The sequence below is a fragment of the Eubalaena glacialis genome, chromosome 11 (assembly GCF_028564815.1).
Source record: "Eubalaena glacialis isolate mEubGla1 chromosome 11, mEubGla1.1.hap2.+ XY, whole genome shotgun sequence".
NCBI lineage: Eukaryota > Metazoa > Chordata > Mammalia > Artiodactyla > Balaenidae > Eubalaena > Eubalaena glacialis.
In genome coordinates this window covers 48445551-48673331 of record NC_083726.1, presented here as the reverse complement: position 1 = coordinate 48673331, position 227781 = coordinate 48445551, and the positions used below count along the sequence as shown (strand labels likewise).

The 227781-nt window shown below is 39.2% G+C and overlaps 2 protein-coding genes across 4 annotated transcripts; both read left to right on the top strand.

Annotated features, from left to right (window-relative positions):
• The first annotated feature begins 48329 nt into the window (after nucleotides 1-48329).
• RAB3IP (RAB3A interacting protein) lies at nucleotides 48330-99704 on the top strand. 3 transcript variants are annotated; one of them, XM_061204370.1, is made up of 11 exons: nucleotides 48330-48530; nucleotides 60509-60784; nucleotides 61491-61743; nucleotides 78934-79029; nucleotides 84821-84898; nucleotides 85579-85782; nucleotides 89650-89778; nucleotides 91027-91139; nucleotides 94629-94728; nucleotides 95097-95166; nucleotides 99404-99704. In XM_061204370.1, the coding sequence occupies exons 2-11, from the start codon at nucleotides 60534-60536 to the stop codon at nucleotides 99484-99486; spliced, it is 1377 nt and encodes a 458-aa protein (XP_061060353.1). In that variant the 5' UTR covers nucleotides 48330-48530; nucleotides 60509-60533; the 3' UTR covers nucleotides 99487-99704. The 3 variants fall into 3 exon arrangements, with proteins under 3 accessions (XP_061060353.1, XP_061060355.1, XP_061060354.1); XM_061204372.1 differs by lacking the exon at nucleotides 48330-48530 and adding an exon at nucleotides 48595-48642; XM_061204371.1 differs by lacking the exon at nucleotides 48330-48530 and adding an exon at nucleotides 48888-49281.
• An 11625-nt stretch (nucleotides 99705-111329) lies between these two features.
• Nucleotides 111330-225569, top strand: MYRFL (myelin regulatory factor like). The gene is made up of 25 exons (XM_061206061.1): nucleotides 111330-111410; nucleotides 143846-143936; nucleotides 157290-157357; nucleotides 157463-157721; nucleotides 158525-158616; nucleotides 165588-165738; nucleotides 169021-169216; nucleotides 171220-171296; nucleotides 172464-172574; nucleotides 174500-174590; nucleotides 180588-180788; nucleotides 187013-187121; nucleotides 187906-188015; nucleotides 203677-203840; nucleotides 204462-204525; nucleotides 209074-209159; nucleotides 211702-211776; nucleotides 211860-211912; nucleotides 212034-212213; nucleotides 219388-219450; nucleotides 220098-220185; nucleotides 222178-222252; nucleotides 224749-224869; nucleotides 225193-225267; nucleotides 225414-225569. The coding sequence occupies exons 1-25, from the start codon at nucleotides 111365-111367 to the stop codon at nucleotides 225498-225500; spliced, it is 2733 nt and encodes a 910-aa protein (XP_061062044.1). The 5' UTR covers nucleotides 111330-111364; the 3' UTR covers nucleotides 225501-225569.
• Nucleotides 225570-227781: the final 2212 nt, after the last annotated feature.

Below are 227781 nucleotides of genomic sequence, written 5' to 3'. Positions count from 1 at the left end.
GGATGAGAACTGGGCCCCAAAGCCTAGTTTTCAGTGGATTCTCTGGAATTCCATTGCTCTTCACCAAGACACTAAACATTCAGGTTTTGAGAAGATGCCCCAAAGCTAATCTTTGTTTGAAAATCCTGCTCCACAGCTTTCTAACACAAAGCATACACAGAGAAAATGAAATTTCTTTGAAACCTTTGGCTTTCAAAAGGATCTATGAGGAGTCTTATAGAGCTAGTTAGACTGAAATGATCGAGTTTTTAGGTAGAACTGTACTAGACATAAGTAATAAATCCTATAGCAGATTTCTTATACAAAGTAGCCTACAGCACACATTTTATCATAAACAAGGACATTTTCTGTCTTTATTCAGAGGGAGAGAAAAAATCCAATTCTCCTTTGCCTAGTTTCCCTAAAAAAAAAGAAAAGAAAAAAAAAAAAAGAAACTCTGGAACTATATTCTGGAGCGGTATTTTTTTTTCTAATCACCAACCTAAGGCTTCAACTACTGATTTTAACAAAGAAACCAGAGCTTTTTTTGGCAAAAGTAAGTATCATTACGAAAGGTTGGGACTCAGGCCACAAAAGCAGTTTCATTTTTACATCTTCACTTTATTTCTTTGTCTAATGTGGATACAGCCAAAATTGGGAGAGGAGCATAATAAATTAAGCCCATTTCATAATTTGTTCTCACGGGCACTGGACTTTTGAATAACAGTCCTTAAATAACTCTCTTTCCTTTAACACTTCACCCTTCTGTTACAGCTCTGTCAGAAAAACCAAGATCACATCGAGTAGAGGTCAGAGGTAAAATGCATAGGTATACTCTGTGTACTAACCTATGTGTTTGGTTTGGAGTCTCCAACAGGAAAGACAATCTCCAAGCTCCCCCTGCAGAGGTGCCTTCGGGTCGGTGTTGTACTCTCGGCTCACCCTTCACTCATGCGGAGTCTGGAGAACTGTTTATGCCAATTTATCCACTGGTGACAGTGATAGCCAGGAACAAACAGGAGCAACAGCTGCTGATGTGGCTTTTTTCTAATCTATAATTATAACTCCACCTGTCGCCCAAAGCACCACTTTGAATGAGAAGTCGGAGGTAACGTGAAGGAGCTTGGGTCACCTAAGTCTGTTGTTTTCATTTTGACTCTACCCTGGGATCAAGGAAGAAAGAGCCATTTGCCCCTAAAGTGCTCTGAAGAGGCTCCACCAGCCAAAAGAAGGGAATTAGGACAGTCTGTGTGTGCTTAAAACGAGAATAAATTCTTGTGAAGCCTTAAACTGGGGCAGACAAGAACATAAACAGGATTTTCACTCATATGAGAGGTACTGAGAATGCTCTTCCATTAAAACCAACAAGCATGAGAAAAAACCCAGGAGCAATTGGAAAGGACACAGAGAAAGGATCATTGAAGAGTCTTAAGGCCAGGAGAGTGCCACTGTAGTGCTGACCACGAGGGACTCACATTTCTCAGTTTCTGCCTCATTGGCTCCTTATTAACCAGGATGGTTGAGAAGTTAGAGGCCTGCAATGTGAGTCACAAGAGAGTCTAGAATGGGCTTTCTGCTGAGATGGAAGTAGGCTCTGTGCAACAGTCCCAGAAGACTTGCACAAGAAGAGTTTCAGACAACAGAAAATAATCCTAAACGATTGTGCAGGGGGTTTCCATTGAAAGTGATTTTTGCTGGATTTGGAGGATGTAAAGTTGTAAGCATTGAATCTGTGAAGGAGATTCATCCGTCTGAAGATGGCAGAGGAGTAAGACATGGAGATCACTTTCCTCCCCACAAATACATCAAAAATACATCTACACTCCTACAGAACACCTACTGAACACTGGCAGAAGACCTCAGACTTCCCAAAAGGCAGGAAACTCCCCACGTACCTGGCCGAGTGGCTGACAGGGTCTTGGTGCTCCAGCCAGGTGTCAGGCCTGAGCCTCTGAGGTGGGAGAGCCGCTTTCAGGACATTGGTCCACCAGAGACCTCCTGGCTCCACGTAATATCAAACGGCAAGAGGCCTCCCAGAGATCTCCATCTCAACACTAAGACCCAGCTCCACTCAATGACCAGCAAGCCTCAGTGCTGGACACCCCATGCCAAACAACTAGCAAGAGAGGAACACAACAACAGCCATTAGCAGAGAGGCTGCTAAAATCATACTAAGTTCACAGACACCCCAAAACACACCACTAGACGTGGTCCTGCCCACCAGAAAGACAAGATCCAGCCTCATCCATCAGAACACAGGCACCAGTCCCCTCCACCAGGAAGCCTACACAACCCACTGAACCAACCTTACCCACTGGGGGCAGACACCAAAAAAAATGGGAAGTACGAACCTGCAGCCTGTGAAAAGGAGACCCCCAAACACAGTAAGTTAAGCAAAATGAGAAGGCAGAGAAATATGCAGCAGATGAAGGAGCAAGGTAAAAACCCACCAGACCAAACAAATGAAGAGGAAATAGGCAGTCTACCTGAAAAAGAATTCAGAGTAATGATAGTAAAGATGATCCAAAATCTTGGAAATAGAATGGAGAAAATACAAGAAATGTTTAACAAGGACCTAGAAGAACTAAAGAGCAAACAGTGATGAACAACACAGTAAATGAAATTTTAAAATTCTCTAGAAGGAATCAATAGCAGAATAACTGAGGCAGAAGAACGGATAAGTGACCTGGAAGATAAAATAGTGGAAATAACTACCACAGAGCAGAATAAAGAAAAAAGAATGAAAAGAATTGAGGACAGTCTCAGAGACCTCTGGGACAACATTAAATGCACTAACATTCATAGGGGTCCCAGAAGAAGAAGAGGAAAAGAAAGGGACTGAGAAAATATTTGAAGAGATTATAGTTGAAAACTTCCCTAATATGGGAAAGGAAATAGTCAATCAAGTCCAGGTCTTCCAAAATATAACAGAGGAAAGAACACTCCCAAACTCATTCTACAAGGCTACCATCGCCCTGATACCAAAACCAGACAAAGGTGTCACAAAAAAAGAAAACTACAAGCCAATATCACTGATGAAGATAGATGCAAAAAATCCTCAACAAAATACTAGCAAACAGAATCCAACAGCACAATAAAAGGATCATACACCATGATCAAGCAGGGTTTATCCCAGGAATGCAAGGATTCTTTAATACATGCAAATCAGTCAATGTGATACACCATATTAACAAATTGAAGGAGAAAAACCATATGATCATCTCAATAGATGCAGAAAAAGCTTTTGACAAAATTCAACACCCATTTATAATTTAAAAAACCCTCCAGAAAAGAGGCATAGAGGGAACTTACCTCAACATAATAAAGGCCATATATGACAAACCCACAGCCAACATCGTCCTCAAAGGTGAAAAACTGAAACCATTTCCACTAAGATCAGGAACAAGACAAGGTTGCCCACTCTCACCACTATTATTCAACATAGTTTTGGAAGCTTTAGCCACAGCAGTCAGAGAAGAAAAAGAAATAAAAGGAATCCAAATTGGAAAAGAAGAAATAAAACTGTCACTCTTTGCAGATGACATGATATTATACATAGAGAATCCTAAAGATGCTACCAGAAAACTACTAGATGTAATCAATGAATTTGGTAAAGTAGCAGGATACAAAATTAATGCACAGAAATCTCTTGCATTCCTATACACTAATGATGAAGAATCTGAAAGAGAAATTAAGGAAACACTCCCATTTACCACTGCAACAAAAAGAATAAAACACCTAGGACTAAACCTACCTAAGGAGACAAAAAACCTGTATGCAGAAAACTATAAGACACTGATGAAAGAAATTAAAGATGATACAAACAGATGGAGAGGTATACCATGTTCTTGGATGGGAAGAATCAACACTGTGAAAATGACTCTACTACCCAAAGCAATCTACAGATTCAATGGAATCCCTATCAAACTACCACTGGCCTTTTTCACAGAACTAGAACAAAAAATTTCACAATTTGTATGGAAACACCAAAGACCCCAAATAGCCAAAGCAATCTTGAGAAAGAAAAACGGAGCTGGAGGAATCAGGCTCCTGGACTTCAGGCTATACTACAAATCTGCAGTAATCAAGATGGCATGGTACTGGCACAAAAACAGAAATATAGATCAATGGAACAGGACAGAAAGCCCAGAGATAAACCCACGCACATATGGTCACCTTATCTTTGATAAAGGAGGCAAGAATATACAATGGAGAAAAGACAACCTCTTCAATAAGTGGTGCTGGGAAAACTGGACAGCTACATGTGAAAGAATGAAATTAGAACACTCCCTAACACCATCCACGAAAGTAAACTCAAAATGGATTAAAGACCTAAATGTAAGGCCAGACACTATCAAACTCTTAGAGGAAAACATAGGCAGAACACTCTATGACATAAATCACAGCAAGATCCTTTTTGACCCACCTCCTAGAGAAATGGAAATAAAAATAAAAATAAATAAATGGGACCTAATGAAACTTAAAAGCTTTTGCACAGCAAAGGAAACCATAAACAAGACGAAAAGACGACCCTCAGAATGGGAGAAAATATTTGCAAACGAAGCAACTGACAAAGGATTAATCTCCAAAATATACAAGCAGTACATGCAGCTCAATATCAAAAAAACAAACAGCCTAATAAAAAAATGGGCAGAAGACCTAAACAGACATTTCTTCAAAGAAGACATACAGATAGCCAACAGACACATGAAAGGATGCTCGACATCACTAATCATTAGAGAAATGCAAATCAAAACTACAATGAGGTATCACTTCACACCAGTCAGAATGGCCATCATCAAAAAGTCTACAAACAATAAATGCTGGAGAGGGTCTGGAGAAAAGGGAACCCTCTTGCACTGTTGGTGGGAATGTATATTGATACAGCCACTATGGAGAACAGTATGGAGGTTCCTTAAAAAACTAAAAATAGAACTACCATATGAGCCAGCAATCCCACTACTGGGCATATACCCTGAGAAAACCATAATTCAAAAAGAGTCATGTACCACAATGTTCACTGCAGCACTATTCACAATAGCCAGGACATGGAAGCAGCCTAAGTGTCCATCAACAGATGAATGGATAAAGAAGATGTGGCACATATATACAATGGAATATTACTCAGCCATAAAAAGAAACAAAATTGACTTATTTGTGGTGAGGTGGATGGACCTCGAGTCAGTCATACAGAGTGAAGTAAGTCAGAAAGAGAAAAACAAATACAATATGCTAACACATATATAAGGAATCTAAAAAAAAAAAAAAAAAAAATGTTCTGAAGAACCTAGGGACCGGACAGGAATAAAGATGCAGACATAGAGAATGGACTTGGGGACACGGGGATGGGGAAGGGTAAGCTGGGATGAAGTGAGATAGTGGTAAGGACATATATACACTACCAAGTGTAAAATAGATAGCTAGTGGAAGCACCTAGAGGCGTGGGATAGGGATGGTGGGAGGGAGATGCAAGAGGGAGGGGATATGGGGATATACGTATATGTATAGCTGATTCACTTTGTGATACAGCAGAAACTAACACACCATTGTAAAGCAATTATACTCCAATAAATACGTTAAAAAACAACAACAACAAGCATGTGTGTTTGATTGTGGTGTGTGTGTGTGTGCTTGCGTGTATGTGAAGAAGAGCGTAGACAATTACTGCATGTGATGGCATACAGTAGTGGAAACTGATAACACACTGATTCATTACATGTGTCATCCTTCCACGGTCAGCTAGAAACATGCTTTAATTATTCAAAACGTTTTCTCTTAGGTTTATTGTGCTTCCATACTTTCCTTCTTGAAAGAGAGAGTTCATCAGCATTCTTTAAATAATGCAGTAAATTATTTCGGGGTCAATTCCCGGAAGATTTCCAACCTTCTAAAGTAACGTGTGCACCATGTGTTGTGCCTTAAGCTTAAATAAAGTGACTATTAAAAAACATGCATTTTTGTGGAGAAAGCTGTAAGAAAAAAGATGCTTATTGTAAAATTGAAAGTAAATACATCTGCAATTTTTTCTACAGTATTATTAAGTTTTATATGCATTTGACTGGTTTCTTTATCAAACTATAAGTACCTTAGAGCAAAAATAGAGTTGTCGGTGTCTGATTTCTTGCCCCTATCCCTGTGCATAGCTCCAGCACAGAGCCCTGTGCATACTGGATATTGAATATCTATTTCTTGTCTGATTATCACCTTGTCACTATGATACTTCTGTTAGTACATTTGGGGGAGTTTGTGAACATTTTAAAAGCGTATCTACACTGCTGCACGTTTTATATTTGGGTTGCCATGAGAAGTGGCTGGATAGACCCAATGTTGCATTTAGAAAGGTTTGCAAGGCTGATCAATGCTGTAGAGTTTGAGCAAATCTAAACCCAAGTGCTTATGAAATAGAAATGTTGGAGCTATTAAAAAAAAATCTTGCTCTTGGGTGTCTTACTGGATGTGTGGTGGCCCTGAAACGTGGCATGATTCCCGGCAGTTATGACTGCGTACCCGGGGGAATCGGCTTCCTCTATGGGGCTCCATTGGCCGGTCCCACTTTTAAGCAGGGTTAATTACATTCATCTTTCCCATCGGACAGTTTTGAGAAATGACTAAGTAATAGTTGAATTAGCATTCTAAAATGCAAATTAGTCACTAATGATTGGATTGAATGAACAAACTCCCATTGCTGAGCTCTGAGTCTGGTGGCTATTTCTAATAGGTACTGAGATGCCATTCAGAAATTAATTCATTAGAGGGGACAAGCCACTACAGCCAATTTCAAGTATCTGACAAATACCAAATTTCAAAGTTAACTGTTCATATGAATTTTTGAAGAAAACTTTAGTGTCTTGTTTAAAACAGACATCTTTTTTCTTTCCAGATTCTAAAGGCAACGTGTATTAAAAAATAAAATGTAAAACAACATATAAAGAACAGAGTGGTATTCTATCATGCCACCCTAGAGAGGTGATACTCATTTAGCATAAAGTTCATCTTTTTAGGCTTTTGTAGAAGATATTTTAAATCCTATAATTAATAGCAAACAATATAAGAGACACTTACGCAATGTCAGGGCTCTATGAAATAACTATACCAGCCATATTTTCTTTTGAAAGCAAGCATCAAGTTTGGCAATCCTGACCACTATGATTTTCAACAGCCCTGCTAAACACATTTGTCTTTGATTCCAGTAAACCTCCAGTGACAGGACAATTCATAAAAAAGAGTAACTGATCATTTCTAAGTGATGGAAATGCTGATATTCATCCATAGATGTCAAGATAAATCACCCTTTGTTCCTTAAGGGAACAAAAAGCAAGTTTAGGTAGGCAACACCACTTCCTAAAGGAGAGCCAGCTATTCATTTCCATTGATGTGAAAAATCTTTTGCCAAATTTCTCTTGAGCACTTGGTTGAACATAGTCATGTGTATGTGAAACTCTGCATTCAAATAGTAACCAAATGCTAGAAATTGTTTTATTTTGGAGGTTTTGATTCTGACTCTAAGACTTTTGGACATTATTAAATGGGGAATAAGAAATCAGTAAACATTTTTGAACAGGAAAAGGGCTTGACAAAAATCTGTGTTGCAGAAAGGTGAGTCTATGAGATGGGAATGTGCTGGATTTGAGTGGGTGGGGATTATAGGAAGGGAATCAGTTTGAAGGTTATTATGGTTGTTCTGGTATGAACTGGGGTGGTTGGCAAGTAGAATGCAGAAGAAGGATGGTATGAGAGAGCCCAGAGGCAAACTACCACTGGAGAAGAAGGAAAGGAGGGAGATGGGGGGAGGGAGAGGAGGAGGAAGAAAGAGAAGTCTGATATGACTCTTGCTTTGTCCTTTGAGCCCGTTTGCACATGAAGAGCAAAACCTACAGAATATGATTTCAGATTTGTTCAGGTGACACGGTTCTTTGCAGGGCACCATGTAATTTTGATGTGTTTTGTTTGATCTTGCAAATAAGAACATTTTTATCAGCAAAAATGGATGCAAACTAAAATCACAAGTAGGAGCTCATGTGTCTATAAAAATCAAGTTGAATTGAGTATGATTGGCTGAGCCTCAGTTTTTCTGCTATTGCTTCTGGTACTTATTCACTTTGCTATGTGCTGGATCTGTCTGGAAAAAGGCAGTGGTTAGTGCAAAAGATTCAAGAAAAATTCATAGAGTAAGCTTTCAATTGAGAACATTCATTCATCAATTTTTTTCAACAGCAGAATACCTTGGTTCAGTTGGCTTGAGAATCATTCACAGTGATATTTTTTTCCCTAAAGCTAAATTTTTATTGGCTTAGTGGAACTGTGAGCTTCTTGAGAACTCGTGCCTTACTCTTTCTTTTTTTTTTCCTATTTACTGGATACCATGATGGATGCAATAGCTGCATAACAAGCAGCTGATAGGGATAAACCATGTGTCAATCTAGGTGTGGAGGTTTCTGATACATGTTCTTGGAGACAGAACTCTGCCAAAAAATCAAACTAAAGTGGGTTTGATTTGATTTTCTTTTTCAATTAATTTTTTTCCTCTTTAATTGCAGGGAAGAAACAGTGAACTCCTAAGACTAGAAAGACTATTGAGTTTTATTACAGATGAAGATCTAAACTCATGAGACTGGTTATTTTAGGAGTCATCATTACTTTCCTTACACAGAGTAATTGCCAACTCAACAAAACAGAAATGCATTAGTTCACATTCTGAAGGTTATCTTTTCCTAATGGAAGGTACAGAAACTGTTCTATTTTAGGGATGAAAGCCTAGAGTCTAGAGAATTGTTAAAGTGTATCCTGTACTTTATAATCAATGATATTTCTCAAATGGATGGTACCGCTTAGCTCAGGCACATTCCAGATGGATAAAGAAAAAATTGCAACATAAGACCAATTAAAAATCAGTTTAATTTCATAAGAAAAAGCATGCAAATCCAAGTATGTTGTTTATTCCAAACAGCTGTGAAATTCTGTTACTTCGCCACCATAATGGTGGAAGATGGCCATTCTGGAAATTATATTACTGTGTAAGTAAAGGGAAGATATAGAGAAATGGGAAAAAAACTATGCATAAATGCTTGAACAATTATAAAGCACCTTTGCTTGTGTGATAAAATGCATGTGAAACTGAAAAACAATTGTTGGTTCTGGTTCTCCGATATGGCAGATTGTACGTTCTGAAGACATTTTTAGTTTCTTAACACATACTAGCTCCTTAATAATGTTACTGCTGGAAAAGGTCGTAGGTTTGGAGTAAGAGAGTGAAGGAGAAACTCAGCTTTTGCTCCACATAATTTTGTATTGTTAGAACAACATCCATGTTTTCATATTTAATCATGTGCAGTAAAAAATCTTATGTGATGCCACTTCCAAATTTATACCTCCAGCCCAGATTTTCACCCAGCTCCAGACCTATTCTTGATATTCTCCTAAACATCTTAAGCCCAACATGCCCAAAGCTGACCTTCTCATTTTTTCCCTAAAACACGCTCCTACTGCTACCTTTTATCTCAACTGGTGAAAATTCCTTCCTTCCAAAAGGTCAAAAGCCTTGGAGTCATCCTCAGCGCCTCCCTTTCTTCATACCACAGTCCTCTCCTTCAGTAAATCCTGTTGGCTCCACCTTCCAAAGCTACTCAGAATCTGTCACCTCACTCTCTCCTCTCACATCCCTGTCTCCACTCCTCCCACCTCATCAGGGCCGCAGTCATCCTTCTCCCACCTTATTCTAGCAGGAGGTCTCCTCGCCACTCTATTTGCCCCCTTCAGTCTCTTCTGACAAAAAGGTGGAGAGAAAGGCAAGTCAGGTGAGTCATGTCACACCTCTGCTAAAACCCCTCCCTGGTTCCCTCCTTCTCTCAGCTTAAAGCCCAAGTTCTTAAACAGTCCAAGGTCTGTCACGACTTGCTCCCATTTGCTCTCTGATCTCGTTTCCTATTACTCTCACCTCTCCTATGGACCCTCCCAAGCCACACTTGCCTCCTCTCCTTCCTTGAACGCACCAGGCATGGTCCCACCTGAAAGCCTTAGTCACGGCTGGTCTTCCTCCAGGTATCTGAGGGAATGGCTCCCGCACCTCTTCCAAGTCTTTAGTCAAACATCTGCTCAGGGAGCTGATCTCCCTACTGAAAGCTGCATCCTGGCCCTGCACACCTCCCTCCCCTTGGCACTCCTGATCCCCCTTCTTACCCTGCTCGACTTTTCCTTTTTATCCACACCACTTACCTCCCTTGACTATACCGTATAATTCACACATTTATTGTGTTTATTGTCTATCTATCCCTACTAAACCAAAGGTTTCATGAGGGCATGAAGCTGTTTTATTTACTGATGAAAACAAAGTGCCACCAGTAGTTCCTAGTTCAATTAATATTTATTGAATGAATAAATTTAAAAAGAGGCTAGACAGTATTCCACTTTTTCTCGCAATTGTAAATGTCATGAGGACAGATTCCGTGACTATTTAAAAAAATTTTTTTAATTGAAGTATAGTTAATTTACAGTGTTGTGTCAGTTATACATATATATATATATATATTTATATAATTCTCCAGTATGGTTTATTACAGGATATTGAATATAGTTCCCTGTGCTATAGAGTAAGACCTTATTGTTTAACTATTTTATATATAGTAGTTTGTATCTGCTAATCCCAAACTCCTAATTTATCCCTTTCCCCCTTTGGTAACCATAAGTTTGTTTTCTATGTCTGTGAGTCTGTTTCTGTTTTGTAAATAAGTTCATTTGTATCATATTTTAGATTATACATATAAGTGATATCATATGATATTTGTCTTTCTCTTTCTGACTTACTTCACTTAATATGATAATCTCTAGGTCCATCCACGTTGCTGCAGATGGCATTATTTCATTCTTTTTTTTTTTAACATCTTTATTGGAGTATAATTGCTTTATAATGTTGTGTTAGTTTCTGCTGTATAACAAAGGGAATCAGCAATAGGTATACATATATCCCCATATCCCCTCCATCTTGCATCTCCCTCCCACCCTCCCTATCCCACTCCTCTAGGTGGTCACAAAGCATCGAGCTGATCTCCCCGTGTGATGCAGCTGCTTCCCACTAGCTAGCTATTTTACATTTGGTACTGTATATATGTCACTGCTACTCTCTCACTTTGTCCCAGCTTACCCTTCCCCCTCCCTGTGTCCTCAAGTCCATTCTCTACATCTGCATCTTTATTTCTGTCCTACCCCTAGGTTCATCAAACCATTTTTTCTTTTTTTTTTTTAGATTCCATATATATGTGTTAGCATAGATCGGCTTTCTATCCTGTTCCATTGATCTATATTTCTATTTTTGTGCCAGTACCATACTGTCTTGATTACTGTAGCTTTGTAGTATAGTCTGAAGTCTGGGAGCCTGATTCCTCCAGCTCCATTTTTCGTTCTCAAGATTGCTTTGGCTATTCAGCGTCTTTTTTGTTTCCATACAAATTGTGAAATTTTTTGTTCTAGTTCTGTGAAAAATGCCAGTGGTAGTTTGATAGGGATTCCATTGAATCGTAGATTGCTTTGGGTAGTAGAGTCATTTTCATAATGTTGATTCTTCCCATCCAAGAACGTGATATATCTCTCCATCTGTTTGTATCATCTTTAATTTCTTTCATCAGTGTCTTATAGTTTTCTGCATACAGGTCTTTTGTCTCCTTAGGTAGGTTTATTCCTAGGTATTTTATTCTTTTTGTTGCAATGGTAAATGGGAGTGTTTCCTTAATTTCTCTTTCAGATTCTTCATCATTAGTGTATAGGAATGCAAGAGATTTCTGTGCATTAATTTTGTATCCTGCTACTTTACCAAATTCATTGATTAGCTCTAGTAATTTTCTGGTAGCATCTTTAGGAATCTCTATGTATAGTATCATGTCATCTGCAAACAGTGACAGCTTTACTTCTTCCTTTCCAATTTGGATTCCTTTTATTTCTTTTACTTCTCTGACTGCTGTGGCTAAAGCTTCCAAAACTATGTTGAATAATAGTGGTGAGAGTGGGCAACCTTGTCTTGTTCCTGATCTTAGTGGAAATGGTTTCAGTTTTTCACCATTGAGAACAATGTTGGCTGTGGGTCTGTCATATATGGCCTTTATTATGTTGAGGTAAGTTCCCTCTATGCCTCCTTTCTGGAGGGTTTTTATCATAAATGGGTGTTGAATTTTGTCAAAAGCTTTTTCTGCCTCTATTGAGATGATCATATGGTTTTTATCCTTCAGTTTGTTAATATGGTGTATCACATTGATTGATTTGTGTATATTGCAGAATCCTTGCATTCCTTGGATAAACCCCAGTTGATCATGGTGTATGATCCTTTTAATGTGCTGTTGGATTCTGTTTGCTAGTATTTTGTTGAGGATTTTTGCATCTGTGTTCATCAGTGATATTGGCCTGTAGTTTTCTTTCTTTGTGACATCTTTGTCTGATTTTGCTATCAGGGTGATGGTGGCCTTGTAAAATGAGTTTGGGATGTTCCTCCCTCTACTATATTTTGGAAGAGTTTGAGAAGGATAGGTGTTAGCTCTTCTCTAAATGTTTTGTAGAATTCGCCTGTGAAGCCATCTGGTCCTGGGCTTTTGTTTGTTGGAAGATTTTTAATCACAGTTTCAATTTCAGTGCTTGTGATTGGTCTTTTTATATTTTCTATTTCTTCCTGGTTCAGTCTCAGAAGGTTGTGCTTTTCTAAGAATTTGTCCATTTCTTCCAGGTTGTCCATTTTATTGGCATGTACTTGCTTGTAGTAATCTCTCATGATCCTTTGTATTTCTGCAGTGTCTGTTGTTACTTCTCCTTTTTCATTTCTAATTCTGTTGATTTGAGTCTTCTCCCTTTTTTTCTTCATGAGTCTGGCTAATGGTTTGTCAGTTTTGTTTATCTTCTCAAAGAACAAGCTTTTAGTTTTATTGATCTTTGGTATTGTTTCCTTCATTTCTTTTTCATTTATTTCTGATCTGATCTTGATGATTTCTTTCCTTCTGCTAACTTTGGGGTTTTTTGTTCTTCTTTCTCTAATTGCTTTAGGTTTAAGGTTAGGTTGTTTATTTGAGATTTTTCTTGTTTCTCGAGGTAGGATTGTATTGCTATATTCTTCCCTCTTAGAACTACTTTTGCTGCATCCCATAGGTTTTGGGTCGTCGTGTTTTCATTGTCATTTGTTTCTAAGTATTTTTTGATTTCCTCTTTGATTTCTTCAGTGATCTCTTGGTTATTTAGTAGTGTATCATTTAGCCTCCATGTGTTTGTGTTTTTTACAGTTTTTTTCTTGTAATTGATATCTAGTCTCACAGCGTTGTGGTCAGAGAAGATACTTGATACGATTTCAATTTTATTACATTTACCAAGGCTTGATTTGTGACCCAAGATTGATCTATGTTGGAGAATGTTCCATGAGCACTTGAGAAGAAAGTGTATTCTGGTTTTTTTGGATGGAATGTCCTATAAATATCAATTAAGTCCATCTTGTTTAGTGTGTCATTTAAAGCTTGTGTTTCCTTATTTATTTTCATTTTGGATGATCTGTCCATTGGTGAAAGTGGGGTGTTAAAGTCCCCTACTATGATTGTGTTACTGTCAATTTCCCCTTTTATGGCTGTTAGCATTTGCCTTATGTACTGAGGTGCTCCTATGTTGGGTGCATAAATATTTACAATTGTTATATCTCCTTCTTGGATCGATCCCTTGATCATTATATAGTGTCCTTCTTTGTGTCTTGTAATAGTCTTTATTTTAAAGTCTATTTTGTCTGATATGAGAATTGCTACTCCAGCTTTCTTTTGATTTCCATTTGCATGGAATATCTTTTTACATCCCCTCACTTTCAGTCTGTATGTGTCCCTAGGTCTGAAGTGTCTTGTAGACAGCATATATACGGGTCTTGTTTTTGTATCCATTCAGCCATTCTACGTCTTTTGGTTGGAGCATTTAATCCATTTAAATTTAAGATAATTATCGATACACATGTTCCTGTTACCATTTTCTTAATTGTTTTGGGCTTGTTTTTGTAAGTCTTTTCCTTCTCTTGTGTTTCCTGCCTAGAGAAGTTCCTTTAGCATTTGTTGTAAAGCTGGTTTGGTGGTGCTGAATTCTCTTAACTTTTGATTGTCTGTAAAGGTTTTAATTTCTCTGTTGAATCTGAATGAGATCCTTACTGGGTAGAGTAATCTTGGTTGTAGGTTTTTCCCTTCCATCACTTTAAATATGTCCTGCCACTCCCTTCTGGCTTGCAGAGTTTCTGCTGAAAGATCAGCTGTTAACGTTATGGGGATTCCCTTGTATGTTATTTGTTGCTTTTCCCTTGATGCTTTTAATATTTTTTCTTTGTCTTTAATTTTTGATAGTTTGATTAATATGTGTCTTGGCATGTTTCTCCTGGGATTTATCCTGTATGGGACTCTCTGTGCTTCCTGGACTTGATTGACTATTTCCTTTCCCATGTTAAGGAAGGTTTCAACTATAATCTCTTCAAATATTTTCTCAGACCCTTTCTTTTTCTCTTCTTCTGGGACCCCTATAATTCAAAAATTGGTGAGTTTAATGTTGTCCCAGACGTCTCTGAGACTGTCCTCAATTCTTTTCATTCTTTTTTCTTTATTCTGCTCTGTGGTAGTTATTTCCACTATTTTATCTTCCAGGTCACTTATCCGTTCTTCTGCCTCAGTTATTCTGCTATTGATTCATTCCAGAGAATTTTAAATTTCATTTATTTTGTTGTTCATCATTGTTTATTGGCTCTTTAGTTCTTCTAGGTCCTTGTTAAACGTTTCTTGTATTTTCTCCATTCTATTTCCAAGATTTTGGATCATCTTTACTATCATTACTCTGAATTCTTTTTCAGGTAGACCGCCTGTTTCCTCTTCATTTGTTTGGTCTGGTGGGTTTTTACCTTGCTCCTTCATCTGCTGCATATTTCTCTGTCTTCCCATTTTGCATAACTTACTGTGTTTGGGGTCTCCTTTTCACAGGCTGCAGGTTCATAGTTCCTGTTTTTTTTGGTGTCTGCCCCCAGTGGGTAAGGTTGGTTCAGTTGCTTGTGTAGGCTTCCTGGTGGAGGGGACTGGTGCCTGTGTTCTGGTGGGTGGGGCTGGATCTTGCCTTTCTGGTGGGCAGGGCTGTGTCCGGTGGTGTGTTTTGGGGTGTCTGTGAACTTAGTATGATTTTAGGCAGCCTAGTGGGTGGGGTTGTGTTCCTATCTTGCTAATTGTTTGGCATGGGGTGTCCAGCACTGGGGCTTGCTGGCCATTGGGTGGAGCTGGGTCTTAGCAGTGAGATGGAGATGTCTGGGAGAGCTCTCATCGATTGTTATAGATCAGACCAGGAGGTCTCTGGTGGTCCAATATCCTGAACTCTGCTCTCCCACCTCAGAGGCTCAGGCCTGACATCAAGCCGGAGAACGAAGACAATGTCAAGCCACATGTCTCAGAAGAAGAGGGAGAAAGAAAAGAAAGAAAATAAATACAAATAAAATAAAATAATTAAAAATTAAAAATTATTAAAATAAAATAAAATAAAAAACTAATTAAAAAAAAGAAGAGAGCCATCCAACCAATAAACAAATCCACCAATGATAACAAGCGCTAAAAACTATGCTAAGATAAACATAAAAATCAGAAACAAGTCAGTCTCAGACATCAAACCTCAAGTCTACAGTTGCTCCCAAAATCCACCGCCTCAATTTTGGGTTGATTCGTTCTCTATTCATGTATTCCACAGATGCAGGTTACCTCCAGTTGCTTGTGGGGATTTAATCCACTGCTCCTGAGGCTGTGTGGAGAAATTTCCCTTTCTCTTCTTTGTTCACAGAGCTCTTGGGGTTCAGCTTTGGTTTTTGCCCCACCTCTGCCTGTAGGTTGCCCTCAGGCTTCTGTTCCCGCCCAGACAGGATGGGGTTAAAGCAGCAGCTGATTAGGGGGCTCTGGCTCACTCAGGCTGTGGGGAGGGAGGGGTATGGAATGCGGGGTGAGCCTGCGGCGGCAGAGGCCAGCGTGACGTTGCAACAGCCTGAGGCGCACTGTGTGTTCTCCCGGGGAAGTTGTCCCTGGATCACAGGACCGTGGCAGTCGCGGGCTGCACAGGCTCCCGGGGTGGGGGTGGGGGACACGTGTGGATAGTGACCTGTGCTTGCACACAGGATTCTTGGTGGCTGCAGCAGCAATGTTAGTGTTCCATGCCTGTCTCTGGTGTCCGAGCTGATAGCTATGGCTTGCGCCTGTCTCTGGAGCTCATTTATGCGGAGCTCTGAATCCCCTCTCCTTGCTCACCCTGAAACAATAGTCTCTTCCCTCTTAGGCAGGTCCAGAGTTTTTCCCGGACTCCCTCCCGGCTAGCTGTGATGCACTAGCCCCCTTCAGGCTGTGTTCACACAGCCAACCCCAGTCCTCTCCCTGGGATCTGACCTCTGAGGCCGGAGCCCAGGTGAGCAGACAAGCCTCTCGGGCTGGTGAGTGCTGGTTGGCACCAATCCTCTGTGCGGGAATCTCTCCGCTTTGCCCTCTGCACCCCTGTTGCTGCGCTCTCCTCCGTGGCTCTGAAGCTTCCACCCCAGCCACCCCCTGTCTCCACCAGTGAAGGGGTTTCCTAGTGTGTGGAAACTTTTCCTCCTTCACAGCTCCCTCCCAGAGGTGCAGGTCCCATGCCTATTCTTTTGTCTCTGTTTTTTCTTTTTTCTTTTGCCCTACCCAGGTATGTGGGGAGTTTCTTGCCTTTTGGGAAGTCTGAGGTCTTCTGCCAGCATTCAGTAGGTGTTCTGTAGGAGTTGTTCCACATGTAGATGTATTTTTTATGTATTTGTGGGGAGGAAGGTGATCTCCACGTCTTACTCCTCCGCCATCTTGAAGGTCTCTCCTATTTCATTCTTTTTTATGGCTAATATTCCATTGTGTATATATACCACATCTTCTTTATCCATTCATCTGTCAATGGACAGTTAGGCTGTTTCCGTGTCTTGGCTATTGTAAATAACACTGCTATGAACATTGTGGTGCGTGTATCTTTTCGAATTAGAGTTTTCTCTGGATATATGTCCAGGAGTGGGATTGCTGGATTATATGACAACTCTATTTTTAGTTTTTTAAGGAATCTCCATACTGTTTTCCATAGTGGCTGCACCAATTTACATTCCCACCAACACTGTAAGAGGGTTCCCTTTTCTCCACACCCTCTCCAGCATTTGTTATTTGTAGACTTTTTAATGATGGCCATTCTGACCCGTGTGAGGTGATCCTCACTGTAGTTTTGATTTGCATTTCTCTAACAATTAGTGATGTTGAGCATCTTTTCCTGTTCCTGTTGGCCATGTGTATATCTTCTTTGGAGAAATGTCTATTCAGTTGTTCTGCCCATTTTTTGATTGGGTTGTTTGTTTTTGTTTTGTTTGTTTGTTATTGAGTTGTACAAGCTGTTGGTATATTTTGGAAACTAGGCCCTTGTCGGTCACATCATTTGCAAATATTTTCTCCAGTCTGTGGGTTGCCATGACTCTTTTGTTAATTGTTTTATATCCAATGCCCAGAAAAGTGTCTGGCATCTAGTAGGCACTTAATAAATATTTGTGGAGTGAATAAGTGAACATATATTTTTATTCAGATATTTAGCCCATATTTTTCATATACATGGTTTTTATAGAATTAAAAAAAGACAATATTTTTCCTGCGGAGGTATAGGTTTTTCGATACTCCAGAATGCTAAATACAGATTTCATTTAGGGACCCCTGAGTACTGACTTTGAATTCTCTCTATACTGTGGATTGCTACCTCTCTGCATTCTGTGGGGTCACCTGTCTTCTGAGTTTCTGTATCCTTAGCTAACTACTCAGAACTTAGAGTAGGGATGAGAATGATATCTTCTAGGTGACCCATTTGGAACAGTGCCTCTCACCTTCTTTTTTTTTTAACTGACCTCAAGGAGATTCAGTTGAGGATACCACTGCACACTAAAAAGCAATAAGGGTAGAGGCAGCAATAACTTGATTCCTTCTACTTCCTGTTGACCACTTCATAGCATCATTTGGTCCAGGCATGGACTGAACACTCACTTAGTGACAAATACATTATACACCTCTTAAGATAACAGTGAAATGAAAGGATGACTACAGTAAATGTTCTTTGATGATGATCTAGGTGGTGGTGATATCATTCTTGTGGCTCATAAGGTGCCTTGGGGGTTCTTGACCTTGAAGATCCTTCTGGACTAGGAGATATGATTCCTGGTGAAGATTAAATTATAGAAGCCCTTTAGTGGAATTTTCATGACTAAATCCCAATGGTAGAGCAATAGTATATGAGAGATGTGGATATTCAGATCCACTGTTAAAGTGATATCTCAGGGAACATTCTGATATATTTCAATATTTCTGTGACATAAAAATGGAAGCAAATTGAGAATTAAGTGTATCTTCTCTATTCACTCCTTACCACCCCCTACATACCCTCATAGTTTGGGGATGACTCATGATTCTTCTCATCCTGTTTTTCACATAGAGTCAAAATTAGGTTAAATTAAAAACACAAAAATGGGTTGCATAAAAGCACACTCAAGACTCAGCTTCTACTAGACCTCATGGAATCCCATTTCCACCTGAAGTATGAGGAATCCACCCTGAAGAATGCCTCTAGTAATATGAAAATACATGTGTACCAAGTTATTAAATGCAGAATTATTTTAAATTGCAAAATGTTGGAAAAAACCTAAATGCCCATACTTAAGCAAGTGGTTGAATAAACTATGGTAATCCACAAAATTCACCTACTATGCAGGTGCAAAAGAAATAACAATCTTTGTGAATTGATATGGAGTGATTTCCAGCATGTATTGGGTAAAAAAACCAAAATACAAAAGCATATCTATGGCAAATTAAGCACATGAAAAGATGCTCAACATCATTAGTCATTAGGAAAATGTAAATCAAAACCACAGTGAGATGCCACATTACACCCACTAGGATGGCTATAATTTAAAAAACAAACACACACAATAACAAACGCTGGTAGGCATGTGGAGAGCTTGGAACCCTCATACACTGCTGGTGGGAATGTAAAGTGATGCAGCTACTGTGGAAAATAGTTTGGTGGTTCCTCAAAAAGTTAAAAATACCATATGATCCAGCAATTCTACTCCTAGGTATCTATTCCAACATATTAAAATAGATATTCAGATACTTGTCCATGAATATTTACGGCAGCACTATTCACAATAGCCAAAAGGTGGAAACAACTCACATGTTCTCAACTGATGGATAGATAAACAAAATGTGGTATATCCACAAAATGGAATATTATTCAGCCATAAAAAGAAATGAAGTACTGATACATGCTACAATGTGGATGAGCCTCAAAAACGTTATGCTAAGTGAAAGAAGCCAGATATAAAAGGTCACACATATTGTATGATTCCATTTATATTAAACATTCAGAATAGGTAAATCCCTAGAGACAGAAAACAGATTAGTCATTGCTGGGGACCATGGGGTGGGGGAAATGAGGAGTAACTTTTCAATGGTATGGGGATTCCTTTCAGGGTGATGGAAATGTTGTGGAACTAAATAGAGATGGTGGTTTTACAACATGTGAATATACTAAATACCAGTGAATTTAACACTTTAAAATGATTTGTTTCATATTTTGAGAATTGTACCTCAATAACAACATCAAAAAAAGAGTTGCTATAACGCGCCCCCTTTCATGAAAGACAGCAAGGAGAGGTAACAAAATATACATGTATCTGTTCATCTGTGCAAAAGAAACTAAGAAGGATTAAACCTAATGAGACTATTTACTGAGGGATGCGATGGGAGTGCAGTGGAAAGAGTAAGGAAGTGGGAATGGGGTAGTAGGGGTGGGGGAGTGACATTTACCTGATATTCTTTTTTTGTATGGCTCTCACTCTTAGAACCAAAATACCCCCAAAATAAATAATTAAAACCAACCAGAATGGGGGGGGGGAGCCCAAATTAGAATACAAAGAGTAACAAATGGATACAATTGTATTACCAATGAGCATCATGACCATACGAAAGAAGTTGGGGAAAATCCAACTAAGTTTGGAAAACAGTATTTTGACCTTACAATGTAAGACTAAAGACAGAACTGTGCACAAATATTAGACTCTAGTTAGTAAAATTTTTCCTGCAGGGATATGGGTCAGGAATTCTGAAACTTACTTTATGTGTGTACTAGGATTGAGCAAATAAGTAGTGGGCTTCTTGCCAAAATGATTGATTCCAAGGAAAATATAAGATGACCCTGGAACATTTTATGGTGTCAGAAGGTCAGGAAGTACTAAAAAATTATGGGGTATATGAAAATGATACAGGAACCAATTTGAAGGAACTCCTGATATTACGATTTATGGCCTTCAGGGGCAGGATACAAACAACCCATGGTAACCAAGCAGGGGAATCAGGTGAACAAATGGTCCAGTCTTACTCCCCTTCTGCCTTCCAAGCTCAGGGCAGGGCCTCCCATTGGCTGCACCCAACCAGAAGCTAGAGGTCAAGGGAGCCCAGTGATGCAGTTTAAACATATCCACCTCGGGGGTCCAGAGCAGAGTGGAGAAGTTTAGAGAATGGGAGGAAAAAAGAAAAGGTATCTAACACTGAGATTGGCTAGTCTATCCCTCTCATTTTGCAGGTGAGAAAAATAAGCCTCGACAAGGGAAAGGATTTATCCGAGATCACTATAAAGGGCAATGTGATAGAGCTGAAACCCCATTAGTCTGCATTTTGGAAGACCTATGTTCTAGTCTTGATTTGGCCACTGCACTGGGCTGCAGTTTACATATATATGAATAAAGGAGGTGGACTAAAGCACTGGCCTTCAAACTGGGCTACACACATCCCTGAGCACACGTGAGAGTTTCCAGGGGGTAAAGGGACATGGATAGTTTCAAGTGAATCATTTTCCAGACTCACAATTTCCTGATGTATATTCTCTCCTAAAATTACCTGCTTTCCCTTTCATAATAGTCCTCTCACTGGACAAAAGAAAAGTCTTCCTCTCACCCATCTCAAATATTACTGTGGTGCACTACTCCAGGATGTGAAAATCTGGGGCCACCAAACATAGGAACATTTTGAAAATGCATAGCTTTTGAGGCAGATTCCTGTGACAGCAAACCAGAGAGGTTCAGTGAAGTAATACCGAAGGGGCAGCCCTTACTGTTGGCAAATGTGCATTCGTACATAGTCTTTCTGAGAAGGGTTTGAATCTCATAAATGAAGTTTCACATTTTAAACATAAGGTTGAAAGTGGGTCTTTGTCCATGAAGGAGGAAAGAAGATTCTAATCCTACTCAAATGATAAGCAGTTTGAGCTCTTCCAGGAACAGGTCGTGCCACATACCAGGCTGACTGGCTCAACCACAGGTGATAATATGCAACTACCTGTACCTCTTACACACATCGTCTTATTCTTATTCTTATTTTATTTTATTTATTTTGGCTGCGTTGGGTCTTTGTTGCTGCACGCGGGGGCTACTCTTTATTGTGGTGCACGGGCTTCTCATTGTGGTGGCTTCTTTTGTTGCGGAGCATGGGCTCTAGGCGTGTGGGCTTCAGTAGTCGAGGCACTTGTTCTCAGTAGTTGTGGCGCATAGGCTTAGTTGCTCCGCGGCATGTGAGATCTTCCGGGACCGGAGCTCGAACCCATGTCCCCTGCATTGGCAGGCGGATTCTTAATCATTGTGCCACCAGAGAAGTCCCCATCATCTTATTCTTGTATGGCGCTCTTGTGTCTTCACAGAAAAACCAGTTCATGGTGAGCTAGATGGAACCAGGAACTTCCAAGACCACTTGTCACTTCCTTTGAATCCACCTAAACTTGGACATAGGAATTGCCACGCTTGGTCAGCCTTATGATTTATCTTACCCTGTTGTCTGCTTGGAGAGCATCAGTGATCTCTTTGATGCCAACTTTACGGTTAATAATTTCCAAATTTCTATTAGTTGCCAATTGTGATTCTGCCTTCCTTACATTTCTCTAAATAATTCCTCCAATTCCTGAAAATACTATTATTGTTTTGTTAAGATGACAACATGCTCGCTATAACAATTCAAACAATTCAGAGTGTGTAAAAAGGAAGGACAAGAACATCCCAAATACCACCAATCAACAATAACCATTAACATTTGGTCTTTCCAGAGCCATTCCATGTCTCGACACACATGCATATTATTTTCCATAAGTGAGACGATCTTCTATGGTGCTGTGTGGTAATCAGCTCTTTAACTGAACAATATGCTGTGACATGTATGTTGCGTATCACACGTTTTATGTATGTGTTGACACTCCCTTATTGAAGTCCATTTAGATTGTTTCCAATTTTTTACTTTCAAACAATGCTGTGATGAACATTCTTGTGCATATTTCTTTTCATGTTTCTATAAACTGTTCTTTGCATTATTTTTGGATCATAGACACCTTTGAGAATCTAATGAGAGCTATGCATCACCTCCCTCGCAAAATGCACATATTCATAATCCTCATTCTGACTTTGATTTTTTTTGTGGTTCATAGATAAGCCCCCTGAAGTCCATCCTTGGCCTTGCTAAGGCTCCATGGACCCCAAATTAAGAATACCTACTTTAGGGTTAATTCCAAGATGTAAATTTTTAATAGCCTTTAAATTTAATTATATTAATGTATCACTTGTGTGCAAAGTGCTTGTGTGTCCCTCTGTCTCTTTTAATTGGGTCCACCCTCCAGTCTGTGTCCAACTCTGGAGGTTTGGTGACATTATAAATAATCAGATCACATAAATTTCCATTGACTGCCATAGGGGCTGAAGGGATTTTGAGCACAAAACAACACATTCCACCTTATTTTATAGGCTTTAAGGAAGTTTCATAAATAAAAACGTTTCACAGGTTAAAAAAGGGAAAAAAATGTATCTGAGTATTTGATTCCTTCATTCAAGAAGTAGATACTGAGTCGCAGCCACACACCGAGCTTGGTGCTAGGAGCTAGGGATACAAATATGAATAAGACTCCATCTCTGCCTTTAAGGGATTCACTGTCTAGATGGGGAGACAGACATATAGAAAAACCATTGTCAGGCAGGGAGAGATTACATTCTATATATACAAAGGTGTGAAATAGCACAGACCCAGGGAAATTTGGGGGGGTCAGTGTTCAGAGGGTCTCGGTCAGGAGAAAAGATCCATCCTCTCTGATGTGTATTAGCAAACCTGATCCCTTCCCATGGCCCATTCTCCAACCCCACCCATCTGAATCTTCTTCCCTTCTCTCTACACAATATTTATTTCACTTCTCAGGGAGACTGAATACTAACTTGAAACTCAGTGAGCTCTAGGATGGCTGAAATGAATCTAGGAAGCCAAATGGTACAAGAAATACTCACGTTACATCCAGGCTGTTTGATGATAACATTCACTTCAGCAAATTTGCAAATATAGATGTCCTAGCAATTAAATCACTCCAGCAGATGAAAAGCTGGAGAAACCACAGGTCAAGTTTACATATATAGATAAGTCGATTGCTTGCTGTCCAGTGGAGTGTGTACTTACTGTAAACACAAAGCAACAGGCTACCTAAGAAGCTTATTGTTGTGTTTTTAGCCATACTTTATACCTCTCAGTTCAGACTTAACAGTTCAGTACCCTTAGAAATAAACTATTTCATTTGTCTCCTCTACAGCCCAGGAATCTCTTGAGCAGCTTGATTTCCTTTTGAGATAGGTGAACTTACCTATCTGCTGGCTTTCATGCCATTTTAGTCCTCTATCTATATCCGTTCCTCTCATTTCCCCCCATGTCTGTATTTTTCCTCTTTCCTCGCTGACCACCATCTCCTCTTTCTCTAGGCTTCTCACACGTGGATTGCCACTCACTGGCAATTCTTCTAGATCTCCACATTTGCAGCCATCTCCAGTCCCTGCTTACTTGTCTCCCTGAGTCAGGCCGGGATTCCTAGGAGCCGGCAGGAGACCATCCCTCAGCTAAGGTCTTCCCCTACATTTGGGAAATAGGAGGAAGAAGATGAGTGTAGTTGTTTCCCTTAATGTCATATTTCTTAAGGACAGTGCTTATAAAAATATTGAAGTTATATTGACCTTGCCTAGGGCTTTGATGTATGGTTGTTCTCAGGTTAAAGATTGATTTGTTAAAAAAAGTGTTTGTGTGCATGTGCACTTTTCATTCAAAATGAAAGTGTATGTTGATGCACAAAATATGTTTCATACATTTATTATTTACAAATATGAGTCACAGGCATCTGAATCAAGCATTTAAGCCTATTGAGAATAGGGATAAGTGGTATTTAAATAGCCCAAAGGAGGATGACTACAACATCTGTCAGTATCCCTGTCGATCCCGTAGGTTAGTGACTGTCTCTTTTCCAAGATTTCATGGTAAAAAGCAAACTATTTAAAAATCTCTGCAATGTTTCTTGCCCATTCAGTGTTCACAAAAACTTTATATGTTAGTGTCTAATGTTACTCAATTTTGTTTTTGGTGCAAAATATAACTTGCTTCCCTTAACTTTCTGTATTTCACTGATGTGAAAACACATTGTATTGTGTTTTTCAAATCTGGTTCACACCTAGAGCCAGGGATCCTTTTAAGGTTTGAACAGCATCTTATGTTATGCTTTCATAATTTGTATAAAGTCTCTGTTTTCTCATCAGTAAAAGGGGGATCACAGTAGGGTTGTCATGGGTCACAGGGTTCTAATGAGTTTAAATGAATTAATACATATAATGACAGCAACAACTCTCATTACTCAAATATTTTCCATGCACCAGGCACCACTTAAAGGGCTTTACATGTATTACCTCATTTACTCTTCCCCACAACTCTGTGTGGTAAGTACTGTTGTCATCACTGCCCTGTTTTTTGCTTTTATTTTTAACACATGAGGAAACTGAGAGCACTGAGTATTTGAGTAATGTTCCCAGGCTACAAGGTGGCAAATGGCAAAGCTGGGATTAAAACGCAGGCAGATGGATTTCAGAGGCTGCACTCTTATTCACTGTGCTATACTAACTTTCAGATAAAATAGTACCTAAAAGAACTAGGCTGAAGATAGGTAGGAATTTTTATAAAAATTGAAAACTATAATGAAGAGCATATGAATATTTTTGTTACTGATGCTCAGTATAGTCTGGCTAAGACATCTCTAATACTTGATAGATGCTATTTCAGTAAATTTTTAGGTCCTTGGCTTCCTCGTTTTCCTGAATGCTTTTAAACATCTGACTTCAGGTTAAAGGCATGTTAATGGAAAGAACATGAGGTTTTGAATCAGAAAGGATTCGACTCCTTACCAGCTGTGTGGTCTTGAGCAAGTTACTTGTCTGTCTGAACCCCTGTTTTCTTATCTGCAAGGATGGCAGTAACGTCTGCTTCAGTTTCTATTGCAGGAGGCAGAAAGGATTAAATATTCAAACACAGAGAGGACAATCAGGAAACTAAGACTGTGGATACAGAATATGACACACTGACCAGGGCTGAGAGCAATGCCTTAGCTGCCTCCCTGGCTCAGAATTTTATCAATTCTCAATGTGGTTGGAAATTAATATCAAGATCTCACTGAATTTCACAATTTTGTTGCTTAAATACCTATGTTTAAAATTTTCTCTATAGAAAATTGTATGTTATTCTCATTCCATAACCCATGAAATAATTCTTAGTGCATCTTTTTGTTATTTTTATTAAGTCTGAACATAAAGAACTTTTTAAAGGTATGCTATACATATTTCTAATTTGTGATTTTAGTAAAAATTCTGGTGAGCAAATGATGTGAACAAACAATTCATGGAATAGAATATACAATTAGTTATCCAGGATAAGAGAAACAGCTAAGCCTCTCTAGAAATCAAAGAAATGCAAAACACAAAACATATATCATGTTTTACATATGAAAATATTCTATGCTGCTGAGGGTCACATTCATTTCTGAATATGAATAAATATTTATAAACTGGATAAAAACCTGTTGGACAGCATTTTGAAATATGTAACAAGGATCTTAAATATGTTCATATATTTTAAGATAATTTCAGTTTCTGGAATCTAGCTTCAAGAAATAACATGAAGTACAGAAAAATCTTTTAGTACAAAGTGTTCATTGTGGCATTATTTATAAGAAGAAGAAGTTGGAAACAACCTAAATGCCCTACAAGCCGGGAATAGTTAAGGAAACAAGACGTTCTCCACATAATAGATTAATGTACAGTTGCCTAAAGTTATGCTTATAAGTAATTTTTAATGACACGGGAAATACATGGAATATAATTTAAGTGAAAAGCAGGATACATTTTATATGTATAATAGTATGATCACAACTAAGTAAAAAAAGTCATATAGATATAAATATTTGGAAATAAATATGCGAGAATGCTAATCATAGCTACTTGAGAGGTGGTGATTGTGGGTGATTTGTTTTCCGGCTTTTAACTTTTCTATATTTTCACAACGAGTATATGTTATTTTACAATATTAAAATATGAGTACGGATTTCGCTGCTAGGGTGGGCAGCAGCATCTGATCCAGGATGATGCCTGACAAGGCAGAGTCCTGTCTGAAGTGACCCATATTACGCTGCTCCACAGGGTTTGTGTGGGATTTAAATATTCTACTACACGTAACTGGCCAGTGTAGTTTACTATCTAGTAAGAAACTGTTTTAGAAAATTTAAATTTTACACTTTTACGTAAGAGATGGGAAGGTGCATCATGAAAGGGTTTTTTTTTACATTTCCAAAGCATTCACAAATTTCCTTAACTCGCTAGCTTTCTTATGCATCCTATAGCATGCAACTTCTCAGGAATATTTTCTTTTCGTGTGACATAGGATACATTTGTAGATACTGGCACCTTTACCAGATGCAGACCAAGAATGTACAACAAACGTTAATTCAGTCAGTTGTTTTTTTTAAAAAAAGTTTTCACCTTTTATTGGGGGGTGATAAGTAGGGTCCTGGTTTATACCTGTTGTCCTGGCATAATTATTAATACGCAGTGCCCTCTTTTTCTCTCCAAATTGCTCTGGTTCAGACAATAAGTTATATGGTCACCCTAGCAATATCAGATATGGGGGGGAGGGAAGAGTGGTACTATCTGGATGCTGGCTCTTGGAGTGGAGGGGCGTGTGGGGGAGGGACAGCTGGCTCTCGACAGCCAGCACGCAGGAGAAGGAGCCAGAAGCCGTACTCAAAGGGACAGAAAGTAGCCCGTTGCCAATGAACACTGGCCCACGGGCTGTATTACTTAGTCTAATTAGTCGTATATCTATTACTTGATACTGATTCTGACAGCATTGGTTCTACCTGAAGGTGGAACAGAAAATCTATCTAGTTGATTTACGATAGCAAAGACACGTGCCTTAGAATCTTTTTCCATCAGCCCACTCTGGTGCCTGGCATTTCTACCGTTAGAGTTGTAATGAAACGTTATCAAAATAATTCAAATTTTCATCTGGAGAGAACAGCACAAAGGAGAGGGATGCAGCATAGTTCAGGGGTTGGAAGGATTCCCATACCGTCTGCTCTTCCCAGCTGCATGACCCTGGGCAAACAATTCACTTTTCTGAGGTTTAGTCTAAAAAGAGGGAGACAAAACCTGCCCTGCCCTATCTCTGGAGGTAGTAGGGTGAACAAAATGGTCACTGTATGTGAAAATGCTCTGTTAATACAAAAGCACTCTGCAAATATCAGAGACCCTTAGTATTATGAACTTATTAACTGAGGTAACACGTTAGTTTGAGCTAAGAGCACCACCTTGGAATGCAGTAAGCATATTTTGGGGAAAAAGACACAAACTGGGTAAATGCTGATGGGTGGTTACAAGGAGGAGAGAGAGAACTGGAGCAGGCTGGCTGATCATCTGAACCATCTGGAGAGCTTTTCAGAAACAAAACAAAACAAAATAGCAACAGATGAGCGGACTCCATCTCAAGACCTTGAGATTCAGCTGACCAGACACACAGCCCCAAGTAAGTAGTTAGGGTTTTGGGGCGGGGAAGCTGCGAAGCATGGTGCAAAAGGGGCCAGACGGGGCTAGAAAGAGAGTGATGGGGGGAGAAAACAACAGAACTCTGCTGCTTTAACAAGTTTTTTTCAGAGCTAGCCTTGCTAAGAAACTAAGGGCTAAAATGAATTTCTGAAATTTTTGGTTACTGTCTTTCCAACCCACTCCCCCCCCCCCAGTTCTAGAATATAAATGCCATGTGGGTGGGGATTTTTGTCCCTTTGCTTCACTGCTGAATCTCAAGCACTTAGAATATTTCCTGGCACATTGTACCAGGATAATAAAAATTGCGTATATGAATATGATTTGCCTGTGTCAACTGTTTTTCCCACTTGTGTCTGTAATTTAAAGTTGACTAAGTTTTGTTATTGCAGTTCTGGAGCTACTAAAGGGGAGGGTTGTCAGACCGGGTTTAGGACAAGGGCCTTGATCTAGGTCACGAAATGATAGCTCTCACTTCGGGTAACTGCTGCTTCCCCCACCCACCTGAAGTCTTTGTTGGTGACTCGTCCATTTCCTTTGTCTTAATATCTTATTTATACTCTTCTTTTCAAGTATTTACTATGATTACTCTACCAAAACCAGAATTCTTTTAAAAGTTGTTTTTAATTGGTTATATCTAGAAATAATATGGAAACAGGAGTCTGATCTTTTAATTTTCACTGCGGTTTGCTGCTATCCTTTAGACAGTGCAATGTGATATGATTTAAATAATGCAGCTTGATGATTATTGTTAACTTTACTGAGAGCCTTAAGCTTTTTGGATGAGAAGTGATTTGGATTTTCTTGTGTGTACCTTACCTTCTCTCTTATTTTATAACCTCCCACTGGATGTATAATATGTAAATTACAGATTGAGGTGAATGGAGTTTGTCAGTTCAATTCAAGAAATGTTTGTTGACCTCCTACAATGTGTAGGTGCCATGTTAGGAGCTGAGGACATGAAGGTAAATAAGACAAATATAACCTCTCATGATACCCTGTATCTCACGGTAATATATATAGTATATTACATATTATTATGTATATAAAGTCAGATATACACACACGCACATACATATACATATAAACAGTCACCCCAGGATGGTTTGAAGGCAACTAACAGAATATCGAATTTAAAGTGTCTTAAACACTGAGCACATTTATTATCTCACAAACCAAGAATTTTGGGGGTGGGAGTCTTCATTGTTGCTTAATACACGACCTTCATGATATTATGGCTCTGATCTGCTTTTCTGGACTTATTTTGGCTTGTCCCTCATGCTCCCAAGGTGACAAGAGGAACAACTGGAAGAGTGAATACAAATAGAACTGGAGTCTGCCAGCAGGGAGGAAGTGTGTGTATTTGTGTGTGTCGGGGGTGGCTGTGTGTGAGAGTGTGAGTGGGGGGAGGGTGTGATCAACTGTCACACAGGTTAAAATTTTTAAGAATATTATAGACTGATTTTGCCTGAGAAATACAATGATTTATTGCCTGCAAAGGAGTAAAGCAGGGGAGCATATGCTAGGCTTGTTAATATGGCATGATCTTATGGTATTAACTTACTGTTTAGATAAATACATAAAGGTAATACATATTTATTAAAAAACGTATGCAAAGGTGAACTACTGTTTAAGGTCTGAGGTGTATCCTTCTCACATTTCTATGCATTTACAAGCAAAGAGTTAGGTCTACGCATGTGTAATACATTCACTACAAATGTATATAGAGCCTCAATATCTAGTTTGCTCGTGGTTTTGGCTTGGGTCCTCTAGACTGGAGAAGCAGAGGCAAGGATTAACATGTGGCCTCTTTACTTGGGAAATGCAAGCTGAAGATGGTGAGGGTGAGGAAACAGTGGAAGTGAGGTAAGAAAGATGCAAAGCAATGTGATGTGATGTGTCACTGCTCTGGCCACATTTCACAATAGGCCTGGTAAAGACATGGCAGGTGAGCAGCAGGTGTGTCTGGAAGGGCTGCAAGAAGAAATCACACTTCAGAGTGGTCCACTGCAGAGAGGAAGGGGAGGGAATTTTTCTGCTCAAATGCCTCCTGCCTTTCACTTCCAATTGGCCAAGTTTCACCTCATAGCGGGGTAACTCTCCATATTTTCAGCCCTTGGCAGCCACTCAGGAAGCCAATTCCCATGCTTCACAGTGTGGCATTTCAAGTGATGACTTGATGTTGATAGGACTCAGTGTGTTGGAAGCAAGGGCTATGCAGGCCCAAAGTTGCAACTTGAACTCCAGCCATCTCAGGGAGCTCAGCAAAGGCAATGATTGTGGTCAGGGTGCAATAAGGGTGTTGGGGTTCCCTTCAGAAAAAAAGAGGCAGTAGAGGAAGTCTGAGAAGGTGCACAAAGATTGCATCCAGTAACTTGCTTTGCAAAATGGAAATGTTGCAAAATGGAAAATCTGTAAAAATGGAATCATATACACATTGTTCCGGTATTTGTTTTGTTAAAAAAAAAAATAACCATTTTTCCCTGCCAGGATTTTGAGACGAAACTCATTCTTTTAAACAAATGCCTAAGATTCCAGAGAATGGATATGCCATAATTTATTTTGCCATTTCCTTACGAGGGACATTCAAGCTGTCCCCAGTTTCCCACATGATAGTAATTATCTTTAAGGAACATGTACAGTCTTTCTGGAGGACAAATCTAAAGTGTTAAAAATAATTTGAAAAGAAAGATCTTATTTAAAATCAGTCTCCACACTTGTCTGGAGCTTTACTGATCTGATCCTTGTGGCTGCATTAATTATGTCCCATTGCATTTTGCACAGGGTCTGGCAGTTCTGGGCTTATGCCCCTGACTGGAATCTGCTGGGTATTCAAATGGAGGTCCTACAACACTGGTAAGGCATGCTACTCTACAGGTGACTCCTAGCCCTGAGCAGAGATTACTTTCCATTTTTGCATATGCCCAAAGCCTTTCCATTTGAGTTATCTTGTCAATGAACAAATGTCTTGAATAAATACAGAAATGAAATTCTACGCATTCTGACTTTGCCCAGCCTGGGTTTCCCTACCTCTATTATTTAGGCAGATATAACTAGTCAGTCAATAGCCTAGGGGTGAGAACATGGGGAGGATACTGTGCATTCCCTAACATTGGGCTTGAAGTGTTCATTGATAAGAAAAACACCACCTCACGGGAAATTTTACATATCTCCTACATCAGAAAACACCTTGGGTTTTAGGTATGTTTTAGAGGAAAACTGTTTTACCTTATATATATATATTTTATCTTGTAAGTGCTTTGACATCTTGACAGTTTTGAAGGTAATGACCCCTTATGGGAAGCAACAGGGACTCCATCTGCTTTTCCTCTTTTCTAGGACAGCTCGTCTTCTTCACGGTCCAGCGCCCTGCTACAGCCTCTGATCTCCTGGTACCCTTCCCCCACTTTCCCTTAAATGGTTAACTATGGCATTTCTGAAATCTTCAATTTTCTTGACTTTAATAAACACATCACTTTAAGAGTCAGCTAACACCTTTAAACAGTAGATTTTATTGTGTCATAGAATATGAAATATTCTTTATTCTTGGGCCCTTTTGATTTGTTTCTCGGAGAAGCTTGATAACATAGACCTGCTGTAAAATCAAAATCAAAATCTGCCTGAAACTATGTAAAATACTGATCAGACCAAATAGGAAAGACAAAATTATTATTATTTTAAAATATTTATTTATTATCTTTTTATTGATGTATAGTTGACTTAATATAATAGAATATTATATTAGTTTCTGATATACAGCATACTGATACAGTATTTTTATAGATTATACTGCTTTAAAGGTTATTACAAAATAATGGCTATAATTGCCTGTGTGGTACAATATATCCTTGTTGCTTATCTATTTTATACATAGTAGTTTGTTTCTCTTAATCCCGAACCCCTACATGCTCCTCCCCCCCTTCCCTCTCCCCACTGGTAACCACTAGTTTTGTTTTCTATATCTGTGAGTCTGCTTCTGTTTTGCTATATACATCCATTTGTATTATTTTTTAGATTACATGTATAAGTGATATCACTTTCTCTGTCTGACTTATTTCACTAAACATAATATTCTCTAGGTCCATCCACATTGCTGCAGATGGCAGAATTTCATTCTTTTTTATGGCTGAGTAATATTCCATTGTATATATGTAACACATCTTCTTTATCCATTCATCCGTTGATGGACACTTGAGTTGCTTCCATATCTTGGCTATTGTAAATAGTGCTTCTGTGAACACACGAGTGCTTGTATCTTTTCAAATTAGTGTTTTTATTTTTTTACAGATATATACTCAGGAGTAGAGTTGCTGGATCATATGGTTGTTCTATTTTTAGTTTTTTGAGGAACTTCCATCCTGTTTTCCAGAGTGGCTGCACCAATTTACATTCCTAACAACAGTGTACAAGGGTTCCCTTTTCTCCACATCCTTGCCAACATTTGTTATTTGCAGGCTTTTTGATGATAGCCATTCTTACAGGTGTGAGGTGATATCTCATTGTTGTTTTAATTTGTATTTCTCTAACAATTAGTGATGTTGAGCATCTTTCCACGTGCCTGTTAGCCTCTGTATGTCTCCTTTGGAATACGTCTATTCAAGTCTTTTGCCCAATTTCTGATAGGGTTTTTTTTTTATATTGAGTTGTATGAGCTGTTTATATATTTTGGATATTAACCCCTTGTTGGTCATAGAATTTGCAAATATTTTCTCCCATTCAGTAGGTTGTCTTTTCATTTTGTTGATGGTTTCCTTTGCTGCACAAAAGCTTTAAGTTTAATTAGGTCCTATTTGTTTATTTTTGCTTTTATTTATTTTTTGCCTTAGGTAACAGATCCAAAAAAATATGGCTATCATTTATGTCAAAGAGTGTTCTTCTAGGAGTTTTATGGTTTTGGGTCTTACATTTAGGTCTTTAATCCATTTCTAGTTTATTTTTGTATATTGTGTGACAAAATGTTCTAATCTCATTCTCTTACACGTAGTTGTCCAGCACCATCTATTGAAGAGACTGTCTTTTCTCCATTGTATATTCTTGCCCTCTTTGTTATATTAATTGACCTTAGTGAATGGGTTTATTTCTGGGCCCTCTATTTTGTTCCATTGATCTATGTGTCTGTTTTTGTGCCAGCACCATACTGTCAGGATTACTGTGGCTTTGTAGTATAGTCTGAAGTCAGGAAGGGTGATACCTCCAGCTTTGTTCTTTTTTTCTCAAGATTTCTTTGGCAGTTCAGGCTCTTTTGTGGTTCTATATAAACTTTAGGATTATTTGTTCTAGTTCTGTGAACAATGTCATGGGTATTTTGATAGGGATTGCATTAAATCTATAAATTTCTTTGGGTAGTATGGCTATTTTAATATTAATTCTTCAAATCCAAGAGCGTGGGGTGTCTTTCCATTTCTTTGTATCCTCTTCAATTTTGTACATCAGGTTTTATAGTTTTCAGAGTATAGGTCTTACACCTCCTTGGTTAAGTTTATCCTAGGTATTTTATTCTTTTTGATGCGATTTTAAATGGGAATTTTTTTGCTTTCTCTTTCTGATAGTTAATTTCTTGTGTATACAAAAACAATAGATTTCTGTACACTAATATTGTATCCTGCAACTTTAATGAATTAATTTATTAGTTCTAATAGTTATTTGGTGGAGACTTTAGGGTTTTCTATGTGTAGTATCATGTTATCTGCAAATAGTGACAGTTTTACTTCTTCCCTTCCAATTTGGATACTTTTATTTCTTTCTCTTGTCAGATTGCTATGGCTAGGACTTCCAATGCTATGTTAAATAGAAGTGGTGAGAATGGGCATCCTTGTCTTCTTCCTGAATTTAGAGGAAGACTGTCAACTTTTCACCGCTGACTATGAGGTAAGCTGTGGGTTTGTCGTAAGTGGCCTTTGTTATGTTGAGATATGTTCCCTCTATACCAATTTTGATGAGAGTTTTTATAATTAATTGGTGTTGAATTTTGTCAAATGCTTCTTCTGTATCTATTGAGATGATCATGTGATTTTTATACTTCCTTTTGTTAATGTGGTGTATCACATTGATTGATTTGCGAATATTGAACCACCCTTGCATCCCTGGAATAATTCATGGTGTATGATCCTTTTTATATATTGTTGGATTTGATTTGCTAATATTTTGTTGAGGATTTTTGCATCTATATTCATAGAAGATATTGGTCTGTAATTTTCTTTTTTTGTAGTGTCTTTGTCTGGCTTTGGTATCAGGGTAACAGTAGTCTTGTAGAATGAATTTTGGAGTTCCATCCTCTTCAATTTTTTGGGATAGTTTGAGAAAGATATGTATTAGCTCTTTTTTATATGCTTGGTAGAATTCCCCTGTGAAACTGTCCAGTCCTGAAATTTTGTTTGCTAGGAGTTTGTTTGTTTTTTCTTTAATTACAAATTCAATTTCACTACTAGTGATTGGTCTGTTCAAATTGTCTGTTTCTTCTTGATTCAGTCATGGCATTTTGTATGTTTCTAGAAATTTGTCCATTTCTTCTAAGTTGCCCAATTTGTTAACTGTACATAGTATTCTCTTGTGATGTTTTTCTTTGTGTACAGACCTTATTTGTTAAAATACCATTAGATTATGACTCAGGACAAGAGCAAAGACCACCCTCTGCAGAAAATTAGGAATTATGTACAGAACTTTACAGGACAGAGGACAACACTTTAGCTGAAGCCTGTCTGCTGACCAGAGAAGGGTGTTCTGAGTGGACTCAGCAAAGGAAAGGAAATCAGGCAGGGAAGGTAAGGTGCCCATCTGAATCAAATTTCAGCTGCCATCAGGGCAAGTCTTGTGATGGTCACAGATTGGAGGCTTCGTTTTTGGAAGGTTTGAGTACAGCTCAAGAGTTCCATGTGTCTTTATGGCTACACCCCAGGCTGAGGTCAATGTCACTCAAATTCCTGGCCAGCCAAATTCCGGCAGCAAAGAGTCCCAAATTGAGGATCAAGTTCCTCCGGAAGTCATTCGTATTGGTAGCGAAGTGGTAGATGCCCTGAAGCCAATCTCCCACATTGTCTGGAATTTCGGGAGCTTCATTTGCCGAGCCTTGCAGCGGTCATGCCGACCCCACTGGAAGCCATAGTAGCACCTCCGCTCTCATATGATTTTTTGTATCTCTGTGTTATTGGTTGTTACTTCTCCTCTTTCATTTCTTGTTCTGTTTATGCAGGTCCTCTCTATTTTCTTCTTGGTAAGCCTGGCTGAAGGTTTATCAATTTTGTTTATCTTTTTAAAAAACCAGCTCTTGGTTTCATGGATCTTTTCTATTGTATTTTGGTCTCTATTTTATTTATTTCCTCTCTAATGTTTATGATTTCCTTCCATCTGCAGACTTTGGGCTTTGTTAATTCTTCTTTTTCTAATTCCTTTAGGTGGTAGTTTAAGTTGTTTATTTGAGATTTTTCTTGTTTCTTGAGGAAGGCCTGTATTGCCATAAACTTCCCTCTTAGAACTGCTTTTACTGCATTCCACAGATTTTGGAAAGTTGTGTTTCCATTTTCATTCGTCTCAAGGTATTTTCCAATTTCCTCTTGCTTTTTCATTGACCCACTGGGTTTTAGTAGCGTGTTGTTTAGTTTCCACATGTTTGTGCTTTTCCCATTTTTCTTCCTGCAATTGATTTAGTTTTATACTGTTGTGAAAAAAATGCCTTATATAATTTCTATCCTTTTAAATTTGTTGTGACTTGTTTTGTGACCTAGTATGTGATGCATCATGGAGAATGTTCCAGGTGTACCTGAAAGGAATGTGTATTCTGCTGGTTTTGGATGCAATGTCCTGTAGATATCTACTAAGTTTAACTGGTCTATTGTGTCATTTAATATAATACCACTGTTGCCTTATTGAATTTCTGCCTGGATGATATATCCATTGATGTAAGTGGGGTGTTAAAGTCCCCTCCTATTATTGTCAGCTTCTCCCTTTATGTCTGTTAATATTTGCTTTATATATTTAGGTGCTCCTGTATTTGGTGCATATATGTTAATGAGTGTAATATCCTCTTCTTTTATTGATGCCTTTATCATTATGTAATGCCCTTCTTTGTCTTTTGGTATAGTCTTTGTTTTAAAGTCTATTTCGTCTGATATGAGTATTGCTACCTCCGCTTTCTTGTTGTTTCCATTTGTGTGAAATATCTTTTCCCATCCTTTCACTTTCAGTCTGTGTGTGTCTTTAAGTCTGAAGTGAGTATCTTGTAGGCAGCATACAGATGGGTCTTTTTTTATCTAATCAGCCATCCTATGTCTTTTGATTGGACCAATTAGTCCATTGACATTTAAAGTAATTATTGATAGTTATGTACTAATTGCCATTTTATTACTTGTTTTCTGGTTGTTTTTGTAGTTCTTCTCTGTTCATTTCTTCTTTTTGTTTCTCCCCTTGTGAATTGATGATTTTCTTTTGCAATATGCTTGAGTAACTTCCTTTTTGTTTTTTGTGTATCTGTGTAGGTTCTCACCAGACGTCCTCTTTATTTCTTTGGAATAGTGATGTTCATATTTTATGGATAATGAGGAACTCATATGAGTGTGGCCTGAATTATCTCCTGATAACATTCAAAATTATCAATTTTTTAGGATAATATAAAAAGAGTCCTTCAAAATTATTTAGTCACTATTAATAAAAATGCACATGTAGCCTACTAAAACGAGGGATGACTCACAACTTTTGGCTAGGCCTTACTCAAAGCCTCATAATCACAATATGCTGGAAATTTCAAGACCCCCAAGAGACAGACTAATTAAGAGTTTGTATTGTTCATTTACTCTTTATAAAGTATTATGGTAAGCAATACTCAGATATTTCCTACACTGCTCCCACATCATTGCCTCAAGGTCAGATTCTATAATTATCTGAGTCATCTGGGCCTTGAGCTGGCATTGCTGGCTCAAGCAATTGGTGACAGATGCCCATTCCTTGCAGCCAAAAGTGTCTGCCTGTCTGGCAACATTTATCTCACATGGGAATGATGTCAGAGTATTTCTGGTCCTGAAAGATATTTACCTAAAGCAAAAACTCGTTGATTAATTTTGATTATGTTAGTGACAATACTGTTATGTATGCAGCTGAACAATTCCTCAGATGTCTGGACTGTATTCAAAAAGTGTATCCTGAATTTCTACTCCAAATTTGCGTTACTGATAGTTGCTTTCAGCCTGGATTTCAGCAGTTTCATGAAAGGAAGCCATGTGGACAGAAATTTAGGACAATTTTGTGATTCATATGCCACTTCTCAAATTCTAATTGTGCCTTTTTTGATAACACAGTTTCCTTTTGGGTCTGTGAAATTAAATTCCTTTTATAACCAAGCTGCACAGATAGGAGAGATGCTTGGTAATCCAAACACATCTTGAGGTTTGCACATCAAAAGCAGCTGCAGAAACTTAAAGTATGGTTCATATTCATCAAAATATGTGTCTTCTGAAATTTGGACTTTATTTCTACCAAAATAGTACAGCAACTCCTCAAATCTATAATTCCATTAAGCTCAGAGAAGTTGCCATGAGCTCAATTTGCATGGCTGGTTTGAGCCAGAGATCTTCACTTCCTGAAACAAAAGCCCTTCCTTTCCCCTGTGGTTTCAAGCTCAGCATATTCAGATGTTTCATCAGACCAGAAAGAAAGCACAATCTCTTGGGTCCCTGCATGTTGAGCAAGTTGGGCCTCTGAGAGCCCTTTCATTCACCAAAGTCCTTGACCTCAAAACAACTCTTTAACAAGTTCCCATAACCTAGCCTTCTGATTTCATTAAAATAAACCCAAACTGTACACACTGCTTTGTCTTTGTCCAGTCTGGTGATGGTTAAGAACACAGGCACAAAACTTATTGACAACCATGGTAACCTTCTTTTTTACACCAGGAAAAGAATATTTCTTGTATAGCTCAAGTCACAAATTTGCTTGATGAATGATGCAAGGAGCATCAGACTTCTCCTTTGTCTTGAATTAGTATCGAAGCATCCCTACCCTCTCTTTCATTTACAGGTACCCCACCTATAAAAGACATCCATGTTTATACCAGACTTCTCAAATTCCTTAGTGGCAGAGCCAGCCCTTGAAAAGGTCTGTGTTACAGCTAATCAGGGTCAGTTAGGTCACCTACTTTATAGCATCCCAGTCCATACATTTGGCACGTGGACCGTACATTTTAAATTTAAAATAAAATAAATATTTTTACATTGTTGTTTAAGTGTGTGTGTGTGTGTGTGTGTGTGTGTCACAGTGGTTTTCAAACTGTTTTTTGTTTAATACATCTGGAAGTTCAATATGTAAAGGAAATAAAAGAGAAGCCAGTTGTACTAAAAGGGGGCTGAGACACAAAATCCCCAGGCCTGTTTGAAGCCCATTTTGATACATAGTCAATTTTTGTGACTAGTCCCTGGGTAAATGAAGAGAAGATATATTATTATTTGCATATATATATATTTATACCTTTATATAAATGTTTATAAATACATACATATATATGTACGTATATAACCTACCATATTAATTATGTTACTGAGGTCTTCTCTATCCTTACTTATTTTGTTATTTTTTATGATGTGATTAGTCATGGTGTCTGTGGATGTCTTCTTGAATTTCCTGTAATTCTTGCTTTATGAATTTGAATGCTATGTTATTTGGTGCATGGATGTTCCTACGTGTGACATCTTAATTTTTCAGCTCACACTTTATTGTTATAAATAAATAATCTTTGTCTTTGTCTCATTTATTGCTTTTTCCCTGAATTAAGCTTTGTTTGAGATATAATTTTGATCTTGGCTTCATTTGCTTGGTATCCCTTTGTCTATTTTATTTTTGTTTTAAATCACTTTGTTTTCATTATCTTACGTATATAGCACATAGTTGGGGCTTGGTTTGATATTCCATCTGAGAAAAGTTTTCAATTCATTGGTAAATTTAATCTTTTTATATTTATTGAAATAAAAATTATGTTTTATTTTAGTCTACTTGTCATTTTTTGTTATGATTTTGTTTTATATAACTCATTTAATTTTTTGTCAGTATACGGCCAGTATATTCTCTGTATATGCATGTTTCTTGAACTTGAAAGGCATGTATTTTTGCTCTGGTGGATAGCTTAATAACTTTATAACTATTACTATTTTTAGATATTATTCAAAGCAGAGAGCAGTATATTTCCTGTTCCTCCCCTCCCCATTCACTAACTATACATTTTTTTGTAATGTTTACCTTATTTCTTTTCTCTTTCATCTTCTGTTGGTTGTTTCATTGCTATATTGTCAGAATTTTAAAAAATTTACTTTCTCTTCTCTGACCATAATTCTCACATTTGCTTTAGACTTAATTCTGCAGATAAATGGATTCGAGGATCACTGCCAGCTTTTAAAATTTTTTTCTAAATTCATGGTTGGCTAAATTTCATCCTCTACTAATGTCCTATAGAAGGGCCCATGAAAGCCATATTGCTTGCATTTTCAAAAATGTTGTCTATTACATTTATATTTGAACAAGTTTCTCTGGTATCAAATTCTTGGATATAAAATCCTTTGGTTCAGATTTTGATTTTTTTTCCCCCTTATAGAGATCTTGATCATTTTTAACTAGCTATCCAAAAGATTTTCATTAGCTTTGAAATCCGTTAACTTTACGAGATTATGTCTAGTTTGACTATTCTGTGCCATTTTTTCCTTTGGGATACTATATGCCCCTTCTATCTATAGATTTAGATCTTCTTATATTTCTGGAAAGTCACTCAAAATATTTATGTAAGCTTTTTTTTTCTGTCTCAATATCTAGATTATTTTCTTGGTTTTCTTTCTTAATTATGCATATATTGAATTTCTTTTATCTCTCTAACATTTACATAATTTTCTTTCTAATCCTTTAAAACTGTTTATTTCCATTTCATTTTACTTGCTTTTCTCAATATGGTATTCCATGACTCTTTAAAAATATTTTATTTTGTTTTTGTTGTTTTCCTTAATAAGTGTTTATTCTCCTTTGTGCTATTTCTAAGTCTGCCTTCATTTTTGAGATAGTTTAATTTTGTTTCCTCCCACTTCTTTCAATTCATATTTGAATTCCTTTTGTGGTTTTGCTTTATTTTTAAAAATTTCAAGTGAAGAGAGTTCGGAAAGTTGAGTTAATCATAATTGTCAGTGCTTGCCACATTAACAGTTGACTCATGCAAGTTCAGTCTTATTTATTTCTTCCTTTTTATTCATATTCCTATACCCCCATAGGCAATCATTCGCATATGTTAAATGTGCATCTTTCAATGTGTTTTTGTTAAATGTGTATTGTTTTTATGTATATACTTTTTTAATGAACATAATGGTAACGATCATATATCTTTTTTTTCACTTAGCATTATGTTTTTAAGATCCATCCATGTTGCTTTGTGGCCCTCTAATCAGTTGCTTCTAATGTGGCATAAAACTCCATGATATGCATTTACTACTTTTTACTTATTCACTCTCCTGGTGATAGTTACCAGAGTGCTTCCAACTCCCCGCCACCACAAATAACCCTGCTGTCTTAACCCATTCGGGTTGCTATAACAAAATACCATAGAATGGGTAGCTCATAAACAGCAGAAATTCATTTCAAAGATCCTCTTCCAAGTTGCACCCTTAACTTTTAAAATTTATGGCTGTACGTTTGGTTAAAATTTTCTTTTGCTTAATGGCAACATTTTTTAATGAGAATTTTAATTTGCCATCTTTTTCCTATTCTCTTCTTTTTTTCTTATGGTATCTGTGTATGCTGGTTCCTTTTTGATTGACTACTCATCTTTGAAGGAAAAGTTTTTCAAAATATGCAACTTACCGAAGGTTTATGCTGAGGAGGCGCCTCCCCAACCATGTTCCAGCCCAATAGGAATTCTCCTCATGACACAAAGTTTATGTGGATGAGTTCCTTTAGCTTCTACTTCTAAGAGAAACTGGTGGTTGCAGGGCTGCTCACATTGCAGAGTCCATCTTTTCCATCTTGCCGCAGCAACAGAATGCTTCCTGCATATACGGCATGTCTGAATGATTCCTCTTCCAACTGTGCCTTACCTCCTTCTCTTTCATAATAAATCAAATTGAGAGGAGGCATTGCTGCCAATACACATACTTGATTCCCTTGTTTCAGATGAAGGATTTTTGGGTTTGCCCCTAAGTTAAGTCAATTGTTGAAGTGTATTTTGTTGATGTTTTCTGAGATCTGTAGCCATCGACATTTTTTATCAGTCTTCCTGTCCTTCACTGTACCTCTGCACATATTGTAGTTCAGGGTTTCAGGTGTCTCCTGTTTTCAGTGAAAATGGATTTTGCATTTTTGTGTGTCATTATCTTTGCTACTGGGTAATTTCTGAGAGTAGAAGGACTTGTAGAAGATGCTATATTTACTCCACCATTTTAATTCTGGAAGTTTCTCCATAATACATTTTAAAAGTCACTGTTTTATGTACATATTATGTTATCTCAACTAGATTGTAGTTTGGGGACTTTTTTGTATCCTTTTACTTTCCTCATATCCTTCACTGTTGATTCTTAAAGTTTAGCATTATAAGAATTGCTTCCGATGTTTGTTAAAAATTTCAGTAATTAGGCCCAGTCCTCAGAGATTCTGATTCATAGGCCTGGGCTAAACAAACACCTCAGGTGATTCTGATGCTGGTGGTTCACCAACTGCATCTTGTAGGCGGCCCCTCAATAGTATTACCTGACTGAATTACAAGGGCATTTGCATGAGAACTCTTGGTATATGTAGTAGAAAAGATATTGTTTTTTTTGTTTGTTTGTTTTTTAAATTATTATTTTTTTTAATTTTATGGCTGTGTTGGGTCTTCGTTTCTGTGCGAGGGCTTTCTCTAGTTGTGGCAAGCGGGGGCCACTCTTCATCGCGGTGCGCGGGCCTCTCACTATCGCGGCCTCTCTTGTTGCGGAGCACAGGCTCCAGACGCGCAGGCTCAGTAATTGTGGCTCACGGGCCCAGTTGCTCCGCGGCATGTGGGATCTTCCCAGACCAGGGCTCGAACCCGTGTCCTCTGCATTGGCAGGCAGATTCTCAACCACTGCGCCACCAGGGAAGCCCCAAAGATATTGTTTTTATAAATAAGACTGGCTGAGATAACATATGTAGTGCTAGAGAAGTACTGAGGCAGGGATGTTTTCTTTAGAGAATGGAGAAACATTTTTTTTCCTACCTCAGAAATACTATGTGATCCATTCAACTGAGTGGTATTTAGCACACTAATTATATGCAATAAATATTGATGAATGGCAACATCAAAATAAGGCATAGTTTAATAGGTAGAAAGTCTCAGACTCCCCAAAAGTGACCCAAGAAATACAAGTTATCTATAGTTTATGTGACCAATCAGGCAAGTACTCCCTTAGGGTCAACTTAACCATATGGTGGATTATCTGTTAATTTGTGGACGTGTTAGATACAGTGCATGTAACTTCGCCCCTCTTCCTCCCCCCAGTATTCTTTATGGCAGACTGCTAGTTCTGCATTTTTCCTGGGCAGATGACTTTCAATGTGAAGACTACATTTCCCAGCCTTCCTTATAGCCATGTTTGGCCATGTGACCAAGTTCTCATGAACTAATGAGTCCTCCTTTATTTTTCTTCATAGCGTGGCTCATTACCTAACATGTTATTATATATCTATTCCTGTATTGACTGTCTCCTGCACTAGAATGTAAGAGCCATAAAGGCCAGGACATTGTCTTATTCTCTGTCATATTCCCAGCATCTAAATCAGCATTTGGCATGTAAGGGACACTCAGTAAATAAGGGAATGAAGGCATAAAAGAATTACTGCAAAGATATAAGGATTATTAGATATTACAGGACATGTGGCTTCCCAGTATTCCTATAATGAGGATGACTAATAGGCCTCATAAAGGATAGTTTATTCTGCTTTGGATTACCAGTTGAGCTTGAATAATCACTCTCCCTGTGTACACTTATTTTCAAATTCATATTTTCAAAGAGAAGGGAATTGACTGGGTTTATCTCATTCAACAGAATGAAGGATCCCTGATGTGGATCCCTGTTGTTGAAGGTTGACCTTCCTCATATCCATTCTAAACACACAGGGTTGCTTTTGGCTCAGGTAACTATACAGGTCCAGTTATAAATGGTCAACACAGCATGGTTGGTTTCTCTTCATTGTATACTGGCATGAGTCACAGCAACCTTATGCAGAAAGACCATCTATCCTCACAAGAATGTGGTGAATATTGCTGGCACGCCCAGGCTTTCAAATGTTGCTTCATGGGAAGTTGTTTGCGTTGTATTACATGTGTTTCAAATGTATTTGAAAGCATTTTTTAGATGTCCTGTTCTGAAGTGTCAGAATGATACAATGATAATATACAGACTAGTATTCCAAAGACCTGGGTTCAAGACCAGCACATATTAGCTCTGTGACTTTGAATAAATCACCTCATCTTTCTGAGTCTCAGTTTCCTCATTTTTGAAAACAGGTGATGAGGTGAGATGACTTAAAGGTCTCCTCCAGCTCCAATATTTTATGACTCTGTAAGTACTTTTAGAGATTTCATAGCATAATTGTGAACATTCCCAACTATATCAAACATCCTCTCTTTGAATGTAGATTTGATTTTTTGGAACAGATAAAATTTATCAGAGCCAAGTCTTTTAATACTATGTATGACAAAGGTAGATGGTACTATTTTTAAGGCTTGGAATTATCATGCTTGCCTTTATTTCTGTATATTCATTTGCAAGTGGCAGAAAACGCAACACAAATTGGCTTAAGCTAAGAGATAATTACTGGCTCATATAACTAAAAAGTTCAGGGTCTCCAGCTTCAGTCACAGCTTGATCCAGGAAGTGAAATAATGTCCTCAGGACCCACACTTGGTTTTCTTATCTCTCAGTTCTGCCTTCTCCCTGTTAGTTCCATTCTCAGGCATGTTCTCCATTGGGTGGCGAGATCACTGCCAGCAGCCTCAGGCTTACATTTAATCTTCTCAGCAATCCTCATAGAGAGATTCACTTTTCCCAACAATTTCCCATAAGTCTCAGAATTGATTTTTAACAGCCATGCTTGTGTCATTTGCTTATCATGAACTAATCACAAAGACCAGGAGGATTCTCTGACTGGTTAAGCCTGGGTCACATGCTCACCCCTGAAGTGGCGGGAATTCAGTTCTACTTGAGTCACATGTACTGAACATGGTAGGAGGGTACTTCCCCAAATAAAATCACTGTGCCCCTGCCATCCCAAGTACATTCTAGGCATTGCCACCATGTTATTCTTCCTAAAGCATTGGTTCGATCATTTCACTCTCCAGCTCAAAATCTTTCAGGAACTCTCTTCTGACTACTGTACCGGACTCCATATTCTTCAGTCTGGCATTTAAATCTTCCACAATCTGGCTCCCACATATTTCCAGGCTTAACTATCTACCTATGCTTGTCCCAGGTGCACTGTTCACCATCATGTTTTCCTTACAATGCCTTTGCTCTATTTGTACGTTCTACCCTATCACCATTTCTCCCATCCTAAGTCTGATATCAGATGATGAGCCAGATACTGCAGGTTGTTTCCAATATCTGTTCTCCCCTTTTTCTTTAGTATTAGAACCATTGATTTCTAACTGGACACGTGGCCACTCAATAGAGACTACATGTTTCAACATCACTTATAGTTAAGTGTTAACCAATGTGGTGTAAGTGCAGTGATGTACACAACTTCTGCAAGTGTTTTAAAATAGAGGGATGTTCTTTTCTGCCCCTATCACCTTTCTGCTGCCTAGAATAAGGATGTGATGGCTGGAGCTTGAGCAGCCTGCTTGATGGTAGAAGCTGCATCTTCAGGATGGTGAAGCCGCAAGATAGAAGGAGCCTGTGTCCATGATGATCAGAGAGCCACCATATCAACCCTGCACTGCCTACACTTACATGAGAGGGATACACTTTATTTTGTTTAAGTTAGTGTTATTTTGAGTTTTTAACTGCAACAGAAACCAATCTTTCCATGAAAATATGTTATTTAGGAAAATTTTCTGGTGGCCAATAACAGGAATCCATTCAAAGCAGAATGGGGGAATTATTTTAAGGATATAAGGATTGTTTTCAGAACCCATGGGCAGGGATGAAAGAAGACTCAGGAATAGACCGGAACCTGGGACTGAAACATTGTGGGGAAGCTATGAGGTCTTCTCGTTGTGTCTCATCTCTCCTTCTCTTCCCTCTTACTGCAGATTATTTATGTACCTGGCATAGAGAAGCAGTAAATAAATATTTGTCTAATGGATGGCAATTTGTGTGTCTGTGAAATAAACTGGATCCAAAGCCAATTCTCAAAACATTTCCTTATAAATATGTAGCTTGTTAAAGTGACTCATTTGTAGGGGATCATACATTTTAGAGTCTAAGCCCTTCTGTCAGCCCTTTCTCTCAGCCCTCTGATTTTTTCAGTTGCCTATTCTGACATCAGAAAAAGGGCGTGAAATGCAGAGTTGTGCACAACTGATCTCATGAAAGATACATTACAGACAACTCTGCTTTGTACAGGAGTTGCAAAAGCAAATTTTTATGCGACACAAGCACTGGCCCACAAGTAAGCATTTTGCTAGACAAGGAAATGATAGGTTATTTTTGGTACATTTTTTCCCTAACCAGCTTTTGTTTGTTTGTTTGTTTCATTTTGCATTGTTATTATTTACTGTCTAGGTTCTTGCTTTTACCTAGTTTTTGCCCTTGAGGGTTTCTTATGTTCTTGTCAGCTTATTGATATGTTTGATAAGATGTTTTATATATTTAATCTAGCATTTGGTGGGAGAATCAGCCAATCTCTAGTCTGCCATACTGCTGGACACGAAGCCCAGTGTGCTTTTAAAAAGTGTTTTTAAAAAAGTTCATTTGTTTGTAGATACTACCCTGAGTTCTGAAGACCAGGGCCCTAACTCTGGTGGTCCAAGCTCCCGATCTGTAAAGATGAACTACCTTTACACCTACATCAAATTGCTTTTTATAAAAGGCTTATGAGATAATTAATCTGAAGTCAGTTTGAAACCAGAAAGTACCATGTAAACATACAATATTTTCTGAACTTTGAAAATAAAGCAGAGGCAAACGAGCAATAAAAGTTGTAACTAAGGATAACAACCTTAGAATGATTTGTTCAATTTAAAATTTTTAGATATTTGCAGTCCTTTGTTTTCTGGCCCTAGATATGGATGGGAAAGTCTGAAGATTAAAAAAAATATTATTTTATTTGACATTAATTATATAACTTATATTTTAGTGAAAGAAAAAGAAGGCAAACTTTAGCACACTATAAAATCCATCATCATGTTTTTAAAGTTTGTGGGGAGTCTGTTACTTTAGTATATGGCTGAGCAATCTAACTTAGGATGCTTACCACACTTTATGCATTTTGCAGGCTGAGATTCTGAGTGTATAACATTCTGTAATGCATCTTGGTCTCTGTGCTGCCAGGACACTAAAGTCCTACTATAGGTAACTACTCAGATTGCTCTTCTCATTCTCAAACTGTGCTAGCAGGTGAAGTATGTGAGAGGAAACACCTCTAAGTCCATTCCAAAGAGCCTTGTGGATGACAGGTGGACCAACATGGGACTCAGGCACATGGCTATTGCTCAGTATTTCCTGTAGATGCACGATATCTTAGGTCCTACGTAGAACACAGCATAGGGCCTGTCCTCTAAACATTTATATACCAAGACAGTGTATCTACATGTATATCATTAACTCATTCTGCATTTTCTGAGCCAGTCCTCCCACATGTCAGGCTTTGTGCCTGTTCTCAAAAAGTTCCTACGGAAATAGACAAAACTACAATTACTGTTCTATGTGATAAGTGCTAGAAAGAGATAAAGTGCTATAAGAGTACAGTAAAGGGCACCTAGCCCACACTGGGGTGGGATAAGGCTGGGTGGCAAGGAACAGGGAAGGGTTCACAATGGAATTGATGCCTGGGCAGAATAATGAAGGATAAGCAAGAATTAGCTAGGCAAGGAAAAAATGGAGGGTCAGGGCATAACAAGAAAAAGGAGCAGCATATGTAAAGACAGCATGTACGAAGGAGTATGGCAAGACTGGAGAACCCAAGTAGTTTGCTGTATGATGAGTTTATTTATTTCACTTAGTTGTTATTGACACATTTGTTTTCTTCACTATGTTTGAGTGCTTGGATGATGGAGATTGTGTGTAATGGTTTCTCTGTTCCCATGTCTAGCAGTAGGCACGTAGATCGAGCATAAAAAATGTTTGATGAATGAATGACATGGTGTAAGGGAGAATAGTTAGAAGTCCATTAATGAGTAGGGTCATGTCTAGTCCCAGTGAATAACAGATGGGGTAGATTTAAGAATTATTTGCAAAATAGGATGGATAGGACTTGATATATTGGAGATGGAGTATAAAAGAGTAAATAATGACTTTCTAGGTTTCTGTTTTTATTATAGGTGGATGATAATAATGATGTTATTAATAATAGCTAATATTCATTAGGCACGTTGTGTCATGAAGTACACTAACTATTTCACATATATTAAGCCATTTAATTTCTTAACGACTTAGTTACATAGGTAATCTTATTATCCCCGTTTACTGGGGCTATTAGAGATCAACTAGCCCAAGGTCACTGACACAGCTAGTTGGTGCCAAGCTCAAACCCAGGAATTCTGATTCCTATAGCCATCCACATAACCTACTCTTCTTTACTGCCTCTAATAAATGTGATCAATATACAGAGCGGGGATCCTACTCAATATATATATCACACAAATTGCATGTAACTCTTTTACTAAACATAGAGACACATACTATGATGTGACTGCCTCTTTTGGATCAGATTTTCGGAAGCCTGGTTTGTATTTTCACGTTTCCTCTCTGGAGGACCTAAAGTGGGGTGGAAGTTATCTAAGAGTTGACACAAAAGGTGAGAGAAGGCAGGTGCAGAAACGACATTCTCGAATGCTCTAGCAGCTGCTAGAATGCTGGGATCTAGGTTCTATCAGACTCCCCCTCCTCCCATCCATCCCCCCAGAGACAAGAGACACGCACGAGCGCACACACATACCCACACACCCACACACAGACACACACGTTGTAAGGTACATATGCACGCCGAGTGTCAGGTTGGTTCTAGCTGTCCTCAACTCACATCGAAGGTTCATTTTTCGACTCCTGGAGAGCCCAACACACTCGAAGTGAACCCGAGAACCCAGGGCAACAAGGCTTAGCGCCAGCTCGCCCTGTTCCCAAGGAAACCGCCCGCGGAGGCACCTGGGGCCCGCGCCGGGCACCTGCGAAAGCCACGGCTGTCGCCAGAGGGCGCGGGAGCGCGTCGGCCCCACCGGCCCCACGCCCGCCCCGCCCCCATCCCCGCCTTCCCTCCGCGGGGCCGGACCGCTCCCGGCTCCCAGCCCCGCTCCCGGCGCAGGCGCAGTCCCGCGCTCCCTCGGCGGCTCCCCCCGGTAGTGCACCCGCCGCGGCTGAGTGTAGCGGCGTCGGCCCGCCGTTCTCCTCCGCTTGTGACTCCTTCGGGGCGCGTTGTGTGCGGTTCTGCGCGCGCCCCTGAGCGCCGGCCGCGGCCGCGGTGGGTTGGTCAGGTGAGTGCGGCCGCGGGAGGGAGAGGCCCGGGGCGCGGAGCACCGCCCCCCTCGGTGCCCGCGCGCCCGCCGCCCGCGAGCCGGCCTGGAGGGGCGGCCGCGGCAGGTGCAGGTGAGGGCGCGGCGCGCGGGGACCCGGCCGACTGTCCTGGCCCAGCGAGCGCGCTTCCCCGCCTGGGCTCGCGGGCTCCGGGACCCCGGCGGAGGCGGCGGCGGGGGCTCGGCGCCTCGGGGCATCTGGGCGCCCCCTGGGGCCGCTGGTGGGCGTCGGGCGGCGGCGGCTCCTCCCCTGTCCCCCGGGCCCCGGCGCGTTACTCATTAACTGCGCGGTCCCGAGCGCTGAGGCTGGGAGCCCGGCGCCCGGTTACCTGTCGGCTGGGCGCGCGCGGCCGGGAGCTGGGGGCCCGGGGTTGCGGAGGGGGCTGTAAGGAGAGTTCGCGAACAAGTCTGGAGGCCGGCGCTGGACGGGGCGAGGCAGTAGGCGTGGACCGGGGGTCTTAGGAGACGGCGAGCGGGGCACCGAGGCGAGGCGTAGAGGTCACCCTCGGGAGGTTTCGGCGAAACCTGGTGGGCAAGAGCCAGCACCCGGAATCGCGCCTTAGGAGGCAGCTCAGTTCAGTCTGACTTTTGTTTCGGGGAGTTGAGGCGAGCTGCACAGACGTAATTGTAATTACACAGCCCTTCCAGCGTGGATAACTCGCTCCGACCGCCCGGGGAAAAGAGAGCTTAATGGACTCTGGAAGTGATGGTGGTAGGTGGAATCTGCAGCACGTGAAGAGTTGTCAGTTGTTATGGGATTTAAAAAAGAAAAAGTATCTGTAATGGCTAAAGGGTAAGGTCTTGAAAATTGAGAGCGCTCAGTTAATACTGATTCCGAAGAGGCAGTTTAGTTTCGTGGAAATGTAGCATATTCCGAGGCTACCTGTTTCCTACTCTTCTGTTTCCCCCTCCAACTTATTCCTTGCAGGGTAGGGAAACAGCCATGTAATCTTTTGCCGTGGAATGATTACATAATTGGAGGAGAGGCCGATAAGAGGATTAAAAACAAAACCGTTCCATTGTAAATCTATTGAAAGACCTGGTTTCTGTTCATTATCCTCATTCGTATTTTGTCGTTCATGCCCTTTTAAAGAAAAAAAAATGGTGAATGGCACTTCAAGGAGAAATGAGGCAGAATAGATTTGTAGACCAATCATAGTAAATATTTGATACTGGTAAATATTCCACCACTTTTATGGGGCCTTGTTCTGTTAACATTTGCTATTTATTTACTAGTGCCGTGCATTTTGATAGGACACTTCATGTTTGGACAGATACGTACCCTAAATATGGTTTATGTGGTATAATCCTAAAGCCCTTGTGGAATGTATAGAAATAAACTTAGCAGTTATACAGTTTTACTACAGTAGTGTATGTCTTACTATTAGAAGAAAAGCCTTTTCATTTTTTTCTTTTTCCATTTCAGTAATATTATATATTAGTACATACCTTTGTGAACCAAAGTGAATACATTTAGTATAACTCTTCCTTGTGTGTTTGGCGAACACCTCATCTGTGTTATGGAATACCGCTGACTTTTCACCAGGATGGATATTTGATGTTCAGCTGCTTTGTGAATTTGCTAATTCGTGGAGTTTCTAATTAGATCCAGCTGTACTTTTTGAATTGGTGTAGTTATGCATGTGCTTCCTTTGATGATATTATTTTCCTTTAATTTTCACTAAACCCTCAACCTCTGCAACACACGCATAGACACTCTACAAATAATTTTTTAAATTGAAAGAGTCTTAGAAGACAATCTACATCACCATCTTGTTTTTTGATATGGCAGAACAAAAACTTGTAGGTTACAGTAGTTTCACATGTATTATTGTAGTTAGTTTACCTTTTTCCCCCTCCCTTTCTGAGCAGGACTCGCTGAACCAATTTTAATGAAAAACTGTCTATTTTTAAAGTTTTAGCTCCATTACTTACCGTGCATATGACCTTGAGTAAAGCATTTAACCTCTGAGCTTATTTTCTCCATTTGTAAATGGATGTAGTGTTAGGTTGAACCATATGAATTTGCCAGTATTCAGCTGTTTTTAATAGGGCTCAACCTAATATGAACTTCATAATGGTGGGATGAGAATTAAATGAGATACTCCATGTGGGAGGTGGAGGAGAGGAACAGATGTTAATGCAACAGTGTGCCATGCATCCTGCTTGTTGCTTCAAGTACCTTGACTCCTGTAGTCCTCAGCACATTCCTGGAGTATAGGTGGTGTTGTTGCATGTTACAAATCAGGAAATTGAGGGTAAGAGAAGTGAAATAACTTGCCTCTGGTTACTTAGTTGTCAGTGGTCCTATAGCTGACTAATGGCAGAGCCAGGATTAAACACTGAGAGTGACTGCCCAAAATGGAACTCCGACCAGTTTTGCTCCTTCCGTTCCTGAACTACACCTTCTGTAAAAGAGCTTTGTGACTATAAGAAGACACATAGATGAAAAGTGTTATTATTATTTGTATTTCTGGTTAAAAAATATCCAAGTTGTCTGATGATGGTGATACCAGCACTGCTGCTACTACTACAGAGTCTAGAGCTTATGGTGTATCAGATTCTGGTGTAAACACTATGTCAGCTCATTTATTCTCAAAGTGACCTAGGAGTTAGGTAATACTTTATCCCATTTTATAGTTGGAAAGATTGAGGCACTGAGAGGTTATGGAGCTTAAGGTCCTTATGGTGATGGATGCTTAAGGTCAAAGCTAATTAAGTGAGGGCACTAAATTAGGAGTCTGGTAGTTCGTCTTTGATGTCCATGATCCTAACCACTACACTCTACTACTTCTTCATGCATAGGTTGTAATACTGAAGAATTGGTTTTAATTTAGCTTTTATGAGATACTTAATATTGGTGTAATAAGTAATTCTTAATGTATCGCTGGAGATTTTTAAATCAAATATTCATTGAGTATCAACTCTGTAAGTCACAGTGGGAGTTAAAGGAAAGACTATTTAAGGCATCTGGAAGGTAGGCTGTGTAATCATTTCCATATCTTTTGTAAGTTCCTCAAAATTTAGAAAGCACTTTCACATATATATGTTGTTGTTGTAATTTTAATGAGTGCCAGATAAGACACAGTGTTAGAATAGTTGGAGAGTGGGGAGGAAGGAAGGATGAGTTGGTAGAGATACTTGTGTGTTGAGGGAAAGCTTTGAGGATATTCTGAGGGGAGTGTACCTTTTCAGACTAAACCTTTGCCCTATATAGTGCTAGTCAAGATGTAGTTCAACAAAGGGTAGTCAATTGGTTACTAAATGAATTACCTAAATACACCTGATATCCTAAAATAAAATATCTGAGTTTTTGAAAACTCCTTTCTAGCTAGTTTCTCTTTTTTTTCTGTACTGCCGTCCTTACCTTTGCCATGTAGTACGTATCATTTTTTTCTTTTATGCTTCCAAAGCATGGAGTATATGCCTTTGTTTTGGTATTTATTTTGATATTTACATTGTGTTTGTAAATGTTTGTTGACAATGAGGTGTCTTTTTCTAGTGTACACATGCTTTGGGGGCAGGGCTTTAATTCATCTTACCCCATTTTATAGCTTTAGCATTGGGCCTGGAACCCAGTAGGTACTGTGCTGTTTGGTGATGGATGGTCAACGAGAAAAAATGTTAGGATGTATTGAAATTGATCTAGCAGTAGAAATGGAAATGAGTGTTCAAAGTGGGAATTGAGGGGACTAAGGGAAGGGAGGGGTTACTTACAACAGGTAACATTAACTTGCCATCACTGTTTCCCTTCTGCTTTCCCTTTCAACGTAAAGCTAAGTGAGGTAGTTTCATAAGCTTCAATTGTATATAGAAAAAAGTGAAAAAGTAATATTGATTTATCTTAGGATATCAACAACACAAAATTCCTCAGCTATAACCATAAGCTAAGATTACTTAGATCAGAGGGAAAAGAATGGAAATTATTGAAATAGTTCAAGTTTGAGAGATTTGTTGCTTATAGTTAACAACTGTAAAGGAGCATACTGATGATAGCTTAGAACCAATTAAATAAGTGAATTGTCATTTGATGTGTCCAGATAATAGTACTGAGTATTTGTTTGTGGGCATCTGATTGACAGATCAGGATAAAGTATAAAAGAACAACTAAAGTAAGTTAGAAAAACAGTAAGTAAATGTGCATTAATTAGTTTCCTGTTGGGAAGAGAATTATATTTGAACACTATACCTCAGAAGGACTTGTTTTCCCCTTCCTTCTCTTTTATCTAGGATAAACGAGGATCCCTTCTGTTTTGTAAGACAGACTCCTTTCTGTGCTCTTGTTATTTTCCCCACCATTTATTCCTTCTTAGATCTTTATAGATATTATACATTTGTGTTATGCTTTACAATCTTTAGAACATTTTTACATTGACAGTTAAGCCATTTGATTTTCTCAAATGTAGGCAGGGGAGATAACACCACCGTTATAGATGTTGAAACTGAAGCTCAGAGAAATTAAGTGACTTGCCCAAGTTCACACAGCCAGTTAATAACAGAATCTGAACTAGAAAGAAGGTTTTCTGAAGCTCGTTGGATCAAATGCTCAGGTTTCCCCAAACTTTAAAAATTCAGTTTCATCAGTCTTGCTACAGGGTACTTACTGTTTTATCTCTAATTTTTAAAGGTGGCCTGGAGTCACTATCTCTACTCTTCGCTGCTCTGCTATTTATTCCCTCTCTAAAGACTCTTATTGTTTATTTATCCAGTCAATATATACTTCAGTGCCTATTGAATATTTAGTTGACATATATTCTTACATACATAAGATAAAGAGGCTTCCACTTTTAAGAGAAAGAAACCTGGAAAACAATTATTTTTTACATTTTTGTTCCAAGAATTTGTAATTAAATACAGTGTTAGTAACCCAGTAAGTTCTGAGAATTTTCCAAAAACCTTTAATTTTAAGAATCTGCAATAAATAACATCTCTCAATATGTTAGGTTGTACATTTAAATCCTATGGAATTAGTAAATGGAAATTAATTTGTGGTCTGTTTTAATAAGAATGGGAAGATTGTGAGCTTGACAGACCATCTGACTAATATTTCCCTTGGGTTATGAATTAAATTCACACTTATAAACATAGCCTGCTTCCTAAAATGTAAATGTGAAATTTTTTTTTTTTACTACAACCAAAATGTTAGTTTGGAAAACCAACTTTATAATTACAGGGAAAGCTAATGAGAAAATAATTTTTTATATATACACCTTTTTGTTTTGTTTTTTCTTCCCTTATATAGTATTTGAATAAATCTCAAAACTTTAATTATTGAGAATTTAAAATACAATAAGTAGATGCAAAAGTATGATGACCCTCAAATTTCCCATCATCTAGCCCATCAGCAATGGTCAGTCCTGCCCCATATACTTCCCTGTATTATTCCCCCTCCTGTACTATTTTGAGCAAATTCCAGGAATTGTATAATTTCATCTGTAAATATTTCAGTATGTATCTCTAAAAGATAAGGGCAGTTAGCTACAATACTATGACACACTTTAAAAAATTAACACTAATTCCCTAGTATCAAATATCCACACAGTTTTTGAATACATCATAAGGCCACTATAGTAAAATCAGGCTTCTGTTGATTTTTATTTATATGCTATTCCTCCCCTCCCCATCAAGAACTATAAGGGGCTGAATAAGTATTTATTTTAAACCCCAGCAAGGCAGCAAAATAGATAAGGAAATGATGATAGCAAAGAGAATATCGGAAGAAAAATAGAAAGAACACAAAGTAATAGCAAATGCTCATTTCAGTAGCAGTGCATTAGAGAAACTTTAGTTTTTTCTTTCTGAAATTAAACAAGCGTTCAGAGATTAAATAGGATTCTTCTATTTGGATTGTTCTCTTCTTATGGTTGGTTGGGTAAGACTGCCTTAGAGATCCTCTGTCTTGATGTAACCTTTATCTGAGTCTTACCCCTGACCTCCAATCAGTTTTACCTTTTAAGTGATTCTCAGATGTAGTGGAGTCAGGTGTTCGAGTCAGACGCACCAGGGCTTGAATCCTAGCTCTGTTGTTTATTGACTGTTTGACCTCGACAAAATTAATCTCTCTGATTCTCAGTTTCTATACCTGTAAAATAGACATAAGAATCATTTCAAAGGGATGCTGTGAGGAATAACAGAATAATGTACATAATGTATATGTGTATATGTCACACATACAGAATGTAATAACGTAATGCATATGTGTGTATATGTAGAAATATAAACGTATTGTTCTGAATGTTTTTCATATATATAGATAAATATGCCTCCGTCCCCTCATTTGCAATGTGTGATCTTGGCATTAGATCAGACCTTCATAATCTCTTGCCTAGCCTGTTGCAATAACCTCTTAACCAATTGCCTCTAGTCTCCTCTCTCTAGTTAAAGTCCTCGGGAGTCATTTTTCTAATGACATCACAGTACATCTGTACTTCCTAAAGCGTAGATCTGAGCATCTCTTGGATAAACTCCAAGCAGCATTTTCCATGTTAAATGAAGCTTTTAATTATCTGTCGCATATCTGCCTCTCCAGCCTGATTTTCTGTCACTCTTTTTTTTTTTTGGTTAGTTTCATTAGTGCCAAACCCTTATTCCTTGACTGTCCTGTCGTATTTCCTTGCCTAGCCCACCTACAGACTCTTATTCAGCATTTCAAATCTAACTTATATTTTATTTCTCCTTGAAACATTCTCTTCCTCCTCCCCCCCCCAACCCACAGGGTAATCATTTAGTGGCTCATGATAGGCTATGCACCTTCTTTTTAGTCCATTTTCATATCTGTGTTCTCAGAACTTAGTACCAGCATTTGCCCTGAGGAGTTGAAGCTGGCAGACATCTTCCATTCCAACTAGAATAAATATAATTGATAAAAATTATTAAGTACACTTATTTTATACTAAAAATTATGTATAAAATATATTTAATAAGTATATAAATCATTAAGATTTTTTTTAGGCTTTCATTAAATGAGTTAATACACGTGAAGTTCTTAACAACACATAGTTAACTGACACATAGTTAACTTTCAGTAAATATTGACTGCTGTTTTTGCTGTGATAGTGCTGACTTCTGCAAAGAAGAAATAACATGAAATGCATACTAGAAATCAGAAGCAAATGGTTTTGATCAACTTTTTTTAAATTGGAAATCAGCTTTATTACTTAAAGCTGAGTAATAATAAAGCCACCCAAGCTGTGTTGGTAATTCACCCATAAGAATTTAATGCTGTCATCCTTTTTACTCATTTTTAGTGATCCTTGAGAAGTTTAGTTTATGAATTGGGATAATCTCCGTTTGAAATTAGTTTTTTAAATTACTTATTACTTAACGCAAAGAGTACTACTGCTTAAAAATAGTTTATGTTATTCATATAAGAACTCTGAATACAAAATAAATCTTAAAGCTTCCATGTACTATTTGAAAGAGCAAAAGATTTTCAGATTAGTCTGATTGGCAGCTCATTACTAGCTAAGTTAAACATTTTATGGAAATTTCACATGCTTGATAAAGGGACTACATTTAATCTTAAAATAATCTCCTTTTCGGGAGTGACTGGAATTTAAACAATGTGTTGTAGGTAGAGGCACTGCTCAGAGGTGCTCTACTCTGCGAAATACTACTTGCATTTCTCTTTTAATTCTCATCCTGTGAGGAAGAAAACCGAGCTACAGATTTCCAGATGAGAGAACCTAGGCACACATTGGCCCAGTAACTTGATAGAAGCAGAATTCAGACCTGCCCCTCAGAGGTTTGGGTCTTATGTTCCTAGCCTGTGCTCCAGTTTATGCAACATTTGTATTTTCCATAAATACTTTGCCTTCATACCTTAGACATGCCTGGAAAGTCCTTCCAGGGGGTTTATCTTTCTCATTATTTCCTACTCTTCTTTGGCTCTTTTCTTTGGCTTCACTTTTTCTGGGAGTCCTTTCCTTCTGATTTATTTGCCCCTCCTGTGTGGTCTCTTAGTAGCCTTTGCATGTTCTATGGCATTTATCACACTATCATTGCCACTGTCAGTGTCTCCTACTATATTGATACTATTTGGGAGCAGAGATGATTTATCCTCTTCTTTCCCCAGAGCCTGGCACATAGTAGACTCGCAGTGAATATTTGTTGAAACAGTTGAGTGTTTATAGGAAAAATAGGGTGGTTGTTGCAGGGATGATGGATTTTAATTCAGCTTAAGGAGAAACATTTTTACATGAACCATCTAACAGTGGAAAGGCAAAGCAATTCTAGTGGTAGTGTGGTGTGGTGGTGAAGAGCTAGGACTCTGGAGTCCAGCAGACATAGGTTTTATTTATTTTTTATTTATTTATTTATTTTTAAAGTCTTCTATTGAATTTGTTGCAATAATGCTTCTGTTTTATGTTTTGGTTCTTTGGCTGTGAGGCATGTGGGATCTTAGCTTCTGGACCAGGGATTGAACCTGCACCCCCTGCATTGGAAGGCGAAATCTTAACCACTGGACCGTCAGGGAAGTCCCAGACATAAGTTTTAATACTGGCTACCCTAAGCTGCAGCTTCCTCAACTGTACATGTACTGGAACTATACCTGATATTTAGTAAATGCTCAGTAAATGTTAGCTGTTATTATGAGAGAAACCACCCTGTAATCCTGTGTGACTGGGGGGGGGGGGGACTGATAGTTTGATGGCCCAGCTCCCCATACCCTCCTTCTCCCCCTGGATTATTTTGAAGCAAACCCAGGTAATTTTATTTCATCTATAAATACTTTCGTGTGTATCTCTAAAAGGTAAGAATTTTTTTTTTTATGTAACCGTAATACCATTATCTCTAAAAATGGACAAAAATTCATGATAATACCAGTAATATCCAGTGTTCAAGTTCCCTTTATTGTCTTATAATATGATTTTACAGTTGGTTAATTCAAATAAGAATTCAAACAAGGTCCATACATTATATTTCATTATGTCTCTTAAGTCTCTTTATAAATTCCCTCTTTTTTTCCACTTTTATTTATTGAAAAAACCAGGTGGTTTATCCTGTAAGAGTTTCCCAAAGTCTAGATTTTGCTGTTTTTGTCCATATGGTATTATTTTTGATATGTTCCTGTAGGCTCTGTATTTCCTATAAACTGATGAAGACGTTATTTTTAGTATGTTCCTCTAGCCTCTTTCCTATAAACTGATAAAGACCTAAAGGCTTGATTGGATTGGGATCTTTTTTTTCTTATTAGGGGGGCAAGAATGCTTCATGGATGGTGGTAGTGTTCATTTCCTGTTTTACCACATAATTCTCATAATGTCTGATTTTCTCCCTTTTTGTGATAATAATGTCATCAGTGAGTTCAGGTACTGTCGTTCTGATCCATTAATTATAAAGTGCCCCAGATTTTACCTTAGGGTTTTAATAGTTATTGATAAGTGTTGCCTAGACTCATTATTTCATTAGGATTGCAAAGTTATATTTATTAAGTGGGATTCTTTTAAAAGAAGGATTTTTCCTCATAAACTATTTAGTTCTTTAATGTATAGGAAAGTCAGGGTAAATGCTGGATTCTTTCCGTTATTTTACCAGTTTTCAAAATAGTGAATTTGTTCCATAGCACTGATCAAAAAGGACCAGTGAGATATTTTTGTTTTGTCTTATTTGTAGTATAATCATGAACTCATGGGTTTAGAATTATTTTTTGTTCTTTACAGGTATTATCCTTTTTGATGTTCGGATTGTCCCATCTTTGGTTAGTGGGAGTCCTTTTGATACCACTCCAGTAGTCTCTGATAGCTTTCTTGCTTCCTGGTAAAACAAGATGTTGCAAGGTCCTTTTGTACATTACTGCCCCGGGCTTGGAATCAGCCATTTCTCCGAGGAGCCCTTGTTCTTTTTTCGTAGGAAATGGTATTACTCTGGGCACAAGGGATACTCATTGCTCCTGAGTTGGTTGCTGTTGTTATACCTTTTCAGTGGATAAAGGTAGACTTCTTTTTAAATAGAAAAAATTTCCCTCTTATTTCTGATTCAAATTTAGGACTTCAGAGTTTTAAATTCCTTGATTTTGTATTTGTATCTCTTTTCTCATATGTTGAAAATCTTAGTTCTGAATGATATTAATATAATTTGTTTTATCTTTTATAATAGTTTCAGAATAGCAGTATCAACATTACTTACTAATATGATTACTGAAAATAGTGTATGATTTTTTTAACTTCCTTTTGACCTTAGAATATATTCCACTAGGGATATACAGTTTTATTACTATGTTTTAAAATCGTTTGAAATAGTTCTTTTTGTTGTTGGTTAAAACTACCATGTCAGTACACAGCTAGATTCATTTGTTTTATTTTTAGATATTCTTTCTTAAAATCTAATTTTGTTTTATCATTTACGTGGTTCCAAGTTCAAATTCAAATCTACAAAGCAGGGTACATTTGGAAAAGTATAGCTTTTGTGCCTGTCTCCTCTTCCTGTTCTCGCCCTTTCCTAAAGGTAACTGTTTTTGTTTTTGTTTTTTTAATTAGTTTTTGGTGTATCCTTCCATTTCTAAAATATAAGTACATATGAAAAAGTATATATGTAATTATATATATATAAATAAATTTGTATTTTCTCCTGTCTTAGATAAAAAGTAGCTTACTACTTTTACTTGTCTTATTTTCAACGCTTTTTTTTATTGAGTGTGAGAGAGTGCAATTTTTCAGTTTAATGAATGAGGTTTTTTTTTTTTGTATTTTATGATGAAATTATATGGTATATTGGTGCTTGTGTTTGGGAATTTTTCGAAGTTCTGGGGAAGTATTAGTCACGATTATCAAAGTACTATTGTAGGAAAGAAAAAAATTGGGAAGAGAGATTGGATTCAGATCGTAGAAGACCTTGATTTTCTGGATAACAAGTTTGGAATATATTCTGTAGACGGTGGGAAATCAGTAAAGGTTTATAAGATTTCTTTATATTTTTCAAGTGAAAAACTGGAGTGGTACACTTTTTAGTTTTCATGTAAATTTTTTATATAATTGTGTAGTTGCATGAAATATTTTTTACTGAGGGAGAAACTGAAGCATACATGTTATTATTAACAGCTGACTGATAACAGATGTTTATTTGTACTCTGTGCCAGTTACATAGTACACTACTAAATACTTTATGTGGATTGTCTGCCTTAATCCTCACAGCAACCTGGAGAAGGGAGGGAATATTATTATTCCCATTCTCATCCCATTAGAGGAGAAATTTAAGGCTTAGAGAAATGTAATGCATTATCCTGGATTGGATCTTGGGCCTATCCAGAACGTTATTAGGATAATCAGTGAACTTTGATTGGGGTCATTTGTTTAGATGGTAATAGTGATCAGTGTTAACATCCTGATTTGGGTGATGGTTTACTTAGGATATGTACACTGAGATATTAAGGGGTAATGGGCATCATGCTTAAAACCTATTCTCAAATGGTTTGAAAATGTTAACAGTTTCATAATCTGGGTGAAATATATACAGGAGCTCTGCAACTCTTATGTAAATTTGAAATTATTTCAGAATAAAAGAAAAAAACACTGACTCATCCAAAGTCAGAGCCAGTATGAGGCAGAACAGAACAGTTAGTTGAACTAAGCACGTGTCTCTATCTTTACTGCCTCTTCTCCTTATTCTAACCAAAGTCACGTATGATAGCAAAGTTAAAAATATCAAGCAAATTTTTATTCATTCCTCATTGTTAAATATTTATTAATTAATCACTGTAACAGTGTTAGCCATCACTTTCAAGTTTATTCTGAATCACATTGTTTGCCTTTTGTAGTGTTTATAGTCTGAGATCACTTAATAAATTTTAAATGATTGTAGTTTCTTTCCTTTGCTGTCTCTCTTCATTGTAAGTTTATAGTTTATAATGGACTGTTAAACACATTTTATAAATATACATCTTAATTTAATTTTAAATGTCACTATCTCAAAATAATTTCCTGCTTTTTTTTTTAACATAGGTTATCCTATGATGAGGCATTTGCTATGGCTAATGACCCCTTGGAAGGCTTCCATGAAGTAAACCTTGCTTCACCTACTTCTCCAGACCTTCTTGGTGTGTATGAACCGGGAACTCAAGAGCAGACTACCTCACCAAGTGTCATCTACCGGCCACATCCTTCAGCTTTATGCTCCGCCCCTATCCAGGCTAATGCCTTAGATGTTTCCGACCTTCCTACACAACCTGTGTATTCATCCCCCAGACGTTTAAATTGTGCAGAAATATCTAGTGTCAGGTAGGAGATCATCAAAATGCTTGTTTTAGAGTATTGTATTAAACAAACGAAGTTTGCTTGGTTAACTTATTTTAAGTTTTCTTGTTTTAGAAAATTTGAATAATATAAGGTTGTTCATGAAGAGCAATACATGTTAATGCTCAAGAGCAGGGGTCACAAACTTTTTATGTAAAGGGCCAAATAGTAAATATTTTAGGCTTTGTGGGCTACACAGTCTCTGTTGCAACTGTTGGACTCTGCTGTTAAAGTGTGAAAGCAGCCGTAGACAGTATGTAAATGAATAAGCTCCAATAAGACTTTATATATAGACACTGAATTTTGAATTTTATATAATTTTCTTGTGCCACAAAATATTATTGTTTTTTTTCAACCATTGAAAATGTAAAAATCATTCTTGGCTTGTAGGCCTTAAAAAACAGGTGGCAGGCTGGATTTATCCTGCATTTAGTTTGCAGACCCCTGTTCTAGAGTAGCACTATCCAATAGAACTTTCTGGGATGATGAAAATGTTCTGTTTCTGTGCTGTTTAATATGATAACCATTAGACCTATGTGGCTATGAAGGACTTGAAATGTGGTTGCTTTGGCTCAGGACATGCTATTAATTAGATATAGTGGTGAACAGATTGGATAATGCAGTTATAGACGTGTGTTTATGCCAGTTATATTTAAGCACATGCTGATGTTTTTTGAACTCTCCTTTACAGCATCCATGTTACAGACCCAGCACCTACCTCTGGAATCACAGCTGGGTTAACTAAATTAACTGCAAGAAAGGACAACTGTAATGCGGAGAGGGAGTTTTTACAGGGTGCTACCATAACAGAGGCTTGTGATGGCAGTGATGATATTTTGGGGTTGAGTACTGATAGTCTGTCCCGCTTACGAAGCCCATCTGTTTTGGAAGTTAGAGAAAAGGGCTATGAAAGATTAAAAGAAGAACTTGCAAAAGCTCAGAGGGTAAGCAAAAAGATATTTTATTCTTCCATATGTTATATTCAAAATTAATATTTATCCATGGGGGGGCAACTCAAGTGAAATCATTACAGTTCTACACTTATCTTTTGCATATGCACAGTCTCAGCTCCTGTTGGGCAGCATTTAGGAATCTGTGAAATTGAGTAGTAAAGAAGCTCATCTAAGAGTACAAACTAGAAAAAAGAGATTCTTAAATTCTTTTTGTGCCCTCCCTACATTGCCTGTTCCCTGTCTTGCATTATCTGTAATGCATATTTGGTGAGTTATGTTCCATGTGTGGGTTTTTTCCTCTCTGTATGTGATTGACTTTGTGATTATTTACTTGAAGCCATTCAGTCCAAGTCATTATGTTTTGAGGAACTATTTTAGTAATAGTGCCTTGCCATTCAGCTGGGTTGAATATTTTCTGTACCTTACCTTGGAGAATTTTCGTCTCCTAGTAATTTGTTCTGTTTCTCACTTGGTCATCTTTTAAATTTCTATTTATTCCCAAATTTGTGACTATATCTCATTCTTTTTCTGCGTCTGTAATTAAATTTTAAAGGGAAATTTGTAGCACTAAATATTCATACATTAGAAAAAAGGAAAAGTTTCAAATCAACAATCTAGTCTCCCACTTAAAGAAACTAGAAGAAGAACAGCAAAGTAAAACCAAGAGCAAGCAGAAGGAAGGAAATAGTAAAGAACAGAAATCAATGAAATTGACAACAGAAAAACCAGAGAAAATGAATGAAACAAAGTGCTGGTTCTTTAAAAAGATTAGTAAAATTGACAAACCTCTAATAAGACTGATAAAAAAGAACAGAAGACACATTATCAATAGCAGGAATGAAACAGAGGGTATCACTACAGACCCTGCAGACATGGAAAGTATAATAAAGGAATAATACGAACAACTCTATGTATATAAATTTCACAACTTAGGTGAAATGGACCAGTGCACATTTAGAAAATTGAGGCAATAGGGAAAACATTCTATGACATGATTTCCAGCATACTGTGACATTTTACAAACATATATTCCCATCTTCTCCCCACCAGACTTTTCTCTCAAGAGCATAACATTGATTTTTGTGTCCCCAGTGCCTAGAATAATACAGGACAATGCCTGGCATATATGTCTCTTTATAATGCTTCAATGAATGGCTAATGGTTAAACATCCAGGAAGATATGCTAAAACATTTTTGGTTGAATGTATATTTATCAGAAAGAAAAATCAATAGCCTTAATCTTTTCCCAAAGGTAGGGGGTGTGGTGAGATGTGGCTATATTTGGCATCTGTCATTTGGCTCAGACTCTCATCTTAATACAGAGTATTAAGTGAAATAACAATTTATATAGAGGTAAACTATTGAACATATATATCCATCTTTGGGAATACATTGTGGTTACTGATTGGTCAGAATATATTGCTAATTTCTTAGCTCAAGTTTGGAGTTACTTTTGAAATCTTTAGTTTGTTGTATTTAGAAGTACTGTCGAGGTAATTGAAATGATAATGATGTGTGAACACATGCATATGGTGAATTTTATTATGAAGAGTACAAGATAGTATTAATACTTACTTAGAGCTCAAGACTTGAAAAGGACTGTTGAATATGAAAATACTTCCTGAATTAATGGCAACTCGTGAATCAAAATTATGTCAATAGTCATTCTGTTTATTCTGATTATTCTTTTAAGAGCGGCCAGAAAGTTACCATTTTTCCATCCTTTTACTCTTAACCTATTTTTGTCTCCCTATTTAAAGTGGGCTTTCTTGAAGGCAGCATATTATTAGATCTTGCTTTTTTATCCTTTCTGATAATCTCTGCCTTTTAATTGGTGTGTTTATGTTAGACTATTTACATGTAATGTGATACAGTTTGGTTTAAATCTGCCATCTTACTATTTGTTTTCTGTTTGTCTCTTCTGTTTCTTTTTCCCTTTTTTCTCCTTTTATGCCTTCTTTTGGATTAATTCCATATGTTTTTGTGATTTCATCTTACCTCCTTTGGCTTATTGGCTGTATATCTTTGTTTTGCTAGTTTAGTGATTGCTTTAGGGTTTGTAGTATACAACTTTAACTTATCACTCTCTACGTTCTGATAATATTATACTATCTCACACACAGTATAAGAACTTTACAGAAGTATGCAGTTGACCCTTGGACAAAGTGGGGTTAGGGGCACTGACCCCTGTGCAATTGAAAATCTGCATATGACTTTATGTGGTTCTGTAGCCGTGGATTCAGCCAACCACGGATTGTGTGCTACTGTAGTATGTATTTATTTTTAATAATCCACATATAAGTGGACACATGCAGTTCAAACCCATGTTGTTCAGGGCTCAACTGTACTTTTGTTTTCCCCTTTCAGTTTTTGTGCTGTGATTGCCATAATTTTACTTCTTTATATGTTTTATTTAAATTCCACAATACATTTAAATTATTTTTTCATTAAACAGCTGGTTATTTTTTAAAGGGATTTAAATATAAGAATCCTCATATTTACCCATATAGTTACTATTTCCAGTGCTCTTCTTTCCTTCATGTGGATCCAGATTTCCGTCTGATACCATTTTCCTTCTGCTTGGAGGACGTCCTTTAACATATTTGTTATGTGTGTGCTGCTGATAAATTATTTTCAGCTGTTGTATATTTTAAAAGGTATTTTTTTTTCACCTTTGCTTTTGAAATATAGTTTCACTGGGTAAAGAATTTTAGGTTGATAGTTTTTTTCTTTTAGTCCTTTAAAGATGTTGCTCTAGTGTCTTCTAGCTTGCACTGTCTCTCACGAGAAGTCAGCTGTTATCCTTACCTTTGTTTTTCTGCATGTGAGGTGATATTCCTCTTTATCACTGGCTGTAAGCTATTTGATTATGGTGTGCCTTGGTGCGGTTCTCTTCAGGTTTCTTGAACTTGGAATTTGTGGAGTTTCTTGAATTTGTGGGTTGTTTGTTTTCATAGAAATTGGGAAATTTGGGCCATTATTTATTCAAAAACATTTACTTAACCTCCCCTATCTCTCCTCTCCTTCAGGACTCCTATTATGTGTACATTAAACTGCTTAAAGTTGTCCCACAGCTCACTGGTGCTCTATTCATTTATTTTTTAAGTCTTTTTTCTCTCTGTGTTTCATTGTGTATAATTTCTGTTGCTGTGTCTTCAATGTCACTACTCTTCTTTTTCCCCCCTGTAGTATCTAATATGTTAATTCTATACAATGTATTTTTTATTACAGACATGTTAGTCTTCATCCCTGAAAGTTTGATTGGGTCTTTTAAGTATTTCATTTGTTTTGTTTAACATGTTTAGTCTGTCTTCTAGCTTCTTGAACATATGAAATACAGTTTAATAACATTTAATCCTTGTCTAATAATGCTTTTATCTCTTCAGGTGAAATGCTGGAACAACTCATAGGCCTCACTTTATTGTTTCCCGTTTCTGGAGGATCACTGTCTTTTTTGCCTGATGTCCAATGTCTTAAAAATCATTTCACAATTTTTTTCCAGTTTTTTTTTAGTTCTGTCAGGCAGGGTGGTAAATATGATCTCTGGTACTCTATCTTGATTGAGAGTGAAAGTTCTATTTCTTAATTTGTATTGTTTGCTCTGCCCCATCCCAGTTAACCCCAACACAGAAGTCTACACTTAAACATACACTTCAATAATTTTGAGCTTCATGTTTTTGTTTTTGTTTTTTGTTTTGGTATATCTCTCCATCTGTTTGTGTCATCTTTGATTTCTTTCATCAGTGTCTTACAGTTTTCTGAGTACAGGTATTTTACCTCCTTAGGTAGGTTTATTCCTAGGTATTTTATTCTTTTTGTTACAGTGGCGAATGGGATTGTTTCCTTAATTTCTCTTTCTGATCTTTCATTGTTAGTGTATAGGAATGCAAGAGATTTCTGTGCATTAATTTTGTATCCTACAACTTTCCCAGATTAATTGATTAGCTCTAGTAGTTTTCTGGTGGCATATTTAGGTTTATCTATGTACAGTATTATGTCATCTGCAAACAGTGACAGTTTTACTTCCTCTTTTCCAATTTGTATTCCTTTTCTTTTTCTTCTCTGATTGCTATGGCTAGGACTTCCAAAACTATGTTGAATAATAGTGGCAAGGAATACAAGGTGGACATCCTTGTCCTGTTCCTGATCTTAGAGGAAATGCTTTCAGTTTTTCGCCATTGAGAATGGTGTTTGCTGTGGGTTTGTCATATATGGCATTTATTATGTTGAGGTAGGTTCCCTCTATGCCCACTTTCTGGAGAGTTTTTATCATAAGAAAAAAAAATAATAATAATAATTTTGAGCTTCATGAAGATAAGGATTACATGTGTTTTTGCTCATGATTATATCTTGAGTACATAATGGCTTCTCAACCCATTCTGTTGATTAAATGAATATATACATGTGTATGCAGTTACACTGTTGTGTAAGTAGACACACATGCATAATATATTAGTTAGGGATGTGCTAGCTTCTTGTAAGGTACCCCTAAATTTTAGTGACTTAATAGAAGTTCATTTTTATTCATTTAACACTTTAAAGCAAATGTTCATAGTTCCCAGGCAGTTCTTTGTGAAATAATTTGGGGATCTATGTTTCTTCTGTCTTGGATCTTTGTAATCTTTTAGAGTTTTATTATCATATCTAACCAGTGAAGTGAAGGGAAAAGAAAACTTGGAGAAAGCACACCTGCTTCTAAAAAGCTTTGACTTAGAAGTGATACACATAACTTTTACTTACATTCCATTGGTGTGAACCAGTTTCATGCTGATACTTAAATGTGTGATGGGCTGGGAAATGTAGTCTTTGGTGGAGTAACGACTTACCAGCAACAAATCCATACTGTGTGTAGGGGGAGCAACCATGCACTTATTGATTTTCAGGTGCCGGGATGCCAGAGGTGGTGATGTAGTCCTTCACTTGTTTGGCCTTCTACAGGTCATTGCTGAAGAACAACATTTGGTGGAATCCTGAGACAGAAGTTGGGTTTTAGTACATCACTTTTAAAATGTAGATTCCTGGAGTCTACCCCAGATTCTTTTGAAACAAAATTATTGTATTGAGGCTTGAGGATATGCATTTTCAATAAACTATGCTATTGATTCTTTTTTTTATGTATATAAATTTATTTATTTTATTTATTTATTTTTGGCTGTGTTGGGTCTTCGTTGCTGCTAGCGGGCTTTCTGTAGTTGCGGTGAGCGGGGGCTACTCCTCGTTGCGGTGTGCGGACCTCCCATTGTGGTGACTTCTCTTGTTGCGGAGCATGGGCTCTAGGTGCACGGGCTTTAGTAGTTGTGGCATGCGAGCTCAGTAGTGGCGGCTCGCGGACTCTAGAACGCAGACACAGTAGTTGTGGCGCACGGGCTTAGTTGCTCCACGGCATGTGGGATCTTCCCAGACAAGGGCTCGAACCCGTGTCCCCTGCATTGGCAGGTGGATTCTTAACCACTGTGCCACCAGGGAAGCCCTCCTTTTTGTTTTCTAATTGAAGTATAATTGATTTACAATGTTGTGTTAGTTTCTGATGTACAGCACCCTATTGATTCTTATAGTCACTAAAGTGTGAGACCAACTGATATAAGGTGTTACTTTCAACTTTTAATTATTCTTCCTTAAAAGAGAATGAAAATGACTTAGAAAATAAAATCTGGTGGAATAGCTTGCAGCCAGAGAAAGTCATTCAAAACACATACTCGTACAGATCCATGTTTAGCATGGCCCTACTAACTGTGACCAAGGATGCTTATAAACACTTACTGTGTTCTTTTATGAACAAACATCTCTTGAGTAACCAAAGTTCTCACAGCTTGTATTAGGCGCTGTAGAGGGAAAAATAAATTAGACTTTACCCTACTCTTAAGGTGCTTACTAGTTGGGGAGAAAAGACATGTATGCATGGTGATGTTTCACTGATCCTTAGTTGTACGTTGTCCCTCATTTTAACATCTCTGAAATCAGTATGAGTTTTAAAATTGCTCCCAGCTAGGCAACAGTCATAAGAGTTGTCATTGCCTGCTTGCGTGCTAACTTGCCTGTAGCCGTACATGTTGTTACTAAATCAGTTGAATTATGTGAGCTGGGTGCTGAATTACTGGGTTAAATGTCCTAAAAGGATCTCGCTATGATAGGACATCAAAACAAAGAGAAAGGTACAAAAGAGAATGACATAAGATAAAAATTTGTGTCTCCATCAGTTTAAAAGAGTTCTTCCTATAAAGTACAAAATGAAAATTCTAAGTGGAAAAAAAAGAAACCCATCAGATCATAGTTTCATTGCCAGCATTTTTTCTTTCTTGATGTATAAAATGTTTATCTTAAAATTAATGAGTCTTAAATTTGATGGAATAGACTTGGTCATAGAGTCCTGATTTTCTGTTTGAAATATCCCTCAAATTTCTTTTCTCTAGTACTACTACTCTTAAGTCTGTGTCTCTTGCCTGAAATACTTCAGTAATCAACTGTTTTCCCTGTCTCCAGTCTTTTTTTTTTTACCTAGCCACACTGTTCAAGGTACTGTTTTGAATTGCAGTCTGATTGTCACTGTCCTGTTTAAAATCCTTCAGTGACTTCCCATTGCCTTCGGGATGATTTCCCCTTTTCTTTGTAGTAAGTTCCACTTTCTTAGCCAAGGCTTTTCAGGACTCACCATAAACCTAACTTTCTGACATTATCTAACTGTGGCATCCACCCCTCCCCATCTTTAGCCACTGTGGAATACACTGTTTTAGTCTTTACATTTGGCAGGCTCCTACTTTTTCTAATATGTGCACATCACTACGATAGCCCTTATCAGTTTTCCTTGTGAATCTGTTTAAAGATTTGCTGCCCTCAGTAGGCTATGGCTTTGGGAAAAGCATGGACTGGGCCTCATTCCTTTTCTCTTGCCAGCACCTAGATGAATGCCTGATGCATTGTTAGCACGAAATTAATGTTTGTCGAAGGAGTAAATTTCGAATAGCTATTTTACAGTATAAGGTACTGATAATGAAAAGTACAAATGGCATTCTAAAAAGTATTCCCCTGAAATACAAATTTGAGTTCATATGGGTAGATTAATTTAGACCTAGAAGCATAAGGATAAAGAGTCAGAGATTTATGCCCAGTCCAGGTGGATGAGATCAAATTGGGGAATGAAACAGGAATGAATCAGACCAGTTTAACTCTAGTTTTAGAGTATGGATCAAGGGTAATAACTCTGAAAAGGGAAACTGAGCACATATTGTAGAGGGTCTTTAGTATCAGGGTGAGGTTTACTTTGGTAAATGGTAGGGAATGATTCAAGAATTTGCCTTTGTGAATGACATATGTATTGCTCTGAGGATTGGAAGCTTCTCAAGGGGACAGTATCTTACTTGGTTTTGTATCCTGAGGGATTACTGTAGTACCTACATAGTAGGAAATGTTGAATGAATTGACTTAGTTTTCATATATAATTATAACATTGTGAAATTTTAGAGTTCAGAAGGATCTGGAATTAAACGTATGCATTTACAGAGTTATAAATTAACTGAGGGAGAATTGGTATCTTTATGATGACTTTCTATTCAAGAACATAATATGTCTTTCTTCCTATTTATTTAGGTCTACTTTTGAATTTTGTATTTGAGAATATTCCATCTTGCGTTGTAGTCTTTAGCATTATGAAGTTTCCTTTATCTACTTTAATGACTTTTGCCCTGCCTAGTCTGATATCAATATTGAGGTCTCTGTTTTGTTTTAATTTGTATTATATTTTTTAGTGCACTTCTATCCATCCTTTTATTTTTTATTTTTTCAAAGGAGAACAAGGTTTATTTCCAATAAAATAATGAATATTTTGATAATACTTTTGTGGTATCTATTAAGTGAAAACAGTTATATATTAGAATAGGAGAAGAAAAATAGTATTTTTCTCACTCTGCCTAGATTTTTTTTTTTTTACTTTTTTTTTTTTATCAGTCATCAATTTTATACACATCACTGTATACATGTCAATCCCAATCGCCCAATTCAGCACACCACCATCCCCACCCCACCGCAGTTTTCCCCCCTTGGTGTCCATACGTTTGTTCTCTACATCTGTGTCTCAACTTCTGCCCTGCAACCCGGTTCATCTGTACCATTTTTCTAGGTTCCACATACATGCGTTAATATACGATATTTGTTTTTCTCTTTCTGACTTACTTCACTCTGTATGACAGTCTCTAGATCCATCCACGTCTCAACAAATGACTCAATTTCGTTCCTTTTTATGGCTGAGTAATATTCCATTGTATATATGTACCACAACTTCTTTATCCATTCGTCTGTCGATGGGCATTTAGGTTGCTTCTATGACCTGGCTATTGTAAATAGTGCTGCAATGAACATTGGGGTGCATGTGTCTTTTTGAATTACGGTTTTCTCAGGGTATATGCCCAGTAGTGGGATTGCTGGGTCATGCGGTAATTCTATTTTTAGTTTTTTAAGGAACCTCCATATTGTTCTCCATAGTGGCTGTATCAATTTACATTCCCACCAACAGTGCAAGAGGGTTCCCTTTTCTCCACGCCCTCTCCAGCATTTGTTGTTTGTAGATTTTCTGATGATGCCCATTCTAACTGGTGTGAGGTGATGCCTCATTGTAGTTTTGATTTGCATTTCTCTAATAATTAGTGATGTTGAGCATCTTTTCATGTGCTTCGTGGCCATCTGTATGTCTTCTTTGGAGAAATGCCTATTTAGGTCTTCTGCCCATTTTTGGATTGGGGTGTTTGTTTCTTTAATATTGAGCTGAATGAGCTGTTTATATATTTTGGAGATTAATCCTTTGTCCACTGATTCGTTTGCAAATATTTTCTCCCATTCTGAGGGTTGTCTTTTCGTCTTGTTTATGGTTTCCTTTGCTGTGCAAAAGCTTTGACGTTTCATTAGGTCCCATTTGTTTATTTTGTTTTTATTTCCATTACTCTAGGAGGTGGATCAAAAAAGATCTTGCTGTGATTTATGTCAAAGAGTGTTCTTCCTATGTTTTCCTCTAAGAGTTTTATAGTGTCCAGTCTTACATTTAGGTCTCTAATCCATTTTGAGTTTATTTTTGTGTATGGTGTTAGGGAGTATTCTAATTTCATTCTTTTACATGTAGCTGTCCAGTTTTCCCAGCACCACTTATTGAAGAGACTGTCTTTTCTCCACTGTATATCTTTGCCTCCTTTGTCATAGATTAGTTGACCATAGGTGCGTGGCTTTATCTCTGGGCTTTCTATCTTGTTCCATTGATATGTGTTTCTGTTTTTGTGCCAGTACCATATTGTCTTGATTACTGTAGCTTTGTAGTATAGTCTGAAGTCAGGGAGTCTGATTCCTCCAGCTCCGTTTTTTTCCCTCAAGACTGCTTTGGCTATTCGGGGTCTTTTGTGTCTCCATACAAATTTTAAGATGATTTGTTCTAGTTCCGTAAAAAATGCCATTGGTAATTTGATAGGGATTGCATTGAATCTGTAGATTGCTTTGGGTAGTATAGTCATTTTCACAATATTGATTCTTCCAATCCCAGAACATGGTATATCTCTCCATCTGTTGGTATCATCTTTAATTTCTTTCATCAGTGTCTTATAGTTTTCTGCATACAGGTCTTTTGTCTCCCTAGGTAGGTTTATTCCTAGGTATTTTATTCTTTTTGTTGCAATGGTAAATGGGAGTGTTTCCATAATTTCTCTTTCAGATTTTTCATCATTAGTGTATAGGAATGCAAGAGATTTCTGTGCATTAATTTTGTATCCTGCAACTTTACCAAATTCATTGATTAGCTCTAGTAGTTTTCTGTTGGCAGTTTTAGGATTCTCTATGTATAGTATCATGTCATCTGCAAACAGTTAAAGTTTTACTTCTTCTTTTCCAATTTGGATTCCTTTTATTTGTTTTTCTTCCCTGATTGCCATGGCTAGGACTTCCAAAACTATGTTGAATAATAGTGGTGAGAGTGGACATCCTTGTCTCGTTCCTGATCTTAGAGGAAATGCTTTCAGTTTTTCACCATTGAGAATGATGTTTGCTGTGGGTTTGTCGTATATGGCCTTTATTTTGTTGAGGTAGGTTCCCTCTATGCCCACTTTCTGGAGAGTTTTTTATCATAAATGGGTGTTGAATTTTGTCAAAAGCTTTTTCTGCATCTATTGAGATGATCATATGGTTTTTATTCTTCAACGTGTTAATATGGTTTATCACGTTGATTGATTTACTTATATTGAAGAATCCCTGGGATAAATCCCACTAAGAGGCTTGTGCAAGTTTCCTGATGGGAGGGACTGGTGGTGGATAGAGCTGGCTGTTGCTCTGGTGGGCAGAGATCAGTAAAACTTTAATCCACTTGACTGTTGATGGGTGGGGCTGGGTTCCCTCCCTGTTGGTTGTTTTGCCTGAGGCAACCCAACACTGGAGCCTACCTGGGCTCTTTGGTGGGGCTAATAACAGACTCTGGGAGGGCTCACGCCAAGGAGTACTTCCCAGAACTTCTGCTGCCAGTGTCCTTGTCCCCACGGTGAAACAGAGCCACCCCCCGCCTCTGCAGGAGACCTTCCAACACTAGCAGGTAGGTCTGGTTCAGTCTCCCCCAGGGTAACTGCTCCTTCCCTTGGGTCCTGATGCGCACACTATTTTGTGGGCGCCCTCCAAGAGTGAGGTCTCTGTTTCCCCCAGTCCTGTCGAAGTCCTGCAGTCAATTCCCACTAGGCTTCAAAGTCTGATTCTCTATGAATTCCTCCTCCTGTTGCCGGACCCCCAGGTTGGGAAGCCTGACGTGGGGCTGAGAACCTTCACTCCAGTGGGTGGACTTCTGTGGTATAAGTGTTCGCCAGTCTGTGAGTCACCCACCCAGCAGTTATGGGATTTGATTTTACTCTGATTGTGCCCCTCTACCGTCTCATTGTGGTTTCTCCGTTGTCTTTGGATGTGGGGTATCTTTTTTGGTGAGTTCCAGTGTCTTCCTGTCGATGATTGTCCAGCAGCTAGTTGTGATTCTGGTGTTCTTGCAAGAGGGAGTGAGAGCACGTCCTTCTACTCCGCCATCTTGGTTCCTCTCCCCATCCTTTTATTTTTAATCTGTCTGAATCACTTAGTTTTAGGTGTGTCTCTTGTATAGAGAATAGAGATGGATTTTGCTTTTTTAGCCAATCTGAAAATCATTTTCTTTTAATAAGTGAGTTGCACACATTTGTATTTATTGATAAGTATTGTGCATTGGGGCTTGTTTCTGTCACATAGCTTTCAAATGTCTACTCTAGGAATACAGTTCTTTTCACTCTGTGCTCTGTTTTCTTTGTGCAGTCTTCCTTTTTTTCCTATTTGGTATTTTGGAAGGTTTGATTTCCATTCTAGTTGTTACCTTTAATCAAAGAGTTTCTCTTAGCCTTTCTTTAGGTACTGACTTTGTTCCCTACTATAAGCAATACCATAAAATTATCTAGTAACTATTTCTTTTCTTCTCCTCTATCATTTAATTTTAGTTACAGGTATTATCTTAATGTTAATCTCTATGGTGTTAAATATGTTTAGGTTTATACTAATTGATTTGTGAGCCTCAAGTTATATCCCTTTATTCCCAGTTTATATTTAAGAAGTTAGTGAATTTACTTTCACCTTCCTCCTATTTTGTTGGGGGTTTTTTGTTGTTGTTTTTTTGTGTGTGTTATTTTTACGTTTCTAAAACATAACATTTATGTAACTGTTTTCTCAACTTTATCCCCATTTAAAAAAACAGACTTTTTTTTTTTCAGACTTTTTTTTAGAGCAATTTTAAGCTCATAGCAGAAATTGAGAGGAAAGTAGAGTTGCTATATATCCCCTTTCCCCACATATGCATAGCCACTCCCACTGTCAACATCTCACCCCAGAATGGTACAGTTGTTACTGTTGGTGAACCTATATTGACATGTTATTATCCCCCATTTACTTTAGTGTTTACATTAGGGTTCACTCTTGGTGTTGTACATTCTGTGAATTTTGACAAAAATATAATAATGTGTATCTATCATTATAGTATCATATGGAACAGTTTCACTGTCCTGAAAATCCTCTGTGCTCTACCTATTCATCCCGCCCTGCCCCTCAGTCCCTGGCCACCCACTGATCTTTTTACCATCTCCATAGTTTTCCCTTTTTCAGAATGTCATGTAGTTGGAGTCATACAGTACGTAGCCTTTTCAGATTGAATTCTTTTATTTAGTCATGCATTTATTTTCCTCCATGTCTTTTCATGGCATGATAGCTCATTTCCACTTAATGCTGTGTAATGGTTCGTTATTTGGATGTCAAAAGTTTAATTACTCATTTACTTACTGAAGGATATTTAGTTGCTTCCAAGTTTTGGCAGTTATGAATGTGTAAACATCTATGTGCAGGCTTTTGTGTAGATACAAGTTTTCATATCCTTTGGGTAAATACCAGGGTGTATGATTGCTGGATCGTGTGGTAAGAGTATGTTTGGTTTTGTAAAAAATTGCAAGCTGTCTTCCAAAGTGGCTGTACCATTTTGTATTCCTACCAGCAATGCATGAGAATTCGTGTTGCTCTCCATCCTTGTCAGTATATACTGTTCTCAGTGTTTGGGTTTTGACCATTCTAATAGGAGTATGGTGGTATCTCGTTGTTGTAGTTTGCATTTCCCTGATGACATGTAATATGGAACGTCTTTTCATATGCTTATTTGCCATTTGTATATCTTTGGTGAGGTGTCTGTTCAGATCTTTTGCACATTTTTTAATCAGATTGTTTTCTTACTGTTGAGTTTCAAGAATTCTTTGTATATTTTGGTTAACAGTCCTTTATCAGATGTCTTCTGCAAATATTTTCTCCCAGTCTGTGGCTTGTCTTTTCATTCTTGTGTATTCCTGTCTTTTAGTTGTAGTTCTACAGTTAAATCCATTTGCTTCTCACCCCCGTTCTTAATGTTAAAGCTTCTCCAGTTTTTTTCTTGATTACATGAAACTCATTTGCTACTTGATAACTCAGGCAGGCTCATGGGGGATATATTTTCTAAAGTTTTACAGTTTTATAATTTTCTGTCTCTGGTCTGACATTTGAAGGATACTTTGGCTGGATATAAAATCCTCAACTCACATTTTTTTCCCCTGAGTATCTTAAAAATGTGATTCCATTGTTTTCTAGCATAAAATGCTGTTGAAATTTGATACCTATCTGATTTTCTTTCCCTTGTATCAATAGTTGGCCTTATGTTTAACTTTTTTATTATGGTAACTTCACATATCTTCTGTTTGTTTGTTTTTCATGTTTAAATGAATTGAATTTCCCAGGATTATTAGGAAGAGGTTCCTGTGAAGGAGTAGGATAAACCAGGATAGCTCTCTCAGTCTCATGTTCCAGGGCTTTCCCTTCTGTTGTTGTTGGTGTATCTGTGTAGCCACTTCTGTCTCTCAGAGGTAAGCCTTGTTCAAGGTTTTCTTGAGAAGGTGGTTCAAGATGATGGTGTTGGAAGATCCTGAACCCACCTCTTCCCATGGACACACCAAATCTACAGCCACATATGGAATAATTCCCTCTGAAAAAGAACTAGTTGAACAGCTTCTCCACACAAAGGATAAAAAGGCCACATAGAGACAGGTAGGAGACGCAGACATGCAGTCTCACCAGGAATCCCATCCCTGGCGCGGCTGACCCACAATCAGGAGGGATCTCACAAACACAGAGCATCTCCCTGCGAAGCAAGGGGTTTGTGCCCCACATCAGGCACGTTAATCCTTGGGACCTGCACTCGAGAGATGAGCCCCCAAAAGGTTTGGCTTTGAAAACCAATGGGGCTTACGTCCAGGAGACCCAAAAGGCTGTAGGGAACTGAGATTTCACTCTTAAAGGCTCACACGCAGACTCTCTTACCCTGGGACCCAGCACAAAAGCAGCAGTTTGAAAAGTGCCTAGACCATAAGTGAGGAGATTCATCTGCTAATCTTAAAGCATCCTCCAGAGCGGGAGGGTCTTACTGGGACTCTCTCTGGGGATGGAAGTGCTGGCAGGCTCTGTTTTTGCATTCTGTATTTCGCAAGCACTGGCAGGTGCCATTTTTGCGCTCTCCCTCTACCTTGCTAGTGTTCTCCATCCCTGTGCTCTCCCACAGCCTCAGGAAAGCCAGTGGGCACACGCCACCCCCTTGCTCTCCTGCAGCCCTGCTAAAGCCAGTGGGTGCACACAGTCCACACAGAGCCTTGAATGCCTGGCTCTAGAGGCCAGAGGGGAGCTCGTGTTTTTGGGGCCCCACGGGACTGAAACAGTTGGAGAGACAGTTCTTGGCAGACTACCATCCCCAGGGTATGGCATAGATAGCTGACTGAAACACACTCCCAGTCTTCCTGTGAAAAATCCTATTTACTTATCCTGGAGCTTCAGCCTGTTCTGAAGGGCATGGCATGTTCTCAGGGAATGTAGGCCAGGGGATGCCATCTTTGCTGTCTCCCTTGGCCTTGCTACAGCTCGCAGGTACCTCCCAGAAAGGAGCTTGAGCACTTGTCTGGAGCCCTGATTTTTGCAACTGTTGCCAAGGGGACACCTCAAAATCACCTGGTCTGGAGGCTGGCGAGGTTTTCAATTGTGGTCCTGTGGGACTATATATTTTCATACTTTAAAAGCTGCTGCCTAAGGGTCTGGCTTCTCATCAGCTTGAAACTAGATGCTGATTAAGGTCCCGCCCTTTGGAACACTGACAGGTCTTGGCAAACCCTCACAACTGGGACCTGTCAAGAATAAATCAGGCTGCCTAGATAGTCACAAAGGTTCAAGAGGCAACCAAGAGCTAGGACTTGAACAGTAAAGTTCATTTTTTAAATGAGGCCACTCCTCCAAGACTGGGAAAGGGAGCTATTTTGCATAATACATGGAAACAAACACAGAGAGTCAAAATTAGGAAACAGAGAAATATATTCCAAATGAAAGAACAAGGTAAAACCACAGAAAATAACCTTAATGAAACAAAAGTAATTTACCTGATAAAGAGTTCAAAATAATGGTCTCATCAAACCTGGGAGAAGAATGGATGAACATAGTGGGAACTTCAACAGAGAGATAGAAAATATAAGAAAGTACCAAACGTAGGTCACAGAGCCAAAGAATCTAATAATAGAACTGAAAAATACACTAGAGGGGTTCAACAAGAGGATAGGTGATGAAGAAGAAGAGTCAGTGATCTGGAAGACAGGGCAGTAGAACTCAGCCAAATAGAGCAGCAAAAAGAAAAAAGAATGAAAAAAAACGAAGGTAGCTTAAGGGGCCTATGGGACACTATCAAGTGGAACAACATTCACTTTATAGGGGTCCCAGAGGAGAAGGGAGACAGGAGGGGGCAGAGAATTTTTTGAAGAAATAATGGCTGAAAACTTCCTCAACCTGGGGGAGGAAACAGGTATCCAGGTCCAGGAAACACAGAGAGTTCCAAAAAAGAACTCAAAGAGACACCAAGACATGTTATAATCAAAATGTCAGAAGTTAAAGATAAAGAGAATATCAGAATCAGCAAGTGAAAACCAGCTTGTTACATACAAGGGAACTCCCAAAAGACTATCAGCAGATTTTTCAGCAGAAACTTTGCAGGCCAGAAGGGGCTGGCATGATACATTCAAAGTGCTGAAAGGAAAACTTTCAGCCAAGAATACTCTACCCAGCAAGATTATCATTCACAATTGAAGGAGAGATCAAGAGGTTTGCAGACAAGTAAAAGCTAAAGGAGTTCACCATTATACCAGCCTTACAAGAAATGTAAAAGGACTTCTTTAAGCTGAAAAGAAAGGGCACTAACTAATAACAAGAAAACCCATGAAAGTGAAAGAAGGTTTTCTCCATCAGCCTAGTGTCTCTGTGCTTAGCATTACATCCTAAGATATTTTTTTTTCTAATAATACTTCCAGTGATCTGTTTCCTTTGGAACCTTGCCACTCCTTCCTCCTTTAATATCTGAACCTTCTCTCTCGCTGTCTCCATTATTCCTGTCCTGCAATTTGGTTTTATATTCCAAGAGTTCTCCCCTTATGGTGGGGCTCTGTCCTTCTGGAAAGGTCTCTTTGCTGAATGCTTTGAGATTCCTGAGTGTTTAGAGCTTCACAGTACTGTTTGCTGCCTCTGTACTGCGTATGATTTTTGCACTCATCTGCAACTTGGAGCCTGTGAAAACCTTTCCCTTTTTCTCCATTTGTTCTCACATTTTTTTCTTCCCGTTTTTACCAAGGGTATAGTCCTCTGCTTTTGGGGCATTTGTAATGATTTTTGGGTTCTGAGGCTTCATAGAGTATCTCTGTAGTCCCTTCCACACAGCTGCTCCCTTCCACACAGTGACTGATCCTGTGGTCTGGGCAGTGTAGCCACATTTTCTCATGGTCTAAGATATGTGGGGATTTTCTTTTACCTAGTTTTGTTGAAGATGTAGTCATTTGGTTCTTCTGATATCCCAGTTGAAATATTTGGTTGTCAGGAATTGTCGGGGAATTCAAAAACTACGCTGCCACCACAATTACAGCACGACTCTATTTGTGGCTGATACATAGGGAGTTTGGATTTTTTTTTTAATCTCTAAGTTTGAAAGATAAATTTAGGGTAACATAAAATTGCATATTTAACATCTTAATAAAGGAATTTTTAGCATCTATTTATGACCTATTGAGTTACGTATAAATGTAGGATTTTTGTCATTAATATCCTTCTTAATTTTAAATGTAATATACATTATTTGCCTCTGGTTGCAGTGTTAAATGGGTATAGTCTCCTAATGGAAATTTTAGACTAATTGCAGTATGGTACATGAAATTATAGGTAAACAATTTTTAAAGTAAACATGAAAAAACTTCACTGAACATTTATTGAAATGAATCAGCATAATTGAAGAAATTCCTTGGTTGATAGAAATAAATATGTTCAGAGAAAAGTAAAGGAAAAAAGAATGAAGTTATTTAATTGTTTATTTTCACATGTAATGAATAATTATACTTAATCTTTGGATATTTTATGAAAAAACATGAAAATTTAATATGTGAGTTAGAATTATTTATAATTTTAGATTTGCCTGATTGTTTCCACATAGCAAGTGCTAAATAAACACTTTCAGTGCGAATGTTGTAGGAGGGGGCAGTATTAATATTTTGTCATTTTATTAGTAAAAATTGTGTAGTCTGCTGAATCTAACTTCGAACTTTGGAAATAAAAAATAAAATGATCAATTTCTCATAGGAACTGAAGTTAAAAGATGAAGAGTGTGAGAGGCTTTCTAAAGTACGAGATCAACTTGGACAGGAATTGGAGGAACTCACAGCTAGTCTATTTGAGGTTGGTCTGTTTACATCTTGGCCAAGAGCAACGTCATGGTTTTTATATATTGATAGAATTGTTTTTTGAGGGAATCTTGAAAAAGATATGCTTAGCTTCATGCATATTTATAAGTCCTCTAAAAAGATAAAATCTTTAAGAAATGTAAAGTCTACAACTTAAAATGATATGAAAAGAAAAAAACACTATGGGTTACCAGAATCAGGTGGTTTAAAAATGTGTATGTGGAAAGAAAGGAGGTAAATTTTAATTTTGATTTTACCAACTATTTAGGGGCTGCTTTAGAGTATCTTTATATGATTCCGTAACAAAGATGGCAAACCCTTGAGGTAGTCTTCTGATAGGGGATGATTTGAAGAAGGTTAGAAGGCGCACATCTTTATTTCCAGCCTGCCACAGGATCAAAATTCCTACCCAGTTCAAGCAGTGTTTCTCAGTAGGGGGGCCATTGACATTGTTGGACATTTAGAATCCTTGGTGGATTAGGGTTTTCCAAGAAACAGAACCAATAGGATGTGTGTATATACATATATACATTTACATGTATGTAGAAAGAGACTTATGTAAGGAACTGACTCATGCAGTTACGGAGGTTGGCAAGTCCCAAAATCTGGAGGATGAGTTGGTAGGCTGGAGACCCAGGAGAGATGATGGTGTAGTTCCAGTCTTGAGTCCAAAGGCCAGAGAACCAGGAGAGCTAATTGTGTAGTTCTAGTTTCTAGTCCAAAGGCTGACAGACTTGAGACCAAGGAAGAGCTAATGTTTCAATTTGAGTCTGAAGGCAGGAAGAATTCTCTTACTCTTTGGGGATGAGCCTTTTTGTTCTAACAGGCCTTCAGCTGATTGGATGAGCCTCACCCACATTATGGAGGGCAGTCTGCTTTACTCAGTTTACCAATTCAGATGTTAGTCTCATCCAGAAGCATCTTCACAGAAACATCCAGAATGTTTGACTAAAATATGTGGACACCTGTGGCCCAGTCAAGTTGGACACACAAAGTTAACCATCACACTTGACCCAGATTCTAGTAATACTCCCTCATCATTTTGACAACTTTTAAATATCCTTGTGGAGGATGGGGAGAGGGTATTATTTCCTTGGTTAAGAACCACTACCTTTAGGTTATAAGACCTTTAGCCTTCACAAGTTCCTTACTAAAAACATTGATGTGTTACTAGAATGACTAGTGTCATTATCACTTTACCAGTATTTTCTTTTTTTCCCTAAAAATTTGTTCTTAAAAATTTTAATGTAAAAAAAGATTTTGGAGGAAAAATTTCTTTACCTTTTGTTATTTTTGTATATGCAGAATCTTTTTTAGTTTTAGCTATATGTATTTGCTTACCTAGTTGTAATCCTAATATATTTTGTACTTTAAATAACATCTTTTCATGTTACTACATAGTGAGTGTAATGATAATCATAATCTATCAAGTGTACATTCCACAGTTTCTATCATTACAAGTAATATTGCGGAAGATATTTTCAGACATGTGGGCTTTCCATGCCCCCTCTGCTCCACAACCCTTTCCCCTCTCCCCTGTCTTTTTTGGGGTCATTTGCTTTCATGGACGTTTAAAAACTAACTTATTTTCTTGTTTAGTTAGCTAGTTATCAGAAATGAGAGGAAGATAAATTTAAGCATAGAGGTAGTGGGAAGTTAAAGATCTGGAACAGGAGCTGTGTAACGTTACATTTTTATATGTAGAAGGACTCAGAAACATAAGACTTTTCTTCTAGTAATGTCTGGTTAGAAGAAATTTTTATAATATATGGATAGTAGATAAGCAAACAAATATATTATGCTACTTATGTTAATTTTGATTTCCTATCTGCCTGCCCTTAATTTTAGCCGTGCTTATTTCCATCCATCTGCACTTACATGTGCATTTTGTTAGATGAAGTAGGGGGAGAACAAACAAACTTTTCCCTCTCTATAGTAGGATGTGAAGTACCAGAAATGCAGTTCCTGCAGTGAATGAAAAAGTTATCTAAAAAACATAGTTTTGGGATCCCTAACTTATCCCCAACCTAACAATGGCTAATAGCCTTAACTGTGTATACTTTCTGGGAAAGAAACTACACTGATTAAAGATGATTTCAGTAATGAAGAAAGTTGTATTCAAACCAATATGAATTTAGAAAAAAAGGGCAAAAAGTTTTTCTGTGGTCTCAGTTGTGCCTTCATGATTTCAGTTTACCATTGTCTTATGAAAAGATGTTTTTTGCCTACATTTTATGCATATGTGTCTGTAGTTTTTTTAAGAATTAAAGATTTTTCTGAATAAACTCAATTTGTACAATTTTGGTAAACTTGTAAACTCAGATTAGGAATTTATTATGAATGATGAATAATCTTGAATATAATTATACTTTGTATTTAGCAAACTTGAGTCTTAAATGTATCAAATACAAGACTCTAAAGTTATATATATGTGTGTGTATATATGTATATATATATTTTTTTCTTCTAGTATTTTAGATTTTGAGATAATGTAAAATATAAAATGAAGTCGGTTGAAAGAATGCTTTACAAAGTAGTCTACAATTTAACATGGAAAAAAAAGATATGTAGTCTTAAGATGTTTTTATATTTTTTCAGCCAGTTTTAATACATGTCTATGATATGCTTAGTTTTCTCTCAACAATGCTATATGGCACATATAGTATAAATTGTTATTTTGTCTGTGAAGAAAATGAGGCATAATTAGAGTAAGGAGCAAAGTTGGGACTCAAATTATGACCTTGATCTTGCTTTAAGTGCTATGAAAGTCATAAATGGAACTTCCATTTGTCTCAAGCCACAGAGACAAATTTGAGCATGGACCTTCATTATGATAAAGATACCTACTATTTATTGAGAGTTTCCTATGTACTAGACACTGTTCTAAGAGCATATGTACTTACTTACAAATTATGCACATACACTAACACACATATAATGTGTTACATACAGTATAAAACACAAAAGTTTTAAAAAGAGTGAGGTAATAAAAATGCTTAAATTTTTTATAATAGTACAAAAGTATTTTATTCTCACTAAAACATACTGTGTATGTGTATATTTATTTAGTGAGAGCAGCATGATTGAACATGTTACCTTGTTTTTGAAATCTTGTTTTAAATTTATGATCCAGATGAAGGTCTGGTCTAAATTCCATTTTTAAAATTTAGATGTAATGCTGCTGCTGACTCACAGATATACTGATCCAAAAGGAACAAGTACTTCTTTTCCTGTAATAAGTCATTATACTGAATTTTCAGTCCCATTGCCAGTTATGTGAAGGCTTTTCCAGAACATTCTCTAGTGAATTTCTGTCTTCTCTAATACCAACAAATTGTTTTTGCAAATTAATCAGAAGATGCTGAATAAACACTTTTTTTTAAAAAAGAGAAGAAAATCCCCTTCATTTGAATCACTGCTAACCAGATAGGAAAAAAATTCTGTTTTCAAAGTTTGTAAGTATACAGACATGAATATTTGTATAGATCAGAGGTCTGCAACCTACAGCCTGCAGGGCAAAACTGGCCTATATATACTTTTGTACAGCCTAATGAGACAAGATTGGTTTTTACATTTCCAAATGGTAAGAGGTGGGGAAAAAAAATCAAAAGAGGAATATTTTGTGACATATGAAAACTATATGAAGCTCATATTTCAGTGCCCATGAATTTTTATTAGAATGGCCACACTCATTGTTTTACTGTCTATGGCTGCTTTCACACTGCAGCAGCAGAGTTGAGTAGTTACAATAGAGACCATATGGCTTAACAAAGCTCAAACTACTTACTATCTGGCCTTTCCAGAAAGTTTGCTGACTTCTCATATAGATGATACTTATATCATTTTTCAGTATCAGAATGACAGAGTGATAGAAAAGTTTTCAAACTTTTTTGAATATATCCTTTGATGTCTTTTGTCAATTTGCTAAAACCTATGAATTATCATTTTAGATACTGCTCCTGCCTCATTCTAGCTCTTTTCTCTTTCCTTTTTGGACTCCAATAACATGTATGTTATACCTTTTCAATGTATCCCTTATATCTCTAGGGGACAAGTCACCCCAAATCCCAGCTCACTTTCCTGGGTTTACCTGTTCTCCTGGATCTTGGTCCCCTGATTTCTTCACTATTTTGTTAGCTCTCTAATGTCTTCAAACAAATGTCCCGCTTTTAGAAATTGTTCTCTGTAGGAAGTTTGTTTCAAGTTGCATAGTCCGCTATTTATGAAACCGGAGTCCATTTCCAAACATTTAAACAAATATTCTCTCCTTAGCACGAGTTACTTCTGCATTCATAGTTTAAATGTCACTTATCTTGGTGGGTCAGATAGATACGTTTATTATTTTGAAACTACCTGTCAAGTAGTATTTTATTGACAGCGACATCACAGAAAAATCTAGCACAGCTGAAACATTTGTTGTTTTTAAAAGAAAAATGCTTACCTCATTATTAAATTTGATTGCTCTTACAGACTTTGACACAAGATAACCAGCATAATTGTGCATGGCATATTCTCACAGTTAATCTCATTATAAAGCATTGATAGTAAAGCTTCTCTTATTTAAAATAATATAATCTGTAAACTCACATTCTTGGGCACGTACAAGCTGCAGTTCATTACAGTACTCTAAGAGCAAATGGACAAATGGGAGTGCCACCGTGGAATTCTGGTGTGGAGAACTTCTACTCTCCCCTGAACAGTCAACAGACCTAGTGAGGGTTCTGTTGTCAAATGATTAAATGTCTTTGAAGCTGATTTCCTTCCTTCCTTCCTCCTTCCCTCACTTCCTTCATTCTCATGAACTGTAAACTGAAGTTCTAAAATACATGTTCTTACATCCTGGGGGATTATCTTGAGCACCCTGTATACTGTTCCAGTCTATTCTTATTCTTTGTAGGGATTATTCCATACAGGAGAGTAAGCTTTTTAAAGTACAGGTAAGATCATGTCACACTCTTCCTTAAAAAACCATAAGGCTTCATAGTGGATTTAGAATAAAATCCAGAATTTGTACTCAGATATTTTATTTGATTATTAGAATGTAATCAGAATGTAAGCTCCTTAAGAGCAGGGACCTTGTCTCTTTTCCCAGTGTATTATCAGCACCTGGAACAGTACTTCATGAAGAGGTGTCATGAATAAGTGTTTGATGCATAAATGATATATGAATAAAGGGGAATTAAATACCTAGAGTTTCATATTTGTGGTACTAAAAAGTTAAGATCTTATTAAAGGGTTAACTCTGATTTGCCTTTTTAGATTGCTCTGCACAAAATTGTCATTTAATATCATTTTGTGAATATTTTTATTGGAAGCTCTAAGGTTTCTCAACTGTTATTCGTATAAACTGCAACCTTATTGATGTGCTAATATTTTTACTTGTCCCTTCTGTATGTCTTTTCTGTGAGTAGTAATATGAATGAATAGTGTGTGTGTGTGTATACCAAATTATAAAAACCTGACTGCAAAGAAGTTGGATTTGACATGTGGGTCATGTGTTTTCCTTCATCACATTTGCAGTCCTTACACAGGCACTGATCAGAATGATCAAACTCAACTTGGCTGCCTCAGTGGTAATAGATACTAAAAGAAGGTACCTATTCCTTATTCCTAATAGTTGGTCTGGCTGATGACAACTGCTATTTCAGCAGTTTATGCTGGATACTTAATTTTAGGCAAAATTTTGTTAGTGTAGCTTTGCCTCAATCATAGACACATGTTGAAAGATTTTCGAAAACAAATGCTAAATACTTTGTTTCCAAAATTTGAGATGTTAACTTTTTCAGGAAGCTCATAAGATGGTGAGAGAAGCAAATGTCAAGCAGGCAACAGCAGAAAAACAGCTAAAAGAAGCACAAGGAAAAGTAAGTTGTTGCTGCTTTTAATACTATAAAATGTAAAGAAATTAGTGATTACTATTTTAAAAATACCTTAACATTTATTGGATTTGTTCTGATTATAAAAGCAGTGCTTACTTTAGAAGATTTTTAAAACTACAGGAAACTATAAAGAAGAAAATAGCTACTACATATATATAATTAATAATGAATGTTTGGTGTCCATTTATATTAGAAGCAAATGATTTAAAGGCTTGTGAATCACATGTATTATCAAAAGGATTGTATAATCACATTTTAAAGTTAATATTTATTTTCTTAATTCACTAAAAAATAGCCAACTGAAATGTTATTAGATTTTACTATTTTAGGAACGAACAGCAACTAATCATAAGCTATTTTTTAATATATTTTGAAGATTTTGAAAATTCACATAAGTGAAATGTTAGACATTTTGATAATTTAAAAAATTTCATCTGATGTGAATAGCAGCTGAATCCAGACTGTATGGAAACATCAAAAAACTTGGTTTTAAAAAAAAAAAAACCTTCAGAAAAACCATTTGGTTTTACTTTCCTTTTATTAATCCATAGGAAATACAGATTAAACTTATATTTCATCTTTGAAAGTAACCAAATTGCTAACATTTAGCTGCATCTGTCATAAAACATATTCAGTGTATGTGACTGTGTTGATTTCTTTTCAAGATTGATGTACTTCAAGCTGAAGTAGCTGCATTGAAGACACTTGTATTGTCCAGTTCTCCAACATCACCTACACAGGAGCCTCTGCCAGGTGGAAAGACACATTTTAAAAAGGGGCATACAAGAAATAAAAGTACAAGCAGTGCTATGAGTGGCAGTCATCAGGACCTCAGTGTGATACAGCCAATTGTAAAAGACTGCAAAGAGGTAACTCGTCCAGGACTGTCCCCTCTGACTCTGTTGATACTTATTAATTCTCATCACTGAGGTGTTGGTTATGATTTTTGCCAGCAAAATTTTTAGTACAAAATATTCAGTATTAAAATGGGGGAGGCTTTATCTAGAGCTGGCTGCTTTCAGGGATTCTTCATTTCCCTTCTCTACCTGGCTGACCTTGGAGTACCTGCTGGAAACTTGGTAAGTTTCTTAATCTCGATATTTCATTTAGGGAGCAAACTGTCATGTGTTGTATAAAGGAGAGCGGGTGGCTTTAATGATATGACTAGTCAAAATTTATTGCTAGGGTGCTCTAACAAAATATGAAAATAAGAATGTGTGAAAATATTTAGGTGATTTTCTTGAAGAATGGCACATTGCTTTTACTTAAATTCTGGGAGAAGCAGAATTTTATATCCATAAGGTAGTCCTAGAGTTCATTCAGATAATTAAGCAACAAAAAATAGAACTAATCGTAGCCTTATCATTTTAAAAGATAACATATAAAGATAACTGAGATAATAACTGGAAATATTTTGAGGTGTTCTGAGTAAAACAGTTTTTACTTACATATGATAAAACATTTCCAAGGGGATTGATCACTAATTAATGAGCAGCCTTCTCCCATTTTTTTCTTAAAAGCTGTATTTTACATTGTGAATTCAAGTCCATCATTATTCATTAAGAAGCTGTGTGTGCTTGTTCAGATTTTTGCATGGAAGCCAGGAGTTTATTAAATTGAATAACCAAGGTTGTTACTTATTTTAATTGAATTGCATTTTTAGTTATTAATAAAAAAGATGCTAGTGAGAGAGAAGTTCAGTACTTGGTCAAATCGGAATGTGACAAAATCTAAAATTCACATTGGTTTCTATTAAATATTTAAGAAACTTTTTTAGTCATAACTTTAATTCTGATTTCTTTCAATTTAGATAGCATTTTTTTTTTTGGCTGCGTTGGGTCTTTGTTGCTGCGTGCAGGCTTTCTCTAGTTGCAGCGAGCAGGGGCTGCTCTTCATTGTGGTGCTCAGGCTTCTCACTGCGGTGACTTCTCTTGTTGTGGAGCACAGGCTCTAGGCGTGCGGGCTTCAGTAGTTGTAGCACATGGGCTCAGTAGTTGTGGCTCGTGGGCTCTAGAGCGCAGGCCCAGTAGTTGTGGCGCACGGGCTTAGTTGCTCCGCAGCATGTGGGATCTTCCCGGACCAGAGATTGAACCTGTGTCCCCTGCATTGGCAGGCGGATTCTTAACCACTGCGCCACCAGGGAAGCCCTAGATAGCATTTTTCATTGCTTGGTACAACTTGTATTTTTGCTATGGTTTCTCAGTGTGTGTAATTATGTACCTTTTTTCCCTGTTGTCTACACTAAGAAAATTTAAATATTTTCTCATGGAACATTTTAAAGTTTTGTTTTTAACTTACAAAATTCCTTAAAATATGAATAGGCAGCATATAACTTTTTGCTTTCCACATATATCCTGTTTTCTAATACATGTGAAAAACTTGTCAAAAAGTTTTATTAGACAGAAGAGACACATAAATTTGACTTGTGTAAGTCTTAGAAAAAGATCTAACAATTGGAAGGAAAATGAAACATGTCCATGTTTCTGCAGAAAATGTGATGGGGGCATTTGGTCATAACGTATCTTCTGAAAGCATTTAAAACACACGCGCCTGCATGCACACACATGTAATGAGGCAAGGCTTTGAGATCAAGTCACTCAGATGTCAACTTTTACTGGTTTCTGGCTCTGTAACCTTGGTCAAGTTATTTTATTTCTCTAAACCCTAGTTTCCTTATCAATAAATGGAGATTATAATATTTATCTTGCTCAGCTTTTAGGATTAAATGTTTGTGAAGTGCTTACCATAGTTCCTGACACAGAGTCAGCTCTTAATAAATAAATTACTGCCTTTAAACTAGAGTCTTTCCTTAGAACACTACTTACCTACTTTGAGCTTTATATCCATCAAAGGGTAGACTTTACAAAGAAAGTGAATTTGAAAATGTAAGTATTACTTATCTGCTAATATTTTTATCCTTTCGCCTTTAGCTTTGATTCAAGGAATTTATGGATTGGGATGAAAAATATTCACATTGAGATTGCCATTATGCACCTTAAAGGAAAGTCTGTAGGAAAGCTGGGGTACAGTCAGCCTTTTGTTACTTTTGTGTAGACTACCTGCACATCTGATTGAGCTGTGCTAGAGGCCATAGCTGCAGTCAGTGCTTCATTTATAGTGTATCCAGTGCTTCTGGCTTAGAGTGCCAGGCGAGTGAGAGACACTGCTCTGTGTTTTGGTGGCTGAAGCTTTGTATGTTGGCAAGTAGTGTTGAGCTGGGCTGAGGGAATCTGTAGAGAAGAATACTTGGGAAAATTTATTAAATTGGATGGGTAGAGAAGGGACAACTGGAAGAGTGAATAGGAAGGTGGGTGCCAGCCTGGATTATTACTGATAATTCAGATGGTAGATACTGGATGTTGAAATGCCAAAACAATCTAAATAAATGTTACATTTTAAGATAGTCAATTTAGGAGGCTATGTGTGTACTGCTTTTAGTCTTGCAGCTTATACAGTAAATATTTTGGAAATTCTTTTGGAAATGCCTTAAGGTAATAGCAGAACAATTGGTGTCACTTTTGACCCCAAACGAGGTTTCACGGTTTAGTCAATCTCTGTTTATTCAAACATGTTATTTTTAAATTCTTTTTTTTTTAAATTATTTAATTTATTTATTTATTTTTGTCTGTGTTGGGTCTTGGTTGCTGCGCGCGGGCTTCCTAGAGTTGCAGCGAGAGGCGGCTACTCTTCGTTGTGGTGCACAGGCTTCTCATTGCGGTGGCTTCTCTTGTTGCGGAGCTCTAGGCGCACAGGCTCAGTAGTTGTGGCGCACGGGCTTAGTTGCTCCACGGCATGTGGGATCTTCCCGGATCAGGGCTTGAACCCATGTCCCCTGCATTGGCAGGTGGATTCTTAACCACTGCGCCACCAGGGAAGCCCCTCAAACACTTTATTTAATTAACTTGGCTCCAAATTACCTTTTGATTATTTTCACAAAAGACTTATCATCTTTTATATTCAGAACAGTGTGCACTTGTATCTTAAGGGGAGCTCCAACATTACTATTATTTTTTTTGGCGAGGTGGATAATAGTAGTGTCCTTGGACACCATAGTGGATACATTGAAAAGCGCCAGCTAGTCATTTGGGAGTTTGGATTGTTTTTTAAAAAGAAAAATTGCTGCAATGGAATATTACTCAGCCATAAAAAAGAATGAAATATTGCCATTTGTAGCAACATGGATGGACCTAGAGATTATCATACTAAGTGAAGTAAGTTAGAAAGAGAAAGACAAATATGATATCACTTATATGTGGAATCTAAAAAAAGATGCAAATGAATTTATTTACAAAACAGAAACAGACTCACAGACGTAGAAAACAAACTTATGGTTACCAAAGGGGAAAGGACGGGAGAGGGATAAACTAGGAGTATGGGATTAACAGACATACATTACTATATATAAAATAAACAACAAGAATTTACTGTATAGTACAGGGAGCTATATTCAGTATCTTGTAATAACCTATAATAGAAAAGAATCTGAAAAATACATGTATAACTGAATCACTTTGCTATATACCTGAAATTAACACAATATTGTAAATCAACTATACTTCAGTTAAAAAAACAAAAGAAAAATTACTACCGTGTATTATAACTAATCAAGAATGGTTCAATTATTATTTTAAATAAAGAGTATTTCTTTTTCAGTAATATTTAAACTAGGTTTCAGTTTTATAAAGTTATTTTATGTTTGTACTTTTAAAAAGTTATTTTGTGTTTTCTTTTGTCAGGCTGACTTATCCCTGTATAATGAATTCAGATCTTGGAAGGATGAGCCCATAATGGACAGAAAATGTCCTTTCTTAGACAAAATCTATCAGGAAGATATTTTTCCATGTTTAACCTTCTCAAAAAGTGAGGTAATGAAAAAAAAATTTTAACAGAAATGCATTAGAGTTGTTCCTATACCTTTTACTAAGTCATGTTACATATTTTAATATCTCTTACATAAATAAGTTATAAAGTATCATATTTTACCATTTTCTCCATTCCATATTAGGATCATAATAATTTCTTGGCATTCACTTACTGAACCTCTTTCCTTATTTGAGTAGAGGATCACTTACGCTGCATTGTGTTGCATTGGAGTGAAGTATTAAATATGTAAGGGGGTAGGACTTAATTTTTAGTCCAAGGTTCAGTGCAAGGGAAGTTCTGTACACTCTAAGGTGTTTGTTGGGTTTATCTGTATGTGATTAAAAAGAAGTCCTGTTTAGTTTCTTCATCTTTAAAATGGGGAAATAATGCCTTCCTTGCCTGTGTCACAGGATTGTTAAGATAAAATGAAGTGAATTAAGTAGATAGAAAAACTTAAAAAAAAATACTACGAGGCAGTATACAAATGTAAGGCCATAATTTTAATTTGTTCTTACATGTGGAAAGTTTGTCTACAATTATCCTGTTAATCAGTGTTTAAGAAAGTTAATCCTAAGAGTCTTATGTTAAGTCTTTAGAGGATTTAATTATGTAACACTGCTTATAAGGAAAAGTTAAGATGAACAGTAAAATGCTTTTGATATGTAGATATGTTCGTCATTGTGGCTCTGGTTTTAGGTAGGCTGTTCAGTATGAGTAATCTTGCCAGAATGAAATTTGTCTATTTCATCAATTGTTTATCAGTTACTACCGTCTCCATCTGGGCATTTAATATTTGATAACTCAGTTAATTCTTTTGTAGACTCTTGTGCACATAAATACATGATCAGTAAATATATAGCTATAATTAACACATATTGCTGTGTTATGAATGACCAATAGGAAAAAATAATGCATAAATTTAGCAAAATAAAGCATTAGGATATTCATTTTGATGTGACGTTACCAGTGGATGTTAATTGTGGGTAAGGGGTGGTGTGGAATTAATGTCTTTAATCTCCTTCTAGATAATAAGAAAAGTTATTTAGCTATAACTGAATTGCCTTTCATAACAATGTTTGAATTATAAAAGAATTCAAACCGAGATTATGTGGTTTCTTTCTTTTTCATTAGCTAAGGCAAATCTAGTGGACCTTGGGAAAAATAGTTTTTAAAAACTAGTTTATTATAGAATAGAATTTTTATATTTTCCTGCCAGCATAGCGTCTAATACTTCTTTGTTTTTTTTGAAGTTGGCTTCGGCTGTTCTGGAGGCTGTGGAAAACAATACTCTAAGCATTGAACCAGTGGGACTACAACCTATTCGATTTGTGAAAGCATCTGCCGTTGAATGTGGAGGACCAAAGTATGTTTTCAAAACCATGTCTTAGGGAAGATACTGAGTTTTTAAAATTTTATGTGTTGTAGTTATTTAATATTTTCTGGTTTTAAATGTTAAATCTCTTGTCAGTTTTCTATTTAAAGTCTGTGCAGCCCAAAGACCAATCCCCGGGCAGTGTGGGGATTTCAAATTTAGCATCAGTGGAGAGCCCTTTTAATTACAAACGTATATGTGGGATCCAGGTAGATCAGGTGTTAGAAACTTCTTTAAAAACCGCCTGTTATAATCCATTAGTTGATTATGAAATCTCTTTAGTGGGTCATAGCAGAATTTTTGTTTGTTATAGTTGTATGTATAGCTATGTGTTCTGGGCTTTTGTGTAAATTATTTCTTTTTGAGGCTTGCCATCAAAAATAGTTTGAGAAGACAGTGAATTAGACCAAGTCTTACCAAGCATGAAAACAGGGTACCAGAAGGCTTGGTTAGTCCTCTCCTTTACTACTCTCATTATAAAACTTTCTTACTTTGGTAAATAAACAGCTCTGCCTCTCATATGTGAGAGATATTTGGCAGTTGTATACCTTCAGGGGTGACTCCCACATTTCGTAGCAGGGCAAGCTGTCTTCCAACCGGTCCCGGGAGGAGGAAAGACTGAAACCAACAGTACATAAAACGTTTGCCACAGCTGTTTAAAAAGTGACTTCAAAAGATTTTGAGGAAGCTGCTTAGTTGGTGGTGAAGAACTAGATCAGTATAGGGGACCGAAGAGCCCGAGAGAGCTCACAGCAAGCAATAATTGAATCCCATCAGGCCATTTTGAAGGCAGAGGAGGAAATAGCTGGTTGAGATTAACTACTAGGTCTGTTAAAGCCAGTCGTAGGAGTTGTATAGTTCTTGTTTCCTGTTACGCACGTTACACTCTCAGCAGCATCACACAGTGTTGGTATTTGGGTAACTTAGTCCTGTATTTGCTCTGTGAGCCACACGTCTACCTAGAGTTATGTCCTGTTTTACACTCCCCCATGCCACACCTGTAGTATGGTGGCCTCTGAATTTTGGGGAAGAGATTTTCATTCCTAAATTCTATCCTTCAACAAACACCTGGGTATTTTTATCCTGGTCATTAATACTTTTTGTACTTTTAATTTCTATGTTATATCTTATTTTAAATATAGCAGTTTTTACTGTAGGATTTTAAATTTATGCTTGCACTATATGTCACACATTAAACTTGTGCAAATATCAAATGATAACAAATCAGAATCTCAGTTAAAGTAGATTTTTACAGTATTTTAGTAAAATAATTATACAGATTAGGTTTAGAGAATAATTTACATCGTTAAGAATATTGTTGTCCTTGTTGGAATGGGGCCAGAAACCAAGGTGTTTGCAGTGCATATTGTGTGGAGAATACTAAAGAAGACGTTGTCCTCTTTTATGAAATGTGAAGTATGGCTCTTGTGGATGAGGTTATCAAGATAATCACTAAACGAATGGCACAGTGCTCGGGGAATTTTGTGGAAGGCAAGATCATTCCACTGGTGGTGATCGGGGACTGTTCTTGGGATTTGATTTGATCTGGGCTTTTGAAGCATGGGTGCAATTGGGGAGATAAGGAACAGTACATATGACTGAATAAAGGAGTAAGAAAACAGTGTGTTCAGAGGATGGTGAGTGTGTGGAGAGGGAAGACGTGAAAAAAAGGAATTAGAGGTGACTGATTAGAGGGATGCTGTGAACTTTTGGAAATCAATAGGAAGGGCTCTGGTTTTGGAAACAAGATGATAGGTCTAGATTTAGACATGTTGACATCCCTAAGTGAAAATGGCAAGCAAGGATTTGAAATCTTGGGACTAGAGCTGTTAAGGGATACTGAGGTAGTGTGGCATGTTAAAAAAACATTGGAATTAGAGGTCAGAAGACTTAGTGTTGAATCCTAGCTCAAATAAAAATATATTGGCTTTAGAAATGAGATAACTTAAACACTTTTTTATTATTTTAAAAGTTGATACTTAAAACCACTTTACCTGAGTCCTTTCAAAATTAGAAAAATAGTAGACAAACAGGTATATGTCTGCTTCCAAAAGGTGATTTTTATCAGTTTGATGGTTACTTTTTTCTCTTGTGTAAATTATACTTAAAATAGTATAGTTCCAAGGACTTTTAACACTTGTGCCTTAAATTTCTTGATTGTCTATCCTCCCCAAGCTAGTAGTTAGTGCTTTTAAATATTGTTGTAGATCATTAAAGGAATTTTCTAATAAAGGAACAATGAGGCTAAATCTCTTTGAAAAGGTAAGAATTCTTTTGTGATTTGAATGGCCACTTCCAAAATTACCCTCTTTTAAATGCACATTCTCCATGTGTTTGCTTAATATGGAGGCACATTTGTATCATATTTCTGGTAAGTATAGCTGCAAATTAACGTTCATTTAATATATTTTTCTTTATTATATAATTTATAATGTCGTATAAAATGCTATTCGCCGCTTTATTTTACTTAGAGCTACACTAATTTTGCATTGACAAGGAATGATAGCTATCTTCAGTCAAGCTTCTAATTTAGGAGGTTGACAACTGGGCTGCTGTGAGTCCAGCCTGATCCTGTTGAGCAGTGGAGTGACAGGTGGCCTGTCACTTAACCAACAGTCACTGAATGTCTGCTGTGTGCCAGGCGCATGCTTGGTGCCAGGCATTTAAAGATGAATAAAATACATTCACTGCTCTCAAGAGGCTTTCAGGGGGACTCCCCTGGCAGTCCAGTGGTTAAGACCCCTGGTTAAGACCCCGCACTTCCAGTGCAGTGAGCGCAGGTTCAATCCCTGGTCGGGGAACTGAGATTCCACATGACAAGTGGTGTGGCAAAAAAAAAAAAAAAAAAAAAAAGAGGCTTTCAGCCTAATCCCAGCCAGAAAGCCATCATACCAAATTTTACATGTTGTAGTATGCAAAGAGAAAGGTTGGTATGTCTAAATGTAGTGTACCCTTTGTGTAATTGTTAAGATTCAGTGTATTTGTACGGTAGCTTATTCCTTTGTATTTCTTAGGCCTAGGTGCCACATTAAGTGCATGTATACCAACCCAACACACCAAAAAGTATCCCATCTGGAAGCTGTTCTCCTGCAAGCTGTCAATAACATGTTTTGAGACTTAAGCAGTCACTTTTAAGTTTTTTTCAACTGAGAGAGAAGTTGAAGTCCCAATGGAAAGCTGAGAGCTTCCCTGCAGCTGATAACTCATTTGTAAATTTGCCCCAGGATAGGACATATATTAACACATTTAGCCTCTATTTCTAGAACCATGGTTAAAGCTATGCCTGTAAGCTTATACTAGAATGTAAGCCCCAAAGGGCAGGGATTTTGTCTTTTTCATCATTATAGCCCAGCATCACAAAGTGCCTGGTACATGGTCGGTTCTCATATATTAGTTGTCTTAATGAATATACAACTTGTCCAGAAGGTAGGGGCAAAATGCTTTTAATTTAAAAAACTAAAATTTATCCTTATTTTACAGAAAATGTGCTCTCACAGGTCAGAGTAAGCCCTGTAAACACAGAATTAAATTAGGGGACTCAAGCAATTATTATTATGTTTCTCCTTTTTGCAGATACAGGGTAAGTAACTTAACCACAAATTTCTTTTTTAAATTTATTTATTTTATTTATTTATTTTTGGCTTCATTGGGTCTTCGTTGCTGTGCATGGGCTTTCTCTAGTTGCGGCGAGCGGGGGCTACTCTTCGTTGCGCTGCGTGGGCTTCTAGTTGTGGTGGCTTCTCTTGTTGCAGAGCACAGGCTCTGGGCGCGCAGGCTGCAGTAGTTGTGGCTCGTGGGCTCAGTAGTTGTGGCTCGAGGGCTCTAGAGCGCAGGCTCAGTAGTTGTGGCGTGCGGGCTTAGTTGCTCCTCATTAACCACAAATTTTAATAAAGCTTGCTTTGATGTGAGATATTTGACTGTTTAACATTTTTTTTCTTTTTGGCCTAGATCACTTCTGTATGTAACTTTTTCACGTATATTCGATATATTCAACAGGGACTTGTGAAACAGCAGGATGGTGAGTGTTCTTAATTCATTATAAAATATTTGCATGAAAGTTCAGTAAAAAGTATGGAACATAATAGTAAGCACAAGTAAACTTTATTATTGGTACATTTACATTGAATCTCTTTTGTAGGTCTAATAAAATGTGTGAAGAATTTGGGAACAAATGCGTCTTTTAAACATGTTGTATTTAATCCTTATATTTGCCTCATTTTACTGTAATTTTGAGTTTTAAGCAGGATCAGTTTTAACTTTTAAGGGGTATATGATAAACCAGATGGTAAGTGTGAGAGGAGCATATAAAGCCCATTGAATTTACTCCTTAAGAAATAAAAATGAACAAGCTCTAGACATGGTCAGATTTATTTTATTTTACTTTATTTTATTTATTTTTTAATAGATTTTTTATTTTTGGCCATGCCACGTGGCATGTGGGATCTTAGTTCCCTGACCAGGGATCAAACCCGTGTACCCTGCAGTGGAAGTGCAGAGTCCTAACCACTGGACCGCCAGGGAATTCCCCAGATTTATTTTAATTATGGGAACCCACAAGGCACTAACAATAAATTTTTTTCTGTATTTTCTACTTTCATGTGTGAGTTAATAAAGCAGTCCTGAGTGTAATTCTGAGTGGAATAAAGATTACTGTGTTGTAAATCAGCTGAGACATGCAGATGATATATCCAGGGGAGTCAGCCCAGGACTCTCCTGGATATTTTTTAATGTAGTCTTTCATGGCATTTTTAATGTAGTCTTTCATGATTACTTATGGTTTTATAGCCGAATGTCTTAAATACCAGGCATAGAAACTAATATGGCCTGACAGCTCCAAAGCAGTGTTTTGTTTTGTTTTTTTGGTTTTGTTTTTGGTTTTTTTTTAATATGTATGATTGTTTTAAAACAGAAATAGCAGATACTAGGCTAGGGACAAGTCCATGCCAGTTTTGTATTTGAATTTGTGGGAAATTTTCCTGTTTATATTTTTCTAAACACTGAAAATTGTCTTATACTTAAAAACTAGTAGATGCCTACTATCTTTCTGTCATGTAAACCAGTGAATCTTAATTCTTTGGAAAAATCAGTCGTGTTGATAAAAACTTAGTTTAGCGTTTTCAAGCTCTAGTACGTTGAAAACAGTCATTTATTTATAATCCCATATAATTAGGTTTTAATGCATAAAAGAAAAGGGGTGAAACCTGTCTCTAATTAACGTTGAATTTCAAAAGGCCACAGAGCATAAAAGCAGTCTTTAAACTATACAGTACTTTTTATGACTTCAATAAAATTTAAATCTTTTTGAATACCTATTGGTAGATAATATGATTTAAGCTGAAGAACAGTTGATTTGTGTTAAGTTGTCAAGCATATTTTTTCTCCTTGTTAAAAAAAGAAGTTTTATGTAAAAGAATGAAATTAGAACACTCCCTAACACCATACACAAAAATAAACTCAAAATGGATTCGAGACCTAAATGTAAGACCAACACTATAAAACTCTTAGAGGAAAACATAGGAAGAGCACTCTTTGACATAAATCACAGCAAGATCTTTTATGATCCACCTCCTAGAGTAATGGAAATAAAAACAAAAATAAACAAATGGGACCTAATGAAACTTCAAAGCTTTTGCACAGCAAAGGAAACCATAAACAAGACGAAAAGACAACCCTCAGAATGGGAGAAAATATTTGCAAACGAATCAACGGACAAAGGATTAATCTCCAAAATATATAAACAGCTCATGCAGCTCAATATTAAAGAAACAAACAACCCAATCCAAAAACGGGCAGAAGACCATAATAGACATTTCTCCAAAGAAGACATACAGATGGCCAAGAAGCACATGAAAAGCTGTTCAACATCACTAATTATTAGAGAAATGCAAGTCAAAAACTACAATGAGGTATCACCTCACACCAGTTAGAATGGGCATCATCAGAAAATCTACAAACAACAAATGCTGGAGAAGGTGTGGAGAAAAGGGAACCCTCTTGCACTGTCAGTGGGAATGTATATTGATACAGCCACTATGGAGAACAATATGGAGGTTCCTTAAAAAACTTAAAATAGAATTACCATTTGATCCAGCTATCCCACTACTGGGCATATACCCAGAGGAAACCATAATTCAAAAAGATGCATGCACCCCAATATTCATTGCAGCACTATTTACAATAGCCAGGTCATGGAAGCAACCTAAATGCCCACCGACAGACGAATGGATAAAGAAGTTGTGGTACATATATACAATGGAATATTACTCAGCCATAAAAAGGAACGAAATTGAGTCATTTGTTGAGACATAGATGGATCTAGAGACTGTCATACAGAGTGAAGTAAGTCAGAAAGAGAAAAACAAATATCGTATATTAATGCATGTATGTGGAACCTAGAAAAATGGTACAGATGAACCAGTTTGCAGGGCAGAAGTTGAGACACAGATGTAGAGAACAAACGTATGGACACCAAGGGGGGAAAACCATGGTGGGGTGGGGATGGTGGTGTGCTGAATTGGGCGATTGGGATTGACATGTATACACTGATGTGTATAAAATTGATGACTAATAAGAACCTGCAGTATAAAAAAACAAACAAACAAAAAACAACTAATACTAAACTTTCTTTGGGTTATTTGTATGGAAATATGTTAATATAAATGTTTCAGACATTACATGAAATTTCTAAACTTACATGTTCTGGTATAATGTTATAAGTCACAATTCTAGTTATTACTTTAAAATGTATATCTCAGAAATAACTAAATTTCCTTGTCAATTGCATTATTATGAACTTTCATCAAATCTTTAACCATGGTCATTTTTAAGTCTTTTGTCATTTATAGACAGTTCTGGGTGTACTCTGATGCTTTTGCAAAATTGTTCCTATAAAAGGGTTTCATCTTCAAGGAATTCTTGGAAAAGACTGACAAGTACCAGTTTCTGGTAACTGACTATACTGCTGAACTGAATGAATGAGCATTTTCAGAACTCTAATGGAAAACTGATGAATTCATAAAAGTGCTAACAAAAGATCAAGATGGAAAAAAAAATTAATTACATGGGACTGAGTGAACTGATGAGGATGATTATAATTTTTGTGACTTTCTGTTTGAATAAAAAAATAAAATAAAATAAAAAAAGAAGTTTTTGTAGGGAAGAATGAAAGGTACTCTACTTTGTGAAAACAGGAAGAAGGGATCATGAGTGGTTGTGGTGATGGTGATAAAAGTGATATCTTGTCTGGTTCCTCTTACTCTTTCACTTTACAGCATTTGTTACACATTGTATACTGAGTGAGTTTGTAGTAAATTATTGTTAATTTTATAATCTGTTTATTATCTGTGCCTTGTGCTAAAAAGGATTTAAGGCAGTTAAATATAAATCAGGGTTTCTCAGCCTTGGTACTATTATTATTTTAAACTGGATAATTCTTTGTTGTGGGAGGCTGTCTTGTGCATTGTAGGATGTTTAATAGCATCCCTGGGCTTTACTCACTAGATGCTAGTAATGAAAAATGTATCCAGGCATTGCCAAACGCACACCTGGGGACACATTCTCCCAGGTTGAGAACCACTGATCTAAATCAATCTAATCTGATCATATGTCAGAGAGAGACCTTTTATTATCTAAAACATAGAGCAAATTTCTTCCCACTTATAGAGGGGACTTTCAGAAGCACAGATAATTGAAATTTACGGTTCATCCTCTGCATTTATTTTTATTTCTAATTGAGCCCTACACAAAATCTTTCCCTATTATTACAAAGAATGTTACTAAGTTCTCTGGACTGTCTCTTGTTTTCCTTTTTTTCCTGTTTACTCTGTTAGTTTTAATGAAAAGTGAAAAATGGCCAAGATACAGCAAACTATAGCAAGAAGATGCATAAGTTAGATAATAACTTGTGTAATTGAGCACTGAGTGTAGTTACTCAAGAAGGCAGCAGCATTGCCAGTTACTCAGGACACTGAGATGCCTACCTTCTTTTGGGCTAAAATGGTAGTCAGTCATTGATGTATCTAACAAATCGTTGTAGCAAAATTGGTAAATACTGCTTATTTATTCATAAAACTGGGATGCTCACAAGTACATGGAGAAGTTAGTGTGAAATAGTGATAGCATGTCTAAGCATTAGGTACATCATTAGGAGATGCCCAACTGGCATTTCAGCTAATCTTAAATTTTCAGTGAAACAGATTAAAAATAATTAAGATAATAGTTTATGATTTATGTGTTTCTCTTTTCTGTCTGTGTAGTTGATCAAATGTTTTGGGAAGTTATGCAGTTGAGAAAAGAGATGTCATTGGCAAAGCTGGGATATTTCAAAGAGGAACTGTGATGCTCTGCCTGGGACCATGCATGAACCTCCCTGAAGACCTGGAAAATGACTGAATATTTTTATGGTTACTTGATATTTATTTCCTTCCAAGGAGTGGGTCCAAGACTTTTTCCCTCTTTTGCAAATTACACTGAGAAGTACTGTGATTTCTTTTAAACTGACCTATGCTGTGTTTGCTTATTCTTTAGTTGAACACACTATAAAGAATTACAGGTGTACTAGTGATTGTAATTTATAGTTGCAAAAAAAAAAGCTAAATAAATAAATATTAGATTGAGTGTGTTTTTGCTTTCTCTTCTAGCTCTGACATGATACATAGGGTCAGCTGAATATATTGAATTATAGTTCTCAAACTTCATAGCAGCCTGCAAAAGACAGGAAGACTAAGTGAACAGGATCAGCTTCCTTCCCCCCACTAGAATGACTCTATTTTTGTCTGTTTTGTATGTTAGGATTGAAAAAAAGATTTTATTTAAAGACAGACTTCTGAAAAGAAAGTTACTTTTGTTCATTCTGTTCTCTGTAACTTAAAGAATCCCTTTATTATGGTGATTAATAGAGGACAGTCACATTTTATTCTAGAGATGCAGCCTTGAACATCTTGATGTAGTGTATTTATACTTTACATACATTGAGCACTGTAGTAATCATTGAAAGGGTATAAAGATAAATTAGGAGTTTGATGTGTGCTCTGGGGAGTTGGAAGGGGTGTGGGTTGAAAGAGTGATACTTGCAAAGGATACACTGATCACAGAGCCACTCGATCTGTCAGTTTCAAATTGTAAAACAAATTGGAAAAACTATTGATTAATATTAATTATAAAAGTAAATAGTTTCATGATAGAAGTATAGTGAAGTACAGAAAAACAAAAAGAAGAAATGAGAAACCACTTTAGTCCAACCATCTAGAGAAAGCTACTCAATATTTTTGAAGAATAGACTTACAGATATTTTCTACCTATGTGTGTACATTTCTAAAACAAAAAGTAGACTTTCTTTTTTTTTTACTTAAAAATTCTACAAATCTGGATCAATGTAAGGTTTTGATTATAGGATGGTAACTAATTGTGTTTGGTGATTAGTTTGTTTAAAATTTCTTTTTCATGTCATAATGGTGTGATGAGGATCCTTGTGTATACTTCTTTGAACATTGTTGGCTTATTTCCTTCGTATAGATGCCTAGAAGTAAAATTGTTGGGTCAGGCAAGGTACATGTGTATTTTAAAATATTTGATCTGCATTGCCAAATTGCCATCTAGAAAAGTTGAACCAATTTATATTCACAGCAGATGTGTATGAGAGAACTGGTGTTCTGAAGGTGGTATTACTTTCAGTCCTGTCTCAAAGGTTTGGTCAACCTTACATATAGAAGACTCAGTCACCAGGATGGATGGAAGCCCACAGACAAAAGGATATTTGAGAATGGTATGGCAGAAACCATCATTACCATGCCCACCTCAAGAATATGAAATTGAACATGAAAAGAAATTTGAAACTAGAATTTTATGTCTTGATAGTTCTAATGTGAGGGCATAATAAACATGCACTCAGGCTTTCAGAGCTTCAGAAGATTTTCCACACAAAGATGCAAATTAAAAACACTTTGGAGGGGCTTCCCTGGTGGCACAGTGGTTAAGAATCCACCTGCCAATGCAGGGGACACAGGTTTGAGCCCTGGTCTGGGAAGATCCCACATGCCGCGGAGCAGCTAAGACCATGCACCACAACTACCGAGCCTGCACTCTAAAAGCTGCGAGCCACAACTACTGAGCCCATGTGCCACAACTACTGAAGCCTGCACGCCCTAGAGCCCGCATGCCGCAACTACTGAGTCTGCGTGATGCAACTACTGAAGCCCATGCACCTAGAGCCTGTGCTCCACAACAAGAGAAGCCACTGCAATGAGAGGCCTGTGCACCGCAACGAAGAGTAGTCCCCGCTCACTGCAACTAGAGAGCCTGTGTGCAGCAACAAAGATCCAACGCAGCCAGAAAAAAAAAAAAAAATTGGGGAGCTTCCCTGGCGGTCCAGTAGTTAAGACTCCATGCTCCCAATGCAGGGGGCACAGGTTCGATCCCTGGTCAGGGAACTAGGATCCTGCATGCCGCATGGCGTGGCCAGTAAATAAATAAATTTAAAAAAAAAAAAAAAGACACACTTCTGGAGAAAATACTAAATTTAAAAGAGAAACAAATCCAGGAGATGCTTTGAGATTTGGGAAGAAAAGTGATCAGATACGTAGAGAAAGTTTGTTGATAAAAAGAATAAAAAAGTAAGGCTAAAGAAAAATTTAAAACTTCAAGTATATCCATAACAATCTAGAACTAAAATTCTTTACAATATCAACACAATGGGAATGGGAGGAGACCAGAGAGCATGGGGATATATTAAAGTTCTTGTTAGATGAAAAATGGAGATAATCAATTAAAAGTGAAGAGACCAAGTAGAGAAAAAGAGTATGATATGGAAATAAAAAGTAAGTAAAAAGATAGTCAAATTGGATTAAAGTATATGATAACTAAACAAAGCATAAGGACATGGAAATGTTGGAATAAAAGAATGGAAAAAAGATACCAGGAAAATACCAAAAGAAAGCTAGAGTGGTTGTACTGTTATCAGAAAAAAACATGATAGGACAAAAATATTATTAGACATAGAGATGGGTTTTACATAATACTAAAAATTGAGTGCACCAAGAAGACTTAATGAGAAAATAGAAATAATAAAAATGGAGAAATTTAAAAATACTAAGAGCTGACTAATAATATCAGAACTTACAAGGATACAGAGAAAGTGCTTCAAGGAAAAGTTTATAGCTTTAAATCCTTATTTATATTTTTTAAATGAGCTGAGTGTCCAATTAAAGAAGTTATAGGAGAACAAGATGAAGGAGATAAGAGCAGAAAGAGAAAACAAGAATGCAGTAGAAGATCATAAAAGCTATTGAGTCTTTGAAAAGATGAACAAAATAGACAAATTTCTGGCAAGTTTATCCTGGAGAAAGAGAAAATGCACAAATAACCCATACTGGGAATGAAAAGGCATATGTCACTGCACATACTAACGGATGTTATAAACAACATGGCAGTAAGTTTCAAAATTTAGGCAAAAGGGAAAATTCCTAGAAAAAACGTGTTATATTTTGGTTAAGAAGAAGTCAGAAGCCTGAGCAGTACTACTGCTATTAAAGGAAAGGAAGTAGTTAGAAATCCTCCCGTGAAGAAAACTCGAGGCATAGGTGGTTTTACCACACTTTAAAGAATGGGTGTTCTAATCTTAGATATATTCTGGAGAACAGAATAAGTATGTCACCTACATCAAAAACCAATATAACTGATAGTAAAACCAGATGGGGGCAATACAGAAAAGGAAGATTATAGGCCCGTTTTGTCTTGAATATATATGCAAAGGCAAACTGAATTTATAAATATTTGCTGCATTTACAGAATAAAAGTGAAAAAACATCCATAGATGGAGAAAAACATTTGATAAAAATGCTCATTAATAACTTTACTTTAGTAATCTGTAGACGAAAGGGTACTTCTCAACTTGGTAAAGGGTATCTTCAAGCATCCTATAATAAACATCACCCTAAGAGAGGAAACATTAGAAACATTCTCTTTGAAGTGAACAATAGGATAAAGATGACCACTGTCTTCACTTTTATTCAGAATTGTACTATAAATGTTAGCCAGTGCAGCACCATGAGGAAGATAAAGATATAATGATTGGAAAGGAGAAAGTAAACTGTCCTTATTTGCTTATGATGTGATTGTCTACATAGGAAATAAAAAAAATCTTCCATCAAAATATTAGGTGGCTAAATAAGGGATCAGTATGTAATTGTGAATTATACTTACATGCACCAACCTCAAACAATTAGAAAATAGACTTTTTAAGACCAAACAATTGCAAACGTAATTCTAAAGTGGTAAGTAATCTAACCAAAGATTAGATTTGGTTAGATTACTGTGTAATCTGTACACAGACCTGTGTGCAGAAAGTTATAAAACTTTACTAAAAGACAATAAGGACTAGATTGATCCTATGTTCATGGATAGAAAGACAATATAAAAGATGTTGGGCTTTCCTGGTGGCACAGTGGTTAAGAATCTGCCTGCCAATGAAGGGGACATGGGTTCGAGCCCTGGTCCGGGAAGATCCCACATGCCACAGAGCAACTAAGCCCGTGTGCCACAACTACTGAGCCTGCGCCCTAGAGCCTGCAAGCCACAACTACCGAAGCCCGCATGCCACAACTACTGAGCCCGCGTGCCTAGAGCCCATGCTCTGCAGCAAGAGAAGCCACCGCAATGAGAAGCCCTCACACTGCAACGAGCAGACCCCCATTCGCCGCAACTAGAGAAAGCCTGCATGCAGCAATGAAGACCCAACACAGCCAAAAAAAATAAATAATAAATAAATAAAGCCTGAAAAATCACATTAAAAAAAAAAGATGTTAATTCTCTCCAAGTTGATATATAGATTTAGTGCATCTCCAAACTAAATCCCAACATTTCTCCTTGAATTGACAAAATGAAATTTATGTGATGCGGTGAAGGATGAAGAATGACCAAGGCACTTCTGAAGAAAAAGGAGGGATAATTTATCCTGTGAGAAGGACTTCTTATAAGGCTGAAGTATTTAAGAGTGTGACATGAGTGCAGAAACAGGAAAAATGGCCAGTGGAATAGAATAGAGAGCCCCAATGCAGACCCATGCATAGGTGTAAATTTCATATTGACAGAGAAGGCATGGTAGATCAATGATAGAAAGGACTATTAAGTAGAGCTGACAAAAAAAGAGGAATATACAGAATTGGATCTCTTCTTCACACCATACATAAAAACAACTGTTTTAAGTGTCCTGAAACTTTAGAAATTTTGATGTAGAAAATATAGTTAAAACTAAAAATTTTGATGTAGAAAATATAGTTGAAACATATTTCAAAAATGTAGGTGAATATCTTCCTGATCCTGCTTTAAGAAGGACTTCTTAAACTGGAAGCAAAAGAGACCATGAAAGATAAATAAATGTAAAAGAAAATAGTGCTTTGTTATAAATTGTTAATTTAGACATATTAAAGCCAAACTGTAAACTGTAAGAAGAAATTTGCAAAACTCATAACCAATAATAGATTAATATTAAGAATATATACAGAAATTCTACAAATCCATAAGGAAAAAAACCTAACAGAAAAATGGATGAAAGACTGAAACAGGTCCTCCACAGAACTGGAAGTGCATATGGGCCAATACACATATTAAGAGGTTTTAATTTCTGTTAATAATCAGATAAACTGTCAAGACCTCAGTAATATGTTTAAATTTATCCAACTAGCAAAAGTTAAAAAGCCCAACACAGTCAAGTTTTGAAGAGAATTTCAATCAATAGGATTACTCATATATTGCTAATGGGAATGTCAATGTGTATCTACTACTGAAAAACCATTCATTTGAAAAGTTGAACATTAGTTGCCCATAGCCTAGCAATTCCACTTTTAGGCATATACTCAAGAGAAATACTTGCACAAAGTGTCCCAGAATACATATATAATAATGTCCTGGGAAAAACCCAAATGTCCATCTACAGGAGGGTAAAGTATTGTGTGCTCACATGGAACATAGCAACATAAATTGAATGAAAAAGTAAAACACTCAGAAGGCTACACATGGCATAATACTTTTCTCATGAAGTTCAAAAACTACTAATACGAATTGTTTAGGCGTCTATGTATATGAGACAAAACTATTAATAAAAAACCACAAGATAGTAATAAACACAAAGTTCAGGATGGGGTTACCTTTGGATGAGAGGGAGATAAGGAGAGAGAACTGGGAGCCGCAAATATATGAGTAAATCATTGATAATGTTCTAGTCCCTGGATTGGATGATGGGTTCAGTTGTCATTTAAAGTAAATGCATGAACAAATGAATTAATAGAATCATGCACAGACCATGATAGTGGGGTGTTACAAACCAAGGATTATGATTAGTCCAATTATATAAATCTGAATTCCAAAAACTAAAAGGGATAACAGGACCTGTTGATGAATTGGAAGAAGGAAAGGAAAGAGAAATCGGTTCTGAAACCTAGGCTTTTGGCTTTAGCTATTGCTGCAATTTATTGAGATGAGGAAATCTGGGATGGGTTATATTACACATGGTGGAATAGAGACAAGAATTTAGTGTCTGACACATTGTTTGAGATGCCTGTTAAGGATCAAAGTGGAAATGTTAAGTAGGTATTGGATATACAGGTCTAAATTCAATGATACGGACAGGCCAGCAGATAAATTTGGGAGTAGTTAGCCATGAGATCAGACGAGAGCTTTAGGGATACTTTGGAGTCAGAGAAGTATGACACTGAGCCCTGAGCTACTATGACAGAGAGAGGAAAAACCTACGAAAAAGACTGACTACAGAGGAGCTAGTTGGAATGACAAGGTGGAGGAGAGGGAAGAGTTAGGGTGCTGACTAACAATTTAGATTCTTGAGAGTATTTCTACACAGAATTTAATCACCCTGATTACCAATTCTGAAAAAAGAGGGAAAAACTTTGATACATTTCTGTAAGTTCAGAGCTGGGGAGAGAGCCTGGCCCAGTGGAGAGAACTCTGTGTTTATTACTATCTTGTGGTTTTTTATTGGGAGTTGCTCAGAAGACATACATTCTGGTCCAGGCTTGGTTCCCCAAAACCTGAGAGGTTAAGCAGGTGGCCACTCCTCTCTGACCTCCTCCATAAAGCTGGATCAAGCATTCTCCAAGCATCTCTCCCAGCTCTGAAAACCCACAGCCTTTGACTAAGCACCTACACTGAAAGAACAAAGGTTTGTTTGTTCAGTCCTGGAAAGAAGTTGCAACTACCAACCTACCCACTTTCACCACCACCATGTAAATCCTGTGTTTTTTTGTTTTGTGCACTCAGTCTAAAACGGGTTTGCTTTTATTCAGAAGCTTTTATTCTCAAAGATTTTCTTCATTGTTTTTCCCTACATAGATTTTTTTTTTTCCTATAAGGCACAATGTTTAAAACAGTCCAAAGCAGTGTGAATATGTATTTGTATTTAACGTTTGTGCTAGAAAATACTTTTTTGTTTTCCTCATGGGATGCAGTACCATCTTAAGAGATGCTAAGTTTCTTGTCTTTGATATGTGGGCAAATAAAGACCCAGTAATATCTATAATTTGTAGAACTTCTAGAAAGAGAATTCCTCCACACTAAATCCATTCATTCTTTCATTCATTCACACATATATGAGAGTCTTATATGTGTCAGGAGCTGTTGTAGGTGTTACAGGAGCTGCAGTGAGCAAGACAGGCAAGGTCCGAATTCTCATGGAGCTCTCAGTGTAGTGAGAAATGGACAAAAAGACAAATGTTAAAAGATGGGACACGTCCTCTCTATATAATTAAAATGGGATAATGGCTAGAGGGAATGAATGACTACTTCAGATTAGGTGGTGAGGAAAGGCCACATTTAGGACTTGACATTTTTAGGCGGGGCTCTGAGGAGATCCGGTCTTGAGAAGGGAGGAGAGTAGGGAGAGCGTTTTAAAGCTGGTGTAAACCCCTGAGGAAGAAACAAAAAACGGCAAGAAGAGCTAGTGTGCAGTTGGTGGTAGGAAGAGTGGTAAGAGAAAATTGGAAGGTTAAGCAGGGTCCGACTGTGTAGGTCTTTCTAAGTCATGGTTGGAAATTGGGAGTTTTCTGTGACAGCTCTGGTCAAGCTCTAGCTGGCTCTTTCTCAGCACAGCTTTTAAATACTGGAATCCTGAGATTTTTGCCCTGGGCCCCTTTCTCTTTCAATATTCTTTAGATCGTCTCATTTAGGCTCACGGTCTTAAAAACTTTATGTAACCATTGCTCATAACTGTGCCTCTCCAACCCTGGCATTAATCCTTCCCTAGCTCCAGACTCTTGTATCCATTTGCCTACACAGTCACTCCACTTGGATTTCAAATGGACATCTCAAATCTAACATGGCTAAATACCTGCCGAGTTGCTTAAGCAACAATCTAGGGCTTATTCTTGATTTCTCCGTTTCTGTCACCACCACCACAATCCAATCCATCAGCAAGTCCCGTCAACTCTCTCCAAAACATATCTTGGATCCATCCACTCCTCTCCTTGTCCACTACTTCCACTCAGTCCAAGCCATCATCATCTTTCACCTGGGCTCCTGCAATAATCTCTTACTTGGTGTACTTGCTTCCACTCCTGCCCTTCTACAATCACTGATAGCAGCCAACATGATCCTTTTAAAAACAAAAATCAGAATGTCACTTCCTACTTAATGTCCTCTCGTGGCTTCTTAGAAAAATAAATCCAGGGACTTCCCTGGTGGTCCAGTGATTAAGACTCCACACTTCCACTGCAGGGGGTGCATGTTCGATCCCTGGTCAGGGAACTAAGATCCTGCATGCTGCATGGTGTGGCCAAAAAAAAAAGGAAAAATAAATCCATAAACCCAAACTCAACCCAAACTCGGTTTCCATAGTGGTTATTGTTAACAGAGAAATAATAAAAATCAGCTTGGAAAACAATGCATGAACCTTTTTAAAATGGAAAAAAATATCAGAGAAGAGGAGCAAGCTTGCTAAAGAATAGAAACCCTTGCCAAAGGCAGCTGTCAAGGAAGTACAAGCCCACAAACACTCTGAGTTCAAGAGGAAGGACTGTGATATGAGTACGAGAATTCTGGAGCTATCAGTCTCAGGGACAGTCTTAAGAAAGACAAGGTTCCCATCATTACATCCCCAGATTTAACCACAGCTGCTCAGCTTTGATCTATTTATCTATTGATGTTCTTAGGAAATGTCTATACCAAAACAAACCCAAATGACAGCTACGTTAGATTGCTATTCAAGAGAATGAATCTCCATTGAATTTGTGCAAAATGGGATGCCCAATAGAACGGGAAAATCTTAGACCATTGGAGATGTAAAGACCAGAATCAAGGAAATATGGGTAATATTTGTTATTTACTGTGAGGGAGAAACTTCTGCTTAAATCCCAGTTGCCACCAGCTGCATTGTGCTCAGCTGTGTGCTCTGAATTCATTAATTAATACAGAGATATTTTCTAGCCCTTCCAACATCTTTCTTCCAAATTCTCTTTGCTTTCCCCAAACCCTGTTGGTTGTTATAATTTAGCCTCCAGCCCAGATGTTGCAAACTGAAGGCTGAATTGCCCTTTCACACGTGTGCTATTTGTCCTTGACAATGTTTTGGTGTATTGTTCTGTTTGTTTTGTTTTTAAAAATATTCGTTGCAACATTTAAAAATGAGATTTAAAATTAAAATCTGCATTTCCAGCTTCTCTTTTAAAGTTGGCCCTTTCAAGAAGCCTGAGTCCATATCCTTGAGTGACAGCATGTGGAGGAAGCTGAGTGACTCCACCGTTGGGCGGCTCTACCCTTAGGGCATGTACTCTCTGGTTTGCTCTCTGCTCCACCACCCCTAAGTGTCTCCCTGACGGAGACACAGCTAAGGGTCAGTTGTCGGTTATAAATATGCTCTCATGGTTGTTTTTTTGCTTATTTTGACCCATTTTACTCACTTACCTGCCTGGTCCTATAATTATTTGAGCTTGGGACTCCAATTCTAACCTTTGTCTCTCAGCTTATTAAATGGGATCTAATTTCTTTCCTATCACTCATTACTGTGCTGCTGACTATGTGAAGTCTCTGGGTGAACTGTTGGATAGAATCCAGAATCATCATTTGGCAGAGGATATAGTATAGTGACTTACTTCTAACGGCCTCCAGAAAACTTGGCTGGGAGCTTCCAGCTAAACCATAGGCTACATGTTTTAGACATCTTAATTCATCCTGCACCTAAAGGCATAGAAGTCCTTTTAAAAAATCACCTTTGATTTCTCCCTTGCTCCCCATATCCAGTTGGTAGCCAACTCTTCTTGGTTCTATAGCATCTTCAGGCTTTGTTACTGCCTATCTGGAGTCGCAGTAGCTTCTCAGCTGGTGTAAATTTAGTTACTGCCCCAATCAACACACTCTAACACAGCTTCTTTCTAAATTAGACTTAATTATATCATGCACCACAACTACCCAAATAGAAAATATCAATAGATATGCTTAGAATGAATATGCATGGAATCAAATTCAGATTTAGCCTAACATTCAAAATCTACCCAAACCCTTCTTCAGCCTACTTCTCATCTTTTTTTCTCACTCCACCATCCATACACCGTAACTCCAGTCGCTGTACCTGGGCTTTCTCCCCTCCAAGCCATTGCTCATGTTTTTAAAGACATGTCCATTGTTTAAGTCTTTTCAAATCCCAGCTCTTTATGACACCTTTCCAGATCCTCCCAGATGAAATTAACCTTTCCTTCCTCTGTTCTCTTGGGATGTTTTCCCCAGCGCTTATCAGAGTCTGCCTTGAGTTATAGTTCCTTGTATTTGTCTCATGCCCTACATTTGAGCCTATGGAGGGCAGGGACCATAATTTACACATCTTTTTATTTCCTGCACCCAGCAGAGAGTTTAGCACAAGTTGAACTGAAACAAATAGAAAATCTATTTCTTGAAGCAACTTGATGACTTGTCCTTAAAGATCTGGGACCCAATATAACCTTCAAAATAGGATTCTAAGCCTCTTTTTTTTCCCCAGGATAAAATTAATTTTTTTGTTTAAACAGTTTATATGTGTGAAGTTTTAACATACTTATCAGGAAGTATATCACATCACCTATACCAATTCTAACAAAAATGAAATAATCTGGCAAATTCAGAATGTGGGACATTATATAAGACAATGCTCCAGGACTGTTAAACAAGTACCAGTGTTATAAAAACCAACCAACCAAAAATGACAAGGATATATATATATATAGAGAGAGAGAGAGAGAGAGAGAGAGAAAGACAAAAAGCAAAAGTGGGAAAATATTAGCAATTAGTAAATCTAGACGAAGATATAGGGTATTTTATGGTACTATTCTTTCAGTTCTTCTATAGGTTAAAAACTTTCAAAATGAAAAGTTGGGGAAAAAGGAAACAGGAAGGAGCTGAAAAGACTAGTTTAATTTCCTAATTGTATTCCTTTTAGTCTATTATTAGATAAGTTAATAACTAAATAGTGAAAACAAAACATTTATTTGGGTATACCTTTATATTTAGGAGTAAAACCAGCTAGGAGTGAACCACATACTTGGTTGTAAGAATTACTAAATCAGAAATGCAGTTTTATTGCTCATTAGAGGGACTTCTCATACTTTATGGTTTATACTTTCAAAGAAAATAAACTGGAGGAAATGGACGAGGTGCGTATCAAGGAATTTTTTTTCACTGCGCGTAGATTTGGAAATATTTAACAAATCCTAACTTTTCATTATCACAAGCCTCGGTATCTATGAAAGTGATTATATTGATTTGCCCTCTTTCTCTAGGTGAAAAAAAACCCCTATATCTTTGCTAGGTTGTAGCTAAATCGATCTGGTTGATAGAGGAAGAGAAATAAATATATTGGTGTAAAAGGACAAATAGGAGATAAGGCTATGTATTTATTGCCCATTTATGTAATTACGTGTGTCACTAAGGACAAAGGTCCTTAAAACAAAGACGAAAGGCAGAGTAGAAACAGTTCCCTATAGAAAGAGAGATGGATTTGCTACCACTTCCCTCTTCATGAATTTTCCTTTTGCGTGGTTACATATCCTTCTGTTTTTATGATCACATTTGAAAACTTAACCATCTTTTTGGGCACAGTTTGATGGCTGAAGATATGCTTCACTCCAATAAAAAGAAAATGAACATTTTTCAAGAGCATGCATAGGCTTCGAGCTGAGAGGACAGCACTTAGTTCCTGAGGTCTGATAATCATTCTGTGCGGAAGTAACTACCAGGACCACGGCACCATGGATGTGGTAGGCGAAAATGAGGCCCTACAGCAGTTCTTCGAAGGTAAGAAGCCCGTTTCCAACATCTGAGAAACGGTACTGCTTACTATCACTGTCTCACCTTTTTGGAATTCACTTGGGCTTTGAAAGAAATACTCTTGTACTAACTGTCCTGAAGTCAGAAGTGCAGGTTTATTTGCTGTGTTTGTGCAAAAAATCAATGGTATAGGCAGTGATTTTTAAAAATTCAGGATTTCCATCTTACAGCTTAGTTGTTGAAAGAATCAAGAGGTCAGCATACCTATGTTATTAGAATTTGTCCCTGTCCTGTGCTAGATTTTTTTTCTAATCCCTATGTTTCATAAGACTAGATTTTTCTTATCTCTAAAATTATTGAATACAGCACAGGAGAAATGTAAGAGTTTACTTAAGATGGTTTTTCTGTTAATATAATTAAATACAAAACAGCCTAACAGTAAAGGAACACCTCTTCCCCCATTCCGTTCTTTGTTTTTCACAACACTTTAAAAATGTGTAACTATTGAATGATGATTTTTTTTTTGAGGTTAAATATATTTTTCCCCAAGCGAAGGCTTACTATAGGACATGGTTACAACGATTTTTTTTTCTAAAAACCTGAAATACTGGTACCACTTCTCATATTTAGTCGGGTTGATATTCTCATGGTGGGTCTGCTGAAAATGTCAGGAAAGGCTTGCCTTCTTGTGACACCTTTTAGGGAGCCATTGGGAGACTGCATGTTAGTGCAGCTGCAGTTCCTTATCAGTTAGTCACGCTCAGACTTCCATGGGAAGGGAAATGTTGCCAGAGCTCTTTGCACATTTCCAGGTATTTCCCAGGAGGGTATGAGAATAACTGAGGGCAGACCAGCTCACTCACAGAATCCAGAGGGCAGTTAGCAGCATATTGAGAAAGTGCTTTTGGCATTTCTTGTGATTAGTAAAGTGCCTGACAAATACTAGACGTTTAAAGATTGAATGGAATTGACCCAACACCATATTGTATCGAACACTAAAAGAGTGTTTATATCAAAGAAACAGTGAGATTTTAGGTCACTATCAGAAGGAATTAGTACAATACAGTAGTTTCTGTGGCTTGGATTTTGCCACATGGGATAAGAAGGAATATAAGACCTAGAGAATTATTGTGTTATTTCAGCCCTATGATCCATCCCATCATGTTCTATCTCTGACAGTGCCCAAGTCAGTGTGTCCACTTGGGCACACTAATGTTGCTTGATTGTTGTTGCCTGATTTTATATCCTGTGTAACTTTCATTTGAGCAGTAGGTAGCAAGCTCCAAGCTACAGTTATATCTGCTTTATTTTAGAGGAACCACCAATTGACTTTTTAAATACACAAAGTCTACTTGATTTCTTTCCAGAGCTAGAGAAGACTTTATGAAAAGTTGAAACCTGAAAAGTTCATCTGGTCTACCTTCTGTTTTTTGGAAGTGCTGTTATACCTATAGAGTCACTATACTGTCCTTGTCTATGCTATTTTCAGAAGTCTTTAGGGATATAGTTTCCACAAGTCCTCTGTATAGCTGATTACAAAATCTGATTTATTATTATTATTATTATAGTATCTTTCTTAGCCCAAACTAAACTCTGGCTCCTTTTGAAGCCTTTTTTTTTTTTTTTTTAATTTTATTTATTTATTTATTTATGGCTGTGTTGGGTCTTCGTTTCTGTGAGAGGGCTTTCTCTAGTTGTGGCAAGTGGGGGCCACTCTTCATCGCAGTGCACGGGCCTCTCACTATCGCGGCCTCTCTTGTTGCAGAGCACAGGCTCCAGACGCGCAGGCTCAGTAATTGTGGCTCACGGGCCCAGCTGCTCCGCGGCATGTGGGATCTTCCCAGACCAGGGCTCGAACCCGTGTCCCCTGAATTGGCAGGCAGATTCTTAACCACTGCGCCACCAGGGAAGCCCCATTGAAACCTTTTTAACTAGGGAGGAGTAATTTCTCCATGGAAAGAGAATAAAATGGTCAGTGTTTTTCTTACATTATCTTTGAATGAATAAATGGAAAAGATGGTAAACTTTGGAAATAAAAAAATGGAAGCACTAACTTAAGTGATTCCCCTCCCCCCGAAAGTCACACAGCTGGTTGTCAATTTTTTATTATCTGTTTAGCAAATATCGATCACTGACGGTGTGCCAAGTCCAACAACCACAACTTTTAAATGATAGCCTGGAGGGCTTTGAGACGTTTCCTTTAGATTATGATTTCCTTTCTCAAATATTCCTTAGAATGAGGACAGCAAGACTGGATCTGATATTCTCATGAGGAGGGCCAGTTGTACTATGTTGTGCTCCTGTTGATATGTCAGCTTCTAATTAAATCCAAACTCATATAAAAAAATCAAGGTCTGAAAAGCAAGAAAAGTTTTTGTAATTTATTACCCACCTGAAAGCTATTTTTTCTTTGCTTTCTCAGACTCTTCATTCTAAGAATCTGGATCCTAAATAATATATGTTTTTCTTATGAACACTTTCATTTTAAAAACTATCTGTACTGACAATATCATCATGAATTAAATGGCCTTGAACGTCAGAGCTCATGCTGATCATGCTGAATCTTTATGGTGTGTCTCAGGAAGATGACAAGAACAAAGCGTGGTTCCAGGTAGCTGGCACACCTCATTCTATTGCCTGCCACTGATGCAATAGGTAGGCCCATTAGCTAAAGCAGAAGAGGTGGATCAGGTTCTCTAGGGATCCCAACATCCACTGGAAACTCAGATACCATGTGAAATGTTTGGCTTTTTCAGCAAAGCTGATACCACTACAAGAGAAAGGTTGTCAGAGGAGAGGCACATTATTTTATTTCTAATAATTAAGAATTGGTTACAACTTAAAATTCTAATAGTGGTAGATTAGTTAAATAGATTATGGTTCTTTCATAGAATGGAATATTTTGTAGCTATTAAAAATGACGATGATAAGGAAAAGTGTTTATGATATAAAGGGGAAAAGTGGATTACAAATTGGTATATATAATACAATTGAATATATATATGTATTTTTCTAGAACAAAGTTTATTAAAACTGATCTGAAAACAGTTGCTATATATACATACATGCACACCTATATATGTAGAAACAATTGGATGAATACACTACAAGTATTAACAGTAGTTATTTCTTAGTGGTAAGAATATGGGGATTTTTACTTTCTTCTTTATACTTTATTATCTCAGTGCTTCAAAGTTGGAATGCATGATGTCATAGTCAGTTTTTCTTAAATAAAGGAGACTGGGTTTAATTCCACAAAACTCCTCTGTTTAAGAGTTTCTTTTCTGTGTAAAGAAAAATTGTATGAAATGGATGAAAAAAAAGATTATTAGGTGTCTTCCATAGAAAACTATGCCTGGATCATGTCCTTTGGGCTATCAGATTCTATGGGATTTTCACCTTTTATTGTCTTAGAGCTATTTTGAAACTCTGTAAATTGTAGATAATTGATATCAATGCAATGAATTTTGTCTATAGATATGTAAATGAATTATCTCCTTTGGGGGATCAATAGTTTCAGTAAAACCCAGTTTTCCATTTATTTGTAAATTCATTCCATGGCATAGCCAGATTTAGATTATCTATCTGCTTACCTATCTCTGTCTATATAGATCTATCGATCTATCTCTATTTATCTATCTAGGTACCTAGATCTAGATCTGCTGTTTGAATTCTCCTTGAACCACTTGTAACATCTTCCTGCTTCCTTCATGAAGTATATAAAAATCTTCGGCATGTGTTTATCTTATATTTCTATGAGTCATGATTTTATCTTTAAAAATATATATCCTTTAACACTAGCCAAGTTTTAAGTTAGTTAACTTTGACTTTGTTTTATCTTAAGTTTGCCCCAGGTTAATAACGTTTGCTGAGCATTTACCATGCATGAAGCACTGTTCCATTCACTTTACATTCATTACCTCATTTACTTAGACTTTGTTTTATCTTAAGTTTGCGCCAGAATTAATAACGTTTGCTGAGCATTTACCATGCATGAAGTACTGTTCCATTCACTTTGCATTCATTACCTCATTTACTTCTTACAGCAACCCCCTGGGTAAAAAAGGAATAGAAAATGAAGTATGGAAAATCCCATTCCTCAGTTTACCTCACTTGTTTTCCATAGCTGTGATCTTACATTCTTAATTTGGTTCCTTATGGGTATTTCTTTTGGGCTCCTGTGATATCAAGATTCATCTTTTATTTCCCAGCTTTTTAGAACAGTTTAGAAAAACTAATTTGAGAATATTTTATTGTTCATTATATTTAATCTTTAAAAAGAAATTTTCTAAATTGGTGAGAAGCTGTTTAGCTCATCCTCTTCATAAAGTCCTGAAGTAGGTTCTCAAATGCTTTTTGGCTTATCACGAAAGCAAAAGAGGAGATGCCTGCCCTGACTGAGCGGAGTGGGAAAAACTACATACAGTTGTCCCTCGGAATCCGGGAGGAGATTGGTTCTAGGATCCCCTCTGATACCAAAACCCCCAAATGCTCAAGTCCCTTTCATAAAATGGCAGTAGTATCTGCATATTAACCTATGTACATCCTCTAGTACATGTTAAATAATCTCTAGATTATTTATAGTACCCAATACAATGTAGATGCTATGTGAGTAGTTGCTAGCATGTGAGAAAATCAAGTTTTGCTTTTTGGAACTTTCTGGGATCTTTTTTCCCAAATATTTTCCATCCTCGGTTGGTTGAAATCTGCAAATGTGGAACCTGCAGACACAGAGGGCTGACTCTCCTGAAGAGATCATATGAAAGCAGAAGAGAGAAACTAGCTGAAGAAACTCCCACTCACCCATTGAAGTTTGGGGGGTGAGGGGTAGCTCCTAAAACCAGAAGCTGTGGATGGGCAGGAACCACTGGACAGCTCCTGAGATCTAAGAGGAAGAACAGTCCTTTCAGGAAGCTGCTGTCAAACAAGCTTCAAAGTATTTTCTGCCCTCCTCTCTCTGCTTAAGATTTAAATTTCTAGTTAGCTATTATTAAAGTAGGGTGGTAGGGATGCAGGGTAGGCAAAAACATCTGCTACCCATGAGCTGTACAGGAATATTATGGAGCTGTCAAGTTTTCGGGAAAATGAAGAAAATGCTGAAGATTCTGGAGCAGAAAAGCAGAGACTCAAGGGACTGACCCAGATGGAATGGATCTAGAGAGGCTTCAAGGGAGGGTTGGTAGAATTGTTGAGCACAAGAGAGATGTAGCTTGGAAAAGTGCCCAAATGGTGCCGGCACATAGTAGACAGTAATCTTTATAGAATAAATGAATGAAGAACAGTACACAGACTGTTCTATTCAACAGTTTGATCTCTAGGTTCGGAGCACCCAGCAAGTTCAAATATGGGAAGAAGAAAAACTTGCCCAGTAAGCAAAGCAGAAAGTAGCAGAAAGGTTCAGTGAATAAAACAGACAGAGGCCATGAGACAAGAGCTGCCAGTTTGTGGGAAGCCTCAGATTCCATTATTACCAGAGGTAAAGTCGTAAATGTCTTATGTGGTTCCTGTATATTACTTCTCCAAAAGTGAAACCAACTCTGATTGGTTGATGTTTCTGAATTCCTGTGATTGGAATCAGAAGCTCTTGAGCAGCTGAATGCAGTGTAGAGGGCTGGCCCTGGGCAAGACTATATTGCAGGTAAAGGGTATCTTTGGCCTCCGGCCAGTCTCTCAATCTTTGTCTTTCTTTCACTTTAAGACCACCAATTTTTCACCCTCTCACATAACCAGCATCTTTATGCCCTCTTCCTTCTGTCCCAATAAAACCTGAGTTTGCACAGAAGGTACAAATGGCAAAGGATCTGATGACACCTTACATCTCTATAGAGTTTTGTATTCAATGTGCTTTCACAGAACACAAAGTCGTTTTGATCATACAAGTCAAAAAGATTACCTTCTCTAAGAGTAGGTTTGGTTGATCTCTAATGGAATTTTAGACATCATGTTGCATCCTAGAAACGCTGAAATTATCCCACAGAGGCAGGTTCTCCTTGTTTATTGATGAGGCCACCTCTGTTTCTGTTTGGAGACACTATGGACTTTCTAGGGGACTGGGAATGAGAATACGTCAAGGACAAGAAGAACCCAAATCATGCAAGCTGCTTATAATTATTTGAACACTTCTATCTGATGTTGGCAGGTGGTTAGAAATTGTGTTGCCTTGTCATGAAGCATCCAGAACAAAGAGGCGTGGGCTTGGTGCCATTAAGAAAAAAAATCCCTTTTCTTCTTTCACGCTGGGATCCCCAAGGTGAAGGCAATTTCATTAGAATTTAAAATGTGCTGTAACTAGGTCAGAGCTAACTTCTGTCACCTGCACACACCCTACATTTGAGAACTGCCAACGTCATCAGCAACTGTAGGGGATCCGGGAACAAAATCACTCAGACAAACGCTTCTGAGAGGAGACTACACCACCTTCTTTTGTGTTATTGATGTTGTCATCTTTTCAGCTTGGGAGTTAGAAGTCAGCTTCTGGAAGACTCCACAATATCTTGGAAGCTAAACATTGAATACATGGACAATTGTGGAAAAAATAGATAACATAAAACAAGAAATAGTTATCACCTGTAATCTCACCACTTATGATAACAGCTGTTCACATTTTGGTGTTGATCTTGTGTGTATTTTTTTTTTAATGGGATCATACTCTTTATATTCTTTAATAATGGACTTTTTCATGGAGTATAGAGGGAAACATCTCTTCTTATCATTACTTATTCATTTATAACAGGAGTCTGAAAGTCATGGCCCACAGGCTAAATCTGGCCTGCAGCCTGATTTTGTAAATGAAGTTTTATTCACTCATTCATTTAAATATTATCTGTGTGACTTCCCTGGTGGCACAGTGGTTACGAATCCGCCTGCCTATGCAGGGGACACGGGTTTGACCCCTGGTCCGGGAAGATCCCACGTACCTCGGAGCAACTAAGCCCGTGCGCCACAACTACTGAGCCTGCGCTCTAGAGCCCACGAGCCACAACTACTGAAGGCCGCGCACCACAACTACTGAAGCCCGCACGTCCTAGAGCCCGTGCTCTGCAACAAGAGAAGCCACTGCAATGAGAAACCCGTGCACCGCAACGAAGAATAGCCACCGCTCGCCGCAACTAGAGAAAGCCTGTGCAGCAACGAAGACCCAATGCAGCCAAAAATAAATAATAAATAAGTAAATTTTAAAAAATAAATAAATATTATCTGTGGCTGCTTGGATGATGTGATGGCAGAGTTGAATGGTGGCAACAGAGACCTTATGGCCCTCAAAATCTAAAATACTATCTGGCTCTTTATAGAAAATGTTTGCTAACCCTTGATCTACAACCTAATTAATAATAACTTATTTATTGAGCACCTACTATGTACTGGGTATAGAATCATAATCCTCCATAAGAAGAACATTCCAGGAAAAGGGAATACCAGTGTGAAGTCCCTAAGCTTGGAGTGGTTAGGGGCAGGGGTGGAGTGGGAAGGGGCAGGGGACAGTGTTGAATGACAATGGGGTGGGCAGTCGAAGATGACGTCAGAGTTTGGATTCTTATTCTCAGTGTGATAGGAAACCAGTGGAGAGTTTTAAGCAGGAGAACAGGCAGAACTTGCAGATGGATGGGATGCGGGGGTGAGGAAGGCAGAGGAGTCAGGGGTGATGCCTAGGTGTTGGTGTCAATAATTGGTGGATTTAGTACAAGGTACTCAGCTGTGGAATAATGGGTGGAAGTGCACTTTTGTGTGTGTGTGTGTGTGTGTTCACGTGCATATGTGTGAAATCAAGAATTCATTTGGGACAGTTTACGTTTTAGCTACCTTTTAGAGAACCAGGCAGAAGTGATGAGGAGGCAATTGGTTGTTTGAATCTGGAGCCCAAGGGAGGGATCTGGGCTATAGATATCAATTTGGGAGTTATCAGCGTGTGGTTGGTGTTTAAAGCCCTGAGACTAGATGAGGTCACCAAGAAGGGAGACAGACAAGAGGGCCCCACGATAACATTTAGGGACCCAAGTGAGAGCAACCAGCAAAAGATGTTAAATGAGGTGGGAGGAAAGCCAGGAGAGTGTGGTGTTAAGCTAGGAAAGAACAGTGTTTCAAAGAGGGTGTGGTCAAATGTTTTAAATGTTTCTGAAATGCCAGTTAATTGAGCATAGAATTTGGGAAGGAAGGTTGTAGGTGACCGTGACAAGTGGTTTCCATGCAGTAGGGGAAGAAGAGAGAATGGAAGGTGAGTGGCTAATATGGATAATGCTTTTGAGAAGTCCTGTTGTGCCAGGAGCAGAGAAATGTGGCAATAGCCAGAGGAAGTGCAGAGGCAAGAGGGTTTTTACTTGATAATTTTGTTTTTAAGACGGGAGATACGAAAGCTTGATGTGCAGATGGAATGATTCATTGTGGAGGAATAAACGTTTGATGCAGAAGAGGGAGGGGGATAATTGTGGGAGGGGAACCTTGAGAAGGTGGGTGAGGATGGGGTGGAGAGAGCAGATACCTTGCCCTTAGGTACCAGGAACACTTACTGTCTTGCAAGGGAGGAAAAGAGGAGTATCTGGAACACATGCAGGTAGTGTGGTAGGTTTCAGGGTGGGAAGCTGAGACAGGTTACTTCTGCTTTACCTGTGAAGCCAGGTGGTGGGAGTGTGGTAGGGGACTGTTGGGGGCTTTAGGAGGGAGGATAAATTATGAAATGATCTTCTTAGTTAGTGTATTAATTTCCTAGGGCTGACATAAAAAATTACCACAAACAGGTGGCTTAAAGCAACAGAAATTTATTCTCTCACAATTCTGGAGGTAAGAAGTCTGAAATCAAGGAGTTGGCAAGGCCACAAACGCTGAAGGCTGGAGGGAAGAATCCACTCCATGTCTCTCTCGTAGCTTCAGGTGGTGCTGACGATATCCTTGGTATTCCTTGACTTGTAGACTAATCACTCTCATCTCTGCCTCCATCTTTACGTCACCTTCTCCATGAGTCTCTTGTATCTGTCACTTCTCTTACAAGGACACTCATCATTGCCCTTAGGGCCCACCCTAATCCAGGATGATCTCATCTTGAAACACTTAACTTTATTATACCTGCCAACACCCCTTTTCCAGGTAAGTTTGCACTCACAGGTTCTGGGTGGTCATACATTTTGGGGTCCATTTTTCAACTCACTACACAGAGTAAAAAGCAAATGGGCCAGAAAATAGTAAGGATGCTAGTCAGTGCCATGTTCATTTGAGATTTGTGGTTAATTAAGTGAGGTTAGTCACTACATTTGTATGATTTTCTCAGCAACATTCAGCTAGTCGGTGCAGTCTTGGAGTGGGTGAAGAATTGGGTTTAACCAAAGTCAGGATTTTCTCATGTGAGTTCCACAGGTGGAAAGAAGAAAAGAGACTTACAAGTCTTTGCAAGGGAGTAATTAGAGTGATGGACCCTGGAATTTAAGCTGGGTAACAAAGGAGTGGAAGGGGGATGAGGAGGTTTGGAAAAGTGGGGATAAGGTTCATGAGCAGAGGATCTCAGTAGGTGAAGGTATTAGAGTAGGGGTATAAATGTCGGTGAGTGGAAAGGTTAAGCTGGCCAAAGAACATGACACTTGAAACTGAGATTTCAGAGAATGGTGCAGTTATTGGTGATGCCGAGGTTTAGGAGAGGGTCATGGGAAGTGGTGGCTGAGGTGGGATAGAGGCGAGGAGTTTAAGAACCTGAGAGGCTGTGATATTATTGGGTGGATGTTGAAGCAACCAGCAGTGATGGCAGGAGTAGTGTTAGAGAGAGGGAGGGAGGTACCAGATGCTGAATGTTCAGTGAGGAAGGAATAGTGACCAAGAGGTTGGTAGATGCTATTATTAGCAGGAGGTGGCCCGGTCATTGGGATATACCAAAGCTTGTGAAGGAGGGAGGAAGAAAACTGATCCGGAAGCAGCGATGAAGAGCAAGGAGAACACCTCTCCCATTTTCAGGCCCCAGGTATATATGGGAAAACCTTTATTTGAGATGTTCCATAATTTAACCATTTCTTATCATTGGACATGTAGGCTTGTGCTAGGTTTTCCCCTGTTAAATGCATACCATTATAACAATTTCCCCCCAAACCCTTAGTTACTAACTTTGTATGGATCTCCCCAAAATATAATTGTTGGAACATAGTATTTTTCTTTTAATTTTGGTCTTTGGTATTGCCAAATTATCTGCTAGGAAGTTTAAAAAAAACCCATCTGCAGACTGTCCCTATCACCACTACCTGATATTAATTTACATTTTTTGACATAAAAAAAGTTACTCTCTATTCAGAGTCCTTAACTTGGGTTGAGATTCTGGAGGGGACTTGAACCCTCTGAAATTGGGTGGAAATGTGTATATCTGTAGGCACATACTTATAGGGAAAGTCTCTGTAGTTTTCATCAGATGATCAGTGAGGTCTATGGCCCACAAGAGCTTAGAAGCTCTGCTCTAGCCCCAGGCTGTTGGCTGCTTCTCTCACCTGCCCCACCTGGAGCAGCCCACAGTTGAGGAGGGTGTGCTCTGAACCAGGCGGGAGATTCTGGACTGGAGCATGCTTTAACAATCAAAGAATCTAGGAACAGATTCTACTCAAAATGTTGTTAAGGGATGGGAAAGGGAGATTTGATAGCATGATTAAAAGCAATGATGAGGGACTTCCCTGGTGGCGCAGTGGTTGGGACTCCGCGCTCCCAATGCAGGGGGCCCGGGTTTGATCCCTGGTCGGTAACTAGATCCCACATACGTGCCTCAACTAAGAGTTCATATGCCACAGCTAAGGAGCCCACGAGCTGCAACTAAGACCTGGCACAACCAAATAATAAATTTTTTTTTTTTAAAAAGCAATGATGAAAAAAATTCCTGTTTCATCTTCATCTTCTGAGCTGTAACAGTAGCAGTAATCATTTACCCCAAAACTATACTGCAACCGGAAAGGGAGCAAATTCTTAAAAGTCTGTTCTCAGTTTTAATGGTGGATATAGAAAATCAGATGCCTTCTCCCTGAGCAGTTGACCTGGCCAGGAAAAGTGATTATTTCCTCTGCATTGGGCTTCCTTCTATCCCTGGGGCCACATCAGTGGCATTTGACAAGATGCTTCCAGGGGTCCAGGTGGTGCCCAGTTTGATAGGAGGAAGCCTCTGGCAGTGGATCAACATCTGTTGGTTATCTGCTTCTAAAAAGATTCTGGAATTAGGTTACATTAAAAGATACCTTAAAAAAATTGATGTATAGAAAGTAGAGAGAGTATGTATAGAGAGTAACAAAACTTCCTCAGGGGAACAATAGTGAAATTAAGTTATCTGTGGGTCAGCAAGAGATTCAAATCTCTTTCCTTGACTCTACCTCTCCTTCCAAACATTCATCAATCTTTCTCTTCCCTTTCATCACCAAACTCTGAAAAATACCCACTCTCTTCACATCCCATTCACTTTTCTTTTTTTTTTTTTAAATTTTATTTTTGGCTGCTTTGGGTTTTCGTTGCTGCACGCTGGCTTTCTCTAGTTGCGGTGAGCAGGGGCTACTCTTCGTTGCTGTGAGCAGGCTCCTCATTGCGGTGGCTTCTCTTGTGTGGAGCACGGGCTCTAGGTGCGCAGGCTTCAGTAGTTGTGGCATGCAGGCTCGATAGTTGTGGCTCACGAGCTCTAGAGCGCAGGCTCAGTAGTTGTGGCGCACGAGCTTAGTTGCTCCGCGGCATGTGGGATCTTCCCGGACCAGGGCTCGAACCCGTGTCCCCTGCATTGGCAGGTGGATTCTTAACCACTGCACCACCAGGGAAGCCCCCCATTCACTTTTCAACCCAATCTTCTCTGACTTCTGCTCCAACTTACCCTTCTGAGATTTCTCCTAATTGCTAGATCGTATTAAATATCATCGGCCCTCATCCTCCTGGTGTCCTCTCTTCATCAGTGTTTGCTCGCGGAAACTCTCCTGTTTGACCCCATGGCATCTTCGCCTCTGATTCTCATCCAGTGTCTCTGTTACCTCTCAGGAGCGCTCGCTCGTACACCCTCCTGCTTCTCTGCCCCAGGGTCCTGTTTTGGAAACTCTATCATTTGAGCACCAAAAACTCACCCTGAATGGTTTCATTTACTCCCATGGATCAGCATTTCCCAAACCCTTTTGCCACATTCCAGACCTATAGATACAGATGTTTAATGTACACTTGTATGTGCCGAGTGTCCCTTAGTTTCATCAAAGCAGTACATTCAAAGTGGAATTCATTATCCTTCCCCTCCCTGATTCCAGTCTTCGCTGCTTCCTATACCTGCTGCGGTCTTCACCAAACTTCCCAAACTAGAAAGTAGAGTGTTACCCTTACGGACTCCTCCTATGCTCTACAGCTAATTGTTTACCAAACTGTTGCTAAATGTTTTCAACTACAGCCTCCCCTTTGGATCTTCATCTCTTGCAAGAGCCTCCTAATTCTTTTCCCGGAGCTGACCACCTTCCACTTCACTATTGGCTCACGTGAACGCCATTGCTTAAACATTTCTGTTGACTCTCCATTGCCTGAGCTTAGCATATGGTCCCAAGGTAATATTTCAGTGTCCTTATCTCTGAGACTCCCCCATCCTCACAGTTGTGAGAGGCAGTTTGATGTAGTGGATAGGAGCTTATTCCAAGGCCAGAGTTCTAATCTTGACTCTGCCCCTTGCTACCTATGTGATCTTGGGCAAGTTACTTAATCTCTTTGTGCCTCAGTTCTGTATCTATAAAATTGGATACTACTAATACCTATCTAATAAGGTTATTGTGAAGGTTCAGTGATTCAATATGCATGAGGTTCGGAACAGTACCTCAATTACTATGTTTATCACCATCATCATCATCAGTATTGTTATTAATGTTTCTATACCCCAGCTATACTGAGGTTCTCATGGTTTCTTAAAAACACCTTTTTATAACACTGGTTGTTTGTGCCGTTTGCCCCGAATGCACTTTCCTACTTCTTCATCCTGTGAAGCAAAATTCTCCGTGCTTCTCCAGCATTTTGTCCGTACCTTTGGATGTGCACCTTTCGCGCTGAGGTTTAGTTTATAGGTCTACTTGTCTATCTCCCCAGAAGACAGTGAGTACCTCCAGGTGAGTACCTGACTTTGTCTCATTATCTTTGCAGGCTTATTGTCTTGAATGTAGCTGTTACAAAAAAAAAGAAATGTTTGTTAAATATGTGTTAAGTCAATGAGATTCTTGACCAAAACTTCTGATAGAAAGGCAGGCGCCTTTATTGCATTGTACAAAGGTTGTGCTCCTTTTCTTATGTATATTTTAATATCAGAATCAACTCTGGTGGGGGGGAAATCGCAGCTCCTCATAAACATTTTTTTATGTAGATAACTCTTAGATCTGTGACCCATGGCAGATATCTTCCCCTAGGTGTGATAACTCTGTTTCCCCTAAAAAGAACTCTTTATTAGCAGGAAGGGAGTGGAGGTGGTGTGGTGTTCAGTAGGAAACATGGCAGAGATGCTAACTGGGGATGGAGAGAATTCAAAACCCAAGTCCCTCCTTGAGAGGTTCAGGCTATAACTCAAAAATGGGTTATAGCGGAGATTCAGAATCATTACCTGGGAGTCACTGGGAGACATTAGGAGTCAAACAGAAGAGTAGATGCTCTAGTTTTGACAAAAGTAGAGATCTAGGCACCAGGAAGCCAGTCAAGGTAATGGACCCTGGGTTGCAGGAATGATCTTGGAGTTTATCTGATCACAGCATCCTTCCCATTTCTGAGGTTGCATTTCACAGGCCACCCATATCAGCTCTGGAAACTGGGCACCGATGCACATCACGCACACTGTCTCTGAGCTCCTGACACCATCCTGCATGTGTGGTGATGAGCGACATAGTAGTTAGAGCATAGGCTTTGTATCCAGATTTCCCTGGGCTCAAATCCCTCCTCTACCATGCACTCGAGATGCTGCTTTAGCAAATGACTGGTTCTCTCTGAGACTGTTTCCCCATCTATTAAATGAATCAGGTATTACTTCATAGGAGAAAAATGAGAATTAAGTAAAATGATATACATGAAGTACTTTGAATAGTGCCTGACCTACAGTTCTTGCCCAATGAAATAATATTATCAGTCTTCTGTAATTAAGAAAAATGTTTATTCTTTTAATGGAGCTCCCGGAAGCCATCTGTGATCAGTAAGGAAACCTCTACCATTTAATGAATGCTTGACTTTATGCTAGACATTGTACAAAGGCCTTTAGCTGTATTAATTCTTAATTTGTACAACAAAATGAACAGGCAGATAATGTTATCATCATTTTAGTGATGAGGAAACAGAGATTCAGAAAAGGTTTGTACCTTGCCCAAGGTAACACAGCTATTATGTATCAGAGCTTAGAGTTGGACAGATGTCTGTCTTTCTCCAAAGGCCTGTGCTCCTCGCCACTCTGCAGTGTCCTCCAAACAGGTTGCAAGGGAACATCTGCAAAGTTAGCTGGAACTTATGGCTCCTCTTAAAATAACCAGAGCTTGTGTGTGTGTGTGTGACAATGTGCATGTAATTCCATTCTATAGATGAAATTATTCTGGAATGTGAGCTGTTGGAACTTTAGTGCCATCTGGCATTTTTTGGCAAAGCCCAGCTCTGGCACCATAAGATGAGTGCTAGCAGTAAAAAGGCAATGGTTTATGTTCATGGAGCAGGTAGCTACAGAAACTCAAAAGATAAGGCTACTAATAAGAATGCAAAGAGGTAAGAACACCAACACTGACCTGTAGTACTGCTTGATGCAAAACAAGAATCCATAGAGGGAATTTAGGAAGCTGGGTTTGCTCAGAAGTGTAGTAGAAAATATTAACTCTCAATATTGTCCTTTTTGGTACCCAGACTCAAGACAAAAAGTCCAGTAAGATGGTACCCCAATATTTGACACCTTGGTATTAGCAATATAAGAAACCATTGTCATGTAAAGCAACGGGGAGTAATGTGTTCTAAGGATAACATCATATGATTTGATAATTGGAAATAGTATTGCTCTCATGGGATTAAAGTGATCAATATCCTCAAGTATTAGAAGCCGAGAAATATGCTTCCTAGAAATCTCTATGGTATGCACTTGATGGCAGAAGCCTTAGTTCAGGCAGACCTGGGTTCAAATCCTGATTCCTCTGCTTCTTAATTTTGTGACCTTGGGCCAATAACATAACATTTTAAAGTTTCAGTTTTCTCCACCTGTAAAATGGGGATAAAAACACCTACCTCTTGGTGTTGTGAGCAGTAATGATAAAATATTGAAATGATGAAATAAATGATAGTTATTGATTTTTATTATAACATTTGCAAGTGTGGAGAAACAAAATTGCTTGCTCTATTTATTTTGAAACAAAAATGAGTAAAAGCTACATATATATATTCATACATTTTTTTCAAAGAAACACTCCTGTCCCCAGGGAGTTATTACAACTTTTACATGTTCACATTAATTCCAGAGCCTTTATAATCATAAAATCCATTTATAGCTTTTAGTTGCCAAGCAACAAAGGACAAAGTACTGAGTATTTCTTTTTATTGCAAAAGGTTCAGCTTTTCCATGTTGGTCTTGAAATCAACATTTTTCAGAAAAAAGCAGAACAGTGAAACTTAATACCATATCTTTAAGTTTTAGTGGGCATTCCTTGTTTGGAGATTGAATCAAAGCTGAAAGGAATAAGTTGTTATCATTGTTTGTTCTTGAATAGTCTAAAGCATTTGTCCTAATTTTATAGTAAATCTGTAAGAGGTTCTGAAGTTGGGACACTGCAAACTCAGTTTAAGGAGAGAACTTGTCTCATTTTACCTCTATTCTGTGATGCTCTCTCTACCTGTAAGAAAACTAGTTCTTTGATCTGTCAATTGTCTTTCGGAAAAGGCTAGGGTGGTGTAAAATACATATGAAAAATGTTATCTGCTAACCTTGGTAACCTCTGATCTCAAACAGGTTATTCAACCATCCATTGGCAGGGTTTGAGAGGCTGGCTTTGAGGCACTAAACTAAACTAAATTCCCTAATTCTTTGAAAGGTATCAAAGCTTTTAATTACTTCTATTATTTTTGTCTGTGGATAATCAGTAAGTAAAGGTTGGGAACCCCAAAAGAATCGAAAGAATATATTACTATTTAACATCCTATAAAATATCCTAGTTGAACTTATATTTTTAAAAGCTTATAAAAGCATGTATGGAAACAGTTTTTAAAATTTGCATAGCTATTTCTCTATTCGTGCATATTAAAACAATACAAAAGCAGATCGGAGTATCTTGATGGGAATTTTACTCTCTTGGCCCATATGCATTCTGTGTGTGCAGTGGGATTCTATGGATGCAAAGTGTGGAGACAATGATCCTCTTTTTTTTCTTCCCTTGTGGGTTAGAGAAGCTTGCTGCTTTGAAACAAATCTATTAAGTCACATAAGATGTTTATATGCAGGAAGAGGCAGAAATGACACCTACAAACTATTTCTTATAAATTCTACACGGTAACAACTAGTCAAGTTTCTTCTGCTGAGAGTAATGTCCTTTGGGACGATTTTTGTGACCGAATATAAAAGAGTAAGAGCTAGCTGTTAGCATGACTAGGCTAATTCCGAGGGACCAGAAGAGGGACACTTTATTATCCACACATCTCAAGAAGTGCTGTGCCTTAAGAAGCATTTGGAGAACTACTGTTCCTTCTTTTTATCTACACGGACATAAGACAGACACACACACGTCTCTCCCTTGCCCTGGGAGAAGCAGGCTTCTGTGTGAAGATCTGAATGGACCTTTCATGATGGTGAGGACGTCAGGGCTGTAAACCATACTCAGGACCTGGCTCTCCCTTTACTGGCTGTTTATGGAAATGTTGGGGAAAAACCCCAAAAATCCATACCCAGCCACCAATTTTTACAGTTCCTTATTTTGCCAGTTCTTTCCTAACCCATCTTTGAAGTTTCCTTCTCACTCTTCCATTTGTATTATGCTTGTTTATAGAGTCTGATATTTTACAAACTCTTTCACTTCCATCAACTCATTGGTCCCTCATGCAACCCTGAGAGGAAGACTTTTTATGGTGAAAGAAACGGATCCTTAAAGAAGTTGACAGATGTGTCTAAAATCACAGGGCTGGTGGCAAAACCTTTGTCTTTTCCTTCCAAGCCCAAAGCTCTTTCCATCTACATACCACTTTGCCTTCCCAAAGGAAAAAGTGGGTAAGACATGTATTGGCTTATTGGCTTCCATATTCTAGGGCTCGATGTCAGAAAAATACTTAAGAAGTCAACATGGTAGATCTTTGGAGAAAACTCCTCTTTTTTATCCTCTCCCTCACTTAACTCTAGTTACTACACACTCTACTGGCCACTGGCTACCCAACCCCTCTCCAGAACAGAGCCAGCAAGTGCCTATATTTTAGGCTTTCCCCTAACCTCCTACTTTGATGAAACTGATCTTCCCTGAGTTTAGCCATTGGTTTACTCTTCTGACTCCTGTGTTTGGGGGTGGGGATGAGGAACAGAGAAGGAATAGGAAGGGAATGAATACTTATAATTTACCAAGCACTAGTAGTATTAAAGGAAAAAATTCATTGACTCTTGTTAAAGCATGATAAGGAGGACTTTATTCAAGGGAGGGACTGTCATAGTAGGCGATAACCACTGGGATGGAATTTTGCAGTGGGGGAGAGAGACTGGGCTCAACTCCAAATACAGCAAGTGGGAAATTATAGCCAAGGAGCAGGGTAAGGGGGAGATTCTTCATAAACTGGCCTAACAAGATTCTTCCTGAAAGTAGGCTCGGTGATCTGACACCACCTGGGGGCTGGTGGAGGATGAGGAACTCGATTGATATCGGGTGTGATCGGATATGAAGGACGAGGGATTCTGGTTAAACTGATTTATCATGATTCTTGCTAAAACTGGAAAATGAAGAGAGAAACATGGAAATAGACCTCACTGAAAAGTTCAGGGGAGCCTGAATACAGTCTGGTCAGGGAGAGAATCTGTTAGTAGTGGGATTATAGATATATGTTATCACTTTTAGTCTGCAAGCAATGCTTTAAGGTGGTAAAACCCACCTCCTTTTTTTTGATAAGGAAACAGTCCCAGAGAGTTTCAAGACCTGGAATTTAACCCAAGTCTGCCTGACTTGCGATTTCCCAAAGCTCCTGCTTTTCTTGCTTCCAGGTTACACGGGGCTCCCTCCTTCCAGAACACCGTCGCCCCCTGCCTTGTTCACCTGGCTAACTGCCTTCCACTCTCGGGGTCTCTGCTTTGGCACCCTCGTTTCAGGGCTAGCACATATTCCATAGAACTTTGCATTTCACCCTTCGAAGCATGTATTGCCTTTTTCTGTGTCCGTCTCCTGTGGACAGCTAGAAGGAAGGAACTATGTCTGATTCATTCCTGTAGCCTCAGCAGCTAGGGACTGGCACATAGCAGGCACTCAACCATACTTGCCGAGTCAATAAATAAAAAAACTCCAAGCCTGGTCTCTTTTCAGGATCCCAAGTCTTCTGGATTTCCCTCCTTTATTTCTTGCATCGGAGAGGACATGAGCCTGTCCTACACCTGGCTGAAGACTCAGCCCTCAGCCAGTGCTCTGCTGGGCTGTCCCCTCCCTATAAGGGTTGTTAGGAAGGAAGGCATTGCCGAGGCAGGCAGGAACCCTGAAAGCCACACGGTGAGCAGCTTCCTTGTCATATTTTCCTGAATTTGTGCAGGGTCTGCCCATGGGGCATTGATTTAATATTCAACACTGCCTGTTGCAGATGAGCCAGCTCCACTGTAAAGCCTGTGTGTGGTGTCTCCTCTTTGGCTTCCCTTCCTTTGGGATGTCTTCCTCTTCATCCTTCTCTTTCTCCTTCTTCCTTCTTCTTCCTCTTCCTCCTCCATTTTGGTCTTTGGCAAAATTAGACTTTCTAATAGAACAAATCACAACAATAATTCTTCAAACCCTGGGCATAAAATAAATGAGAGTCCTTGACGAATTCCTATACCATTTAAAAGAAATGTGCTCGGTTTCAGTTTCCCAAATTTGTCTTCCATGGTTAAAAATTAATATTGGTTAACATGCAGTTGATTATGTTTTATTTCTCTTCTTTTGTTTTATTATTCCTGTATGTATTAACATTAGTATGTGCTCTTGAAGAGAAAATGGACAAAGTGTAAAAGTTTAACCTTCATGTTGAAGGGCTGGGAGGAGGCTCAGTTGTAAGGTTCCAAAACTCCTGGAAAAATGAATCCCCAGGCTCCCAGAAAGGCCAGAGGATCTTGCTTAATTTATATTTTAAATAATTAATTTAAAAGGAGAAGAAGTATGAACTTGATAATCAGCTAGTGAAGACACTGAAATACTTTCATGAAAATTGAGATACCTAATGCAGTAGACAGACCGTTTCCCTCTCCTACCTTAAATCCTACCAATTGTTAGATTATTCACCCAGAAGCTGTGCCACAAGGCAGATCTTCAAAGGTACCGAGCCAACCAGCCATCATTTATTATTTACACTGAGCGACCCTGGGTTTGTGAAAAAGCAATACAGGACACAGTCACATGGAATTGTAATAATGTTAATGCTGAAAGATCTTAGATCTATATTTCTAAGTTATAAATGGCAGGCACCATCAGCCGTTCCACCTTCTTTCCTCCTGACAGAAGCTTAATCTGTTCAGACAGAGGAGGAGAGTCCTTGAGCCCAGGAAGGATAGGTTCTAATGTAATTGATCTAAACCAGTTATCCTAATCTCAGTGGCCTCCTCCCTCTTCCCTTGCCCTCATAATTCAGCAGCCATAACTCCTCCAACAACCTTTTTATAAAGGGTAAATTCCTATATTTTCTGAAGTACTTAACAATATTAATTATAGTTTGATGTGTCCTTTAAATTTCTATTAGGAATGTCATTGTTTTTATTAGTTTTTGACTGGTTTGCTCCAACCCAACTTTCTTTCATTATTTTGCATGATTTTGCAGAAGGCAAGGTGGTTCAGGAATATGTACGTTATGTTATAGTAGAAAACACTACAATAAGAACCCCTGCAATAACAACTGTGTTATTGCAACTTGAGCAAGTTACTTAAGCTGAAAAATGGGAGTAGTACTAGACCTATCTGACAGTAAAATTATTGTTTGGATTAAGTGAGAAAGTAAATGTAAAATTCTTAGCAAGGTATTGGTACATAAAATGTGCTCAACAAATTTACCAAGTATTATTATTATTATTCTCCACTGACCATCTCTCATGTGGCTTACTTCTGATTCTTTCCTGCTTTGTTGGATCTCCGCCTGGCACCCTACTATTTGTCGACATTCCTCTTAAGGTATGGGGCCTAGGTCATCAAGATTGGACCTGTGCCTAGAGGAACAGGGACCTTACCCTCCCAGTTCTGTCCTCAGTGCTTTCATTATTATAACCCTACATTAGTTTCTTTGTCTCCCCAATACTTCTTCATGATGACAAAATTAAACTGATGTCTTTATCACTTATTTACGCAAAAGCCAAGTTTCCCCATCTCATATTTACATAATGGAAAAAAATCAATGGAAAGCTGAACGCTTAATCTACTAAATTTCATCGTGTCAGAGTCAGCCATCAATCCAGTCGCCAAGATTTGACCTGACTTTTTTTTTTTATTGGCGTATAGTTGATTTACAACGTTGTGTTAGTTTCTGCTGTACAGCAAAATGAGTCAGTTATACATATAAATATATCCACTCTTTTTTTAAATTCTATTCCCATATGGGTCATCACAGGGTAGTGAATAGAGTTCCCTGTGCTATAGGTTCTTACTAGTTAACTATTTTATGTATAGTACTATGTCTATGTCAATCCCAATCTCCCAATTTATCTCTCTCCCCCGCTTCCCCTTTGGTAACAAATAAGTTTGTTTTCTACACCTGTGACTCAATTTCTGTTTTGTAAATAGGTTCATTTGTACCATTTTTTTAGATTCCACACATAAGCGATATCATATGACATTCGTCTTTCTCTGTCTGACTTACTTCACTCAGTGTGACAATCTCTAGTGACCTGACTCTTTTATACTGTAGTTTTACCTTGTTCATCTCCTTCAGGCCATCTGCATACGTGGCAGGTTTGCCTTTTCTATACTTGTCCAAATCACAAATAGCATTATTGAGAAGGATGAGAGCAGAGTCATTTTATAGTACATTTTAGGATTTTCTCCGGGTTAGCATGCTAGGGTTCAGTTGTTCTCCCAGATACAAATTCACCTAATTCTAATGTAATTTCCTTTACCTTTCTCCGTCTTAGCTACAAGTATAGCCATCCTTGACTGCCCTCCCCCCCCCGTTGGATTGGAAGGCCCTCTTATGTGTCTCCTGGGCCTGACGTACCACACTGTGTTAGTCCTGCCTTTTTCCTGTCTGTGCTCCCGTCCCCTGGCTTGAGGGTAAGACTGAGTGTTGCTCACTGTTGTATCCCAGTGCCTAGCACACGCACTTCATTAAATATTTATTATTGGATGAGTAAATTGACAATTTTGTTAAGTGTCTAGTTGAAATCAAGATATACATTTTCATGCACAGGCTCCTAATCTGCTGGTCAGGAAAGCAGATGAAGTCCATCCACAGCACTAGTTCTTTTTTTTTTTTTTTTTTTTTTTCACAGCACTAGTTCTTGGTGGGCACTTGCAGGCTCCTGGATGTCTTCTGCTGTTCTCAGAGGCCAGCAGCCAAGTGTTCAGCAATCCTTTCTAGAATTTTGCATCTGTGACTTATTGAAAAGCCATGTGGGTGTTGCCATCCTGTTACACAATGTGCTTGAACCATTTATTTACTCAAGTTGAATAAAGGTTAATTTTCATTTTATCTTGTGAGTATCGGGCATGTAAATTTCAGGTGATTCATATCATGTTAAAGTCCAGAGACAGTCTTTTAATTTGGTCACTGTTTCCAACAATGGGTCATGTTAACTCTGCTTGAAAGAACTGATTAGCTTCTTCCTGAATCAATGCAGGGCTACTTATACAAGGAAGACTGGGGAGACTCCTGGGATTCCAGGTCATTAGGTGGAGGTTTTCTTGGGGGCAGTGCCCTGCAGTTCATTTCTCTCTCCAAGAGTGCAAAAACAGGATTGACATGCCATGACCTGGAGCAGATGGACCCCTCCAGCTCCTTCCAGGCTCCTCAGCCAACTCTCTCCTGTTTCCTGTCTCAAGGCACCAACACCAACTCCTACCCGGCCACCAAAACAGAGATGGGAGAATCCAATCAGTAACAAAGTCCAGTAGGATTCTCCTCTCAAATACTACTCACATCCAGGGGTATGCTGGTAAATGTTTAACAACCAAATCTTTGGACAGAAATTCTCAGTTTGTAATATTTACCAATTTCCATGGTGTAAATCTTCCCACTATAGCCGATTTCAAGTTACCAATGTGAAAACTCTAAATATGGAGTTGGGAAGAGATGTGCCCAAGCTTGTACGAGCACACCACTGCACACTCTTCCACCTTCCTGACCCCACTTCCGCTGCACCAGATCAGAATTTCATGGCATTCAAGGCCCCAGGATCTGCCCCTGAGGACAGTTCAAGCCTCATGGACCCCTGTTCCTGGAAGCTTTACCTGGCAACCTTTTGCTCCTGTTGAGTCATTTAGGCGACCCGTAATGCTCTGTGTACACTCAGTTGTCACATCGAGCTGCCACGGTATGCTTTTATGTCAGTCTTTCTCGCTGGTTTATGAACCTCTTGAGCACAGCAACTGATGGTTATGACAAAGGGTAGTATTGATTGAGCTGGGAACTGTGCTAAGCACCTTATATGCATTATCTCATTTAATCCTCACAACTCCATGAGGGAAATGCTCTTATTATCCTTATTCTATAGATAAGGAAACTGAAGCACAGAGAGGGTAGGTAATTTGCCCAAGGTTGCACAGCTGGGAAACGTTTCGGCCAGAATTTACCTCAGGCCTGATTGTAGAACCAGGACCCTTAACTACTAAGGCACCCTTGTCTTTGTGTCTCTAGCACTTGGCACTGTGCCTGGTCCATAGCAGGTGCCCGTTGATTGTGTGTTGGGTGATTTAGTGAGGGAAGGCTAATGCTGGCAGTGTCCTTGACTAGTCTCTTTGCTCTAGTCTCACCCAGCTTCACTCCCAAGAGCAGGCAGAAAGGCCTTTCAGAAATATAAACCTGATAATGTCTGATGAAAAATTGCAACGTCTTCATAACCTGTAAGGCAAATTCCTTACCTTGATACCTATGAACCTTCATGATCAGGTTTCTGAGATACGCCAGTTTCTCCAGATACACCTTCCAGCATTCATAATCACATTTATTCATTCAAATGTTATTACTCATCTGAGAAATTCAATATTTATTGAATAACTACCACATTCCAGGCCTTGTTCTGAGTGTGTAGGATCTATATAAAAAGAGGCAATTTCTCCCCTGGAGGGGCTTAAAGTTGAGTGGAGAAACAGACGTGCAACATGTAATTTCTACAGTGGCTGAAATAAAAGTACCCAGAGCTTGCAGTGGGGTCCATGAAGGGCGCTGTTCTGTCCGTGCCACATTCTTCACCTGCCTCCCAGCTCTGGCCAGACCGCACACTCATTTCCACGGGAGTCCTGCTGCTGACTCCATGAATTCATTGGCACATACTCTTTTCAGTTCCTGGAATGTTTTTTTAAATCACCTTCTGCTTATCCTTAAAAATTCCTCTCAAGTGTCACCTGCAGGAAGCCCTTGCCCCAGCCCGGCCAGCCTAACAGAAAGGCTCCTGCAGTAGGATGCCCACCGCCATCCCAGCACTTATCACCCTCTGCTGCTGCGGCCGATCTTCCTGTCCCTTTTGCTGGACTGTGAGCTCGTCCCCAGTTTTATTCCTGGACACATGGTGAACACTAAGTCAGTGCTGAATAAATGAGTGAAACAATTAGTCTTTTAATGATTGGAAGTGTCTCTGGGAAAATGTTATCTTCACTAGCTAACTGAACGGGCTGTGGCTCTCACCACTGACATTAGATTTTAAATCCAGTTTTATTTTCAGTGGATTTTAAAGACAAAAGTAACCTTAGCAAATGAGGGTCTGGTTTCTCCTCCTCTCCTCCAACTTCTCCTCTGCTTCCCCCCTCCTCCTTCTTCTTTGGAATAGCCGTGAACATTTCTGCTCCAGTTCCTCATGAGCACTGGCACATCAGAGGGAAACTATCTTTATGTTTAACTTTAAAGGGCAATCAAGGGGGGAAGGGGGAGACACTCATTGTGGCTTTTTAGAATCTTTAAAAAACCTAGAGCTGCTGTAACAGACAAATTTTGTCATCTTGCCTGTCGTTTGAATACTCTGGGCAGCGCTGTTTTGGGACAAAGGGCAAAAGAGTAGATCAAGAAGGGAGGGGGGTGTCTGGGTTTGGGGAAGTGATGTGGGAAGGGAGTCCCTAGGGTGGAAACAAGAAGTGTCCTTACACAGGACTTGGGGGTGGTGGCTGGGCAGGTGCGTGGGAAGCAGAAAGGGAGGTCCTTGTTGGGCACACCCTATCCATACCTTTGGAGAAGCCCTGTTTCCCCAAAGGCGTGTGTATGTCTATCAGCGGGTCTTGCGGATGCAACTTAGATTTGTCTATGGCGTCCCTGGTGGATTGATCCTCATAACCACATACTTTTTTCTTGTCTGCCTAAGGCCAAGGGTACAGGACAGGTGACCATTCTGCAGCTGTTGCGTGCCTGGAAGGGAAGGCAGAGAACTAGGGTGAAGAAGGGGGTTCCTTGTTTCCTAGAGCAGTTCTCCGGCACTCCCCGGAGGCCTGGATAGCTTCTGGTTTTGTGAGCAAGACTGTGACAGCCCTTCCGGCCACAGAGAGAAACGTAGAAAAGGGTGGAATTGAGGTCTGAAACTGAGCCTCCCTGACGGGACGGGATGCCCAAGGACACACTCTTTGCAGGTTTGGGTGTTATAAACCAGAGTTTAAGACATTTAGAGCAAAGTGATTATTTTTAAAAGCATGCAATTTATTTTAAGAGGCTTTTGAGAGTTGCCCTGTGTGTGCAGAGTCTCCTGAAAACCGTTTTATCTGACACTGTGGATTTATCTTGTTGAGGAATTTCCTTAGGGTCTGGAAAGCACAGCTGTGACTTTGGAGTCCTAGAGAAAGCCAGCTACTCCAGGACTCATCTCTCTTTGTTCATTAAGAGGTTTGCACAAGCCACACGGGCAGGTCCTGGATGCTGTGGACCATCTCTTATTTCTACCTGGGGATGGAGGTTGGAGAGGGTGGGTGATGTAAAGCAAGTGGCACAAAGGTCAAGTCTGAGAATCTTTGGGCCACTTCCTACTTCTGTGTGGGGAACTGTGTGTATGTGTTTGTTGGGCTGGGGGCGGTGCTGTATAAAGCAGATGGGACACCAGCAGGGGCTTCAGTGGAAACTAAACAGATCTTTTCCTCCATCTGCTTCTCTTAGCAATTGGCTTGACCAAAGCCCAGTGAAGTAGTAGAGGCAAGTTGCTTTTCTGCAGTTGGCTGGCATTGTTGGGGAAGGAAGAGGAACACGGGGCAAGGGCGGGGGGGGGGGTAGTAATGGGGCTGGGGGTGAGAACACCCTCAAGAATCAGGGTAGGTCTCGTTGGCTTCCCTGCAGGTCACTTACTAGCTGTGTAACCCTGGGCAAGCTAGTTAACCTGTGTAATCACTTTGCCTTCTCTGTACACTGGGAATAATATTAATGTCCACCCCCTAGGGCTGTCATGAGGATTGATGAGGTCGGGCAAAGTGCTTCTCCTTTTGCTTGGTCCAGAGTAAGAACTCCAGGCTCCCTCTGAAAGTCCCTGAACAACCGCGATAGTGTTCAAGTTGACCTCCCTTCTTCCGTTCTTGTTCCCTTATAGTCCTTTCCCGCAAAGCAACCAGAGTGACCTTTTATAAAAGCATATTAAAGCATATTATTTCACTTTCCAAAGGCTTCCCATTGCTCTGGCCACCTCCCCTCCCCCGCACCCCACCCCGTGCTCCTGTGCTCTGGCCACCTCCCCTCCCCCTGCACCCCGCCCCGTGCTCCTGTGCTCTGGCCACACTGGAATGATTTGTTTCTCAAACACGCAAGCACAGTCCAGCCCTGGGCTCTTGCGGTGCTGTTCACTCTACCTGGCATGCTCTGCCCTTGATGTTTGCATGGCTGGCTCCTTCCTGAGAAAGGCCTCCACACTGAAAGGAGCTCCTTCCCCCACCGTCTATCATGCCACTCTGTTCTGTTTTCATCACCACCCGAAAAGATCCTGTTTATTTATTGTTTCTCATATGTCATGTAAGTCCTTCCCCACTGTTGCTACCTTTCCCGCCATTAGAATCCAAACCTCCTGAGGGGATTGTGTTAATTTTTTTCATGGCTGTGTCCTCAGAACCTTGTACAGGGCTTGGCACATAGTAGGTGCTTAATAAAGAATGAATGAGCCTTGTCTTGCTCTTTCTTCCTTCAAAGTCTAGCTCAAGACAAAACTCCGCTATGAGGTCATTTCTGACCATCTCAACTTTTAAAAATATCTCCCATCCATTTCCCCTCTGAGTTCATGTCACTGAATGGAGTTGGCAATCTCTCTTCTCTTCCCTTTCCCTTCTCTTTTTTTCTCCCTCCCTTCCACCTGTCTCTGGCACCCATCAATTTTTACCATTTGGGAGGTGCTCAAGATTTTTTAAATTTTGTTTTAATGCCCTTGGATGAATTAGCAAGCCCAAAGATAAAGATGAAATGGCCCTCCTATACCTCCTATAACCAGTGCAGGGATCTAGTGCAAAGGTACCTTACCCATGGGAAGAATTCAAGGCTCTGGATTACATGAGTGATATGGGTGTGCAGGATAGACAGCTGAAGTATTGCATATTTAAATTATACCTGGAAAAAAAGTCCACAGAGTTTAATAAAGTTCTCATTAAATTATCGATAATCTATTTCAGATTTCATTACGATGAAAGAAAAAACTTTTGGCTTACCACTGTTGGCAAAAGCCAAAAAAATACCAGTTGTTTCAGATCCTATTCGATTTTATTTTCCTGGGCATTTTTACATTATTACACTTTAGAATCATTTTGTTATTTTAAGACTTTTTTTATTGTGGATGTTTTAAATGTATAGATTAATTTAGGGGTGTTGACACATTGTGTAATAGCAAGGTAATGAAAATACATATTTCTAATATTAATGGAAATAGTTCTAATTTTTTAACCATTGAACGTGATGCTGTTATTTAACGTAGGTTTTCTATCACATATATGTATATGAGAGATATAGATGTGTATATGTATGTGTATAAATATATATAATCTTAAGCATGTATTCATTGGAATCAATATTGAATGTTTAATGCCTTCTTGGCATCAGTTGAGAAGGTCAAATACTATTTTACCTTTGATATATGAATTCCAATATTGAATTATCTTTTTGTTTCTTGATGAATTTTTCTCTGAATGGAAATGTTAAATTCTATTTGATGGCATTTTATTTAGGATTTTGGTATATTATTCACAAATGATATTAGTCTGTAGTTTTCTTTATGCATCTCATCTCTGTCAGCTTTTGGCATCAGTTTTATGCTGGCTTCATAAAAAAATTTGGGTACTTTTCTTTTTTGTCTATGTTCCAGAATTGTGCAAATGGCAGAGGAATTATCATCTTGTTAAAGTTTTAGAAGCATGACCCATGATGCCATTGGGACTTTTATCTTTTATGCAAGGGTAGGGGGATGGTCATGAGTGGAAATTTTCTCTATTTACTCCAGGGTTTGTCAGTTTAGACTTTTTCTATATTTTTTTTGTTTACTTTAGCAATTTGATTTCCTACTTATTTTAGAAAATCATTTTATTCAAAATTGTGCAAAATTGTGCAAAATAATTTTCCAAAGTGTGTAATAAGGATCTAAAAAAAAAAAGATAACTCATTCTAAATTCTACCATCTAACTAGTGTCAACCGTGGTGGAGTATTATTTCATCATCTTTCTACGAATAGCTACAGATAGAAGGATGGATAATTAGATAGATAGTAGAAATAACTTTGTAAGAAATGGATCTTAGCTCACATGCACTATTTAAAGAAAATATTAAATATAATATAAAATATTAATTTTAGTTGAATTTAATAGGATAAAAAGAAGGGAAACTGAAGGAATTACAGAACTTAAATAATTATTTCTTTACTGTTAGAAATATCAGTTCTAAAGAAGTCTTCCAAGATTAAGAAAGGGGATTTAAAAGTTACTACAAAGTTGGAATAGTTATTTTTTTACTAAATGGTTCAGGTTTAGGGTAATGAAGATGAACTCTGAGATATGAATAATAAGGTGATTAATACCACATCTCTTCCCATTTTCCCTCGCCCTACCTTCTAATTTTTGTTGCTGATATTTTTTTCCTTTTTAAGGGTTTATTACTTTTACATTTTGATTTGCAACCATAATTCCCTCAGATATTCAGTTTAAATCCTATATTTATATGAATTCACTGTTCATCATAGTTTTTCCTCTTTGATTTCTATATTTCTGAGTTCTTTTGATTCATTTTTTGCTTGGCTGAACTTCACTGTCAAGGAGTTATTTTCAAGAGGAAGTCATGGGGGCTTTATACCCTGAACTTTTAAATTTTGGAATTGTCTGTTGCCTTTATGTTTGAAAACAAATTGGGTGGGTATAAGACTTTGCAAGCCACCTTCTCTTGAAACGCTGTAGAATTTATTAAATGGCTGCAGAGTATTGATATTTCATTGAATGAATGTCAATTAATGGTCATTTATTCTCAAAGACGCAGATGTAGAGAATGGACTTGAGGACATGGGGAGGGGGAAGAGTAAGCTGGGACGAAGTGGGAGAGTGGCACTGACATATATACACTACCAAATGTAAAATAGATAGCTAGTGGGAAGCAGCTGCATAGCACAGGGAGATCAGCTCGGTGCTTTGTGTCCCCCTAGAAGGGTGGGAGGGAGACGCAAGAGGGAGGGGATATGGGGATATATGTATACATATAGCTGATTCACTTTGTTATACAGCAGAAACTAACACACCATTGTAAAGCAGTTATACTCCAATAAAGATGTTAAAAAAAGGGTCATTTATTCTCAATTTTCTGTTATTATATTAAGTGTATTATTGTAAGTTTATTAAGTGGAATTTCTGGATCAAAGTATATATATGCACATTCATTTTTTTTGGAAACATATGCTAAACACTTTCAGACAGATTATTTAATATATATTCCTATCAGCAATGCATAAGAGGGTTATCTTATTTCCATCAGCATTAACAGTGGATTTTATTAATTCCTTGAATATATGCCAATTTGGTAGGCAAAAAGAAAATTTTCTCATATTTTAAATTCTGTTTCTTAGTAATGTTTAACATGTTTTGTGCATTTATTAACCAATTTGATTTTTTATTTTATGAACTGCCTTTTAAAGCCGTTTACTATTTTCTATTGGGGTGTAGCTGTTACCTTATTGATTTGAAAGAACATTTTGGATATTATGGATATTTACTCTTTTTCATGTATATTGAAAATATTCCTCAGTTTGTCTTTAACTTTTTTCATGGATTAAAATGCTTATGATCACCAATGGATACTAAAACTATTAGATAAAAATTTAATGAGAAACAACATATTTGCACAATCTCAAAGTATCTTGCCACAAATTACAAAAAGAATAGTAGTAACTTTATAGTGGAGAAAGTTGGTAGATAGTACCTTAACCAAGGGATGAAAATTAACATCAATAATGAGACACTATGATCCTCCTGATATAAGGCCCTAAGAGAGACATAATATCATTTGTGTAATATTCTTGCCAAACATACAAAACTTGAATTTAACCTTGAGAAAGTATGAGGCAAACAAGAATTGAGGGACGTTCTGTAAAGCAGTTAGCCTACACACTTCAAAAAAAATCTAAAGAGGCATGACAACTACATGTACTATGTTATACTGGATTAAATTCTGGACCAGAAAAAAATGCTATAAATGACATTATTGAGACAACTGGCAAAATTTGAATATGGAATGTAGATTGTACAATAAAACTGTGTCAATGTTAAGTTTTCGGATTTTGATAATTTAATTGTGGTTGTGAAGATAATGTTTTTGTACCTAGGAATATATACTGAAGTATTCACGGGTAAAGGCACTTGTTCTCAAATGGTTCAGAATGGTATGTATAGGTGGGTGTGTATCTATGTGTTTTGTGTGTGTGTGTGTGAGAGAGAGAGAGAGAGAGAGAAAGAGAAAGAGACAGAGAGACAAGACAGAGACAGAGAGAATAATGCAAGTGTAGCACAATGTTAATAATGATGAATATGAGTGAAGGGTATATGTGACTTCCTTTGTAGTCTTGTAGCTTCTCTTTAGGATAGAAATTATTTCAAAGTAAAATGTGAAAAATTCTTCTTCCCTCAAAAAAAGGATAAAGTAAAATTTTATCAATCTTTTTTTAAAAATAGTTTTTGGCTTTCATGCCATGCTTGGGAAAACCTTCTTTATGTCAAGATCATAAGAATAGTCACTGATGTTTTCTTTCTATGGTTTCATTTATTTATGTTGAAATCTTTGATCCATCTGCAGTTTTGGTGTGGAAGCAGGAAAATGTTCCAGGTTTTCTTCTCCCAAATATATAATCAATTTTCCCCACAACATTTATTGAATAATGAATCTTTCCTCACTAGTGTCAAAGGATATGCTTATCATGCATCTATCGTGTGTGTGTGTATATATATATATATGTATATATATAATATTTATATAAGTATAAAATATATATATTCCATATATATGTAATATTTCTTGATATATCCTGGACTCGTTTGTGTTCCTTTGATATGTTCACTTGTGTGTTTCTCAGTACTTATTTACCCCCTTCCTCCCTAATTTTTCTGGTCATTTTTATATATTTATTTTTCCAGATGAACTTAAGAACATTTTCCTTGAGGATTATTTGACTTCAGATAACATACAAACCAATTCAAAAGGGTTTATTGGATGTATACAGGACTTTGTCATGTAATTAGAGTAGAAGGGGAACAACCAGCCTTATTAAGGGTAAAAAATCATGAAGGACCTGGGTAAAGGACCTGGCAGAAATATTTAGACTATCACTCCAGTCCTCTGCCGTAGCTATTAAGTGACTTAATCTCAACCACCAGCTTTAAAGTCTATTGGTTTAAATTTTGGGAGAAATAACTGAAGTGGTCACTGGCCAACCAATGGATTTTTTCTTTCTGATTCAGGTGCCTGTAAAGGTTGCAGGAGACTGTTTTTATACGGGGAAAGTTCTCAGAAAATGACTGTGTATTTGGTAGACATCATAAGTAATATCTAGTAAAAGCTTTTCAATATTGAATCTTTCAGTCTAAGAACAATGAAGTTCTTTCCATTTATTGAAATCTCTTCTTATGACCCTTCATAGAGTTTATTAGCTTTTTAAAAAAATATGTTGTCCCTAAATATATGTTTAGATATTTTAGGCTATTTGTTATTTTGAATGGAATCTTCTTTTTTTTCCATTATATTTATCTGAATTTTTGACTGGTTATTTTTTGTATATACGAAAATAATTAGTTTTTATATTTAACTTTAACCATTTACTTTATTGACTTTTCTGATCATTTCTAATCGTCAGTTGTTTCTCTTGAATTTTCTAGGTATAGAGTCATGTTATCTGCAAAGAAAGATTGTTTTGTCTTCTTTGTAACATTTTTATATTTTATATTCTCTTTTTTGTGATATATATATTTATTTATTTATTTGGCTGTGCCAGGTCTTAGTTGCAGCATGCAGGATCTTTAGTTGCAGCATGTTAACTCTTAGTTGCGGCATGTGGGATCTAGTTCCATGACCAGGGATCGAACCTGGGCCCCCTGCATTGGGAGCGCAGAGTCTTAGCCACTGGACCACCAGGGAAGTCCCTATATTTTATACTCTTTAAAAATTCTAGTGTCTTTGTTATGGTCAGAAAGAAACCAATAAGCTTATTTTCATTTTGTAAATCAAGAAAAAGGACAGAACTATTGTGTTGCATTTTGGGAAGTCTAACAAAAATGTGAAGCAAGATATTGAACTTCTTGTTGAACTTAACTGGAAGTAATCTATCAGACCAACAGCCAATCATCAGTCTATCCATTCATCCAGCCAGCCAGCCAGCCAGCCAGCCAGCCAGCTAGCCAATAAATGTTAATTGCTGCCTTTTTCATAACATAGATCCTTGTTGGTACAATAAAAAAGACACAGTCCTCGCCCTTAAAGACTTTAGATAGAGGAACAAACACCAAAGCAAGCAATTATAATAGTGTATAAGGCAAGTACATGGTGTTAATGAATGCACATAAAAAAGCACCTAAACCAGCCTTGAACAGTTAGGGAAGGCTGCTCGAGGAGGGTAACATCTAAAAAGATTTCGGAAGGAAATATTTGAATGGAAGAAAGACCACACTCTCAATAAATGCATTATGCCATTTAGTTGCTTTGAAATTTTAGCGATTAGCCATTCTGAAAAATTCATGAATCTCAAGATTTTCAATTTGCCTTTGCAGCTCAAGGGGCCAGTGGCACTCTGGGGAACCCGACCCTGGATACAAGTCTGCTGGAGGAGTTCTTGGGCAATGATTTTGATTTGGCGGCCTTGTAAGTAATGAGAGCACTGCTCTCCATTTGGTTGTGTTTTTTTTTTTATGTTTGACTTTTTTTTAAATATAAATTTATTTATTTATTTATTATTTATGTTTGGCTCTGTTGGGTCTTCGCTGCTGCACGTGGGCTTTCTCTAGTTGTGGCGAGCGGGGGCTATTCTTCGTTGCGGTGTGGTGGCTTCTCTTGTTGCGGAGCACGGGCTTTAGGCACATGGGCTTCAGTAGTTGTGGCTCGTGGGTACTAGAGCGCAGGCTCAGTAGTTGTGGCTCATGGGCTTAGTTGCTCCGTGGCACGTGGGATCTTCCCACACCAGGGATCGAACCCGTGTTCCCTGCATTGGCAGGCGGATTCTTAACCACTGTACCACCAGGGAAGTCCCTCCATTTGGTGTTTTTAAAATTATGAAATAATTAAATGAACTGGGAAGTGCTTCCTTCTTTTCTGTTTTCCAGAAGAGCTTGAGTAGAGCTGTTCTTATTTCTTTTATAAATCTTTGGCAGATTTCACCAGTGAAGCCAGCTAGGCCTGGAGTTTTTTGTTTGTTTCTTTTTCTTTTTGTTTTATTTAGTTTTAATCTGAAGGCCCTCACCTTCCAATTCAATATCATTAATAGATATGGGGCTATTCAGGTTATCAATTAGTAGTTATCAACTTAGGCAGTTTATATCTTTCAATGAATTTGTATATTTCATCTAAGTTTTGAATTTACTGGCATAAAGTTGTTCATCATATTTCCTTTTTATACTTTTAATGTCTGTAGAATCTATAGTGAACAACAAGTGTTGTTCTTGATGTCAGTAATTCATGTCTTTTTTCTTCTTGATCAATCTAGCAAGAGGTTTATCAGTTTTCCTAACCTTTTAAAGAACTAGCTTTTGGTTAAATTTATATTCTTAATTGTTTTTCTGTTTTCCATGTCATTGATTTCTGCTCTTATTTTCTAATATTAATATAGCCATGCCAGCTTTCTTTTAAAAAACTTACATGCAGTAAAATTCCATTTTTGTCTTGTGTATGGTTTTGTGAGTTTTGACAAATTCATAGAGTTGTACAACTACTGCCATGATTACCACACACAACAGTTCCCTCACCTGAAACATTCCCCCTACACTTCCACTTTGTGGTCAAACCCAACACACACCCCTAACCTCTGGTGACCACTGATCTTTTCTCTGTCCTTATAGTTTTGCTTTTTCCAAATGTCACATAAATGAAGCCATATGGTATATATAATTATAAGTCCAGTTTCTCTCACTAAGCATAATGTCTTTGCTCATTCTTTTTTATTGCTGAGAAAAACTCTGTTGGATTGTTGTAACAGAGTTTGTTTATCCAGTCACTCATTCAAGGACATTTTGATTATTTCCAGTTTTTGGCAATTATGAATAACTTCTATAAATATTCATGCACAGGTGTTTGTGTGAGCAAGAGTTTTAATTTCTCTAGGGTAGTACCTTGGATAGTCTGCTGGGTCATGTTGTAAGTGGAAGCTTAACTTTATAAAAATTGCCAAATTTTCTAGAGTGGCCATACCATTTTACATTACCACTAGCTATATATTCTAATAGGCTTATAGTGGTATCTCATTTTGTCTTAATTTGCATTTTCCTATCAACGAATGATGTTGAGCCTTATTTCATGTGGTTGTTTGCCATTCGTACTTTTTCTTAGGTGAAGTCTTTTTTCAGATTTTTTGCCCATTTTAAAAAATTAAAGTTTTCTTATTTTTGAGTTTAGAAAATTCTTTAAATATTCTGGATATAAGAACTTTATTGGATATGTGATTTATGAATACTTTCTCCAAGTCTTTAACTTATGTTTTTATTCTCTTAACAATGTCTATCTCAGAGCAGAAGTTTTAAATTTTGATGATGTCCAATAGATCAAATTTGTCTTATGTGGTTTGTTCTTTATATCTAAGAAATATAGATATTGCCTAATTTAAGTTCCCAAGGATTTTCTCCTGTTTCCTTCTAAAAGTTTAGTTTTACATTTAGGTCTATGATCCATTTTGAATTAATTTCCATATAAGTTTTGAGATATAAGTTGAGATTAATTTCTTTGTGTATAGATGTCCAGTTACTTTCAGAATCCCTTGCTGGATAACCTTTCTCTATTGAATTGTCTTTACACTGTTGTAAAAAATCAGATGACCATATTTGTGTGGATCTATATCTAAACTCTTTATTCTGTTCCACTGATCTATATATCTGTTATTTTGTCAGTATCACGTTATCTTGACTACTGTACTTTTATCATAAGTCTTAAAACCATATAGTGTAAGTCCTCCAAATTTGTCTTCTTTTGTAAAATTGTTTGGGTTATTCTAATTCCTTTGACTTCTCACATAAATATTAAAATCAGCTTGTTTATATCTATACAGTGCTGCTGGGGTATAGATTAGGATTGTATTAAGTATAGAGATCCATTTGGGGAAAATCGACATCTTCACAAAATTGAGTCTTCCAATCCGTGAACGTAGTATACCTCTCCATTTATTTAGGCCTTCTTTGCTTTTTTTCATCAGTATTTTACAATTTTAGCATACAAATCTTGTATATATTTTGTTTAGATCTACACCTAAATGTTTCATGTTTTTCTTTGAGTTATTGTAAGTAATAGTGGTTTTTAAATTTTTTTCAAATTTAATTCCCAATTATTCATTGCCAATATGCAGAACTATTATTGGTTTTTATATTTTGGGCTTAGGTCCTACAATCTTTTTTTTTAATTTTTTAAATTAAAAAAAATTTTTTTTTATTTGGTCTGGCCACATGGCTTGAGGGATTTTAGTTCCCCGACCAGGGATCAAACCCGGGCCCCGGCAGTGAAAGTGCCGAGTCCTAACCACTGGGCTGCCAGGGAATTCCCGGGCCCTGAAATCTTAATGAAGCCATTTACTAGTTTAAGAGCTTTTTGTAGATTTCTTGGCTTTTTATATCTTGACAATCATGTCTTCTGCAAATTGGAACAGTTGTATATCTTTCTTTCAAAACTGTATGCCTTTGAATATTTTTTCTTGCCTTATTGAACTGGGTAGGACTTTGGCTATGATGCTGAATAGGGAAATAGAGAGATCAGACATCCTTGTCTTGTCCATGATCTTAGAGGGCAATCACTCAATTTTTTATTATTATGTATGATTTAGCTGTAAGATTTTTTTGTAATGCCCTTTATTAGGTCAAGGAGATTCTCTTCTACTCCTAGTTTGCTGAGAATTATTTTATCATGAATGGCTCTTGAATTTTGTCAAATGTTATTTCTGTATTTATTAATATGATCATATGTTTGTTTCCCCTGTCTGTTATCATGGTGGATTACTTTGCTAATTTTTGAATATTGAACCAACCTTGTATTCCTGGGATAAACCTCAGTTAGTTTTAAAGTATTATCTTTTTATGTATAGCCGGATTCAATTTGCTAAAATTACTTTGAGGATTTTGCATCTATTGGTCTCCAGTTTTCTTATACTGTAATTTTATGGCTTTGATATCAGGATATTGATAGATTTCTAAAATTAGTTGGGAAGTGTTTTCTCCTTTTAAATTCTCTGGGTGAGATTGTGTGGAATTGGATTTATTTTTTCCTTAAATGTTTGATAGAATTCACCATGAAATCTTCTGTGCCTGTAGCTTTCTTTGTTGGAAGACCTTACTATGAATTAAGTTTATCCAATAAATTCAGGACTATTTATGCTATCTCTTTCTGCTTAAATAAGTTTTGGTAGCTTGTTTTCTTTTTTCCCCAGGGAACTGATCCATTTCATTGTCAAACTTATAGGCAAAGAGTTGTTCATAGTATTTATTATGCTTTGATAGGCTTTTACAGGCTCTAAGGAGTCTGTACTGATATTCTCTTCTGTTTCTTATATTGGTAATCACTTTCCTCTCTCTCTCTTTTAATTAGTCTCTTTAGAAATGTATAAGTTTTGTTGACCTTTTAAAATAAGTGTCTATTGGTTTCATTGATCTCCTCTATTGTGTTTGTTTTCAATTTCACTGATTTCTATTCATTATTTCCTTCTGATTGCTTTGGGTTTAGTTTGCTCCTCTTTGTTTAGTTTCTTAAGGTGAGAGCTTAGTTCTTGATTTAAAGTCATCCTTTGCTTTCTAATTTAATCATTCAATGCTATACATTTCCCTCTCCATATGGCTTTAGCTGTCTTCCTCAATTTTTGATATGCTATATTTTGATTTTCTTGCAGCTCAAAATATTTCCTAATTTTCCTTGAGACATCCTCTTTAACTCTAGGTGGCTGGAATTGGGTTAATTTCCAAATAATTGGGAACTTTCCATGTATTTTTCTGTCACTGACTTGTAGTTTAATTCCATTATGGACAGAGAACATACTCTATATAATTCTAATTCTTTTAAATTTGTTAAGGTTTGCTTTATGACCCAGGATATGGTCTATCTGGGTGAATGTTCCATGTGCACTTGAAAAGAATGTGTGTTCTGCTGTTGTTGGGTCAAATGTTCTATAAATGCTAATTAGGTCAAGTTGGTTGACATTGTTTTTCCGGTCTTCTATAGCCTTGCTGATTTTTGTCTACTTCTTTTATCTATTACTGCGAAAGGAATGCCAAAGTCCTCAGGAATGATTGTGGATTCAGGGTCCTCGGTTAGGTTCCTTTTTTCTCAGCACTGTCTTCTGTCTTCCAACCTCTATGGTTTCTGATGAGAAATAGGCAGTTATTTGAATCATTGTTCCCTTGTATGTAATATATCATTTTTCTCCACTTGCAAGATATTGTTTTATCTTTGGTTTTCAGCAATTTTATTATAACATGGCTGGATATGGGCATGGTTTTCTTTGAGATTATACTGTTTGGGATTTGCTCAGTTTTTTAATCTGTAAATTTTTGTTTTTTTTACTACCTCTAGTAAGTTTTTAGCCATTATTTCTTCACAATTATGTTTCTGTACCAATGTCTTTCTTTCCTCTGTCTAGGACTCCAATGATACAAATGTTAGATCTTTGATATGGTAGACAGGTCCCAGAGGCTCAGTTAATTTTTTCAATCTTTTTTTTTTCTCTCTGTTGTTTATACTGGATAATTTCTATTGATTTGTCTTTAAGTTCACTGACCCTCTTCTGTCATCTCCATTCTGTTATTGAGCCTACCTTGACATTTCTGTAAATGCCCTTCCTTCTCTCCCTCATGAAAGACAGAGAGTGGAACAAGATGTGAATCTCAATAGTAATGGGGAAACCTATTTGCAGGTATTTTGGTACCTGCCTCTTGCTGCTCTTTGCCAACAAAAACATCCTTGCCAAAATGACCGTGGGGAAGAAGGGAGGCTCAACATTTTGCAAGCTAGTTAAACACACACACACACACACACACACACACACACACACACACACACAACTGGTGGGTTGCCACATGTCTGAGCCCACACTCTGAGCTGGCTCTTCTGCTCCAGGCACTGCATGGGCTGAACCGAGGCACTAATTGCCCTTGTGCCTGCCTTCATATTCCTCTCAATCCATCCACGCAGCTGCCATGAATTCCTGTGAGAAAGGTGGGCAATGGGTATATCCTTACCATCTCTGCCTACAAAAAACCTGCCAGGAGTTGTCAGTTTCTGTCCCCTACAAGACTTTTCCTCAAAAGAAGGTAGACCTGATTCCATCAGGGTTCTGTTTAATCATCTGGATCACTTTTATAACTGGCATAAAGTACTTTAGCTGTTTGCGGGGAAAAGTGAACAAGTCTTAAGTCTTATTCGAAGAGCTGTCCTTCTACCTGGGAGTTCAGAAATCTATCATATGATCTTAGTCTCCATGATAATAATGGTCCTTCCAGCAAGACCAGAGATACCTCCCTATAGGCAATTGCTACTGAGATTCCGACATGGTTTGCCCAATCAGATTCACTCTCTACCCTTGGGAGTGGGTGTGTGGCATTTGTAAGTGAGGTAGAGGAAGGAGTTAATACTGTTGAGTATTTACCAAGTATTAGGCATTGTTCTTTGCACTTTACATATTTACTCATTTAATTGCATATTTGATTTTACACATTTCATTCTCTTATCAACTCTTCCAAATAGGCACAGTATTATCCATATTTTACACATGAAGAGGCTGAAGTGCAAAGAGGTTAAGTAACTCTTCATATGTCAATAAGTGGCAAAGCTGGGATTAAAATGTGCCTGGCTCTAGAACACCTGCCCTTTCTTCTACATTTGTCTTTTGGATTAATTGATGTTTTAGGGGATGTTTCAGACTCCGTGACTCTCAGGGAAATACATTAAGTGGGTCTACTTTTATCTGCCAAAAGGTGTGACTCAGAATGGATCCTGAGCCATAGTTTGCAAAGATTGTCAGAGTTCAGGCCCATTAAAGAAAAGTCCTATGATCAGATAAGCTGCTATTGCCTGATAAAAACGGCTCAGGTGCATGCAGTTAAGTGGAGCTGCAATAGAAATCCAAGAGACAACAAGTGGAAACAGTCCCAGTCCGTGACCATGGATTTGTTGGGCTGGTCCAATGATCATTGCATCTGTACAATGTATTCAAATACCCCAAGTGTTGAGTATTTCTAAATACCAGGCTCTCTTTTTGCAGGTGAGTTGCATTCCTCACAACAGCGCTGGGATGCAGGTTTTCTTGCTGGGGCTCCCAGCTAATAAATAGCAGAGTTGGGATTCAAACATGAATTTACTACAAAGCCTGAGTTACTTCCTCTCTACTATATTGCCCATGAATTCTGCCTTTTAAAAGTATCAATGACAACCCTTTAAGCTATTTAAGAGAACATTAGGCTGTAAAATTTCTAGGAGCAAATTTGAATCTCATAGGCAGATTTTCAAATCTCAAATATATTAAAAAATGGAATTATTGGCTCTGTGAAACAGATGTCCCTAAATGCTCTATGGAAAACTGGTCCCCCGAGATGCTGTGGGAAAAAAAGTTCCATGATCAGTAATAAGTATGTGACTCACTGGCTTAAACAAAATTAAATGTATTTCTTTACTGCAGGACTTCTCAGGGACTTTGCTGTGCTAATAGGCAACTGGGAAAGGGAAACATTATGCAGTGTTCTCAAACTTACGCGGCCATGGGCCCCTTTTGGGAGCATGTACCCACGTATGAGCATTGGGATGTGCTGCTCAGGACATTCTCATCCTTCCGTGTGAATCTGATTGGTATGTTGAACCGGGGGCAGTTCTGTCAGGATGGGAAGATTCCTGACAATTGCTCTTAACCCTGTATTTCCTTATGTGGGGGAGTCCAGGGCAGCTGTCTGCCCAGGAGGAGTAGGAGCAGGCAAAAGTCCTCTCTGATCCCCTAGGTTAGCCAGCCTGTTACCTACTAGGCACACAGGTGAGCTGTGGTGGCCAGACACACAGGGAAATGTCCAGGTATGGAGTGCTGCCTGGAGGGCGGGAGGCTAGAGATTTAGGGGAAAGCATAAATTCCTGGAGGTTGCGGTGAAAAAGGACAAGAAGTGTGTGTGTGTGTGTGTGTCTGTGTGTGTCTGTGTGTGTGTCTCTGTGTGTGTCTGTGTCTGTGTGTGTGTCTGTGTGTGTGTGTCTGTGTGTGTGTGTCTGTGTGTGTGTCTGTGTGTCTGTGTCTGTGTGTATCCGTGTGTGTGTGTGTAGAAGAAGGAAGGCTCTGGAAAAGTCACCAGTGAATCTTCAAGACAGGTTTGTTTCATTCAAAAATGCCCAGAGATTCACCTGCTTCCTTCCTTTACTCAAAGTGCAGGCCAGGTTATAGCAGCAGCAGCAGCATCGCCTGGGAGCTAGGACTGCAGCACCTCAGGCCCCGCCCCCAAAATGCTGAATCAGAATCTGCAGTGTTAACAGGATCCCCATGGGATTCACAGGCATATTACAGTTTGAGAAGCCCTGCTTTAGGTCACTTGCACATGCCTCCTTCCCGACCACCTCCCAAGACCCAGTCCAAGTAACACAGTTTGGTTTGAGTATGTTCAGTGCGGGTAGACAGTATACCGAGCTTTAGGCTGGCCTTGAGGTGCTGCAGATGGGGTAAGAGGGAACTAGCTGAAGACACTGAGGTGACAGCTAATCACAAGTTTGAATGGGTGACTTCATAGGAGGGGAACCTAGAGACATATTGGGTCCGTGAGGAATCAACTCCGGGTTTCATTTCATTTCGTTCTAATGGTTGAGCTTAAGCATCTAATATTCTGGGTTTCACTTAGGACATATCTTATTGAGGTTGGAAGGCAAAATGAGTTAGGCATCAATGACCAGCTGCATGATTTACTTCTGCCACCAGTAGAGTGGAGCTGATAAACTCTTTACCGTGATGTTGTGAAAGGGAGTGAGGTAATCCGCATAATTCTATGAGGTGAGCTTGTTAAAGCTGAGTTCATTGACCGGTTTGATTTCTGGGTTCAAACGGGTGCAGCAGGAGAAAAGCTAAACAGAATCCTGGGCGAAAACATTACCAGTGACTTCTAGATTCTAAAGATTTTGTAGAAAATGAAATAACTTATAGTAATTAATTTGATTAGGATATTTAAATATCTGTATTGAAAACATTGTGTGGGTTTTTTTTGTTGTGTTTTTTTTTACATTGTGTTCTTTAGAGCATAAACTCTGGTGATAGATCACTTTACTCCAGTTTGACTAGATGCCAGATGAATAATCTTGGGTATGTAACCTCATCAAGGCTCAGTTTCATTGCCTGTGGTGTAGGGGCAGTAATAGTACCTATTCACACGGTGGTAGCAGAGATTAGATGAAGCAACACCTGCAAGGGTTAGCTCAGTGCCTGGACCAGAGTAGGTCCTCCATAAAGGTTGTCTATTTCTAAAGCAGCGGGGGAGAGTGGTGAGAGGGTCAGGGTTCTTGCAGTTTGCCAAGATAGAGCCGAAGGGGAGGGGTGGCAACTTGCTTTTCTTGCTTCCGCTGCCCTGTCATGAAATGATTTTCTTGGGCTACTTTATTCACTGATGACATTTCTGCCAAGGCCCTTTCCCATCCCAACTTCCGGGTAGTGGGTACAAACCCTATGCAAGCTTGATCAAGTATTTATCAAGTGCCTACTACGTGCTCACCAGTGGGCACTATTCAGGAGATACACACACACACACACACACACACAGTATTAAGACACGCTCGTAAGTGAATGTCTGCATGGGAGGACATGAATCATACACATGAAAAACTGGAGAAAATACTTTCAGTAACAACTGTTGTTATGCTGTAATTGGGTGGGGATACAACAGTGAACAAAACAGATGAAGTTCCTGCTAATAGTTTACCAACGGCAATATGGTGGAAAGCAGTCTGCCCTGCAGGGCACCCAGGCATTTTTCTTTGAGTTGGTGCTGTGTGGTAATAATGATAAACAGCAGATTGACTTTCTGTGGATTTAAGTATTGTTTTTAAATTCTCAGCAGGCAATGCATTTCCTTATCACCTGCTCCTGGGGAGAGCCATTCCCATCCCTTCACTCTTGGTGCTCCGTTGTTGTGATGCGACTCCAGTGGGAAGAGAAAGACAATGGCGTATAGTATAAAGTCATTCAGTAAGATGAAGAAAAATAAGTGTAAGGCAGGGAGTAGAAAGTGAGGGGTGGGGGAAGCCTACCATGTTGGATTGGTGGTCAGGAATGCCCTCTCTTGATATATGAATTTATATAAACAACATATTTATGGCCATATGTCAGGTAAAAAGCAGTAATTCATATTTATTAAGTAATAACTCTGTACCAGGCACTGTGCTGAGTTGATATCACTGTGCAGTAGAGCTTTAGAGAAGGTGTAATTTGTATGTGAAGACCCCGGGGGAGTCATTGGAGAAAACTGAGGATTGGACTGTTGAATTGTGAATAGTCCCAGATGGGTGTTCACAGGAAGCCTTGTGTCTTAATACTGTGAGTCCTGCAGTCCTGCCTAGTGTTTAGTAGAGTTATGAGCATGTACTAGGTACTCAGTAAATCCTTGATCAAGCCTGGCTGCAACCTAAAAGAAATCCTGGCTGCTTTGGGTGCAGCATGCAGATGTCATGGATGTGCTAACCTCAACCAGCTGGAGAGAAAAGTCTATTTTGCACTCCTTTTGGTTTGCATGGCATTCAACCCCCAGGAGACCACACTTTGCCATTCATCCTCCAAAAAACAAAAGCAAGTTATGTGTCTGAGAGGAAGAGATTTAGAAAGCAAATTATTCATTTTATAAAATCATTTTATAAGAATTTCTTGATTTTTATAACCATTTCCTGTAGAAGGTAGAGATAGAGACAGCCCCTCAAGGAGTGACCAATGGTTCTGTCAATTTCTAGGTCCCTTCATGGAAATCCCTTCAGTATAATAGGAAACTTCAGAGCACTGAAGGCCCAAAACAGTCTAATGTGCATTGCTGACATCATGATTGTGAGTAGGGAGGAGTTAACTGCTTAGAAACAGTCTCAGACAACAGTGTTTTTCTTAAAGTTAATCATTGCCCTTGTTTTAAACAATTTGCTTAGTTTTGAAGGTAGCTATCATTAAATCTTACGTGAAATTTTCTGAAAAAGAATGCAAAATTTCTCCCAATACAGTAAAATGCATTGAACATGAAATGCAATGAAATAAAGGAGTAGCCAGACTGAGTTTGGGAAAGGAGAGTAAACTGTAAGGAAAGTATTAAAACTTCTCAATTCTCATTTTAAAACCACCAACACATGTTGCTGCTACTCAACACAGGGACCTTTGGTTCTCCACAAGGACCTGCTGGGTGGAGCATGCATTCCAGTCTGTGATGTGCCATGCCATATTTCTCGAGTGTATTGATAATTTGCTTGTGATTTTCAGTTTTCATTAACATTATTGAATTCAGTGGTGCCGCAAATGTAAAGGAAAGTAAACAACTGCCTTGAACCTTGAATGTGGAATTGTGAGATCACAGAGTCAATCACAAAATTTAATTGGTAGATTTTTTAAAAATTAGTTTATTTATTTTTGGCTGCATTGGGTCTCCGTTGCTGCATGCGGGCTTTCTCTAGTTGTGGCGAGCGGGGGCTACTCTTCGTTGTGGTGCGCAGGCTTCTCATTGCGGTGGCTTCTCTTGTTGCGGAGCACGGGCTCTAGGTGCACGGGCTTCAGTAGTTGTGGCGCGCAGGCTCAGTAGTTGTGGCTCGCGGGCTCTAGAGTGCAGGCTCAGTAGTTGTGGCACACGGGCTTAGTTGCTCCACGGCATGTGGGATCTTCCTGGACCAGGGATCGAACCCATTTATCCTGCATTGGCAGGCGGATTCTTAACCACTGTGCCACCAGGGAAGTCCTAATTTGTAGATTTATACATGTAGAGTGATACGAAGTTGAATGGTGCCATATATACGGCTTATAACGAAAGCCAGTAATCCTTTGCCCTGCTCCTCCCCATGTCCCCAAGTTTGGCTCTCCCAGAGGCAGATACTTTCCAACTCTTTTAGATGTTTCTACCACCTTTTATCTGAATAATGTCTTATATTGCTGTTCTTGCTTTATACATCTTAAGAACTTACTGTCATCTTCCAGGAGGATTTAACTTTCTTATATCCAACACCCACTTCTATCCCCAGCCTCCCAATATCATAAAGTTGTATAAGAAGTTTTGGTTAGGTTTATATTCAGGGATTACATTACTATCATTGTGTGTTCACATATAATTTACTACGATTATATTTTCTTTCTTGAATTTTTTTTTCTCTGCTTTTATTTGCGTTTATTTTTTTGCAGCATTTATTCCCGGGCCATAAGTTTTCGTTTCTTCAGTCTCTTCTAGGATGTCTTTTCTTCTGTGCAACCTCTTCTGGTTTAGGAACAATCTGTTCTTTTTCAGTAAGGATCATCTCAAGGTGGAAGGGAGAGCTCATGTATGGATTCATCCAACCATGAGCTCTGTAAATCCTGCACCGCATCCTGGGAGCTTTGTTCACCTGGATGTGCTCAATGAGTCCTTCCATTTTTCGCCCAATAGCTCTACAATCTCCCTGGATCCATTTCTCCAGAGAATAAAACTTTCCAATTTCTGTTGGGATGATAGAGGTAGTTGCCTGACTATACAGGTGGGAGAAGTTGATCTAAGGGTCCAGCTGTTCTTTAATTAAACTGTCAATCAATTCTTTCACTTTTAGCTCTACCTTACCCCTGAATTCAGAAACTGCTGGTGATGCCAATGTCTTGGGCTTTTCTGGAGTTGTTTTCAAATTGGACAATATCTTGTTGGTTCCTACATCCCCTCTGCCATCCCCAGGCAGCTTTTCCCTTCTGCTAATTCAGTTACCATCCATCCTATTTCTGTCTGCCATACTGTTACTGAAATATGGTCTGTTGTAGTCTCTGTTCATATACTCTATGTCTTTTTCTGTTTATGCCTCTTTATTCCTTTACTTTTATTTCGGTGGAGTTTTTGGAGTTTCATTTTGGTGGAGTTTTTTCGGTGGAGTTTTTCGAGGAAGGGAAATGTATGTTTTCTATTCCCTTATTAATAAAAAGTGAATAAACTGTAAAGGACCAATTTGAGGAGAAAACATAAGTTTTCTAGTAAATAATAAAAACAGATTTCTCCCTTCATTGCATGATGTTGAAATCTTAATGAACCAAGAAAAATATGATGGCTTACTCTCTAGCAAGAGAATCAAGTGGAGGATGGTGGTGATTATATATAACTTAGAACCACAGAGTTTCTGAGCCATAAGAAACTTTTTGAACAGAAAACGTAGGGGTTTTTTGAACAGACATTTTCACACTTTCCTTAGTGATGGTACTCATTTTTTAAAATGAAATTTTACTTGCACCTCAATATATAAAACAGAAAAAAGTTATAAAATATTTCCCCCAGGCTTTTAAAATTTTTCTTTTGTAAAACACTTGAGCTCCTTCCAAGAGCTTTGAGATTCCCCAGAGCACAGATGGAAAACCATTGCTTTAGTGGTGACATTTTATACTGCTTTAGCCCAACCATCTCTCTGGCGTAAGTGCTTTGAGAATGTTAAGAAGCCACAATAATGTAAATTAAGCTTTGTTGAGCACTCACTGTGTTTGGGGATGTATGTTATGGGCTTTATACATGGTATCTCACGTAATTTTCACTATGATGCTATGAGGAAGGCATAATGATTATTCCCATTTTATAGGTGAGGAAACGGAGGCCTGGAGAGGTTAAGTACTTGTTCATGGATACACAGCTAGGAAGTGGAAGAGCTGGGACTCAAACCCGGGTCTGTTTGACTCAGAGCTCACTGAACACGACACTGGGCATGTTCTGGTGGGCTTTGGCCCCCAGGAGCACCTGGAACCCTCCCTAGGGGTGCTGTACACGGAGGGCTGCTACCAGTTTGGGAAAAAAAATATAATGATGGAATAAGTTACAAACAAAAGGAATGCATGTCTCTAATCCTCAGGCAACGCCAGCTCCCAGATACCCCACCCTATTCTGCGTCAGACTCCTGCTCTCCTCCACAGGTCACAGGTGAGTGGGACCCACCTCCCTCCCGCACGTCTGGCACTTGCTTCTCTTCTTTAGGACTCTGCATGGTGAGAAAGAGGGGCCTTTCTCACTTGTGTGTTCCCCCAGGTGCATGCTGCCCGACTCTGACACCTGCCGCCGGGGGGACGCCAGCTGCTTTCCTCCACTCGGCAGCTGCTCCTGGGATGCTGCCTGCACACCTGCCGCAGGGCTCGTCTGAAATGAGCGACTCTGCACATTCCCACAGTGCCTTTCACAACTGCTACCCAGACGCCCGTCATCTCAGGACCCCTCTGGACCAGTCTGTGTCCTCCCATCTGGGAACTGGTTGTTCTTACCATCCGCAGCCTCTGTGCCACAGTCCTGGGTAAAGGGCAAGATACTGAGTTATGAAAGACCAGCCAGCGCCTCTCCCCAGAGGTGCTGGTAAAGAGTGAACTGTGGAGTCCTCTCCACGAGATGGCAGTGTTGAGACATATATCAGACACCCAGTGCCCTTGGCTTTAAACCAACTTTTAATTAACAATCCACTGAACCCAAGGTCCTCATCAGTGGAAAGCTAAAATGTCAGAAATGTATAGGGAGATTCTGGGTGCTGGAGAAAGCACTGTTTGCATCTGCAGCCTCAGCTAGACCACTGAAGTGATTTGTGAATGAGCTCCCTGAAAAATATCTGTCAACTGTCTTAATTAATATTCTTTTCTTCTCTTTCCCTTCCTCTCCGCCTTCCCTCTCTTTCGTTCCTCCTTCTGGATCTAGAGGATGGCAAAAAGAGTAAAGGCCATCAAAAACTGTGATAAAATTCAATGTGAAAAACATTTTCAGGTATAAAATGTCCCCTTAAATTTTAAGTATCTTCTGTCTTTGTCTCAGTGAGTCCTCTGCCTTTGGAAATGTTGTCAGTTTATTTTTCAAATAGGTGAATCCCAGGTCCACTGGATAGTGAAAAACTAAGTTTCAGACTTAGTAGGGCTCATAGAATAGGAGCTTGCTCCGTCCACTCCATGTGTCCACCTGGTGTTGCGGACTAGTAGGACTCAAGGAACCTTAACTAACTAGAATTAGTCTTAGGAAAAGGCCCAGAGCAGAGTCCTGGGAAATTAAATTTGATTAACTATGACGTGGAGAGAAAAGAAGAATCCTAACCTTATTTTGGGTTCTTAATTTTAGACCCTCATTGCCACCGACCAAGAAGAGAAAGTGCACACAGGCGCTGGAAGACTCCGGGGACTGTCACGTGTGGGGCCACCACTCCAGACCAAGTGAGCCAATCCGGGGCCTGTCGCTGCCATTTAATCGTGGATTTTCCCCAGCCTTGGAGTAGCCCTACAAAATTAGTTTCTCTCTCATAGAAGGGCAATGATAGGCTCTGGGAATTTATTTCTTCCCTCTTGACATAATGTTTCATGCAGTGTTAGGTAGGGTCATACAGGTGCTCCTGGGAAGAGATGCCGTTGTCTCTCTGGTGGAGATGAGATGCTGGTCCCTTCAGTTTTAGGGGCAATTGTGTCTCAGAGGACCAAGGCTCCAGGCCTGGGGAAGCTGTGCCGTGTGGCAGCACCTACAAGAGCCCGCTGGTGTGCTCGTTGCTTCGTTCAGCTCAATCCTTCTCAACTCAAACGTGCACACATGTAACATGGGGCTCTTGGTAAAGTGCAGATTCTGGTTCAGTACGCCTGAGGTGGGAGCTGAGATTCTGCATTCCTAACAAGCTCCCAGGCGATGCCGATGCTGCTGGCTCATGGGAGGTACTCGGAGAAGCAGGACTTTAGAGCAGCGGTCCCCAACCATTCTGGCACCGGGGACCGGTTTCGTGGAAGACAATTTTCCATGCATGGGGGGTGGGGAGGATGGGGATGGTTCAGGTGCTCATACGAGTGATGGGGAGCGATGGGGAGCCGCAGATGAAGCTTTTTTTTTTTTTTTTTTTTTTTTTAAACATCTTTATTGAAGTATAATTGCTTTACAATGGTGTGCTAGCTTCTGCTTTACAACAAAGTGAATCAGTTACACATATACATATGTTGCCATATCTCTTCCCTCTTGCATCTCCCTCCCTCCCACCCTCCCTATCCCACCCCTCTAGGTGGTCACAAAGCACCGAGCTGATCTCCCTGTGCTATGCGGCTGCTTCCCACTAGTTATCTATTTTACATTTGGTAGTGTATATTTGATCGCACGCCCACTGCTCACCTCCTGCTGTGCGGCCTGGTCCGCAACCGGCCGTGGACCTTACCGGTCCGCAGCCCGGGGGTTGGGGACCCCTGCTTTCGAGGATTTCTCCAGGGCAGCAGGAAGGTAGAAAGTTGAGCTTCCCTAGCACTTGCTTCAAGTTAGCAAGTTCCCAGTAGATCTTTGAAATTCTGGAAAATCACTTTAGAAGTCTTTCAGCAGCATTATACGATGCCCAAGTGGTCAGCCCCCCTCATTCTTTGTCTTATATATCATGGGACATATCATGTTTTGAGCTTAGAGACCTGATCAAGTTGAGAACAAACTGAGGCTTCTGAGCCTGAAGGCTTGAACTTCTGAATCTCCAGAGTAAATGCTGTGACACTTATTAGGGGAAAGGAGAATCCTCCATGACAGTGCTATTAGCCACTATAAATACTTAATGTAGGCAGTGAGAATAGTGCCCCAAATACAGGGTACCAAGTCATAGCTCTTTTACTCCCATGCATCAGCTTGGCAAGAATCCAAGATTTCCCTCTCGAGGCTCCCCTCCCTCTATTGTCCCTACACTCCAGAGGTTTATGCTGCCCGGACAGGAGGTGCCTGTGGCTTCCTCCCCTGCTCCGGTTGCTGCCTTTGCCTTTCACAGCCACACGATAAGAGCTGGTCCTCTGTGTCCCGTGGAGCCTGCTGGTCCTTTCAGGGACGTCTGGCCTCAGCTCCATCATGGGCTGTGAGGGTCCTTCAGTGGATGATGACGTCACTTGGCCATGTCCCACAGATCGTTAACCCCTGGGCATGCTGTGGTAGCACCGCACTGGGCGTGCAGCCATCGTATAAACCAAACCTCTACTGCCTTCTTATCTTTTGCATGGATCCACCATGGCCGGCAGCTGCTTGATTTTTCCTCTTCAACCTTAGAAACGCAAAATGCTAATTCAAGCCTTGTTTCTGGATAATGTAGAGCTCTCCATCCACCTTCCTATGCATGGTTACTCTAATTTCTTCAGGTATCCTTGCATCCTGCCTGCAGCTTCTTTATGCTTCTCAAATACAGAAAGCTGAGTAAATTTCTAGCCAGATGAGGGGACCATCTGTTCACTCTCCCACAGATGCAACAGCTCCCTGAGTGTACTGGGCAAGTCACCCAAACCTTCCAAGAGTTTTGTCATCAAACCAGATTGCTCCTCAAATTCTCCTGGCTATTTCAGAGTTAAGGTCCATCCTGTGGTGATGTTCTGTGGCCTGTCCCTAGAGAGGGCGTTGATTTTTCACCCTCTCCAGAGAACAGCCATAGAAAAGTAACTGAAATGTTCCAACAGATAGGAAATCTTGCATCCCTTGTTTAAATCCTATTCAAAGGTCACTGAAAAGCCATCTAAAGATAACTGGCTCCAGACAACAGTTCCAGAATGAAAAATGAGCAGGTTCCCAGGGGAATTAAAAAAAACAAAACAAAACAATCCAAATGCCATGTTTTCAGCAGAAGTTTTCCAGTGGAGAACTCATATTTGATGTTGCAGAGGCCAAGGGTTTTACAAAGGTCCTGGGGAAACGGCATACGGGTAGTGGAAGGAGGAGCTAGTCTTATGGGCAGGATTTCAATGGGGGAAGATGTTCTAAATCAATTAGTAAGGCTTTTCCAGTGACCTTTTCCCCAGCAGTTCACTTTGGCCAAGGATGCCAAGAACCCCGTTTATAGGGATCACAATGTAGAATTACTGGGTTGCTGGGGGCCAATGTAAAATCTTGCCTAGAGAGAATGGAGCTGCTGGGCAGGCTCCTGCCAGCTGGTTCCTGTCCCCACGTGGTCTGGACCCCAAATACGAGAGGGTTCCTGGTCCCACCTGATCCAAACTCTAAATAAAAGAGGGCTCATAGCCTCATATGGTTTGAACTTCAAATGCATGAGGGTTTTTCAGCCCCAGAGTTGTAGCTTTTGGTCCACAGTGAGAGGTGCATGGGCTGAAGTCACACTGTAGAGTCAGGAAAAGTATCTGTCTGATGTCTCCAGTAATCGGGGACTTTTCATGCCTGACTTGTCTTGATTATCAAATGAGAATCACAATTTCTACTTCACCCATTTCCAAGACTTTTTTTTTTTTTTTAATTAATTTATTTATGGCTGTGTTGGGTCTTCGTTTCTGTGCGAGGGCTTTCTCTAGTTGTGGCAAGCGGGGGCCACTCTTCATCGCGGTGCGTGGGCCTCTCACTATCGCGGCCTCTCTTGTTGCGGAGCATAGGCTCCAGATGCACACGCTCAGTAACTGTGGCTCACGGGCCCAGTTGCTCCGCGGCATGTGGGATCTTCCCAGACCAGGGCTCGAACCCGTGTCCCCTGCATTGGCAGGCAGACTCTCAACCACTGCGCCACCAGGGAAGCCCCCAAGACTTTTAAAAAAAGTAACGTATAAGAAAATATTTTGAAAGACATTCAAATGCAAGCTGTGAATTTTCTCCAAAAAGTTGGGACTTGGGCAGTTTGCTACCTTCATACTTCTGCTTCTCTCTTCTGTTACATTTTCTCAAGAAATCCTCAGTGTAGCATGAAGAGAAGAGAAGGTTTGAATCCCATCTCTTCCACATAACAGCTGTGACACTGGACTAGTTATTTCAGGTCTTTGAACCCCAGTTTCCACATTTGTTAAACGGGATTAAGAATCCTTACCTTGTAACCACTTTATAAATCTGTTTGGCTGCATCTACTAAAACATATCCAATGACCCAGTGATTCCCCACCTAGGAATATACCTAACAGAAGTGTATACACATGCCCACTAAAAGACATCCCCCCAAATATTCATAGCAGCACTAGTTGTAATAACCATAAACTTAAAATAACCTAAATGGCCATCAGGGATAAACTGTGGTATATTCATGTAGTGGAGTACTACACAGCAATGAAAATGAACAAACTACTACCATTTGCAACAACAATGAGTGAATCTCATGAACATGATGTTGGGCAAAAGAAGCCAACACATAAGAGTACATATCATATTACACCATTTCTATAAACTCCTCTATGGTGTTGGATTTCAGAATAGTGATTATTCCTGGGCAGGAGAAAGTAGTAACCAGAAAAGGGCATGAGCGCGTCTTCTAGAGTGCTGGAAGTGTCCTATTTCTTGATCTAGTGTTAGTTACCTAGTATAATTCATTTTATAAAAAAGTATCAAATTGTGTACTAATGATCTGTGTACTCTCCTTCATATATATTATACTTCAATAATGAACGTTTATTGAAAAAAAAGGGATCCTTACCTTGAAGATGAGTTAACGAGTTGATGAGAAACTATGCCAAGTGTCTGGGACAACGCCTGCAGCACAGAAAGCACACAGGACCAGTAGATATCATTATTATTATTATCATTAATCTTGTGGTCCCAGATTGCCATCCCTGGGGCTCACCAGCTGATAGCTAGCTTCCAGGGAAGCCAGGACTATGTCAGTCCTATGGAGTGGCTGCCCCGAAAATCTTGCTGCTGTGATGGGAAAGGTCTGGAAATACCTTTATCCTTGAGGACAATGTCCCCTACCCACTGCCCACCCTCCCTACCAGCACTTGGAGGAGTGGAGCTGACCTTTGGTTGATTCCCCTGGCACCTTACTGCCATACTTGAGTAGGAAAGGGTCCCAGTTAGCTGGTATTCGCTCAGGCCCATGACATTAATTATTTCACATCAGATAGAGTTACTATGGAGGCCAAGAACAGAAGTATTTGCCAAGGCTTGTTAGGAATAACTGAGTCACCTGAGTTGAAACAGATACGTGTGATAATGACAGTGCCGCTAATACTAACCAAAGGCACCACTGTTTAAACTCTTACTGGTGGCAGACACTGTGCTAAGCACTTACCGACATGACTCACTGAATTCCTTCAACAGTCCTGGGAGGCATCATATTGTTACTCACGTTTTGCAGGTGAAGAAACTGAAGCCTAGAGACATTAGACCATTTTCCTAATTGTGTAGCCAGTAAATGTAGAGTTGTGATTCAAACCCAGTTCCATCTGATTCCAAACTCCAAGCTCTTGAACTTCCTTTATCCTCTCTCCGTTGGAGGAGGGAGGAAGGAAAGATGGAAGAACTAGTTTCTCCCTTTCTCTGAACTTGGTATAAGCAGGCAAACCATGGAAGGTTTTTTGTTTGTTTGTTTTGAAAAGCTTTTGAGCCAGGTAACTTTTGGAGGAGTGAGGCCATGAAGAGCTACTTGCATTGCTGACCTCCTGTATCCTTTTTATTTTATTTTGGCTGCGCCGGGTCTTAGTAGCTGCACGCAGGATCTTTTTTTAGTTGCGGCACGTGGGCTTCTTAGTTGTGGCATGCATGTGGGATCTAGTTCCCTGACCAGGGATTGAACCCGGGCCCCCTGCATTGGGAGTGCAGAATCTTACCCACTGGACCACCAGGGAAGTCCCTGACCTTCTGTATTCTTAGCTGGGAAAAAGTTTTTCAGGATTTTGAGAAAATCCTTTTCCATAACGGTTATTTACAAAACCCCCAAAACAGATGTTCTGCTTAGGTGACAGGTAATAGTGATACCCCAAGAAAAACACAATTTCTGTGACATTTGGGATCCAAAATAACCTGAAGCAGCTCTGCTATTTACTTAAGAAGTCCTCAATAAAAGTATAAAGAAAGAAAGCTAGATGAGTGAAGGAAAAACCAGCCACATGCCCCTGCATTTTCCAAGCTGTGGGCTAAGTGCACACGCTGTATAGAAGCTGGTGTCATATCCTGTGTTGTTGCTTACAGCCGACACCTGATCTTATGTACACACACTATTTCCCTTTCACTCCTGATATAAGGCATGAGTGAAGGTAGGGGAGCTCACAGAAAAGGGAAACAGCAAACATCCTAATGGAATTTACATAAACTTCTTCTGCAGTTGAATTGTACCATTTGGTACAATTAGACAAACTCAGACTAGACAAACAACTTGCAAGGATTATGCAAAAATAGTGGCTTGCACATGTGAAATTGCTGTTATTGGACCATTTTTGATATACAAAAGTAGCAATTTCACATAGTTAATACTACCTTCTAACAAGATATTCTGTGTTACTTTATCTTGGTATTAGCTTTGAAAGTCCTTTCACTTGTATTATGATATTCTCTCTGCTTGTGTGATGTTGCAAGATGGGCAGGACACCTGTTTCAATTTCCGTTTTGCCGTTGAGGGAAGTAAGACACTAAGTGAATAAATAACTCGTCTAAGTTCAAAAAGCTAGAGACCACAGAATCTTGGTGCCGCAAGGGACCTATAATACATTAGAGTGTATTGGTTGCAATTAACAAAAACAAAGAAACAAAGGACAAAACCAAAAACAAAAACAAAAACCCTCAAACTGCCTTAAGCAAAAACAAAACAAACAAAAAGTCAAAATGAGGGGCTTTACTGGCTCCTGTAACCCAAGATTTAGGAGTGGATCCCAGAACTCAAATCATGCCATCAGGACTGGGTGCCCTTCATTCTCAACTCTGCCTTCCGCTGTGCTGGCTTCATTCCCAGACAGGCTTTTCCCTCATGTCCCGAAATGGTGCCAGCAGCTCTTGGGGATGTGACTTATAGGTTCAAACCTCATGGAAAAGAATCAGCATCTTTGAACCCGTCTTCCCTAAAATGCTGAGATCCACCTTGCTTGGATTGAATTAGGCCATGTGTCTACCTGGTGCAATTACTGATGCAAATAGTGAATGCTGTAGTTTGATTGATCAATCCTGCGTCCCCTACCCTCCTCGGGCTGGGAGTGGACTTCAACTGAATCACACAAACTGGGAGTGAGGAGATGCCATGACAGAAATAGGGTAGATAGATACTGAGGGAAAAATTTCTAACAAGTGCTTGCCATGGCACCTTAGAATCACTGACCCCAAGCTGCTCATTTTACAGATGAGGAAACAAGGCCAGCCACATGCCCCCTGCCTCCCAACACTTGTCACTCCCCACACGGTCCCTCTGCCTCATACATGGCCTATGCATTAGCTCCATGCAGCTGTCTGTAAGTCTAGGAAAAACAGCCTCGGAGGAAAGATTTAATGCACTGATTTCTTTGCAGCGACAAGCAGGAGTCACAGCAGCGAAGTGCAAGACCACGACAGTGAGAGACAGAATATGATGCTTGTGGACCAGTGCTCTCCTGCTTTGAAGTGGCAGCCATACCGAAGCGTTCCTTGGCATAGTTTATTAAACAGTCAATATGAAAAACTGTAAGTGGCCTTAGGAACCCTGTGCTTGGCTGGAGAATGAGGGGAGAAAGGCAGTGCTGACTCTCAAAACTAAATGCAAGTATTTGAGCTTTGATACCACCCCTGATCAAATGGGATGCATCAGTCAGAAAGTGTGTCTTACTCCTTATATTTTGCATTTTAACAATAAATAGTTGGGACATGGGTTTCTGGCCTTCAGGAATCCAGACTTGTAATTCTAACTCATAATTTACCCACTAAATGATGGAGGAAGGGGGAATCTTTCTGAGATCACATGCCCAGTTTAAACTAAAAGCTGGAAAATGGAGATTTCCCAAATCATTAACATTTAATCCTGCAGTTAGTTAAAAATCCCGTAGAATAGTTTTGGGGGACCACATTAAATTGTTAGCTGCCCCAACATCTATGCTGCAAATCAGTATTGTCAATTTATTGTCAATACAGCCTGCAGCGATCATAGTTGATGGTGGCTTTATATTAAGAGACTGAAATCAAACCATACAAAATATCCTTAAACTGGAAAATTTTCATCCTATTCTTATGCCATTATAGTTTCAAGAAATAAATGTGGACTTATGCATTATTGCTCTTAAACATCCTTCAAGCCTTCTCTTTATTCCTTAGGATATAATTTACCTACCCAACTCTTCTAGAATTTTCATTGATTACAAATGCCTTCTTGAAACACTGAAGCGTGCTAATGGTTAAAGAATAGGATTTTCAATTAATAAACATAATATGAAATGAGAAACGCTGGGCTACAAACTTGAGGGTCTTCAGGGTATTTTCCAAACTCAAATACAGCTTCATTAAGAGCAAAACTTATCACTAGGACTTTTATGTTGGATGAACTAGATGGAAGAAATCTTTTCCCTAAAATCTAAGGAGTTAAACAGACTTTGGGAGTTGGTATGTTTAATAGGAGACAAAAAGAAGCAGGTTGCTACTTGTTTCATTGAAATGTCACAACTTGTATCTTTGCCACTGTGTGCAATAGAAAAAGAAAGGAAGGATCCATAGATCTTGGTTTTGAGTCAGGCTTCATTTGATGATTTTTTGGCGATTCTTCCATATTCTATCCTAAGTACGAGTACCAAGGTATGAAACTGTCACACATATGCACAGTATTTTAATTGAAGCCTGTAATGCTTCCTAGTCTGTATGTATTTGAGTTGATCAAGTTTTCAAGGTAACATTTATCTCTCTTCTTACTTGAGTAGGTTTTTTAAGTTTATTTGGACAGCCAATCTATGCTCCACTGATCTGGAAAAAAAGGAGAACGCAAGTAATATCAACTCAAAGGTGTAGAGGCAGATTTATTTTGAATGCTTAGCCATAATTCACTTTTCTTAAGCAAAAAAGGAAGGCAATATTCTTCTAGATTAGAACTCATTAGACCATCTTGAATTCACTACTCACATCACTGAGACAGAAAATCACTTGTCTCTTCTTAGATTGTTATGTCTAACTTGTTACAAAAATATCATTTTCCTAAATAACCTAAAAGCAATAAAGTTAGGGGATTAAAATTTTATTACATCTTTTTTTGGGGGGAATGGTATTTACAACATGTGTTAAAAAGAGCTTTAAAAAGGCCAGTTTAGTTGACTTTATAATTAACCTTTGATATCAAAAACAGAATTGCTACTCTTAGGTAGGTAGAATAGTTTCTAAAACCAGAGATTTGTGCTTAAGATTCAGAATACTCTTCAACTGTATGGGTTGATTCAGTTTCTGCTTACAGCTGTCCCTAAATTTTGGGCTAATGCTCATATATGAGCTGCAAATCTTACCTTCTTTCCTTACAGTTTTTGACAGTGAAACATGGAAGATCACAGAAAGATATTTCCTTTTATTTTTCTCAACCAAGATAGTTCTTACTACCCTCTGTAGTAAAATGTATACAATTCAATCCATCCAGCCTTTCCACAAGCAAATTACAGATTAGTTCTAGAAACCTGAGTCAATATGAAGTTCCCAGATGGCATAAGACATGTGGTCTTTATCAAATCCTTCATTCAGTGGTCTTTCCCTTTGCTGCTGGCGGGCACTGTGGTTGTCGGGCCTTTGATCAGCTTCTTGAGGGTAATCAGTGACCTAGTGAGTTGATCCATTGGTGAGGTGCTTAACTTGCAAAGAACACAAGCCCTCTTTTCCCAGGAGACCCATTCATATTTTCTGTCTCTGAAATTAGAGGAAAATTTAGAAACTCTATGTTTTTCATTAAATGGCAGCCATCCAAATTGAGATCCCAGGAAGCAAAGATCCACAGAGTGACAGAGAACTAGCAAAGCAATTAAGTACTGCCCTCCTCTGTGTGTTATCTGAGGAAGGAGCTCCCTTCCTGAGGAACATTTAGGAAACTTGATGCATTAAAAATCATGTTCCATATCTACAACGTATATGGAAAAAATTACCAAAGGAGTTTTCAACTTTTATATTTTCTTCTCTACTTGATAATGTTACATGTTTAGTAGGTTTTATTTTTATTAACATTTAAAAGTATTTAAATAAACATATAATACACAAAGTATTGCTATTGAAAATGATTTGATAAAACAAATAAAGCAAGAGTCTGATCAGCCACCCCACCATCATCCCATTTTTTTTTCTTGCAGAAGTAAACAGCATAGTAGGTATTCAGTGCTATTATCAGATCAGGAAGATAAAAAGGAAATGACCATACTTTAGTGAAAACATGTTTTCAATCAGTAGTCTGACTGGCTCTGGTTACTCTGGTTTAAAGCTATTGCTGGTAGTTCTGACCAGTCTGCTTTTTTCATATGACTACCAGGAGGCTGAACATTCATTCATCTGAGTGATATGCATTCATTCATTCGTTTGAGTGTGGTGTTGCTGATAAAATTAGAGATTTTTTTTTTAAGGAGGAAAGAGATGAATTCTATCCCAGATATTTCGTATGTCTGATTAATGTACTAACTTCTCAACTTCTAGCCTACGCCTTTCTATTGTACAGTGGAGTCAAATTAGAAGTCTAGGGAGCACAAAGGGAAAAGGCAGGCTGAGGAAACAATGCTTCCATTTGGCAGGAATTGTGCTTCTTCCTCGTGAACATAAAAAGCTGGGAGAGAGCCAGCTGTACTCTGAAATACTATTTTCATTTCCTTGGTGAAAATTAACGAAATTGATTAAATATAACAAAAGGTACTTTCCACAATATATTTTCCTGAAATATTTGTATAATTATAATTAATATTGTTCATGAAAGAAAATGTGTAGAAAATATTTGTAATACCGGTTTCTTGCTTCCACTTTTCATAGACCTGATATAGGCTATCGAGTTGTTACAGACAAAGGATTTAATTTTTCACCAGCAGATGAAGCTTTTGTTTGCCAAAAGAAGAACCATTTTCAGATCACCATCCACATCCAAGTTTGGGGAAGCCCAAAATTTGTCAAAACCCAAATGGGTCCAAAGCCAATAGAAATGTTTTACTTGAAAGCTTTTGGGATTAAGGTAAGTCTTTTATTTAGTTCAATTTAATTCAGCCAACATTTACTAAGTGTTCCAGTTGTCTGTTGCTGCATAACAATCTATCCCAAACTTAGCAACTGAAAATAATAACAGTCATTGATTTGGGTCACACATCTGCAACTTGGTCAGGGCTTGGCTCTGACAGCTCACCTCTGCTCAGGGGTCATCAGCTGGGGCAGCTCATCTGGGCCTGGATCCAGTTTCCAAGATGGCTCACTCACGTGTCTGTCAAGTCTGTGCTGGCCATCAGCCAGGAGCTCACAGGGAGCTGTAGCTGGGAGGCCTTGGCTCTTCTCCATGTAGATTTCTCTGTAGGACAGCTTGTGCTTCCTCACAGCATGGCGGACGGCTTCTAAGAATAAATGCTCCAAGACACAGGAAATGGAAGCTGCCAATTTCTTAAGCCTGGGCTCAGAATCTGGCAGAACCTCACTTCAAACTACAGTTTTAAAGTTTTTTAGTGTATAAATCTTGCATTTCTTTTGCTGAGTGTAATTATTTTATTACTTTTGATGCTGGTGCATTTTCACATGCAGTAAGTTGATAGTGTTCACCGAAATCTCAAAGAGGTCTCTAACTTAAAAAAGCCAAGCTAATCTAGTCAATGCCCCCTCTTTTCCAGTTTAACAGAGGGGAAAACCAGGCCCAGTAAAGTCACACAGTTCATCCAAAATATTAAACGATAGAGCTGGAATTAGAATGCAGGTAGGATGACTGCTGAGTGATCAACGAGTATTTATTACACTCTTACCTCAGATCCAGCTCCTTAGGGTGAGGAACATCCATTATCTGCATATTTTTTTTCTAACCTGGGCTCAGGCACTGAGTCTCCCAAAGTGGGGCTTGACTGCTGAACACATCAGCTGATCTTGCTCCAAACCAAGCTCTAAAAGAAAACCAATCCAAACCAAACCAAAATAAAACAAACAACAAACAATAATAAAGTATATTTTTCTGATTATGGAATTAATATGAGTCCGTTGTGAACATAATAGAAAAGTATGAAGAAGAGAGAAAATTCATTCGTATTTGGGATCCACCACTTGGTAGCCTAGTTTTTCCTCATTTTTTTCTATTATTAAAATTAATCTCATATTGATAATATTATATTGTGAAAATGGCATTATATAATATTAAAGTCTATAAAATATTATTTACAAAGATGATATGGTTTTCCATTATATCGAGATACTACTGTATTAATTCCTGTATTATTGTAAATTTTGTTTATTTCCAGTTTTTTATTGTCATTGATAAAACTGCAGTGGACAGCCAGGTACATCCATCCTTGTATGAGGATAAATTCCAAAAGAGGGGTTACACATGGAACATATGATCGGTATTAAAACACTTGATGTTGGTGGCCCAGTTGCTTTCCAGAAAGACTGTTACTATGCAAATACCTACAAGCCATATATGATAGGGCAGATCTCACTAGGCCCTTGCCACTCTCTTCACTAATAACAAGAGTTTGTAGCAACTACTGAATAAATGTCATTCCTATATTTTATTTATTTTATTGTTTTTTGTTGTTTCTTCTTATTAGAATACAAGGTCTGCAAGGGCTGGGCTTTCTGTTAGTCTCGTCTTCTCATCTCTGATGCCTAGAGCAATGCCTGGCGCACAGCAGGTGCTCAACAAGTATTTATAAAATGAATGACTGAATGAATGAATGAATGAGTACATGTATCCTTTGAGCTGCCTTGCTCCTGTGTTTTACTAGTCCACTCTGTATTCCCTGTTTACCTGAAATCCTCTGTTGTCTTGTGTTTTCTTTGTTTAGTTCTACAGGTATTTGTTTCTTTTCTCACCAATAACACACTGCTTTAAGGTGCCCTACATCCCTTCAGCGACTTGCCCCTCCTGCAAAGTGCCTAACACGATGCCTTGGGAAACTTTAAGTATTTGAAAATTATTTACTATTGAACTTTTTAATTAATAAATAAATTAATTATTAAGTAATTACTTTTTGTTGTTCTACACAGGTAGAGGCCACCAATCAAATAATTGCTATTGAACAGTCCCAAGCAGATAGAAGCAAAAAGATTTTCAATCCTGTTAAGTAAGAATTTCTTTTCTGAATTCCCTTGTGAATGTTTTGGGAAGAAGGCCTATTGCCAAATTTATTTTGTTTATTTAAAATGAATTCTGCTGTAGGAACTAAATTAGTAATAATATGTTAATATTATGAACACATGCTTATCAACAAAAGTAGGTAAAATATATTGAAATAATCGCAAAAAAAAGTCTTATAAAAAGCTCCACTTTAAGGTCATCATTATTTATGTGATCATTTATTACTGACAACCTTGCTAACAACTTTGGTTCCTGGAGATAGATTATGATTAGATCTTTCTTTTAATTTTTCATTTAAATCAGCGTGATGCTGATTGAATTGATTTCAAGGTTCTGGATCCATGCTATGCTTACAATTCATTTTTTCTTGTTTTTTTTTTAAAGCAGTGTTGATAGATTGCCTAATGGGTTCCAAAATAGAAAGCGTACAGGACTGGGATTATTCAAAACAATGTGGTGGTCCAAAGCAATATGGCAGTAAAGCAAGAGGTTGCCCTATAGAATGAATGGGATTTGCTTTTCGACTGATTTGGCTGGGATGATTTGACCCTGAGTCAATCCTATTTGGGGGAAGAAGATGGTCTTACAGCCTGGACAGGCCAGCGGGAGCTCAGCCTGAAGCTCAAGCAGGAGCCGCAGTACAGACAGCGCTGATCTTGCCTGGTGCATCTGGGTCTCCCTCGCTGCGAGGCTGTGTGTGCTCTTCCTCAGGAGCACGCTGCCTTCCACAGCCAGGTCAGGAGAGGGCGAATACGTGAAGGAGATGCGAAGGAGTTCGTGAGGAACCTAGAGGAACCGCTTCAGTCAGGAGGCGAGTGCTCTAGCAACCGTGGCACAGGTGAAACAGCTTTTCTCCTGTTGTCGCGGTCAGAGAGCCCGTCTGTGGGAGTGTGCGACCCTTACGAGTCCGAAACTCCAGGCTTGAGATGGATGAACGTTTCTAACTATTCAAGAATTACTCCCTGGCAGCCATTCCTGACCAGGCTGTGGGTACTTAAAATCAGTGTTTACTAAATTTACTAAAAATCAGTGTCCTGCACAGTGTGATGAGAGCGGGGGACTGAACATACCTGAGAAGCTAAGAATGAGTCCCATATGATCAAAGACTCTGTGTTCTTTTACAGTCTCTCGGTATTTTTGTTGTTTGTTTTAGAATCGACCTGTTGGCCGACCAGGTAACCAAAGTAACGCTGGGCCGGTTACACTTCAGTGAAACCACGGCAAATAACATGAGAAAGAAGGGAAAGCCAAACCCTGACCAGAGGTACTGGCGTGGTGTGTATGCCTCAGGCTGGCTGGTTACGTTACCTGACGGCCCAGGGCCCTCCAGCGGCCCCTCTGATGCTGTTGGTCCTACCAGCCGGCAGGCCAGGCCTCCCTCGGTCGCTTCCCTCCCTTCTCTGACTCCTTCCGTTTGTTGACCCATCTCATTTACCCTTAGACGTCTTTCTTCTTCCATCCTCACTGCCCACAATGCCTCCTCTCCTGCCCAGCGCCCAGTCATCTTGTCTTGATTCTCTCCCTGATCCTCTAGAGGGACCATATGTTCATGTCTCAAGGCTGGCCGAGGGTTGAGGATTGACTGCATTTCTTGAATTCCATGTGCTGGCCACTAGTTTAATGACCCGAGCCCTGCAGCTCTGCTGTAGCATTTTTTTGAAAAGAAAATAAATTTGCATTAATGATTTATGCCTGTGGTTCTCATAATGTGGTCCCAGGACTAGCAGAGATGGCATCACCTGGACACTTATTAGAAATGCAAGTTGTCAGGCCTCACCGAGAACCTACGGGATCAACAGCTCAGGGTGGGGTCCAGCAATCTATATTTTAACAAGCCCCCAGGTGATTTGATGCATGCAAGTTTAAGAACCACTGGTTTTAGAACTTAGGTTTTGGAGTTGGAGGGAATTGAGTTTGAATATTTCATACTGCCATTTACTAGCTGGGTGACTCTGAGCGTGGAACTTAACCTCTCTGAGGTTTCCTATTCTGTAAAATGGGGACAATATCCATATTTTACTCCAATAAGGTTGTTTCGAGGTTCTAAATGAAATAATGTAGATAAACTGCTTAGCCCAGTGCATGGCACATTTTGAGCACCCAGTAGATGATGGCTAATCATCATCATCATCATAACAATTACTACTATTACTGACTTACTTTAGATAAAGGGGAGAACTCTTGCCCTCCAGGGATTAGAGACTTCAGAGTGTTACAGAAGTTGGTGAAGTGTTGAAGTGTTTTTTTTTTTTTTTAATGCAGTTCTTAAAGCAAAAGCTTTTCTGATAGGGATAGTTTTTATTTTGACTTTCAAGAAATGGTCTAATAAGGACCTAACTGTATAGCACAGGGAACTCTACTCAGTACGCTGTAATGACCTATATGGGAAAAGAATCTAAAACAGAGTGGACATATGTATATGTAGAACTGATTCACTTTGCTGTACACCTGAAACTAACACAACATTGTAAATCAACTATACTCTGATAAAATTTTTTTTAAAAATGCATCATGCTTTATAAAAAAACAAAAAGAAATAGTCTAATCTTAAAAATGTCTCATTAATGGTACACATGAAGAAGCAATTAAAATCACAGTGAGGAACGTTGCCTTGATAACAATCGGAAGGGAGGGTTCTGGTCTTTGACTAAAGTCATGGCCAGAGGATGTGAAAGGTGCAGTTTCCATGGCCAAAAGCAGATCAGGGCGGGAAGGAGCCTGTGTGGCTGGGCAAGCCCTGCTGGGTCACCATCCATTATGGCCTAGGATGTGTGGCTTGGATGGCTCTGGACAAGGGGACCTGGAAGGTGGCTTTCTGTTGTGCAAGTGCGCGGGAGCAGTGCTGTGTAGAGGGCCCAGGAATGCAGCAGAGTAAGGTCTGCACCAGGCCAGCGCAGATGGGCTGATCCCAGGCCCCCAGCAGGATGTCTGCTCAGTGAAGGCTGCTTTGGGCCTGCAAAACAGCTCACACATCCCTCAAGCCGGGCAAAGGGCAGACCCAGGACAACAGCGAGTGAATCAACTCCTCTCTGGTTTCGCAGGAGGGGCAACTTCGAGCAGAAGAGAAAATCTTTAAATACGCAAACCCATCTGGGTAAATTCACTATTAACTGTTGGGTGGCATTCGATTGCACAAATTATGTCTCTGTTTCCTGATGTGTTGCCATTGGTCTGCTATTTCTGAACTAGATACTTCATGTTGGTTGTCGGACTGTATGCTGCTAACCAAGACCAGTTCTACCTGTTGTCTGCTCACGTCTCTGAACGGATCATTGTAAGGGTAAGCTCAGTTCTTTGACTTTTCTGGATCCCACATGCTTTTTCACCTGTGAGTAGACTTTGCATATTCAGTGGAATGCATGAAGTATGCAGTTTCTCAATTGCCAATGATGACAAAGATAACGATAGCAATAGCAGATACTGTTATTTTTAGTTTTTACGCAGTGGTTCTCAACCAGAACTTTTGTCTCCCAAGGGTCATTTGGCAATGTCTGCAAACATTTTTGGTTGTCACACTGGGGGTGCTGCTGGCATCCAGTGGATAAAGGCCAGGGATGCTGCCCAACACCTTATGATGCACAGGACAGCCCCCACAACAAAGAGTTATCCCTCCCCAAACGTCAGTAGTGCTGCAGTTGAGAAAGTTTTTACAGTGTGTTCTAGGCACTGGGCTAAATAATTTCTATATGACATCATTTTACGTTGTTTCATTTTTACATTACATTCTTTATACCCAGAGGAGCTAAGGCTTAGGAGGAAGAGAAAGTCATCCATGAGCACAAAGCTGATAAATGATGGAGCCCGGGTAATATAACCCAGTTCCTCTGACCCCAAAGCCCACAGGGTAGGGAAAGAGGTAGGAAGGCATTCCATGCCCCAAAGTGATTGGTGACCCCAGGGACATCTGGGCCACTGCGCAGCACGTAGTAATGGCTCAGCACGTTTTGCTGAATGAATGATTGGTCACAGCTGTGGACGGGAGTCTTGGCAGCCACAAAAAACATAAAGCTGTTGGCAGCTGTAGCTGCATCTGTGAGGGGCCAGGCTGGCCAGCACAGAGAATGCCAGGGGCATGAGGTAACAGGTAACCACAGGCCTGGCAGCCCTGGGAGGGACTGCTTTGTTACGGATCTTTGAAGTGGCACAGGGGGACATGCACACTCCAGTCAGGAAAATGGTTTACGATGGGCACGTCCACTTACATCGCTGTTAAACTTCGGCCTGGGGACAAGATCTGCCCATCTGGGGAAGTGAGTCTTCCCTTGCTTGCCTTGAGCTATTCTGAAACAAAGGACCCTCTGTGTAATTCTTCTAGTCAATAAAAAATAAGCCATCTATTAGTGGAACTCTTGACACTGCGTCTCAGAGTTTCAATGGAAGTAAAGTAATGATGGAAATGAGGTAAAACACTGATGGTGAGGGCCGGCTATGTGCCTGCCAGCATGCACGCCCTGGGCTGTGTTTTTATGGGGCCTGATCTAAGCTGCGGCAAAACAGCCTCCTTTGGGGCAAAGGCAGGTGGGGTCCCCTCCTTTGGTCATGAGCCAAAGGCAGAGGTTCCTGCCCTTCCCTCAGAAGGGGTCAGAGTGGTCTTTGACGCCTTACCTGATGTAATCTGGGATTGCTTTGCTGCACTAACAAATCCGATTTAAGTCAAGTCTGGAAACCTAGGTTGCTTACTTTTTCTGATTCCTCACAGGAAGGAATAAAGACAGACAATGCCTTTCTTTTCAGAGTTAGGGTAGATTGGATATCATGAAAGTGCCTCTCTGAGCTGTGGAATTCATGCTTGAGTCAGGCAGTCTGCTAGTCACCTGCATACTTTAAATAATTTACCTGGTGTTGAGGTTTCTCCATTTCCTGCTGACAGCCCCTGCAAAGCTATACTTTGGCTGCCGTGCAAGTCTACACAGCAGCATCGTGAGAGGGGCCACACCCCTGGACATTCTGTTACTGGAACTCTCTGTTAATGGGCACCTTCTTGTATCCAAAGCACAATAATTTCACTCATAATGATGACTTTGAGAAGTTGAAAGTTTCTGCAACTTATGTTAAGTATGAATACTAAAAAAATAAATAAATAAATTAGTATAGATTTGGTGTCATATTATTCACTACGTTTTTATTTTAAAAAAATGATTGCATTCCAGATTCAATGGCTTTCTTCCAGCCATAATTCTTGGTTAAAGAGAATACCCTATTCTATATGTGTGCTGGGTAACACAAGGGTTACCTTAACAACAATGAGGAAAAAATGATAGTAATAATATCTTCCCCTCAAACTGGAAGTATCTTATTGATATTATTTCATTCTAACCCCAAAACGCTGAGTGAAAATGAATGCAGACTTTTGAATTTGTTTCATCATATAATGTTTAAACCAACCAAGAGAAAAACTGAATTTAAGAAATGGCATTATTGGTTGAATCAGTGAGTTTTAGAAATGTCCCCAGAGCACACTTCTTGCCCCTGAGATTCTAGAGGGCACTAAACAGGTGTATGTATCAAGGGTTGAGCAGAAGACAGACCAGTCTACATTCCATAAAAAAGCTAGATGTGCCCTCTTGGGTCATGGTCTGGGTGTGTTAGTTTGAGTTCTAGAATGAAGGAAGAAAAATGTGACAATTAAGACATCACAAGACCTGACCACATTACATGGAGACCTGCAAATTGCATTCAGCAGATCCAGATTCATTTTGAGACCTAAGAGTCATTTCTCCTCATAGCAGAAATTAACATAAGGGCAATTGTATGAAGGCTGGAGTAGATGAATTTCAGGGCTCCAGGAGGGGTTCAGGAGACCAGGCTTGTCAGAATTCTCCTTGGAGAGAGGATGGTGGGCAGGACCCAGCAATTATTCATCCGGTTGTCAATCAAAACAGCTTTGGAAATATATTTTGGTCCCATACTGTAAACTGACCAATTTAATGGAAATTAAAATTTACTCCAAAGAACAGATTTATTTCCCAGGTCTTTGTTTTGGGGAGCATTCCCCAGCAGGATTCCTTCAGATTCTCCTTGTTAATGACTAGGCTTTCCTTCAGCTCTACTTTTCTTCTAAAACACATAATTAAACCTGGTTTGAAGTGTTGCAAGCAGGAGGGATGATTATTTTTGTCTGCCTTTCAAAGACACGCCAGGGTTTCCTAGTTTAGAAAACTAATAAATTATTCCAGTTACTTTCCAGAATAATAGAAATGGGCAGGTCCCCCAAAAGTCCTCCTTTATTGCTCTGCAACCACAGGGTCATGAAGGTGGGAAACCAACACCAAGGGTCAGGAGAGACAAGGGAAGCAATGCAGTTGCAAGGATGGCAAGGTATTGGGGGAGAGCAGAGCCATTTCAGGTACCATCTCAGTTTTCACTGGCTCTTGCCCATTTCTGACCACAAATCTCCCTTCCCCCTCCCAACACACTAGAGCTACACACACACACACACACACACACACACACACACACACACACACACACACACACACACACACCTCTCTTCTGGAGTTCAGTTGAATTTTTATTTACCCAAAGGGATCAGTGTGTGGAGCAATGTCCGTTTCACTCTGCAGTTGGGATTCAACAGAACCGTCTACTAACTATGGAAGGGGTAACTCATGACATAAAGAAGTCCTTCTTAAACTTTATGGAGAATAAGAATACCCTGGAGAGCTTGTGAAAACACAGATACCTGGGTCCCACCTCCACAATTTTTGATTCAGTGGGTTGGAGATGTCTGAGAATATGCATTTCTAACAAGCTTCCTGGAGACGGTGATACTCCTGGCCTGTGGACCACACTTAGAGTAGCATCGGTAGATAGCATTTCTAGGCCCATTTTCAATAGTCTTTTCAAAAGGTACAAGAATGAATTTCTTATGAACGGCCTTCCTCAGCTCAAGCTTTCCTATTATGCTCTTTGACTCCTCTTTAGAAGCCCAAACAATGGTAAAGCAAAGAAATTCCAGCTTTCCATTCCAAACTTGAATGGCCTCAAATTACTACTAGTGTTTCCTATTCCAAGCATCTGCAGGGGGCACCATTTACATTGTATTCTTTGTGAACAGAGTTCCCTCAGAATTGTGCAGCTCTGCAGATGCGTTACTGAGGAGAGCAGATTCATTGACTGTAGGCTGAATGGTTGTTACTCTGCACAGCAGAGTGTGTGGAGGATGAACTTGAGACTGTTCATCCTCATTTTTACGAAGTGTTCATGCATACGTGATTTCATTTAATTCCCACAACCCCGTGAGATAGGTAAAGAAGACACTATTATCTTTATTCTTCAGGGGAGAAAACTGGTACAGAAAGGTTAAGTAACTGTCCCAAAGTCACACAGCTAGTTTGTGTCACAACATAGACTAGAATGTTCGGGTCTTCCCTAAATATATGAGGCTGTGGGATAAATAATAAAAGTATTTTAGAAACTTTAATTCATTCTGATGTTTGATAGCAATCAACCACTATTGGGCCACATCTGAACACAACTTCATGACTCCAGAATGTTTTTCTGTGATTCCATTTCAGTTTGCTTTGACCCATTAACATTCTGGATACCAGAGAAGGGAAATAAGTTCACACATTTTATAATAACATTTCCCATTACTGATGAGGACTCCTCCTTAGGGCTCTATATTTAAACCATTGTAGATCTGTGACCCTTTCCAAAATGATTTGAACATGTTTTAGGGATTTGAGTTTTCATTTGATGAAATCCAAGTGAGATGGTTGTAATTGTTCCCCAAAATCGAATCTACTTATATCTGCCACTCCAGTACTGTCAGGTTACAAACAGGATAATAATTATCCCAAAGCTCATTAAGAAAAAGAAAATCCATCACTGTCCTATTCTGTTTCCTTGAAGTGGCTCATTATGTTCAGAGCAGAGGAAAATACATCAACATTTTATATGGCATACCTTTGGATTTAGTTGATTGCTCACTATAAAAGGATTTGAGTCAAAGCCAATTTGCCATTCACAACCAAGGAGGCTCTAGGGATCTTGCAGAAAAGCTCTTTGTTCAAGTGAATTCACACAAAATAATGTTCAAAGTTGTTACTTTATATTCTTTCCCTGCTTTTGTCTATCCAGTGTCAATAGTTGAGTCTTCGAAGCAGCTCAGGGTTCAGACAGGTAGGAATGAAACAGGAAGTTGCACACACCTAAGTTTTTTTAACTGAACCCAAACTTAGATCTAAACTTTGAGATTTCTTTTAATTATTATTTGTAAATTGGTAACACATGCCTATGGTAAAAACATTCAAATAATACCAAGAGAGTAAGAGAAGGATAGGTCATAATTTTAAAAACAAATTAATTTCGTTGTGAGGATTTTGATGGATTCGTAGATCCCTACTTAAAGATATGTGGAAATATATTCAGTGGCAACAGGGAAATGGGGAGGAGGGAAGGCAGTACAGTGGAAAATTCTTTGGCAAAAAAATTTATTTAACAGTAAAATCTCCAGAACTTTCTCTAGTCTAATAGATTCACTTGGATTCTCTTTGAAGACTGCATTTGGCCAGGGGTTTTTTAGGCAATACCACAAAACTCAAAGTTAGAATCATTGTCTAATAATAAAGGAAGCATAATCGCAGCTCTAGAACTTATTAACTTTGTGGCCTTGGGCAATTTGTTTATTCTTTCAGAGTCTCAGTGTCAGTAAAAGGAAGATAATGGTCTTATCTCATAGAATTGGGGTGTGGATTAGCACACAACAAATGCAGCTGTTACAGTTCTTCTGTCAGAATCATCTGTGTTTAGGGAATAGCTGAGGTGTATTAAATATATTTGTATTGTCATTTGCTTGTCAACTGTGTATGAAATCATAAACATGAAGGTGTTTTGAAACTATGGAAGGGCTAGCTAAATGCAAGGGTTTTTCTGAAATTATCTGAGCTTTAATAAACTTGTAATATTTTCTGATGTAATATTCTGGTTTTAAATCATTATTATTCTTCTCCCTGAAAAAAATACTCATTTTGAGTTTTCTTCTTCTTCCTTATCATCCACCTACTATAACTGATACATTCTCAATTCCATATAGAGACTGGACATTGCAAACCATGACATGCTGAGTTTCTGCTGGTGGGGGGCAGAACAGATAGGGGAGCCTCCCTGGCTCTCCTGGGGTCACAGTTATTCGGATATGTCAGAGTGTCCCATCCAACATGTGATTCTCAAGTGAAAGACTTGGCTAACATTCTGTTTTCCTTTGAGGAATAAAGCGATCATCTATTCCTGCGTCTATAACTTTAATTGTACTATATTTATGTATTTTCTCCAGGCCTCCAACCCTGGGCAATTTGAAAATGACATTGATGCATTATGGCAGCGAGGACAAGTTCCAGAATCTGTTGTTTGTCATGGTCGAGTGGGCATAAACACAGATGCACCGGACGAAGCCCTGGTTGTCTGTGGCAACATGAAAGTGATGGGGACAATTATGCATCCCTCTGACAGCCGGGCGAAGCAGAATATCCAGGAGGTGAGCACGGGGCAGGCCTTGGACACCTACTCTGACACCCGAGTCAGGAGTTCTGGGCCCTCCTGGCCCCTGACACGCCTGGCACACGGCAACTCTCCATGTCACCTGTTGGCGTGAGACGAACATGCTGCTTAACAGTTATGGGTGTTGGAGTCGTTAGGCATCTCTGCTGAAATTGTAAAGCAGTTCCTACCCAAGAGAATGGACTTACCTGCCAGGAGCAGTGGTCCATGACAGCATAGCACTGGCTTCACAAGCAGGAAGTCTCTGAGTTATTTTCCACAGGCTGTTGCCTTTCCGTTGTCAACTGCTGCAGCTTGCCTTTTCCTTTCCATCTCCAAACTTCCATCTCCCCACTCATCTTTCAAACACTGTCTCAGTCCAGTTCCTGCCCATGTTTCTCCTAGACCTCTCCAGCCCCTTCCTCCTAGAGTCCCTGGCACCAGGCCTGCCAGCCATCGTCTTCCCCACTCAGCGTCCTTCTCTGAGGAGCAGTTAGAGAAACTCCACCTCCTCACGCCTCACTCGGGCAATCGCATTTCCCCAGGTTACGGGTCAACACTTTCTCCTTCTGCGGTGAGGCAGGCGCCTAGTGGCAATCAGAAATCAGGCCTCGAAATCGGGAGGCTGCTCATCCACTTCGGACTTGCCTGGATAAAACACCTAACCTCGCCGAAACTCAGTGTCTTTATCTAAGATGGAAATGGTGCCTCTCTGCCTGAACCCACCGAGTCTTTTATAATTTTTAACCCATTGAGATAATAAGTACTGAATCATCTCGGAAAGTCACAACTGCTATGAAGACCTAAGGGATCCCGATGCCGATGCCAGGTCACTCCTGGTTCCACCATTCAATTCTGTGTCCCATTCAGCGCTTCTGCCACCTCCCCACCTTCTCACTCACACTGCTTCTCCTGTAAACATTTTCGCAGTGGTGGCAGAATGGTTTTTAAACCTCCTTTCCTTATTCTTTCTTAGTTAATAGGAGACTTAATCTGTAAATCATTGGCCATTCTTCCAGACTGCATTCCTTTCCCAGTGCAAATCTGCACTGGTTTTTCTAAGCCAGCCAAGGAATGTCCTCGTTGGCTGAGAGGATTCCAAAGAATGGTTGTAATTGTAGACTTTTATACTGATTGCGAAGCTGCGGTTCATGTTAGAAGAGCTGTGACCTCCTAGCCTAATGGGAACTCTCAGGGCTAGAAGGTTCTCACATACATTTCAAGATACCAGTCTTAGATACCGTGCCTCTGCCTTTTAGAAAGAGAGGAACTGGCTGCGTTTCAGATCACACCAACTCAAACTTATCCTGCAACTGGCTATACAGTTCTCCACCAGGCCTTATCTAAATGTAAATGGAAGATGACAAGTGGGGAAAGTCCTCCACCACCACTCCTGCTACCACTGGGCTTTCCCCAGAGCTTCATTTACTAAACATCCTCAAATGGTGTTCCTTGGTTTGAAGAAAACATATTGTCTCAAAATAACAAGGTTCCCTAGAACTTCTCAAATGCCTCTAGGAAGACTTCTCCATGAAGTAAAATGTCACTTAATCCAGGCTCTCGACATGAAGTTCCTGTATCCCCTTCCTGCTCACAGCAGCAGGAGGGAATAAATAGGAGCTGGTCTCTGATTAGAAGGCAGAGTTTTAGTCCTGATTCTGGCACCCACTCGCCCGGGAACTTTGGCCCAGACACGCTCTATGACTCTATTTATCATTCTGTGAACAGGGAATGCCCATATTTACTCACGTTAAGAGCTTTTTCTAAGCTCATATATGGGAAACATTTTTTAGCTGTATAAGGCTAAGCAAATAGATATTACTATTATTTACTTGCAAAAAATGCAAATTACATGTAATTCATCTGTTAAATTATTTCACATTAATAATTTGTCCTTAATAATTTGTCCACATTTATGAAGTACATGTTTCTAGAAATCTTGTCTATCCCATTCACCATTACAGACAAGAGACATGATGGTGCTGACAGATGTGTAAACTTCATCTTCACCTCTCTCTGACTCAGTTTTTCCAACTTTTAAAAAGAAGGCTATTCTTCCAAATGTGCTGGGAAGTGAACCTTTGGTTGACCTGATTGCAAGCGTAGGACTGGAGGCATTTCCCATTAAGGATGCACGGCAGCCAGAGCTGGCTTCTGCATTAGCTGCTGTGAGACAACTGTAGTGGCCAAACATGTTACCTGATACCGTGTTGGGAGGATGAACATCCGTTGCTGCCGTGCCTGACTCTGCGTCTCCTTGCTCAAGGCAGTGAAGGTGGCTTTGCGGATGTTAAGCACGCAAGCACTCTGTGTGCAGAGGCCTGGAGGAGATCTCTGGGGCTCATCTGGACACACATCTAAGACACAGAGACAATAAAGCAGATGTGACTGAAACCTGTGAAACGGAGGCACTGGAAAATGAGGTCAGCCTCGGGGAAGAGCAGTTTCACTTACCCAGACTTGGTGTTTACAGAGATGATGATAGACTGGAGAGGAAATGCAGCTTTTACAATGGAAACTGAGCAAAATTAGGGTGAAAAGGGTATGCTGCAAACCAAAGGGGCGTGAAGAACAGCAATGTCAATGCAAAAAAAAAAGGAAGTTGAACGTTGAATGCACCAGTCAAATTCTGTGGTGAAGGCTGAAAATAAGGCAGCAAACGGCTAAAAAGAAAAGCCAGGGGAAAAAAGATCAGTTAAGGTGAAATGCTCAAAGGTAATTTCTCCCAAGCGCACCAGCAGTGTACTAGTTAAAGACAAATGTGTGAAGAGCTCAAGAAAGTCAAACATGCAAAGTCTCCCCTCAGGGCCACAAGCCAAATGCAGAAGTTCAGGGTGAGCCAGTGCCATTCAAGCTGCTCCTGATGGGAGGCTGATAGTCCGGGCTGTGGGCCATGGGTAATGAGATCTCCCTTCCTGAACGGACTGGAGTTCACGGTCTGCAGTGTCTTCTCTGCGGTGAAAGGCTTGAGTTAAGATATAGAAACCTTGGGTGTGAGGCAGCATGACAGAGATGGCCCTTTGCATTCATGGTCAAAACTTTCCAAAATTGCTGTGGGCAAGATCAGATTAGACACCCAAATTCACTTACTAGCCTCTTAACACACATTGATGAGCAAGGCATGGTGTTGAGTCGTGGCCTTTGTACAGTTCTTAGTAGAGGATTCCAAGGAGGCACAGTCCTTGCCTCAAGTGTTTTTCCTGGGCCAAGAGTACAGGCCATAGGGAGCATGCAATACAAACAGTTTATATTTAGCTTTGGAAAGTCTACAACACAGCATTAGAAATCACAAGAGCATTTTCTTAGAAAAAGATTGTTACAGAAGGTGTTTAGGTCCCCAAGCCAACCCTCAAAATTTTGTTTGGCCAAAAATCTGTCTGGAATACAGTGGTAGTAGTACTAGCGAAACTAACTGCTATGTCCAGGAATATGAGTTCGGGAAAAATGCAGTCAAGGATCCAACTTAGACAGCAGGGGTCATTTTCCCTCTGTGTAGCCTGGACAGTTGGAGTGAAGGGCACATCCTCCTCTGCTTTCCCCTTGCAGCAAAGGAACTGACACTGCCTCTGCTTTGGTCTCTGATGGGGCCTCATGCAGGAACCAAGGGGATAATGAGAAGCAGGCAAGTGGGCCCGGGACTCCCAGAGTGCAGGGAGTGGGGAACAGGGCAGGGCCTGGCTAGTGCAGGGCCAGGCTAGCCGGCTCCTGACTGACCCCCTGCCTTCAATTCTGTTAGCATCAGGGATTGTTCTGCCATTTCACTACCTCCATTCTTTCATTCCTTCTTTCCTTCCTTCAAAGTTTGGGTGCCTGTTACCTGTCAGACACTGTGCTAGGCACTATGCAGGTCCTAAGACAAACAAAACACAGGCGTCACCCTCGGGAAAGGAACTTTCATTAAAATTTAAGCTCCAAATGAGAAAAACTCATTGAATCTCCAGGGCCTGGCATAGTGTCTGGCACATAGTAGCTACTCATTAAATATTTGTTGAATGAATGAAGGAGCTCAGAGTGACAGGTGTATGCACAGGGCAATATGAGATTGTGACTGTTCCTTCCTAGCATGGCCTGCAAGGCCCTCCCTCCTCTGACCTTGATCTTTACAGTCTAGTCACGCCAAACCCTGCCTTGGTTGTGCAGGCATAATTCAGGGGATTTGCTGCCTCGGGACTTAGCTTATGGTGTTCTTCCTGCCCAGCATCCCTATCTTAGTCTTACCCTTTCCACCCTCTTCCCCACCCTTCATCTTTCCCTGACTAACTCCTATCTTAAAGTTATTAGTTTATTTTATAAATATTAGTTAAGCACCTACTACATGCAAGGAATTGTACTAGAAACCGGTGATGTGGTGACGAACAGAAAATCATGGCCTCAAATATGTCCTTGCCCTCATGGGGTGTTTTTTCTGTAGAAGGAGACAGATAATAAAAGTGACTCACTAGTTGTCTGGTGATAACTTTGATTAATGCTATGAAGGAAAAGAACGGGTGCCATTAGCACATAAGGCAGAGGGAAACTTCCTAGTCTTGGAAGTCAAGCAATCCTTCTCTGGCGAAGAGGTGTTTTAAATGGGGGGAGGCGGAGGTAGAGGAGTGGGAGGGAAGAGCTTCTGAGGCAGGGAAATGCCCTGAGCAAGGGCCTTGTAGTGAAAGGGGCAGAGCGTGTTTGAGAACTGAAACAAGCCAAGATCTCGGTTGGGCTTCACCATCTCTGGGAAGCCTTCTTTTACGGTCCCCTGAGAATCTTTTAGGTGCTTCCTTGGAGTTGCCATGATTCTCTGTTCATAACTGCATCATCACCCTGCATTTCTCACATTGTAATATAATCTTATTGGACGAATCTGTTTGCCTGTCTAGACCATGAACTTTAAAAAGGCAATCATTTTAAAGTTCCAACACTCAGGGTAGTGCCTGGTATGTTGAAGAGATTGGTAAATATTAGTCAAATGAAGCAATGAATGAAAGAACTGAACCAAGCTTTTGATAACAGCAATGATCAAAACAGCAGTGAGCTCAAAATTAGACTCCCCAACAAGTACCTGAAGTAAAGTTAATCCATTTATCCAGTTAAGCACAAAGTCACATTTGATAACCCACCAAACTGGTGAAGGACAGAGAACCTTTATGATATTGGAGGAACCTTCCTGCTCACTTGACAGAGTGGGTCCAGGGAGGGGTTCAGGGCCAAAGCAGGGGTTTCTTAAAACAACAGAAAAGCGTTTCTGGTTGCTCCAACATATGGATGAATGTCCAGGCGGTATATTTTTAATTGCCAAGAGACCACTGGTTTCATAATCCAGTTATGTTCTCTAAAAGAAAATTTAAGGACCCACATAGGACTGCCAACTTTTTACTTGTGGCATAAGGTTGTTAAAAAAAATCAATCATGCTATTACCATGAATTCATTAAAAAAAAAAACTCAAAAGGGAAGCCTTTGAATCAGCACATTTAGCTTTAGGAAAAATCCACTATATTGTCTTTATTGTTATCATTTTGCTGGGACCCAGTGAAATTTTGTTTGAGGAACTTGCAGTGACAGTTGGGAGTGCTTTTAACTACCTGTAAGAGTGGTTGGCTCCAAGGAGGACACCATCGCTGACCAGGGTGGTCTGGGGGAGAAGCCATCTGTAGGAATGTAACCTGGATTTTGAGGGACCAGCAGATGGGTAATCCGGGCTAGCCAACTGCCACTTGAAACAATTTTCTCCAGCAAGATGTCCATAAGCAATTCAATGATATACGATATACCCATTCTTAATAGGTTGTTACTTAAACTAAGCACTGCATTTTTAATTTATAAATACAAGGTTGGCCTGTATTTGTTAGCTGCTTATATTGTGTACTCATTTGGAAATGATACCTTGCCATCCTGGATAGAAATTTTTTCTCTCCAAGGTGATCAACCCCCATTCTCAGAAGGACGGTTCAACTCTCAGTGGACAGAAGTGAGGCCAGAGTAGTGAATGAGGGAGGTTTTGCCCTGTAATTTAGCCATATAAACTCTGGCTCAGTTTATAAGTCAGCGGATGGAAGCTGCCGACATGAACCTTGAAACTTTTGCTTCTTGGAGGAGAAAAACATAAATTTCTCTTAAAATAGTTTGGGCAAGAGGAAAGGACAATCCCATTCCCAACATTCTTCATCTCTCTGGGTCACTCTGGGCCTTGATTTGAATAGCAAATATCTAAGCGGGTGAAATCTGATCTTCTTTAATTAAATTAGGTTGACACAAATGAACAGCTGAGAAGAATAGCCCAAATGAGGATTGTCGAATACGACTACAAGCCTGAATTCGCATCTGCGATGGGAATAAACACTGCCCATCAAACAGGTACACACACAACTCCCTTCTTAATTTTATATTGTCAACTATTAAAGTTCTAATTCCCTCTTCATCTGGAGGCTGTATGCTATGGCACTTGACAACATCCTGTCGGTCTAACTTGTCCTCTGTGAAAGCCATAATCACCAGAACAGGAAAAGTTAAAGCAATTTCTGTCATCTTTCCTCAACACCCCCATCCCCACTCCTGCCCCCTAAGGTACTGGTGGAGGATTTTGAATACATTGTCTCTTTTCACTGGAGTCCTCTTGCTCATGGGATGAGGGCTGAGGGGCGGATGGCAGCGCAAACTGTATGAGAGGCAGCACTGGGCAGCATCGGGATAGAGAGGGGAGGTGGCAGGACAGGCAGGTCCAGGTCAGAGAGGTGCAGAGTGATGTTCATACTCGTCCAGAAATTCTAAAGAAAAAAGGACCATTCGGAGGGCAGGGCCCTCCTGCAGAAAAAGAAAGAAAATCCAGCCGATGCCCTAGCCTCATGTCTATGTACAGGGATCTGAAGGTACTTAACCCCTTCCAACATTCGGCTCAGAGTCTCAAGAAAGATTGGAGAAAACAACACTCCCACTTTTAATCCTCTAGTGGTTCTTGGCTCCGAATTCCTCCTTTGCTTTAAATGCCTCGTAGATCAAAGCAAATGCTGAGGGGGGATAAGCATCTATTTGCAGAGACATCCTGTGTCATTGTCAGTGTTCCCATTCTGAGGTAGGCCTGGGAGGATTTTCTCCAGGAAGGTCTTTTCCTGACGAAACCTGTTGGAGTGTTTGTGTCTAGGGATGATCGCCCAGGAGGTGCAAGAGATCCTGCCCAGAGCCGTGAGGGAGGTTGGCCATGTCACCTGTGAAAATGGAGAGATGCTGGAGAACTTCCTCATGGTGGATAAGGTAACCCTGAACAGATACCTACCCTAGAGCTCTAACCCCACGGGCGAACCCCCTTCTGTGGTATCACAATGCACGGAACATCCAACCGGGAAACGGGACAGTAGAAAAGAATTCTTCACTGAGTTGTGGAGTAGGTAGGTATCAGTTATCCCACACTGGTCATAGGTACCAAAAAGAAGTCTCATAAGGGAAAAGGAAAAAGGACTATGCAACAGTAAGCACTGGAGTCCAGTGAGTCTTGTTGGAGGAACACTGACCCTGGGACAGTCCACTTAGCAGAAGTGCCCTTCAAACAAGGACCAAACATCAGGAGAAATAGTGACAGCAAGTTCTGATTAGACTTTGTCTTGAAAAATGGAACTAAAACTTATGAAAGTGTCATTTCTCTCACATAATATCATTTAAGTTATAATTAAAACAATGTGCTCCCCTTAGAATGATTGAAGACTGAGTGAAGTGTTGAATTTTTTTTTTTTTGGAGCACAGTTTTTCAACAAAACTATATGTTTGACTTTCGCAGCACAATCATAAAGTGGGTCATTTTTACAAAGATATTCATGAGCCTCATCGTTTTTCCTCAGGGGCCTGTCAGAATTCTTTGATATTCAAATCATTCTCTTTTGAAGGAATGTCACCATCCTTCATCCTTGTAGATTATTTCCTCTTCGCTTGTTAAGGAGTCTAAGCCTGCCATTTCCTCGCTAGCCGATGCTTTGGTTGTGATTTGAGTGGTTCTCTGAGATCACGTCTATTAATTCTGTGAAACCCTGCATCTTTTGCGAGGTTTGCAAATTCACTCTGAGGCTGATTTGCTTTATATCACATTATTATATTTGATGCTGGAGGGAAGGCTGATAGGCATGGGGTTTTCAGGGCAGTAGGTAGAGATGTTTGAGTGGAGACTGATTCGTAATTTGTCAGTTCCTCGGGGCAGTGCTTCCCAAACTTCAAAGTGTACACGAATCAGTAGGGGAGTTATTAAAATGCAGATTCTGGTTAAGCAAGAATGGAGTGAGACCTGAGATCCTGAATTTCTAACCAGTCTCCAGGTGAAGCCAATTTTGCCAGTACTGCTGGTCAGCAAGGCACACTTGGAGTAGCAACGTAGAGGGTATGTCTTCATGTTGGGCCCTTCCACAGCCTTCTACCTACAAGCTCTTGGACAACAAATACTTTGATAACAGCACCGGATGGCCTGCTCACTGGGCCGCAAGGGCCGAGTGGCAGAAGTCGAGTTACTTCCTCCTGTCTCCCAGGACCATGTCCTCCACAGAAGAAATTCTTTGGTCTCTCACACCGAGGCTATCACTTCACTTGAGAGGTGTTACCATCAGAAATTTATCTTTTTTTAACTAAAAAAATTGTTTTGGCCATGCCATGCAGCGGGTGGGATCTTAGTTCCCTGACCAGGGATCGAACCTGGGGCCCCGGCAGTGGGCACGCTGAGTCCTAACCACCGGACCACCAGGGAATTCCCCAGAAATTTATTTTTAAAAAATAAAACACTAAAGTTTTTTATGTAATTTGCTTAAAATATAAACTATTTTATATATACTAAAATATAAAATATATTCAGAGGTATTTGTAAAATAAAGTCACCCTCACTCTCTTGCATTTTCATAAGCTTCCTAGGTTGAGAGAAAAGCACAGCTGTCAGCCTCAGGGTACGGCCTTGGGAGTGTGTCACCAGGCTGCCAAGGTGGGGCTCTTGGCGTTTCATCTGCTAGCAGCTGTATCACTTCTGGGTGTGGCCCTTCCCTGGAACACTCAGGAAGGAGATTTCTCTGTTTCCTGTGTAGGTAACGCCTGCCCGGGGCCTTAGGACTGTCACTGTTCAGCAAAATAATTAGTTCTCCCCTGGCCCAGTGTCTTCCCGTTCCCAGGTGAGTTGAAGGGAGACAGTCAAGATGATTAGCAACAGGAGTTCTGAGGGCCAACCCCTCACTTTCCCAGGGGAGGTTACACCCCAAGTTCATTCCTAGGAAGCCATGTGCAGAGACCTGGGAAAGCGGGGGGTGGCATTCCCGTTCCAGGCAGCCAGGTTCATTCATCACCTGAGGAGCAGTCCATGCCAAGGGGGCACTGAGTTTATAAATAAGTAAAACTGACAGGAGTCCAGAATGGAAAAGGGGCGATTCTCTTAGTAACAGGATCTTGTAGTGATACAATCTATGGTGACGTCACTAAGGCCACACCTCCATACTCCGAAGGCCGGCTTTCTTCTTTGGCTCACTTCTGTGGATAGACTTCAATTGCTGGTTTAATCCTCAACACTGTGGAATATCCCTCTTCTACGTTATAAGTACTTCCCAGAATACCCTTTATTCTCTCATTAAGAACACAGGGTATGTGGCTCCTGTTGTCCCATGCTCTTTGTTCACTGATAAGAAGGATGTACAGATAACCTCTTGCTTTCCTGGACTCTTCCTTATTCACGTGGGCACCGTGGCAACCTTGATTGCCGCGCCCAGGGCTGTTGGTTTTCAAGACCTTCGCTAGGATTTCCCGGGCTTTGTGTGCTATAGTAACAGGTGGAGATCCAATTAAGATACAGTCTCTCCCTCTGCACTCCAGTTCTCTTCCCCCAGATGTCTCTTTTTTATAAGGAAATTCTCATTGAAGCTAAAATGCAAACTAGAACATGGAAATGTTAAAATGTTGTGCTCCGTGACTGCTGTATCATTTCCACATGTACTTTGCAACGTGGTACCGAAATAGGAAAGAGAATGGCTGGATCTTTACAGACTGTCCATACAACCAGCGAACGCTGGAGATCAGTGATGTCAGCCAAAGTTGGTACAAGCCACTTTTCTTTCTCTTCTTAACAGGAGAGATGACCTTGCAAGATAAACTTCTCTTATACGGGGTGATTTACTGCTTCTCATAAATTTCTCATGGTTCGCGTGGCCCAGTGAAAGCTCAGCCATGGGAGGTAGTGAAAGGACTCGGGGCTGATACTGAGAGCAAGGGGCCCTTAGAGTGGACACCCTCATCTCCTCCTGCATTCGACCACTGGGGCTCTGCTTTTTGGCATGTTCATCTATCTCTTTACTTGGCAACTTTTAAAATTTGTTTCTGTGACTATTTGGGAACAGGTGGTTACATTTCCTGAGCATTATTAGGTGTACTTGGTGTAAGAAAAATGCACACAATAAATGTAAGAACTGCCTTAAACAAATTCACAACCGAGTCTATGTAAAGATGAGGTTCATCTTATGGTTCACTAGCCTTGAATAATCTGTATGTGCGTGTTTTTAAGACTGCACGTCACAAGCCACCCTGCCATAACCTAGTATGTGGCTACTTTTTACTCATTGATTCTATTTTTCCTGCAATCATAATGTGGCAGGAATTGTCTATTTGAGTCATGAAAGGGTAAATAACACTTGGTTCCTGTCTTCAAGTAGCTGACAGTCTAAGCAGGATGATGTGACAGGTACACAAGAAATAATGCTCTAAGTTACAACGTGAGATGTAATAAATCTGTGGGATGCATAAAGTGCCACATCAGTTCAGAGGAAGGAGAGAGGCTATCTGGAGACTAGGCAAGTGTTCTCAGATGGAAAGGAAGGGGGGAGATTGAGAGACAAGGGAAGGAAGACATTGGTGGACCGTGGGGACTGAGGGTGTGGCTGGCGGCAGTGGGGAGAGCATCACAAGAGGCCTCCCAAGCCTTCCTTTTTCTCATCCACGGGGTCCAGTTAGACAACAAGTCCTGCTGTTCTTACTTAGGTACTATCTCTTGTATATCATATTCCTTCTTTATTCTCTTTATTTTCTCCATTTTTATCCCTAGCTATTATAACAACCTCCTAACTGACCTGCTAGCTGCTAGTAGAATCATTTTCCTTAAAAACAAAACAAAACAAAACGAATCTCTGATCCTATAATCTCCCTTTCCCAGTTTTGGCTCTTCATTGGCTTATTATTATAACCCTCCACAATCTGGATGGAATCTTCTCTTTCTGACTCATTTCCTAACACTCATACCCCCCAACCCCCAAACACCTTCAGAATATGATGTATCTGCACACACAGGCACAGTCTTGTTCCTAGCTCCTCCCCCGCCAGCCTTTTTTTCTGTTCCTCACACTCCAAGTTTGTTTCTGCCTCGAGCTGTTCTGTTGATTGTTCTCTGCCATGAAGACTCTCCCTTCAGATGATCTCATCACTTGGATTGCAAAGCAAGACCTTCCCTTACCACCTTGTCTAAAAGAGTCTCCATGGCACTCGATTTCACTCTGTAAGATCCAGGGCCACTGCGAGGGTGTAGAGTGCCTTTGCAGTAATTAGAAAAAGGAGCTTCCTCTGGCTGGCGCAGACCTCATCCTCCCCCTCAGCTGGGTCTCTGTGCAGGGGATACACTGCAAACTTGCTCACAGCAGCCTGGAGACTTCTGTCCCTAACTGAAATGATCTTGTTTATTTGCCTACTTGTTTTTTGCCAGTCTCCCCGGGTAGTTGTTTGAGAACAAAAAAATCTTCTATATTTTTCAAAACTGTACCTCCAATACTTTATATGAGGTGTTAACCCCAGGGCTTAGAGTACTGGAGGAATTCAACATATCTTGGTTGATTGAGTTAATGAATTCCGTGATGGCTGGATTGCTCCTGTCCTCACACTGCCTTAGGCCTCTGGATAGACAGCTTCTAGAGTATCCATCACATTGTGTTGTCATTCTCTGTTTGGTGTCTCCTCCACTGCACTGTGAACTTCTTGAGGTCAGAGAATGTGCCTCGTCAATCCTGTGTTGTTTAGAACAGTATCTGATACCTCGTGGGTTCTCAATAAGACTTTATGTTAATGCATGAGTTTTTGAATCTCAATGAAAGGAAGAGACGTGGTTCTATCAACATAAGGGAGTTTGAAGGAGAAGTGGTTTTCTAGGGGAAAAGATGGGTTCAGTTTCGAGTTTGAGATGTCAGCTGAACACTCAGATGAAAACATCCAGAGGTGACTGGGAGTGTGGAACATGAGAGAGAAGTTGGGGGTCAAGGGGGAGCTACAGACAGGGGTGAAGATATTAATTTCATAAGGAAAAGGTCATGGACGCAGGTCACAGATGGGAAGCCTGTGGCCCAGTCTGGCCTGCAGACTTCTTTCCCTCACGGTGTTTTAAAATTTTTCAAATGTGTTGCTTACCTTTAAAAATTAGGAGATCTTCACACAAATTTTGGATTTCCCGTTCCCTTGAAATATCAGATCTGGTGACATGGTGCTGAGGAGCGACTCCCCCAGAGGGGCTTGGGCAGCCTCACATCTCTGCTTCCTGTTACCTGCCTGGCCCTGCAGGCGCTCAAGTTCATATAGGATGAGAAACAAAGAGGGCTAAAGACAGCAGAACACTTCCAGGAGGGTCTATAGGAGAAGGAGAGGCCCTGGGAAGGCTGAAGGATTGGGTGAAGGTAGGAGGAGAACATGGGGGCAAACACAGTGTCAAAAAGCCAAGTGGGCAGAGAGGATCGATAAGGAAATGGGGAGGAGATGGAGGAGATGGGAGGAAAATGAACCTTACCAAAATCTCTTTGATTTTGATGATTAAAAATTCCCTGATAGTATATGGCACACCAGTTTAAGAGCATGAATTTCAGCATCAGATAAAAGTTTGTCCAGAACTTGGCTCAGCCAGTTTGGGGGATTATAAGGTCATCTTTAAAGCTATTCAAAACAAATTATTTTATTCTTTACAGTTCTGCAGTAAACTAACTTTAGTATGGTGAGTTGAAATTCTACCTTAATCACTTTTTCCCCCAATGAAACAGTTGCTTTCATAAATGAATTTTTTTAATGCAAATCTTCTTAGGACCACAACTTTTAGGTCCACAACATAGTATAACTGATAAATGGTTAATCATTAATAAATTTTTTTCAGGTGCCGCTCAAAGATACCACCACTTTGGGTGTCTCTGAAATGACTTATTTTTTTTAATAGAGTGACAAATACTATTTTTCATTTTTAAATATAGAAAAACTGAGTTATAAAAAATTATATTAGTTTAAGTTCATATAGCCAGCCCAGAATCTAAATGGGTTTTTTTTAAAGGTCCTACTCAGCAGTTAGTTTAAAAGTCCCTTCTTTTCTCATCAAGAGAGGAAATAAAATTCATTCATTAGTTGCAGTGATGTTCCCCACAGGAGGTTAGTATTCCCCGTTGCACTCACTGATTGATTTGACTCCAAGCCGAAGGATTAGAGTTAATATGCTATTAAAACCAACCCTGGATATTTTAACAACTGATCACCTGTTTGTAGATCATCTTCTTTCCCAGGAACTTCTTACACTGGCAGCAGGGAGAAAATTCTCTTGTTTCTAAATTTTAGAGAGAAATATGCCACTTATTGTTTTCTTGGGAAATTTCTTTTTGTAGTTATGTCTTCTTAAAAAGTAATTGCTATTTATTTTTTTCCATGCATTTAAACAAGGTGGGTTGATGGATGGACAGATGGAGAGACGTGTGATAAAGGAAATAGAACACTATGCTAATTGTGGAATTTACGTCTGGGGGTATATGGGCATTTACTCTACAATTTTTTAAAAACTTTTCTGTATGCTTGGAAATTTTAGTAATAAAATGTTGGGAAAAGAATCATTGTTCCAGACATCTAAAACTGCAATTTAAATATTGTGTCAGAAGGTGGTGGCAATGCTTTGAAAATCAGATAGCCCCGTTTATTCAGGCCTTCACTGATTTAGTACCTGGAATTTCACATTTTATTTACCAAAGTGGAATTTAGTTAAAATGGCTGAACTTATGCCAAAGTCTTCAAAGAGACTATTTTTTAGTAATTTCTTATAAAGTCTTTAAGGATACTTCAGTCCCTTTCTGATGATGCCGACTTTTCTTCATCTGTGAAATCTGGCCACTAGGTCAGAACTGCTTCCTCCCTGTAGGTATAGTTTAGTTCCCTTGGGATTCATCCATTAAGTTCCCAGTCTACTGAGCTCAGTCTCAGATATTCAGAGTCCGTCACTGCCTTCAAGCTACTCAAACTGAGTAAGAGCACTGAGAGTAAGTAAAGAAACTTTGAACTAGAGTGGTAGCTCTCAAGATGTGAAATCCCTTTCATTTTTTTTTTTTCTCCAGTAGATTTTCCTCTTTCATCTTTATTATTGGAACTTTAGAGTGGAGGTACTACCCTCTTCTTTGTACTGCTCTTTTTCTTTATTACGTTTTTTCTTCTCTGCATTCTCATTTCCTCTTCCATCCAACTCCCCACAACAATGGCAGCCACGCTGATGTGTTTCATATATATCCTTGGATAGTCAGGCTTTCTGGAACATTATTAGTGTTGTTTTTGAATCTGTTTTAAATTTCTTTGAATTATATACATCTGCTCAGAGTCTGATACGTGGAATTCCTTGGCATATGTCCTTACGTTCTCCTCCTCGAGTGATGGCCTCTTCCAGCTCTGCTGACCACAACTGTGCAGTGATGAACGTTCTCACACAGGTCTCCTTGTGAATCTGTGGGAGGTTTTCTCTGGCACGCATACTGGAGGTGGGGTATAGGATACACACAGCCTTAATTCTATGAAATGCTGTCAGATTGTTGGTCAGCTCCAGCTCATAACAGCAGCACATGAGGCTGACTGCTTCTCTGTATCCTCATCAACACCTGACATTATCAGACTTTCTAAATTTTTCAATTCTAATTGGGGTAAAGTGGTATCTTACTGTTTTAATTTGTCTTTCTCTGATGAGTAACAAAGTTGTGCATCTCTTTCTTATGTTAGATATTTAGATTTCTCCTTATATGAATTGTTTGGCCCAGTTTTCCATTGGGTTACCTGTCTTTTTCAGGATGAGAATATACTTTTCCACTTGATGCTGTTATTTTATTTTTTCCCAGTGCTCTCAAAGATAAAATAGACCAAATCTATACCAATGGCTTAAGATAGTAACAATTATTTTCTATTTCAATGGTTTCCTTCCTGGTGCTAATTACAACTTAACACTATATCATATACTTCTGGTTTACTTGCTCTTGGCCAATCTCCCCACTAGGAAACATGCTCTATGAGGGCAGAGATCCTGTCTACCTTATCTAATTGTTTTCTCCCTGTACTTAAGACAGTGGTTAGCACATCATAGGTGCTTGATAAAGAACTATTGATTCTGTTCATTAACTGAATATTGAGCTACATGTGCCAGGTACTGAGTTGGCCCTGAGGAGTCATAAGACACTGCCCTCAAAAGGAGCTCACTGGTCACCCAGAAAGAGAAGAAATCAAAGAATTACAATAAACGGTGCCACGTGTTAGTTCAACTGGAAACTTGCCTCAGTCAAAGGACTCAAGCCCTTCCACAGAAAATTACATTTAAACTGAGATAAAAATTAAGCAAGAGTTCTAAAGCAAACAAAGGGCAACAATTAAAACACATAATTTGAAACAGTTTTATGAACTTGTACTCTCCCCATTTAAGACAGAGGTCAAAATACAACATCCAGGGAAATGAGCCCAGGAGTTGTCCTCTTTGCAAGAGAACTCTGCATGGGAGGGAAAGCTCACCTCCAGGGATCTGTGGGAAGTTCAGCTGCAGTCTGAGCTCCTACACCATCTCAGCAGCCTGCTTTTCTGGTTTGAGGATTCTAGTTTTTTTTAAATCCATGTCAAGGCCTGGTGAGCTGTCCACAAATAAACTCTTGGACAAAGATCTAAAGCTGAGTTTATCCAAAGCCTAAACAATTGCCAGGCACACCCATTGGCTAAAAGACAGATTTTCTCCCTTTGACAATCACTTTCATAATACTCAATTACAGGCTGTTTTAGTCCCATGATTTTATCATAAAAACATCAGTCCATGCAACATCAGATGCCACAAGGAGAGATTTTCAAGTCTGTGACTCTCACTGGAAAAGAAAGAAGAGCCTATTTCAACTTCTCAAAGCATTCTTTGCTCTCAGGCTTTGTTACCCTTACTCAGTGTTTTTGGACAGAGGACAAGCTGTAGTTGCCAAAGAGAGGAGAAATCAAGTCCCCTGCTTGGCCGCCCCCCAGCGTTGGGGCTCATTTATCGTCAGTCCTGCAAGGGACCCAGGAGCTTGCAAACTGCCTTCTACAGAGTCTAAGTGTTTCCTAGGGGATGAAGGGGAACTGAAGGGACGGTCATCTGTTTCCATCAATGGAGACCATGTGGCGGGTTACAAGAGAGTCACTAGCCCATCGCACTGAGGATGCTGAACACTAGTGTTTCTTTCCTTAATTCACCTGAATTTCCTAACGTGGAAAGGGAATTTGGAATACAGATTTTGTTTTTCTGAGGAAAACCTCAGGTAAAAAAATAAACTGGACATTCGGCCAGTCTCTTCAATTTCACCAGAGAGCAAGGTTATGAGTGCCTCAGGGCATGCATCACCCCTGTAAGAATATTCACTCATTTAATCTTCAAGTCTGTTCTGTGTTACTGCCCTGTGCTGGAGAATCCGCTGTGGACGAGAGGCAGGCCGTGTCTCCAGGGGTTTATAACACTGGTAAACATGACACCAAGTGAAAGGGAGGTGGGCGGAGAGGGAGGACAGCTGGTTTAGGCAGAGGGAGCAGCCAGAGACGAGGGGATACATGATCCATGTTCTGTGACCGGCACAAGGTTCAATATGATTAGAGCACAGCGTGTGAAAGGGGCTATGTGAAAGGAGAGGCTTCAACAGAGACACACTCTAAGCTAAATAATGTCTCTGATTTCACAAACACCTCCCTGTTGTTTTCCTGTGCGCTTATACTTGCCAAACTGCCCTACGTGTCCTTTCAAAAAACACGCTCACGCTGTCCATAGGTCCCCTCACCCCAAAGCAAGTCTTTTAAACAGTGGGTGAAAATTCTCATGTGATTTGAAGCAGTTGCCACTGCCCCCAAACCCAATCTCATGAGCAATTTTTGGTGGCAAGCTGGTTTAATCATTTTTACATCACAATTATAAAGCTACATTTTAGTTGAGGTAGTGGATCCCATTTGAAATGGTTAATAATAACTGGACAGAGTTGATTAATTAAATTAGATTCAATTATAAAATAGTTCTTAACCAACAGTGAGTGTCAGATGGGGAAGCTTTTCAAAATGCCCCAGCCTTATGCCCTTCTCTGTCCTAACGAATACGAACCTCTATCTGCGAGTTGGACACTTAGAAAAAGTTCCTCAGACATCTAGGTGCACATTCGTGGTTAAAAGAACCCATGGAGACCTTACCACTTGCACTGAAAAGGTTATTTTCAGAAAACTCTAGATTATGTTTTTGAACATATTTGTACTGACTTTACTGTGATGATAGAGGACAAGAAATCAGAAGTATTTTAATAAGAAGCAATCCCAATAACGTGTCCTAGAAATTAATTTTTTTGGTAACCTCCGATTGGATCCATAAAGTCAGGGCCATCATTACTATTAGGAAGGTAGTAGTAAATTCCCTCTCCACCTCTATTTCCTCTTAGATAGGAAAACACATGAATTATCTTCTTGCCCGTTGAATCTACCTGGAAGATGTATGGTGTTGGCATATTTGAGTTGCAGAAATCAGAGCTGGCTTTTCATCATTATTGACACATAACTGGACAATTGCAGCCATCGCTTATATGCCATTAGCAGCATTAAAAGTCCTGTGGGGAGACATGGCAGAAAGAACTGACTGTGGTTTAGAGGGGACATTAATATCATTCTCCACTGTCTGCTTTGGTTTGAGCTAAATCACAAATTACTGTATCAAGCAAACATTTTTTAAAAAGAAGGAGGAAAAAAGGAAGCCAGTTGCCAAGAAAAATTAAAAATATTATTAGGTATGGTAGTGCCAGTGAGGATGGAGAGAAGTAGGTAGATTCAGGAGATTTAGGATGTTGAACTGACAGCACTGTGTGATGGATTTCCTGTGGGGAAGGAGTCAGAGATGATGGCTGGGAACCTGTGCTGGACTGCTGGGTGGACATCGACCGACCGTGTGACCGACTCTAAATATTACAGTTATAATTCTACTATAAGGCTTTCTACTAAACACAGTAAATAGTCATGTGACATTTACTATGGTTTAGAACCATAGGAAGTCATTCTTATCTTCACGATTTCTGCCTTATTTTTATAAAACAAATTTAGAAGTAAAGGAAAATCTATACCAGAATTAGAAAATTTAGAACAGCTTTTGTCAAGAGATTTTTTTTTCGCTTTGTTTTTGTTTTGTGATTTATTTATTTTTTAACATTTTTAATGAAAAATTTCAAACATATACAAAATGAGAGAGAATAGTAATGAAACACATTTATACATTTCACTCAGATTCCACAGTTATCAATTCACGTCCAATCTTGTTTTATTTAAATAAACTATCCTCCCATACAGCTGAATTTTTCTAGCTTTGTTGAGATAAAATTGACATACAGCACAGGGTAAGTTTAAGGTGTAAAACATGATGATTTGATAAACTTACATATTGCAAAATGAGTACCACAATAAGGTTAGCTGACATACACGTCACCTCATATAATTACATTTTGTGTGTGTGTGGTGAGAACATTTAAGATTTACTTTCTTACCAACTTTCAAGTATATAATATAGTATTGTTAATTATAGTCAAAATGCTGCACATTAGATCCCCAGAATTTATTCATCCTAAACTGAGTTTGTACATTTTGACCAACATTTCCTCATTTCCCCCACTATCTCAGCCTTTGGCAACCACCAATCTATTCTCTGTTTCCACATGTAAGTGATATTATACGGTACTTATATTTCTGTGTCTCACTTATTTCACTTAGTATGACACCCTCGAGGTCCATCCATGTTGTCACAAATGGCAGAATGTCCTTCTTTATCATAGCTGAATAATACATATACACACACACACACACACACACACACACACACTTTCTTTATCCATCCATCCATTGATGGACACTTAGGTTGTTTCCATATCTTGGTTATCGTGAATAATGCTGTAATGAACATGGGGGTGCAGATATTTCTTTGAGATAGTGATATCATTTCCTTTGGACATATACCCAGATATGGGATTGCTGGATCATATTCATATGGTAGTTCTATTTTTAATTTTTGTATAACTTCCAAGCTGTTTGCCATGGTGCCTATGCCAATTTACATTCCCACCAACAGAAGGATTGTTTCCAGATCCTTGTTATCGCTTGTCTTTTTGATAACAGCCATCCTAACAGGTGTGAGGTGATATCTCATTGTGGTTTTTATTTGCATTTCCCTGATGATTAGTAATGTTGAGTGTCTTTTCTTGTACATGTTGCCCATTTGTATGTCTTCTTTGGAAAAATATTTATTCAGGTTTTCTGCCCATTTTTAAATTGGAATATTTGTTTGTTTGTTTATTGCTATTGAGTTGTATGCATTCCTTATATATTTTGAATATTAAACCCTTATCAGATATATGGCTTGCAAGTATTTTCTCCCATTCAGTAGACTGCCTTTTAATTTTATTGGTTATTTCTTTTGCTACACAGAAGTTTTGGTTTGATGTAGTCCCACTTTTGTTTGTTTGTTTGTTTGTTTGCTTTCGTGGATTGTACTTTTGGTCTTGTCCAAGATATGGTTGCCAAGACAAGGAGATTTTTCCCTATGTTTTCTTCTAGGAGTTTTACAATTTTAGGTTTTACATTTAAGTCTTTAACACATTTTGAGTTAATTTTTGTAAGTGGTATAAGACAGAGGTCCAATTTCTTACTTTTGCATGTAAATATCAGATTTTCCCAACATCATTTATTGAGGAAAATATCTTTTCCCCATTGAGTATTCTTGACTTCCTTGTCAAATATTAATTGACCGTATGTGTGTGTTTATTTCTGGGCTCTCAGTTTTGTTCCATTGGTCTATGTATCTATTTTTATGCCAGTACCATACTGTTTTGATTATGATAGCTTTGTATTATAGTTTGAAATCAGGAAGTGTGATGCCTCCAGCCTTGTTCTTTCTCAGAATTGCTTTGAATATTTGGGATCTTTTGTGGTTCTGTACCAATTTTATGATTAGTTTTTCTATTTCTGTGAAAAATGCCATTGGAATTTTGACAGGGATTGCATTGGCTCTACAGATGGCTTTGAGTAGGATGGACATGCTAACAATGTTAATTCTTCCAATCCAAGAGCACAGGATATTTTTCCAATTATTTGTGTCTTCATCATTTCTTTCATAAATGTCTAATAATTTTCAGTGTACAGATGTTTCACCTCATTGGTTAAATTTATCCCTAAGTATTTTCATTGTTTTTAATGCTATTGTAAATGGGAGTCTTTATTTCTTTTTCAAATTGTTCATTATTAGTGTATGGAAACATAGCTTATTTCTGTATGTTGATTTTTCATCCTACAACTTTACTGAATTCACTTATTAGTTCTATTTTTTGATGGAGTCTTTAGGATTTTCTGTATCCAAGATCATATCATCTTCAACAGAAACAGTCTTACTTTTTCCTTCCCAAATTGGATGCCTTTTATTTCTTTTTATTGTTTAGTTGCTCTGTCTAGGACTTCCAGTACTGTGCTGAATAGAAACAGGGAGAGTGGGCATGTCTTGTCTTGTTCTTGACCTTAGAGGAAAAGCTTTCAGCTTTTCATCATTAAGTGTACATGTTAGCTGTGGTCTTGTCATATATGGCTTCTATCATGTTGAGGTATATTTTATCTATACTTAATTTGTTGAGAGTTTTCATCATGAATGGATGTTTAATTTTGTCAAAATCTTTTTCTCCATCTATTGAAATGACCATATAATTTTTATCCTTCATTTTGTTAGTGGAGTGTATCACATTGATTGATTTGCATATATTGAACCATTCTTGTATCCCAGGAATAAATCCTTCTTGATCATGACATATGATTCTTTTAATGTATTGTTGAATTCAGTTTGCTAATATTTTGTTGAAGACTTTTGCATGTATGTTCATCAGGGACATTGACCTGTAATTGTCTCTTCTTGTAGTGTTCTTATCTTGCCTTGGTATCAGGGTAATGATGGGCCTTTTAAAATGAGTTTGTAGTGGATGGAGTTTCCATTTTTTGGAGGAGTTTGAGAAAGATTTGTATTAATTCTTCTTTAAATGCTCATCTTATTAATTGTTTTCTAGCTGTTTTGTAGTTCATTTGTTCTTTCTTCCTTCTTTGCTGTCTTCGTTTGTGAATCAATGATTTTCTGTAGTGGTATACTTTGATTCTCTTCTCTTTACCTTTTGTGTGTCTACTGTAGGTTTTGCTTTGTGATTACCATGAGGCTTACATAAAATATTTTATAGATTTAACAGTCTATTTTAGGCCAATAACAATTTAACTTTGATCACATACAAAACTCTTCCCTTTTACTCCCCCCCCCCCATGTCTTATGCTTTTGGTGTCATAATTTACCTCTTTTTATGTGTGTACCATTAACAGATTATTGAAGCTATAGTTATTTTTAATACTTTTGTCCTTTAACCTCTATGCTAGAGTTAAGTGATTTATACACCATTATATAACGGTATTAGAGTATTCTTAAACTGACTATATACTTACCTTTACCAGTGTGTTTTACACCAGTATGTATGCCTTTAAACTCTATGAACTAAGCCTTAAATCTATAACGTTCAGCTTTTGAATCCTTTCTGAGTGGTTGCTTTACAGTGTTTGAAACCCAGAAAACTTTGGTTTACATGATGAGAATCTCAAAGACACACAGTCCTGAGTTTGATCCCCAGCCACAAAACAGTCTTTCTATTTTGGCCTTGAGCTCATCACTTTACAACAGTGGACCAGCCCCTATGAGCCCCACAGAGTGCCATGACATTCTAAACTTGTAAACAGAGGGGGGTGGGGAAGAGGAGTGGTCATGGGATTGGGGTGTGAGTTGATGAGAGCTTTCCAGGATTTCTGTATGGCTAAGAGACAGACACACATGTTCCCAAGACAACTGACGTGTGTGGGTGGGGGAAGGGGTGTCTGGATCCCTGTGGTTTTGGTTGATCTCTCCTTTCTTGCTCTTTCTGACATGTCAGTAACTTTCTTTGAATAGGAAGAATTAAGTGCTGTTGTTTTAAATTTTGTTTAAGCTAAAATGTAAATTGCATGTAATAGCTTATGGGATATTAAGACAGAAGTCAACACCTCAAGAATCATCCTCTCATTTATAAATGAAGAAACTGAAGCTCAGAGAAGTTGTTATATTTTACCCAGGATCTCACATCTAGCAGGTGGGAGAACTCAGAGAAAAGCCCAGGTCTTCTTTCCTCCCTCCTTCACTTGAGCAATTTGATGCACATTTTACCAGGGAGAACTGGAGTCATTCCTTATGATTTAGTGATGCAAACACAAATCAACATTCAGAAGCCTGTTCTGACTTTCTTTACATGAGTTTTAAATAGAGCATAATGGCCACTGAAAGTAAATCTTTGGATTTGAAACTTGACAGTGTCCTTCAGCTCTGTTCTCTCTCTTGGAATACAAGGACATATTTCCATTTTATTGCAAATTGAACATAAGCAGTTTTACTACATAGCCAGAAGTTTGGCAAGACCACTTTAAATTTCAAGCCCCCAGATTTATCTTGAATGAACTTGAGGCTGGGTGTGTATGTGTGTGTGTGTATGTAGCCGTTTTCAATAGAGTTTTCCAACTGTCTTTGGATGGGCTGTGGACAGTTGTCTAGTGGTCTCAAACTGTATGTGCTCTGAATTATTTTCATTTTTAGGACCAGATCTTTATGGAAAATGTGGGTGCAGTGAAGCAGCTTTGCAAACTAACCAACAACCTTGAAGAAAGAATAGAAGAGTTAGAAATATGGAACAGAAACCTGGCCAGGCTAAAGCGGCTCAGTAGTTGGAAGTCCTCCGCCAGTGAAGTGAGCTCAATCAGGTACCTCCAGGATTGCCATAGAAATTTGGAGAAAGGAGAGAATGGGGTCTTTCCATAACTAGATCAATTTGAATGGTTTGTTCTACCAAGCAGCAACCATTACTTTCTTTTAATTAAGTCCCTATTCTTCTTTCAGAATGTTTTGGAACACAGTTGTTTTATGTGATAATTTTATTTTTTCTGTTGCTGCTTTTAAAATAAAACAAAATATAATGCATCTGTTTAAGAGCAGTGATTATAGGAAGTGCTACATTTTAACAAAAGGGTGGCCTTTCCTTTAAGGAGGAAAGTTGGCCATTTCTAAATTTAGAAAACCATGTTTGGTCCTCAGGGAAAAAACTTTTATTCTGTTTTTTTTATTACTTAAGCAGGTACGTGCACATTTTCTGGGATATATTTTGAGAAAAAGGGAAATGTAACTTTTAATGCATTTATTTATACTTACTAAGTTTCTTGTACACAAAAAGAACTCTCAATTGCCTTGACTTTTCCTTTTTTAAATTACCACTGAATAAAAAAAAAAAAAGCATACTGCTGTGTGAGTGACAGCCTGGGCTTTTGTCATATAACTCTTAGAGAGGCACTTGAATCAAAACTAATTTTCTCTTTCTCTTTTTAAAGCAAATTTAGCAGAGCTCTTAGTGCATCTTCTCCAAAAAGGACCATTCCCAAAAAAACCAGCAAGGTAAATAGACTTAAATTTATAATGAACAGAGATGATATTTTCTATTCAAATAGTCTTTAGAAAAATTGATCAGGAATTTTTTTCTTCATTTATTTGTTGATGGGTTCCCTAGGCATCCTTATGCACTTAAGGCATTTAAATATTATCCTTTTAATAGATATTAACTGGTTTTTCAAAGAGAAGTTTAGAGATATGAGTATAGAACATGTTCATTTCAGAAATATTGTTCTGCCACTTTTTGTGTACATAGTCCCCATCAGGTGAAATTCATCAGCAGATGACCCTGGGCTGCAAGATCTGTGTGGATGCCTTGACTCGATTCAGGCCCTTATCTTTGTCTCCAGAAGATCTCAAAGGGATGTCAGTTAATCCTCAAATCCCTCTTTTCCCTTTGATATTTAGTACTATATATGCAAATGGAGACTAGGTATTCACTTGCTTGCAAAGGTTAAAATGTGACAGCTTTATTAATGAATAGAGCATTTCATCAAATAGGATAACATTTACATTAAAGGTGAAGGTTAATCATTTATTAACTTAAAGGACACCCTCTCCATTGCAGAGAAGTGTCGGTGAGGGAGAAGCTGCAATACTCTCTTCCTAGCTGCCATTCATTGATAGCTGTGAACCTCAGCTCGCTCCCTCAGATCCACTAGTTTTCCAAAGGTGGCCTTTCCCGGAGGAAGATATTTATGACCTTAATCTATATCCTGTTAAGGGCTGACCTGATGTTTGGGCCATTGTCCCAATTTACTCTCTACTCCTCATGTTGTACGTCACTGAACTATTCTAAGAGGGTTTAGAAAGTTTAATATTCTACTAAAAACTACTAAAATGTTATGCTGTGGACAAGCTTCTTGGTATACCAATAGGCATAAATACATGGATAAATGTATATGTAGAAGTGTTTTGGGGCAAGTTTACTTAATTGCATTGGGAAACAGAGATAATAATAATATCTACCTTACAAAGAGTATTGATAGGATTAAATGAGCGAAAGCCCTTAGCACAATGCCCAGCACATAGCAGGTTGCTCAATAAACACAAAATACTAAAAATATTGTGTAGGGAAGGTGCTCTTTGTACTAACCAGTTTCAAGGGGATAGAGGGAATTGTATCTACATCCATGGAGGCCCTGATTGGTACAATTTGGTTCCTGTGCAACCTCTGTAGCACCCATCTTGCACACACAGAATCTTTTTATTTTGCAGTTTTCTCAGAATATTAACTAGAACATACGGTCCATGAGAACAGGCTCTGTGTCAGCCTTCCTCACTCTGTGTCCCCAGGGACAGACACAGAGCAGGTACTCAAGAAATATTTGTCAAATGAATGAATGAATGGAGAGCCCAGTCTGAAAATATTCCCTGAAGGCTCACAATCTAAATTTAAAGCATTAAGAGATTCAGTGTCTTGGGTGTATGGGTGGTGGGGGAGTTGGGGCACAGTTACGCCCCTGTGCATGCAAAAGTGAGTAAGATGTGGCCCCTTCTAAAGAACTTTAAGGTAGCCAGGGAAGATCAGAAGAGAATACAAAGAACAGTTGTACCCGGATGTGATAAATATTGCAGAGGCTCAGAGCACCGTGGGAGTATCATGGGACCCGGGCCTTCAAGGGGGCGTAAGCTTTGGCTAGAAAGTGACAGGTGCTGCTGGAGAGGTTTCAGATGGAATGGCACAAGCCAAGGTCTGGGAGCTGGCACCAGCTTCCTTGAAGGACTAGGTGGGAGTTTGTTAGGGAGGAGAGTAGAAGTTAAGGCTGAAAATATAAGTTAGGCTCAGTTTCTGGATCACCAGTTAAGGAGTTCATTTGGCAGCCATGAAGACTTTTTGAATAATAACAATAATATCTAAGTTGTATAGTGTATCCTTTCTTTACAGACAGAAAAGGGAGGCAGCATGGCATTGGGGTTAAGAGCACAGATTCTGGAACCAAGTGTTTTTTGGTTCAAATCCTGGCTCTGTGACTTACTAGCAGTGTGATCTTGAGTGAGGAACTTAGCCTTCCTGGGACTCATGTTTCCCCATCTCTAAAATAGGGATGATAACAGTACTTGCCTTATAGAGTAGTTGAGGATTACTGTGAGGTTAAATAAATTAGTATACATAACGCACTCAGAAGAGTGTGTGGCACATAAGTGCTATATAAGTGTCCACCGCTATTTAGTATTTTCAAACCCACTATTTCAGTGGTTCTCATACTTTGGCATATATCAGAGTCTTCCAGGGAGCTTGGTAAAATACAAGTAATGGTGGTGTTTTGCTCTCCCTGTACTATCTTTCTAGGCGGTTTTGGCTATTTCTCCGAGGTTAACTTTCCCTTCCATACACCAACCCCCTAGGTAACATTTATTCCTCAAAGCTTCCAAGATACTTGGAGCATTGAAACACAAGTGTATGGGTGGAGAGTGGTCCTCCTGGGTTGGGTGGGGGCATTAATGAGCAAAGTGCTGGCTATGAGCAGTTGGTGGGCTTTACCCGATGGTGAGAAGCCTGGCTGGACCAATGCTGGCCAAGATGATGCTCGTTCTGGAGGAAGATTAAGGTCTCATCCAATCCAAAGGGTTCCTCTCCTTTCCTTCTCTTTCTTTACTTCCAAGAGGTAGGTGGGTGATTCTTGCTGTGTGTTGATGGTTGGGGCGAGGTGAGAAAGACCTCAGGGTTCGAGTAAAAATTCACTGAGTACGTGGAGGAGAAGGGAGAGAGGGAAGGAACAAACACAGGCTTCTTCTGAGAGCCCGCCTCCCCCCACAATTCAGGGTATTATGAAAATTAGTAACATAGAGGTCAAATGGATCATACTGAATAAATGATGTGTCATCTCAATGAGTATGTTTATTTTAAAATTTATTTATTTATTGTTTTAATCGGGGTATAGTTGTCTTACAATGTTGTGTTAGTTTCTACTGTACAGCGAAGTGCAGTTCCCTGTGCTATACAGCACGTTCTTACTAGTTATCTATTCTAAACATATTAGCAAACACAGATACTTTTCATTATCTCACTTCTTACAGATTCACAGCCCCCCACCTCACTCTACATGGAAACCTATTGAATCAGAATTTTTCAGGGCGTTTAGATTTTTTAACAAGCTCCATAGTAATTCTCATGCAGACTTGAACTTGAGAAACATTTCTCTGTTAATCAGGTCCACCCAATAACTCTGAAATGTAGGCAGGTATGATTTTATCCTTCCTATTTTATTGATGAGGAAAATGAGGATCAATGACACTTAGATGACTTGTTCAGGGCTTGACTCCAGGTCTGACCCCAGGTCTCAGGCCATTTTCCTATACGAGGTCAAAGGATTTTGAGCAAAAGCATGGAGACTTAAAATAATCTGGCAGCTTTGGGGAGTAGGTTGGAGGGGGAAGCTCTTATCCTGAGGTTAATACTATTTAATTCTAATCAATTCAACAAATTTCATTGAGTTCTTTCTTTGCACAGCACACTATTAGGACGTCCTCAAAACCGTTCCAGTGGGATGTAGGAATGGTATAAACCATCCACTTCTTGGTATTCAAAGTGGCTTCCTACTGCACTTATGGATGACTCAGTTATGATAGCCCTAAAATTTGGGTACTTGTTAAAAAGGGTGTAGTTAATTCCCCCCCACCCCGATATTACATTGAAGAACATTTTCTTTATGCAGATAACCTGCCCAAGAAATTCAAAGACCAATTTTAAACTATTTCTTAACTACCACCATCCTCCAATCCCTTCCAATCCTGTACCCCCAGAAGGAAGCAAACATAATACTCTCTATTGCATTAGTAGGAAACTCATATTTAAGGAGCACCATATTTAACTGGGCAGAAAGCCTCTTGTATGTCCAGCGAGATTCCTCCCCAGTTGCACAGCTGTCTCTCCTATGGTTCTTGGCTCATTCCTTATGTGCAAGTTTTTAATGCCAACATGTACCAGTCCTAAAGGTTTGTCTCACTCACTTCCTAGAGAGTGTAATTTACTTATTTTCATATCCGCCTATAGCGTTGCTCATAGTAGTGCTTAATGAATATTTGTTGAATGGATGTAAGAATAAATAAGACATAGGCCCAGAACAGTCCTCAAAAATAGGTGGCAGCATTGGAAAAAATTGTATATGATTTAAGGAGTAATTAATAGTATTTCATGCCACAAAAATCTTTTCTACAATTTGTCATGCTGCCTGAAGTTCTTCCATTGGGATTTATTCTATTATGTCTTGAAGACCTTTTGATTTTCAAAAGTATCCTATTAAAAGAAATGGACCTCTGGGTTCTGACAGTATATTGTCTGGTAGGTCTTCTTCTCTCATAAAACTTCAAGAATAAGCACTAAATGAATGGCACAGACAATTGTCCTGCAGGGAAGAGAGAGTGTAGCCTGGAGTGCCAAGAAAAGGGAAGAACTTGGCTTTGAAAGGACTTCGTTTTCAGAGGCAGAGAGGAGGAGGGAGATGTAGGCTGAAGGGAGCAGCGAAGATCCCCCGGGGAATGAGTCTTCAGGCATCCTTCTCAAAGTTGGTATCACTGATTTTTCATTTCTCATTGCTGAATTTTTTATAGGTTTCTTTTTCAGGAAAAAAACAGTCGTGTCCTAACTGGGTTTTCCAGACCTTGGTTATAACTCTCATTGCTGTGATGGCATTTTGGTAAGAAAAACATCAGTGTTGTGCTGTGTCAAGCTCTTTTTCTCTTCCTATCTTCCTTTTCTCGCACATGAACTGGGGACTGACTTTCTATTTACTTTGAAGACAAAGAGCCCTTTAAACCAGGCATTGGCCTTTGATTTAGCTTAGAGATACGGGAGCCCTTTATAAACTCATACTCTGAAGAAAAGAAGCACAGGCTTTCTGCTCTTAAATATGAGATGAAGGATGATCTTTTTTTTTAATCAACTGATAGTTTTTACCAGTTCCCTGTGCCTTTCGTGTGTGTGTGTGTATGTGTATCTTTTTTAGTCTTGCAAATAACTTTCTCAAAATCTTTGCTCTCCTTCCTATCTACTTAGGCGAAAAGAGTGAGTAGGTACAATCCACTCTCCCATGGATATTCATATTATTAGAATTCTTCTGGATTTTATACCAAAAGAGACTGCGATTACCCCAAGATATGCCATATGATGAAATTGTAGCCAAATGTACTAAGCAGTTAAAGCAAATACATTTGCTATGCAAGCATTGCGTGCCTTTTGACTGCCATCCCTCCTTCGCAGGGAGGAGGGGTCATCCTTTACTGGAATGAGAAGTCTTTATCAGGTCTCTGGTCTTCAGGCTCGTGCTGCTGCTATGATGGCTCCTCAGCCTTTGAGCCCTGGTCATCTTTCCTGTGTCCTCCTCGCCTTCTTGTTTTTGGTCTATTTACATGGTGGAAGGGGTATTTATCTATCCCTGCAAAAATGCTTTGTTAGTGTGGAAAAGGACTAGCTTCTGGGCCTTGTTTCAGAGGATACAGTTACCCTCAGAGGCTAAGTAAGGGATGGTCCCAAGGATGCTTCCAGCTCCTCGATCTAAAGCAGCTTCTCAGTTATAGGAGACATTGTGGGTCTCTCTGTACCCTTCTCTCCCCTCCCTTTTAACTTTTCACTTGCTACTGCCCACTGCAGGAAGCATCCCCAAATATTTGACACCACTACATAGAATTCCCATTAGAAGCTGGTGTACTTTTCTCGCTCTCCTAAGTGAACTTGTCTTCTTCTGGGATTCCCAGCTCAGGAGAGTGTGAGCATCTACTTTTCACAGACATGCTTAACATTCTCTAGAGACACAGATTCCCATGAAAATCCAATGCAAAGCTTATAGGCAGTCTAATTTTGATATGAAGAGACTGCTTTTTAAATGTGCTTATCAGATCTTATGAATTCCAATGTTGTTAACCTCTAAGACCAGAAATGGGAGGTATTGGGCTTATTGTCTTGTTTCCGGCCTGTGGTGTACCTGAGAAGGGTCAAAACCCTAAAGAAAGAAGCAGATGTCCATTTCATTCTATGATCCTAGAAGTTGCCCGGGCCATGCAATGATGCAGATGGCAAACAAATCAGAAAGAGTATTTAAGGATTAGTAATAGGGAGATAGAAAATGGGAAATGTGGGAGAACAAAGTCAGGGAGACTGGACCACAGCAAGTAGTTGCCAGGGCGACGCCACAGATTCTGTCTAACGGCATCTTTGGAGCTCAGCACCACTTTTCCCAAGCAGGGCTGTGCCCACTGGGCAGTAACCAGCTGCTGCTGAGAACACTCTGGGGATCCTTTCTTCATGAGCAGAATTCAAATGTGTGGCACATTTCTTTGTGTATATTTAATGATGGTAAATCCACTACCTTTGATGGGGAACAAGATATCAATACTAATGAGGAGTTGAGTCTAGAGAACCAGATGTGACATCAAGCTGGCAAGAGGTCAAGTAAGGTCCCCTGTGTCAGGCCCAGCACACAGCAGGATTGTAGAGAGAGTTCTAGAGACACCCTCGAAAGAGGAGAATGCTGAGTGTTTGGATGTGTGAGCAATATTGGGAAGAGCTTCCCAAAGCTCAGGACCTTTAAGGTAAGCTTCCTTTTGGTTATGTAAGTTCTGATAATTGGGGGGAAAGATACACTCATTATTTTGAAGTCATGTAGTGTGGAAATGGATGCTTTATTGTACTTTTTTGCTTCCTCTGTCCAATTTGGTGTATTGTGCTCTGAAAAGACAGGCAGCAGGAAGATGTCAGAAGCGGCCAAAGGGTTTGCCACCTACTGCTGACTAAACCTGTGTGGCCTTTCATTTCCCAACACCACAGTGTGGACGCCCTCCACCAGGGGGATATGAACTTTGCTCTGAGTTTTTCCTGCAAGGAGCAGAGGGCTGCCTCCAGTGAGGCTTCCTGCTTCCTCTTGTAATCTTCCACTAGTGACAGACGTTTCTGAGACAGCTTGCCAGGGCCAGGGGGCTGCTTTGTGGAAAAATCCGTCAGCCTGGAGTAGCCAGGGAGCCTCTGAGCTCCAGGAAGATTGGGGGCTTTTTCTCACCAGGGCTGAGAAGCAGAACTGTGCTGGCTTCCATGGTGCTTCTGTCAGCCCTGGCCGCCCGCCCCCTCCTCTCCCATCTGTGTGGCCTGGGAGAGGACATCTCTGGCCAGCTGGTTGTGTGAGATATATCTGGCATCAAATCTGCCACATAACTTTCTTTCTTTCTTTCTTTTTTTTTTTTTAACAGTGGCTTGACAATAGTCTCCCTTTACATACTTAGCTTAAAAGATCAAGACCGATGTACCCCAAGTCTCCCTTCAAGGTGAGAATTCCAGTCTTGTTTTCCTTTGGGGAGAAGGATTCTTGAAGGCCTCTTTCATTAATTATTTTGTTCTCCTCCTCCAGCAACCTCACCAGCTCCCAGGATCCGGCTCTGCCACCCACAGCTTCCCCCTTGGGTAAGATCGTCACATTCCTCACCCTCAAACCCAGCCTGGGTTTCATGTGAATTGTCAATAGAAGAACCAGCCTTTCAGGTTAACCTTGTCACTTTCCTCCCCTCTGTCCAATGCCTTGCAGCACCTAATACATCTCTGGCAACCACACAACCCCCCTTCCAAGTACCAGAGATCACTTTCTGTGAGATCCTGCCATGTCAGGAGACTTATTGCTGTCCCATCTGGGGAACAAGAAGAGTCCTCTCAAGCCCTGTGCAAAGACAGCCCAAGGAGAAGGAGCCCCATCAGAGGCCATGGGCAGGTAAAGAATGTTCAAAGAGTAACTAATGCTTTGAACCTGAGGTTTTTCCCTTCTCACTATTTACTTGGATAGTCTGTTAATGGTTCCACTCTTCTATTTGGGGTGGCAAGATCTTTGAAAACACAAATACACAAACTTGTAATCACATATAATATTGAGTTCCCCACCCAGGGATGAAATTTTGGTTGATTCAAGTGAAAGGGTCTCATTTGTTCATTGCCAACCAAGATAGTAATAGTAGCACAAGAGAAGTAATTATGTGAGGATGGGTAGATCTTTTGGCTCACTTAGAACTTATAAAATGATGTGGCATCTGGGCTCTCTGCCCAAACCAAGTAGGGCAAAATGTAAAAGGCTTTGAAGATTCTAATGAGTTCAGGGTAAGCTTTAAGTCCCTGAAAAAGGCTTCCACTTTCAGATTATCTTCTTCTTCCTCCTCCTTGGGACACAGACACACACACACACACACAGACACACACACACACACACACACACACACACACACTGATACTCTTTAAGTAACAGAATTTTCATGTTAAAAAAATTGGGACTTCCCTGGCGGTCCAGTGGTTAGGACTCTGCGCTTCCACTGAAGGGGGCACGGGTTTGATCCTGGTCTGGGAACTAAGATCCCGCATGCCGCACGGCCAAAAAATAAATAAATAAATAAATAAATAAAATTATGGAAACTTGATCAAGGACTAAAAGTGTAATTATCTCTGTAAGATCAAATACTATACATCCCAATGTATACTAAGTTGTTATTGTTTCTAGAAATCTCCTTCTGTATATACATTTTAACAAGTGTCTAAAATAATGATGATGATGATGATGCTAATAATAACAATACATACATATCAGTGTGACTTATCAATTAAGATGCTGTGGTAACAACAACTCCCAAATCACTGTGGCTTAATGTGACAAAAATTTGACTCTCTCTATATGTCAAATGTCGGTCAAAAGAGGGATCTTGTTCATCATGCCATTCAGGACTCAGCTGATAGAGACTCCTTCTCAGTATATATTTCCACAGCCTCTATAGAGGTGGTAAGAGAATGGGGCAAATTGTGCACTGGCTCTTACAGCTTCCATGTGGGTGTAACACAAGTCACTTCTGCTTACATGTTACTGGCCAAAGCAAGTGACATTGGTCATGTCTAATTTAAAAACAGTTGGTGAAGTGCAGACCTAACACATGCCTGGAAGTAGATGAGCCAGAATATTTTTGAGTAGACCTAATGACTAATGACATGTAGACTATCGTCAGTGGTTGAAGTTTGGGGGCAGAAATGTAATTTCCTTTGATATTATTTCATATTCGAGGCTTGAATAAATAACTTCTACAAATCATCATCACCATCATCAGTAACACCACATAATGAGGTATTACTGTTGTATGCAAGGCACCGTCATAAGTAGGCTACATGAGTAAGTCCTTTAGTCCTCACAAGCTTGAAAGATAGGCACTATTATTATCCCCTTTTTTTCCAATGAGGAAGCTAAGGCACAGAGAGTTTTCCCCCGCACCTATAGGAGGCAACGCTTGTAGTGTTTTTCTCATGAAAGCAATTTTTCATTGAACTTGGGAACAGATGCATCACTATAGAGTGAGGATAAAAGTTCAATTTGAAGGAAGAAATTTTCAGTTTCAGTGATCATATCCTCAATAGTTTTAAATATGGAAAAATCCATTACTGTCTCAGAAATCCCCCAGAACGTTCCTTCCTTTTTTTTTTTTTTTTTTTTTTTAATTTTATTTTATTTTTGGCTGCGTTGGGTCTTCGTTGCTGCGCTCGGGCTTTCTCTAGTTGCAGCGAGTGGGGGCTACTCTTCGTTGTGGTGCGCGGGCTTCTCATTGCGGTGGCTTCTCTTGTTGTGGAGCACGGGCTCTAGGCCCGCAGGCTTCAGCAGTTGTGGCTCATAGGCTTCAGTAGTTGTGCTTCTCGGGCTCTAGAACACAGGCTCAGTAGTTGTGGCGCACCGGCTTAGTTGCTCCGTGGCATGTGGGATCTTCCCGGACCAGGGCTCGAACCCGTGTCCCCTGCATTGGCAGGCGGATTCCTAACCACTACGCCACCAGGGAAGCCCCCTTCCTTCCCTTTTTAAAGCACATGGAACCTTGTGGCTGGTAAACCTTTTCCTTACCTTGGGAGTCCACCTTGGTGTCATTTTCTGAGAACAGTCCTCAAATGAGACCATCTCACCCATGTGAGGTGGATAACAATGAATCCTGAACAGGAAGAGGTTGGGAACTGGCCCAATCTTCATTTTCAAAAAGTTTTTTGACCTTTGAGCAAATTCACTCCTATAGCAACCAGCTCTTCACATCAAGGGGATACTGGGAAGAGTAGCCCTTATCAAACCACATGAAGGTTTATTGCCATCTTCTCTGGGACAATGAGTGTCTGCTCATCTTATGTTTCCATAATGATGAGAGACACTGAAGAGACTCCCAAAGAAAGAAGATTTGCTCCAAGGCGTCTGGCTGTGTCCTCCTAGACACAACTATCAGCTTCTCTGGCTAAAAATGGAGTTTAAATTCTGCTTTATCAGGCTCTCTGACACACTGGGAAAGTTGTTCCCTCTTCCCTCTTTCAGAAAAAAAACTGAAAGGATTTAAATGTTCTATTTACTATAACCTTCAGGAAACTTGAAAACTCTGGGGGATTTAGAGTCATAGAAGGTCAGAGAGCAGCTACACCAGTGGCTCCCTGACTTTTTGACCCTGAGATTATGAATCCATTATGTTTTTACAATTATTTGAGAAAGTACGTAGAGGGAGAATGTAACTATAAATTCTGTTAAGCTTTTAATTGAATTATTTTTGTTAATTCAACAGCAACATTTGAAAAATGGTACAAATCTATGGGAGAGATTGTTACTTTTCAAGTCCACAGCCAACACCACAGACCCCTTTATGTAATCATCTGGGATTCCAAAGTCCCCAGGTCAGGAGAATCTCTGATTTATACCTATTTACCCATTTTATGACTGATGAAATAGAGGCTCAGGACTTTGCTTAAGATTCTGCAGTGAATTATGAGCAAAGTAGAAATCGAAATCTGGGTCCCCTGTCCCCACCATTCTGCCTCCACTTATTCGGGCTTGGTGTGTGCATGTACCTGGGATCAACTCTAGAAGATGCAGAAAGTATCTACTCTATGGCTCTAGAAAGCCCTTTCAGCACCCTCTGCCCCCTCCCCTTTGCCTATAGCCATTAAAAAAAAATGTTATGGAAATATAGTTGATTTACAATGTTGTGTTAGTTTCAGGTGTACAGCAAAGTGAGATAAAAATATATATGATTCTTTTCCATTATTTGTTATTACAAGATATTGAGTATAGTTCCCTGTGCTATACAGTAGGTCCTTGTTGGTTATCTATTTTATATATAGTAATGTGTATATTTTAATCCCAACCTCCTAAGTTATCCCTCCTCCCCTTTCCCCTTTGGTGCTATAAGTTTGCTTTCTATGTCTGTGAGTCTCTGTTTTGTAAATAAGTTCATTTGTATCATCTTTTTAGATTCCACACATAAGTGATATCATATATTTGTCTTTGTCTGACTTACTTCACTTAGTATGATAATCTCTAGGTCCATCCATGTTGCTGCAAATGGCATTATTTCACTCTTTTTTATGGCTAAGTAATATTCCGCTGTGTGCCTACAGCCACTGAGCTGTTGTGCCCAGTGTGGGATATTTCTGGGGGCCTGAAGAAAAGCGTTTCTCCTCTGCTGCTGCTCCATCTTTTGCCTCTGTCCAGGGCAACATATAACATCAGGGTTCCTAAATCCAAAAGAAGAGAAAACCAGGCAAATATTCTTTTCAACAAGATGTCTCTGAGGCATTTAAGACCAATTACAAATTTAACAATAAAAAATTTTTAATTAAAAAGAACTTAGACTAACTCTCAGTGAGATGTGGAGTAATATCTAATAGTTTACCAAGCCCCAGAACACATTTATGAGCCTCCTTCTTGAGGCGTAAGACTACTAGTAAAATAAGTACAGGGGAATCAGCATTTTTATGACATGCTAAGCTCAAGCCATTATTCTTCCTTTGGGCCTAAGTTGGTTGCTTAAAATGTCTTTCAGAAAGGTTATCCCCTCTTCTCACACTTAATAAAAGGTTTGCGTAAGACTAATAGGAAGTGGAAAGTGGGTATTTCAAAATATTCAGCTTCTACTCTGAGGAACTGAGTGTGATGCATCAGACTTTAATCTATGGAACCAATAAAGATTTAAATAGGCAGCAGAGTTAGATATTAAAAACTTAAGAGCCGGTGGGAAAAAGCATCAGTGGAGTTCTACAGATTTTAAGAGATTTGGTAAAGACTTTTAAAATCCCACAAAGCAAAAGGCATCTGTAATTCATGCTTATTTTGATTTGGAGACCAGACCTCTGAGAAGAGTCAATGATTGAAAGAAAATGTTTCCCCGTGTTAAAGGACTCAGTCGTCGATTGGTTGGGCTCATTGACTTTTTCTTGGCCTGAGCCTGTTTCAATCATGAAAGAAAAAGGTATCCAAGATGTATTGGGACTCAGCCATCAGAGCAGTTTTACAAGTAGTGCAATACACACATTCTACCACGACAGGATATACTTTGGTTGGACACCATCTTAAGTCTCTCCTCTCCAGAAGTTTCTAATTTAGTTTATGGGGAGATCTCATCTGCTGACTGTGAAATATATCTCCAACTTTACGATGGAAACCATTGGGAATGTATATTAACTTTATAGGGAATATTGCTGGAAGGCACTTGTAAAATGAGAGCCACCCCTGTATGACTACAGGAGAATTTATGGTTTTCCAATAACCAGCCTTTCGGAATTGAATAGTCTTGCCTCAGAGAAGTGACAAAGTGGAGGTGTTTTACAGGAGACTCAAAATTTATTTCCAATCCTGCTTTTGAAAAGCCATTTTCATAATTCTAAGCTGCAAGATTATCTCTCCTCAACTTCACCTTTTTATTACTGTTAAAAAACACTTTATCCCATTAGATGCTAAATCTTATCACAGGGTTCTATGTCTCCAGGAACCCAGAAATACACTTCTGTGGAAGTAAGGCAACTCTGTAGTTCTACTGCCAGACTTTACAATGACCTTTTCCCTGAAAATTCAGCAGGAAAATAGAACAAAAGGTAGGGAAAGAAAACAGACAGGATAGAGAAGTCAGGTTTCCCCTTCTCTTTATGCCTCATTTGCCTTGTAAATGAGCCTTCTATGGAAGCAGTCATAAGCAAAACTCATAGCAGGAGACATGTGCTCGAAAATTACTATTTGAATAGCTGGAATCCAAGAAATCTGGAGGCCTTTTAGACAGTACATACATTTTTAGGTAAAGGGAAATATTCAGTTTTCTAGAAAATCACCATATATCAAGGTCCATTTCTTCTTAAAGGGAAGCATCACGCTGGGGAGGATTTTCAGGAAACTTGCCTCGCCTTCAAGTTGTCTCACTCCCATTTGCTAACAGGATGAAGAAGCCCAGCTCCCCGAGTCCACTCCTAGCATCCCTCTGCACCCATCCCCTAGGGGTGTCTCCTTTGAGTGTGGAAGAGGAAACACTTTTCTAGAAGATACATGATTGGCTTTCCCTCCTCTCTTCCTTCCTCTTTCCCTGACTCTCCTCCTTCCATCCTTCCACAGATGTGTAGTGAATCCCACAGTTGAGCCTGGCATTGCCTTATGTGGGGATACAATAGTGAACAAGATGCACTCTTCCAAAAGCTCACAGTTCTAGACAAGTGAACCAGCCCTTCCACTTAGTGTGAGAAGTACTAACCTGGACAGATACTTAGGAGCGACTAACCCCCAGAAGTCTGCACCGTTGCTTTGCTTTCTACCCTGAAATTCCATACAGAAACTTGTTTTAGCTCTTGTCTCTTTTTCTTTCCCATGAAAGCAGCACATATTGTTTTAACTTATGTCTCTTGTTAAATAAGGTTAACGTCTTTGTGTTTTGCCCAAAATTATATTGAAAAACATAGATATTGTTTAATGAAAATGAAGGACTGCAATACAGAGTACATATACTTGAAAAAACATCTGCAAATTTAAAAACTGACTGCAAAAACTTTAAAATTCTTTTGTTAGGTTTGCTTAACAACTCACTAAATGGTTGCTTTTACCATCCACTTTAAAAAGATACATTTTTTTCCCATAGCCTTAACAACAGTCATCTGAGTGGTTACCTTTTCAATATTGCTTTTAAAATGCCTTTTCGGCTCTGACGGGTCATAACCACTCCCCTGGCTTCCTTCCCCACAAGCGAGCTCTGGCCCCATACCAGTGATTTGAGTCCTCTCCTCAGATGGCTGCAGCTCAGTTTTTAACTTAAGCTCGCTTTTTTCCTGAGTGGATCACATTATGCTTGGAGTTATAGATTATTCAAAGAATGTTAGTAGAGGTTCCCTATTCTGGAGTTGTTGAGAAAGGGCAAAGATACGTGGAAAGTAACAATCCAGAGATAATGTGCCCTTTGGCACAGTGATAGAGAAGATATTACTGATTGATCACCACTTAGAGGATTCAGTAATAATACATGCCATGGCAGTGGAAGGGGGGGAGCGGTGAGCTGCAGTGATCTAATCCGGGATGGTGTCTTAGTCGGCTGGGGTTGCCATAACGAAATGCCACAGACTAGGTGACTTAAGCAACAGAAATTTATTTTCTCACAGTTCTGGAGGCTAGAAGTCCAAATTAAGGTGCTACCAGGTCTGGTTTCTTGAGGTCTCACTCCTTGGCTCAAAGATGGCCGCTTTCTCTCTGTGTCCTTACAAGGTCTCTCCTCCATGCAAGCAGGCCTCTTCATGTCCTAATCTCCTCTTCTTATAAGAATGCCACTCGGATTGGATTAGGGCCCACACTAACAGCCTCATTTTAATTTAATTATCACTTTAAAGGCCCATCTCCAAACACAGTCACATTCTGAGTTACCAGGGGTTAGGGCTTCATGCATAAGAACTTGGAGGACATAATTCAGTCCGAAACAGGTGGCTTTTTGGAGAAGGGTGACAGTAAACTAGCTCTGTAAGAAATGGCATAGGGATGTGATGGGTTGAAAGGTGGGGGAAACATTCAACTGACAGAGACAAACTAGGGCACATACTGGGTTTCTTCTCATCCTGAACAAGCTTCAAGACTGACAGACTTTCTTCCTCTTCAGGAGACAGGAGCACATCATTCTTGGCAGGACAGGTGCTAACCAACCTTGACTGGGGGAGCGACTGTAAGTTTATATTTAAGTGACTCTCTTCTTTGGTTTTGTGGAGCCGGGCAGAATACTAACAAGCTGTGAAAGCATTACTGGAGTAAGGCACAGGGACGGAGGCTGCACTCTGCCACAAACACCCGTGGGATTACGTTTCGATAATCGACGGCTGCCTAACCATTAAGGAGGCATTAGGAATGGTTGCATACCGCTAGGCCTTTTGGTTGATCTTCATGGATTTTAATAATTTATTTGAACTTCCTGCTCTCCTCTTCTATTTTTCTGCTAAATTTTTAGTTGGTTTTCTATTTTCTGATTTTTGTTGAATCTTTCTTTATTGGCCAGATTGCATATCACATTGCGCTCTCCATTTTCAATAAATTTCAATTTAGTAGGACTTCCATGATCCAGGCATTCTTTTGAATGTTATGAGGCTGTCTATTGGAGCTTGTTTTTTTGGTTTTTTTTTTAGTTTTCTTAAAATTTACTGTAACAACAACAAAAGCCTTCTCCCCTTTCTTCTCCTTTTTTTTTCCCATTTGAATGCAAATGGAATCCATTTATCTAGGAAACTCTTGTTTCACATTCTGCAATTTGGAGCCTGCGCTGGAGCACAATGCTCTTTTTCTCTGCAGAAGAGTTTACTTTATTTCTTCTCAATTCAGGGATTGATACAACCATCAGTTCTATTCAGATTATGGAAATCCAGCAAATAATAGATCGTCGGTATTGCAGTAGAAGCCTCCAGTGCGGGTGGGTAAGCCTCCCCATTATCCCCTGATTGTTTCTGGAATTTACTCAGGGCTCTGGGTTTTTGAGACTGGAATGAAAGCTAATGCTACCCGGTAAAACCGATGTGTGCTTACATTGCTCCTTAAGTGAAAACACATTTGTTGTATGGTGGAAGAGGGAATCATAAAATGGTTGGTATTAGCAAATGTCAATAAACCACGGCTCCAAAGATTACAGTCTCCTGGTTTAATGGGTAAGTCCAAAGCTAAAAGCTTAGGGGGCAGCTCTGTGGCTGACTCTCTGAGGCCACATACCATAGGCACAGAGCTGTTAGTTAATTTTATAGAAAAGAAAGACATTATTACTGATGGCTCCAAGTTATGAGTGACCTGACATTTGTATATTTTAATAACAAGGGATATCATTATTTTAGTTGCTGAAAAAATATAGCTTATCCTAACCTTTTCAGTTAAGAGAAAAAAATCTGGGTACTGCAAAAGTTATCAGCAATGTTCATCTCTAGTGTATCGCCTGCATCAAGGTAACAATGCATCTAGACACATAGAGGGCAAGCATAGAAGCTTCAGCAAACACAATATGCAAGTTGTAGGCATTAAGAATAAGGAGTTATTTTTTCTTTATTTGATCAGTATTTACTGGTTTAGTTAAGCCTGCTAATATTTAAGCCTGCTAGGTTAAAGGCAAGGCTGTGTATTTTGAATTGGTGTCACAAATCCTACGGATTCTCAGCCTTATTTCTTTTTCAGCCTAATGTACCTTAGGCTTCAGGCTGATGGTCCTGACTTTTGAAAATAACCTGTATGGTGCTTTATGATTTGTTTATGACCTTTACATTCATTATCTTATTGAATTCTCACAAAATCACATGAGGTTGGTATTATCCCCATTTTGCCGTTACAAAACTTGAGGCTCAGTGAGCTTGAAAAAGTCAGAGACAGACATAATTAGTTTGGTAGAATGATGTGATGAAGAGTGAGATGATTTGGGTTCAAATTCCAGCACTTTGACAAGATGTTTATTCTCCCTGCGTACCCGTTTCTCATCTGTAAGATGAGGATACTTACTAGCTAAGGAGTTGCATTCCTGGAAAGCACACAGATGTTGGGAGGCACATAGTAGGAAATGAATTCTATTTACCTAAGCTTCCTCCAGTAGGACAAAGCCCTCCTGATCCCAGTTCAGATCTATTGCTTTTATTTTTGCTTTCTTATTTTTAACAACCCAGTTTAATATTCATTAACGGAAATTTTAAATGATTGGCTCTTTTCCCCATTTATCTGGTTTTAAGTTATTTCTCCATATAATTCAAGGGATGGCCAGTCATAAGAACTTGTATTAGATACAATAAGCCTTTTTGCTAGAGTTTTCATTACAATATGAATCAATGGAACTCCCCCCTTTCCCCAAGCATCCCTAGTCAAGGGCAGGAGGAATGTCTGTATAAGCATTTGTCTTGCAGTTTTCTCCATTACTAAATGGTTAATTAGGACTATAATAATTTTAGTTGATTCCAGTTCCTAAAGTACATGATATTTCCTGCTAGTGTTGCCTAAAAGGGAGTGGTTTACTGTAAAAAAGCTGGTATTTATTATTTCCAATTTTCCTTTCCAGAGGGATTGTTAGTTTGAGGACTTTGCCTCATTTGTCTTCTGAAATCTGTATCTCCTTAAGGGGAACTAAAGTCATTTCCTATTTGTTTAGTTTTGTGCATTTGGTCTGGGATTTGACTTTCTGTCATTTCTTCTGTGTATTTTAACAAACCATAAATCTTTGTGGTATATTTCATATATAGTAAGATCCAAAAGAGATCACTTTGAAATTTGACAGTATGTCTTTGAAAAACATGAAACTATGCCATGTTAAACTTGATTTTCTGTTATCTGTTACGTATTATAGAATATTTCACAGTTTACACAGTATACAAAAAGTAGAAAAAAGCCTTTTGAACCCTTTCCTGAGTATTTTGATTTGTGTTTTTTTCCCCATAATTAGGTCTGGAAATTACAATTACCATATTCCTGTTAATAAGTACACACCCACCAATGTCAAATTCTCTCTGGAAATCAAGTAAGTGCATAGCTGTAAAAGACAATTCTGTTTTTATCATTATTTGAATAACAATACTGAATTTCCTTCACAATTTGATCAATAAGTTAGGAGGTGGAAAGTTATCAGTTAAAGAATAATGGTTGGGTTGAGAGTTAGGCCAGCTTGAGGGAGGGGTTTTCAAAATGAAGGTTGGGACCTTCCAGGCTCCCTCCAGTGGAATGGAAAGGCTCTGTGCTGTATACTCATACCTACAAAGTGACAGTGACCCTGGGTTTGATGCTCTCAGACTGCCCCTGGCTGTGTCCCTTTGAATTGGGGTGGGAACTAGAGTAATAGTGTGGCCCTGGCCCCTGGATGTGGGGGGCTGCACATTTTTGTGAGCTTCTGGGAGCAATGCTAATGCAGACACCACCCCCTTCCCCTAAGGGAGTTGAAAAAAAGAAGTCAGAGTTTGGAGGTGGGAAGACCAGTGTTCAGATTTTGTCTCTGTCACTTACTAATTCTGTAATCCTGGGGAAACCACTTATCCTCTCTGAGCTACTGTTTATTCATTTATAAGATGTGTTTGACATTATACCATAACAAGGAGAGCTGCTGTGAGAATCACAGATAATAACAGTGAAATTAATAACTACCATTTGCTGAGCACAGACTATATGCCAGACACTCTACAGTTTACTACTGGGTCATATAATCCTCTCAACAACCCTTTTCAGATGGGAACACTTAGTTTAGAGAGGTCAAAAAGCCTGTCCCGAAACTCATAGCGAGTAAGTGGTGGAGCTGGGCTTCAAATCAGCCCTTCCTTTTAACCATCACTTTCCTGCCTCCCCAGTGACATGAGATATTTAAGAACATTGCCCCTTCCTGGCACGTAGCAGGCACTTCATATTATGACTGCCTTTCCTCCCAAAATCACAAAACTCTAATTTAATCTATTTTATCAGCTATTTAAAATAATTATGGTACTTTAAGACTTTTGCAGAAATTACGCAGTGAGATACTCACCATGAAGATAGATGGTGTTTATTTTGTGTCTCTTGATGTTAGTTTCTCCTTTGTCCCTTCCACATTTCCTCTCTTCTCCCTTTCCTCTGTCCTCCCCACTTTCCCTCTGCTTCCCCAGCTCTGTTACTCTTCCTCCATCAGTCCCTCCCCCGTCCCCACCCCATCTCTTCCTCTGTTTCACTCAGACTTCATACTCCTTCTCTCATCCACTTTGCTTCTACAATGAGCTAATGACACAAGCCAACTGCTTGCCTTGGAAAGGTTTGTTTCAAGCAGCTAAAATTCCATGACTCACAACCCACCATATTTACAGGCAGAGCAAAAGCTAAATGTACTGTTCTCTAGCGCTCCCTGAGCAACCTGGAACAGCGTTTCCTCATTCGTTCCTAGCTTCGATGGAGGGAAATAAGTGAAGTGGTATATCCCCTGAAGTGGCAGAAGGTCATCTTGAACCACTAAATCAGGCTTTTTAGATTAAGAACCATTTTTTTCTAACATGGGTGATCTTAAAATAACACATATACTCAACCGAGATTGTAGGTTGTCCCACTTGTGCAAAAATATTGTTTCCAAAGACAGATGGATCTCACCCTCTTGATGATGATTCTTGGGCCAGCCTCCAGAGAAGAACCATTCTTTCTGACAGGTCTTCCACCCTGATAGCTTGAAGGGCTTATAATTCCTAACGGGGCTCACCTGCACATCCCTACCTGTGTTGTTTGCCTCTCTGATTCAAACAATACCTACCCAGAGCAGGAGTCTGCAGAATCTGAAATCCTGGAAACTTCAGATGGAAGCAAATTCAGCTGCCAGTGAAAAGAGAAGGAATACATCCAAAAATTATTTTAAAATCTAGGGAGATAAGAAGTTCTGATGTTGAGGTGATTTAAGTCATGAGATTAGGTTTTAGAGACTGTCATATGTTATCTCAGTTTTAGTTTTAGTCAGTTCCAGGCTACTATAACAAGAATCCCATAGACTGGGTGGCTTAAACCACAAACATTCATTTCTCACAGTTCTGGAGATTGGGAAGTCCAAGATCAAGGCACTAGCAGATTCGGTGTCTGGTGAGCGTCCACTTCCTGGTTGATAGGTAGCCGTCTTCTCTCTATGTCCTCACATGTCAGAAGGGGCGAGAGACCTGGGCTCCTTTTTATAAGGGCACTATTCCTACTCATGAGGGCTCCACCGTCATGACCTAGTCACTTTCTAAAGGCTCTGCCTCCTAACACCATCACATTAGAGGTTAAGATTTAAATATACAAATTTTGGAGAGGACACAAACATTCAGTCCATAACAGTAGTCATCTGAGATTGTTTCTGTTATAATGAGATGTGAACTAGTATATTGGCATCCGTGAGCTTTGTGTAATAACATGCCTATTTGGAACTTTGAATGGATTTCCAAGTTATGTTCCCATTAGTCCCTCTTCTTATCAAGATGTAGCCTAGTGGGAGCTGGTAACTTCTTTTCCATTTGCCCTTTCTTTTCTTTGTCTCTTGAAGCACAACAGAGCCATTGATAGTCTTCCAGTGCAAGTTCACCCTTGGAAATATGTGTTTCCATAGTAAAAGGGAAGCCAAAGGCATGCAAAGCCACCAAGAAGTCTCCCAGGAGATGACACAGGTAACGTTTTCCAGCTCCTCGGCATTCTGTCCCCATTCTAGAAGTGTGCCTACAGTTGTGGCACAGCCTCTGTTCCTCACTGAGAGAGAGGCCATGAGCCACAGGTGAATGTTTCCCTTTGCTGACTCTGATCACAGGGCTTTGTTCAGCATCTTCTGTGCATCCTTCAGAAGCTGCAGACTTTTCCAGCAACACCATCAAAAGCTGTTGTCACAAATACCTCTCCTACAGCAGTCAAAGGAATGCTTTTTCAGCCTATGTTCTTTCCAACTTGAGTGTAAAATATAGTTATGAAATGGATCTCTCTTTCATTCATTATTTAGGGATATCAGCACATTTGGAGGCTCCCTGCAGCCCCATTCTTTGACAGTGCATACCATTTCCGGGTAGCTGCACCGGTAAGCTCTCTTTTTTTCTTTTTCTTTTCAGTGAGAAAGAAATGGGCCATTAAATAAATAAATAGATAAATAAATAAATAAACTTTAGCTACAATTAATTCTTACATTAATCATTCTCTCTTTTCTTTTCCCCCTTGTTCTGACAGGATTTAGCTGACTGTTCAACGGATCCTTATTTTGCTGGGATATTCTTTACAGACTACTTCTTTTACTTCTATCGACACTGTGTCTAATTTATTCAAGTTTGTTTGGGGACTTTACCAAAGAAAAATACTCAAATACAGTTAACGGAAACTTGTAACCTCTTGCAACTTCTTTCTTCTCTTTGTAAAACATTCACATTTATTGCCAAAGGGCTTTTTCCAGGCTTTGGCTTCCAACAGTTTTGAGACATTAATGAGGAGAATAAAGTGTTTGCTGGAACTTGAGATAATGTGGTGTTTGATTTTGCCATGACTATGAGGAAAACGTTTCCTGGAGTAAACAGCACTGTTGGATTTGAAAATACTGCTTCTGTTACTAAGGAAGCTGTGAAGTCAAAATGGGTAGGTTTAACTTTACTTTGTCTTAATGTATCTCAGTGCTTTTGAGAAAAACAAAAAGGCTTATTTCAGCCATGTCAACTTGGACCCACTAAACACAGACTCTTGAGAATTTGTGATAACCATATGTGTGTTGGGGGGAGGGGTGGGTGGTGTCTGATGCTGAGCTCCCATTTAGGCAAACTATTGCTATGTGAATGTATGTGTGTGTGCACGCACATGCACACTACATATACTAGCGTAGAGAATGTAGCTTGCTAATAAATTGGGTTTAAGAAAAATAATTGCAGTTCTACTTTGTAAGGTTTGATGGATGCTAACTTTCTGCATCCTCTTGGGAAGCACTAGCTTGTGACAAGCCCTTTAAGGTAACCCAGACAGTCTAGGCTCAGATAGTTGCATTTGGTCTTCCAGTTGTCATTGATTTGTTTTGTTGTTCTTCCTCTACACATAAGGGGTTCTCTTACAGGGCATTAAGACCCATTTCCATTGTTTATAGCTGAATTAGCTTTGGATATTTCTACCTGGTTTATGGGTAGATCTGTATGCCCCTCCCAACTTAGAAGAGCCAGAAATCCTCTAGCTGGAGTGTATCAGCTATATCTTTTATTTTCTGTATTCTGATGTTTTGACATCTTGGGGTCTTGCTGACCCTCATGGAACTCCACCTCCCAGGGTTAGCCAGTTCCTAGAGATGATAGTAAACAACTTGCCCACCAGCAATTTTCAAATACAAACCAGCCAATCTGGAGCTCACACCTCAACCACCTCCTTTATCAAGTTCTCATACTGGGGGCCACTATCCACCTGCCCTAATCACTCCAGGGACATGTACCAGACAACTAGGGACAGCCCCTATAGCCCAGAGCCTGCTACGATTACTCAACTAGCCAGTCCTAAGCCTGTTTCCCTTGCCTCACCTGTTCCTTCCGTGGAAACCACAATAAAGGCTTTTGCCCAAGGTTGCTCCCTCTCCCTCTGCCTCCTGACTGACCCTGGTGCTTCCCAGTGTGGTCCCCCAAGGCGTGGCATGTCCCCTCCTCTTGGGAACTGTAACAAACTACCTTTTCAATGGTGATCATCTTCTGATCTGTTGACCTTCCTATACCTTAAAATTTTCATTAATACACTATATTTTAGGACATGGCGATTCAAGCCACTCTAGCTCTAGCTTCAGGTAGCAGGGCTGCTGAATGGCTTATCTTACTGTTGGCATGTGTGATACTGTAATTTACAATAAGAAATGTATATTTGATTTTGTTCCCCGTTCCTGGCACAGAGCTCCTAAAACCTTTGGAATTCCCTAAGTGCTGAGAGAGATAAAGGTGTCTTTTGTTTTGTCAATGAGGTGACATTTGGATGGCACAAAAGGATGGGGGCTGGTTGCCAGGACAACCAATCATGTGATTAGAGGGTTTGAACTTCCAGTCCCACCCGTGATTTCTGGGGCGGGACAAGGAGCTGGAGGTTGCTTTCAATCACCAGTGGCATAATTTAATTAATCACACCTATGTAATGAATCCAGAGTTCGGAGAGCTTATGGGTTGGTGAACACGTGGAGATTTGGGAAGACTGGCAGCCTTGGCGAGGGCATGAATGCTCTTCACCCTTTCTCTGCCCCTAACCCTGTGCACCTCTTCCATCTGGCTGTTCCTGAGTTAGTCTTTTATAATAAACACAGAATCTAGTAAGTAAAATGATTCTCTGAGTTCTGTGAGCCACTTTAGCAAATTAATCAAACCCAAAGCAGGGGATGGGGGCAACTCTAATCTATAGCTGGTAGGTCAGAAGCACACTTGATAACCTGGGCTTGCATCTGGCATCTGAAGTGGGCGGGGGGGGGGGTCATCCTGTAGGACTGAGCCCTCGGCGGGTGGAATCTGCAGCTGTGCCCCAAGAGACAGTACGAGAACCGAGCTGAGTTGCTGGACACCTCGCTAGTGTCTGAGAATGGTTTGGTGCTGTGCGGGTG

What these genes read in the sequence shown, in the direction of transcription:
- MYRFL (XM_061206061.1), top strand. Translation starts at nt 111,365, where the DNA reads ATGGATGTGGTAGGCGAAAATGAGGCCCTACAGCAGTTCTTCGAAG. An exon ending in CTGAACGGATCATTGTAAGG is followed by an intron (nt 174,591 to 180,587) that starts GTAAGCTCAGTT and finishes TATTTTCTCCAG; the next exon opens with GCCTCCAACCCTGGGCAATT. An exon ending in AGTGAAGTGAGCTCAATCAG is followed by an intron (nt 203,841 to 204,461) that starts GTACCTCCAGGA and finishes CTCTTTTTAAAG; the next exon opens with CAAATTTAGCAGAGCTCTTA.
- RAB3IP (XM_061204370.1), top strand. Translation starts at nt 60,534, where the DNA reads ATGGCTAATGACCCCTTGGAAGGCTTCCATGAAGTAAACCTTGCTTCA. An exon ending in TTGTAAAAGACTGCAAAGAG is followed by an intron (nt 85,783 to 89,649) that starts GTAACTCGTCCA and finishes TTCTTTTGTCAG; the next exon opens with GCTGACTTATCCCTGTATAA. An exon ending in CTCCTTTTTGCAGATACAGG is followed by an intron (nt 94,729 to 95,096) that starts GTAAGTAACTTA and finishes TTTTTGGCCTAG; the next exon opens with ATCACTTCTGTATGTAACTT.